This window comes from Lagopus leucura, unplaced genomic scaffold (assembly GCF_019238085.1).
Source record: "Lagopus leucura isolate 7727_CA_CO unplaced genomic scaffold, USGS_WTPT01 Super-Scaffold_73, whole genome shotgun sequence".
Lineage (NCBI taxonomy): Eukaryota > Metazoa > Chordata > Aves > Galliformes > Phasianidae > Lagopus > Lagopus leucura.
The window spans coordinates 100,558,697-100,797,879 of record NW_024962252.1 but is presented as its reverse complement, the minus strand read 5'-3'; the positions used below and the strand labels follow the sequence as shown (position 1 = coordinate 100,797,879).

Here is a 239,183-nt window from a genome sequence, read left to right as displayed (position 1 = left end):
GCTCCCGCAACAAGTCGGCGCGCACTCCATGCTGCCGGCGCGGCGCCGCCTCTCCGCCGCGGGACGCCGGGCGCGGGGCCGCGCGGGCGCTGCCGGCGCCAGTGGCGGGCGCGGGGCCGCCGGCGGCTTTTAGCGGCCGCGCCACGTGCGGGGCGGGCGGGGAGGGGCGCGCCGGTACGGGCCGCGCGGCTCGAGAGCGCCACCTGCTGACCTGCGGCCGAGCGGCTCCGGGATCAAAGCTCGGGCTGAGCCCGTCTGCTTAGAGATGCTGCGCGTAAAGCCGTCTCGCGGGTGCTTTGGGAACGACGCTCGACAACCCGTCCGTGCCGCTTAGAGAGAAAGGTGACGTGATGCAGCTCGGAGCTGGGTGAAACGCCACAACGAGGTGAGCTATTGGCTGACAGCCGCCTCCCATCTTGCCACACCTGCGCATGAAACAGCTTCTTCCCGAGGGGAGACCCCGAGTCTGTCACTCAACGGAGCACGGAGCTTCGCCATCACCGTATCCCACAGTGCTAAGCACGAACCTTGTGTTTTCACCCTCCCACCACTCCCTGAAATCTTCAGGAAGCAAAGCTTTAGATAAAAGCATTGACCAGCCACAGCGAAAATACACCAACAGGCCAAGAAGATGAGCTGTCGTATTTTATGCCAAATACATTCCATTTTAGTGCGACTAAATAAGAACAGCTTGGGAGGAAAGGCAGTGATAAATAAAGGCGTTTCTTACTCTTGTAATTCAGCAGGGTATTAGCTGAAAGGCCTCGTGATGGTAGATTTCTTATTCACAGGAATGGAGACTTTTAATCCAAAAACTCCAACAGAGACTCAGCTCCATGTTAACATGAGGTGTGGCCGCTGGAAATACTTCAGTAGTTCCGAACACAGACCTGAAGCATGTGAAGTGAAACTCATTCGGAGTGCTTCAGTGTGAGAAGGGTCTCATTTCACACTCATGTTGCAGGATCAAGATGAGAGTGAGAAATGCCAAGCAATTATTTCCAGCTCCTGGCAGGTTCCAAACTGTCTGTACAACAGCCCACTCGGGCTGGCATTGATCAGCAGCAGCAGTGATGACCACAGGTGCCCCAAAACACACTTATATTTCAACTTGAAGCTGCTTTTTTGCAAGGTTGTCTTGTTCTCCTGAACCATTTTCACCCTCAGGATGAAACAGTTGGGCACAGGGGCTGCAGTGCTGGGAGGTCCCTGAGGGCCAGCACAGTCCTTTCACCACTGCCTGCAGGTTATCCAGCACTTCAGGGCTCTGATTTCTCCAAAACATTATTCTAACCACTGATAAACACACAGGGATTTGACCAACACTTCTGGGCACCTCCAGTGAGACTCCATCCACCCATGGAGCACCCCAGTCCCGTGAGCCATCCAACCATGCCTCCCTGACCCGATAAGATTGCAGACATGCAAATGCACCCTCACCTCTAACTCCTCCTATCCATTCCCTGTTGGCAAAGATGCTCGATTTGGGCAGTGGGCCGCATTTCTTCCTAGCAGTCCTCAACATCCAGAGAGGATCCCAGGGTCAGAAAAGCCAAGAGCAGCTTCACAAGCACTCAGTGACCAGCAGCTCCATCCACTCCTCCTCCCTGGCAGGACGGAGGGGAAAATCCCTGGAGCCCTCATGTCCTAAGAGCCACGTAGCTGCACTAAACATGCAGCTTTCTCATCCCCAGAATATTTTTGAGAAAGATGAAGGTTCGTGGATTCACAACTAGGAAAATGTAAAAGAAATCTAGAAAAATAGTATTTTCAAATTAACTGACAGAGGGAAAAGAAAGTTTCTGCTTTAAATCCTTTAATTAGTTGTCTGTTTGTGGTTCTGCTTAAATTTAAGTATTACTAACATACATTTTTTTCCACCCCTTTCAAATTAAAACAACAACAAACCCACCTTCAGTGTTTGGGCTCCTATGAAGTGAAGCATTCAGAGCCTTTCTTGCAGAAAGTATTAATTCCTAATGATATAGTCTTTGTTGCTATGGCAGTTTAAAAACTTATAGCATCATTTTTCAAGTATATATGACTCTGACCAAACCCTCAGTCTCTAGCTGTCTGGCAATTCTTTGCAGTGATCTGGTGCAATATGCTAGCCATACAGGTGGAGAAGGCAGCATGAAGAGTTCTTTGAACGCATTCAACGAACAGACTGATCCTCATTTCATCCAGTGAAAGCAATACTGAAAAGCTGACACCAAAAAAAAACCAAAAATCTTGGAGAAGAAAGAAGCTAATAATAGGTGTGTGAAGCTATCCCAGTGATCACAAGGGCAGGTGGAGCTGCAAGCTGAAGCTGGAGCTAGATCTGCTAACTCCATCCTTTCTCCACCTTCTGTTCTGATTCTGTGGACGTACCAAAGGATGCACCAACTTCCAACAGCACTGCCATCTCAGCAAACAGCCACCAACTCCACATTTACCATCATCTCATACAGTAAGGCTGTGAAGTTTTTTACTGGCGTGGGGCTGCTGAGATGCTCCTGTGTGTATGAATGCATGCAGTGCCACACGTGGCAGGAAATAAGAGGGTGTGCCATGATGGTCAATGAATGAATGGTGATCCCACAGATCACCTTCCTCTGCAGCTTCCATCTCCATGCACAATCTAATCTACCCACAGCTATTATTCAATCGATTTCAGAGAGATTTCCCGAAGCTGATTTAGGCTAACTGGATGGCATTAGAGTGATGTTGGCTGGTTGGTTCATTGCTTTTTTGTTTTGCACATAGCAGAGCAGAAATTCATTGGGAGAGACAATCACAGTGTATGGTTTGCAGAGGCACAGGCATGACAGCCCAGGTAACAACTTTGAACAAAACAGAGGTAAGAGAAGAGAGAGGGGACGATTTGGGAAAGATTCTGAGAAGGAAAAAACAAAAAACAAAAAAAACCATTTAGCTTAACTATAGCACAAACCATCGCTTCACAACTGCCAGCAAAGTATTGCCAACCTCAGCCAATTGCCAGCAATTAGGGATGACATAGACTGCAATATTTGGAATACAAAGGGAGCAGAAAGGAAAGAGAGACAAACTGCTGTACATTTTGTCACAGCTGACGTATGGCCGTTGCCAAGGGCAAGGGCTTCAGAAGATAAACTGCCAGGCTGCAGGATAAACCATTGTTCCAACAAAGAAATATTAGAGGCCAAAGAAAAGCAGGTTCTTCAGGGGATGAGTATTTTCTGTTTGTAGCATTAAATAAATAATGCACACAAAGCACGATGACTGCATGGGGAATTCGTGCAAGCGCAGCGCCGTGTGAAATAAAAAAGGATCTGATACAGTGCCTTGATTTCCTAGGCTGACACAACAAGCATTCATCCAGGGTTTAAACAAAGGATCTTAACCTTCCCATATCTGAAGATAGGGACAAATGGTTTCAATCTTATGAAGTTTGAAGAGCTGGGGATAAGATGCCACCGGTGTCCGGAACTGATCATGGGAAGAAAGCAGTGATTTCCAATGGTTCCCACCCTGCTCCAGTCCTTAGCTATCAGCTTGATTTCTGATCTCTTACTAGGAGCAGGCTGCCATGTGCACAGAGAAACAAGACACAAAGCAGCAGAAGAGGGAAACAGTTAATACGAAATAATTAAGAAAAAAATAAATCGTGTAACTTACTTTCAAGTGAAATCCCCTTCCAGTTCCAGTAATACAAGCAGTAAGAACTTCCTTCCAGTGCCAAAAATGCAATGATGTTAAAGAGTCTTGCAAGTTAGCTGTACATCTGAGTACCCCAGCTGACTTAATTCTGATAGATGTGTTTTACAATAAGAGCAAAACTTCCTCCTTTTTTGAACTGCAATGCCTTTTTTTTTTTCTTTTTTTAATGGTGGGAGGTATCTTATAAGCACTAAAACCAAAACATTCTGAAAAAGGCAGGACAGAGAGGCTAGCTGCAAACAAGCAGGGGAAGGTTTGCCAGCCGCCCAATTGCTTTTGGAAGTAAAACAAATTCTAGAAGTAAAGCATGTGCAAATTTACACAAACTGAGAAAGTCCCTGATGTTGGTGGGGCAGCAGAGCAGTGATTTGGACCAAACTGAAAGGGAAAACTCCCAGAGTTTTTCTCCCAACAGGATCTTGTTGTTTCCCTCTGAAGTAGTCACTTCTAACTACGTGAATATGACTGAATAGAAAGTTATTTACTCTATAACTTTCTGAGCCACGGGCAAGAATGAAAGACAAGGTCGGCAGGTTTTGTCATTTCTGCACAGAAAGGAAAAAGAAAAACTGCAAAGCAGACACTGTCAAAGACACCATTGGTTTAAAGCCAGCTCCTCATCTTCAAAGGGTGACAGAAATGTGCTGACCCCACAAGGAAATTGAGACTCTGCTCATCTCTGTGCTGTAACCTTCTTGTTCCTTGTTCTCCAAGGCCATAAATCACTCCTTAGCACTGTAACACAGCCTTCAGTACAAATGTCACAGCCAGGCCAGGCTGAGCACGGCCTGTCTTGGTCTTAGACGAGGACACGATGAAGACAGAGCAAAGCCATCTGATGCTCGTGCAGGACTGATATGAAGATTTAGCAGCCCATGGAGTAAGCAAGTAAACAAGTGCATCTTCTTACCTATGCATATGGGCATTGCAGCTGTTCATTTCACCAGGAATTTGAGGATGGCATTCGGGCCCAAACTGTATTCTGTAGTTTACATCTCAAGAATCCAATTAAAATGTACACAAACTAACTAGAACTAGTAGATAACGATAGTAACAATAGCACATAGCATTTAAAGCATTTCCTACCTTCAACACACTTTATAGTCATTAGCTAATTAGTGGAGAACATGAATTCAAAAATCAACCCAGGAGAACAGCATATGTTGAGAATTAACATTTCAATTGCCCTCCTCTGACCGCTCCATTTACAAAGCACTTCTTTATTTGTACTGACGTGTAACAAAGCATCCCATACAACTCACTGCAAAGTAGTAATAGAGTTCCAGTCCACCCTATGCACTCTGAGAAATGACATCTGCACATGGGCCAAAGGCAGAAGCCTTCCATTAGCAGGAACTCAGGCTTTCAGAAGCAGCAAAACAAAGACGCATTTTGGCAACTCCTTCCCCTGGGCTGCCAACTTCAATCTTGCAGTTTCAATTACTTCCTTTCAACATCTGTTGTTTTCGTGGCTAATGGATTGGCCTTTTTGAGAAGGGAAACGTTTGTTCTGGGCTTTTTTGTTTGCTTTGGTTGGTTCCTTTTTTTTTGTTGTTGGAGTTACCAAAGGCGTTCAGATATGAAAACCAAAACAAAGTGACCTTTGAGCACCCTTGTGCAAGAGCAGCCATACACAGCCTACAACAAGGCGAAACCTCCCCCAGCTGACCACTAAGTGCATTTCTGTTTTATTCACAGGTAATTCTCAAGAATTGCACTTGAGCTTCTAAGTGCAGAGGGACAAAAGCATTTACCCAGCCTGATGCAGTGACTTCTTTTAAATGCCTTCTCAAGTCTTAACTCTTTATCTTGCTGTAAAAGCTTCAGAGCAACTGGCATCCCCTCTAACTTGTCTTTTCCTGTGTGCCAGTTACACGTTTCCAATCAATGAAATCAATAGCACGCTCCTGGTGCTTTCCTTTTTACGTCAATAAATGGAGATCCAACACCTCCAGCACACAGGTGGGTACAAGGACAGGGAGCCCACTCACAAAAACCAGCAGAACTCACCCAAACCCTGCTGAACAAAGCTCTCACTAACAATTCAATTAGCAGCTTTTTTTCCCCCGCTGAAGTTACTCGCATGCTCCCAAGTTTCTAACTGGAAAGGCCACTACGGATTTTAATCTTGCTTATTATACCATTTGCTTCTGACTAATAGGGCTGCAAATATCCCTTCCTGTACTAATTATTCTTTTTTATCATTACTCTTCAAAATGACCTATTTTGTTAATTTTGCATGTGAGACCCACATAGCAAAGTTTCAAGCTCATTACGTTTTACTCTCAGACATAAATTAAATCTGCGCGATGCTGAATACAGGATCCAATCAGAAAGCATTTCTGTGCACACCGTGGAAAGCAGAACTGTGTTTATTCAGTGCTAATAAAGTTTTCTGGGCCCTGAACAGAAGTTCTCGTTGGTAAGGCAGGACAGCTTTAAATCCTTTCTAGTGCCCGTAAGAAATAGCTTACAACAGCAGCAGTGAGGAAAAGAAGTTGAAATAAAAAATGAAGTCATCACTTATAATTCACGGTGGAAGGACTAACAGTAGTGTGTTTTTTTTTAAAGAAATTACTAAGAAGTGCTAAACGTTGAGAAAGAACACCGAGAGTTGAAATGTTTGGCTCCTCCAGTGAGATTTAATGGCAGAATTTTCCAGGCAGCCACATGATGGAAGGAATTGCTCTGATGTGGAGCTCACCTGGGCCCACTCACGCATGCAATGACCATTGCTGCTGCCACTGCCCTGTGACCTGTAAAGAAGGTTATGACAGAAAGCCACCCAGTTTCCAAGGTACAGGAGAATAAAGAGCACATAAATTCGTCCGATCTCATTAAGTGTGGGAGAGATGCTGGAGAATAAATGAGCAGTGGAGAGCGTTCTCAGCCCACAGGATGATTTTTAGTTAAAATTCAAGCACTGGCCCAGAGCACGAGGAAATTTCCATTGCTGTTCATACTGTCCATCATCTGGACAAATAAAGGCTCCCACAGGCTGTCATCTTCTCATTGCCTTTCAGTAGTGCTGCTCTTAAAGCAGTAAAAACCCGAGGGCTGCAGGAAATGCAAAGCATTTCTCTTCATTGAACAGTTCTAAAGGAAAGAGGTAGCATACGGAGAAATATTTCATATGAAATCACACCTTCATTCCTCTCCCATTTCACTTCTCCATTTATCAATTCTATCCTCCTGCCCTCCCACCCACACACCCCTGGAATCATTAATGCTTGTGAAAGAGCATAAAGTTTTCATAATAAAGAACATTTTTGTCCATTATCTTGAGAATAATATAGTTCATCAATACATTCCCTTGGAAAAATATATATATATATATATATATTTAGGTTTGCTGTGAATAGATGCTCTTTCCCAGGACAGTACATTGCACCGAACTACTCAGTTTTCTTTTGGATTTATAAAGGTACAGAACAGTTCTGTGTGGGGATGGTGATTTTGCGTGTGGAAAATGCTCACCAACACGTGGTGCCTGGTGTGCTACTGAACAGGAGCTGACACAATTCCCTGTTGAGCCCTTCTCTAGCAATGCCCTCTCTCAGCAGCCTCTGCAAGCAGAGGGAAGTGAGGAAACTTCAGTTTGCATGCTGCAAAGATACAGAGCTGTTCTGCCCCAAATCCCGCTGGGGAGGAAAGCAGCATTCCCATGCACTGGGACAGCAGGCCACAGGAGATCCTTCGCGATGATACATTCCCTTTCTTATCACTCTGAGAAATGAGAGCAGCAATTGCACAGCAGCCTCGCCTGTGTGTGAGAGGTACTGCATGAGGAGTGCGGAAGAGAGGAGTGACCTCAGTCAGCACGGTGAGTTTTGAGGTGCGCTTTTTTAATGAAGCTGAGTTTAAAAAAATAATTTAAATAAAAATAAAAATAAAAATAACACCTCAGTCATTCCTTGGCATTGTTAGAACGTGACTCCGAGTAACCTAAAACCTCAGAGGGGGCAGGAGGTGCAAAAGGAAGAGGCGGCAGTGCCGCAGTTCGGCCAGCAGGTGGCGCCCGCGCCCAGGCAGAGCGTGGCCGGAACGGGCCCGGAGCAGAGCTCGGTGCAGCGCCTGGTACAGCGCCCCGCAGCGCCCGGCAGCGGCTCCTAAGCTGGTAGAATAAGCACCACAAAAGACAGCATTGTACCTTACAGCCATCGTATCCTCTCCGTCGTGCACTAAAATGAGATCCTCTGTCTCAGTCATCTCTTTTTCTAAAGGAAGGCAGTAATAACAGAACGCCCCTCAAATCACTGCGGACAGAAGCTGGGTTTCTGTAGGATCAGACAATTCGTTCTGTAAGCCCACAGCATCCACACAGGGATCTCTGCCAATGACCACTGGCAGAAACACTGCTGGCTTGTTCAGGCTTGTGGGGCTGAGTAAGTCCATTAGGTTTGCAAGGAAGAACAAGCTGAAATAAAACTGCACACATCAGTGTGCCTTGCCTTAATTAAACTGTATGACCGTCACACAGCTGACACCTCCGATGCAAACACAAAGGAGCCACATGTGTTCCCCAGTTAACTGTGCTTTATTTTCTGACAGAACTTTCCAGGCAGAGTTTGACGGGGTGAGTCTCCGTTCGGTGGATATCAGAAGCTGCCCCACGTGGGACCAGGGCTCCTCAGCTTCTGGATGTGTTCCAGAAAGCACTTGGAAAGTCAAGATTGCCAAAATAATAATTGGAAAAGATGTGTATCTTTTCACGAGCCTGCAATTTTTAGTTTTGCCACCCACCCTGAGTGTGCTGTCAAGGAGTCTGCTGCCTCGAGTGCTCTGTGTGCTCACAGGACAGACAGGAGAGCATGTTCTAAGTAACCCTCAGCCCCACAGTGCCCTGCCCTCTGCCCAGTGGTTGTAGCTACTACTGCCAACAAGCTCCATACCCCATTCTCCAGCCTGTCTGAGGCCACACAGGGCTCTGGTCAGTTTCCAATGGTGGCCATTAAGCCAAGGCAGTGTTGGTATGTGTTTGAGAGAGGATGGATATGCATACACATACATCTGTCGACACAGCAGAGACAGAAGAGCAAAGGCAGAATGCAGCGGATCCACCCAGCAAGACTGCAGCCATTGCTCCTCTCATCTCACCCCTTCTCTAAAGGCCTCACAGCACTCTGAGCAAGCTTTCTCCTGCTAAGTGGACTCTGATGGGTTCTGCACTGAAGCAAGGAAGTTCAGAGCACAAGCAGCCTGCAAGATCAGCCCTCTGGGATGAGCACTCTGTGCTCAGTGTCAGACACACCAGGGAGCCCAAATTGACAAGCTAGTCCAGTGTTTGCTGGGCATAGGGCTTCCATAACGTGGTTTTAAATTGCTGTGTTATTTTTACACTAGGCAGTAAAGCATAATCATAAACACTGATTACACAGGTGTTTTGGTTTTTTTTCTCCAAAAAAAAAACGGGAAAAAAAAATCTATCAGTCCTGTGCTGCATTTTTAACATTGAAGAGCCAGAGCTGAGGTAATGAATGTTTGCTGTGGGTGTTTCAGGACCGCTCTGTCCGCTCAGGGTTTGTGAATGTATGATCTTTGCTTTCCTCTGACAGCTAATTAATGGATTCTCAGAGAGAATCTGCTTTCTAAAGGTGAGGAAAATGATTTATGCAAAGAAACAACAGCGAACATGGCTGTAAAGGAAAAACAAATTTTGCTTGGAATATGACAGAGAAAACATTTCAGCAAGCAAAGTGCTGTTGGCTCTGGTTGTTTCTGAGTAGAAAAAAATATCTGTAATTTTTCCTTTGTTCTACTACTTGTGATAGACAGACTTTAGATTTGAAGTTATTTTCTCCATGCCTGCTTTTATCAATATGATATCTTTCCAATCATATCGTTCATTCTGGCTGCATAACATTATGCCATTTGCAACCCATTATGGCATGTTTTTCCAATGATTGGCAATAGAGTGCAATATAAAGCTGTTTGTAAGGCAGCTTCTTGTGTATATAGCTTAGCAGAAGTAAAAGATATTGAAAAGAGATGCTTCCAGAGCCATCATCTTTTTTCTTGGCTCATGAAACTGTTTTGGAACTTGAATATTAAAGTGTAAAATTTAAGCCAAATTAAAGTGCTGAAATGTTTACTGAGAGTCATATTTTAGGACCAAGTAACTTCAAAAGTATTAAGAAAACAAAAAAACAGGATTTGAGGACAGAACAGGAAAACCCAAACAGCATGGCTTAGCTACAAAACACTGCGTTCACTGAAAGTGGGAAAGCACTAAATAGCCCACTTATAAGGGCACTTCATATTGACAAACCCCACCAAGCACAAGAGGCTGAGAGCCGTGTTCAAGCCCCTTTGAACATCAGGTGAAAAATGTGAAACCAATGCACACAGACTTTTCCTTATAAGAAGCAAGTCTTTGGCAGTCAACAGTCGTGGAACTTTGCTAATTTCAGTACAGAGCTTGAAAGTCATCTGCAAGTGATCTGGATTTAGCAATGCTCCCAGGAAGCCAGTGTGCTGATGTGCCTATTTTACGGAGAACTTGCTTTGAACAGGTATTTGTTACAGGCTTTGCCATCATTCTTTGCCCTCCCTCCTTTCTGGGAGGGGAGACAATCCCCACGAGGTGCTCTGTGGTGGTGTTGGGCAATTCTGTTGCTTTCCACATCTTCCACTGTTTTTGCATTGCTGAAAAAAAAAAAAAAAAAAAAAAAAAAGCAGCACGAAGTGGAAAAAGTGCATGTTTTCATAGAGAGCACAGAGGCAGTTCCTGTCAGTCTATAGAGCACACTGTGCACGATGGCCCAACTATTTTTCTTTTCTGCAAAAAAGATTCCCTTGAGCAATTCCAGCTCCAAACCAGTTGGCAACCAGCAGCAGCCGAGTGCTCCAGATCATGCTGCATCACAATACAGTTACAACTACTTAAAACCCAATTAATTCTCTTTCATACTTTCCCATCAAGCTGTAAAGTTCCAGTTGGCAAGGCTTTTTACTTTGATTTTGAATTCCTGCTTGGAAGATTAACTGAAAATGGATTTGGCTTGAATAGCCGCACCGAACATATTCTGTTTTATTTTGTTGCCATCTCAAATAACAATGCTTAGCACTGTTCGTCTTCAAAGCATTATACAAACACTGAGTCACATCCCCTCACAACACTGTCGTGACATCACCTCCTGTAAAGTCGTTCTCCTTGCAAGAGGTGGAGGCTGAGCAGGAGACCGGCAACTCGTGCAAGGTGACAGGAAGAGCCCCTGGCAGAGGAGGACGTAGAAGTTTCTTGACTTCTAGGCTGACCAAAGCCATCTCCTGCTCTGACAAAGCTGAGATCTGGCAACATTTGGCAAAGACCCTCGGCTCCTTGCTCAGTGATACAGGTTCACAGCAAGGTCTGCGCTACGAGGTCTCTGCCCTGCCCAGCAAATGAGAAGTGTGCAGGGTTTGAACAGGGTATGGTTTGTACAAGGCTAACACACACTGGGCTGTCCCTAACCTGTGTGCCCGCGGGACCTGTGTGCCTGAATTAGGAGCCTCAGGTCGCTCTGTACTCAATAGAGAAAGCTGAGTCCTTTCAAGGGAATTCCAAGATGTTAATTTAGGCTCCAGTGACTACAGAGAGAGCCTATGCTCCTAAATTAGACGTCTAAATCAGTAGTCTGTGTGAAGCAGATTTTGTGTGAATATAGCCCTACAAATACATACTCTCTGCAGTGCCAACTCCCATGAAGCGAACTAATCTCAAACATGTAGGGAGTATAGTTCTCACAGCTTCTTTTCTTGAAGAAAACTGACAGAGCAAATATACATCTTATGTTCCTTTGTTCTCCCCCTTATTTGGTTTCTTCCTAAACACATGAAGAGATATTTCAGACTAAAAGAATTGGATTACTCTCTATAAAGCTGTAATGTTACTCACAGAACCCTTTTGCTAAACATTCCAGGGCACAAGCAAGGGAACTTGCATCTCCTAAGGAGCATGACAGCTATGTGGAAAGCAAATCTAGCAGGTTTTGTTGCATTTATATCTCTCCCTGTGGTCATGTACCCTTGTTTCTAGACCTGAAGGTGCTGTGAAGAAATCACATCACCGAGAGGCTGAATGAGCCAGAAATGAAGACGCTGCTGGCTTAGGGTCGTAGCCAGGCCCATTGCTTCTGCTGCATAGCTTTCAACAAGTTATTGCACCTCCATTTTCTTCCAGGAGCTAACCTTGGTCTCAGGAGATGCTCAGGAGCTTTCTATAACAAATCCTAGTGCCATTTTTTGAGTTATGGGAGAGTTGTCAGTAGAATTCTCAGCAGTATTGCCTAAACTGCAGAGTGAGGTCTGCTGGTAGGCAGCATAAGCAGGCTTGTATGATACCCTTATGCTCTTCCTTCTTCTGACAAAGTTTCAAGCCATTAAGCGTAAGAAGCAACAGCTCTGTCAAAGTCTTAAAGATGCTTCCGGATCATTTTAAAGCAGGGAAATGTTTGCAAGAACTCTAGCTCACAGAAAATGGTTCAGGGATATTGCAGAAGGAAAGAAATAAAGGAAAGGGGAAAAAGAAAACAAAAAAAGACCATTTTTATATATATTTTATGGCATGGTTCTGTGATTAAACTCTACAATTGTACCAGTCCAATTTAGCCCTCCACCTCTGCAGAGACAATAATATGAGGTGTGCAGGTTCTCACTGTTCACAAGAAAACTTTGGCCCTCCAAAATAAGCTCATTTCTTTCTGCCTCAACTACAGGAAATTCCAGCAGGGAGAAAGGTCCTGAAACTATGAAAGCTGGAGCCAGTGAATCTGGCCACAGCAGGACTAATGAAACTGGACAAATGAAATGTCCGAAACTTCACCCATAGGTGACATCACCCTTGTTGCTCTTCTCAGCGTAGGTAATGTATTCTGATCTCTCTAATTAAAAGGAAAAACAAAAATGCCAATAGGCAGCTTTTCAAGCAGCAAATCTTATTGCCACAGCTGACATTGTTAGGAGCACAGATTCAGCCTATGTCTTCAGCAGCACTTTCTTGCACTCTTATTCTCGCACAGAGAGCCATTTATGTCCTTTCTATCAGCGAGGCAGAAGGAGCACAAAAAGAAGTAAGAGCACATAAGAAAATACAGGAATAAAAAGAGGACGTCTTTAAAAGAATTTTGGTGAAACTTTCTCTCCCAGTTGTGGCTTTTGCTTTATTCTGGATATCCTTCACTTCTTCGGAGTTTGTGCTAACAAATTCACACCCAGGGAATAAAGTTGAAGTGTAAATAAAGTAAACCCATCATCCAGACTGTATCAAGTGCATAAGGATTCCATAGCCGTGCATTTGTCCTCCATCTCCAGACCTTCTAGTAGCAGAATGGTAAAGTACAGCAGGATAAACTGCATGATGAAAGGAGCAGAAACAAAATTTTGTATGTTCCTTTTGCAGTGCTATGTACAGTGAATAAAAGAGGTGCAGAAGGACAAGTTCTAAATTGATATTTCTCATTCGATGATGTCTGGAGGTCCCTTCCAACCCCTACAATTCTGTGCTTCTGTGATCACGTAATAATTCTAATGAAGTTAACAAGTACCAACACTGAAAGCTGGATCAGGTTCAGATTCCCACTAGCAATTCTGCATACAGATCTGTTAACCACTACTGAATTTCAGATAGTTCCTCTTATGGGTACGGAATTACATCCTTGTGTTTTGTATAGCCTTCACAGAAGCTTCACTGTTTTTCAGGTATAATGAAGTGATGAGCTGTGGAATAAAAAGGAAGAAAATGAGCAGGGTAAGTAGCTAGACACCAAAAGACTATATGTATTTATTACTTCAAAGTGAAAACGCAGCGCAGACAGGAAGGGGAAAAGGCTCAGCAAAAGCACTTTCAGCAGAGCAATTTAAAATTATTCACATATTCCTTGGAAAGAATCCACAGCACTTTCATCTGGTAACGGTAGCACTGTGTTAGGAAACAGCACTTAGAAATGTTGGATTAAATAGCTATCTTGTAAAAATCAGGTGGAGGCCATTAATCCCATTCATCTGTAACCAGCCTGAAAACCCTCCTAAGAAAGCAGAGATATGCAGCAAAGGGCACTGGTGATAAGAAACAAAAGCACAGCTGTCATGATTTTTCTTTTCCAAGGGTAAACTTGGTTGGCCTGATGGTAACACCTGGTTAACAGCTCCAACTCACCAGGGCTCCACTGCCATGCAGTGCAAGCTTACAGACAGCGCTTACATAAAGAAATGGTCAGGACTGGAAGAGCCCTTTCTTAGATCCACACTTAACGCTTGCAAGTTCCTTGTTTTCATCATGCTCCTTCACACCTTGGGAGTTTCTAAAAGCAATGTAAAGGCAGTAATTTACACACGGGGATGCCGTATGCATTTTATATACAGGCAACTTGCAGCACCAAAGTCAACATCCTCACCTGACGTAAAACATAAGGCCGTGGTAATGAGGAGCACAAACGCGTGGGGCCAGATCTGCTCAGCAACACTTCATTGAAATAAGTGGAATTTTACATTTTTAAACAGCTGCCAGTAGTGATACTGCTGGGGAAAGGAAAAAAGGCAATGTAAGCATGAGCATACCTGGGTGCATTTTTCACTAGGAACGTGTCAGGAGGCGTTGGTGCCAGCTCACTCTCAAACTTCCCAGAGGTCTAAAAAGGATACAAGGAAAGCAGAAGGACGTGTAGGTAAGGCTTAGTTTTGAATCAGCTGGTCTGGCCCAGAGAGTGCAGATTGCAAACAAAGCAGTATGGGTCAAACAGGAGCACAAATAGACCCCAGCCAGACTGGGCAGAGAGGAAGCTCTGTAACAGCATGGATTCCCTCTTCAGGAACAGCTGTTCCTGAACTCCAAATAGCTCCTGAATAGCACTTTCATGAAAATTCCACTGCTAAAATAATAAACAAGCAAGCAAAATAACGGCCAGAAATACACAAATAAAGAATAAAAATATACCTGCGTGCACATATATACATGTGTGCATGTATAAAAATATACACAGAGAAGAAGTGTTCTCAGTGTTCTCAGTTAAGCCCAAAACACCACACAAAGAGAATCTGGTGTTCTTGCAGAGCCTATGGACAGAAAAAGCCTAGCAACTGTGGTCATTAAAGATATAGAGAAGATTTCTTTAAAAAGCAAGAGGGGAAAACCCAAGAGTCATCAGAGCTCCTTTCATTAGACGGGCCAACTTAATTAATTAATTTGTTCAATTTGCTTCTCTTCTATGCATCAGTGTAAATGCAGACTCAAGAGCAGGAGGCTAGAGGTGATGGGAATGAAGCTCATTAGGAAGCAATAAAGAAGGAAGAGACACCAGAAAATGAATGCCAGTTCATTGGGAGAATTCTTAAAAATGCCATTTGTCTTCATGACACAGAGGGAGAAGAGCTCGGCGAGCCTGTGCATATGGTTAGCTTGCAGAGACCTTTGGCTCCTGCTGGCCTTTGACCTCAGCGTTTCAATCAAGGCAGCATGAGGCTGTGAACAGGGCCACCTCTAAGCATTCAATAGCTACAGCTCTTAAAGATCAGGAGCCAAACCCAGAGTAAATAAATGAATATTTTTTAAAGGCACCAACTATGGGATTTCATATGTGACTCATACAAATGCTGAAAGTCTGGCACAATACTGATACAAATCTGAAAATCCAAGGTCATTTGCACCATAGCCTTTGGCACACCTTGCCTCCTATTTGCTGACATTTCACACCCTCTGGTCCCCTTTGACCCACAGTCCTTTTTCCGCCCATCTGAGCTCAGCCCACTGCATATTTATTTCCAAATGAACAGGCACAAACCAACCTGAGCTCCTCACAGAACAATAGTACTGACAACCCTTTTTACCACAGCTCTAAGTACAGACAGCCTGCTGATTACAAATCTGTGGAACACATCAGAGATTTTGCAACCAGCATTTATCCTTCTTGCCATCTTTCATAGCAAGGAGCTGGAGCTGCACTGCTAGGTAGGAAAAAAGAACTCAAATGTAGGAGCAAAACCCTAAGAACGGCGAGCTGCAGCATTCCCCAGGGAACCAAGCTCTGAAAAGGAGAGAACTCCCCCACATTTCTATACAAACTTTGGGGTAATTGCTCTGGAAACAGGACGCTTTCTCCAGCCAAAATCATAGAATCATAGAATGGCCTGGGTTGAAAAGGACCACGATGCTCATCCAGTTTCAACTCCCTGCTATGTGCAGGTCGCCAACCAGCAGACCAGGCTGCCCAGAGCCACCATCCAGCCTGGCCTTAAATGCCTCCAGGGATGGGGTATCTTCATACCAAGTGATGGCACACATGCGTGAGTCTGGAGGAAGGCTGGCACCCCCTGGTGAGGAGAGGCTGTGGCTGGGGAGCAGAGAGGGGTGCAGAGCTGTATCCCGGGCTCAGCCTGAAGGAAGCACCCAGAACACACGACTGACCATCGTTGTACCCACATCTAGCCCAGAGAGGCCAGGAGCCATGCAGATGTGAGGAGTCATCCTCTTGTAACTGCAGTTATCAAATTATGCAGTCAGTGTAAGCTGCTTTCCCAGCTGGCTTACCATCCCTTTGTCCCTGACTGCTCCAAACCTTCCTGAAGAAGGTGTTTTCCCTTCTCAGGCTCTCTAAGAGCAGCAGTGGTCATTTTCTGTGCATTTCTTTCGTGCTTCACCTGGCCAGGGGTTGCCAGTCACCTCTTTTTCCTCCACTGGGGCACAGAGCCAGCAGTCCTTCCAGGGAAACTCTACAAGCTGAGACAGACATATCCCATAAATAAGTCAGACTCAATTATTTTATATCAAAACAGTATCTTAGTGTTTAATGAGTGCAACTGCCAATACAAAGAGTCACGCATTATGAATCACTATTTTCTCCTTCCCAGCACTTTCTAATTTCCTGCTAAGGAGACAAGCTGAATGGGGTCATTAATCTGAATTAGAAATACTGTGACCTGCTCGGCACTTTATCCGCTAACATTTTCTGGCATAGCAATAGAGGATGGGATTTTGTATTTCAGACAACAGTAGGATGTGAGAAATGTAGGCTCTCATTTTAAATAACCTCAGGAAGAAGGGTATTTTTACTAGCAAACTCTTAAGTTTAAATGCAGCATAGGATTCTTTGCCTTGGAGCTTCACAGAAAAGAGCAGACAGCAGATAACATTCTCCTGAAACAAGCTAGCTTGGGGACTTCTCTCCTCACCCTTCCAGTTAAATATTGGAGTACTTTTGAAATTACGTGGAGGAATGAGATCACAAAACAACTATAAGGAGAAATGTAAAAATATGAGAAGAGTGTAAGTAACAGCAATGCTCAGAAAACAAAGGAAGAGCATTGTCCCTGATTTCATTTTCCATTTACAATGCAATTTTCCTCACCTGAGACCCCAAATGCTCTGACAACAGATAGGCCACGGTGCATCCATGCTCCTCAGGCAGAGCTGTGCTCTCAGCTCTCCAGGTGTGCTCAAAGACACAAACATGACAGAGCCCTAGGGGTCTGATATCTGAAAACATCTGGGCATTCAAGCTGGGCTTTCTTTTTTTAATCCTACTTTTATTAGACTAAAATGGAAAGTGCAAGCTCTAGTGATGGAGCACAGCCCCATTGTGCAAGGCACAGAATGAACACGGCCCAACAAAAACAACACACCAGAACTGAGACCGAAGCGCTGCCCGGACCTGTTGCCAGCCGCTCTACAAAGGAATGCACTTCCCTCCAAATAACTTTCCGCAGATGGATAATCCCAGCAAAGTCAGTGGGAGTTTTCCACAGGCCTTAAGCCGCTCCTGGAAACGAGAATTTCCAGCCTGCAGCCCAAGGCCCTGCGTTTCCAGAGCTGCTGGCAGCCGCCAGCTGGGGCTCTGCATCGCGAGCAGCAGCGCACAGAGAGGGAAGCGCTGGCAGAGGATGCTGCAGCGAAGGCAGCACGTGCATCTAGCACGACAGGGAGCAGCCAATTCTCACTACAAATTGTTTGGTAATTATTCTCCATTCCCTTGTATACATTTGAGAAGCCAATAAGGTCAGAAGCCAGTAGTAAAGCTTTTTTTCTCTTCTTCAGTAAAGTCATAATTTTCCCCTGCCTACGGCAGTTTTACTATGCCAAGTTCCCTTCAGCATTTAGTTTGACTTAGTTCTAAGTCATCTTTCTTCTGACCCAAACCTCTGCCTCCCAGCGTGTCAAATTTATCATCAGGTTTTGATACCATGCTAGAAAGTTGTATTTTATAGCGCAAACAGTTTTCAGTTTTGCCAGTCTCACTGCTAAACGTGTATTAAGGCAGACTACAAATTGGAGCCAAGTAAATGAACTCAGGCTGAAGAGATCGGCTTACAGCTGCTCAGATTGCTGTGCTTCAGTTCCTGGCTGTGCGCCCGCCCTCAGGCAGGTGACAAGCACCTGTGCTTCAGCATCTTCTCAGCCAGTGCCACAGCAGAGGAGGAGGAGAAATGTTAATGATGCAACTATTTAATTAAGAGGCATTCTGTGCTGGAAAACATTAAAGAGGGCAAAGAGACAGAAACTCCTCTCTTGATTTGTTTGTTTTTTTTTTTTTTTTTTTAATTATAATTAAACATCCAGAGCCAAAAGAGAGCAAAGTAGCCTTTAAAAGTCTGCTTCTACTTAGAAGTAACCTATCTGCTGTATAATCAGATCTGACTTCCTTTGATTCAACAGAAAGAATTGCAAATGGCAGTGCTTACGACCTGTGGCTTGACAACTGTTTTAATATCAGGAAACGACTTGCTATGCGCTGTGCCAGCACCGCATCGCGCTCTTCTATTTTTTCCTATTTTCAGTCACTGGCTGTAAAAAAAAATAATAATAAATTACGTTTTGGCAAACAGTAAAGAGAGCAGGAACTGCTGGTCAGCAGTCCTGCTGTTTCAGCAGCCTGGCTCTGCCAGGAGCTTTCAGGAAAGCCACCTCCTCTGCTCAAGCTTTACAGGTTACTGCTGTCACAAAGCCTCGCTCACGGCTGTGCATCCCAGGCCAGGCACACCAGTGGCTCTGCCTTGGCTTTGAGGATTGTCCAAGCAGTCATCTCATTGACTTTCTTTACTGCGTGCTGCTAACCTTTGAAAAATTTCATTGTTCCTCAAAGAAAACCTCGTGATTTTCCACTGACACGTTTCCACTGCTGGGCAGCACCCCTGTCCTCACAGCAGGTCACAAGGCGTTGAGGACAACAAACTCCATCCTCAAATGAATTCCGTGTCCAGTTTGAACGGTGACACCCATCAGTACATCCGAAACTCTCTGACATTTCCAAATCCCCAATAAAGTAAAGCTGTAACACATTCTAACACTTTTAATTTTTTTTTTCTTACACTGCCATCCTGTTTTTCCAAAGGAAATACAGCAGCTCTTTTCATGGGCTTTTTGAGAATTTTGGAGGCTGACACACTGCCATGCAGTAATTCCTAGAAAAAGGAAAGTAGAACAACTGAACATTTGAACTCCCACAAATAACCTCCACAATGATTTTCCACATGACCCAGAAGAATTATTTTTAGAACTAGAAAAGTAGTTTTATCCTCTATTTCCACCTAATCCCTGCAGTGTTGGATAGGACATTCACGAAGGATGAGCGTTATTATTTCTCCGTGATGCGTATTTGTTTGGAAAAGCTGTAATTCTTAGAAATACCAGCCATGATGAAGACATGCTGTACTGAGCACTGAGTAAGCCACGGGATGAGACAGCTTCTGCCTCCTGAGAATTTGCAACCAAAACAGACAAATTAGAGAAAACAAGACGATGGAAATGCACTTTGCAGATAGGGGTTCTTCAGCTTCCAGTTTCATCCCCCATTTGGTGTGAGGACAGGCCACCAACTCTGCTGAGCCTTAGGCTCTACTCCAAGCCCAGTGACGTGTCTATCAAACCTGCAGTGACTGTAATGCCACGGCGAGATACAGAAGGTAGTGCCCTGCACAAGGCAGTCAGACTTCCCACACAGATTTACTTATTTGCTAATCTTTTGTTTCTACAGCTGGAGGACAATCAGCAGCCAACGCCAGATGCTGAGTAAGCAGCTGTTCCCGTATGACACGTCACGGAGCTTTCATTTGCACGCTGCAGCAAATGAAGCCATACATTTTATTTACTGTAAAAGCCCTTTACTACATGTCATATGCCAGAATAACACAAATTCTGGTGCAAGCAACTAAAGTGTATAACAGCAAATGTTCGTGGAGGAGCTAAGGAAATGTGCACAGTGTGATCTACCAAGTCCCAAGAAAATGCTGCTCTCCACAGATGGGTGATTTTCTTATCAATTAGTCTTTCAGTGGGATAGAATAGGCTCTGTGCATTGAAAAGCTCTGTTTATGTATTACAGAAGTGTAATGCATGTAACAGTGAGATCAAATACAAATGCTCTGCTGAGTAAAAGCTCCACCAAATATTTCAGCAACTATTTTAATAGCTATTTTAGTAGCTAACAGCAAACATAATCCAAATCTATAAGCGCTCATCTATTTCCAATACCATTTCTAGAACTGGTAACAAGCACTTTGTGGTCTCACCCAAAGTAGTGCAGAGTGCCTCAGGAACCTATTGAATGTGGCATCTCATCTCTCCTCGTGACACCTGTCACACAACACTGCTTGTTTTAAGTCATTTTCACACACAGGGTGGTGAGGCACTGGAACAGGTTGCCAAGGAGGCTGTGGATGCCCCCTGCAGGCATTCAAGGCCAGGCTAGATGTGGCCCTGGGCAGCCTGGTCTGCTGGTTGGTTACCCTGCACTCAGCAGATGAGGATTGGAACCGGATGAGCATTGTGGTCCTTTTCAACCCAGGCCATTCTATGATTTGCATTAATGTTCATATTACAGAAGGTTAACTCCCTGTTCTCCTCATTCTGTGGGTAGAAGAAGCTACGTGATAGACTGTAGGAGTGTTGGGTCAGCATGGAACCACATCTCCTCAACGATGTGCAGGGCAGCTCAGGGTGCAAGCTACACAAACATTCACTTACTGTGAAAACACACGGGAATATCATCAGAACACATCTGACAGACAAAACAAAAACATCTCATCAGCCCTTCTTCATTTCCACGAGCCCTGCTCTGCCTCTGATGAAAATCAGGTTACTTCTCACACAATGTGCTGTTGCTGTCAGGTTGTCCCAGCAGGGAGCAGGCTGTGCTGAAAGCCAGCACTCGGCAGGGACCAAACAGATCTGCAGGTGCATCCCTGTGCTGTTCCCAGGTGCTGCCCAGCTCATGGGAGGTGCATGCTTGGATTTTTCCCAACCTTCCAGTACGCATGGTTAGAAAGAAAGCACAAAGCTCAGGGAGCAACAGGGCTCAAGGGCAGTGGGACAGCAGCAGCAAGCGTGAATGCACCCTTTTGCTGCTCTTCAAAAACAACCTGACCTGCATTTATTTTAAGAACAAAAGTCACTATCATCAAAAACTCCAATTCTGAAGAGCCCAGGAGAAATTTACCAGCAGCTAAAGCAGTCCCATCCACAGCTCCACGTCTATATGCAGCATCATCAGACATTCTGGGTTTGATTTGCTTAGAAGGCTCTCATCTTTATCTGATTTCTTTCCTTCCCTCCTGTACTGGGCAGCATGTTCTCATTTAGGCAAATAGCATTTCTGGTTCTTTAATTATAATGCAGCATAATCAGAAACAATTGAGCAGGCATCACCAAGGCACAAGATAGAACAGCTTGTAGCACAAGCCACTGTATTAAGGCTGTAGACGATTTTCATTTATTTCCTTGTTAAGGAACATAAATGAGGCCCTAAATTATTTGGAGATGCTTAAAGAATATAGGTACGAGCACTTGGTGAGTTAATCACATCCAGACAGCAGACTATTGGTAATTTCTTTAATTACAGTACAACTAATCAAACACGGGAAACTCAAAAGAGTTGGCTGGTTCCTATGGATTAGGCTGCAGGGGTCCCATCTCATTTCAGCGACTTAACTCACAATTTGAAGCAACGTATTTTCAGCTCCAACTGCAGAACACAAACTAAGCTGCAGAGCAGATGGTGAGGTTACCATACCATTTTCTGTGCTTCTATTTAATACGGCTACAGCTGAGGTTTGGTGAAAGGAGAGTATCAGTGATATGGTTATCTTTCTATGCCTTTAGTACAGTCAGTTGAGCCCTGCTACAAAAAAAACAAGCTCATAAACTTGTAGAAGCCAACTAGTTTCAGCCTTTCTCCAAAAGAGCAAATACAATGATCAAACAAATGCAATTGTATAAACTGCTTCTTTCAACTGTTCTAAGGCATTTCTGTTTCAAGACTGAAACTTCCTTTCTTTATATCATTACTTAGTTATGCTTATTTAGGTTTTGTCAAGTATTGAGTTAATTACTGTCATTAGCTTACGGTTTTCATGAATTGCAATCTAATTCGTTTTCTAATTATTTTAGCATGACTTTTTCATATTTCTAAAAGTCTTCCTGTAAAATAATTATAAGCTTATGCTTGGCTAATTCCAACGCATAAAAAGAATGAGAGCAGTTAATCAGGAGTGGAAATCAGCTCCTGCTAGAGAAGACCTAAAGAATCTTAAACGCATTCACAGTGACACGTGGAATAATAATTGCTTTAACATGGCACTGTAATGGAGGAGCTAACAGAGTATATTACAATGCATGAAAATAATACCCTGTCTTTAATCCAACATATGGTTTTGATGAAAGATGAACTTAAATTACAGAGCAACCATGAAAAAAAAAAAAAAAAGTCAAGCAAGTGAACGCAGGGACAGACAATTTACTGCCTTAATATCAATACAGAAGGAGAAATATCTTCCTGGCAAAGCCAATTCACACAAGGATGAAAAGTCAAACTTCAGGGAAATTCCCTTCATTAAACAAAGCAGTTGGAAAGAATGTAAGTGCTGTCCTTTGCTCTCCTGTCTTGAAATAGAAAGGAATTGCCCAAATACTTTCAGATATAGCTAGGTTTTCATGGTTAGACTGTCATTTGCATTTCTGCATCTTGATTCTCCAGAGAACTTAGTAACCTCCCGCTGAATCTCAGTTATAGTCCAACTAATTCTCACCTTGGATTTTCTAGGAGCCTGCTGACCTCGGGTGCACACAGTTAATTCTTCTTAGCCAATTTGTCTTATCCTTCTTTTCAGCTGATTCAATTACTTCTTGATTAGTGATACAAGACAAGGAAGAAATTAAAACTAGCAAAACATTAATGAGCAGCAGCAGGAAATTCACTTAAAGGCTTTCCTGGGAGAAGCCTTCCGAAGACCCCAATGACACAAGGAGTGAAGGGGATGTCAGTGCTGTTCCCCCAGGTAGTCCTGACATAGTGGGACTGGTTGTGCTCTGAAATGCTCACCTCATCTGATTTTGTTCAGGCAGACAACACCAAGTTCAGTGTTGCAGTGGTGCAACAGAGGAAGGTCCCATCCAGAGGGACCTGGAAATGCTTGAAAAGTGAGCCCACGTGAACCTACAAGGTTCAACAAGGCCAAGTGCAAGCTGTTGCACTTGGGTCAGAGCAATCCCAGATGTGTGTACAGACTGAGAGAAGATCTCCTGGAGAGCAGCCCTGTGGACAAGGACGTGGGGGTTCTGGTAGACCAAAAGCTTGACACGATCCAGCAGCATCATGGAACCAAGCATGTTCCACTTCTGTGCAGACAGAGCTGCCTATCAAGTCTGCTAGTGATCCTGATGATACTGCATCCATTATCTAGGGGTCAGAGAAGCAATCAGAGCGTTTAAGAAATAATTACTGCACACTGATTTCTGCAAAGGAACGAGACATTCATTATAAGGTAATTATGGGAGGGACTTTTTCCATAACTTTCGTAGAAGAAACAGCAATAATAAGTTGTAAAGGAGAGGTCCCAGTTCATCCCTTCATGTTACCTGACCCTCTAGCTACAATTCCCAAGAAAACATCTTCAGATGAAAACCAAGTTAGAATAAATTAGTTGTGCCTCTGTTCAGTACAAGACAGTACATTTCCTCTTACAAAAAACAGTTTTAAAACCCTCCTGGAGCAAATGAGTTGAGGAAGAAGCCAGGTCTGTGATGGAAGATACAGACCTCTTCCAACAGCTATGAACACCTGTTCCTTTTTGGAGAGTTGTGTAATTTTCCTGAATGCAAATTCCCCAATTAAAAAAAAAAAAATGCATCATCTCATGCAGGTAGATGAAAATCAAAACAGCAGTGCCTGAGAAAAGCACTGATCTTCAGTGCACACCAGCAATAGATAGCTGAAGTCTGATCTGACAGGTAACTCAGAAATTTGCTTATTACTGAAGTTGTTGGTTTAGGATTAACCAATTTAAGCTGCAGCACTGCATATGAGTCCAAATGTTTTGCTGCACATGCATTCACCAGGAGCTTTGCTGGCTACTGAAAGGTTTAATCAAATACACAGAGGGTTTTGAACAGATACTTAGGCAGAGCATTCCTTCTACTAACTGTGCACTTAGTTGTGGTGAGCTAAATGCAGTTTTGCTGCAAAAAGTGGAGCTATAGACAATACAGAAAGGCATTCTTTTCCACCATTTACAATTGCACATGCACAAAAGCAGTTTACCTGAGGGGGTAGCATTCATCTAGCTGTCCCTTCACAGCATATAATGTTGTTATCTTCACCACAACTAAATGATGCTGCACAATGTGATTCCAGATAAAGAGCAATATGGAAAGCTTTTGAACCCTACAAAACTAATCACGCTGTAAAGATGAAAATGTTTCCTCTATCACAGGCATAATATAATAAAGAATACTTGCAGCCAGAGCAGTGGATGGTGAAAAGGACTTTGCAGTTTGCCACATGGTACTGCAGCCTGAAGTACTTCAGCAGTCAGAGCAGGAAGGTGCCTCCTGGTGCCATGCTCAGAGCCATGCACGTACTCCTCTAGTTAGTAGCTGAAGAGCCAAGTACATCATTGCTTGGGGGGACTTGAACACCAGAGCAAGTTTCAAATGAAAATCTTTACACATTGCCTCAGAATGCATTTTTCTCTAGCAGCAATTTGAGACACCCCACGTCCTTCAGTACTGTGCAGTTCTGCTCTCCTAGTGTTCGCTAACATTACCATAAGCTTGGCTTAAAAAAGAGACCCCTTTAATCAAAGCTTACTTAACAGATGGGCTTTTGGAATGAGGGGATCACCAAAGGACCCAACTTAGTGTGACAGTGGTGAACAGAAATTACTTTGGCTTAATGGGAAGTATGAATTCTGATCCACGAGGAAACAACCACCTTGTGCCAAGTAGGTAAGCAGAGCTTACACAGACATTTAATTCATATGAAATTCTCAGATCCAATCTTTGAATTCGAAAATTATCATAGAAATGGAGAGGCAGAGGTAAATATGACCGCTTCATGCAATGTCAAGAGTTATTTTATTGGTTAAGCCTTCGAAGCACCATTTTGAGCAACACCTTTTGGTTGGGCTCCTCTGCCATTTAAACGTGTTGCATATTGGTTGAAGAAGTCTGGTCAGCATTGAGCTGTCACTGCCATGTCCTCACGACGTGTTGCAGCCAAGCATCCCAGGGTCTTCCATGGCAAAGTACCTGCCATTAGCATCTCCTGCCAACACAAGCGAGGTCCTGTTCAGGCCACATGGTGCCGTGCACATGCAGGATCAGAATTCATGTAGACCCTGTAGGCCTCACGAGCTCTTTAAGGAACAGCATTTCCTAGCAAAGCACATTCGTAACTCTCCCAGAAACAAGGGTTCCAGTATGACTCCAGTCAAAACCTGCTCCAAAGGAAGGTATGCTTATTTATATTCTGGAGACAGATTTGAGCCCTCAGTATCTTGTTTTCCATATTAACTTCAACAAAGTATGCATTTTCCAAGGCTTGCTAATGAGCCTAGCATACTTAGGAAAAAATTTGAAATATACAAACAAACTCACTGTCAGATGGGTTTTTCCAAGGCCTGGACTGAAGCTCAGGGAAATAGGAAATAAATGTTATGTCCCTCCAAATCTCTTACAAACTCTGATGAAGAAAAAAGAAAAAACAACCTTGATTCTCAGGCCAAATCTCCCAGCTGCTTTTGCAATTCGTGACAGATCTGGCTGAAGAATCGGTTCATTTTTCTAAATCCTATTCCTTCTCACAAAAATGTTGTTAAATAACATTCAAATCCTGCTTATTTTGAGCTTAAAAAACAAACTTTGTTATAAGACAGTGCCTTTTCCTGCAACGCACTTTTGCTCATACGTGAAAACACCACTGTGATGTTTCTTTTGGAAGTAGCACGACTCTGCCAGAAGCAATGCTGTTACTCAGAGATCAGGACATTTGAGAAGAAAATTAGCAAATAAAAATAGAATGATAAGGAGACTAAAATCCTGATGATCAGTAAAACTATCACAGCATGCAAGACAGTAAAGCTCTAGAAACTATATGCGTCGTAATACAACTGATGGGTGAACAACCAATGCAAGCTCCAAACGCCAAAACATGTAAGTGTCAGTTTTTGAAGGACATACTTCACCACATATCACATATTTCATCAGTGCTAATCAGCACTGAATTCCCAAGGACTCTTCTACCTTCTTGCAGGTGTAACTTTTTCAGCAGTTCACCACCTAGCAAATGTTTCCGTTTCCTTTACAAATTCACAAATAACAAGGATTTTATACCTCAGCCGCTGTAAGCAAAATCAGAAACCATTTCTGCACACAGTTCTCCGTGAAATTGTGTAACTTTGGGTTCGAATACACGTGTAAGCTGTAATCCAACTCCTCTGAGCATGTTCTCCTCACTGTTCGATTTTTCCTGTCAAAACACACAAAAATAACCATATAGGAACCGAATGTGTTTCTCAGAAATGCATATGCTAGGTTTGCCACAAAGCCTTTTTCCACTCCCAAGATCCATGACTCAAAATAGCCGTAGCTCTGAAGTACTGCCAAAAGACTGGCAAGTCACAAAGCAGCTTTCATATGTGCTCTGTTTCTCACCTCCCAAGTGAGGGTGAAGGGGTCTGGAGAGGTCCTGCTCAGATCAAACCTTTTTTCTGCCACGGGTAGCAGAAGCCTGTCTGTATGCAGCTTCTTCTCATAATAAGGTCATCTGTAAGTATGCTGCCTGTGCTGAAAAGTAGTAAATATTATCACTTTTGACATTTTATAAACTTCAGCTGAAGGAATCGGCCTCAAGGAACAGGGCATCTCTAATGCCACTGCTTACAATGAGACAGCCACTCCCAGCTGCCAAATCAGTACAGTTTTGATTGGTGAAAATTTAGGAAACAAGTTAGAATGCATTCCATTAAATCACACCAGCATTTGCAGACTGTTCATGAAATGAGAAGCCTACTAAGGCCAAATTACGTCACCTGAAATGGGACTTATCACCAGACAAGTAGATTTAGATGAAAACTTGCTTCATCAGACTAAGTTCTCTGGCTCGTCCTTGTTGCATGCTTCCTGAGCATGTCCTCACTTTCTCACATGCAGCACAACCACAGCCACCTTCCTGTTCTCTTCCATGAGCATGAGACAAGAGGCCATCTCGATAAGCCAGGCATTCGGAGACCGAAGGGAGGATGGAGACAGCATAGACTCCATCACACAGCAAACCTTCCTAGGTGTCCCAGAGTGCCACACCACGGCACGATCTGAGCCAGGTGCCATCCAACACATGCAGGAACACGTCATCCTGAGGGAGGGAAACAGCAGCAACCTGGAGCTCAGCAGCTCACGTCGCCTCTCCTCAGAAGCCAGTTCTGCGGTATTTCAGGGAACAGGGCTCCAAGCCAAGCCCCAGCAGATCTATGGGACGATGAGGACTTTGAGAATTCCAGAGGTTGCCGCTCCAAAAATACACTGTTTGACCAGCCTGCTGTCAGAGCGATTCCTACTAAAGCAAACATTTAACATGTGCAAATACTAAAAGATGAATTTCCTGTTTGAACAGTCAGCACAACAGAATATTGCCAAAAGAATCATTGCAACATCTGTCAATGTAACCAACCAGCTACCAGCCAGAAAACAGGACGGCCATGGTCTGTCATCAAGAGCCAAAAGGAATGTCCCAGAAAAGACTTCCTGTATCCAAACTAGTCCACAGAGATAAATAAATGGCAGGACAGGGTGCAAGCAAGATGGTCACTGGCATCTCCTGCCCTTCCCTTTGTAGCCAAGTAAGCCAACAACCAGCTGAACACAGTACCTTTGGTGTGGGGCTGGAGGAACACAGGAAAGGAGCTGTGCTCTGAGCAGCGATGAGCCTCATTCTAGCACCATGGCTCTGCCCTCCCCAGGTTTAACCCAAGTGCTTATGATCACAGTGCCACATGTCCACAACAGACATGCAAAGACATTGCAGTGATGGCAATGACAGGTGATTAATATCAAGAAGACACCTGGCTTCCATTTCTTTTATACAAATACTTCCCATGCCTTTGCTCATTTTCTAAGCATCCACATCGCTTGAACAGTCACACTAGGTGCAAGTTAATGGCGCATTAATGGGGCAGATCACGAGTTTTTCAGCTGTGACAAAGTTTAAAAAAAAAACAACAAAAAACCACACACTTTGAATCCAACTGACAATAAAAATCATTACAAATTCATAGCAAGTTGAAATACTTTGTTTCGTTTGTAACAGTTTTTAATGAAAGAGGCTACAAGACCAACCAAACGAGTACAGAGGGACACTGGAGGCAGTGGCAGAAGCTACTTGCCCTTATGGAGGGACTGAGCAGTGGGGCAGAGCAGCACAGCAAAACGTGCAGGAAGCAGGAAGAAAGAGCAAGCCAGCTGTAAATGGAAAAGATGACAGCAGAACTGGTGTCCTGCAGTCCTCAGGGCTTGAATCACTGGCTGGAAGCACACATCTCCGCCCATGTCACCTGTCAGCATCTGCCACAGCCCAGATGTAGGCGTGGGGACCTGTATTAGGGCCAAAGCCACCAACTACTAACCCAGGGCATCACGTGGGTCCTTACACATGGTCAGAAAGCAGGCACAGGAGAAGGATTTCTGTTTCCCCAGGCTACTGTCCTTTCAGTTCCTCCATTCTTCTGCGTACCTCAGGTAGCACATTTAACAATCTTTGAGGGCCTTTATTAAATACAAACAGGAAAAAACATTGTACGACAAAATGAAAACCTGGTCACAAGCTTTCTGACTTCCCTATTACACAATTTTAATGGGAAGATAATGCAATAAACAGAGCCACTTAACAATACTCCGAACAAAGTAATTCTGGCAAAATTTTACATCCATTAGAGGTAAAAATAAGATAAATAGCAAAGACCACAAAGACGCCCTTCAGAGAAATGTGACAGCATTGGACTGGGGAAATTCCCTTTTCGAACTTGCTGCCGGTGGAAATCTGGTGTAGGATTTTCTGAGGTGATTCCTCCTATGGCAGTGCATGGAATGTGCCAGAGCAGACTGTAACATCTCAATTTGAATATGCCAGAGCAAGGCTGGCACTAGCAAGACAACTGATTGCCAAGTGTTCTTCCTCTCAATACCTGCAGATCCCCTGTCGCTGCAGCCACAGCTGGCTTGCCTCCCATTTGTGCATGTAAACGGGGTCATGGTTTCCCAAACCCCTCTTCCTGTTTCTATTTTAAGCTAAAAGGAGCCACTGAGAACTTCTGGCATGAGGCACATCCATAAATCTCTCTCTCAGCTCAGAGCATCAAAACCACCTGCATAAACAGTTGGCTTTGCACTTGGTGGCAGGTTTGCTGCCCGCTATTTTTAAGGTTGTAAGATCAGAGAAAATAAAAAAGGAAATAAAAACAAATAAATAAGCCACTTCCACTCCTCAGCATTAGGAGAGGAATCTACATAGCATGGACTGACACCTGCATTAGTCTGACACGTGCATTAGTCTACCTAATGTTTCTAGTGCGTTACGGTGCCTCCAGCCTACTTGCACACATTGCAACTATAGTTCTCGTTGTTTCCTTTGGGAAACCACCCCCAGACATAATCCACCTCATTACAAGCAGCTCCTCTCAATAGCCAAGCTCAGTACTTTTTTTTCTTGCCAGTCTTAGTGATGTTTTTCCCCTTTCCTAAGTTACTCCTTCATTATTTGATAGGTGACGCTCTGCCTTTCACTAATAATTAGCAAAAACAGTAACATTCTGTAAACCCCAACAATGAATGAATGGAAGAACATTATAAACCACCTCACAACGAGCAGCTTAGCATTCCTGTACATTAGCAAAACCTATCTTGGCAGGATGGAATCAATTCTCAGACACAAAGTTAGGAAGAAGCCCTGCATACACCTCTCAGCACAGCGTGGTCCGAAGCAGTTAAATCCAGCTGGCTGAAAGATCCATACAGCTGTGGCTTCCCTCAGCTCTTAAATAAAATATTAGGGTGTGTTCCTATTGTTTGTTAGCTGTCATCAGCCCATCTCTCAGCTGACGGAGGTTAAAGGCTATGTAGATTCCTGGGACAGCTGTTTGGTAATTGTCACAGCCAGTTACTTGGTAACCCACGAATGGCAATCTCAGGAGGTAGTTTCTTGGTTGCTAAGCGATAAATTCAGGTAAAATAACCTGTTCCTGGATTTTATTGCAACTATGGGCTCCAACTCTACTGTTCAAAACTATTTTATTTTTTTTCCTTCCTGGGGATGGGATTTAAAGTTATTGCTGAATAACTTTTCAGGGTTCTCAGGCAGCATTTGGTGTGGGTTAAATGAAGTGACACTACATCCCATTCCTATTGAAATGGACAAACCCGCAGCAGCCCTCCCACTGCACGCTGCAGCACGTGCAGTTAATTTGCTGGATGTAACAGAGTGATTTACACAACATCAGGCTGAGGAAAGCAGAAAAGAAGGCAGGCCCTCCTACAAAAAAAGATGTTCTGTTCATATTTCCTTTTTCCTTTCTTTTTTTTTTTTTTTTTTTTTTTTTTTTTTGAGAAAATGCAACCTACAGGTTTGAGCTGAACCAGATGCTTTTCTGACTAATGCTTGCTAAGCAAGCCACCAAAGATCTCTGTGTCCTTGGCAGTGTTATAGGGGTCAAGCTTCCCCACGTCCGTGGTCCTTCAGCTATTTTCCCACGTGTGTCACGAGCAGGAGCTCTCAAACACCATCGCAGCTTCAGTGCCAGATCTTCCCATAATTTCTTTGCCTGTGAACTGCAGACCCTAGCAAGGACTATTTTTTCTCCATCATAAGCTTATTTATGAAGGCCTTTGAGGATGAAAGCCTGCTCTTGCCCAACAGACACCTAATTTTCAGATGTGTCACAAGGGGAGATGCAGCTGTGCGCAGTATGGCATGGCACTGCTGACGGGTGCCAGGGGACGGGGTCGGCTCAGCAAGGTTGTCTGCAGCTCTCCTGAGGCCGGATGCAGCACACGTGTGTGATCCCAGGGGTAGCAGTGAGGGCTGATGGCTTCCCATGGCCATGGGTAAGAGGGCAGCTGCCCTGCCGCCCTGCCTGGGGAGGGTTAATGTCCCTGACCGTGTCACTCCATCTTACACAACCACGGAGCGCAGTCTGTACGCCTGTCTGTTCCTTTCATGTGTATTTTCAACAAAGACATTACTTATTAGCTGCTACGTGACAAATCCCCCTGACCTCTTGTCAGTGTTATTTATTAATTCTCATGTCCATCTTTGAGGACCAGTGTTCGCCTTCCTCAGAGTGATGCAAAAGGAAGCTGCACCAAGTTAACCTTGCCATTGCAAAGCAGGACAGCAAAGGGCTGTGGTTGGGCCTTGGTGCACAAGAAAGCTCCAGCATGGGCCAGCTGCCATTTACATGTGCCTATGGGCAAGTGTGAGTGAGTGCCAAAGGCAGCAGGCGGCCAAGGGAGCAGCTGCAACCCTTTTCCAACCAGGTCTGAGCAGTGCTTCATGCCATGAGTTCTCAGTGAGAACTTTTAGGTTAACACAGAAACAAGAAAATGGATTTGGGAAGCCATGGCCCTTTCACTTGTACAAATGGCAGACAAGCCAGCTGTGGCTGCAATGACAGCGGCTCTGCAGGTATGGAGATGGAGAACACTTGGCAATCTAAGGTGTTCTCTTGTCTGTAACCTAGATGCATACATGAGGTATTTCTGTGTTGTGCACATACAGCGTCTGCCAGGCCTTCAACCAAAGTGCCCCAGAGCTGTGAGCTGAGCACAGCGTGGTAAACGGGCAGCATAGGCTACAGGAAGAATACTTTAATGTAGATAGACCAGTTATCTTGTGAATCTCCAAAACTTCAGGCTGAGTGCCTCCATGGAAACCTATAAAATGGAAGCATGCCCCTATAGAAGGTGAGTCCTAAAAGCTTTGTCATATTCAGGGTTAGACTAGTCTTTCTTTAGTAACTGTGTGTTATGAACGGTCAACTACTGGTGTTCTGCTGATAAAGTAACGCCTCTCTTTTATTAATAAAGGTTAAAGGAGTGAACTTAAACCTGAGACTTGGTTTGAATGCCTGCTATACGGACATGTAGCAAACCTTTTGTTGCAGCCACTGCCACAAAGATATGTTTTTCAATGGGACAAAGACCCATTTTTCACTGATGGTACTCCTCTGGTGAAGAAAGAAGCTCATTTGCTGAAGGCAACACCCTGCCCTTTTCCTCAGCAAGAATAGGAAGTAGTCCGCCTCCAAAATTCATGTTTCCCACAGTCTTACCTTTTATTTCATTTCATTTTAAGTTACATTTCACTAAAACAGTTGCAACATACCTTAGGACAAAAAAAAAAAAAAAAAAAAAACATGCTCCAAGAGAGGGATGGCCCCATCCAAGCCTAATTCGAAAGCTATATTTTGTTTAAGATTTTGTTTAGCATGTAGATAGAAAATATCAGCTGCTTTGGATATGCAATTAGCAGAAATTGGGCATGGTGACTTGGAAAAAAGGAAAAGCAAGCAACAGTGATCAGAGTTGGCAGGGGACAGGCATTTTAAGCATGGGGGATTTTGCATTAGCAGTATAAAAAAAAAAAATTACACTGTGTTGCTCAGATCGTGTTTAAAAGTGTTAAACAATGCAATCAGGTGAAATACAACAATACCCATGTAGAAACTACCCTTCCTAACCCACTTCACTTTTTCCAAAGCAGGAGGAACGATGGTTTGTAATGCCAAGCCAAGCCCACACCTATAGAGTCAATGAAAGCATCCCTGTTGAGTCCAGTGTGTTTAGGATCAGGCTGTCAGTAATTCAGACTCTTCTACCAGGGAATTGTCAGTTACTGAAGTAGAACGCCTGACAATCTGCCTCATAATCAGGCTTCCTTGTCCCCCAAAAACACTTCCCTGAGGAAATAAGGCGCCACCTCCATGAGACATTTTCAGGCAGCTCTGCATGCTGAGAAAAAGTAACTCAGTGCAGCATTCAGACTGAAAAGAGCGAAAAGGTTTCAGCATGCTGCAAAGAGCTCCCTGAATTAAACACACCACTGTATGTCCGTTGTGCAGAAGGGAATCAAAGGCATCTTTTTCTACGGCATGCTATCATCTTACACCTAGGATTCATTTCTTTCCTTGAAATGCCATCGTTTCCTTACTGTCCTTTATCTTTCTGCTTCTTTATCTAATGTTTCAGAGGATAATTAAACTTCTGCTAATTAAGCAGCGGCATCCTCCAAGTGGCCAGGCCCTGCTTCTGTTTGCTTATTCTCCCGCTGCTCAGCCACTAAGCCTGCCTAAAGCAGTGGTGATTAAACAAGCAATGACTTTGGGGGACACAGGCACTCCTCGGGTGGAACAGAGAAGGTGAAGATTTTTAAGTCACAGAAGCCTTAAAACAGCCCCCTCCTCGCTTGTCATTTTTGTGCCTTGACAAGATCTCCGGCAAAAAAAAAATTTTGCATTTTCAGTCTCACAAAAACCATGGGTTCTCCAGCAATGAGGCAACGGAAAAAATCAATACTTGCCATGTACCATGTAACCAATAGAATAAGGGCAATGATTTATGTATGGATGGATGCAGACTGAATCAGCTGGGGCCTCAAACAGAGGGAGAGAGAGAGAAGGAGAGAGAGAAAGAGGTGTGGGGGTGAGCTGGACTGCAGTGATTATTCCTTACACTATGGCCAGATTTTTTTTTTCTGCAGCAATAATCCCCCTCTCTAGCACTGCAGGGCATGGAGGAAAGACTAGCGATGTGTGGAATATGTGATGGACCAGCTTTGCTCTTTTTGCCTCAGAATAATGATGCTATGTTGAATGTTAAGGTACAGTAAAAAAGGAAGAAAGATAAGATAGATGGTCTGCAGTCCTTCAGTCTTCCAGCTACCTCCACCCTCATAAAGACCACTCCAGTGGGTCAACAAGCAATAGTTTAAAGAGAGCCAAATTATCAACAGGACAAAAACCTACCATCACTGCTTCATGACAAGAAAAAGCAGGAAGGGCTCACTGAAGAGAACTACTGTATATCCCAGGAGTTTCTGCTGAGAATAGAGTTTTGTAAATTGGATTACCAGGGATACAGCGCTATAAGGTATTTAATGGCTATGGTAACTTTGAGGATATCTAATGCTGCTGTTGATTTATAAACAAAACTCTCGAGATAAAAATTTGCTTATCTGTTTGTATAATGTGGGATACCAATAAACACATACCCAAACTCTATTCTATGCTTTGTTGCTGTATTGTTAATGAATATCTCATAGGTGGCTATGAAGTGCTCAGAAATGTCCTACTGTCTTATAAACAATTCTTGTTCTGCAGTGGTAGCAAATTGTTAAAATAAACTGTTTTCTGCAATGCCTTGGGTGCTCAGACTGTATTCACATTTTTGAGAATCAGATGTTCATTCTTTCTACAGTACTTTCAGCATTGTAGTTTGCCGTGAAGTATTCTTGCTGTAATTAATATTTCTGCAGCAATTACCACTAATGACCAAATCAGTTCTCTTCCCATAACATATACATGGCATTTAAGCCTCGATATTGGCAGGCTTGCTCTTAAGAGGCATAACGTTTTTAGATAACGCTACAGAACAATAGGAGGCCACTAGTTAAACACACCAGCACAGCAATGTCACATTAATTAGAGCTTTAAGAACTGTGATGCGTTTGAAAGCCCTGCATTTTATACACGCCCGTGAATTGATAGCACAGAAATAATCTCATTTCTGACTTTCCACAACATATTTATGACAATATGCTGGCAAGATTAATCATTAGCTTCCAGCCTACCTTTTTATGTTTTATGATTAAAATATCAATGAACGTATGAACAAATTTAATTTAAGTAAAAACAGATTTTAGGTTTTAAAAGAATTGCATTGCATGTGACCAGACTTTGATCTTGAATGAAAAACATTTCTGAGTGTTTGGCTCTGATATTTCCTAGCTAGCTCTTTTATACAAGTTACACTGTGCTTAACATACACGTGTACGCTCATACCAAAACAACAGCGATGGGATAAAATAATGACCTGTAAAGGGAATCTGTATTTAATTTCCAATTGATTTTACAATGACGGACAGTAGCATCTTTCAGAGCATGAAAGTATGAAACACATTACAAAGCAGAGTAAGTCCATTGAACTCGTTAGCGAGTCAGCCAGAAAATTCTTTTTGTGGCAAACACTCAGAAACAACTTAAGGTTCTTTGATCCCCGAGTCCTCTATCTTTATTAATCCCCCAATTGCAATGCAAATATTTGACAAATGCAAACACTTTTCAAGCCTGGGAGGGATGTCAGGGTAAAATGGAGAAAGGTGTAGCCTATGCACCAGTTAAAGCATGACAGAAAACGATCCAGAAGTGAAGGTGAAGACCTTAACAACTTCTAATGTACAAATAATATGATGTGCACAGTTTAAAGGGATTTCTCAAACTCCTCAAAGTGCTGAGAACAGAGCAGACTATCAAAACACTTACCTTTGCCTTCTCTTTCTTTCAATAAAAAGCAGCAGCAGAAGCTCCTCGTGCAATGCTGGACTCCCTTGAATTTTGTTCCAAGCTTCTGCCAAGGACCTAAAGCATCTGGAAATGGAGAGGGTTAACGTGAAAACCTGGGCACTAACCCAAGGGAGAAAGTGGAACAGTCAGTGGAACAGGTGACAGCCCCCAGCACCACGAGCAGGTGAGTCCTCCGAGCAAACAATGCCTCGCAGCCAGTGACATGGAAACTGTTGTTGGAAATTAATGAAAGCACCTTGCCCTGATCCCAGACCTGCACTGGTTCCATAAGCTGAAGTACAAACTTGTGTACTGAAAGACATCTGGCCAAAATCATTTGAAGTGTTCATGCAGTCATAAAAGCTTATGGCAACGCAATTCATTTTAAAGCAACAGACAAGTTTCCATGTCGTAAGAAAAGGGCAGGGTGCATGGAGACACAGTGCACTCAATGGCAACAAACCTTAAAAACTGAACACTGTTGTTATAACTAAGAAATGGTTATCGGATATTGCAAATATGGATATTGCAAATATCAGACTTGCAATATGGGAAATGATTTTGATGTTGCATGGGAAGTCTTTTTCATGCAGAAATAAGCTTGTTTCTTTCCAGCATATTGTGTACTCCTTGCAAATCAACATTTGAAAACACTCATAAGTTGAAGAACTCTCATGGTGAAAATTCACAGCTGAATTACTGGAAGCTGATACAAAAGTACTGGAGAAAAAAAATCTTATCAGCACTTTAAGAAAAGGAAAAGATTTTAATATCACACTTAGGGCAACTCATTTCCTTACTGCTTCCAGCTTTTAGCACGAGGAGTCTGCAGTGAGGGCAGAGTCCTGCACACATGCACACTACCAGTGAGGTTATCAGGAACACCAGTTCAGTATTTCAGTTGACATCCTCCCAGTTTCAAGCATTTGTATTTGGGGAACAAGACCAAAAATAGGAACCCCGTGTGGAATTTGGTGCAACATTCTTAAAATGTGTGCTGTAACAGATGTGTTATTTTGAATTCCATTTCAATATCAGAAAACATAACACTGTGTATTAATGTCTTAGACCTGGTAACATTTCTCAGTTCTCTTAAAAGCCATACAATAATTCAAAATGGTTTAGGTACGTGCAGCTAGAAACACTCACTTAACACTTTTTTTATTAAAAATTAAGTGAAATTAATTATCCTATTGTAATTTGTCCAGCGAGTAACAAAACGTCAGAGATTTTATGTAACTGAAATGCTTTATTGTGCACTAGAACAGGAATATTGTAGATCAACAAGAAGATTCTGTGTTCACAATGATTTGTCTTTCCGTGGTCAGAGAGCCGCTGAGTTTTCAGCAGCTTCTGAAGTCCTCCCAGAAATGTGCAGCACTTCCAGCTCCATGTGGCTGGGGGAACAAACAGCACGGAGCCTAAAACACAACACAGTAGACCACAAATTTAACAGAATTTAACAGAAATTTGATGTGAAGTGTTGTAAGGTGTCAGCTTTAATTAAAAGGAAAAGGAGGGGAGGAAAAAATGAAAACAAAAGCATTGCAGGACCCAATTTGAAGGTGCCAGACACACAAAAGCAACACGCGCTCTGCAAATAGCCTGATGTTCTCTAGGCAAAGCCTCGGTGTTGTGGAAAAAAAAAGAAAAGCTAAATGACCCTTGTTGTTCACCACACAAGAAAACCGAAATGCTTGTGTGTCCGTACTCCTCCTGACCAGGGGGTAGCCAGTGGTTATCATTTGCAATTAAAATAATTGCATCTGTTCTTTGCCATCACCTCCCATGCTTCCAGCGCACACCACAACCTGGACTCTTTTATCTCATGCAAACCATCCTAGCTGTGTCAACAGCCCTTGAATTTTTAAAGAGGCATGCTCTGCCTCCCTCTTCTATTCCTCCTGAAATTTTCTGAGCCCAGATCTCAAGATAGAGCAACTTCCATGGATTAAACAGTTCTATAGGAGTCACCTAATAAAACACTATTAATTGTAATAGATTTTTGTTTCTTCTTCCAGTGCTATTTCCATGGCAACATTTTCACATCCTATTGTTGGGAGTGTTCTTCATTCCCCGTGTGGGTTAACCACAGGGCAGCAAGGGCAGGCTGTTGGTCAGCCTTTATTTTCTCTGGTCCTTCAGCAAAGGTTAGTTGGGGTCATCGGAAGCCAAAGGGTAATTACTTTTCTTCAACAGGGGTAAAGTCACACAGATTGCTACTGAGACAACTGTGTGGACGACCTTCAGCTTTTTATGTTCAATCTTCTTTTCTCTTAGCGGAGCCATTGTTAATAGGGATAGCAGAGAGGGGAAAACCCAGTGAGCAGCACCTCCTGCAATGCACTTTGCAGTTATGCTACTGACTGCTAGCACAATTTTTAACTCCAAATCTGCTTGGTGAGTCTAAACCCCACCAGATTGCACAGTGATTAAACACAGCTATCAGTGATCAAAAAAGGACCTATTCTGTGATGTAATTTCCAGTCTTCCAACATTCCAAGAACTTTTCAGCAGAGGCAGCACCCTCGTTTTCTCTGCTTTACTAGCGTCAGTCTTTTCACCAGCATCACTTGCTTCACTGCAGAGAATGAATTGGGATCACAGGTTTAAATATGGGAGACTTGAGGGCACTGTGTGTCCAGCTGGGCTCCCTCCCTAAGCCTCCCACAGAACATGAAACAGCCCAGGAGTGACGTGGACAGAGCAGGGAAAGGCTGACGTGAGCCATGGAGCAATCGAGGAAAGTCATCTGGGTATCTGAGGAGTCTGTGTGGATTCAGGTGAGCAAAAGCAAGTTATCAGCATTGCCTTTCCTTCTTTTGATCCAGGCGACGAGGCCCTGGCACTGCTGCCCAGAGAGCTGTGGTGTCCACCAGTGGTGCCCCATCCCTGGAGGTGCCCAAGGCCAGGTTGGATGAGCCCTGGGCAGCCTGAGCTGGTGGGGGGCATGGCAGGGGGTTTGAACTGGATAGATTTTAAAGTCCCTTCCAACCTAAGCCATTCTGATTCCACAAAACATCTATTTTTAAAATAACTTACAATAGTAAAAGTCCATATCACAAAACAGGAAAAAAAGAAGGGGGGGTGTCTTCTTTCTGAGACCTAGCCTTGGCCTTATATCTTTTGGCCACCCTTTTCAAGCTCAGTGCTGACAAAATAAAATAAATAACCAATGCAAGAATCAGGTCCTGATCATTAAAATACCCATTATAAATTGGGAAAGAGCAACTCAGCTTCTTGATTGATGCATTACTTTGTAAACTCAGCAGAAGTTATAAATAATCGCAATGTTGATAAATGATGAATGTAAGATTTAGTAATCAATCAATTCAAATGGGGCTAAATGGAAGAATAATGCATCATTTATATTTAGTTATATTGTACAGTATGTAAATTATTGAGTACTTGCTACGCCGCTTTCACATCAAAGAGGTGGTAGACAAATAGACCATCACAAAACAGAATTATCAGCCCATGGCCTTGCAGCACTATTTAACCATCTGTGCTACACACAGAGGACCTCAGAACTTTCTGCTCTCCAGCTCTAACAAGGATAGATCCTTCTTTGTTCAGAAGTTACACTTTCTCAGGCACAGTTGGCTTTGGAGGGCAAATATTAATTCCTAAATAGAAATCAGGTGAAGAAAGGTTATAGACAAACTGTATGTAAACTGTGCATAAACGCACTGTAGGGACTGTTTCCCGAGAAAGAACTTCAAACACAGGAATATAAGAGTTAAAATTTCAAATACAACTTACATACATCTGTGCCTAACATGCATGCATATAAGAGATCGAATGATATTATGAAAAAATTGTTTGGTAAAAGCACTCAAGGTTGCTTCCATCATGGAATGACTCCATATAGCAACCACACAGCTACAATTTGTTCTGAGCTCTATTTGCAACCAAAATAATTAAGATGCTGAATTTGTAGCAAAGGGACTTTCCATTTCCCTTCCGATGGTGATGGCTAGGAAGTGTGTCAGTCCAGGACAAGTAGAAGGGCAGGGGGGAAATTGGGCATTTCCAACTATTAACGATCTACACGTTTGGAATTTTCCAGTTTTTCACTCTTGCTCATGACAACTGTTCAGGGTGTCAGCAGGCATCAGCATGCAGGAGCTGGTACAGAAAAAGGCAAGCAAGGGAGTCACAGGCACTTCTCCAGTACTAATGGAAATCCCTCTGTCCCATCTGTCCTGAAAAATTTGGGGTTTCAGGAGAACATGGAAAAATCCAGGGCAGTTCCATGCAAATTCACACAGCTGCCCCAGATTAACCTGCTTCCTTAGGGCTCATTGACAGCAGCAAAGGCCACAAAGTGCTGACGCTGACAGGCCAGAGAGCTCAGGAACATTTATTCACTCTACTTTCATCGTTAATTTAGGAGAAAATTTATCCAATTTTATTCAGACAGCATTGACATTGCCAAATGCAGGCTTTCATAATAGGTATTGAATCTTTAGAAACCACAGTGATATGATATACCTACAAGACAGAAAAGGCAAAAATCACTATTAAAATATACATTCTGTCTACCCTGTCCTTAAGTAAATCTGCAGGATGGTACCACAATCACAGATTATTTTTAAGGGGTTATTTGGGTACATTTTGCATCTACAAGCAATGGCCAATAACAGCGGGGACTCGAAGATTGACTGCGTAGGCATTTGTTTGCTTTGGCAACTTCTCTTGATTTTTTATGGTTGTCTTAATGAGAGGCATCTCTGAAAACTACCCAGCTTTCCAAAACATTCACCCCTCTCTAAAGTACAGCCTGCATTTATCACTCTATGCTTGTGTTCATGCAGCTCCAAAATTGCATAGTGCTATGTGAAACTAACAGCTGGAAAACCCAAAATGTTGAAGCTGTTTCCTGACATTTTTACTCACTTCACATGCTTTTTCCCCAACGCCTGTTCCCAGCATCAGAGTGCAAATACATATTTCCCAGGGACATCTTAAGCGTATTACTCTTCAAATCTTCATGCAGCAGAAAGTCCTCATGCTAAAAAGGATTTGAGAAAGTATGAAAAATATTTTCCACAGCGCTGACACAAAAATCTTTTTTTTTTTTCTGTAATGTAGAGAGGAAAGAAAGATATCCCACCAAGATACTAATGTCTGTGTGTGCACAGAATCCCTCTCCTATGCCATAAGAGCAGGTTGCTGATGACAGGTGCTGCCATTAGCTGCATCTACAGCAGACTGGGGATGACCGGTAAAAGCTTCCTATAATTATGTGAGCTGTGAGTGTGATTATCAGTTCACTTTTTGATCTTCTTTGCCCAGAGAGGTGGTGGATGCCCCATCATTGGAGACCCTCAAGCTCACGCTGGAGGAGCTCTGAGCAATGATGGAGCTGTAGGTGTCCCTGTTCAGTGCATGGGGGTTGAACCAGACGGCCTTTCAGGGTCCCTTCCAACTGAAATGATTCTGTGATTCTATGATTCCCGCTTCTCGTCCACATCTATTTTAAACTTTCTTTCCCATTGGTTCTCTTGTGCTTTTCGATTCCTTCAGTCTGAATCCCTTTTGTCAGCTCACTATAAAAGTTGTGTCTGTACTGAAGGGGAAGGAGTAAGCTCAGACGTTAGTCTTGGTTTATCTAAATCCGCCTGCTAGTTGGATTTGATGATCTTGAAGGTCTTTTCCAACCTTAGTGATTCTGTGATTGTAAGCCATGTTCCTGGTTGTTAGTCCAGTGTCAGTGCATCTCCAGCCCATTGCCTAGCATGTTAGAAAGAGCCAGCTGCACAGTGCCGTCCAGCAGGCTGACTGAGCCTCTCCCCAGTGCTTTGGGCTGCCACAAGGAGCAATGCCTGCAGGACAGCCTCGGGATGCAGAGCTTCTCCCTGTGGTGAGAGGTGAGGCTGGTCTTCATCAGCCAGGTCGATGTCAGGCTTGCAGCGTGCAGGCAGACCAGAGGCGCTGGAAGAGATCTTTCTGGTGATTCAAAACCGTGCCTCTTATTGTCTAAGGATTTTCATTTCATATCTTTCCTATAATCATTCTGTTTTAGAAAACAATACTCACACTTTCTACAGGCAGCGCCTCAGGGCTAACTGTGTGGCACGAAATCTCTTTCAATGGCATTACACTCACTTTGATTTTAGCACTTCTGTCACAAATTCTAAAATCAATTGACATCATTAGGAATAGTGGCTTCTTTGAATAGTATCTAAGAGGCTTTCTGTCAAGTAAAAAGCAAAGCTTACACTGTTTCCCCACTCCCAGACCCAAAATGCCAACTGGCTGTGTACTCAGGAGAGCCTGCAGAGACTCACTATACTTTCTCACCAGAATGAGCTGACTGTCTGATCAGGTTAGGCTGGATGGGATGGGGCCCCACCAGGCAACCCTGCCCAAGGCAGTGGTTTGGAACTAGATGATCTCTAAGGTCCCTTCCCAAACCATTTTGTGATTCTGTGATCATCTTCCATACCACGCTCTCAGTGACAATACAGTGGCAATACAGAAAATTAAATATTTTTAACATAAAAATAAGCTGTTGCATGAGTCGTACAATAAGTATATTCCACACTGTAGAGCTGATGTGTTGAACAGGAGCTTTCAAAAAGCACAGTTTACACTGCTCAAAGCAAAAGGCAGATACGAACTGTACTGCACTATTTGGGAATTGCTGTGAATCCCACCAAAAAGAGCACATGAAGGAAAACCACATACCCTGCTATGGCCTGCTCACCTATGGAAATGCTTTCTTAACACGGTGAGCCTCAGCATCTTGATTTTCTGTCAGCATTTAAATCCTGGCTAACTAAAAGATTCACTACTCCTTACGATTCCTGGCTTTCATAGTTTCTAGTCAGTCTTTGCAGCAGCCTATTACTTAATTTAATTGGGATGTTCCACTTGGTGTGCTAAATGAAAAGACTCACCATTCCACCTTTCAGATTGTTCACCTCGTGGTAAACTAACTTTGTTCTCAGGACATCTTAACTTTGCAACTGGAAGCCAGTGAAATGAACAAAGGTGAAAGGAAACAAAACCTGGTTGAACATTAACCCCAATTTTCTTTTCCAAAAGTCTTAGTTGGGAAGATCTGTTTGTAACACTGTACTTAGAGATACCACTGAAGGTCTCCATACCAGATGGGCACACAACAGCCATGGGCACAGCCTGCCGTGGTTCTCACTCCCATGGCAGTCTCCACCCTGCACTGCACAGCTATGGAGTAATGCAAGCAGAACACACCAAGAGGTAAGAGACAGACAAAGACTATGTCTACATGTAGAGGAAGTTCCATCCAGAGGCAAATTAAATTAGGAAGTGTAAGACTATGAGGGTGGGTTCTCAGCGCTGGAGGAGATGAATGAATGCGTTGTTTGTAACTTTCTGAAAGTCATGGAGCCCACAGCTGTTCAACACGGCAGCAGTTGTTCAGCATGAGCTAACATCTAGCAGATGATCTCTGGAGCAGTGATGTGAGCGATGCTGCCAAATTGGTATCTTGTTCTGATCAAAACTGAAGAGCTTACATGGGAGCCTTGAACGCTGATTGCTTTGGAAATCTTTTTGAGCTCAGCCTGAAGACCTGAGATTGATACACTGCTTTTCTGGAAAAGGAAGCACTAATAGCTTGTACAGAGTGACTTTCTTTGCCCACAACAACTTGAGCAAAAAGCCCTAAATATTATTTACCTTCACCTTCATCCAGTGCAGCAAGAATGCTGCACTTAATTTTACGTTTCCAGTCTTAAGATCTGCAGACAAAATTTACACCACTTTGCAGACTTTATTGCATTGTAAAATAAATCAGTAAAACTTCTGGAAATTATGAGCCGAAGGCACTGAAACATTGAGCTAAGTGTTGAGGAGAGGGGTTAATCACTGGATATTCTGTACCGTTTTTTTTTCCCATGTGTTTTCTAACATAGTGCTGTTTTCCCACTCCACTGTCTCATCTGCCTAATGACTGCAGAATCGCTAAGCTAGGAACCTGCATCTCTTTTATTTTGTCCAGTGTTGCCAATCACAACAGTACTATCTGTTGTCCACAAACAAAATATCTGAGTTTTGCTGATGGTATTGTATTTGAGGTCGGAAACTGTGGGAACTTAAATTCACTTTTACAAGTGGAAGAAAAGAGTTGTTCTCACATTTCTTTCTTCTAGGCTTTGGGAATTTATTCCATCTGTTGTGTTGCATTTTGGCTGAAGAACAGTCCAAGTTCTATCACTCATAGTTACGGGATTGTGCGCTCTTACGACTCCTGCAACTAATTGCAGGTTACAACAGTAAGAAGCCTTTCCTGGCCACTTCCCAGTGCTTGCAGCCTTTCCTAGGGGCTGCAGCAATAAAATGGAGCTGCCCTGGCCCGACAGCCTGCTGTCCTGGCAGCAGGACACAGCACATGTCTACAAGAATGGATAACAACATGGCAAATGCATGGTGCGGTCTTGGGTCTTTTGTGGTTCAATGACTTCCTGTGCCAAAATCTCTTCCTGTGAGGCTGCATGCTATCAATATATACAGTTCTTATGATCCATGTCTGAACCCAGCAGTTAGGGACCTCTCCCATGAACGCTTCACCTGCATAGCAGACATTACGTTCAGGACCCTGTTGGTGACTCAGCACTGTCTCACGCCGATGAACCAAATAACAGCAATGGATTCAAAGCCAGTTCTAATGCACCAAAGAAAGAGAAAGGCAGACATTTGGATGAGGAGTGGTAGCACTACGCTCAGGCTAATTTCGTTTGCCTACCCAACATCACAGCAACACACTGTCAAGTATCCAGTGCAAAAACCATGCGATTAACCTGGACAGCTAGGCAAAGTGAAAATGGGTATTTATGCAGCACTGGAGGACCTGTGCTGCATACTGAGCTGCCGCTATCTCTGTCAACACTCTCCTTTCTCAAGCCTTTTTCGTCTCTGTGTTAATTATGCCTTTCTAAAGCTTGAGAGTATTTTTCTTGTCTTCCTCCTCCAATCTCCCTCTCTTGTCCCAGGATGCCTTCCATCCTGCTGCCAGCACATCCCACTTGCCGTCCATCTCTCAGCCATTTCTGCAGCATCGCCACGCGGCTGGGCTGAGTCAGGCAACCTGGGCTTAAGGACAAAGCCGAGTGGAAAATTCATCTTTCCAAACTGCAAATTTTCTTCATAATCAGAAAGTCAGCAGTCCATACCAACGATCCAAAAGGCATTACGTAAATATTATATTACATTTTCTTCTTCCTGCTAGTGTCATCAGAATTTTTGCTAAAATTGGTAAGTTTAGGCAAGACTTCATGACTAGTATATTCCTAACAAAGTATATGAAGCATCTCCCTGAATTTGAGTAATTTAAGGCAGTTCACAATACCAAGATTCACAGCACTAAATCAATCTCATCTCCATGTGCAATATTTTATGCCTGCAGGTATCTGTATTTCTGAATACAAAATGCATTTCTGTATGCAAAAAAAAAAAAAAAATCAGGTTTATCTGAACAGCTTGCTGCCCTTTGCCTATCCAAAATGTCCTTTTCAGATGCAATGATGCATTCAGAAGCTTGACTGAGTAGCATTAAAATTTTGTGAAAATCTATTTAGCATGCATTCGTAATGGAGCGGATTTCTCCTCAGATCCACTACCAATTATTTGTCAAATAGTTATCCCAAGGAAAACAAACTAACATTAATCCAAAATCAAGACTTTTTTTGCAACCAGAATGAATTTCACATAAACTTTTTGCCTGTCACTACTTAATCACCATTTATTCACAGCAACTATGCATTACCATCTTATGGTTGCTGTCCTTGCCCACAAAGATGGGGGATTCAGAACATTAGTTCATTTGTAGATCCTAAAAAGTTATTTCTCCCCCAGAATATGTAATGTGTAGAAAAACTCTACAGAGCTGTTCCTCTTTCAGTGTCAACCAGGCTCCCAACAGTATCCAGGAACAATTTTGGAAATAATCATTTTTCTAAGTGAAGATGCGTAAAGTTTAATAACAAAAGCTTCTTCTGCTCCATCCGTCTTGCTGTCAGCTAGACTGTGGCAGGAGGCAAGGGGTTAATGTCAAAATACATCTCCTGATACCCCGATTGCCTTTCTTCACCCATTGTTTCCCAACTTCTTTTGAACGGTCACAAATTTTCTGCCTGAGTAAACCGTCAACAGAAAACGGAGCTGGACCAAATGAATAAGATAAAAATGAACCTTGCTGGTAATACAGCAAGGAGACCTGGTTACAGAGTCACTCATTTCTAGTGCCAACCTTTATTGCGAAAATTGTAATTAAAAAATGATTTTTTTCCCTGTTGCAGCAAAAATTGTTTAAGGATATCAACATTTTGCATAATGCCATAAATCTGGTAAATTTAGCTGTGGATAACTCGATACTCAGAATGGAAAAGGAATTAATCCAACTCTTTGGAAAGCTTTAAGAAAAAAAAACTTTCCAAAATAGAGCATCACCATGTTTTCCTCACACTGCTCCCATCAGCTTTCTTTCAGCCTGACTCTTGATTCCAGAAGTAGCCTTTCTTACCGATACACAAGGGCTTCTCATTCTTCCCTTCCGTTCTGATCACACTTTGTATTCTCGTATTAGTGCAGGTAGCAAAAAAATACATTCTTACAAAAACAAGAGTGGTGCATTTCAGTTATGGTTTTCTATTGATTCAGTTACACTTGAATTGATCTCAAATTGTTTCAAGCAACTGTTCTGCACCCAAAACACCGCACGAACCACAGAAACCAGATCAATAGATTTCAAGTGAAATAATTGTTTTCCTTTGTAAGACCCCATTACTTCTTGAATGAAGAACTGTTTGATTGACCTCCAGGAAAGCAGCAGATGTGAATAAGCCAAGCACCTCAGGCCTTATCATTTAAAGGCAGGCCTTGAAAATTACAGGAAAGTACACAGACATGTGCTTGGGTAGCTGTGGGAAGTACACAGCTGGAGAAGCCACAGAGCTGCATTCTACATGAACAAAATGAGAGCAGTAGCATATGTGTGGCAGAAATACACTTTTAGTCCATCTCAAACAATGTTTTACTAGATAAGAAAAATGCTCAAGGATTCGTGAGCGACTGGTTTTATTTTCACAGCGTCGGTGTTAGTGAGCTTATTGTCTGGCATTCGTAAATGTCACGTAGCTGTGCCACCGGGCTCATGTCTGTCCCAGTGTGTGCCACAACTGTAGTGCTCTGTGAACACAGCCCTTTCCAGGCTGCCACATTCAGGCACACAAGGTAGAGGCAGCAGCCAAGGAAATCAGGGTGATCTCATCGGATCTACCGGTGGGACGCAGATTTACACCAGGTTAGCAGTTCACTGGGGTGCCTAAGTGCTGCCAAACAGAGTAAGGCAGGCTCTTCTAGAGGCTGAGAGCAGGTTGATGGGGCTGCATTGACCCTCGCAGATGAAATGCTAATAGGATCTCCAGGTCACATCTGCAGCACCGCACTGGAGCCATCCAGCTGCAGCCTTGCCTCCACGGGCTCAGAACCTTCCCTCACCTACCTCCAACTGCACCTTTTGCAGGGAAAGGAGAGCCCAGAGAGCATCCCCTGTCTGCAGCTGTTGGCAAAAGCAGGACTGCAGGAAGCCGTGCAGGAGTGAGACCAAGCAGTGCTGGAGGCACTGGTGCCTGGATTTGGGCTGCGGTGTGAGATGGAGCAGCTGGCCAGATGGTTAGGGCACCTTGAGAGCATCATTACTGGAAGGTGATGCTGCAGTACCAAACACGACAGGCTGGACCTGTCAACCTCAGCCCTGAATACCACACTGTTCTCATTATAGAGGTTGAAGTGGCACATGGCAGCAGCAAAATTACTGCTTAGGTAATGCAAATATGGGTGTTCCCCCAGCGGGCGGCAATATAGTACTACAGAAAACACGTGAGCAGCTAATTAAATAGCTATTTTCATCAGCAATTCTACTTGTAGGTAATTCCTACCCTCAGCTGATGCTTCCCCCACAAAAAAGTAGGAAAGCAAAATACAGTGGTGATATTTTGTGGTCCTCAGACAAATGCTGCTCTCCCTAGTAACAGTCCTCCTGGTATTGGAAATCTTTATTTCTTCTAAGTATATTGCAAATAAATTAAACGATCGCATTCTACCATAGTATGTTTTTGTAAGGAAGTCTTGGTTAGCTCTTAGCACGTATTAGACCTGATCTGCGCTCCGCTCTTTTATGAGCACAATTAACTGCAAACACCTTGTCATAAACATTTTAAAAGGTCAACAGATCGCAACAATTTTGCTAAAGAGATAAATGGTCAAATAAAACATTGAATTGTTAATTCCCAGGTGACAAAAAGCTGCACGAGTCAGATCAATAAGAAGACACAGTGAATTCTGGGATAAAGGGCGGGTCAACCTTGAAGCGTTAATAACTCGCTCCTGTTATTTTGCTCTGGCACATCATGTGTTCCAGCAGGTAACCGAGCTGCTAAAAGCAAAGTAGTGCCCGCAGATTCACAGCAGTAAAACTGGGCATCAGAGATGATTGAAATGGGGAGGAAAAAAAAAAAAATCAAAATTAAAATCAAAATTAAGAAAGGATTTAGCTCTGTTAACACCAGGAAAAACAATGGGTTTATAGAAGACAGGTAAGAGCATAATCTTCCTACTATTTCTAATCTAACGTGTTAGTCAACTGCTGGATAGGGCATATGCTTTCTCTTTCTCTCTTTCCAGATTTTCTCCTTTCAACCTTGATCTAAATGCTGGGCTTTTATTAAACAGTGTCTGTTGAAAACATACTGCTTTACTTAAGAGAATTTTAAGAAATCGTTGTATTAGAAAAAAAAATGTGTGCTGACGTGCTGTTCCGGTGGTCTGTACTGTCAGAGGTCTTGTGATGGAATTAGAGCAATGTAGATCAGCCTAAAATCTGCCCCACAGAATACATGAGTGTTTGTGGAGGGTCAGACACAGAAATTAGCATCCTTGCCAGATATGTGCTCATCTGAGAGGAGGCAGATTCTTTTTGGTGTTTGTATAGCAGATGATGCTGCCACCCTTCTGCTCAGCATTCCTGTCTGCTGGAAACAGCATTTTATAAGTTAGTTCTCCTTTGACTGGGGAACTCATGCCTTCCCGTCACTTACTGGCCATTCAAATCAAAATGTAAGTTGGAAATTGAGAGTGTACCATTGACACTTGAAATTTGAAAATTTGGATAAGAGTCATGGTCAGATCAAAATACTGGGTATGAAGGAGGGACTTAAAGAGTCCTGCAGGATACACTCTCAATTTTTCTATAACCCACTCCACTCAATATGATATTACTTGGATTGCAGTAAAAGTCCTACAAAACAGATTTTGCCGTTAAAACTCCCCCCATGCCATTTTGTGACTACCTTTAGATGAGATGACTGATTTTTTTTTTTTTTTTTCAAATTCTTAAAATTTCCTTTCCATCTTATTCATAAAATTCCAACATAGAGCAGATAAATGCCAAATATGTCACTTGGAACTGTTTATTGAAGACTGTGGCCAGAGGCTGGCTCTTACTCACTAGTGAGGTAGAATGGACTCCTACTTTCAGTTTATTTTTGGTAACAAAGTGAGGCGAATCTGAGGCCATTGGAAAGAGACCACCCGAAGAACTCTTCCCTAAAGCAACTCTATTTTTCAGACCTTTACAGGGAAGAATACAAAATTTAGAGCCTGCATGCCAAGAAAATGAGCTTACCGTTATTTAATTAAGGATATCTTGGAATAAAAGACAGATCTTTCAAAGAGGGCTATGAGACTTACAGAACTAAAAATAAAAAAAACAAACAAACATGTAAAGTCTATCAGGAATCAGTAACTTCTCATACATAAAGAGAAATATCTACCACCATTACGGGAAGGTCTGAGGAACTCAAAATAAAGCAAAGCATTAGTTAGTGGTATAAAATGTACACAGCAACATCTATATTGATCCCACTGGACACTTGAAGCCAAATGAACATTTGAAAGGTCAGTAATTTTACTTGTGCCAAATTGGATGTTTGTCATTTGTATCAGACTGAAAGGCAAATATCTGAGTAAATTCATAAGTAAATTTGATTACCCCATAGCTCTAACAGCAATCTTATGTCATATGACATGAAAAATGTAGAGAAAGCACATAATCCCATATAGCATGCTGATGTAAGGGATGCAAGTAGCATAGAAATACATCACATGGCAAATACCCATTTTGTGAGCCTTATAAATGCCATGAAAACATGTTTTCCTCCAACAGCAAATCTTAAGGTTCTGTTGGCTACTCGTTAAATGATTTTACAGATGGAGATAAACTCTCTTTTTTAGTGCACTTCAGAAATAGCTGTTGGGTCTTATGCAGACTGTAATTTAAATGGATTTATTTTTAACTGGTTTTAATGTTTAAACAAAAATTAACTCAATCCGTTTCCTAGTCAACTTTTGAAGTGTGATTTTAGCTTTAAGAAGGGAAAGGCATATAACTGTATTTTTGCAAAAAGGAAAAAAAAAAAGAGATTTCCACTTAGTGTCATCTGAAGATATCAGTTGATACATACAGCATGAGGCCTCAAGGCTCCATCAATCAATGGCAATCATGCCACTAAAATTAATGGCTATGGGACATGACTCAGGTGAGATTTTCTTTTCTTGGAGTATTTAAAATTTAGAGAGTAGCCTGAGAGATTTCTACAACACAGACATAATGATAAATAATAATCACTAACTGGTTCTGTCCAATATGGCAAAGGAAGCAACGGTAAAATAATTCCAACAGCTGTTAGGGCGGTATCTGAAATCAGTTGACATCCTCAGAATACACATGAATGGCACAAAGGGACGTGAACTGACATCCTACCCTTCTGCAACTCCTCGGGGTTTATAGCATTTCTGCAAAACTTCTCATGGCTCCCAGCCCCATTCCCCCACAGCTCAGGTACCTGGAAGCTGCCCCGATCTACTTTTATTTCTCCTACACCACTCCTCTTTCAGAAGGTGGAAAAAAGATTGATGCAAAGCTATACACTTGGCAACTATTGGAACCTGTGTGACAAACGGTGTTTCCTTCAGGCAAACACAACACACACAGTGACTACTGCATGGACCTTCCTTTGTCCGTGACACCTAGGAAAGGAAAGCATTCAGTACTGGCAGCCTAGGGGCTAAGCAGGACATGAGAGCCCCCGGTAATGCTTCCCTCCGCTGCAAAATTACAGCTGCGCTTCACTGCCTTCTGCACCCCAGGGTACAGAAAAAACATAAAGTCCAACATTACCTCTGCTCTATTGTTGCTGTGATTGTAAAGACACCCCTGTTATGGTCCACAGATTTCTGGCTAGCATGAAGATTGTACTCTGACAGGCCTACAAAGACAGAGAGAAAGATCTTTTTAGGCTTCCTCCAGTGCAACTAAGTACAGGTCACTGTCAAAGAAAGTCCATTAAGGTGAGATTCTGCAGGGCTATGTCTGAACCCCTACTTACAATTCAGCTATCATTAATATTTTGATTTCATCACTGTTAATTTTGTTTATTGGACCACATGACCTCAAAAGCATATAAACAAGGTGCTTCGACACCCTATAACCATCTAGCATCTCACTTTGCTGCTGCCATTTGCTTTATTTAGCTGTGCACACCTGATTTCCCTGGAGCCTGCATTTCCTCAAGAAGCATGCACACGAGCCTTGTCTTTGTAGGCTGACTCACCCCACGACACCCAGACTGATCTGCCAGGCCTATCCTTTGAGCCAGGAAGTTCGTAACATATCAACAGTGGCACAGAAAGTTTTCTCACATAACACAAGACAAAACAAGCCGTTTTTAATCACTAATTTTGAAGACACAGTATTATATACATCACTTGAAATCCGGCATGAAATAATCTGTTTTGCACAATGTTCTTTTAACCAATACACACCACTGTGTGATGTAAGTAGTTACATCACTACTAAAGTCTCCTTGGTCTGCCCAGAGAGGAAAGCTAACAGCGTGTGTTACGTGCCTTCTGGTAATCTTGGTGGAGCACAAATATTAGCTTATTAAAGCAAATGCCACCTACTCAATACCCACAAAGAACTCGATAGGCTCAACTGACTGCTGTAGTGGTTTGAATGCCTCAAAATTCTAACACCACTTTTTACAAACTGAATAATGCGATAGCCCCACAGTATTGTAACTTAACCAGAAAAGCTCTACATTGCACAAATGCAGCCTGAAGTGCAACTAATTCTCGTGCAGTTTGCCTAATTATATCAAACAAACGTGATTTGACCCCGTAACCGTGGTCACGTTAAGACGAGAGTGCGAACCGCTGTGACAGCGCACGGCCTGTGCCTCCCAGCTCCTCCTGTTCCATTAGCAAGCCCCCGACCTCCCGCGGGACCCCAGCAGCAGCTTTGAGCAGCACAAAGCAGCAGGAGCAGCATGGAGCAGGTGCTGCTGCCCTGGTGCATGGGGAGGGAGAGCCGTGGCTCTGCTCCCCAACTCTGAATTGCCACGACTTGGAGGGGCCTTGCTCCTCTCACAATGCAGCTTTAGAAGCGGATCCTGTGCTTATCAGGGGTTTTACTGTTACACAGTCAGACAACTAGTGAGGCTGGAAGAGAAACAGCCTAAAGCGCTTCTGTGATTAGATGCAAAATCCAGCGTGTAGCACGTCTAATGGAGGCACAGCAAAATGAAATACATAAATGTAAATAAGCTGCCATCCAGTCATGCTGCAATCACAGCACTGCCGTGCTCAGACAGCAATGTGGCACAATGGGAAAACACGCTGCAACATATCATGTGTGAAAAATACTGCTTAGCAGTGACATCATAACAGCCATTCTAATGGAAAGCATCGCCTGTGACTGGCCATTTGTGGTGACACGTTGTTGACCATTTGTATGGTGTTCTCTCCCACCCTTCTCCTTACTGCTCTCCACGTGTCCTGTCCCCACAGCCCTCAGAAGGAGCTCCCTAACACTCAGCGCTCACCACACAAAGGCATTCAAGGCATTCAGCTTTGCTTTGTTTCTTGTATCGCCACAGTTCTGTGCCAGGCAGGTCATTGTAAGTGTCTTAAGGAACCTCTAAAAAGCTGTGTTTTCCATACAGTCATAACAGTCCCTAGTACTTACTAGGCAAGCCATGACATTCCCACGTGCTCTCATTCAAATCAAATGGAACCATTGCCATCCAAAGCCAACAGCACCTACAGGTGCAATTACCTGTGCACATGCCTTTAAAGTTGCATTTTTATGTAACCTCTCGGTGCAGACTACCTGCTTTGGTCCCCAGAATGCATTTTAATGCCTTCCAGCACGAAACAAGACAAAGTGAGCAAGGCGTGATGAATCTTTCTGATCTGCCAGCCAGCACACCTGCCAAGGTTTTAAGCACAACTACATGAATATATAAAACTGCAATGAGGCCAGAATCAAATGCTCATTAAAATCACACTACTGACCTTTTAAAATGACAATATAGGATAGCTGTAGCTAAAAGAAACAGTAAGGGGACAATAAAATCATGTTTAGCTTTCTCATCTGTGCTACAGTAAGCTATGCATCTCTTCTGCTAGATAAAAACGAGATGAAAGAATGTGATGTTAGTCATTAGACATATATATAGTAATAATATAATATTGCAAAAGGAAATCCAGTCACGTTGTTTAAGACATGGAAGAGTTAGTGCCTTCTAAAATTCAGACCTTGCACAACAATCCATGCAGGATTACACACCACTTTATATGGCACGATCTGAGCACTGCCAGCCCAGGTGGCCAGCTGGGCATACACTGCCAGGTCCTGCAAGCAGCTCGTCTCCTTTGGCTCCTCAGGCAGCGGGAGGAAAGGTGAGAAAGCCACTGCATGTCCCCATCAGGAAAGGCTGTGCCATGCAGGGCTGTGCCACCACTACAGAGTTATCACAGCCGGCACTGCTCTGTGTCTGCTCCCAAAGACACGGGCCGTTATACAGCCAGCTCAGGCACTGATAACACTAAATAATTTTCCACTCCTTTCTGCTAACTACACACAGCCACCTGAGTTCTTAGGGATTTGACTCTGAAATGGTGATTTCTGCAGATAAGAGGTGTAAAAATGCCTGCCCACACCACGCGTATGTGGCAACCACATTTAGAGAAACAGCTTCTTACAGCTTCAGCACCGGCAAGCCAAGCCATTTCTTCTGTTATATTCCTATTTCCATGTGTGTCAGGGTGCCTGTAATAACCCACAGACCCCTCTGTCTTGATGAATTGTTAGCAACATGTTAAAGAAACATTCATTTGGGTCTCCAAAGTCCTGGCAAACTTGGACCGAATTCAGAGCAGGTGCCAATTTAGGGCTGAACATAAACTAATGAGACATAAAAATGTCCCTTTGGTCATTCTTTTATGATGCAGCAGGGGGCCATTTCTTCCCAGACAGCTCTTCTTATTAAACGTCCATCAGTGAGAAATTTGGAATATCCTCTGAGAGTGTTTCTTTGGGGAAACAGCTGAAACCTCCAAGCTGTGCATCCCTTGTTATCCCACAGTTCATCTAACTTAGTTGTTCGGCCCCATCTTTTCAGCTTTGGGCTTCAAATTCTTTCCCACTCCCTGAGGCATGTTATATACTTGTTTTTAAAATCTTGGAGAACACAAAATAATTTGTTCTCCTGCCCAGCGTCTACAGAATTATTTGGGAACAGCAGGATTTCTTTAAGGCTCCTGATTGAGTTTCTCATTTAAGTGCAGAAAAGCAACTTCTATTCTGCACCCCTCTCAGCAGATTGTAGTAAAAGAGGAGAGGGAAAAAAACAAACAGCAAAGCTCTGACAGATGGTACCCAGCGTTTGACTCATGCTGGGCTCAGCAGGACCTATAGTTTAGAAGGTTAGGACTGTCAAAAAGACTCTGCTTATCAAGTGAGTAACAAAGTGTGGACTGCCAGGCTGTTTCCTATAGAAAACTTGCATTTTACATGTAATTCTCAGCTATCTTTCTGATGCTTCCGAAACTTCTGAGGAGCAGATGCATGCTTTTCTATTTAAGAAGCAGTGGGAAGCTGTCCTGCTGGGAGCAGCCGGCAGCACGGCCGGCCAGGGGCTGCAGGGACCTCCAAGAAACCAGGCAGCAAGGGCAGGACTCTTCTTCATTCTCCTCTCACAGTTCATTCTCTCTTAAATTCTTGCCCCAGTCTGAGGACTGCTTTAGCAAAGCGATGTGGCAAAATGCAAGCAAAAGCAGAAGGGTCAGAGCACAAGGCAGCGCTTACCAGGCTTTTCTTTTTATGTCATTTCCAAGCTCACGCCAGTCAGCGTTTATCGCAGCACAGAAGTGTCTGATGTGACTACAAACATTAGTGAGCGGACCCGAAGGCAATCTGAAGTCTGGAGAAGTGCAAATAAGAGGTTAACAGCTTGTACCCCTGTTCACTGGTAAGTCTGGACTTTTAATTTTGGGGCCAGGGTGGTCGCTGCTACATGTAGTGTTACTGCAGATAGGTGACAGGCACTGCTATTAATCACCACTGTAGCACTGTAATTATTCTTTGTCTTCTGCAAAATGATGCCAGTTAATTTGTTAAACAAAAACATTGTTTTAGTCATAAAGCAAACCGGTACCAACAGTTAGCAGCTGCTCTTCAACAGATAGAATTAATGAGAAAGCAATTGCACAGCAAAATGCAACCTTTTTATTGCCAGCACTCAAGCTTCTGTCATTGCCTCGTTTGCTTTTTATTTGGGACTGTGAAAAATGAAACGAGTGCAGTGAGTTTACAGAACATAATTAATTCAATGTGGATTCATTGCTATGCCCGGATTCAGAGCTGCTTTATGAAAGACTCGTTTGGCACTAAGTGGGCAAGGAGGAGGAACTGATGGTGGCAGTGCCAGGCACACCGAGCAGCGTGGCAGCACACAGCTTGGCAACTCTGTTCAAGCTGCTGCCAGAAAATACAAGTGTGTGGTCAACAATTCTCTCATTGTAATTACTTATTAATTAATATCACTTTGATTATGTTTAAGCTAAAACCAATGCGATGCTCCTGGAGAATATAGCTCACGGTGCTTTGTAGAGGCAGCCTGTGTTTGAGAATGCTTTACCTGGTTTCTATATTCAACACTTGCTCTGAGAACAGCAGTGAGCAATGAGGATATTTCTTTCATTCTTTTTTCAATCTTCAGACTAAGGCAAAAATTCTGACCTGAAATGTGGTTCATTTATTTGAGGGCTAAATTATTTCACCTTCCCTCTCTCAAAAAAGGGACAGGGTCAGCAGCTGAGCATACAACCTGTTGCTTTTCACCTCACCTTATCTCAGATTCCATTCCCCAATTCAAACCCCCAACAAGTTATGTAGAGATGGTAAGAAAAAACATTATCTGTCCAAAGCCTCAATTCTCTTTAGCTCTCACATAATTAGGCCATGACCCCAAGTGAAGGACATCCTTGTGCAATACTTTTCTGAAACATGCACAGAAAAATGAGCCATTTTCTCACCATCACTACAGGGCACAGAAGGTGCATCCTAGCAGAAGCTGTGTTCCCATCCCCTCACTCAGCACAAACCCAAGGACCCGAGCTGGGGGAACAGGCCATCTCCCCTCTGTATCAGCAGGACTCTCGGGTTGTTGTGCTGCTCTGCTAAGCACAAGCTGCCCTGAGTCAGGAGCTGTTCTCTTGCCCTTTCCCCATCCAAGGCAGGTCCCACAGAGGGACTTAGCAAAGCATGAGGGGTCATGGCAGAGAGATGCCTGCCTAAGGAGAGGAACTCCCCTCACTGGGCCTGCCAGGACCTTTTTTTTATTATTATTATTTTTTAAGAGGAATGTGGAACAAATTGTTGCACTGACCACGATCCTTTGGTTACTCACCAGATTTGCCTTAGCTTAGTCCCGTGGACGTACACATGAGCTAGTGATGACTGATTCTCATTGGCATGAGGTGTTCACCAAAAAGACTGAGGAACCCAAACCCAAGTGGGTGTTGGTAGCCAAGAAGTGATGTGGAACAGAGGGAGGACAAGCAGAGATCCTTTGCTCCTAAGGATCTGTTGCCAATCTTTGGGAACCTCTGGGTTGTGAGCAGCAGAACTTTCTCCTCCCTGACCCCACATCTGCCCTGGGCAGAGCTGAGCACCCAAGCAGCCATGTGCTGCCAACAGGGGCAGCAGGCATGCTGGCCTGGGTCACTTCAGCAGCTTTGACCAAACTATCTACAATGACATGAAATAAATCCCATGAAGGAAGGTGTTGACTGCTCCCCTTGTTCTCCAGATACCCAAAAATAGATCAACAAAGAAATTATTAACCACGACCCAGAGGGCAAGAGCCTGCCCACCAGGCTGAGAGCTACTTTCACTAACACCAGGGCCTCCTCTTCCTCGTACACAAGCTCCCATCCCACCCCGCACACAGCAGGGCTGCTGCTGCAGAGCGGCTGTCTGAATCCTGAGCCCACCAGAGCAGCTGCAGACAGTCCCAAAAAGGACAGAGGTGGATTTACTTGCTGCTCAATCTCTGCAAGCCTTTTATTGCCAGCATCACGGGACGTCATTTAAACATTATTTTTATTTATACCTTAATCGAAGTAAATATGCAAACAGCTTCTATAAATTTTATGAAACAGACAGAAGAGGGAGCTCTCTCTTCATCCCACTAGATTATGAATGGATTTTGCTGAACATATTAAAACCTAACCACATTTTTATTCTATGTCACGTTACTTCTTGTCCTTCTTTTGTCCTGGGACCGTCTCCTCTTAGCAAACAACTTTGTAACACGAAACACTGCTGTGTACCACAGAACATTTTTTTGGATGAATGCAGTAAGCACATTTTGAAGGCACTTTTAATTTTGGTATAGGAAAAAATGAGGATATAATTCCTATTTACAAAATTCTTCTTCCCTACTTACTGATACATATACAATCATACAGCGTGTTCTGCACATATGTCTGCATCAAAAGTGCACTTCTTTCATATCCAAATTAGAGTACTTAAGTGATTCTTTTAACTAACCACCACCATTAATACGCTCACGGATCTTTTGTATTTATCCTGAGGTCTATCACACCAACCTGAGATTTCTGGCAGACCCGTGTGCAATTTGAAGGTAAATCCCTGAAATATCGAATTCAGAAGGAACGCACACAAGTGAATAAGCCACAGCTAAAATAAATCCAGGACAAAAGAAAGTCACACCAGCCTTACTGCCTGCGTGTTCTCACTGTGCTTATTTGAAATCTTATTGTAATAGGAACTTCCTTCAAAATTTTGAAAAAAAAGCAAAAATGGACAGCAGAAATGCTTGTATCAGCATCCAGATATAATGCTAAAAATCAAACTGTGAGTTACATCTGTCTCATAAAGGCTATATAATAAGATTTACTTAATCCATTTGAAAGAAAAAAAATGTTTTTGTCCCCCAATTTGTTGCGACATCTGAAAGTTCATGAGGTTATGACCCCTCCCTAAGAAAGCATCTTCTACCACCTGCAAATACCCCAGGAAAGCAGACTGAAACAATAAAACACGTGCTAGTTAACCGTTACCCAGGCAACGGTTATGCTTCAGCAATGGGAGGTTTCAGCCCCACGGTGGCTTTGTCTAAAGAAGACATGGCCCAGCTGTTACCGAATAACCATTGTTGTAGATCATCGGGAAATAACAGTCAACACGAGCTGAGCCCTGTGGAAGTTTCTATTCTCTTCAGGATCAGAGGTACGGCTGAGTAGAAGGACAGAAAAGCAGGCGGTTTACTACATAACACAAAATGCGATAGCAGTAAAGATGGTACACCGACCCTTGGATAATAACTCATCCTGGAGTGCGTACAAATCGATTGCCTTCCCACTTCCAGGACGATGACTTTTCTCATGCAATAACCTCAATGCCCTCAATGGCAAATACTGAAATTATTAATTAACCAGAGTATCAGAAAGTTCCAGAGCCTGAGGACGAAGTCATCCTTTGTGCTTACAAGTGAATCAGCATGCAAAGCCCTTTTTTTATTCCTTGCATCAAAAGGACACTTGCTCATGCAGCAACAGATTGGTCTCCTGTGCAATAGGGATGAACAATAGTCAATGTTATTGTCTTGAAACACGGTATCGCTGCTTTCAGACAAAACTTCCATTTCCCTTTGAGAAGGAGTTTGGCTGACTATACTGGTTAGTTTGTAGAAGAGACTGAATAATTTAAGAGGGTTGTTTTGCAGGTTTTGTCAGTTGGGTTCTGCCTTTTGTTTGCTTTAAACAGGACTGTCAAACCCTAGACCCTGGTCAGTCAGTGCAGAGCTTTCACTAACAGCAACATGCCAAGAGTTCATTCTGATATTTATGAGAAGTATCCTGTATTTCATATCAGCCCACTCGCTTCACAAAGCTGACTTCTAGCTGTACTAGAAGCTGCAGTAAGATGGTGCTGTGCTGTACAGTGCTCCTCCATGCACTGTGCAAAGCCACCCAGCAGCTGCCAGGAGAGGCCACAGCCGTACAGAAGCTGATGTATAACCACACAAAGGTTGCACTGGATACCAAGATATTTCATAATCTCCATTTTATTTATTCTAAGCAAAATACAAGCTGATTTCTCCAATACTAAAGGTGAGGCAAGCGGAAAATGCGGCTCTGTGTGTTGCAATCACAGAATCTTTAGAGTTAGAAGGGATCTTTAAAGGTCATCTAGTCCAACCCTCCTGCAATGCACAGGGACACCACAGCTAGATCAGGCTGCCCAAGGCCTAGTCCAACCTCACCTTGAAAGTCTCCATGGATGGGCATCAACCAAATCACTGAGCAACCTGTTCCTCACCTCACCACCCTCACTGCAAAATATTTTTTCCTTATATCTAACTGAAATCTATCCTCTTTGAGCTTGAAGCCATTTCCCCTTGTTCTATCACAACCGATCGTGCTAAAGAGTCTGTCTCGTTCTTTCCTGTAGCTCCCCTTCAGATATGACGGGCTGCCATCAGTTCTTCCTGGAGCCTTCTCTTCTGCAGACTGAACAGCCCAAGCTCTCTCAGCCTGCTCTCATAGGTGAGGTGTTCCATCTCTGGGCTCATTTTTGTGGCCCTCCTCTGCACACTCTCCAACAGGTCCACATCTCTCCTGTACTGAGCACTCTACATCTGGACACAGTGCTCCAAGTGAGGTCTCACAGCACAGACCTCAGAGGGGCAGGACCCCCTCCCTCGCCCTGCTGGCCATGCTGCTTTTGATGCAGCCAAGGATACTGTTAGCTTTCAGGGTTGCAAGAGCAGATTGCTGGCTCGTGCCAAACTTCCCATCCACCAGTACACCCAGGTCTTTTTCTGCAAGGCTCCTCTTAATCCTTTCATCCCCTAGTTTGTATTGACTGTGGATGTGGCTTCCATCCAGGTGCACGACCTCACATTTGGATTTGTTGAACATCATGAGGGTCACCTGGGCCCACTGCTCAGCCTGTCATCCCTCTGGATGGCATCCCATCCCTCTGATGTGTCAACTGTACTCCACAACTTGGTGTCATCAGCAAACTTGCTGAGGGTGCACTTGACCGCACTGTCATGTTGAAGATGATACTCTAATGAGCAACAGTTCCAGCACTGACCCCTGGGGGACGCCACTCATCACTTATCTCCATCCAGATACTGAGCCACTGATTACCATTCTCTGGACTTGATCCTGCAGCCAGTTCTTTGTCCATTAAACAGTCCTCCATCCCTATCTTTCCAATGTGGAGAGAAGGATGTTCGGTACCATGTCAAAGGCCCTACTGAAGTCTAGATAGCTCATATCAGAGGCTCTTCTCTGGTCCATCAATGCAGTTACACCATCATAAAAAGCCACCAGGTTGGTCAAGCAGGATTTGCCCTTGGTGAAGCCATGCGGGTTTTCCTGTATCACCTCCCTGCCTTCCATGTGCCTTAACATAGCTTCCAGGAGGAACCTGTTTCAAGGCAAAAAAATTAAGTACTCAGCCTTCTCCTTGTCTTTTGTAACCAGCCTTCCTGTGTCACTCACTGGGGAGGTACGCCCTCCTGGACCTTCCTTTTCTGGTTGAGGTACCTGTAGAAGCCTTTCTTGTTCTTCTTGGCATCCCTTGCCAAGCTTAGCTCAAGCTGGGCCTTGGCTTTCCTGACCTCATTCTTTCACAGCCTTGCAGCTTTGTTACGCTCTTCCTGTGGAACCTGTCTCTGTTTCTACTGCCTGTGCATTTTCTTCTTTCTGTCCAGTTTGACCAACAGGTCCCAGTTCAGCCACACCGGTCTCTTGCCTTCCTTTCCTGACTTGTTACACCTGGAAGCTCTGTTTTGTTCTTTTGCTTATGAGGACAGTTTCCTAAGGTGTTGTGCAGACCAACTCCCTGAAGAGCTGGGGAAAATTCAGTGGTGATGTTGTTTATGAAAAAATAAGTAGTGTTCATGTCCACTCTGATATGGCCTGCTAGTATTACAACACAGGACAAGAGTGAGTTTTTCTCCAGAAAGGACCTCTGCAACCTCACTGATAATCTGCTTAGCAGGAACACAAGCTGTTCCTTATTTGTCTATCCTATAAAAGCTGTGACACACCTCACACCTTACAGAGACTTTTTTGCGTGGATTTTTTAAGAATCTGGGACAAACCATACCTCCACTTCCGAAAGACAAAAGGAAATCAATAGTGGTCTTTGCTCTCCCTATAAAGTCTATTAAAGATTTTTCACTGCAGAAGAGATTGAAGATCTGCACTTCATCCTTTAAATTCTTTGGATTTCTCAGTATCAGCAAAAATAAATCTTTCTGTAAAATGAAAGCTCTTCACCAGAACTGAGGAAATCATTCAACGTACAATAATATGAGGCTTTCATATAATATACCATTATATGAGGCGTTTGCCTCCTCTGCTGCTCATGAAAAGAGTCTTTAAGTAGCTTACATTTTTTCATCCTTCTAATTTTTCAGCCTACCTTTTCTCCTTACTCTTCCTAAGTTAGTCTGTTCTAAAGCATCCCACTGTATAAATCTAAGGACCAAACCTTTAGCTTGAGCTGTAATTCTTTAAATTATCCACACATGCACACGCACATGTTGCAACACATTCCCTCCCCTATGAAACTGCTCAGGCTTAACTCTCAGAACCAACTACTCAAGGAGCTCCAAATTCTGTCATTGCTGCAATTTCTGCCAGGGGTGACTGATGTGCGCTTCATAGGTTCCCTGGCAGCTGGTCAGTGATCTCAACTGGCAGATCTCCTACACAGCCACCCACACACATCAAAAAGGCAGAACCCCTCTTTGGGGATGACAGCAGAGAGCCCTGCACGCAGGGACTGGTTGGTGGGCTCTGGATGGTCTGGTTCTCTGTTACAGGCTGGTTTGTAAGACATGGCCACACACAAGCAAAGCTAAGTATGTTGCTGTCACTCAGCCAAACCTGCTTTGCCTTCGAATCCAATCTCTTGCCTTTTTTTTTTTCAATTATTTTTTGTGCTTAATGCTTGGAATTAGCAGGAATGTTATAAACTAGAAAGTCCACAATTAATTTCCTCTCATTTGCTTGTGCATCTTAGCATTTTTTTAAACATCCAGACAGCACAAGTCTACTCATAATCTGTGCCTCAGAGAACACACAGCTCAAATCTAAAAATGCACAAGACGTAACAAGTGGGAGAGCCATAAAACAGGTAAGAATTACATTGACTGAAGGAGAAATAAGGTCAGTACCAAAAAACCTCCAGGACACTGCAGCAGTCAGGGGGGCTGGAGACAACATTTTCTCTCCTTTCTTTCACAACACCAAACAATTGGAACAAAAAAATTGGACAAAAAAAAAAAAAAAAGGAAAGAGAAAAAAAAAAAACTTACAGAGAAGTAACCACTGCCATCTCATTATAACCAAAATGTATTATTTTGGCAAGGAAAGCAGAAACTTAAATTTGCGCTAGAAGAGACCAAAAAGGGTATCAGAGTGAGGGGCAAGGAGAAGTATTTGTTCACAGACACGTAGAGGAAAGGTGGTATTCTCAGCTTCAGCCAGATCATATCCAAGGAGATTGTGAGACATCCACAGAGTAGCCTTTGGAAGGTAGAGATCCACAGAAACTGGGAATGCAAAGTATGTTGGAACCAAACAATACTTTAGTTATTATCAACATAGTCATCTAGTCCTCTTGAAAACTTCCAAGGAGTTCCATCAGGTCTTTCAACAACAGAACATTCTGCAACAACTTATTCAAAATTCAGTTTAAACTCTGACAAGGACTGGTAAAAAGAAAATCTTTCTCTTCTTCTTCCTGGATGTAAGTCGCAGACTGGGAAATCTCTGCAGGCAAATGTGATGTCTTTATAGCAATCTCACAATTACCTGTAGAGATTCTACAATCTGGCATCTGCATACGCAGTAATTATAAAGTACTCAGTTCTTCATCTTCCACACCTCTGCTGAGTTGAGCTGAATTGGATCCAAATCGCCCAAACAGCATGTAGCTGACTGTACACTTTTCTCTTAATAATTTTAATGAGTCAAAAGTTGAAAACAAAAGCATGAAAACTATATATATGAACTTGCTGGGCATTGAAAAGTACTGTTAACAACCGTACACTAATGGACAAATTTATTACAAGCCACGTTTGAGCTGTGAGGGCTTACTGCCCTGTTAGGGAGCTGCACCTACCGTTCAGTGAAGCTATATCACAAGCAGGATTCCATTGGTTCACACTGCATTGGATGAGTTCAGCTTTTCTAAAATGATGATGTTTTAAAGAGGTTTGGTTGATGTATGGTCTAAACATCAAACTTTGTTACAGTTGCAGTAAGAAGATTCTTTGAAAGAAACGTTTCTTTTTCAGACAAGAGAATATCAATTCAGGCGGTCATGAAAGGCAAAAGAACTTTTTTTTTTTCCCACTGTTGAAAAGCTCCTCAAATCTTATGCCATCCCTATACAAGTCTTACTTTCACCACTGGCAGAAAGGTGCTGGTGCTGTGAACTCCATGTGCAGCAACAGCAAAGGTGTGCAATTTTAGCAGTACGGGACAAGTCGTGCAAACACAGCCTGTGAGAAGCTGACTGCATGCATACCCTGTCTGTGCTTCAGAGTTAATGCATCACCAAACAAAACGTGCCCAGTTCACCTCCCAGAGACTGTAAGCAGAATTTGTGCCTACATTTGTGAAGCACGTCACAACACAACCCTCTGTGACATTCATACCACCTGAACAAAACTTACAGAAAATCTGGGAAGGAGGACAGCTTGGCATAAATTGACATCATTGGAGATAGAGCTGTGCATGCAAAAAGCCAGAGGCTCAAGCACAGAAATACTGACTGCACAACAGCCCTGATAGGTTGCTCCAAAAGTAATGCCTCCTATCTATTTCCGTAGAACCTACAATGCAAGTTACTACTGTTGCTGTAGCCACTGCTGAAATGTACTACCTGTCCCTCTCTGTGCTCACATCCACCGTTTGGTCTCCACTGCTCAGCAAACATTGATGAATGTCACTGGTGCAATTTTTTCTGCACAAAGGAATTCAATCACACACCTTTGTTTCATACGCTCTTTCATGTCAGACACCATTGTGTCAGGCTGCTCTTCTGCTGCCATCCGTCACACAGCAACAAAATGGAATGGGATGTTGGTGGGAAGGTTCTGTCTCTACTGCCGTATCACCAACATCTGCCTCTGATGTCATGGGCCAACATCATAAAGTGGAAGGCATTACTTTCAGAGCAGGCTTCATACAAGACTTTCCAGTTCCCCACACTTCCCAGAAAACCACTACTGCTCCAATAATTACCACCTTTATTCTAGATCTGAATCAGAGGTGTGAGTCTTATCTATTCTTCTCAATCAAGTGCTAATTGACAAATGGTGAGGGCATGCATGTGCACCTACCATGATTACAGCTGATAACTGTGCATGCAGCCACAACAGGCGTGTCAGCAAAAATAAAAAATGAAAAAACAATTAAAAAAAAAGTGGTGATATGCCACCGTAATTCAAACAATGGCAAAGCTCCATTCATTTCAATATCGTGACTGTTTCAACACAAGCCTGAAATATTAGTACTGGGATTAGGGGCAGAATTGAAGTTGGAACCAACACATTTTCCCCCATCAGACCTTTATAAATTATCCTTACTTTCATTAAAGCCAACTTGTTCTTTTCTACTATGTCCTGACAGACTGTTTCAATAAGCTATAAAATGTGCTGTGCAATAAAAACATCAGGTACCTTGTACAGTTTAAAAAAAAATTATCTGACTATTCCACGCATCCATCTTCAATTATTCAGTCAGCACAAGCCCTGCAGAGATATCAGTATGGTGCCATACATTTCTCAAAATGCCGCTGATGAATAATAAAGCCTGCCTATCCATTTAGATTCATAAAGAAATGCATCAAAGAGAAGTTATGCTGGCAAATCCAACCCTGAGAAAGAAATCAAATTTTCATTCCAAGAACTGATACAAACCGATGCTAAAATCACTCAAGGCTCACCTAAAATTTTACTCCCTTGATTGTTTGTAGATGAATTTTTGCTGCTGCTCTGAAAAAGAGGATCTTTTGATTCACCTCTTATATTTCGAGATGCTGACATCATTTTAAACATTTTTTCACATACTGCCAGGATTAAGTATGCTTTCACGCCTCTGTTTTTAGAATGATGCCACTGTTTCAACTAAAATACCACACATGAAAGAGGAAAGTAAATTTTTCTGCAAGTTTCAAGATCTTTTCACAAAACTGTAGCAGTTCTGCCAATGCCAAAAATGTACAGATTTTCTGGATAAAACCTGTGCCTGGTGATGTCAACACAAGGTCTTGCACTATACTCTGTGGGATCACGACTCCTCCAGAAGCTTTTCATCCTTATTCTAATCATCTGCTTACATCTATCTGTTTATTAGCAAATCTTTTGAAACATGACATAACTATTTGCCACTCATCAGAGCTAGTTTGAACCCATCACACTGGAATAGTGGAATATTAAATACCACGTACTTCAATTTCTTTTTTTTTTAATCTAAATCTAAATGAAAGATCTTGAACACATGCCACAGTGTGAACTGCTAACACAACTCCCTCCTGCAGCTGCACCAAGTCAACACAATGGTGACTGCCACCCACTGCTACAGAACATTTTTCCTTCAGGGCTGCCCAGGTTGCAGAAACCAAACGCTATCTATTATTTCCTGATTCCTTTTCAAAGTGTCTGATTCCTGACTTTTAGCACCACGTAGAACTGGAGCATCACCTACTAATTATCCAGTCCTAAACATAGCAAAACCTTTGTTATGTCTGAACATTCCATTAGATATTTCCACTCCAAATTACAGTATGAAAAATATTGAGGCTTGATTGTTTGATCTTTCATCTGGAAGTTCTAAACCCTTTTAATCAGTCTTGCATTCATTTCATAATCTTATTATATCCACGTTAACAACAACAACAACAAAAAACAATGTCAAAAGAACATGAAATTTGAGGAGCTGAGCAAAGAAAAATTAGCAAGTGCCAGAAACTAGGTTGTCTGTACGTGAATACTCTCTACTTTTTGCATCTGCATTTGCAGTGCAAATGGATTACATGCTCTAGAGCAAGATTAACATTCTTTTACCATAAGGTTTTCATGCACCATTATGAAGTTAAAGGTATTCCCAATCTCTCAGAAGCTTGGAACACCTTTCCACTCATACAGCAGTTGGAAGGCAAAAAAGAGATCATGCATGTTTGCCTTGGAAAGACGTTCAACCCCTTCAGGTACCTCCTGTATGGAATGCTCATCTGTATCTATTTACACCACACAATAATGCTTGCCTAAATTCCTACTAGAAATGGTCTCCCCCTGTTCCTTTCAGGCCTTTTTTTCTATTGGAGTTCTACAAGCATATGTTTGGATGCCAGGACAGCTTAAGCCCAAATGACTGTTATTGAGCAGCCCTCCCCTGTCCACCACCACCAGATCATGACCTCAGTGCCTTCTCCAGATGGCATTCGCATGTATGCTGAATGACAGCAATAAGAGAGTGCATGCTTGACCAAGCAAAAGAGGAAACAAGACTTAACTCCACATAGTTTTAACTTCATCGCCACCAATGGAGAACAGCTTAAGTAATGTAGAAAAAACACACAGAAACCAAATTCACATAGTTTTGTGTTTGGTAGCCAAGCATAGAAAAATCAGCAGAGGTGATATGCCTCCTGGCTCCTGAGCCTACTCCCTCAGCCACGAGTCTTCCTCCACTCCCACAAATACACAAACAGATGAGAAAGCCTGCTCATGTCTGTATTTGTCTGGAGCTTTGTTCGGGACTTTATGTATCACCTGATGCCTTCTTTTGTCCAGCAAATACTGTTGAACTGGCTGAGCAAATATAATCAGACCACCTGCCAAGCCTGCCTCTGGTTCCAGTAGAAGGCTGTTCTTGCTGAGAATTTTGTGAGTTGCTCCCCTGCCAGCATGCTCCAAGGCTGCCCTATGCACGGGACTTCTCCCAGACAAAAGCAGCCGCTTTGCATCAGTGGTGGTACAGACTGTATTCTGGGGGCCTCCCGGGTTTAGCACACAAGCTAAGGAAAGCAGCTTGGCCCTGCAAGAACATCTGATCCAAACACAAACCCTGCTGCTACCGTATTTTTCTGCTGCAGCAAATGATGATGAAACATGGTGAATTACCTTGCTTATCATCTCCTGTAGGTGATCAGCTACAGGAAACAAGTTTATATTTTATTTCATCCTTTAAAAAACTTTCTTACGGCTTTTCTTTTGACATCTACTTTTACAACATCACCAAATGTCTCCACTATATCCAACTTGTTCTTCTACTCTCATCCGTTCTGTGGCAGTTCCTGCATTTTATTTCTAAACATTTGTGATTCCACTCACTAACGGTGTTCTTCAGACTTGCTGGCAAAACTCCATAATGACCAAAAACAAAAGCTGGATTTGGTTAGTTCTCTGCACAGTAATTATAGCAATCGGTGCTAACCTGGCTTGGAAGCACTGATTGTTAGAATTACATGAGCATAGACAGAGGTAAGTGCAAGGAGCTGAAGAAACATGCACATCACTGTTAGAGGTTTGACAGAAATGGGCTTTTGAGACAGTTCCCTTTAATGTATATTTTACTGTACTCCCTATTGTACAAGAGAAGCCAACAAGCAGTGGCTGAACCAGAAAGAACAAGTTTGAGTTACGCTTTATCAGTTTACACGCAGATCGGGGCATGCCAAATATCACCAAATAAACTAGATCTCACTTCAACAAGTGGAGTTGCTTAACAGCACCTCTCAGAAAAGATGCACAGAGACCCTAAATGCTTTAACGACAGATTTTCACAGTACCAGGTGCCGTCTGTGGAATTTTGCCATTTTTTTCCTGTGAAAGACGCTCAGAGAAGAAACCTAGCTGACAAGAATCCACTTGCAGGCCTAACCTGGATGGCTGCGAATTGGCTTAATCTCAGCTGGCAACTGTGAGCAGTTAATAATTCTCACAGTGGTATCTGGGATTATGCTAAACACAGCAATTTCTTTGCTCTAATGGATTAATAGGCCTGCAAGGCACCTAAATTGCAGAACCAAGACATACTGCTGCAGTGCACAAAATCCCAGCACGCCATGCAAACAAGATTAACCTCGTGGCTCATTCAAACCGTGCTGAACTCCAGACCCTGCCACGATGTCTCCTATCCTTCCCAGCTTTATTGCTGCAGCACCCAGCAGAGGAAGAATGATCACAGGTGTGAACTGGGTTAACACATTCAGCTGACATCACATCTCATTTCAGCATGCCAAAAATTCTACTTGTAAAAATACCTTGTGAAAATATTGGTCAAGCACCAAACTCTAAGGCAGATGATAGCTTTTCTGTGTTTCATCCTTCACATCTGAGTTTCTTAAGACAAAGTTCTGTGTGCAAACTGTTCAGTTCCTCTCTGTCTTGTTTGTTGATCAATGTTCCATCACAACCACTGTTCCCTCAATTTTCCATTACCAAAACAACTGCAATCATTTTTTTCCTGGGTTTCTGACCTTGGTTATGTGCCAACTCAAGCCAGTCAGGATTCTTGTAACATTTTTAAAATTCAAGTTTGTGTGCTGAAGAGGAAGAAATGATAATCTATCACATTAAGAAGCTATCAAATCTGTGTCTGTATTTTTGCTAAACAACGATCAATACAATATTTAGAAAATGAAGAGTATGTTACTTTTATCAGGCTTTTCTTTGTCTTTAAATAATGTTAAGCTAGAGATAGAAGCAAATTTTAAAAGTGTCTTCTGACTCCAGTTCAATCATATTAATTTAAGAAACCATCACAGTTTCATGATAATGCCATCACTGATTCTGGGTAGATATCAAAGATCATTAGTTAGCTAGGTATGAAGTAATCAAACACAAGTACTATTATGCTGAAGCATATATCCGCCATTGTGGAAAGCAAAGGCCCTCCTTGCTACCAAATGCCATTCACATGTTTTTCTTAAGCTGTCAAACAAATATGCAACCTCCTTAAACACAATATCATTCCCTGTATTGCAATGCTTGCAGTTTGAGCACTTAGAGTTCAAAGATGCAGAAATCAGTGCAAGACTCCCATTAAGGCCAGATGGCTTTAGATCAGCCTCTGGACCTATAGATACCCAGTAGAAAGGAGTATTATGCATAGCACATAAAATAGTTACATTAATTTTGCCACATCTTAATGGATGAAAACACTAGATGGCTGATTTTAGAGATGTTTTCCTAGGTTTTATTTACATGCTAAATTCTAGGGATCACCTGCAGTCTGCCAAAAACTGTTCATGTCACACGATGTATCAAAGGATCCTGATAAAGGATGACTCACTCTGATGTACAGACATTGGAGCTGAGCACCAAAAGGTACGAGAAGGGGATTTTTTTTTGCCCTGCAAAATTTTAGAATAGTTCTGAGATGAAAGTGATGAAGTGACCCTATTTCTATCTCAGTAATTGCTAACAGAAACATCTCTGCTGTAGACGGGTAGAGTTTGTTCATTATGTTCATGTGCTGTTAGTTATCAATCTCATTAGTCACCAAATATCACTGACATGGTTTGTTTTTCCCTGGCAAATTTTCTTTAAATTCCCCTGTTCACTGCAAGCTCTTTCCTTCCACACCCAAAGTCCAAGTTAATGAAAATATCCAGATCACTGTGGGACACAGATTGCAGAGCATTTTAACAGACAGATATAATAGACTGCATGGCATTTGTGTCACAGAAGCAATAATTAAATTACCAACAGTAAGGCACGTAGTAGATTAATTTTATTACATTTTTAGGTCTGTACCAGAAATACAAAACCTACTTTCAGAATCCTTGACTGCACTCTTTCAAATACAGTGGATAGAAGCAAAAATATTGATGCCGGAGGGATTCTAATGACCAAATTCTGCTTATGCTGCACGTTACTTGCTCTCAATAAGATCAGCAAATAGACAGGCATACCTGGCTCCTGAACATTCAGTGGAAATGCCCAGGCTGGCTATCAAGAATCAGGTCTGAAACCAGATTCTTCCTTTCAAATGTGGTGTTGTTTCCAGATCCAGAAAATGTGTGAGAAATAGGACAGTAGCACCAGGTTTGTAGTTCCTGCTGCCAAAATGTTGCACACAAAAAGCTGATACATGCTGGCATTAGTTATAATTTCTCAAGAATTTCACAATTCAAACACTTACTGAATTTGCAGGCTCGCCCTGCTGAGAGCCTACATCATCTCACGCCTTTTGGTGAGGCAGAACACTTGCTGACTTGCTGTCTTAAGCTGTCCAACCAAAAAACAACAGTTCTGAATACATTAAAACTTGCAGAAGTAAAAGGCTTGCTATCAGTGCTATTTAACGTGATTGTTGGTAATATTTATTCTTAGTAATTCTTAGATAAACCATGACTGTGCTCGAAGAAAAATGGAATTTCCTAAAAAACTGAGTGGTGCGATGAAGCAGTTTTCTTCTCTTCTTGTACACTGGCCTTGTTGAGCCTCAGCATTTGAAGATGAAAATTAAGAAAAACGACATTAAACAAGGACACTACAACTGAAAAATTTAGGGTGTAACCAAAGTCACTGCAGAGTTTTTGATGTCGCAGATACTGCATCAGGAACTGATTGGATAATAATCAGTCACCATCAGTTCCTAATGCATTGCCTTCAGCATCTAAACAAGCATCAGTGAGTTTCTGCACTTTAATAGCTGTAATATTGCAATGATTATGCATTTGCTAAATGCCCACTCACCAAAAGCCTGACAGCTCTCCCACAGAAGTATAGCATTACCTTCAGATGGAAATATAAAGCCATCAGTGCTGTTCATTGGCACTTGTTCCCTTCCAGATTATGGCAGTGCATTAGAACTGAACTGTGAGGAAAAAGAAAAAAAGAAAAAAAAAAGAAGGAAAAGAAGACAAAGTTCTTCCCTGATTATTATCTCAACCGTGGGTTTCTGATTTCTGATTTCTCTTCAAAAAAGATTTGCAAGACATACCTAAAACCCAGACAGTGATAATGGCAGTATTCACTTTCATGGTGCCTTCTTTCAAAGATCTGCAAAATTACTTACAGTACGCGTTGTATTGCTGTAATACATGCACATAAAGACATGCATACAAATTTATACATACATACACACATTTGAGAATGGAAAACTATAGAGAGAGGAATCTTTCCTTCACTGATGAAACAGAGGCCTCACTGAACTGGAGCACTGCAAAGGACAGCTTGTTATGTTAATGTCCAACAACTCATTCAGGTAGTGAATGAGGCATATCCAATTTTAATAGTGTACGACATCTGAGTAAGTAAAAGAGCACTTACAAAACACACAAATACGACAGATCTTTCAGGCTCTGTGGGATTTTACATCTCCAAAAGTGATTTGAGCCTTGATTTAGATCTTAGCTGAAGGACACAGACTTCATCAACACAACTAATATCAGTTGTGCAATTTCTTAGCTATGTACTGGCTCAGAGGACAGCAACCAGACCCCCAAGTACATCTGTGGATATGTTGGAGGTCTTGTATCTCTATTCTGAGCATATCTTAACCAATGTGAATTTGTGATCATCAATCTACAGCATAAATCTGGATGAACTCAAGCAGGAAGACGTACAGCCGGACATCACAACCATCGGTGAACTTCTATACTCTGATTTATCAGAAAAATAACCCATCAAATCTTACCTGCACTCTGACAGAGAACACATCGCCTTCACATTTCTCTGAGTGGGAAATGGATAGCTAAGAGCTTAATTACGATACATCGGCGTCATCTGACATTGTTTTATTCTTTGGTGTTATTCAGACCTAAAGCTAAAAAACTATAAATACAATCTCCTGGCTGTTTCCTCATGAGTTCTACCCATTTCTTCCACACAGAGATTAGCTTAGCCACAAACTTTGGATGAGAACACGGGTCTGGAACTCATCACCATCCCACAAATTGCCGGCTTTCTTAACCGAAGGTTTGTTTTATCATATTACATGGGTAGGAAACAAAATCCATATTCAGATCCTCAATCCAGAATCTATGCATTCGGAGAACGGAAGTGCTGGCACAGGTCCACTGGTTAAACCCTCAGAATTAACCAGCCCACTGAGAAAGCAATTTGCATAGCACAGAAGCATTCTGAGGGCGCCACTGTACATGCAGAGACATGGAGTGTTCTCTAAAAAGCAGGAAACATGGCTTGTGGCAAGAGTAATTTTAGAAGTAAGACAAGAAGCCTGAGTAAGCAGATGTTGTCTGCGAGGTCAGAAAGGTAAGTGCCAGTTTCACAACCCTACTGTTTATGCAGTGACACTGAACTTGTTCCAGTCCCTCTGGGGCTCAACAGCACCTGTGTTGGTTTGCATCCAAGATCAGACTGAACTGTGACCTACAACCTCCTCCCTTCATGCAGATCCCAAGCTCCTGCATGTGGGCATCTATGCAGTCTCCACTTGCCACTGAGATTGTGGTGGAACAGTCTGAAGGAAAACAGAGAGTTTCTCAGCCCTTTACCTCCCTTTCTGAGAAATCGAGACTTAGAAACACTGGCCTTCCACATTTCTTTTTCATTTCCCTCTTCGTTAGCTTTTTTAAAACAACTATATTCAAGGGGAAGTATATAAAACATTTTTATTTACTAGTTTATTTATTTTGAGTTTTTCAGGTGCCAGAAGTTTGAGAGGAGAGGAGAGGAGAGGAGAGGAGAGGAGAGGAGAGGAGAGGAGAGGAGAGGAGAGGAGAGGATTTTAACTTGTTTTTGTTTTGTTGTTGTTGTTCTATAGAAGCCATTTTACTTTTCTTTGTTCTGGTTTTAATTTTTTTTTTTTTTTTAATGAGCATTAATTTTAAGTTATGATAAATGTGAATATACTTTGTGAACATAACAATTTTGTGGCTGCGTAACCACAAAGGAGGAAAGAGAAAGAGATCTCTTACAATAAAACCTGCAAACCATACTAGTACTTTTAGGTTTGATTTTAATGTACTAGATGTCAAGGTGATACTATCCCTTGAGAGTAGTGATTAGAGAAGTGCTCTGAAATCCAGTGCATTCTGTCCTGCTAGATATTGCAAGTTGCCTTTGCAGTGCAATATGCACTTATTTATACTATAGACCTCACAGTACTGGGGAGAGGGACTGGAAGATTGTGCCTTTGCTTTGGACCCAATTACAACCACCAAGGATTTAGTGTGGCGTTATAGGTATCATCAGATCCTGCTCAGCCTAAATAGAAATGCTGTGAGAGCAAATGGGTGGGAAGACAGAAGGGAGTTGATGTCATTGAGCTCACAGTTGTAATCTAATTCTAGATTGTTTTAGGCCTCCCATCTCATCCTCTTCTTTTCTTCCTGTTTCTAGGAAAGAAAATAGCCTCCACCCTGCTAATGATCCCTCAGGGGAGGCACCGTCAAGAGGCAACACTTGTTGTAGCAGAGAAAAGCCACGGCTGCTGCTGTCCCAGCACGCAACATCAGCCCTGAGAGTTATCTGCAGCCCACAGACAGCAACTAACCTCAGCAGGTGAGGAACGAAGCCTCTCCCCATGGGAACTCAGCTGATTCAGGGAGGGAGGAGAGCAGCTCATCTGAAAACAAACCACTGAGCTTCCCAGAGCCCCAGTAATGTCCATGCACTCCTCAGAGGGGATATGCAGAAAGATGGGAATACGGCCAGACAGATAGACACACAGTTGGGAACATCCAGTGAATGTGGCATTTTACATAGAAAACACAAGGCAGAGGGGTTTAGGAATCTCTCGTTCCATTTCCTCACCATCAGGCAGCAATGGGTTGCCCTCAATTTGTTTTTGCTTTGCCTCACTCCTCCCTGCTGAATGTTTAGGACTGGCTTCTCTCTGAAACTCCCTTTCTGAAGCCACTGGGAAGCCACTGTAAGAAGGCAAAAAGGATACATTTGTTCTTTTTCCATGATTGTTTCATTCTCTCAGTTCACACCTATGTCCCGGTTCAACTCCTGTCTAATTCGCCTGCAGTGACAGCCAGAAGAAATGGCATCCATTGTATTTCTCTTAATTTACCTTTTTTCTTGCTGCCAAGAGAGCATCCAGTCATTCTTGCCCTGGGAAACCTTTGCCATCTCAAAGGGGTAGCAGCATTTCCATTACTCTCTCCTACTCCCCATTTCAGCCTTTCCCAGAGAACAGAGCACAAATGCAATGTTCCACCAGGTCTTCTACCAAAGAAGAACCACATTTATTTATGACAAAAGCATGGGTGAGAATCAAAGCAGTAAGAAGGAGGAAGCATTTGATAAGTTGTGAAATACTAACATGCTCAGCCTCCTACTCTGTTCTTGCTGCTTTTGAAAGGCACTAAAAGCCATATTTGTATTTCCAAGGAATTTCTATGCACAAAAAAACTTCATCTGAGTCAGGCCTTCACGCCAATAAAAATGATTGTAATGGTGTCAGAACAAAGATCCATCTAATCCACCAGGTGCTAACTAAAAGAGGATGCCAGAGCCAGGTAAGCACAGTGATACTTTTCCAAATGCTCTTCCAGCTCCAACAATCTGTGGCTCACTAACTCTCTGAGACATATGTTATCACATATTTAGTATCCCTAAAAAACTGTTTTTCCCGGGCTTGTCTTGCATCCCCTTGAACCTAGTTATGCTCCAGTATCCATAATCACTGAGGCAAAGAGCCAGGTTAACTACACTCTGTTCAAAGAATGACTTCTTTTCTACCTTCAATCAGTAGAGCTTCCTTTAAACTTTGCTTTGAACAAAAACCTAACAGCTGAGTATGAATGAAAAACAGTCTGATCCTGAAAATCTGTTTGAATTTTATATTATTCCAGAATTCCTGTTGGAAATGGGAGAAAGAACAAACAAACAAAAAAAAAACAAAAACATGCAGGAAAAAAAAAGGTACAAAAAAACGAAAATGAAACAAAACTGAGCAATGAGGAAAGAGAAGAAAGTGACCACCTGCAGCGAAACAGGTCGTTGTATCAAAGCAGAGAATCTGCAATTCCTACTTTAAGGACCCACAGAATTCTCCCAGACAAGTTTACACATCTTTTGAATATCTGCCCAAGTATCTCAGCAAGTGGAAAGATGTTTAAAATTACCGTTCCCTCTCTCTCTTGACGGCATACTTGGAGATGGTTAGATGCCGTATTTATTCCATCAGGCTCATGAAATAAGTTACACCCAAGAAATGTGCTCCAGAGATGCCCGTTTCAGACAGTAGAGTATGACTAACAAGCACGGAGGTCTGTGGTCTTCCCAGTTTTGGTCAATCCACCTCCCACTTGGACCATATCTCAGCACAGACAGGGAAGCCGCACAAAGCTGTCCACCCTTTTGGATGACTCTACATTCCTGATGGAGCAAGAGCTTGGGGCACACGCTGCAGTTAGCCACCCACACACACAGGCTTATGCACTTTTTTGATGATTCATAAACCCAGATCTAACAGCAGAATTGAGCCTTTTGTTCATTATTTTGGAATGAAGCATCAGCTAACATTTTTTACAGATGACTGTCAAGGCAAAATCCTGGACTGAAGATTTCTGCTTATCTAAACTGAATTTCAGCTACACCCTTTAAGGCAAAGCCATGTCTATTAAAAGAAAAAAGAAAATCCCCAAACCATAATCCTGGAACTCTGTGTAGTCCATTGTCTAGATTTTGCATGGATCCTCTTCACAACAAATATTATTACTGTGCTACATAATCCCTACCCAAGGTGGACTAGTTAAGGATGGATGTGTATAGTCTTATAGCAAATTCTTCTGCTTTTGGGTGTTCTTGCTGAGTCTTTAATATCAAAGCTTTGAAGTTTAATTACTGTCTTAACAGTTGCAACTATTATACTTGAGATAAATGCAAGATGAGTAACAGCATGTAAAGGGGGAGTTAACTTTAATCAAAAAGGAAATATGTGAGTAAATTTTTATTCATCAATAGATTTAACAAAATTAACTTCAGCATTATACATGTCGAGTCCAATTTTCAAACCACTGGAGATCTTCCCTCTCACTCCTTCAGCAAATTCTATTCAATCGCTAATTAGGAATGGAAGAGCTGCAAATCAAAACCGGGAAGGTGAGCAGGGAGTGAGAAGATGCACAACTGCCAGTTGACTTTACTACGAGGATAATGTGGAAAACGTGCAGCACAGCCACTCAGATGACTGCCCACAACTTTTGGAAGAATTACATCAGAAGAGAAGATGACCACACAAGATTACATTGGCACACAGCTGAAATAGTCTAATGCACAGAGCTAGAATGAGAGGGACTACGGACAGGCGAAAAACTGCTCTGACACAAAGATACATTACCACATTCCCTTATTTACAGAAGAGGAAGGATTAACGAACTATGTTTCAGCAATAGAGAACAGAGCTTTACGAGGGAAGCATTTCCAGGCTTTTTTATATGATCAATCATTTTCTATGACCTCCCCACTGTACTGTTGCTCGTGTTTGTAAAAAAGAACACCAAAAAGACATTGAAAAAGTAGAACCAGTTAGCAATCTTCTATCTTTACTGCCGTTTGCTTGATGACATAGGCAAAGTTTTAGGCAGTCATGTGCATGCAAAAACAGATGGGAGTCTTGGCAACCTGACCTAGCGAGTGGCAACCAACCCATGGTGCGGAGCTGGAAGTGGATGGGCTGTAAGGTCCCTTCCAACCCAAGCCATTCTTAGTTGATGGTTTTGTGCACAGCTGGCAAGGTAAAGTGTAAACAGATCATGGCATACACTGTATATATTCAACAATGATTACAAAGCTATACATTAGATGCCAGTTCTGCAAGTGAGTTAACTTTCTCAGGCACCCACCTATATTCATAAAGCAGTATTTGTCCACTGAGTCCAAAACACCAAACAAGACTACAGGATTAAGTTTCCCTACAATATTTAGTAAAATAAATTAAATTAGTTTTGATAAACATTGAATGTTGTTTTTTTTTCCTGGGCACAGCAGGTGCTGCAAGGAGAGAGAGAGAGAGACATGACAGTATTTTGTACTTTAAGTAGCAGGATTGGGAACGTTATCCATGTAAAAAAGAAAGACTTACTAGGTCAAAAGCATTGGCCTCTGAGAGTTTTTTTCAGATAGAAACAATATCCCATTTTGATAAACTTTTCTTCCTCCTTCCATAAGCTTCTTTTTTACTCTTCTGCTATTTTTCAACATATTCTGACAGCTATATTATTTCTGTATGTATCAATTTATACCATGCATGAACACCTATGTATATAATTACACACATAAAAATGGTGTTGAAAGAATTTAAGAATCCAGCCTCCAAATGTCAGGAAACGACTGGATTCAACTTATACATTATTACACTTAAAAAACAATAACAGCAACAACCAAAAAAACCTCTTCATGGTTCTTACACATATGAGCAGAAAAGATGTGAGGAATAGATAGGATACCTTGATCCAAAATGTCCATGTAATAGAAGGCATGCTGGTCAAAAGCAGATTTCAAGATCTTCTTATTTCTTTTGCTAGAGATTCTTCAAATATCAGATATAATATAACTGCAGTGTTGTTTCTTTCTAAATGCACTATTAAAAGTGATAGGGAACTTCTAAGCTTCTGTAAGACAGAACATTAGCTGAAGGTTGTAAAAAAAAAATCACTGCAAAGTTCAGTTATTACTCAATTTACACTGAATTTCCAAAACTAAGAATCCCCTTCTTCATCTGAATATTTTTGGTTTCTCACCAAAGGAGAGACCTTCCTGTCTCTTTCTGACAGAAGCTAGAAACCTTTTGTCATCTAGAATTTTCTGTAGTAGGTTCACAGAAGTCATATTCTCATCCAGTGGAACTAGACTTCTGTATTTCCAATCTTCCTTCAAATGAGGACATTATAGAAAGGCTCCCAAGCTTGCCAGCTGTGACACGTAAGTTATTACCTCTATGAGTCAGTAATTTTAGGTTCCATGAAAGTACAAGGTCATCTAATGATGCGGTTGATTATATCTCATCTTGGAATTTTGAGGATCTCCTCAGATAACTCAACAGGAGCACAGTTTCAGGCCATTCTGCCCAGAGAACTCTAGGCTTACAGGCTCTGCTAAGAAACCATCAGCACTGCAACTTCTCCAAGCCCTGTGAATGCATTGTGCTGACTGAGATTGTAACCACCAAGAACTCCGCCTGTTTGTTGCCAAAGTCCTTTACGTAGATTCACCATTGCAACTTGTAAATTGCATGCAGAAACAGCTAAAGCTCTTGAAACTCAAAAGCATTTCTAGCTTGACCAGTGTGGCCAGGAGGGTTGTAATTTCTGTGAATCTCGTATCTGGGGTTCTTGGAATTTACCAGTTCTGTTGGCAAAACAGTCACATCTTGTAATTACCATGTGAACAGAAATGAGTTTCAAGGAACTTACAAGCTCCCCAGGACAGCTGGAGGAACTTGCAAACTTAGTTAGACAGATACCTAGTGTTCATGGAAATTTGCCAAGCCTTTTCGGAAAACAAATCATAGTTCATGATGGTTACAGTTTTTTCACTGTTGGAACTACAGTGAGGTCCCCTGCAGAGGTTATACTCCCTGCTGAATGCCAGAATAAGACTGTGTCTTTGCTGGAAATCTAAGTTACATTCTTGGCTGTGTTCCTAAAGAAGAACAGAAACTTCGCTAGAGATCTCTGCAGGTTCTACCGTATGCCTGAAGAATACTGTAAATGTTGATCTAATGCAAACTGACCTCAACAGGTAAATTGCTGAAGATGCAATCTGTGTCAATTATCTGACATCCAACAGGCACCAGAGGAGCAAGCAAGGGTTGAACCCTCATAGTTCTGGAAGGCTTGATGAAAGGTGAGGATGTTCCTAAGCACAAATTATCGCACTGTTTATATTGCTGCTGCTTGAAATGTAGCTTACATACTAACATCAGCTGTCAGGTGTTTGGGCCTAACCTAAGCACAAAGCTCTGGTAAGTTTTAAAGACTCAAGCTGTTCTGTTAAGAAAAAAAACATGTATATCAGTATTAGAGCCTATGAATTAACAGATATTCTCAGCCATACCACAGAGTCTAATTGGACTTAGCTGTCCCTGGAAGCTTCCATCCCACCCCTACCCGAATTCAAAGTTATGTAGCTATACTACACCCATGTTACAAGGGACTCCCTCTAGTTGCTAATGTCGGAGGTAACCTTTGTTATTTCTAGTTCACATCACGTAAGATGGAGTGTCTCCACTGAACTGCCTGTTCCTCCAGCTTTTTTCCAAACTTGCTTTACACAGCTTAGCACAGAGAAGCATCTACAAACCCACACAAATATAGCATATAGCATGTGACAGCACTAAAGAGCTGCATGTGCTCTGCATGTGTGTATATGCACATGTTTTTCAGCATGCATATATGTATGTTCAAAGGCCTATCCGTAATTCCAGGACTTCTGCACCCAGAGGAATTTTTGATTTTTGCCTTCTAAGAAACACTGGATTAAGAGGAAAACAAGAGATTGTAATAAACATGAATAGGAAGGAGATGTACCCAATGTGCATGGATAAACAAAAACCTGATTCATCAACACCTTTCAGACAATGCTTGCTACATTGGCTTCCCAGGGCAAAAATCTTCTCTCTCATGGTAATCTTTGAAGACTCTTCACTGGCAGTAAACATTGATTAAAACTATTTGCAATCAATATTCTCTTTACTTCTTCTTTTATCTGCACCAATATTACTACATACAGAGAAACTTTTGCACAAGAGCCTTCTGCACCCTTCTCCTCAGTCCCACTCTAACATGCACACTCACACCTTCATCCCAAAAAACACACTGCCAAATTTTCTTGCGGTGTATTCTGTGTGAATCTGGAACAGTGTGTCACTCACAGAACCTGAACTTCATTGGATCTCAGATTCCTAATCTTGACAACTGGCATTTCTTCTCCTGAATTCATCCTACGCAACTCTTTGCTTAACTACATTGAAACAGAAACCACATTTAATGGAGAAGATGAACACACAGCAGTGGCTTCAGAAAATACACCAGGACAGAAAAGTTTAACCTTCACTACATGGTCCATCTCTTCCTAATGTCACATGGAAAGATATCTTTGTAGTGATGATAGAACTGGCACACTTTCCCAAATATCTGTCTCACAGAGGCTGTTGCTTTCTTCAACAAAGTATGAAACGAAGCCTCACAAATGGCATAACATATGTAGCAGCTTGCTACATCACTTACATAACACCGATCCTTTTCTCTTCCATTGAAATTTAAAGACATGGATTGACTTAAGTGGGAACAGTGATAGTTACTGGCCCATTTTAAACAAGAGGAGAGTTAGTTTAATTGCATATGTTATGTTAGAACACGTTGGCATTCCCCATAAAGGCACTGCCTTCATTTTTAAGGTAAGTCTATTCAGAAGATCCGTAATTTTGGCTGATTTCATCTGTGCAAGTTCCTCTCCTTGTGAAGCACAGAAGTCTGTGCAAATAGAAGTGAAGAGGATCAATGTAGCACTTGAAAAATAATTGTTTCAACTGTGGAAAATAATCTAAGACAAAGCCATGAATTTTAACAGTTCCATACAACACAAAGCTTGAGTATCATCATTCCCCAGTTTCAGAGATGATCTCTCTTCCCAAAATGAGCTGAAGCAAATATCCAAATCTAAACTTCTTTAATACATTGACAATTTTTGGAACAAGCTCTGGATATACAGCCTGTGGAGCTCTTCTGTACATTGCATGATATGAGAATTGTGAAAGACCTTTTCCATGGAGAACACGATGCCTGCAGTCTGTTGTCTAATATTTCATCTTTGCATTTCTGGGCTGACATTTAAACTGTAACTATATAGTTCCTTCAAAAATATTTGCACATTTTTGTTCTCCTTCCAGTAAACACTCAGCTTTTCAACCACTATGAGCACTGATTCAAACACACCTCATGCTGCCATTTTACCACTAGAGGGCAGCTCAATATTTATTGATCGTTTTCATTAGCTCAAAGAATTAATTGAATTGCATTCCTAACCAGTGGGTCCACCACACGTAACTTCAGCTCGAGAATCTTGTAAGAACCTTCATTGTTTTAAGGAAAAACACAGTGGTTGCCATTTGAATCGCCAGCTTATCATGTAGTGCTCTTTAAGAGGTATGTAGTATCCCTACTCACCAATTTCTGGAGGAAGTTGACTTTTTAATGGAGAGCACCCTTAAAAAGACTCTTTATTTTGTCAGGGTCCCATTTGTTTCAGCGCTGCATTTCTTATCTCATAGGCTTATGGTATTTCTCTGCTGCTTGTAAGTCCATATGCTTTAAACAGCAACAATAGCTTTTAAAGGTCAGCATTCTTTTAATATGCACATTTACTTAAAACCACAAATCTACGTTAAGCAATTTTCGACAGACAAGAACTGGCTGATTCAAGTTTCCTCATTTTTTCCTTTTTCCCTGCTATCAAGTCCTCTGTCATCTGTATAAATCTCCACCGGTGTCAGACCGCACCCTCAAACCAACATTTAGGACATTTCAGATTTCCTGTTGGTGTGTTCTCCCCTTTAAGCTCATCCATCCTGAGCCAAGTGACTGCTGTCAGTCAGATCACAGGAGCTCTCCCACTGACCTCATACTCAGCTGCATTCCTTGCTCAGGGTCGGCAGGCTCCACCACAGCTCTACACACAGTTTAAGGCGATGTCTGATTTAAATGGGGCTCTAACCACAGATCTGCACAGACAGAAACCATAAGCACCCTTCAAATAAGCCCCACAGAGGTTTTGCCATCCCATCCTTTTCAAGCGACTCATCAGACAATGTTACCACATCTCTTGGTGCCCTTAACTGCAAAGTTCCCTCAGTTTTGGTCCTTTGTTCTTCTGAAAGCAGCCATGAGTTGTGTGGATTACTGGGGTCTCAAAACCAGCTACTAATTGTGCTATCACACTCAAGCAAAGCATAGATTGAATTTCCAGCCTCATTCAGGGCCCCAGCCCCTCTTACCCCTTCCACAACACATTCCTGCATAGCATTAGTGTAAAGAAAAGAAATTTTCTTATAGGAGTACCACATTAAAACACTATGAGAATACCTTACTAATAATACTGTATTGTAAAAGTTCCTTTTCCTACTACAAGTCCTACAAGTCAAGCCCTACAACTGAATACTTGAACTGGATATCTTCCAATGATTAACAGAAAAACAGACCAACGTGGAGGTTTATTTTAAAAGACATCATAGGGGTCACTTGCAGATTAGGCCACATTAAGTTTCCTCACAGTTTGTGAAAGTCTTCAGATTTGTAGTGGCATTCCACAGCTCTCCAGGCAAAAAAACATACTGTATAGAGCTTGCAGATGCAAGAGTTGAACACTTTGTGTTAGAAAATACCAACCTACAATAACAAATCTTTTTGCTATTCACAAGAGAATCATTGAGTATTGCAAAACTTGATAATTACTGATTCATGACAGATTTAGGAAAAACATCAGCTTAAGTAATCAGGTCAGGGCACTGCTGTTGACCACAGTGTTGGCAAAAGAAACAGTTTCTTTCTTCATATCTTTCATCAAAGTTTAACATTTCACAGTATTTCGCTTTCAGCACTTCATTGGTGCAGACCAGTAAACAACAGATAGTTTAAGAACTACAAGTTAACTTGTGAGCAAACATCTCTATTTAGCATTGTTGCATAATTAATTTATACTGTTGAGATACTTTTAAATTCGAGTTAGTAAAGTTATTGAGAATCCCTAATGGTCGTAAAATCATTTACCACTGCTGTTAATAAACACACAACATTATTAATACCCCACACACTGCTGCAAAAGTTATGTTGTGTCACATATTGCCAACTGATAACAAAGATTTCATTCAGGTCACAAGGTGACAAAAAAAAAAACAACAACCAACCAACCAATGAACAAACAAATAAAAACCTACTTTTTCAATATGTTTGATTAGATTTTCAAGTCCTCCTGGAAAATGAAAGAGGAAAAGTCAAGAGCTTTTAGCTAACTGACATTACTGCAAATTAACCCACTCTACTTTCTTCTACATCTGCATGATAATCCTTGCCTGACACTAGCGAATCAGACTGAAAAAGCAAGGGTAGTAAAAAGAGGCCTTCAGACTCCAAAAGAACTGTTTTGGTAGCTCCTTTTTACCTTTGTAAGATGCACATGAAAAATATCTCCTAAAACTGAGAAACTGTTCATCTATCACAAGCAATTATTCGTTCAGATAGAAAAAAAAAGGTGTTATCCTCACCATTTTGCCAACCCATGCTTGGTGTGCCTTATACACACAGGAAGAAGGTTTCAGCAACTAAAACTTAATTCACAGAGGCCAACTTCTAGACATGCCAAACCAGCTGTACTTCAGGACTATATCACAGCTATACTTTCTGCATAATAGAACACTTTCACTAAGTAATAACAGCCAGGTTTGAAAAGCAAACTGAAGTTAATTGGATGAAGCATGTCAAGAGCCTGGAGTAATCTCATCCAAAGTAACACCTTGTGGCACAGCCATCAGCTGTAACTGTCAACACAGCAGAGTTCTTTACACACATCCTCTAAAATGAACGTTACGTCACTGCTCACTTTGAACCATTATTAGCCAAAGGAATGCTACGAAATCTCTCAGCCCTCTACCTTCACAGAAAAATTGTTTATCCTTCTATAAATTTTCCTCTTAATTAAAGCTGAAGAAAGAAAAATCTTTAGTGGAAAACAGGGAATCAAGAAGGACGGACTGCAGCTGTAGGAGGAAGAGCTGTTATGTAACAGCCGTATCCAGCCTTGGAGTTACAGACCTGCACAGACACGTGCTCCACATTTAACACTCTTACCCATCCCTTCCAAGCACCATGACAGTATATTCTCCAATTCACTCGATTTTTTTTTCTTGTTACAAAACTTTTAATTTTTACATAGCTCTGCTCAAAAACTTTAAACACTGCCTTCTCAAAATCACCATCAAAACAGAATTAACTGTCATCTTTGCAGACTTTCAAACTAAACAAATGATACTAAGGTCAAGGAACTGCCTACTTTAGAAGATATAGCTCTGTAGATGGATCAGGACACAGTGGCAGAGCAGCCTCATGTACTTGGACACTGACTTTGAAACCCCCTCAGTTTTCACTGATTTTGTGATGCAAGTATTGCACTATATTCACACACACAAACATCCATTACATTCCAATTCCACAAAGGAGGAGACCCAAGTCTTATTTAGTGTTAGGTTTAGTAATTACTGCTTTTTCCAAAACAAGTCTGAAGTTTCAATGACTCCAATGAGTGACACCATGATGCAGTAGGCACTTCTTTTCTCTCTCTTGCTTTAGGCTAATCTTCTCTTCAATCAGCATGATGAAGGAAACTGAAGAAACCAGGGGAAAAACAGGCAGAGAACTTCCCCAATAAACCGCAGTCCCACAATCTTAAGCCTGAAGTCACCTCTGTTGGCTTCACGCCTCCTTTAAAGCAGCAAGAAATTTACCATGTAACAGCAATTATCAGACCTGTCACCAAAAGCCATTACACAGTTACTCATACAACTCTAACGGGCTCAATAAACCCATTGCAGTCTGACCACATGAGTTTCAACGCATCTCCAACACAAGGGAAATAAAGAATCTGACCCTTGTTCCTAAAACAGCAAGTGCCAAAGAAGCTATTTTACAATCAAGCAATCTACTTTAACAGACTTAATTCCCTCATCATTAGGATGACGTGTTTCCTAGCATCTACAGCTTACTTAATAACACCAGTCAGGAACTCCAGGAACATTCAGAGACTTGTGTATTAAATGCCTTCCTGAAAGATTTATAAATTCCAGGTACTTAATAACAGGGACAGATAATTAATAACTCAGCCACAATTTGCTGAAAAAATGTTGTACCAAAAACTCTCCTTAGATTTGAGCAAAGCAGAGGCAAACTTGATCGATTATGCTTTACTTGTTCCAGTGTTTTGTTCTGTTTTTTGAAGAGGCTGAATTTATTTGGCAAAAGTCTGTTCTCTCTTAAAGGCACACGCTTGAAAAATGATTGATGAACGTGAGCATAAATGACTGGGGTCAGACATTCTGACACATTCTGATCATTGCTTCTAGAAGTGAAAATTTCTGCAGCCACAGCTCACTGTTTAAAGTGCTGTCAAACACCACAGAGAGAGGTATATTTGTTTCAAGAGTAAGGAAGCCAGAAAGCAAAACTTCTCTACATAAAACGGGATGAAAGGTAATAAAATAAGGAGTCTGGAAGTAAGCGCTAGCAAGACATTGAGTAGGACCCAGGTAAATGCATTCCTTCCCCTGTCCCTCTGCAGAGATGCAAGTCAATTTTTCCAAATGCTTCCTTTTGTTACTGTTTTGGATGAAAAGACATGATGGCAGATTGGTGCTCCAACTGTAACTTGCTCCACACAATGTCACCAGAACCTCTCTTCAAGCATTACCTATACTTTATCTTACACACAATCATGTTCAGCAAACTACTTTAACCAACTTTAAGGAGCCTTCTGCAGGACATGGAAACGCAGTCACAAAACACTCCCTAGCTAGCAAAGGAAAAGCAGGACTACCACTTCTGAGAACAGCTAATCCACATGTGGGAACCTTTCTGAGTGTGCTCCATACAGTCAGTGGACAGCCCTGGGAGCGGATAGGCTGCCTCAGAGGCAGGGGGCAATACCTCAGGCGTTGTTCTGCAGCCTCCAAGGAGGGGCACTTTAATATTTTAATCTCCAGAACTGTATTTACGACCTGCAGCTGCGGTGCCAAAGAGGCCCACAGCCCCGTACACACTGAGCCCATTGTTGGCAAAACAGAGCTTTCTTAAGTGATATAAGTGAGTTAACTGAACTAAACTAGGCTGCTCTGGATGGGGACAGAGAGGAGTATTTGTTTTTCTTTGTATCGATCACTATATTTGGGCCTTTATCACTTTTTGGTGTTAGCAGTCTTCCAAATTTTAATAGCCCCTAAAGCACAGTAAATCGTGAATAAGCAGGAACTAATTTCTTGGAGCTTTGGGCTTCCAGGGAAAGAGAACTTGAACCGATTAATAAAAAGAATCCCCAAGTTGCATATAACTTAAAATGAGTATATATTGCAAGTTACGTGTTAGTTTACTACCCAAGGGAATGCTTTGTGTTGTTCTGAAGCCACTTGAAAGGGCTATCTCAGTGACATAGAGCAGCAATATCCCCTCCATCTCCCTCCAAGAACTGACTTCTTACCCGAAGTGGTTCAACTTCTGTTGAGCATATTTTAGAAGGTTGGGATACAGACTCTTCTGTGCCAGCTTTCAGCAGTATCAGCTTGATGCCTCTTCCAGAATTATGATGCCTTTCAACCACATATGTCTGCAAAGAAGGGTGAGAAGATAACCCTTTATAACCTCACTGAAAGAAAAATCCCCACTGTCATTTCTCTTCTGCTTTCCATAGAAACATAGAATGGCTGGGGTTAAAAGGGACCTCAAGGATCATCAAGTTGGAACCCCCCTGCTGCAGGCAGGGTTGCCAATCACTGGATCAAGCACTAGACCAGGCTGCCAAGGGCCCCATCCAACCGGACCTTGAACACCTCCAGGGATGGGGCATCCACAACCTCTCTGGGCAGCCTGTGCCACCACCTCACCATCCTCTCAGTGAAAAACTTCCCCCTGACATCTAATCCAAATCTTCCCTCCTTTAGCTAAAAACCATTCCCCCTTGTCCTATCACTATTTACCCATGTAAGAAGTTTTTTCCCTCCTGATTATAATCTCCCTTTAACTATTGGAAGGCTGCAATGAGGTCTCCCCTGGAGCCTTCTCTTCTCCAAGTTGAACATGCCTAGCTCCTTCAGCCTGTCTTCTTAGGAGAGGTGCTCCAGCCTTCAGAGCATCACAGACTAACACTGAGTCAATTTAACATTCTAGGGAATTAAAGTGCTCTGACATACATCCCATAGCATAATAATGCAGATATTAACCAGAAAAACTGGGTCTCTGTAGAATAATAAACAGCTTAACTAGGCAGGTTGTTTGCCAAGTTCACCCCCACACAATTCTAGTAAGAAATGTTGCTGCTTTTCTGGTATTAGTAAGTTTTTCCCAAAAGAGAGGAAAAGAAAAAAAACTCAGAAAGTTCAGAAGAAGCTTATGAAACCAAATTGCTGCTTAAAAGCTCTGCTGATCTTGATGCTTATGGATTCCAAAAAAAGCAGAACTGTCACTAGCAAGGATTCTGCTTTACAAATCTGTTCTTCTAAGGCCCTGCTCCACTGCAGCATTTCTGAGATGGCTCGTTGTTGTGCTGACAGATGACAACACTGTGACTCCATTCTTGGCACTTGAGGTTTTGCAGAAAGTACTAGGTTAAGGTTTTCAAACTGGATTCATTATACAGATGTCTGCATGAAGGTGTTTAGCACTGTCTGAAAATCATGAATGCTCGATGTCCTTTCAACTGCGGACAAAAAGCTTGGAAGTACTCAAAACACCTTCTGAAAATCTGTGATAAATGCTATACAGGAATACTGCCACATAAAATATAAGGCATACTAACAGCTTAAATCAAAGAATCATAGAACCATTAAGGTTGGAAAACACTTCTAAGATTACCTAGTCCCACTGTCAGCCCATCACCACTGTGCCACTGAACCATGCTCAATATATACACCCAGACTCCTGAAGCTGACCTGCCAGTTAGAAAGATATGCCAGTCATACATAAATATTTGGTTCCAACTAACTCCCTTTTCTTTTTCTCAACAACAGAAAGCAGCACAGGACAAAAAAGAGCCACCTGCCTGAGGAAGGGCAAAGCGGATTTCCCACACAGGGGGAAACAGATTTTACTCATTTTTCTCTCTGAAATGCAAATGTTGCAGCAGAGGATGTTCTGCCTGATTCTGCTGTCACTCTAGGCAATGGCAAGGAGCCACAGCAGGCCCTTCATGGCTGCATGAGGTCTACCTCTCAAGCAAGTATCCAGATTCCACTGACTTTGAAAGGCATCTGGGTATCGAAAGCAATTAAATGTCTTTGAAAATCCTTGATAAATAAGTGAATGCACTCTCCCCAGTTCCCTGCACAAGCATCAAATATTTTCTCCATTTTATAGACCAAGAGTGTACCAAGGAATATATTAAATGACACACACAAAGCTTGTTAGGAAGACAAAGCTAGATATGAAACTGGCTCCAACATATTCTGGATGATATTGGATCTGAATTCTGGCTTTTCTATTTTGCCTCTTAGCCAGAGCAAGGAACGGAGCTGACATAGTTTAATCAAAAGGAAACCATACATTCCAGCTAATATTTTGAATATCAAGAAAGCTGTTTTTTCCTCAGATGGATTATAGTTCTGTGGAAAGCTTCTAGACAGCCCTTACATTACCCGGACTGGCTGAAACCTCGTACACTGCCAGATTAAAGCTGCTGTGTGCTGCAGTTCTGATTCTCCAGAAAAAGGGAGCTTTGGTATTACAAAAGCCACACAACTACAGTGATACGTGTTTCCCAGTGCTGCTTCTCCTAACTGGCATGAACGAAGAAGAAAAGAACAAGAGAAGGAAAATCTCTGGAAGGCACAGCAATGGAAAAGAACTGCTATGCAAAAGAACATGATTGAATGAGTTAGAAATACCCATACAAGCAACAGGTGGGAAGAGTGTCCAAATTCCAGATAAAATTGCCTAGCAAAATAAATCTTCTCAGCAATTGTGGTGCCAATTAAGGCCTGGATTTATGACACTTGAAACTCCTACAACATGAAATAGCCATTGAGTAGCACAGGCATGAGAAATGCTGATTCTGTACAACACTGGAGATGGTAAACCAGACATGGAAAGTAAAAGGAAATCATCCTTCTCCCCACGATTACGCCCCTCATTTCACTTGGTATTCTCAGCTATACCAAAAAAACTGCTCACACTACTGAAGCCCTTCAGTCTCCTGATTTGGTGTGGCTGTACAGCCTGAGCAATGAAAGAGATGGACAGCTTTCTGCAGAGGCTCCTTTCTCATCCACTTGCCCTCATTCTTACATTTTCTTTTCATGTCAGAGAACTGTCATGAGAATACAATACCACACGCAGCATCCACACTTCCACTGGACTTTACAGAAGCACACAAAGTATGTGAGCACATCTCTGTAAACCGCAGAAGCAAAATGGATGAACTGCATGCAAACCGCATGCTTGGCTTTCAGTAAAAGTAAAAAGAATTAAAAAATGGCAACAACGTTGTACTTCAATATCCTCAGAGAGCACTGCTAGAAATCTATATGTGACACTGTGAGTTGCTCTAAGCTAGCCAAAGGCCTCAGCACAACAGAAATCATGCAAGATTTCCCATACACAAGAAAATACAGGTTTACCTCTGTCAGCTTTCTGTTAAAACCTGAAAGCAGTTTGCTAACAAATTAAGTTTGCACTAAAGAAACACCCGACATCAGACGCAATACGCTCACATTACCTCCCTCGAAGATCAACTTGTAAAATCTTACATCAAATAAAAGTTCAACATTTGTCATATTTAATCAGCAGTAAAGTCAGGCGCATAATTCTTCACAATTTATCCTTCACTAGCACTATGTCATTTACGAGTTGAAACGTGGAAAAAAAAACCTGACATTTGCAGGAAGTGTGGCAGAAAGGCAGTCTGCCATGTTATCAAAATAATTTATGTTCTAAAATTCCTGCAAGTCCGACATGAAAATAGCATCTCCACCATTCCAGCTCTTAGTTCAGACAACTCCAGTGTTACTTGATATGACATAGTGAAGAAAAGAAATCATCTTAAATTGACACCGATGGTTCCCTGAGCTGACAGATTTAAGTTGCTTAAACTCGCTGTGTGCTTGATTTTCTGTACATTTGGAACAGGAAAAGGGGTCAGATCTGGGAGTAGAAGAGATTAAAGTGCAATTTTGTTTTCCTTATTTTCAGGCTAGCCTCTAATATCAATCTCAGCCTGCTCTAAATCATGTCCAGCTGTCTAGTGCCCCCAGGGACAGTTCCAGCAGCCAGAATTAGCTGGAGTGCAGTGACATTTTGACCACACACAGTCTTCCTTCAGCCTACCTATCCTTGGGTTTTTGAGGACAAAAAGGAGTGGCGACAAGCCCCGCCAGGAAGACAAAAAAAAAAAAAAAGCAAGCAAACATGCGGCTATAAAGACAGCACGTTAAAGAATGCATTAAAACCGTGGTTTTAAAAGGAAGCAAAGGCTGAGATGTGACAGAGTTCACTAAAGCCGAGGGGAATACAGCGCATCATTCGCAGAAGGAGCCAGAATCCAGTAATTAGGGGCCAACCTCAGAGGGCTGCTTCCATCAGTAGCACTGTCAGTGAGTGTCGCTCTAGGTTTCCCACTTATTGCTATTTGGGCTCCTATACCGCAGATGTTGGGACGCACAGCGCCGTTCGCCGCCTTCCTCAGGCCGTTTTTTCCCTGCTGTTTTCTTCATTATTGGCACAGGCTGAGCGGGGAGGTGCTGGAGTCACCATCCCTGGAGGTGCTCGAGAAAAAGGGTGGATGTGGCACTGAGGGACACGGCTTAGCGGGACGGAGCGGTGGCTGGGCTAGATGATTTCAGTGGTCTTTTTCAACCTTAACGATCCCGTGATTCTGCTCACTCCCGCGGCGGGGAGCCGCACGGCGCTGTGTGAGGGGAAGGGCTGGTGGGCCCCTTCCAGCTCAGCACGTTCTGCTGCGGTCCCACAGTTCGCCACTCGCCCCGATTTCTCCTCAGCGCGGGGCTGGGCGGGCAGCACCAGAAGGACGGCAGCCGACGCCCCTCACCGTGCCCTCGTCGGCTCTGCCTGCCGGGACACCGTGCACGGACACCGGGCGGGAGCACGTCCGGCGAGACGAAGCCGGTGCCGCCGAGCCGGCTTCGGCTCCCGGGGCGGGGTGGGCGGGGTCATCCGGTTCCCTCGGAACGCGGCTCCGCGCCGTGTCCCTCCCGCACGCAACATGGCGGCGGGGCCCCGCACCTGCCCTGCCTCCGGGCGCCTCGGCCGGCGGCGTGCGGGCGGGAATGCGGGAGCGCAGAGCGGCGAAGGGCCGTGCCCCGTGCCGCCCCGCCCCGCCCCGCCCGCCCCGCCCAGCAGCCGGGCTCCGGCCGCCCAGAGGGGTCGGTAGGGGGCGTCCGGAGGCTCCGGTAGGAGCCGGGACCGTTTCTATTTAGCTGAAGGCCCGGGGGGGGGGAGCGGGTGCCGGCACCGCAGCGGAGCCAGCAGACGGACGGGGCCGAGCCGCCGCGGTAGCGCGCCGCCGGGAGCAGCCGCCCCGGCCCCGCCGCAGGTAGGAGCGGGATGGCGGGTGGATGTGCGCCCCGCCGCCCCTTGGCGGCCCGGCTCGGCAGGTGCCCGGCGCGGCTCTGGCCGTCGGTGCCGCTCCGAGGTCCTCTCTGACCGTCAGCGGTTCCCTCGAGAAATCGCTTCAGCAGCCGAGACGCGGGGCTGGCGAGCTGCGTTCTCCTCGCCCGACGTGCCGCTAAGTGCCGCGTTGTTTTAAAGGCGGTTTGTTGTTAATTGTTATTGCTGTGACTGTTTTTCAGCTGGATCGGGCGCAGCGGGCTGGCCGCGCTGCCAGGGCTTTTCCCCTCGGCTGCCGCTCAGTAAGGGGCTGCGTGCTGGCCGCGGTGCCCAGGTAGGACGCGCGCCGCGCTGGGCGCTGTGTTTTCTAGCGCTAAAAATACCGCCGGTTTATTTGTTTTTCTTTCTTTCCAGGTTCATGATGTTGACAGCTATGTTCTTGGCTGCTCTCATTCTCATTACAGTACATTCACAGGAAACTGAGGAAACCATAACGTACACGGTAAGGTTTAATAGAGCGGGAGATGATTGCTGCTTTGCAGGGATTCTTTTCTAAATGACCCTTAAGAAAAACCAAATTTCTTGCCAACGCGTAGCATGCAATGCAGAGTTCTTCGAGTTTGAATGCTAGCCTAAAATAAGCTGTTCCTATGCTGAAAGGGTAGTTGAAAAGCTGAAGTTTGCAAGACCGAGCAAAACGGGCTCTGGCTCCCTGTTTTGAAAAGCTTATCTGTGTGCTGTGCCTGATGAACTGAGCGAAGCTATGAGGCTTAGTTTTTGTATCTGCCTTCTTCAAGTAAAGGTCCCTGGGACCCTCGTTTGAAGTACATGGAACTTGATGGATAATTAGGTCAAACATTTTTCTGTGTTTTCCTTTGGATGTTTCAAGCTGCTTATAACAACATGCAAGTACTTAAAAAAAATTCACTGCTCTTAATGAAGCATTTAGCTCCTGGGGTGATTGCATGAATGTTAGTTGCCGACCTGCTTTAGACCAGTGGTTCTGTCCACCTTGATCAGTTTCTACAGGAAAACTGAAAGCAGATTCTCCTTACAACCAGGTGACAGCAGTTTAAAGTCCTTTTTGGAAATTCTTGGTTCTAAACTGCTGTGCTCACTCCTTGGCTTGTATAACACATGTCATAGAAGGAGTGGCAATTACATCGGCTTGGGCTGGTGAAAAACCCACATTTTTACATCTGATTACAGCTGTAATCCCTGCAACTTGCTTCATATGGGTGGACCTCAGAATATGTATACAGACATCAGCGCAATGCCACACAAGCAGAAAATTCTGCACACATGCAGAAAAGTTACAGAACCACAGCCAAAGGCTGAGATTGTGTTTTCTGCAAGTAATCCCACTGAAGTCAGTGGGATGGCTTAGGCAAGTAAAGATTGCAGAGCTGGACCTTGCCATAGAAGATGGGGCTCCAGGAAGCCTTCAGTGAACGTCAGGAAGTCAGTCATGAAATACTTGTAACCCTGGGCTGTAGAAGCAATAGGTGGTCAGGAGGATTTTGTTTAGAGGCTTCTGGGGTGTTTTTAAGTCCCTCTGTCTAAGTGGAAACAGATGAATTAATTACATTTTGAAAATTCACACTAATATAGGGATCCTACTCCCTTTTTCTTCAGCATTTGTTACACATTAAAATAAAAATAGCATTTTTGTGATAAGCCTAAATGGATCTTTTTGAACCAATAGATTTCTAGCATGCCTGTGTGACTTGGATCCTGGTATTATGTTTTCAGAGAGGTGCTTCAGTGATTGTTAGGCTTTTAATCATATAAAATTATTTAACAATGAGAACTTGCTGTTGGAATTTTTACCCTTTGGATGCTACTGTTTCTCATATGTACATTGTGTTCATTTAGGACCAAATCCACTGCTATCGTAAAACTCCTTTCAGCTGCAGTAATAGTTGGACTCGGCTCCTTACTATTAAATAGACTGCCCTCCTGTTGTGCATCAGCAGGAACCAGGTGATTCAGTAGATGCACGAATTAGCTGTTTTCCTTTGGGTTTGGGTTTTCACAGCTACAGTAACTTTGGTGTTGTCAATTCAGCATGTAGTCATTCCTTTGGAGACAGAGCACTGAAATACACGATTTGCTGTCCACTTACCCCTTCCTAACATTGGAGGCTTTTTCTTCCAACTCGCTGCTGCATCTAGCAGATGGCTGGCGTCACCTGTGAATGAAGAATGAAGAGTATTTTCAGTCCTGTTGCTGAGTCAGTGTCTGTAACAAGTTTCTCAAAATAACTTGAGCATAGTGCATGGAACCAGTGGATCTCAGCACCAGAAGGTCAAATTTGTCACCTATGCAGTTCTCTGTGGCAGAAGAGTTGCAGTAACATTTAGCTTGCTGGATTCTGGCTAGTTACATTAATTGACTCGATTCTTTTTTTTCTATAAGGCCATTAAAATAATATGCTAAGCAGTGCAGAATGCATATGCACCTGCATAATGCAGCAGTTGATTCATTGATGTTTTAAATGTCTGCTGTAGCTGGCAGCATTGTGATGCTTAACTAACTAATTTCTGGAAATGTAACTGGTGATTAAAATTACTGCATTCTAGACACTTTAATGCTTTTGGGCAGAGGGATAACAAAGATATTTTCTTAAACTGCAGGGCAGAATATTTAAAATTCTTCCTGAAGTTACCAGCCTGAGTTGATACGAATAGTTGCTGAGTTCAGTCTTGTTTGAATTCTGTCAAGTTTTATTTACATAAGTAGTCCTGCTGCTATAAACTCTAACCGGTTATTGTACGTCTCACAATATAAATTGTTCTTCCTAGACTGCAGTTCCTGGAGTCACATGGTTCAAGTGCATGTGAATGAATTTCCAGCTGTCATGGGATCTTTCCCCATTGCTAGTGTGCTAATGGGAGAAAAGATGATATACAGGGGTATTGAGGTCCATTAGTCCCTCTGGCAAACTCATGCCTGGAATAAAAGATGTTCACCTCTTGGAAGGTGAACAAGATCAAAGAAGAAGAAAAACTTTTTCTTTCATTAGAAGACTTTTCCATCCTGGTCAGCTGGGTCAGTTGTATCCATTGAACAAATATCTGTTCTGATACTCAGGCAACGGCAGATGCTTTAAAACAGAAAATAGCAACAAGACAAGAAAAAAGTGATGCTTTTCCCATTCTTATTAAAGCCTTGCCTACTCTGCGGACAACATCTTGGGACCTTCCTGAGACAAAACCTCTATCTGTACATATTTGTCTTGTTCCTGCCTAGCAATACTGTACTAATAGCCATTTCTCTAGCTTTCCAAGATATAGAAACATTGCATTTCTCCCATTGTAAAGCTTGGAGTTCATTGAAATATCCCTATTTTTCCAAAATAAAGAATCCTGTATAGCGCAATATTTTTCTTACCAATGTTTTCTTTCCTCTTTTATCTGTAGCAATGCACAGATGGCTATGAATGGGATCCTGTTAGGCAACGGTGCAAAGGTACAGTAAATCACTTCCAATGAAAAACTTGCTGCTGGAATTACTTCAGTATTGTCACATTCCTGTTTCAGACAAGGAGTGTGCTTGCATGCCTCATTGTGTTGTTTGTATTAATGGCTGTTGCAGAGGATTCGACTGTTAAAAGCATGATTTGTGTTGTTGCTAACCACAGATATTGATGAATGTGAAATAGTCCCAGATGCATGTAAAGGTGGGATGAAATGTGTTAACCACTATGGAGGATACCTCTGTCTACCTAGAACAGCCCAAATTATTGTAAATGAGCGAGAAGAAGCAGCAGCTGAATCCACTAGTGGTCGAAACAACGTCATTCGCCGGACTCCAGCTGATCCTAACCGTGCCCCTCCAAACCCAACTCATCAAATTCAGTGTGCAGCTGGGTATGAGCAAAGTGAGCACAATGTGTGCCAAGGTAAGCAAGCTGCCGTGTGTTTTACTTTCAGTATAACTGCAGTGTACGTGATAACAAATCTAAGCCTGGGAAATAACAGCTTAGGTCTTTGAATTTGTTAGGAATTTGTACGCCATTAGATTGGACACGTACACACCTCCTTAAGGAGGTGACAGGTAACACAGCAGGATGTCCTGCAGACATCTTCTGAAGACATGCAAAACTATGCTGCTGGGTTTGTTTTCAGTAAGGTGATGCTGAATGGAACAAAAAAAGAGTGTGAGCCTTTGCTTAGATCAGATTGTAATGCTGAACAATGCAGTGTTTTATGTCACTCATATATGTCTGACACACATTCCTCAAGCACTAGGAACCAAACATCTGAACATCTTGTGCTCTTCTGGTCTCTGTGGAAGTAGTCCTCCACAGACCCAGCCAACTTGTTTCCAGTCATGGTCTAGCCACTCTCTGAAACTATGGCAATGAAGAGTTTTCATCTGGGTGTACATACACTGAACAGCGTGCCAAAATTCTCAGAGTATTAGCAATGTTAATTGTATGCATTCAGGAACCAGACTCACAAGCACTACTGTAAACTAAGACTGTTTCATTTATTATTTTATATAAATAGTTTACTCTTATACTTGCTGAAGTAACAGATGTTTTGTCCACTGTTTCGTTTTCTTTCATAAAAATATATTCTACTCCTTGCTCATAAACTTGGCTTTTAAGCATGTCAGTGGGATACCCATGCAAACAGAGGGCAAGTTGTGACCCCGTGGTTCATCCTTTCCATTTCTGTGGTCCTTAACAGTATAATCATATAAAATAGTACATGACTGACTATAATCAGAGTATGCTGTATTTTACAGTGGTAGTTCCTTTCTCTTTGGTATTCATATATATATATGGAATGTTATTTATCACCAGTGAGTAAATTCCCCATGCTTCTGAAGCATAGTAATCGTCATGGAGTCTGGATAAGTTGTTTTGATGAGCAAAGCCTTGGAGTTGCATTTCTACTTTGTCTGATGCTGGGCATTTCTGTCCATCTAATGCAAGAATATCAAGTGAAGAGCCTGTCAGGGGAGGGTCAGCACTGTACTATCCTTTAATCCCAAGTGGGATAATCCCAAAGGATTTGGGGCTGTTGAGGAAAAATTAATGCCAAGGATGGCAAGTTATTTTTCCCCCAGCTCAATTTAGAACAGCACTAGCAGAACCAAGGAGAGAGTACTGAACTCCTGTGTTTGATCCAGCATGAGTCACTGCAGGTGATCCTGCTGTGCTATAAAAACTCCCCTTCACTGGTCAGTTACAATGAAGAGTTTGCAGTTGGGCACTTAGCACTGCTCTTTTATAATATTTGCAGATAATGCTGGAAAAATTGCAAGCACAAACATCACTCTTGCTGTAATGGCTTTAGGTGTACAAGTAAGTGATAGTATAGTAAAGCCTAATGGCAAATGGTACCAATGCCTTTGTATATTCTGAATAAAGGTTGTGTGACAGGGTTAACTTAGACACTGATAAGCTGGTAGGGTTTTGTTTTGAGAAATGATACATTAATATCTTTTCTCCATGTTTTAGTTTCCTGGAAGTTAAAACCAAATATTTATATTCAATTTACAAATCTGTGGTTAATTTATAATAACAACTAACTGTTTTTGTTAGAGTACCAGAACTTCTAACTAACAGACATACAAACTATGGTGAAATCTTGAGCTTTACTGATTCAGAGTTTTGCTACTAATCTCCCTGTGCCAAAATTTCATTCTAAATGCAGAAAGTATGGAAATGTTACTGCCTAAAAGCTGAAATATATTGTACTGAATGAATTCCAGCTGGAGAAAATGTAGTGGATAGTGTGCTTGAAAGAAAGGATAAAAGACTTTAGGAGCACTTAAAGCATGCATTCAACTTCATGATCTTCACTACTGAAAATGTCTTATAAAAAATAATCTTGATCAGCAATGGTCCCACTGTGGATTTATTTAATTATGGTTAAAAGACTTTGCTATGATAACTGCTTGAGGCTCCTAGGGAGTGTAACTTATACATATAGTCACACTTAAGCTTGTTTTATTGTTTAGTAAATCAAATATGAAGCCCAGCTCCTTCTAATTGTTTGCAGATGTATGACATTCTTCCTTCCAGTCCAGCAGCACTAAGTATTTTATAACCAATGTGAAAGTGTGGAGACCTCTGTTTAAAACAATAACGTGCTCTAAGGAGCTATATTGCTGACATCGTGCTAGAGTAGTAGGGGCCTCCTGTTACCATACATTGTCCATTCCCTTTTTTAAACATTGAATTGTGAGAGTACGATAGGCCAAGCCCATGTTGGATTTTGTGCTTGGAATACAGAAATGACATTATTCATGTTTGACTAAGTAGCTTCAGTAACGTGCTGAACTTCATTCTTAGGCAAAGAAAGATACTGTATGTCCAGATCCCATTTCTGTTGATAGGATAAAGATTCCTGGAGGTGTGGGATTCTCTGCACTTGGCTGTGTGTCTGAGCTGCAAGAGTTTTAATACCTTCTTAACCTCTGACCTGAAGAAAGCAAGTGAAAGTTGAAGTTTTCATCAGTGTTGAGTACTTCTCGTATCTGATGCATGCTGGTATTTATTACAGGCTACGTAGCATACTAATAGCACAGATGGCAGATTGGCAGTAAAGTACATTGTGTCAAAGAAGACAAGGCCATAGAAATAACTATGATGTATGTACGTTGTATGTGAAGATCACTTTTATAACTTCTCTTGATCCAAACCAAGTTCTTGTCTAACTCTGGTTGTCAGAAGTGGAGGTAGCAAAACTCTGGGGATCTCTTAGCATGCTGTGTCTGAACAGTAGGTGCTAGGAATCTCCAAAACTGATGAGAAAGTCAGGGGAGTTTATTTTGGATAAAGATTTTCTGTGCGTACCTAGAAAATGTACAAAGTAATTGTGATCCAACAGTTGAATTGTGATAAAACTATTAAATGCAGAATTCAAGATAATGTTGACCCCACCCTACTTCCTAATAGCACATGAAGTGCTGCTGAATTGGTCACCAGCTTGATTCCCATATGGCACCAACCAGCATTTTCAGGAAACCACTCTGATATTCTCACCTGCCAATACAAGAGTATTGCTCACTATGGGAGAAGCCAAAAGCAGAATAAGAAATATATTTAAATAAATTACTGAGTTCACTAATACACAGGTACTTCTTTGCCTCTTTCTAATCAAGTACTTGAACTCTGTTGCCTGCCTGCAGAACTGAATTGTTGTTAGACTCTGTGATTTGAGTCTACTCTTATTGAAATCAAAAGAAAATCACCCAATTAATTCAATTTTGTCAAATCTAGCCTGCAAGAAGCTATGAGCTGTTCCTTGAATGTCATAACACTTACATGAGAGGGTAGAGGGGAGAACAGGAGGGGGGGGAGCAAAGATGCCAAGTAACTTGTGAATTTGAGAATGGAAGGCTTTTGGCTGTTTGTTTTCCCTTCCTGTCATGCTGGCAATACAAGCTATAAAGCAATCAAATTTTTATTTATTTATTTATTTATTTTGCTCTCCAGACCACCCTCATTAGTTTAGCTTCCTATATTTCTGCAGCCCTATATTCAGTCTCCTTATAAACCTTTGCACTGCTGTGACTGAGGAGTACATGGAAAAGGAGCTGTAATATGATGGTTAATGCTTTTTATATGAAAAAAAAAATGGTGCATTTATTCCAGATAATTCTGCCCAGACTTGGTTATTTGCTTTTTATTTCTCCCATCTTTTGACTTTTTTTTTTCTGTTCTGTATTTTTTCCCCTGCAAAATCATTTTAGGGGTCCCTTCATAAGTAGGGTTCAGGAAGAGGGTTAGTTCAGTTTTCTGATACTTTCCAAAGTAACTTATACCCAGTCTAGGCTTTTATCTTGAGAAGTTATGTAAGTCCAAATCTACATAATTCTAACTTTTGCATCTCTAGATTCCCTCTCTTAGGGGGAGAGCAGCAGGGGGAAACAGCTCATGATGTTTTGTTTTCCATACTGAAATTACTTTCCGTAAGACCTATATGTGCAAGTAGTATGCAAAAGAGCACAAACTACAAATGGGACAAATACATGTGCATTGAGCCCAGCTCTTTTCAGAACCAGCCCTGGCTGGAGAGGCTTGCTGTGCCTCCATTCGGGTGCTCTTTCTTGACATTTTGGCTTGGGTGTATAGTGCACTTCTGCAACACACATCCTAATGAGCTTCCCCTTACTGTGCTTCAAGCTGTCCTGCAGAGCAGTCTTGGAACATGCAATCCCAATCCTGTTCAAATGAAACTAAATCTGAAATGCACTGCAGGAGTGTTGATAATACTTCACAGCCACTAACGAGCATTCAGGCTCCAGGAGCAAAGTAAATCAAAAGCCCAGAGGCCTTCAGAAAGGAATGTACTGGGATTCAGGAATGCCTACACCAGCTTCTCATTTGTCCCTGTTGCCCATGACTGTTATGTAAGCTAGACATAACTAGAATGCACAACAAGAACATAGCTCTAACAGTGTTTTAGGCTGGCCCCAGAAATGTTCTGGGGAGCCTTTTGTAAAACAATTCCTGCAGTCAGAACTCATTGCAGCATCCCAAATGTTCTCCTTGCACTTAAGGAGTTCTTTTAAATTACTTTTGAGATGACTTTTAAAAGAGCTTGTGTTCATTTCCAGAATTGTTATTCTAAACAGATAATGAGTTTAACGAGGATGGGGTGAGGAAAAGAGCTGTGGTAGGAAAAAATAAAGTCTAGTTATTTATTTTGGGAAGACAATCCAAAGTAAGAGTACTCTAAGAACTGCCATAAGTTCATCAAAGTGCTTATGCAAGCAAAGTTCAGCCGTACACGTTTGCTGCAGTTCTTCAGCAAGTGGAGAACACTCTGCCAGCAGTAGGCACCCTAAGAGACCAACCTGGTTATACATGCTAATGCTGATTCCTTGGAACAGCCATAGGAATTTTACAGATCTAAGAGAATCCACAGAAGAATACAAACTGACACTTTCACAGCTCTTCGTACTGAGTGTTTATAGAAGCCAATTAATTTCTTGTACATTTGGGTACATCACACAGAGATTGTCTTTCATCAACCCATCCCAAACCAACTGTTCAAGCTGCTAAGCTGTGAAAATGCTGCAGAGTCCTTTCTGGAGCTTCTCCTCAACAGTCACGAGGGGCCAGAGGGGAGGTCACAAGAAACATCGTGTTTTGAGGGCCCGAGGGCCTGCTTTTGGGCATTTTCAAGATTTGGCCACTCTAAATCATCTTCCCATCTGTGCTATTTGCACAGCTGTGAGTGTCATGTCAAGACCTTGGATAGATATTCTCTGTTCTGTCTGACCATTTTACTGTGAACATCCATCACAAGCATAAATACTAGCAGCTGCTTCACTTCCTTTAGTTGCTTACTGCTTTTCCATTATTCTGACCCCTGCAGGAAAATGCTGAGTCTGTTGCCATTAAGATTCATACCATATGCTAATCATGCCAAATGTCCTAGATTCAGGCAGGCTTCCGAAAGTTGTATTTACCTTAGCTTCTTGAATTGGGATTATGCAAGCAATCACTAAACTTCAAGTTCAAGTTAAGTAAATTCGCTAGCAATTCTCATTATTTCTTGCTCAAGAGATATGGGACTGTAGAGTGGTCATGCTGACTGTCATACTTTCATGCTTTTGGGTTTAATTTGTTGATTGTAAAGCCTGTTGGCTTAGCAGCTCCGAGGAGGCTAGTGCTTCGCCAGACAAAGCATACCAAATGTATTCAGAAGGCATAGAGGAAGTCCAAGCCTTCAGCCATCTGTCCTCCTTCAGACTGTCAGGCTGCAAGCTGGAGATCTTTTCGTAACGCAGTCGGGAATAACATTAGATAGCAAAGGGGAAGAACGTGTCTGATTCCACTTGGCCATCTCAGTATGTCAGGCACCTTGTTAGAAGGCACGGAGTATTTAGGTATCTTTGCAAGGAATTTGCTGCATCTGTTGTAAAAACTGGGTCGAAAGCATCCTAAAAGTCAGTAAAGTTTGCAAGGAAAGATAACTGTCATCTTTTGCATTTGACAGCATTAGGTAGCATGAAAATGATGAATGAGAGTGTGGGCTAGGTTTAGGTCCTCATTTCCAAACTTGCTGTTAAGGATTTGTGGCCTGCAGAGTTGCAGTGGTACAGAGTTTCCACAGCAGTGACAGCTGTGTGAGGCCATCCCAGAGCTGCTTTTGGTACCTCTCCTGGATAAAGTTACAGGGATGACCATTGTCACTGTGCATGGGTTCTTCCTGCCTTACTTTCATGAAAGAGATATCGCATTATTCTGTTTCTGTTTGCAGTTATCTCTCTACAGTTCATCCCAAACTACTGCATTATAGTTCTTTAGCTTGCTGTTTGCTTAAGGGAATTTTCTGTCCTTCAACATTTTCTCCTATTTTTACACCAGATTCCTGCTTTGTATTACTTAGGCAGGAGCGTTTCTATATTGTAGTATGTTGTATTTTCACATTGGAAGTTTGACTTACATTCAGTCACTCTTTCTAACCATAGAACATCCCTAAAAGATGACAGTGTTACCGATGAATACTTTTTAAAGGTCCAAGACATTTCTAGACGTTTCTTGCACATCTCCAACGTGCAAGATTGCACAATTTAGCAAGCTGGAAAACTAATTCAAGAGCAGAAGATCAGAACTGCTATTTTTGTTATTTTATTCTCTTTTCAAGTGATTTTCTTCATTTCTCTTTGATAATGGCAACTGAGGATGATACCTGCTACTTGCACTTGGCTTTCTACATGTGCCAAAATATTCCTAAAGGAGGAACAAAGCTACCCACAGATAAAGAAGCAGTCTGTATGATTGCTCACTACACCATGTAGTGATGTCTGTGTTTCTTTGCATATCCTTTGCTAAGGATAAAATAAAAAATAGTCTGCTGTAGTGTAGCCAAGCGAACCAAACTCAGTCATTGTTTGAATTGTGCACTGCTCAGGCCTGCTCTTCTGAGGTTTTTCTCTATCATCCAGGACAATGAGATGTGATGCATCAGTGAGATACTTTTGATCTTTTTGAAACCACAATAAGAAAGAGGAATTTTGGATTTCACCTTACGAGGTTGCATCAGAACATACTGATAGATGTGATATAATAGACTATTCCTGTACAGAACTGTCGTGGCAAATCTCTCTGTCCTGTGTGTTAACTGGATAGGAACTTCTACTTTTTGTTGGTGGATTTTATATGAGGTGAGCTTGGCCATCTCCTTTCAATACACTTCAAGAATATTTACCCTCATTTTCCCCTCCGTGAGGCTTTTGGAGCTGTTTTTTTCTGGATCATTATCATACTTGAAGCATCCTGTTGGCTGGAAGGATCTTATCAAAGGGAAGTTTGCCACATACCTGCCAAAGTTCAGGTGCTTCTGTCCACAGGACCCAAAGATTTGAACTTGGCCACTAAGATCTCTTCTCCCTGTAGATGACAAGAATATATGGAATAAGTAATCAACCTGAATGATGTTGGTGAATAAAAAGCTTGACATATCACAGATAGTCATTTGTTTTCATCTTTAATTTGCTAAGCTTTTTCTTAGTAGCCAAAAAGCAGTAGTTTTAGATAAAAAGCTGTTTGCCATTTTGCACTATAAAGGAAGAAACAGAAGACATGCTAAGTACACCAGAATCCTGTTTGTACCTTCTTTCATTTACATTTTAACTTAACTAAAAATACAAGAGGGATTTGAAATCAGAGTTACGAAATAGTTTAACATACATGCAATTATCATAAAATACCTTTTATGCTCATTCACATCTTTGTGTTTTATTTGCTGAACTGAAAACCACGTTAATCATGTCAAATCATGTTTGAAGTTGTACGTATAGCGGAGAAATGACTAATTTCTGTTCTGTATAATTACATGGAGAAGCCCGTAGCTTTGAAGCTGAAAAAGGTACTAAGAAAACATTTGTTAGACACACTTTTAGAAATTACATTGCTCAGAAAGGGTTCCTGAAGCACAGGCATGAATTAAACCTTTTCTGGCATAATATATCCTAATTTTTTAATTAAGTGTTTTTAGAACTAGATATTCAATAAACCTTTACCTGTTTGTGAATATCTTAATGAGTAACTTCACCTGAGTGAAAAATGCTACGGCCACAGCTATTTTGCTTACTTAAGTCATTCTCCAGTACAAAGGATTTGTTGCATTGTTAGGTTTTTTGGTTATGAATTTTTTGTGGCTTGTTTGTTTCTGCTTTAATTTGGGATGCTCTGAATCAGTCTTTATTAACTCCTAATAAAAAAATCTGCCCTTTCAGGGGATGTATCTAAGCATTGTTGAAGCCCATCTAAAACAGTTCTAAAAAGGAGAAAACAGCTTTCTCTTCCAAGCTGGATTTAATCTGGAATAAATTTCTACTCTAATGCGTGACCCGCTGCGGTATGATATAAGCAGATGTGACATTGCACTTGAGGGTGTTCAGTCCATGTCTGAACAGATGTTCAGTGTAGTTTTTTGAGTACAAGCAGAACTTGTTCCAGGATTTTCATATGCATATGCATGCATGGACTTTTTGTTAACAGGTAACTGGTCATAACGTGTGCATTCAAACTTATGCTTCAAGTAGATAGCAAAAGAAACAGAGAGCGCAGTGATTTCAGAGTTCCAAGAATGAAAGGCTTAATGGATATTCGTTGTCCAGCACACCAGCAAAATCTTCAACCTGAGTTTTCAAAGTAACTGATGTCTGTCCACCCATGAATTTTATAACAGAGAGATGGCTTTTTTATAAAAGAGTACTGGCCAATAGAAAAGCAAAGCTTTGGTAAGTTGAGTAGCAATACTGCTGTATGAAACCTATACAAAGGTTTTATATACAAAGGAAATGTAGAAGTTTGCTGTTCAAATTCACAAGATTTGAAGGCGTTAGCTGAAAAAGACATCTGTGGGATAAAAAAATAGCATGCCGTTTGGACAGTCAATTACTGAGCATTTCTTAGCATTAACTTAAACAGAAATCATTATCAATACTGTAACCGTTGCTGGTTCTAATAACTAGAATTGGGAAGTGCAACGACTTTGGACAGATAACAATTTTCTGTATGGTTTTAGAGATGTTGCCTCTAAACTGACATTTAGTAACAGACATGTGCAGAAGAAAATGAATGAAACATAAAATGAGCAGGAGGGTAGGTGTGATTACAGATAACTTGACCTAGGTTATAAAACTGTCCTGATCAGAATGGTGGGAAATGTCTTTCTCACTGAGATTTATTGGAGAAGTTTGTAAGTCTGGGATGCATTAGAAAAGAGCTAGCATTAAACGGGATTTGTAGAAAGCAAAGACAGTTCATATTTGGAGAAATTTCATCTCAGTTGATAAGTTTAGCAGCATTTTAAGAAATAGATAGTCTTTGTTAAGTACCTAACAGCTGTTCTACATCAGTTTCAAGACCATTTTGTTTTGCTCCCGTATTCATAGACCTTGTACTTTTCTGTCCTCCTGTATTTAAAGCACTTTCTCAGCAGATAAATGTGTTCTCAAGGTTCTTTCTTATCAGGAAACATATCTGCACAGCTCTTACATGATAGATGTGAACCAAATAAAACCATGTATTGGTTGTCACACTTGGAATTAGTTAAACAGTATTTCAATAGACAGCACTGCAGTTAGTGCATTGTCAAGTAAAAATAAACAAAGCTTTGGAATACCCAATGATCTGCCCCCATAGTCTGTGGAAGATACCTTACTACTTGATTCCTTACAGAAGAGTAGGGAAACAAATCAGGAAGGCGCACAGAATCCAAATGCAATTCCCAAGCAAAAAGGAAAAAAAGACTGTTCTCATCCAAAGTCATCCTGCTTGCATGTACTGTGTCTAGATCTTAATCTTAACTGGCTTAATTCATAGGGTCAGGACAGAATTTCTTTCCAGCTCACTCCTTGTAGATTCCTCGAGTAGAAAAGTCAAGGATAGTTGCAAGACCCCAGGTAAAGATATTGCCAACATTGTAGGCCTGGTGCAGAGAGCATTGGACAGGCGGGTAAAAATGGCATGTCTAAGTCAGCCTTCCATAGTGATGGGTGCTGTGCTGCCTCCTGGGTTTGTGGAAGCAGGAGAGCTCAAACACTGCAGCAGTTGAATACAGGAGAAAATCACCTGTTTTTCCATCATAAGCACTGTTGACTATTATTTAAACAAGCTAAAAAATATGATTGTAAATTCTAATGTAATGCTGTGCGTGAATGATTTTAAGGGGTCTGCTTTTTATTTTTTAGTTCCAAGATGTAAACTATTCCTCTATTAGAAACTGTTGCTCTGTATGCCTATACAAGGAAAAAAATCTTGATTTCTAGTATGTATCATCATGAAAAGGTTGCTTCATTCTGTCTTTAAATCAAAATGTTCTTTCCACTGTGATTAAACTCAAATTTCTGTATTCACCGTTAAGAGAATCTCTTCCTTACTATGTATGCAGATTTATAAGGCTCCAGGCACCTTTGAAATAAATTGAAAGCACAGTCATGTAATAAAGCCAAAACCAGAAACTAGCCAAGGAGATCCACCCAGCAACACCCTCGAACACCCTCAGCTTCTTCCCCTAAGCGCAGCTTTAGAGCACTGGTCTTGATCTTGTCTCCGCTTTCTCCACCCTTGTGAAAGCTTCCTGGGGGATTCTCCAGCCAGCAGAGAAGCCAGAGCTTTACGAGTGGCTGCTTATGATGCAGAAACAGTTCGTTTGCTTGATTTTCTTACCTAGCAAAAGGCTCATAAGGAGCATGGCTGTTTGTAATATTGCTCAGCCCATTTCAAGGAGTATACTGAGAAACAGGAGCAGCTCATAGCTGGGGAGAACAAGTCAGGGAACAAGGAGATATTCTAACGGCTGCAAAAAGAGATGAGAAGCATAGCAAAACCATACAGAAACAAAGGGATTGTGAGAGCAGACTTGCAACTGCTCTGTTCCCCACTTTGCGAGATGACAATTCCGCATTTCATTTATGAAACTGAAAGGCGGTATAGAAGGTCAATCCCAGAAAAGGAAACAGTTTCTGAGCTCCTTGTTCTACCATACAAGTGAAGCCAGGACTTTAAGAACTGGATTTAACAAAGCTCTGGACATCCTATACAGTGAAACTAGTCATGAGTTCAGAAAAAAGTCTTTTGAAAGGACTAGCAAACCTAATTAAATGCTCAAGAGAATCTTAAAATATTAATATCAGGATGAGGTTAATTGCTGGCATCTAGAGTGGCAGTATCTGTATTCTTCTCTTGGACAACTCATGCTGACCGCTTTGAGAACTGATCTTCCAGCATCAAATTTTCCATCTTTGTGGTGGCTCCTGCCTGTTGTTTAACCTATTCACCAAAGCTTTGATTAATCTTCCTGGTGGACATAAGAGCTTCAGTATCCATTCCCTACTCTATGACCTCCAGTTCTATTTCGAAAAGATACTAGGAATTGGTGGCAGAACATATTCATTGTAGGAATCACTCTTATTGCAAGGAGAAGCTTACAATGTTGAAATGCAGTGACATCATTTTGTATTGCTGTGTCTGTCAGAGCTCCTTTTCTGGACAACTTCAGCTTGTAGAAGGGCCCTGTCCTGCTGCAAACAGTGCATGCATTCACACATGTTGCCGAGCGCATACTTTACTCAACACTGTTGCTGTGTTTAGTGTTGTATTTGGGACAAAAGCATTCTTTGCATTTGATTCTTTGTGTTAGTATCTGTCAAGTCCAACCTAGCCAAAAACTGGCCTCAGCAACTTCTGGCTCGTAAGAGGCTGTGGGAGCCCCGGGGGCTCCATACAGATGCCTCATCTGTGACCAAACGGGCTGAGGAGCCATTTCACAGTGCCTTGTCCTCAGGGTGGAGTCTCACTCCTCCAACAGCTATGATTGGTAGGCTGAAAGCTCGGTATTAAAGAGACCAACGGGACCAATTGGGATTTTCGCAGATTGAATGGCCACTCAGGGGGTTCAGCCAGAAAGAATGATCTGAAGCATCTAAAAATATGGGAAAAAAAATGGCATAAAGTTGACACACAAATGCTTTTTGTATTTGGCTGTAGCGTCCCAAGCTGTGGGATCTGCCTGGATCAGCAGAGGCTCTTGCATGCACCAACTAAAGCATGCTTCAGCTTTATGGCATAAAGTTACAGAACTGCCTCTGTCACAGAAATTCAGATTCAAGGCGGTGTTACTGTCCCATTGGGAGGCAAGTGGGATGGGTTGGATATACAACAGCCCTTAACAACTGGAATGATAATATGTAGGTTTTTCCATGCCTATCATTTGTCCTTAATTTGAAAAATTAAATGCTGATGTCCCATTGTTAACTATTCTTAGCAAAGATTTCACAATTCAGCTCACTGATGACCAAATGGTTTCTTTAGTTTCTTCGCTCTTTGTTTGCAGCTGCCCTGAATTTCAGGTTGATGTCTTAGTGGAATGTAGGTTAAATCAGCTGGGAACAGACTTCCAAACAGGGTCAGCTCTGTGGTCCGACCAGGTTCATCAGACCCTCAGGTTATCCACTCAGCTCCTGAAGACCTCTGTGGATGGAGGATGCACAATCATTCTGGGCAACTCGTCCCTCTCTGCCCTAATGGTGAGGAGGTTTTTCCTGACTGGTCAGGCCCCCTCGTTTAAACTCACCTTAGACCAACAGAGACCAATAGCAGAGACATGCTAAAGTTGCAGAGGCATCCTCCTTTATTCCATTTTTCATTTTACTATTGGTCCATCAGCTTTAGTTATCAGACTCTTCAGAAGTGCTGTTTATTTGGCTATAATTGTGTAGCACACAGAGGGTGCCAGTCACCCGTGAAAGTTTTCTTCTGGAAGGCACAGTATGTATAGATGCAGCAGAAAAGCTTACCTGAGCAAACCTTCAATCTTAGTACTTTTTAATATTTGACTTGCATTCCTTCTTCTTTTCTCTGTATTCTCTTCCGTAAAGTTAAAAAAATACACCTTTCTTTTGGAGTTTGCATATCCCAAGACTACTTTACTTACTGTGCTTTTCAGAACTGAGGTTTTTATGAAACTGAGCTAGATCTGTGAAAAAGACTGTTTGTTTTCCTACAAAAGGTGAAGGCGAGGAAATGCTTTCCATAAAGGAAAGTAACACAATTCTGGGGCAGCCCTGAGCTGCACAAACATTTTCATGGAAAGCAGGCTAGCCAGCCAGAAGCTGAATGTCATTCCCAGCCTCCCATGGCCCAACTGTTGCCACAGGCTAACCTCTGCAGCTTAGCTTTTCCAGTTTGTCTGTTTAAAAAAAAATAAAAACTCAACATCTCCTCACAAGCCAGGAAAAAATGTAGTTTCACTGATCAGCATCTATGCTGTTCATTGTGCAAAACTCTGAATAAATGCAGAGATTTATTCATAACGAGTACCTGCACCAAACAGGTCATGAAGTACATAAAGTACGTCGAGACTGATTTTCATAAACAGAATTACTGCTTTTACTTCGAGGTGTCGTATTAAGACATTTAAATGTGTGCCAGCATTTAAAGCACATGCTTGGATCCCAGTAATTTCACTGACATCTTTGCACATGCCTAAATTTACACAATTACTTAATGCTATCCTGGATAGGAATGCTGTCCTGAAATAGTCCTTCACCTTGTTGCTAGGAACTTTTATTTTAAAAAGCCCTCGCTAAAAAACTTGCCAGAGCAAGTCTGCAATACCAAGCACAGACCAATCCTATTCACAAGTGGGTAGGAAATGCTTGCAAGTATCAGAGGGAGTAGCCTTGATCTGCAGGAACAGTGCTATTTACTTGGCTTGCAATTACCTTTCTGGGACAGAGTTCTTAGATAATTCAGAATATCCCAGCTTGTCTCAAATCTAGCAGTGTGGTCCCTTTTAGATCATCCACGTAATTTTTCTTTCCTGAATTCTTTACTCTCTTTTCTTTTCATAAGCTGACAACGGGTGCCAAAAGCTGACTGAGAACAGCAATTCACACAGTGATCCCAGATAAATTGCTATACAATTAGCAACATTACAGTGTGAGTTTCAAGATGTTAATGAAATAAAGCTGCTCCTTTAGGAAACTAGATACTTTACAACTTATGATTTATGGTGACTAAATACGAACATAGTTACTGTGCCAGATGTAAAAGCACTGTCACTTGCTAACTGGATACTTCATGCCACTTCTGAAGGAAGTGTGATGCCTGGCTTGACTAAAATAATCATCTCCTAAGTGTCCTCTCTGTAAAATATTATCACTTTTTGAATTTGAGTTGCAAAACTGTTGTGATATGAAAATCTGCCACATTTTCTTCAGTATGAGGAGCAGAGCAGTGTAATAGACATTATTATCCCTGAATTGGTGGTGACTTGTGACAAAATGATTTGTAGCTCTGTTTCACAGAACCACAGAAGTTTTCCATGAACTTCTCAGATCCTCTTTTTTTTTTTTTTTTTTTTTTGACTAGGGGGTTTGCTCTCCACTACTAGATGTGTGCAAACAGTATGTATGAATCCAAATGGGGTAGGTAACAAGAGCTATTGCACAAATAACAGCAAGAAATCAAGCCCAAGAGTAGCTGGATAAGCAGAATTAGCCTATTTACTGAACATTTTGTAGTTAAGACATTGCTGTTCCTTACTTTGAAATGAATTCTGTTCTTGGTCCATATCAGCCATTACTTATCTGTTATGCTTTGCTTCCTTCTTATTTTCCTTCCATTGAAAATGAGATTTAACTCATTAAAAATCATTTGGACTTGATCCTAAAGCGTTGAACAGTTTCCAGTCCTTCTGAAAACAATAGAATACAAGAGCTTTCATGGCTTAGTTTTCGTTTCTCTGAGGTGTTTTTGAAACTTTGAAATCAGAAGTTCAGAAGAGTTCAGAAGATGCTATCTTTTCAACACAGTGTTTCTTTTCTTTAACATTGCTCATTTCATCTGTTTGAAATCTTCAAATATAGTAATTGTCTGCTTGAACCTCAGTTTAGATAAGACCTAGCTACAATGAATATTGGAAATCAGTCTTGTCTTTGGTCTTCCTCCAGTGTTTTGCACATTCATTGGTACAATAGCATCTGATTAATTAAAAGCAGCCCCTAAATCAATAGAATTGTTTGGATGCTATATGCAAACTGAGTCCCTTAAAACAAAATGGTGTTGTCTACTAGACTAGTTCTTACTTTCCTTTAGAATCATCCACACTCTCCTGTCAGACTGCGATCTGTCTCAAAGTTGGCTTAGTTTGCCATCAGCAATACAGCAAAGTCCTTATCTGCAGCTAGGGCTTCTTAACTAACCACACAGAGAAATAAAGTTATAGCGTTAGACATTTTAAGCTTACACAATAAATTTGGCTGTGATTAGCCTCGGAATAGGGATCAGGTACTGTGGAGAGTTCCTTTCGGTTATTCAGGTTAATAATAGTACATGATCAGTAAGAATGCAAAAGAAAGTTTTATTAAATATTGTTCTCTCTGAACTGTAAGCGATTTTCTATGTTATCATATTTGTGAGAAATTAATGCGCTTGTAAATGTTTGCTTTTCTTTTCCTTCCCCATAAATGGATCATCTCTTTAATATCTAAGCAGCTATCTCCTTGCTTTACCTTTCAAATTCTATTCTTTGCTCTTGGCATGAATTACTTGGATATAAAAAGCATCCTGTAGATTCATCTTCTGTTAGTTCATCTTTTGCCTCTTCATTTACTGAAAGATAACACTGTCATGAGGAAAGATCTACAAGAAGTCATTTTTTGCCATCCTGCACGTGAATGAGCATGGTGTAGACCTTTCCCCTGGAGTGCACAGCTGCACAGCCAAGTGGACAATCAGTCACTGGAATTAAATCCATCTGGAAGGTATTTGAAGCAGCAAGACATCTATGAAAAACTGGACTGTGATTGACAGCTTTTTCCAATAGCTTTGATGGAATTTTAAATTGAGAAATCTCTTCTACTCTGCAAGAAGCTATAAGCAAAATACATTTTGACCAACCAGTATTGGGATGAATTCAACCCTTATGTTCCCCCATAGGCTTGTGCTCATTAGTTAACCTCTGCAAGAGGCTTGGAAAGGCTAGATTAGATGTTAACCAGACGTTTATGACTGTCTGTGTAGAGTTAGAGACAAGCAGGCGCTGAAACAGTAGTGCTGAGTGATGTGTTGATAATACTCTGGGCATCCCTCAGCAACGTGGAGATGCAGGCAGGCGATAGATTGCTGGCAATTAGCTCATACACTCAATTTGCAAAACGTCAGGATCTGGGATCACATGCCTTTTGGGGAAGGAATGAACTGAAAATCAAGACAAATACTTTCTGAAATGATTGAGAGGAAGGAGGTCCTAACAGCTGTCTTGTCAAGGAGGGTGGCTAGAGCTTCTCACTCATCTTTCTTCCTGGAGCTAAGAGGAAAAGAAACATACCACAAAGTTGTTTTTGTTTGTTTGCATTAAAGTCTAGTGATTTGATCAGGGCCTGTTTCTTCCTTTATTCCTGCCAGTCTCTGGAGCCAGAAAGCCTGGTTTGAATGGGCACCTGCATGGACACTTGTCCCACAGCAGACCTCGTCCCACGTGCATCCTAGGCTTGATGCTGCTGTAGCTTTTCAGCACCCACCATCATATCCAGAGCCAGAAAGACTTGCCTCGTGTTGAACATCTGCTACTACTAATGTCCTTCCTGAGGACTGAAACAGTTAATTCCTTGCTATCCTCAGCTATACTGACTATTCAACGTCAACATCTGGGGAGCGCCCACACTTGGTCACAACCACAAGTAGTTTCAAAAACAACAATTTTCTTTAACCCTCTTGTAAACTATTCCTTTCTGGAATTTCACCAAGGTGCACAGAGTAGAATGAGTTGTCAGGGGAGCAGCTTGTCCCAAATGTCTTGCAAAGACTGGTTTTCTCACCAAACTGTTTTGACAGCGTGTCTCTCAGTCAGCATTTACCTGCGTTCTGTACTTTTTAAGATCATCTCAGGACTTGCACAGTGCTCTATCTATTTTTGATTGTTTTTATTGGCAACTAATGTATACTACCATGCGCCCACGTGAACGAAATTACAGAGCCCAGACAACTTTTGTACAGAGTTCCTTTGGCCGCAGCTTCTCTGTGGGTTTCATTTGGCAGAAGTGATATCAAGCAGAAGTCTTTCCTTAAGCTTCTGATGTAAACTAAAATACACCTTATAAATAGAAAATACAGGCACTGAGAGCAGTGCCTTTGGGCAAACAGCCACCTTTGGGCTATGGGAAAAATTCAGTTAGATATGATTCATAAATATAATGAATAGGGTGCCATAAACTTGCTTTGCCCTTCACAAACAAAGACGCATTCTCTGCCTCGAAAAATTAGAAGGGCAGAACCCAAAGGAATACAGAAAGAAAAACACAAGGAAAGTAAAAGTGGGGGATTTAAGGGAGAGGGGGGAAAAAAGAAAAAACATGGGCAAATGAGCCTGGGTTGCTTGAGTGGGAAATACAGTTTGGAAGACCAGCAAAGAATGCGTGAAGTGAAACAAAGAGCTTTGTTAGGCAACAAATCCCTACGTGCCTCCCTTCTGATGAGCTCCAGGTTTAATTTTGCAAAACTCAAAGTGTAATACATTTCACAAAGTAGTTAGTTTGTTCTTTAAACTCTAATTTAGTTGAAGGCTCCTATTGATTACAGCTGGAGCGGGATCAAGCTTTTGCTGACTCTGTTCTCCTGGCAGACTCTAGTTTGTAAATACCTTTCATCTCATCCAGCAGTGATAATGATGTGCTTAGATGCTTAGATGATGTGGCAGCAATTATTTAGCTGCTGCATTAGGCTTTCTTCTTTACACTAGCCAAGTCCTTAGAATCAGACCATAGAAAGGAGTATTGGCGTTTTCATTAAATCTTATGATTTCATTGGAAGGACTTGTAGCTGCTCTACTGTTAAGTAACCATTTCTTTCTTCACTCCCACTGACAAATTTGGAAGCAGAGGGCCCTCTTCCACTTGTATTTAGCAAGTTTAAGCATGTCACAAATACCCTTGTTATCTGATAGCACACCCCAAAGCAAAATGCCTCCAGACTTCCATTGTCCTGCGTTTCTGAGCATCCAGTCTACTGCCAGCCAGCAAAAAAAAAAAGGTGGGGGGAGAAGGGTTGGGGGGGCTGTGTATGTCCTGGTTACTCTCTGAATGGATTTACACACTTGCTTAATACCATGTAAATACTGGAAAATAAAGCATGGATCTTGTCAAACTTAAGAACTTAGCAAATATAGAGCATTTGAAACAGCACTAATAGCAAATAGAGCTAAAGTATCTACTGCCAAGTCAGTGAGAGATCCCACGTCCTGCCTGGCAATCACTCTAAATACATCCTTTCTCCCCCTTCATCTGACCTTTCCAGGCCAGCAATGTTATGTGTTAGTTTAATATTTTAAAACTGGAACTTTACTGGTATTTGGCCTACTTTTTTCTATTTATTTTCTAAACAAATGCTAGCCACTCCTTTTCCAACTAACCTTTTAAGCTTCGCCAGAAATCTGTGAAGATCACAAGGTATAAAAAAGAAATCACATGCTCAGACAAACAAAAGCAGGTTGCTGCATTTCACCATCTCGACAGCCCTGCGAGCAGACTTCAGGAGTATTCTGCTTATGCTGAAATAACTGCCAAAATCTCATTTTCAGTGAGAGTGCCAGGATTATGGCAGCACAGCATCTATTCTCAGGCAAACTCATGAAACTTCCCAGCTAAAGACCAGAAGGAAAATTAAAAAAAAAAGGGGGGGAAAGGGGGGAGAGGAGAGGGGAGAGAAATCTGTCCTGATTACTACTTCTGTTTGATTGTATAAAGGCAGCTGGGCAGTCAGATCCTAGCCTGAGAGCAGAGTTGATCGCAATTTCAGTGCAAAGTAATTTGGAAGAAAAAAATAGCTCTCTTTTAAAAACAGAAGTTTCCTTGGGAAATGTTAGTTTTTATTTATTACTGGCTCATTGAAAGAACAAAGTATTTTTCAGCATCTTTTTCCTTTTTTTTGTTCCCGAGCACAGAAAAAAAATGTGGCTAAACCCCAGAAAAATCTTAGCTCGGGTCCAAAAATAATAATAATTCTCAGTTTTAAGATTTTTTTGTCAGGTTTTTGAAAGAACAACAAATACTTCCCAAGCACCACTCCAACTTACAATCTTCAGTAGGCTGCACACCCTCAGCCCTTCCTTCGGTCACCCTTCTTGTCCATCCCTGCTCTGCCCACACCTCCCCGATGTCTCCCTCGAGCTGCCGCCTTGCTCACACCGTGTCCCAGCAGGACGCTGTGCTGTGCAGGGTGCCATTGCACCGCCTCGGCAATTCGTATTTCGTCATTCTTCTGACAGCTCAAATTATAGTTGCAATAGGAAAAACGGCAGCAAAGCAGGCAGACAGACGTTGGCAGGTACTCACCAGCTCCCTGGTCGAAAATAGAGCGGCGCAGCACCTTGATCATCAAACCAGATCGCGCTGCCGGTCTTGAATTGTAATACAGTGTTTAATAAATGCTACATCTGTAAGTGAAAAGCAGCTGTGTCAGTGGGCCTCTCATGCATGTGTCTCCCTCTTTTCCCCATTCTTTTTTTTAGACTCCAGTTAGTCACCTGTATCACGACATCTCTTTTTAACTCTTGTTAAAAAAATGTTCATTTTTCTTCATAAATATTCATACTGCCTTTTTTTTTTTTTTTTTTTTTTTTTTTCCTTTTACCTTCAAATGATACATCTCTGTTTCCTTGGTGTCCCTCCCTCTCTTTTGAACCTGCCTGGCTTCATCTCATACCACTTCCTTTTCAACTTCCTTTTAAGCCTCCTTCACTTTAACAATTAGGTGGAAGGTTGGATTTTCCAATAGAATTTGAATGGAGAGCCAGCTAATGCGAATGTGAAGTTCGTAAGGAAAGAAGAGAGGGAAAAATGCACAACATTCCTGCTGTTTGTTAGATCAATACCTTGCCACAGGGCTCATTTGTAGCACTGTCAAATTAATATTGTCACAGCAATCTTAACTTCTGCACATCTATTTCTCTTCACTTGAACTGTGCAACCTGAACATTGTGTTTTTCTATCCCAGCTCTTCCAATCCCCTCCCTTCCCTAGAGTATATTTTGGACTGAATCAACTGATGTGTCTTTTTTAAGTACTATTTCCATTCTTTGCCTTTATTATTTTATCACTCAAAAGCTGTAGAGGGCATGGAAGTGAATTTCTTTCAACATTCTAATTTCGTGAGAAGGTAATACACAGGCCAGTGCTCTCTGACTGTAATTTAAAAATAAATAAGTTTTGCTCTCCAAAACAGAGCATCTGTGAGTACATACAGCAACACTAAAAGAAACACATGTAGGAAAAATTCATAACTAAATAATGCTTTCAAAGGCATTTCTGAAAGTTGGAACAGCATCAGGAATCTGCTTATTTACGTAGGGAGCTGTGGAGATTGCAGCATGTTGGTACTGCCAACAGATAGGATGATTAGTGCTAAAAACAATATCATCATTTAGATAAGCTTTCTCCTTCTGATAATTGCTTTTGAACTTGACTTGAACTTAAATGTTTTCAGCTCGGGAACTACAGTTATAATTCCTGAAACAGCTCATTCAGCCTGCAAAGGCATCAGGAGAGTCAGATTTTATTGATAAAATGTATCAAGTATTTTAAGTCCCTTGTCTTACATATTAAGTCCCTTATACCTCAAGGTCTCTTTTTATCCCAAGTGAGCAAAGGAACAGCTGTCCCCTCAATTGCATTCACAACCAACAAAAAAGAGGCTGTTGTATTTTGGAATAGGGTTGGACATCGCAGTGTCAGTCCATCAGTTTACTTGCTGTGTTAATGAGTTGTTCTGATGATAACCAGTGCTCTGCTGTCAGAAAGACAAGGAGGCAATGGTGGGGCCATGCAGAGCGATCAGGTTTTCACCAGACTGCATCCCTCATTGTGGTACCTTTGCCAGCAGCTCCCATATGGAGGTGCCTCCCTCAGAGTACGGAGACACCTGATGCCTCACAAGATTATGTCTGGTTAGGTCTGAAACAGTTTAAGACACGCCAGCATAAAAGGAAAGCAAAATTTTTTGCAGGAACTGCTATTCTGAGGCCATGCAAAAAAAATTAAAAAAGGGTTTGAAATGTATTCTTAAGCACAGTGTTTAGGTAGAAGCTCAGTGTTTTCCTTTGCAGGGACTCAGCAGATACCAGTATAAGTGCTGTGAAAAGGCTTGCAAAGATTTAATAAGCGATTCTTCCACTTCCTAATTAAAAACCACAATGAGCTTTCAGGCATTTATTTCCCTAATATTACAGGTTGTAGCAGTAATATTTTGTTCAGTCAAGCCTCACTAAAGGAAAATGCTTATGAGGTTTCCAAGGAGAGAAATAAACAAAATGGAAATGAATAGGGAACTTGGAACTTTTAAGTGTATGTAATTAAGAAAAAAAATACATCCTTCAGATAATTCTGGAAACTATTAGGAGATATTCATAATTCATAACCAGTTGTTTGGTTTTCTTTCAAGCAAGGGGGCAGCTTTACATCAAACACTGACTAGCTTTTCCATTAACTTGAATAAACAAAACAGTATGCTTCAAGTTAAGTGAACATCTTTTTTTTCTTCTTTTTTTTTCCTTTTTTTTTTTTTAAGAACTAGATGAATTAAAGAATAAGAACAAGACATTTTACTTTTCAAATAGGAAATTAGTTTGCATGCTATTTCTTCATGTTAAAAATACTTTGGAACACTCACAAAAACAATGTTAAGCTGAATTTATGGAAATGTTCCATATCAGTTTTGAAGATGATATGCCAGATGTCGGGGAGAACTCTTTCATCTGCAATAATGGAATAGTTTAATCCACCCTTGTTGTTTTTGAGTATAGTCCAAATGTATTGGTCATCATGGGTGGGTGATCCTCACTTAGGCAGGCATGAACCAAAACGCACAAGTCAGACCTCTAGCACAAAATCACAAGAAAGCAACAGCAGGAAATACTCTACTGAGAGTAGGAATAAGCTTTTGCAATGTAAGTCAGAAAGTTTACCATTATGACAGCTCGCATTTTGAAACACTCTGAGATTCGCAGATGCATTGCACTGAATTATTGGATTCAGCTTGAAAGCAAGCACACCCCCATGTGTGGCCCCAGAAAAATACAAGTTTTAAATGGACATAGATCAAAAACGTGAAATATTTGCCTTTTTGATGAACAGAGAGACTAATAGTTAACTATTTGCTCTTCTGTTGTGGGAAAAAAAGTATTCTTCCCTTTGAGCAGCTTTAAACATAGACATATGGTACACCTGTGTCGTTATTTTCAGAAATATATGTTGAAGTGCCATGGATAGAAGATTCTGTTGATTCTTGGCAATAGTTTTTGTGGCCTTGTATTAGACAAATGTTAGCCATACTACTTTTAATTGTAATAATCATTTTAATTACTGCCATTTGAACGGTGCTGTATGTATAGCTTCACTTAATAACCTGTGGTTGTGGCTTGATATCAAAGTATGTCCCTTTGGCAGAGCACAGTCCTACAGGTTTGGATGAGCCATGGCTTGTACTGGTAGGGGCCTGGAAAAAGATATACAGCACAGTGTAGAAGTTACTGTTTAAGTTATAGTACAGCATTAGGTTTTTAACTTCCCTTGTCATCTCCAGCATGGACAGCTACTGTGCAGAAAGCAAGGGAACAGAATATATGTTTGGGTACTAATTCAGACTGGAATTAGGGTGAATTTCTTCTCCAAAAGAGTGATGAGGCAGTGGCACAGCTGCTCAGGGAAGTGGTGGAGTCGCTGTCCCTGGAGGTGTTAAAGAACTGTGCAGCTGTGGCACTCAGGGACGTGGTCAGTGGGCACAGTGGGTATGGGTTGGAGGTTGGACTGGATAATCTTAGACGTCTTTTCCGACCTTAATGAGTCTATGATTCTGTGATCTTTTTACCTCTGAAGAACTGTCTCAAACTTAATAATTATAACTATTTTTTATGTTACAGATAGCAAAAACATTTTGCATGCAGCATCTCACTGTCAACTGTAGTCAAATGTAATTTCTGAATCAAAAGCAATTTACCTTTTGCAGTGTAGTTTGCAGACTGCATGGCATAGCCTTCTAGAGAAGGAAGCTACAGATTGAGGCAAAGTGGAGAAGAAAGGAAGTAATGCATCAGTTCAAAGCTTCATTCATTTTTTTTCTTTTCAGCTGCCTGCCACTCCCCAAGCAAACATGTGGGGGATGTTCTAGTGCTGAAAGCTATGGCTCATCCTTTATTTAGCTATTCTATGTGAGAAGTTGATTCAGTTTGGACATACCAGAGACAATACATAATTGTGACAAAATACTGCAGTCCAGACTTGATTATTACAGCTTGATCCTTTGTTAACTCTGTTGAGTAAATAGAGGAAGGATGCTTCTCCTGTACCTTCATATTCATGAAATCACTATGGTTGGGTAACTTGCCCAAACTTACAGTACCTGCTGACACTTTTTCAGTCACAAGATAGAAATTATACAAGGAACTATGAAGTTGCACCCCATTAGGTTGGTTTTTTTCCACCCTTTCTGCATTAATACTTCATATTACTTCTATTCTGTAATGCCATGATGTCCAGTAGTACTAGAAGACAAATCTACAAGTTCACTTTGCTGTACTCACAAATACGCGAGAGAACGTTTCAGCTTACCAGAAGAAGTTACACCATTTTCATGAAAATCATTTTAATTTAAACATTCTACCTCACTTATTTGCTTAAATGTAGGTCTTGGCTCCTGCTTTTATTTTTCTTGTGCAAACAAGCATTTGTGCAGGTTACCTTTGCTCAACTGTGAAGGCTCGTTACCAGGGCGATCAGTCCAATATACTTAACATGAGAGAGCCAAAGGAAAATTTAAAAGGAAGGAGAAAAAAAAAACAGCAATAAAAGGGGAGTTTATGGGCTGCTACAGTGTTATGGAGAATTATAGACGCTACCTCATGACACCACTGGATAGTGATTGCACTGTTGCAGTACAAGTCTCTGGTATTAGTAGGTTCTGCCACTCCAGAAGTGAGAAATTCCTCCAAATATTTAGTCTCTTGGTACCTACCAACCTGATGGTATGAAACAGATTTTCTGCTGGTATTTACCACCACAGAACACAGCTTCCCAACACCAACGAGTTAAAAGTTGTCTGGGCATTCAGCCCAGATGAATAACATCCCAAATGTTGAAGGAAGTAGCAAGGGAAATAGAAAAGCCTTTGACAGAAATTGTTGATAGCTTGCTAGGGCTGGGGAGGGAACCAGGGAATTTGGAGGTTGCTAATGTTGTTCCTATGTGTAAGAAAGGATCAGGGAGGATCCAGGAAACGACATAGCAGTGAGCTTGGCTTCAGTTGCAAGAACAATATAAGGAACATAAATAAGGGACCGAATACTTAATTTGGTACAATAAAGCAAGCCATGCTAATGGAAGAGGTTTAGTGGTCTAATTTCTTCAAATATTTTACCCTTACCTGGTCATTTCTGAGAAATACTAATACAAAATATCTAACAGAGAATGAAGGAAAGGTAATGAAAGGGATAAAAAATGAAAGGTATTATAGAAACCTGAAGTTAAGTAAGCTGTCCAAGATACCTTAGAGGCTGTGCAGATCGTTGTATGTCTAATATCAGACTCACTGGTGCCATTGCTTCTGTGGGAGGCAATGTTTTCGGTTCAGCTGTATCTATTAGAAAAATAGACTGAGTCATTTTCTGGTCTCACTCATACTGAGAATTCAGAAAATTTAAACTGATTAACCAAAATATTTATCATTTACATTCAAAACATTGAGAACAGCTTCACTGAAGTCAGTGACAAGTACAACACTGACATGGTTGGAGTTATTCTGGGTTTAGGTTTGTATAAACCATTCAGGAGCTGCTCCACTGGTGCTGCTCAGCAGGGACAGAAGAAAGAATTTGAATCCTGTAAGGTCACTAGCTCCCCTTCTTGATCTGCTGTAATACTCTGCTTGCAGGGTTGCTACAGAACAGAATAGAGAAAGGGACCCAGGGGCATTTTCTGGCTGTTATGAACACATGAATATGCAAACGGAGGAGGAAAACAGAGTAGTAAACTGCAGTATGTTGAGAACCAGAGAGCAGCAAGAAGCCAAGCACTGCAGTCCCAAGAGTAAGGCACACATGAGTTAGCTAAGAACACAGCTAGGTACGAGCTAGAGGAGAAAAGATTTAAGTGGCTTAAATAAGACAAAGGATAGTTTGGGTTGGACCTTTTCTACAAAAGCGCTGGTGAAATGCATCTTGTGAATTTATGTACTTCTCATAAAGATATGAAGAAAATTACAGAGATTAAGCTGTTGCATAAGTGAGCAAGCGGCATGAGTCAGGGGGTTTGGGAAAAATGAGTCACAGCATGAAGGGAACTGAGCCAGGTTTGTAGCTCAGAATGGGACTAGGAAAGAATTTTATGGATACAGATAAGAGCCTGAGAGAATGGATTGCAGGGAAAAAGTAGAAAAACTAACTAGTTCTAAAACAGGGAACCATATACGAGATTGATTTAGAGAAAGCTATAGCTAAAAAGCAGGTCAAGCTAAATTTCTGTACACAACTAGTGGTTGAAATATAGAGCAGGCTGCCAAAGTCAGCAGTGGAAGGACATAATTGTGTAAATCACTGCAAGAGGGAGTGTGGGTACATTTTTGGAAAATGAGGGAATCTCTGGGTATAGCTATTAGTGAGGCTTGTGGAATTAAAACTATGAAATGCAAGTTGGTTTATATTTTGAAGGAAGAAGAGCAAGCTCTGTTGCCCTCCATGGTTCTCACATTATTTCTTTGGAAACTTCAAACATCAGCCTTTGCAAATCAGTGTTATCTTAGTCAGTAGATGGCTGTCAGTATGAAAGTCTTCTAAAATGAACCTTCCAGAAGAGTCCAGAAAATGATTGGAAAAGGCAGCATTTGTATTAGGATGAGTCATGGGGATCTGATGGCCATAATTTTCTGATGGCCTGTTTACGAGGGTGGACAGTGATAGGACAAGGGGGAATGGTCTTAAACTGAGACAGGGGAGGTTTAGGTTGGATATGAGGAGGAAGTTTTTCACCCAGAGGGTGGTGAGGCACTGGAACAGGTTGCCCAAGGAGGCTGTGGATGCCCCATCCCTGCAGGCATTCGAGGCCAGGCTGGATGTGGCTCTGGGCAGCCTGGGCTGCTGGTTGGTGACCTGCACACAGCAGGGGGTTGGAACTGGATGAGCACTGTGCTCCTTTGCAACCGAGGCCGTTCTGTGATTCTGTGATTCTATTATTTTCTATAGTATAGATGAGTGTTTCTATAAACGCTTCCAGAAGAGCCATGTGCCTTGTATATAACTGAATGGAGAGACCGCTGTCCTTAAATGAAACATTCTTCTCTCCTTTCCCTATTAACTCTGACTGTTTAAATTTATGTAAGGTTTTTATACAGCAGTAATCACTGCAATTTCTGTCACAGCATTCCCCAAGGATAAAGTACTGTACCTCTTAGCACATTTTGGGAATGGTAACATTGGACTGAGAACATGCCTGAGAGCAGAATGCGAGATTCAGACAATTAAAGACTCATAATTCTTATCTATAACATGCCTAAATTATGGTTGTCAGAGAACCCAATTTTGCGTTTCCTACTCTCCGAGTACTGGATGGTCAAACTGTAACATTCTATCAAGTGAGTACTCTGGATACTGTAAGCAACATAGGGAAATTCAAGCACTCAATCCCAACGTTTATTTAATAAACATTTTATGTTTACAGATAGATAACTATTGAATGTGAAAATGCATCCCATAACAACAGCTTGCTGTCGATTCGGCTACAAGAAGGCTATGTAAATACTACAACGATCAAGACACTGAAGATAACCCAGCTCAGTTTTCAAATTCACAGGATCTGTGAAAGGATTGTTAGAGAGGCTCCGTTTATTTCAGAGGAAATTGTGCAACTACTAGGCTGTGACTGCCCAAAGAGTAATTGTCAGGGAATAGAATGGCATCAGCCACAACAGAATGTGTTACTGGCTCAATGAGATAAGGCTAGGTAGCCTGGCTAATCAGAGATATGAAGAATTTCTTTGAAATATTTTGACTCTCAAGAGAATTAATTAAACCTCTATCACAAATGTGTATTTATGTAAAAGATCATATTAGTACCCAAAGCCACACAGCAGCATCTGACTCACAGTGGCTTCCCATAAAGGCTTTAATACTCAAGGAGCAACAAGAGATAGACATGAGCAGAGAAGCTGTAACGATGGTGCTTGCTCTGGCATGGTTTGGAGAGCTCAGCTTCTTAGCCATGCTCCTTGCTGTCATGGGCTCAGCTGCTAAAGCTTTTCAATCTTTTTTTGTCCTTTACGCAAGCATTAAGTAATCACAGCATTGATGTCAGAGTAATTATCTATTATTTGAGCAGCATCTTAGCCTCAGTGAGTGATCCTCAGTGAGGATACAGTGAGTTTAAGAATTCATCTATATTTCATCCGTTGCATGTATCCATGATCAATTACAAATCAGATTATTTAACAATTTAACACAAACCTACTGCTCTTGTTTATCTGTAGTGAACAGAGCAACCTTGTAGTTGATTAGTTGAGACTAGAAAATATAAAGAAAGAGTGATGCTAAGAAAAGCTCATTCTCATTATGGGTTACCAATGTAACTTAAATTGCTTACCTGGGTGAGCAAATGTGTAATGTGTAGAAATTAAATTTAAACAGACTTGCTAAGGAATGAGTTTTCACGTACAGCTTACAGGATTCTTGTGTGAGATTGGCATTTTCTGCTGTGGCATCAGTTGCTGAAACACAGAAACAAACTTTGTCATGATGACACTAAATTTGGAAAAGAAGATGCAGAGGAAAGATGCTCAAGAATGAGCTTGTAAAAGCCCATTATTTTCTTTCTAGATCTGTTTCTTATACTGCACTCATCACTGTGGTATCTTGAGTGCTTTCCAGTAGTGCATTAAGCAACATGACAAACATCTGTCACATGTTTGTTCTCTCACCCTCTCCCCAGAGAGACAAGTGTGTGCAGTGGAGTGTCTTGTTTTAATTTTTTTAATTATTATAAATACACATGCACGTACACATGTTATTAAACATTCACGCTAGAGGAAAGGTCAAACAAATTTATCTTTCTCTTAGGATTAAAGCTGGTGAGCTCTCTGATGTTCTTATAGGAGTTTCTGTCACAGCCTTGCCCCAGCTTGCTATGTCTTCACAGTTATCAAGTCAGTCCGGTCATGGTCTGCAATAGGTGGAAACCAAAAGAATGGCTTCCTAGTAACCTCATTTACTTCTCTTATTTAAGGCCAGGGATTTTGTCAAGAAACATCAAATGGAATGAGATGGTAGGATTTAAGGAAAAACACATGCTTTGTGTAATCACAGTCTCATCCCAGTATTTATTGCATTTGATACAGATTAACGTAGGAATTGATGCAGTTTCCAGATTGCTGTCAGAATCTGAGGGCACAGTGCAATTTACGACAAACAAGCTAGGAATCTAACAGATTGGAAAAGTCTGATTTAAACTGGAAAAACAAGTTCTTAGAATAGTGAAGACTTAGGAGTTACCAATTTTTGTACGGTAGGGACATAACTGACAGAATGATCTGAAAGCTTTGTGGCCATAGTCACATCCCCACACAGCTATAGACAGTCCATCCATACAAGAGCTGTGAACAAAGAAGTAAGTGGCAGTGTCAGGTCAGTACTGACAAGGCCAGTGGAACGTGATGGTGTTTCACATGAGGGGGAAATGCATGTGCTTGTATACACTGTTCAACAATGCTAGCACACTTGAGAAAAATGGTCCACCTCATCCCAAGCAGACCTCCAGCTTGGATGTTGCTTCCTTTCTACAACTTCCACTCCCCTATTTGCTTGAACAACTTTCAGTGCAATTAGAAAAAACGAATGTTTCTCTGGTGGAGGATGATTCAGGTCACACTGATGTGTGCCAGGAAGCTCAGCATTTCTGTGGGCCTCACTGAGTGTAGATGCAGAGATCTGTGCAGCAACATCACACTGCCAAATCCACCAGTGCTTCCTTCTTTACTCCACAAGGGCTGGGCTGCCACCAATACAGTTCACATCTGGCACCACTTCCAACACTGAAATCTTCACACACTTGCTCACCCTTTTCTATCAATCACAATAGTAGACATAGCGGTAATTATTGCAATACCAAAGATTTCAGAACTGAATGTTCCAGCACTGGAACCTTCCTAGCATAGTTGCCTGTTGTTCCCTCCCACAGTATTTTCCTTGAAGCACTTACGAAAAATGGTCCTTAGGCTACCAATTAATTTCCCTTAATATTACCGAGTCCTTCACACAGATGTGAGCAGGACTGTTCTAATCATGGCGGCCTCCTGTCCTCAAAGAACCTCTTTCCCTAGCTCTCCTAGCGACCATCTCAAAGAAGAAAAAAAAAAGCCATCCAGAAAAATCATCAAGATAGTGAAAAGTACCATGATAGTGCATAGTGACAACAGTAATAAAATCCACCAACATGATGCCACGTACTAATGGGCATTTTCACAGCGCGTAGAAGCCAAACAAGACACACATGCCCACTCAGTGTGAGCTGCAGCCCAGTCCAGGGCACTGACTGAAGTAAGAAGCTTAGGAGAGCTCTGAGGGGTTCCTTGAAATAAGCCTCAAGAAAAGGTCCCTCTTATAAACACAGATCTTTGTGGCCATAGTGTCAAAACCTCCAACAGTTTCCAACTGGGGAGGAGGTTAGCAGGCAAACAGAACTTTTCAATAATTGTTTTTCTTTCAAACTGAACTTACCATTGGGACAGAAATCAAAGACCCCGAGTGCATAAGTCAATCTAGTTTGTTTTGTTTTAGCTGAGTAGCTTATTATTCCACAGAAAAATAAACTCAGTGGAAATCGAACCAGGGATGCAAGTGACTGCACAAGGACTCCATGCATTTTAACTAATCCACCTTAAAAGCTCGCTCACGTTAAGTTCACTCATATATGAGCTTCCTATGGATCCAGCCAATTCTCTCTGTTCCACAACAGTGTGCATACTTCAAAAGGGTTTAATCTGTATGAGTGTTATAGCCATTTCATTTTCAACTTCTGTAGAAGCTGGGGGTGCATGCAAAGCGTAGCAAATTCCCTGCAAAGACTTGCACTGCATCCACTGTGCTTTGGCTCAAGTGGTTAATGATGTGTCAGGTTGGTATGAGGCAGCCAGATCTTGTCCCTGCAAATCTTTACACCTGAGAATGTGCTTTTCAGCTGCCACTAGAGAACAAAGCAGTCAGCAAGGCCTGCACCAGCACAGCAGTACTGTGCCGAAATGCAAAGAGCTAATGCAAAAGGACTTCATTTTTCCTGTCAGATTGAAAAATACAAATGTATATGTAAAATATTCGGACATTAGGGGAAAGGGCAAACACTGAGAGTTAATTCAAACTGTTGATGGTTTATTTTTTATTGAATCTTGTGGTCAAAATTGTTTTCATTTGCGATGTGAAAGAATCCATCATTTTTTCCAAAGCACCACCCAGAATCTGCCACTGGTGATGTTCTAACGTCCCAAGTGCCTATACAAATAGAGAGGTCAGCTGAGATTTGTAAACTAGAGATCATAAGTTTTAAGGAATTTGTTTATTCAGCCTCGAGTCTCCAAATTGTGTACAATGCCAAAATTAAAAGTCTTTTCACTGTACTGTGTCAGGTTACAATAAAAAGCTCTCCAATGCTTTGGGTGTTCAGAGGAGAAAATAAAATTGCAGTTCCATTTTAAGCAAGCTGTTTGTCAGCACATGCACTTTAATTGCATGTAAGTACCTCCAGCAGTTATAACAAATAGGCAAAGTCAGAATGTTTTTATACTTGTATAAGCCTGTGCTTAGTGTGAATGAGAAGCTGCCTGAATTACACAGAAAAGTATTGGTCGAGTCTTTGCATTTTTAGCTCTACTGCTGAAATACAGGCGTACTCCGTTTCCAAGCACTCGAACAGATTGACTGAATTAAGGGAATTTTCATGGGAATGACAAGAGGCAGATCTCTTCCTGATGAGAAGGCCACCACATACCAAGTTCCGAGTCCCTCTCAAATATGTGGAGCATGGGAACCATGCAAAAAAAAGATCACCAGAGTCCTTTATAACATTAGCAAAATATTTCTACATCTAACCCTTGAGAAAGAGCTGAGCTACTTTTGTTGAAGTTTTCTGGAGTAGTTCAGCATGGAAAACAAAAAAGCCAAATGGGTAAAGTAGCATAGAGCTGCAAGGCACATTCAGAAAGTTTTATAATGATAAGTCCAAATAATAATGCTACTTGACCAAAAAAAAAAAAAAAAGATTGTTTTAAGTAATTTATCTGGAAATATTTTCAAACGTGGTTAAAAACTATGAGAAATGTGATCAGAGTTTAAATCCTGCAAATGGAATAAGCTTTGAGATTCCATCTTTGGAGTATCTGAACTTTGCTGGCCTCATTTGTAGATAGCTTGAAAATGAGTAAAACTTTTCAGCAGGTTAAATGCTTTAAGTAAGCTTTGTCACTAACATCATATTTGCTGTTTTTCTAAAGATATAGATGAATGTGCTACAGGAACTCATAACTGTAGAGCTGACCAAGTGTGTGTCAATCTCAGAGGGTCCTTCAGCTGCCAGTGTCCTCCAGGTTATCAGAAACGAGGGGAGCAGTGTGTTGGTAAGTCTTCCTCTGGCCTAAATTACTTTCTTTCATTACTTGAAGTTGCAACCCCTTATAATAAAACGTGGGTAAAAAAGCTGTGTATTTTTGAAATGCAATGGAATAATCACTTTATCAAAATAATTAATCACTAAAACATGTAACTAGAAACTATTTTGAGTGTAATCAACACTTGGAATTGAACTTCACAAGATTAAGTTTCTTAATAGTTACTGTTGTGTTTATTATTTGTACTGGGGCATTGCCTAATGTCCCAGATACAGTCATAAGTCTATGATAGCAGCAAGCTAAAGCATGTCTTTCCACTGACCTCAGTGAGATTTGAATCCAGATCTGCAGGACAAAGCACTACCTTCACACGGACCTAATCCCTGCTCTGCAGAGCCCCCATGCACAGTCTGTTTTATGAGTATAAATGTAAGAGATGGAAACTCTGAATGCAAGTATACGATATTTGCAACTTATAAACCACTGTGCTTTATTCCTTGGGCCAAAATAAACCATCGGCACCTCTGGGACCTATACAAGTAGAGCATTAAATTAAATCCAAGTGCAGCATAAACACTGCATCTTTCCTATTCCGTCCTCATTTGGGGACGTTATGCAAAAGTGCCATTACTCTGTTCCTGCAGTCCTCCGTCAGCCTGTAGCACCTCTTTAATCATGGTTTCAGTGGATGAAGTGCTGTTATAGGCGCTCCAGTCCTAAGCCTGAGGTCTGTCGAGTGATGTTAAAAACAACTCTGAAGTAGGAGAATCAACTGTGTACATCATGAGGTGGCATTCAGGATCTTGTAAGTCACAGGACTGGTTTTATGCAGCCTAAGAGAAAACGGTTCTTTGGGCTACAGCAAAGCAGGAGCAGATCATGTTTTCCTCTTTTTCTTCATGTTAAGGATCTTGAACTTGAAAAAGTTTATGGAAAGAGTTCTGGCTCTTCGAAAAAGGCTTGACAAGGCTGTAGGTAGCCACTGCCTACCAAGGGCTGCAGGAGGGACACTGGAGAAGTTTCAGTACGCATCCAGTCTAACTTAAATCTCTGGCCATGGCTTTTCTCAGGTGTTCTGAGCTGAGGGCTATAGAAATCAACCCCCAGAATCTTTTCTAAAGGTATGCATCAGGCTCTTAACTGACAAATTGGTGTAAATACAGATGTGTCTGATATTTCTCAGTTCTCTGTGCAAAAGGAGGATGAATAGTTTGGGAGCATAGGCACAAGAATAGTTTTGACAGCCTGCTGATATACATATAAAGTTTTAAATAGATGGGTTTTATCTATGTTTTTTTTAGTAGTATAGAACTGCTGTGCAGTAACACTTCTGATATCATGGCCCAGGGCACTACTTGAAAGCCTTACAGGACATAAATTACAGAACTCAAAGCAGTATGATACACCCATATATCTTTGCATGAATCCGTTTATGCATCTAAATCTACACTTAAAGCTGTCTGGAAAGTGAGATTTCCCTTCTCTTATTTAGGTCAAAAGCAAGAACAACACCTGTGTTACATATTACACAGTGACCTAAATTATAAGTACGTTGCTGCACTTAGTACTGTCAGCAATTCAGAATAAAGCCTGTCTTTGGGCACTTTATTTTATTTTATTTTTATTTTTAACAATTTAGCCAGAAAATGTTCTTGATAGAGATTCTCCATATGGGAGGAAATGTTTCTTTCAAATTTGAACAAAAATTTTCCAGACTTCTTTGGCCTCAAGTTAGAGGAAGAAAAGGACTGACTTCTAACCATTCATCATTTCTTTTATACATTACATTATTTTATTTTAAGAATTTGGTTGTTCACTTATTGCAGAATTAGTCTTTCCTGATACACAGGACTGCAGATAGAGTGAACTGTACTCCAGCATGACTTCAAACAGAAGATTTGGCAGCACTGGGTAGATTATGCTTAGCACTTAGGTCGACGTGGAGCTGATGAGCACAGGAGCCTAACTCTGCAAGGAAAACTCCCACTGAATTGGAATGTGATCCTGGAAGCATTTCCATGCAGAAACACAGTGTCTAAAATGCAAAGCATCGCTTATACACCTACATTGTTCAGTCTTTCAACAGCAAATTGTAGAGCTTAGTCCTGTAAATTCAGGGATGTGAGATCTGCTGTACCTCCCCATTTATTCCATTTCTACTTCAGAATTTCCCTGCAACAAAAGAGCTGTGGCAGCAACCCCTACTGCACGGATAGTCAGAGATTTTCCAATGTAAGCCTTTTCATTCAAACTCATCCAAAACTAAGATTAGCTCCTGACAGAGGATGCAGAATGGACAAAGAAGGGGTTAACTTCTAATGATTATTTTTTCACTCCACATTAAAACAAACACTTGTCTCATAATAAAAATTAAAAACAAAAAAAAAACCAAAAAAAAAACCAACTTGGCCTCTTTTGAAACACAACTATGGTGGAAACAGCTGGAGGTAGGAAACTCAAGATCTGGCATGGTTATGGGAAGTGTCTTTCTTTGTTCCAGTGAAAACTGGTCTTATTTGTCTGAGCGCTGAGCCTTTGAAATCTCCCATTGTGTACGTGTAGAGAACAGGCGTGGGTTTCTCTACCAGGCCCAAGCAGGCCATAGCTGAAGACAACTTCTGCACGATCAGCATTGCAACGTAGCTGAAAAATCAGTTTGCAGCCAAACAGGCAGGATCTCCTCCAGAGTGTAAAGAAACCTTCTAAAATGCAGAGAGGTAAAAGAACGGGCTGCTGCGCGGTTGGTGTGGTTTGCAGGTGAAAAGCCTGCTCCAATGCACGTTAGGAATGCTGGAGCTTCGAAAGGCAGTCTGCTCCACCTCACAACCAGGGCTAATCTGCAGGGAGAGCCTAGGGAAAGAGAACGCTGCCTGAGATAGCAGCAGCTCCAGCCTTGCTCAGCCCCGGAGCGCAGCCAGAAGGTGCAGTGCTGCTGTATGCAGAGGTGTGCAGGAGGGGAAAGGGAGTGAGAGCAGCCCCTCAGGAACCCAGCCAGTTTGTGGGGGATCCCTGTGGAAGCACAGCCATCTGTTTCCTTTTCAGGGCTACTAATCATCTGTCCTCACAGGGAAAATTTGGACTGTTTTCCTAACAGGGCTGAAAAGATTTAGTATATGTTAAGTGTGCTGCATGAGAATTTTTGGGTAAAAAAACAGAGCCATGAGTTTCAGTCACCATGTTGGACAGCATTGTGCGTGATTAGGGGACATTTTAGGTTTTGAAAAGCTGAATGAAACATTCTGGGTTCTGCCTATACAAAATAACAAATATGACCAGTACTGTGGAACTGAGTAAGAAGTAAAATTGGCATATGTATGGATAGTAGTGGCTGGAAGACGATCAGTGAAGCAGACTTAAAAAGTTAATGAAGAGTAAAGCAGCATGCCCATTGAGATCTGTGGAACCTATATCTAGCCCACATAAGCTTTTTTCTGCTTTTAATCAAGTTCATTTAACTTTACAGTTGGGTAACACAGCAGCTGTGAATGTCCGTGATTCCATTCAAACTAATTTCTCTTTTTGCTAACTCAGATGTAGACGAATGCACCCTGCCTCCCTATTGCCACCATCGATGCGTAAACACTCCTGGATCCTATTACTGCCAGTGCAATGCTGGCTTCCAGCTGGCATCCAACAACCACACCTGTGTAGGTAAGAACTTCTTTACACGCACTTACACGTAAGCTCAGCTGGTAGAGACAAACACCCACACATGACTTGCCGTGATGGCAATTTAATTGTCTTTATCCCAGCTTACTAAAGGAAAAAAAAATACCAACCAGCACATCACAGTAGTTGCTGTAGTGAGAGGCTGTCCTGACTGTAGGAAATCATAAGATCTGCTGTAAAAGAATCAGAGATCGTAATAATAAAAAGGAAAATACGGCTGCTGAAGTACAAGGTACTGAATAAGTTTATATTAGGTATACATACTTGAGAGAAGGATGCTATTTCTTAAGCAAAACTGTTAATTTTCCAGGATTTAAAGACACATTTCTCAGTAATAGTACTGAAAGACAAGAGTGTCGTTGAAAATATCCATAAAGAATAAAACCTGTGTTGCCATGGTGGTAATTTTTGTTCTTTGTTTTTATTTCATGTTTTGGAACAAGGCTAGGTAGGAAGTCAGGAGATTGCTTTTCTCTGATTTGGGCTAAGGAACATAAATGGTCATACTGAACCTGAGCAAAGTTTTGCTTAACCCAATATTCCTTCTCCAAAGTTCCAAATAAGGCTTTAGGGAAGAGAATAGGAAATAAGATAAGTAAGTAGCCTTCCATGTTCCTAGTACTGAATAAGCAGTAAGTGTGGTTTGTGTTCCCTTTTTTCTTAATAATTTTTTTTTTCATGCAACATGATCTTGGATCTCAAATTCTGGTCCCTTGGCTGTTGACTTTAACACAACTGAGTTCTCAGCTAGGAGGAGGAAGAATGAGAATGGCTGTGAAAATCAAGAGATTGGTGATGGAGAAGGCTGGAAGTTCTCCCTGGCTCAATATACACATGCACAGGCACGCTGCACGGCACTGCAGTGACAGAGGCTTTCATTGCTTTGCACCAAATAATAGGATAAATATTGCATGTGGACTTAACATAATCATGTGACAAGTTGTTACTCATCTGACCCTTTCTGTGGCTCAAATTCAAGCTGTTTTCTTTCAATTACAAATCCGTATGACAGCTCCAGGTTTGCTAGGTGCTTCACCAAGAAGTCCCTCTGGACTCTTGCTGGCCTCCCAGCCTAATAAGTCATATTCCCACCAGGAAAGGTAAAGTGAATCTTAACAAGGAAATCTGTAAAAGAATGGCTGCTGCATCAAGGCAGACTCTCACATCTGCAACAGTCATCTGGCAGAAGTGATACTTTGCAGCTGTACTGATCACATTTGTCTTACAACTTTTTGCATATATTGAAAGTGGGTCAATATTTCTTGGAAGGGAAACAAACGGAATTGTGGCTTTGGCTTGCTTATTTATTCCTTCTGGTAGCGTTGTCATGATGTACGTTCTTCACACTGCTGCCAGAAACCAAATGAAAGGAGGAAAAAAAGCTTGGTAGTCAGTTCTCCCCTGTTGATTCATTGTCAGGTCCAGCAGGATCATATAGCTAATTAATACGCTCCTCGTTGGTTTAGTTCTCATGAATGCCTTGTCTTTGGCTGGGTTGGTTTTTTTGCAGTTTTATTGGTTGTTTCTGGAGGTGACTGTTGCTGACACATATAAGCACTTGCAAAAGCTAGGAATTCAAAAATTGTTTACAGTGCAGCTCTCTACTAATGATTACAGCTGATGAACACAAATATGAATGGAAAATATGCGGGAAAGAAACACAAGGGAAAATAAGGAAGCAACAAAGAAGCAACAATTAGTCATCAGCCTATAAAAATGAGCTCTACAAATTGTAAACGTGATTACACTTCTATAAACCTTGCATTTAAATTGCTTCTCTTCCCATATTGCAGTGTTCTCACATGTATCCTTCGGATGGCACATCATGGAAAATCTAGCCTAGAAACATACCTTCCCCCTGTATGGTCTAGGCCTTAGAGCTCTGCAAAATTGTACTGGCCTAAAAGGCTCATGCTGTAATTGTAATGGTATTTCAAAGAACAAATTTAAGGAGTAATAAATAGCTCCAATCTTAACCACCACATGCTGAGAGGTCTTATCAGTATGTGTTCCTTATATCAATTATTTATAGACTTGGCATTTTATACCTGAAAAAAAAAAGACACTGGAATGTGGAGTTTAATAGCCACACTAAACATTATTGGAATAATTCAGTACACATTCGGATAACTCTCATTCCTGGAAAAATACTCTTTTTTTCTACACGGAATGTAAAGCATAGATTTGACACTGTTCCAAAGACTGCAGGTCTATAGTGATGTAGTCAGCTGAGCTCCGGCTAAGCAGCGGACCCAGACTAAGGACTAATCCACTTCATCAGCCTAATTACTGGGTACAAAAGATAAAGATCTGCAATTTTTCCTTTCAGACATAAATGAATGTGATGCCAATAACCCGTGTGCACAACAGTGTTACAATATCCTGGGTTCTTTCATCTGTCAGTGTAACCCAGGATTTGAGTTAAGTAGTGACAGAATCAACTGTGAAGGTAAGCGACGTTTTTCTTTTCTTGGAAGAGCAGTCACTTTGGATTGATTTTCCCAGAAGTCTCCCTGTGAACTAAGGGGTAGAATTCAAGTGGAAACAAACTGTGGGTGTGCTTCATTGCCAAAAACCTGGAGTTGACTTTTTTCCTTTGATGTTGCAAATGTTGTTGCTGATACGCACCTTCGTAGCTGCAGCTTAATTCAGGTATGTGTAGGTATGGCTGGCTGTCTTGAACAGTAAGGGCAACACAGGACAGACATCACTACTGTTCGGATCACAGCTGGGGAGAATAAGGCTTCACAAGCACTTGAACTGTGTGTGGTCTAATGCTGATGGCCATTAAATGAATTGGAAAGGAATGAAAACCAAAAAACAATTGAAATTCTGAGTGCTGTTAGGTTCCTCAGAAAAGAAAAAACCTTCAATTTTTGATTGCAGGGAAACAACAATTGGGCTTTTGAGGCGCTTTCAAGCCTGTGTATACAAACAGCATGTCTCCTGATGATTATACAATCAACACTTTATTTCCTCTGCCAGAGCCTCCACAGGGGTCCTCTAATTTCCTTTTGGACACAGGATGATCTCACTCTTAAAGCCCATATCCCTTCTACCAGTCTGTGAGCCAAAGAGGTCTTTTTGGTTTACCACTGCCCTCCTAAACAAGCCAGCAGAGCTATTACAGATGCTTCCTCTCCAAGCTTCTTAAGCTAATTTACTTGCAAGTGAACAGAACAGGGAGCAGCAAGAATGCAGCCTTCGGGATAATCCCTGACAAAAGTCGAGAGCTGGGTTCAAATCTGAGGTACTGGGAGGGTGTTACAGTGTTTTCCAAGCCATTCCCTGGTTTTCCTTGGTTTAATTTCATTTCTAGGCAATGACATACGGTGTTTAAATCAGTTTCATAGTACAACTCTCTGGCAAGGGGCTGATGGTTACACAAGGATTAAAAGAAGAAAAGAAAGGGTATATCTCAAATATTATTTGAAGACAAGAAAGAGGCCTTGCCCTCTTTCCCAAAAGACTCCTCCATTAGGATAGCTCACAAACACAAAGGCAACATTTTCTGCTATGCTAGCTTATCTCGTATTTGCTTTTTGTGGAAGCAGTCATTTTTTTAGAATAGAAGAACTGTAGATTCTCACTCCAGTTTTCCCAAACTACTTCTGAAGTCTTACTTTAGCTTCCTCAAATAAATGTATTTCTCAGTTTTGAGAGTGTGCAACAACACGAGTAAAACTAGACCTTCAGTTTCCAGCTTTAAGGTGTAAAGTCATTTCAGAGTCCTTGAGAGCTTATTCTTTAAAACAGCTTCACTGTTTCTTCCCTTAGAAACAGCAACTAGCTGTATCCTGTAGAAAGGTAGATGTCAAAAATATAACCCAAAGTTCCGCTCTCTGCAGATACTGATGAATGCAGAACTTCAAGTTATATATGTCAATATCAGTGTGTGAATGAACCAGGAAAATTCTCCTGCGTCTGCCCTGAAGGTTACCAGGTAGTGGGAGGTAGAACATGTCAAGGTAAGTGTCTCTATCTTAACACTCTCAATTCTGCATTGTTAGTAACATCACTTCACACGAGACTAAGAATGCTTGCTGTCTAATTGTTTATGTTTTATGACATTATAATCATGCTTACAAATGACTTGTTGATGCATTTGATGACCAGTTGTATATTTGATATTCTTTTTATGTGAATCCTTCAGCTCAAACTCTAAATTCCTCAAATGCTTAGGAAAAAAAATTGAATTTTTTGCAGCTCTGAGGTGAAACTCGTCTTGGATGTCCAGGTTGTGAATCTAAGTTCCGGAGATAGATATCTGAAAAAAAAATCAGGCCATTTATTACAGACACTAGGCATTGCTTTGAACCATGTTTCTTTTTATAGAGGTTCCTAAGTGCAGCCAGAACAGAAATGAAAGATATGTTCTGATAACAGACAGAAGAAAAAAAAGCAAGAACTTTGAGCAGCTGGTTTTGTGTTTAGAAAACAAATGTTCTGGTCAGTCGTTCAGTTCTGGTTGGGTGCCACCACATTACTAGGATTATAGTTCTGAAGCTTGTTTTTCTCACTATATTACATTTGTTATCTGCAATTTCTTCCAAAATACTGAAGAACAATTTTATCTTTGTAGTCCTGAACCTCATTTAACAAACTTTATTTTTAGAAATAGGTGTGCTAATTGTCAGAAGGGAATGAGGGAAAGAACTCAAATTTATGAAAATGCTGTAAGGCCGTGGTTTTTTTTTTTTTCTTATTGTTCTTATTGTTTTGTTCTAGAGTTCAAACTAATTTCATAGAAACATAGAATGGCTGGGGTTGAAAGGGACCTCAAGGATCATCAAGTTGGAACCCCCCTGCTGCAGGCAGGGTTGCCAATCACTGGATCAAGCACTAGACCAGGCTGCCCAGGGCCCCATCCAACCAGACCTTGAACACCTCCAGGGATGGGGCATCCACAACCTCTCTGGGCAGCCTGTGCCACCACCTCACCATCCTCTCAGTGAAAAACTTCCCCCTGACATCTAATCCAAATCTTCCCTCCTTTAGCTAAAAACCATTCCCCCTTGTCCTGTCACTACTTACCCATGTAAAAAGTTTCTTTCCTTCCTGTTTATAATCTCCCTTTAACTATTGGAAGGCTGCAGTGAGGTCTCCCTGGAGTCTTTCTTCTCCAAGCTGAACAAGCCCTCCTCCTTCAGCCTGTCTTCTTAGGAGAGGTTCTCCAGCCTTCAGATCATCCTCATGGCCCTCCTCTGGGTCCTCTCCAAAAGCTCAATGTCTTTCCTGTGCTGGGAGTCCCACACTTGGACACAGTACTGCAGATGGGCCTTACAAGGGCAGAGTAGAGAGGAGCAATCACCTGCCTCACCCTCCTGGCCACCCCTCTTCTAATGCAGCCCAGGATATCACTCATCTTCTGAGCTGCAAGAGCACTCTGATGGCCCATGCTACGTTTTTCATTTACCCGGGCCCATAAGTCCTTCTCAGCAAGGCTACTCTCAAGTTCTCCCAGTCCGCATATATATCTGGGATTACTCCAACCCAAGCACAAAACCTTGTACATTGCTTTGTTGAACCTCATTATGTTCACACAGGCCCACCTTTTGAGTTTATCAAGGTCTCTCTGGACGGCATCTCTTCCTTCAGCTGTATCAGCTGCACTGCTCAGCTTGGTGTCACTTGCTCAGGGTGCACTTGCTCCCATCATCTATGTCAAATAGATAATCTGATAAAGATGTTAAAGAGTACTGGTCCGAAGACAGACCCCTCGAGGACGCTGCTCATCACCGGCCTCTACCTGGACATAGAACCATTTGCCCCAACGCTCTGGTTGCAGTCTTCCAACTAATTCCTTACCCATTAAATAGTCCGCCCTTCAAATCTGTATCTCAATTTTAGAGATAAGGATGTGGTGGGAGACCATGTCAAAGGCCTTTCTGGGTCCTGGTAGATGACATCAGTTGCCCTTCCTTTGTCCGCCGATGCCATCATTCCAAGATAGAAGACCAGCAGATAGGTCAGGCACGACCTTCTCTTGATGAAGCCGTGCTGGCTGCCTCAGAACGCCTTCTTTTCCTTCATGTACCTTAACATGTCTTCCAGGAGGATCTGCTCCATGATCTTCCCAGGTACAGAGGTGAGGCTTACCAGCCTCTTTCCTCCCTTTCTTGTAAATAGGAGTGATGTTTCCCTTTTTCAAGTTCCTGGGGACATTACTTGACAGCCATGACTTTTAAAATATGATGGAGAGCAGTTCTGCAACCACATCAGCCAGCTCCCTTTGGACTCTGGGATGCATGTTGTCCAGCCCCATAGACTTGTACACATTCAGTCTCATGAGGCACTCTCAGACTTACTCTGCCCTTACAGCAGAGGTGAGTTTGTTCCCCCAGTTCCAACCAAGAGTTTCAGGGATGGGAGAAATATGAGAATCCTGGCTGTCAATAAAGAGTGAAGCAAAGGACTCAGTGAGTACCTCAATCTTCTCCATGTCTCTTGTAGCTACTTCTCCTTTCTCATTTATCAGAGGAGGCACACTCTCCTTGGCCTGTCTCTTCTGACCCCTCTTAACTTGCCTATCTCTTCTAGAAAGCTCATAGCCCTCCATGTCAATATTCCAGCTATGCAAATCATCCCACCATGTTTCTGTGATAGCAATAAGATCATAGTTTTCCAAGTGCACATGCTCCTGCTCATTTCCCACACTGCCTGCACTGGTTTAGGGGCACTTCAGCTGGGTTTTCAGACTCACTGCCTTCCTAAAGGAGCCTTCCCACAAACCTCCAAGGCAAATGAGAGTTTTTCCCCCTCAGCTTCCTAAAGTGACAGCATTCCCTTGTTCTCTGTCACTCAGCAGTACACCTCCTCCCCGAGCAGCTCTAGCTTAAAGCCCCGCTGATGAACCCAGCCATCTTGCTCCCTAGTATATCCTTTCCCTCTTGGTCAGTTCTGTACTATCCCACATCAACGTTCCAGGTTTGGCAAAGGTGCATCCTAGATCATAGAATCCATAGCCTTTGGTGTGACACCACTCACACAGTCATCATTCAACTGGTCTGTTCTCCTTCTGCCTAGATCCCAGTTTCCAGCTGGGAGGACTGAGGAGAACACTGCCTGCACTCCTGATCCCTTCAACATCTTCCAAGGGACATAAGGTCTTTTTTGATGTATTTTAATTTCCCAGTCACAGCTTTGTGTGACCTAGCTTGAAGTCTCGGAGAGGACAGTGGTCCTCCAGCTTTATCATAGTCAGTATCCCCTTCCTGATGTCCCGAATGCAAGCCCCCAGAAGGCCTCCAGAGAGGTTATCTGGGCAGCAGACGGATGCCTCAGTGCCTCTCAGCACAAAATCTCCAATTGCTAAGACCTTTTGCCTTTTTTAGCATCACTGGTCCTCAGCTGGGCCTTCTTAATGTGATCACCTCTTTCTGGTTCTCAGCTGCTATCCATGCCTTCTTCTTTCTCCCACACCACAGCCTGAAATCTATTAGCTAGTGGGACTTCAGGAGCAAGGGGAGAGAAGAGTCCCTGAGCAGAGACAAATGTCTAGTCACTGTCACCTGCACAAGTTCACCCCCTGTCAGATGGGAAGCCAGCTTATCTTACTCCCCTAGCTGGACCCCAGGACAGGGCTGTCTGTCTGTCCATGCCTCTGCACCATAGCAGGCATCCATCTCTCTCTCAGACTGGAATTTCTTTTCATTTCTAAGAAGAGCAGCTGATACGGAGCATCTTGAGGCAGTTGGACCATCTTTAATTTAAAAAAGCATCTGTGTCTTCAAAGAGATTATATTTGAATAACCCCTTTTGGAGGCTGGGTTAATTTCAGGAGAGCATTTGAGTGACAGTGGTTGGGTTCTGGCACTGACAAGTTGACAGAACATTAATAGAACACAAGTCTGATTGTCTCCATAACCATTCAAGGTTATTTTCCCTGGGGGGGGAGGGGGGGAAGGAAGCACTGCTTCACACAAAAATAAACAAGACTTCATAATTTCTTTCAGAGCTATTTTTGTTGAAATGTAACCATTTAATGGGCATTTTTGCTAGACCATGAAAACCAGGCAATTAGAAACGAGGTCCCGCAAAAAGCATGAAATCACAAAGCCTCTATCTTCTCCCTATAAGATGTCTTATGCTATAAAATGATTCTTTGCTAACTTGGAATTCAGTATTTCTGCAGTTGCATTATAGTGTGACTCCTGTGTTTCTTTAGTCAACAAAAAATGTTTAGGATTAACATGCATTTAACAAATATGTTCCATGTCTGCATAGGGAAATGCTTTATAGCCAGGCACCAGAAAAGCAGGTAAAGAAAACAGAAATCTTGAGTTCCAGCAGAAGAGCAGGTGGCTTGTTTGGTGGTTGTTGCTTTGTGTGTTTGTTTTTGTATCAAACTCACTTCTTCTGCTTTGACCGTTCCTTCTCCTTCCTCCTAGACATAAATGAGTGTGAGACTACTAATGAATGCAGAGAGGATGAGATTTGCTGGAATTACCATGGAGGATTTCGTTGTTACCCGATAAATCCTTGTCAGGAGCCCTATGTCCTCACGTCTGAGAAGTAAGAGAAAGACAGACACATTTTTAGGGTTATCCACACCAGGCAGCATGACCGAATTTGGCAGAACACAAGTACTGCTTGTTTGCTGTTATCAAAGTCACCCGCTTTTGTTTTTCAGCCGCTGTGTCTGCCCCGTATCAAACACCATCTGCAGAGAGCTGCCCTACTCCGTTGTGTACAAATACATGAGCATCCGTTCAGACAGAACAGTGCCTTCTGACATCTTCCAGATTCAGGCAACCACTATTTATCCTAATACTATTAACACATTCCGGATCAAGTCAGGAAACGAAAATGGAGAATTTTACCTGAGAGTGAGTATTGGTAGAGCGGGGTCTGGAAACCTCTAGTGCTGCCAAGGAGTTGCAGTGTTCCTGTAAGAGCAGTATCACAGCACACGCAGCTCATCAGCTTTTTAATAGCACCTTATTAAGTGTGCTTGCTTTACAAATTTCAAGCCTTTCCCTGCTCTGCCCAACAGCTCTACAAACTGAGAATCAAACAGTTCAAGTGACTGCAGCACAAGTAACCACCATGGATATTTAGCAAGTGATACTCACCCAAAATTCAAAATGCCTCTATGATTTTGCAGTCTGTACTGACATCCCACCTGTGCATATTTAGAAGAGAACCACAAAAAACACAGAAGGCATTGAATGAGTATTCTTTTTCTCCACAGAAGAAATTAAGTCAGGAAATGGCTCAGGATGGGGCACTGATTCCAAGAGAGAGAAATTCAAACGTGCAGCAAAGTCTGTATTGGGAGATACTTTTTTCTCACAGTGCTGCAACTATTTCAGAAAACCACAGTTTAAATGACTTAGGACAGCAGTATTTCCTGTTGGTATAATGCATTCAAGTAGATTACGGATGAATGAAACTAACTTCTACTTCAGGATTTTTTGAAAGGAATCTAATTTTTTTGGATATTTCATATATTTATAAATTCCTGGAAAATCCTTTTTCCATTATGTGGCTTTATACTCAGTAAAAAAAAAGCATCAGCACTGAAAACAAGCCAGAACGTTATTAATTAGAACGTTTTCATTTATTTTTCTTAAAATATGAGGATTAGAGTGTACTAATAATACAGCAGAAGAACACTGTGTTGCCTGTTTACATCAAGATAGAACAAGCATCTCCTCACTTGTGCCTAACTTAATCTGGTATACCTATAACTCAGTGCTCTTCCCTGGATTTATTACACATCAAAAACCCATACCTACCCCCAAAGTATTAACAGTTGTTTTAAGAAAAAAAAATGGACAGCTCTTAAGTTCGAGTTCATTCTAGGTAAGGAGAGACTCCAGTCTAGCCTGCAGATTGACTTTGAAACTGAATTCCAATCTTCTGTTGCCACCCAACAAGAAATCACGGGGTTTAAATAAGGAAGCTTGTGTTTATTCCTGACAGAGTGCTGTGGTAAATAGAGCTCTCTCTTAGAAATCATTCCTGTTGTTTCAGTGAAGCTTGCAGTTGGTCTCTGACGCAGCACATGGATTCATTTGTCTAACCTACTTGGTTCACATGGGGAGCAAAATACAATAGGTGAAGGGGGAGATGAGTTTCCCCCCTTTACCATCTGTAAATTAGGAAGCCTTTCACCATACTGATGGCTTGCCACCTTTCAGCTGAGCCATCAAAGTCTCATTCCCTAGCAGCAAGACCCCAGCCTGGAAAGAACTTTGGGGTGGAGCAGGAGGCATTGAGGCACGCTAGCTGCAAAAACTTTCAGTGTTTTTGGGGTACACAGCTTCTGCTGTAGTTTTATGAACCATAGTGCAGTTTCCCTCCACTGAATAAGCTGCATCACTGTTAAACACATTAGGTTTCTCTACTTGTTCTTCACATATCTTAAAAGCTGATAGATGGAGATAAAACGACAACCATCCTGGGATAGATTACCACTTTCCAGGTCCTGCAGGGGACTCAGCATAACCAGGAACAGATTTTGTAGCGCGGTTTATTCCTCCATGCCCCAGTCAGGTAAAGCCTTCCCTCCAGCGAGGCCAGGTGTGAGATTAGTCACAGCCATTTAGAAGTGCTTAAATAATACTTGCATTGTGCATCTCCGTGCTGAGAGGGAGCATTTTTATGGTGCAGTAAGGCAAGCAGTCCCTGGGCACAGCTAGAGAATCGCTTAAGACTGAATTGAACTTTCTTTTTTCCCTTCTTTCAGCAAACAAGCGCCGTAAGTGCAATGCTGGTGCTGGTGAAATCGCTGTCGGGGCCAAGAGAACACATTGTGGATCTGGAGATGCTAACAGTCAACAGTTTGAATTACCGTACAAGCTCAGTGTTAAGATTAACAATAATAGTGGGACCTTATGCATTCTAGTGGTTTTCAATAACCCTCCACTGGCACTTAAAGCAGCCAAAGAATATTATCTTAAAGAAAGCACTTACTATTTTATTTATAGATTTTACTCTTTTTTTTTTTTTTTTTATATATTTGTGTAGTAAGTTGATATCCTTAACCCACACATTACACCTGTAATTCAGAATTAGTAGATGTGTTCCATAGTATAACATGGGCATTGTCACTTTCTGTATAAAGATTTCAATCTTTTTAATACCTTACTTGGCCTAGATGCATAGTACTTTTGTATGAGAACTGTATTGTTCATGCTATCCTGTAAAACTTCACACACCCTTCATAGCCCAATAGGTCACACAGTTCAGAGGTGATCTTGAATTGTTCTTGTTTCAAATTCTAATGCAGCTACACTGACAGTCTCAAAGGCAAAGAATTGTATTATGGATGACACACAAAGTAATGGTTCTCTGATAAGCTAAATATATTTCTTTGTAACTAACTTTATAACAAAAGATACCAGTTAATAAGAATCTATTCCTGTAGACATTTATGTGCTATCACTTGTTGTTTTTTTTTCTGATCTGGGTTGGGGGGTAAAGTTGCATTGTGAGAAGTGTTTTGCATCGGGTTTTTACGTGCAGATTGTGTTCACCATACCACGGAATAACACCCTGCTCTCTCCGAGAGAAACAGGCCGTCGTAAGAGCATTTCTCCTCCAATGAAAAACTCCAAGTGGAAAATCGCCGCACTGGGCACTCGCTTTCTCCCGAGAACACTGTTGGTAGTTACTGGCTAGAGAGATAACAGCATTTTCAGACAGAAGCTAATGTGCTATTTTTCCAGAAATATTACGTTGTGTACTACAAACCGAGCATATTTGCTTGTTAAGTTATATCATATATTTTCAAGCACTGTCCTGTTCTTGCGCTTACAACTCAGATGTGTCATGTACAGTGTGCATAAAATTTATTTCTAATTCAAGAACTAATAGCATCTTTTGTAATATGTAAAATCTTATTTCCTGTTTAAAATGTAGTAGTTAATCCTTTGATGTACAAAATTTTTAATAAAGTTCTCTTACCATAGTGTGTTCAGTCTGTTTTGAGAAAGTCCTAGCCCACACTAGAGGGCTGAGCGCTCACTGCTATTGGTTCTGTAGGAAACGAATGGCACAGAAGATATCAGGTCACAGAGTGACCTGGCAAACTAACACCATTCCTCTGTGGAAGGACAGTCATTACCTACTGAGTCCTACTGATGTTTTAAAAAGCCACACCAACATGTTAGTTGCTGGCCTAAAGGAAGGAGCTTCCTTTCTACTCAACACCTTCCATTGAAACTTTGTGGACACTGTATTTGTTGGATACAAAATCCCCCTGCGGTGCAGACCCACGTATTCAGATTTTTTGAGTGGTTCTGTTACCCTGGGTGATGGCCTTTCAGGAAAAATGCCCAGAGAGAAGCAGTGAGCATGGCTGGAGGATATGGCGTGCAGAGATCCTGGGACACACAGCAGCAAAACTGCCTCCAGGACACAGCTCGGGATTGGCCACAACTGCTCTGCTTTGAGGCAGCACAGCCCCCACACTCAGACAAATTGCAGAGCAGGACCCCGTTACCCAATGATCGTTCCTTCAGGCATTCATTTGTGGCTTTAAGTAAATACTTCATCTGCCAATGGGGTCAGAGCACACGTTTGTGGCACAGGCCAGAAAAATAAACAGTGCTGGCACGGGCCAAGCTGCCATTGCCTGGGGCCCAGGGCTGTGGGATGAGCACACAAGTAGTGTTCATAAACCTCTGCAAACCAGGCTCACCAATATAAACCCAGTCACTTCAGAGAGGGATTTAATCTCTTTTCCACGGTGAAAACACTTGATGTGCAAAGTCTGGCTCATAGGAAGCTCCTTCCTCCCACCAGAGGGATTCCTCCCCATTCATTATCACTGCTATGAACTCGCTTGGTCTGAGAGTTCATCCCACGCCAGTAGTAAATGGTCAGGTCTCCTTTAACTGCCTAAGTAGTGTAATTCAGCACTGCCCATTCTAATAAGCAATTGGGTTTCTTGTTTCTAGGTTTAAAAAGGTCACTTTCCTCACATTCAGGAGGCTGCAGAGCGCCTGCCTGGCCCCTGCTGTGCATTCAAGAGCCACAAACCATCTCTGGCATACCCCACGCTGCCAAGCTCTGCCCCAAAGACCTGCTCTGCCTTCAACCTCTGCCAATGCAAACAGGATGCGTATTGACACCAGCTTTATCACCAGCACTTACTTGCAATCATCGGGAAAGCAGAGAAACATTTGTGGCAGCCCCACAACCGACCCGTCCTGTCCCAGCCATAGCCCTGGCCAGGACTGCAGCTGCCATACCAGACTCCTGCCTGCAGCTCCACCAGCCAGCCCCAAACACGCTCCGTTCATCCAGCTGCAAATCCATTTACACGCCACTGCTGTGCCGGGTGCTTGAGCAATTCGTTTGCCCTTTGAATTTCTGCTTATCTGACAACGCAACAGCACAAAACGGACTGGTTTATATATGTGCATATATAAATACGACCTGTACACTTAGCCAGATGATCCCAAAATCCAGGGGGTTTACCTGGATTTCCTGATAAACCCACAAAGCCTGTACATGCTGCAGGAACCATATTTTCTTAGCTTCATATTTTGTGCATCAAATGACATAAGCAGCAAAGGCAGTTGCAGCTCATACATGCACCCAAGCCATACTCGACCTGCCCGCTCCTCCACGGCTCATCGTGCTCATGCACTGGATATAACCCACTTTTATCTCTGCACAAACTGTCCAGCCAAGCACCCTGGCCCCCATCTGTTTGCAATATGCAGGTCGATATAAGACTGCTTTCAGCCCAACCATGCCAAGCCTGAGGTTACCATGCAGCTCAGGAGCACATCGCTTCAGTATAGGCTGAATCAGCTCACCACTCCCGTGCACAACGTGAATCACAGCCCTCCCATGGCAGCAGGGAGCTGAAACAGCAGCAGCCCCTCCGAAGCAAAAATGGGGCAGGCTAGCAGGATCAATCCAGGGGCTGGAAGAGGGTGACTAGGGTTGTTTCAGATAGGTGTGAAGTATGCAATTGAGCCTACACTGGTCCAGAAGGCCTGTAAGCAAGAGGAGAAGATGGTTTGGTGCCTGAGGTCTGGTGAGCTTTCATACACTGTCAGAAAACCTGAGTGGTGTTAGTGGGGAAACTCACAGATTCATCCCATGCTCAGGATGTGGAGCTGCAGCAAAGTTGCTACAGGGGTATAAGTAACTGCTTGGGTTGAAAGGGCATCAAAGTTCCAAGGAATGAGCTGAAAGGAGAGCATTTGCTCAGCTTTCTCAATGGTGTACCAGCATGGTTATCAGCAACGCGCTTCAGGGAGGCTTCTCATATAAATCCGTCACTCAGAGAACCACCTAAATCAGCATCACATGCAAAGTTTAACATCGCTTCAGAAATAGAGAGAAAAAGATTTAAAGAAGTAGGATTGAGTAAACAGAAACTTAAGGAAACAGAAAACCAAGTTCATCCACTTCCCTGAGACCACCTGAACGCAGAGCAGTGGGATTATTTTGTTTGGAAGGCTTACAAATGCAAGTTTATTGTTGTATCCCGTTTCCATGACTGCAAAGAGTTGCTTATGTTTTGAATGATCATCCATGTTTCTATCTTTATAACTCTCCTATTAAAAAAAAAAAAAGCCAGCTGCTGCCCCAGTCAGCTGTTCGGCATATGGAGCCCACCAGGGACAAAGCCCACTGTTAACACGGAGAATTATTTTTAACGCCCTCACATTTCTAAACCTCACCATCATCTCAGCAAAATGGCACGCTTCCACACTCCCCAGCTGGGGAAACACCTGCAGAACACAAAACTGAGCTCCGCCGCATCTGGTACAAAATCCAATTTTATTTCATCTGGCCAGCAGGAAAAGTTACCAGCCCTGGTGAACAGAAACGGGGCAAAAAGTTAACTGCGTCCTGCATCTGGGGAGAGGCAGCTGTCTAGTTAAGTTGTTTATACTGCAAACATTTCTGTATATATTAGGAGGAAAGAGAGCTGTTTAATAAAATGGAGATGGCTTATAGTTGCCAAAGCAAATTTGAAGGACAGAGTGCAAAAGCTCTTGTTATTTTTCTGCATGGGAAAAAAACACAGTTCTATATTATGTTGATTTAGGCTACACGCATTTAACTTCTTTTTTTAAAGAGGGAAATAAGTTCTCTCGAAGTTAATTCCTCCTAAATCATCCCACTCGTGGTCTATATCTGCTGAGTAGGAAAAGCTGCGAGCATTTACAGCAACCACTGCTGCACCGCTAACACCGAGAGGCAGCAGAGGTGTCCCTGGTGTCTCAGAACACGTAAATAATGAGACTGGGACTGTGTGGATAGGATGTGTAGCAATGCATCTTACAGACTGGACGTAGATGAGCTGCAGGTTTTGTTTGTAGACTTGGTTACAAACCGTTCCCACTCATTTGAGCTGGAAATCGCTCGCTTCCCAATCCTGAGCCCCCATAGTCCCAGAAAGGACACCATGCTCTGTACTTCTGCTTCCTCTCAGCAACACGCACAGATGATCAATATTTTTATTTTAACCTATTACTGTATCACCACAGATATTCAAAAACAAAGCGTTCCCACTGGCTTCAGCTCAGAGCTTTGAAGTGAAAGGTGCAGCTCTCAAGCAAGACCCCACCAGCAGTGCCATCCTTGGAGAAGCACACTGAGCCCAGCAGCCCCAGCACCAGAGCAACACAAAGAACCTCAGCTGTTCCTGCCCTGTAAACGCTCACACTGGTGCAATTTATTGCTGTTTTAATGAAGCACTCATTGTACACCCCCTGCCCCAGCCTCTAGAGGTACAACCTGAAACCTCTGCAAATCCGGTGCAGAAAAAAACCTCTGTTGCTATCCCCAGACATACACCTAAGTAAGTGCACAGAAACAAGTAGACAACATTTCCAAATTTAACAGGCTGCCGGCCACCCCAACCCAGCAAACCCAACCCAACTGTTGGGTTGACAACAGTAATATAGGTATCCTCTTTAAATCTTAAGACACAGCCATGGAAGTCTGTGCACGGGCACCTCAAGGTCTGAACCCTGCCAGTGTGACTTGGCAAACATCTGAATCTGCAACCTCCTTCCCTTGGAGGTCACTTTTTTTTTGCACTTCCAATGTTCCTGCAGTATCCACGTGCAACACATAGGAATGTTTCCTATGCAGAACATACATAACGAACATCCAAGTGAGGAGTCAGAGAGCGAAATCCTCCTCGCAGGTGGCATGGGAACTAGGAAAACAAACAGATTTTGGGAGCCCAGAGCAAGGGCTGCAGAGGGGAAGCCAGTATACCAAAGCAGAAGGGTAAAATGCATTGCTATAATCAAGTCATCATCCAAGAAGCTGAGGTTGCATAAGAATTAGGAAAAAATAATAGGCCAAAAGAGCAACTCACCAACACGTGGATGGGCAAAGCCAGCCTCTTCTAGGCTAACAAAAGGCAAGAAGCCCCCAGAAGGCAGATGTGGCCAAGACATGACTCACATTATGAGGGGAACAACCAAAACAAGATAACACCAGAGCAGAAAAATGAAGTCATGTGGCATGCATGGAGGAGAAGCCACTCCAACTGCAACAAGAGAGCAGTGGGGGACTCAAGCTGATCACACTCTCCTGGGGGGGGGCACTGATATAGAATCATAGAATGGTTTGGATTGGAAGGGACCTTTAAGATCATCTAGAGATCATCTAGTTCCAAAGCCCCATCCAGCCTGGCCTTGAATGCTTCCATGAAGGGGACATTCACAACCTTACCAGGCAGCCTGTTCAGTGTTTCACCACCATCACAGGAAAGAATTTCTTTCTAATATCTGGTCTAAATCTACCCTCTGACAGTTTACAGCCATTTCACCATGTCCTGTTGCTTCCTGCCCTTATAAAAAGTCACTCCCCAGCTTTCCTGTAGGCTCTTCAGGTACTGGAAGGCTGCTATGAGGTCTCCTTGGAGCCTTCTCCTCTCCATGCTGAAGAGCCCCAGCTCTCTCAGCCTGTCCTTGTAGGGGACAACAGTTCAGCAGAAAACGCCAGCTTCCAAAAACAGCTCCAGCACTAGAAATGACTGGAGAGGCCACATCCATCACTTGCATCAGAATCGGGTTTGGGGAGCAGCAGTCACACCCATCTCAGCCAAAGTCACAAAAGCATTAAGCCAACTCAGACTGTATTTTGCAGGGATTGTCACCTCCTCCTCCCTAAAAGTCACAGTTTTAAAGCAGTGATGTAAAAGAAGATGCTCCTCTGACTCAGGAGAGCAGAAATAGGCATTTTGTGAGACGAAAACTGTGAGCAGAATCCTGTATTTCTACCCAGATGAAAGGCAGTAGGAGCCAGACTGTTGCAAATAATGGCATTTCTAGGAAAGCCACCTCTAGACACTCATCAGACATGAACTAACCCTGAAAGTGATTTGAAGTTCTAGGCCGAAGTTTGCAATCGCTTCTTTCTTTCCCTGCAACAAACTTGGCTCCAGACAACGTGGAAGTGGTGAAATTTAAATCTGCTCCAAATCTAAATGCAGAAACACAGCATACCAAGATTTCAATTCAACATGATTGAAATTAGAAACGTTTTTAAAAGGCCTACCTTCTGTAATGGTACTAATAGGGGATAAAAGAAATGTGTTGCATTGAAAGGCTAGGATATCAGTATCTGCAGAGAGATCTAGAATAATTAGAGAGCTGGTCGATCACCAACCACACAAAGCTAACAAGAGTTAGTGGCAGATTCTGCACCTGGCTATAAATACAGACTGGGGGTGAGATGCTGGAGAGCAGCCCTGCTGAAAGGGATCTGGGGGTCTTGGCTGACAGTAAGTTGAACATGAGCCAGCAGTGTGGCCAGGCAGCCACAAAGGTCAACCACATCCTGGGGCGCATCAAGGCCAGCACTGCTAGCTGGTCAAGGAAAGGGATCGTTACACTCTGCACTGCACTGGTGCAGCCTCATCTCACCTCACCTCACAACTGTGTGCACTTTTGGGTGCCAAAGCACAAAAAGGGTCAGGTTGGATATCAGGAAAAGCTTTTTCTCCAGGAGGTGGAACAGGGTCCCCAGGGCAGTGGCCGTGCCACCGAGCTGCCAGAGTTCAAGAAGCATCTGGACATGGTCTGATTTTTGGGTGGTCCTGTGTGGAGACAGGAGTTGTACTCAATGATCCTAATGGGTCTTCCAACACAGGATATTCTATGATCTGCTTATTTTTCAGACATTTCAAGTTAGCACTATTCCACAGTCTTTGGGAAACAAAAAAAAAAGCACATTCACTCCTAGCACCCATCTCCTCCATACTGCATTACTGCCTTTCCCTGCAGGAAAGATTTCCAAAGTCTTCTGTTTCACAGGAGCTCTAAAAGCTGGCAGAGATGGATGGGCAGTGGAAAACATGAAGCACCGTGCCTAGTGCTCGCTGTGAGGCCAGCAAGCTTGCACTGCAAATCAAACCCTGAAGACTGAAATGGTAACATGAGATTTCATCAGGGTCAGAAAATTTGTGCCTCTGCACTGGTATGCTGGGGAGGGAAAGACCCAAATTATATGGTGAACTTTTCCAACACAGCGTTAAGATTTCACGGACCAGTAGTCCATGTAGTAGCAGTTGTTTCTAATCTATTACACAAAGGCTACAGTTTCTACTATTTTCTGCAAATGCAGAGCAGATCAAGTTGATGGATGCTAATGTCTTATTGCAAACCCGCATCATTTTCCCCACTAGTGCTGGGAATGGTTTGCAGGAGCAGAACACTTTGATAGCCTGCTCCATCTGAAAGCAGACCTGTTGTGGTTCGGCTTCTCATTTGTATTAGGAAGCTGCCCCTCTCCAACAGCCCTTTCTTCCCTTCTGCACAGTACAGGCGTTGCTGGCTCTTAAAATTTACATCATAGCAGCTTGAAACTTGCCAAATTCCATCTCAAATATTTTTCAGGCACGTTTTCTTGCTTGGTTTAGGATTTTCCCCCTTGTTTCTGGAGCTAGCCGAAATGAAAATGAGGCTGCAGTAATGCTGCAGAGCTTCCATTTGTGCTTTGCATGCAAACAGAAACATTAGAAACAGAAGAACCACATTCACATCATGGCAAAGATAACATTAAAGCCTTCCTGAAAGATAAGATGTACATACTATCTACATACGATACATTCATACAGTGCAGACACACAAAGTGAGGATTCTGCAGGCATCAACATCTCACTCAAATCCACACCCTCCAAGGTACCGAGCTAACTAACACATGTTGTTATTTGGCCTGTTCTCCTCCTAGCATAAAATGGAGTACGTTTACATCTTCAAACAACTGGAGACATTTCAGGGGGAATGGAGCACCCCACCATACATCTGTGACTTGCCTACCAACAGGGTTGCAGGTGGCAAACCAATACATCCTGCACTGCAGCCTGCTCTCACCTAAACTCACATCTCTCCACTGTTGTCACACACCTGCAGGGATGATCTCCATCTTGGGGCTGTTCTGTGGAACAAAGCATTTCTTTGCCTTTAGGTCACCAAAATTTGCATACTTTGGGGCACTCAGGATTAAGAGATTCTACCCTGTTTTCTCTCAACCACCATCACCTTAGCCCAAAACCCAGTGCTTCAGGGTAAAAATACACAGTCCAGATATCTAGGAAAATGATGCTTTCAGGCAGTGCGGGATATTTGGTGATGGAGTGAAGGGATTGGAGGTGGAGGTGGATGTCTTTCTTGTGCCACAGGCTCAATAGTCACCCTGGATCAGCCGTGCAGCTTGGGGCATTTTGACAGCTGCTTCCTGAGGTTGCCTGGAGTCCCAGAAAGGATGTAAAATATTTGTAGTAATTCGCTGAACAAACCCAAGAGGCTTCCTCGAAGCAGAGCCCTCCGCTCTGTTGACTCGCACTTTTTAAAGGTAATATAAATTCCACTTACATGGGTTTGTTTTGATGTTGAAAATTGGTCTCCATAGACATGGTTGAAACCATGCCCTGGAGCGCCGAGGCCGGAGCCAACAACCACACAGCCCTTCCTTCATCAGCACAGTGCCCAGGAGGTTTGAGAGGTGTAAATGCCACCACAGGGGGACCAAGGAGAGGCCAGGGGACCAAGGGGGGACAGGGCACTGTGCCCCCACCACATCCTTTGTCACTCCCCCATCACAGCCACATCCCACTGCTCACACATTTCCTCTACCGAGCATAAACAAGCAGGCAAAAAGCCCCAGAGAGCCTTCAGGAAGCCTAAAAACATTTTTTTTTTTTAATTTTAAAAAGCTCACCCTGTGTTGCCCCAGAGCAGCTGCCTTGAAGGCTAACACAGTGAGGATTGCAACTGCCAAGCAGAAACAGCAATAAAAAAATGTAAGGGTGAGGCAAACAGGGGAATGCATGGAGAAAAGACAAGTAGAGATTTTTATATGGAAATTTATATCGAGGGTAGCATTCCTGCCTAACACAAGCTTTTTAATACCTCTGGATGCAAGCCTGAAGCCTAAATACAGTGAGGTCTGATGCTGCAGTACTACTTAATGCAGTGATGCTGAGAATTTTGCAAGTGCTACAGGTTGTCTCAGCATCAAAAGCCACCCAGAACACCAGCATCACAGATCCCAAGAGGCCAAAATACTGAGTCCACTGTCAGGATGCACAGGCCAGCTTGACACCAAGCACAGCACAGGATCATTGCAAAAGTGCCACTGGCAGATGGTGCTGGGCACATGTCACCCAGGTCAGCAGTGACAGGAGCTCACAGAACATCGTGCAGAACAGCTCATCTTGTGGATGCTGCAGCTGCCAAAGCTGGTTGCTGCTTCATTTCGGAGTTACACCAGTTCCTCCCATGTAAGATTAAGCTGCTTTGAGGCTATTTCTGCTTTTACACATGGGATGTGCAGTGGCATGTGCTTCTACTCTTCCTCTTCACCTCTCCCTTACAAGGGCACCTGTTTCTATTTACAGGCTCACATCCTTTCACAGCACTTCAAAGTATAAAAGAGGCCACTCAGCAAAACAACACCTCACCTGAGTGCAGAACAGAGCCATAGTGCCATGCAGCTCAGCTTTACAGGGACACCACTCTGACAGCAAAGCATGTAATACCCGATTGCTCAGATGCATCCATCACACTGCAAACATGCTTCCTCCCTTTTAGGGCTACTCTGGGTTCATTAAATCCCATTAATTTATTACACGTGCCAATAACATCTCCTAGAAATAAATAAATGAGCTGTTAGGATTAAAAGCTTAAATATCAAGACCATTCTGGCCAGCTCCATGTTAAAAAGGCAGATAGCAAATGGAAAAAAGCTCAATAAACTAGAAAGACTCCAAATTCCTCATTCGTTTACTTACTTGACTGTATATTAGTAATTTCAGTCTAACACAGGCCTGCTTAGGTGCCAGATCTCATTTGCAGCTCTGCTCCATCAAAGGCAAGAGCAGCATCCAAACTTAACTGTACACAAGCATCAGCCAGCTATATATGTTATAGTCAGTTTTGCCAAAAAAAATTAGATCAAATGTAATGATAAATACCTACTGGTTGTCACATGGCAGAGAAATCAGCTGCTGATGTGACAGGCCACGTCAAATTGTAAGTACAACTAAAACCACACACCTGCCCGGCTAAAAAGGCAAATGTATTTGAAGGAGACCTCAATTTCTGCATTAAAGTTAATCTCAGACATCTCTGAATGCACCAGAAAGATGGACAGACATGTGTGTGTTTGTGTGCACAGGGACTGCCATGATTGCAAGGTAGCTTACAACACACCTCAAAATCCTGTAGCTGCAGCTCTGAAGGCAGGAACTGAAGCACCACAGCACAACACTGGAAGCTCCAAGCAGGGCTATGGAAGTTGAACATCATCTGTTTGCTGCAAACCAGAAATAACAAATACCAGAGATCGAAATTAGGAAGATGGAAGCAATTACACGCAGATCTTGCCCACACAACCAGTTTGTACCAAGCTAGATCTGCAGTGTGGGCTTTGGGGAGGCATCCTTCCTCTCTGTCTTCCCTACATCTGAAGTCCTTCTTTCACTGATGGCTGCACCTGCTCTTGCTCATTAAAAACTTCATATACTCTTCTACACACTTCAGGTCCCCAAATGCATTTGCCTATTCCTAGTTTTAAAAGAAACCCTTACAGCTATTAACATCTATCACTATTAATGTTTTTACTAACAATTCTGGCATCTTTTGAGCTAGTTACAGCTTGCATAAGTAACCACATAAACTAAATACCACATACCTAACTCCTTTAGGAAACTTGCTTTCAACAACACAGCAACATGCAAGTGTAACTATAGGAAGTATTGATGGGATTTATAATTGGATTTTTGCAGTATTTTTTCTCCTCAAACACACACACACACACAAAAATCAGTTGTAAATGTTTTACTGCCTTTCTTCATCCTTCCTCTTATAGCAGTATGTTCTACATTCTGATCAGGAGACCTAGATTAAACTAGCTCTTACCACATGCCCAAAAAACTAAGTTGATTTATTTTTTCTCCCAAGCAAAATACAATAAAAACTAACATAAACATGTAGGGGGTCCCAGGAGTCATTTTTGAAGACATAAGTTTAATTCAAATCTATCAGTCTTTCGTATTTGTTCACGGTTAAACAAGAAAGCTCTATGTTTTGGCTTGAACCAGTCCTGCCAAAACTCAATGACATGTCACAATGAGAGAATGAAGCTTACATGCTGGAAATGGATCAAGGACATGGCATAGGATGACAAACTGCTGGATCATTAGCTCTTAATTTAAGCTTAGACCTTCTTTTTAAGGCAAGTAGATGAGAACAGTAAACAAAACCCATATCAATCACCACATACATGCAGTTTCCAACTCCTATTTATAGTTTTTCTTTGAAATTAAAGAGAAAAATGCAAACCATCATGCCAAAGTGGAAAGAGAGGGAATGGGTAAGGCTGCTGCTTTATTTCAAGTGTGCTGTCCATCATGCTCATAGCATTGATGTAAGCTCCAAGTTTGTCAGCGTCCAAAGTTTCAGTCTTGCCAGTTAAAAAAAGACTTGTCTTGCATTTTACAAAGAGCAAGTATAAAAATGATTCAATGGTTAAGATGCCTTAAAAATAAAAGCCATCAAGTTCAAGTACTCCTGCCTGGTATGAAAGCTTCAGTAATTATTAAATTGCTATTTCGAAATGCCACATCCACAACTAAATATTCATAACTAGCTTTTCAACTACATAGATTAGAAAAGTTCCAACTTTATCCCTTCGGTTGCTTTCATTGCAACATCTGGCACACAGATCAATCGCAGTTCACGTTCAACCCCTACTCCACTGCCAACCTGAACCACACCATCAGTCCTCATTGCTGCCCTCCTCCATTCCCTCAGCTTGTCTAATTGCCACCCACCTCCTTCACTCATCCATCTGGAGGCAAGCTAAGTCTTCCCTGCTTTTAGAAGCATCACGAATACAGTTTTGAGAACAGGTAACTACAATCATCCATACTGACAGAGGATTCTGTGCTTCTGCTAGATTCTAGCTGTTTGCTTTTGTTTCCTGGTGTTGATGTTTGTTTATTTGAAGAATGCACTGAGTGCTTAGAATTCACTTAAATGCCTGACAGGGCTTAAAATTACACCTCTAGGTCCTCCTTTAAGCTAGCAGCTCTTGAGCACTCCCAGGGCACAGACGCAAAAGAGACTAATTCCATCTCTTGTAACTATTGTAAGCTTTATCATTTGTGTAGATTTTCCCCCTCTCTCTTTAAGTAAAGATCTTTTAACTTTTCTTTCCTGTGCCACTCGTCCTTCCCCACCACTTAAAAGTTACCCATGAGTTTTTTGCTTCACAGTACTCAGTAGGCAAGCTGTGGATTCATCTCAGGGATTAGAGACCTATGAAGTAACATATAATGAAAAGCAAACTGTTGGTTTCCCTCATTCCACAAACGTTCGGTGCACCCCCAAGTTTCCAAGAAAGCTGTGGTGCGGACATGTGGGCAGAAGCCATGCTCTGAGGGCCTGGTCTGTACACCACCAGCTCCTCTGGTCAGCTAACCAGTGCCATCACATGGCAGAAAATTAAATAGACGAAGATGCGCAAAACTCATTTGTCTTCCTCTATCCAGGGAGCTTTCTGCAAGTTATCACAGGGTATTCTCAGTTTCTTCATCGTGGGTAAGTAACGTCTTCAGGAAAGAGAAACCTTCTCCTCACAAAAGGGTGTTTTCATAACCCCTCTGATCTCTGCATGGCATTCTCTCCACCAGAATTTGCAACAGCAAGGGAAAGGGACTTGCAAAACAGGAACGATGGCACAGTCTGAGACCTATAGGGCCAGGCCACACTGAGTTGGTGCTTGCAGGGGTTGGGTCTCCAACTCAGATCAGATCTAGACAATTAGTCTCCCATTTTCACAGTTAGTGAGATTTGCCCAGATTTTCACAAGTTATTACACACATTCATTCCTCCCTACTCTGTGACATACCTCCTTTTCCCAACTCAAGTGCCCTTTTCTGTGACAAAACAACAAACCTGGAGCCCATCTACTTGGTGCTGTGCTCAGCCCAACCCTAACCTCCTTCCACAGCTCTAAGCACGCTTACCACACCCAAGACATTACCAATAGCCAACAGAAATCTTTGCAGATGCTAAATCAAGGATTGCCTACAAGTATATTTAGTAAGTAAATACACATGCAGCAATTATATTTCACCCACCACCTCAAAACCAAGCAGTCGTCACTGGCGCTATGTCTCTCAAAGCATCAGATTAAGTGAATTAAGGGAATCTCAGCTGCCAAGGGGCCAAAACCCACAGCTAGCAGAACCTGTTACAACCCCACTGAAATTCAGCAGCTTGTGCAAGGATGTTTATTCATTTATGGAAAGAATTGCAAACAGCAAGTCTACTTCCAAACAGCAGAGAGGCTGTTTTCTACAAGTACATGTAACCATTTCTGTCAGCACAAGCCTGGCACCCCGTCATCCCACAGAACCACAGCTGTGATCTCACATTCACACGTTTTTGAGAGATTCAGCATGCTGCTGCACAGCTCCTGCATCTCAGTATACCAGCTTTCACTAGACATCCTCAGACTGAAAGATCACTCTCATAATATGCCTCTGCTGAGCTCGTTCTGTCACCAGAAGGCGACAACAGACACAGATGCTCAGGTTAGCTTATTTCTTTTCCATGAAGCCTATTTCAAAGCCCTTTGTTGAAAAAGCCCCTTGTCACATGCATCACTAGGATGTTCAGGCTGAAAACAGGCTGCAGAAAAGGTATGAAAAACTACACATATCTGTTACACTGGTTATATGATAGACCTTATGAAAACAGAGATTATATATGTGCCTATCTACGTGCATGGCTCAACTCTTGATCAAACTTGTTCTGCAACTGTGGATTTTCTCTTAAGGTAAGCACTACTTCTGGTTTGGTTTTGTTGTTCTGTTGGTTTTTCCTTTTTTTTCCCCCACAAGTTGCTTTCATACAGCTAGGCTTCTGCAAAGGATCTCACTTTCAAGAAGGAAAAAAAAAGTTTATATAATTTCATGCAATAATTACTTAAGAAGCTCAGTCTAATCTTATGCTGTAGCGTGTAAATGTAAGCCTGGGGAAAGTAGTACAATAAGAAGGCATCCAGTGAAAGCATGTGTGCAAAATAGAAACTGGAGCACCTAGCATGAAGGACTTACATTTTATCATCTGCGGTGGTGAAATCTTACTCATACAAATCTTTATGAGCATTAAAGGCCTCATGTGTTTTCTTACTATAGAAAATGCTTCTCCCTGGAGACCCGCCTGGTGGTTTGATGTACAATTACATGAATTAAGTAATGAATTGATTATAATTAATGCTAAGCATCTGGTGGCAGCTGCTGGTGCTCAATACTAGAAAACCAAGCTGTTAGGTCTTACTTGATCTTTACAATGCTACTGTTGTTGATGGAGGTATAAAGGAGGAGTAGCAGCACTTTATTCTGCTTTTCTCTTCCTCAACTCTGCAGATGCTGCTGAGACCTTGGAGCAGCCTGAAGCACTGTGATAGCCAACATTCCAGCTGCAAATTCATGCTGGCAGATGAAGAAAAATGGCATTTACATTGAAGATGCCTTTTTCCTTTTTAATAATGAATATCCTTACACAGGCAATTCCTGTACACAGTCAGGGAAAAAAGATTCTCTTCAACTGTAACTCCTTGTAGCACTCACACTGACTCCTGATAGTGCTGAGCATCCAAAACTTGTGCTGAAATGTCTGAGACAGTGCATGCTCAGTGCTGCCAAATCGATGGGTGAAGAAGAGGAGAAACCATCAGAGTGGGGAGTTTCCTGATGGGCTGAGGTTTGTGCTGCAGGAGCAACTGTGTGATCTCTGAGCAGAGGAAACGCATACATCCTGAAGTTGCTAATAGCTTCTTTAGGATGTAATGTCAGATTACTATCAGTGCATTTATAATTACAGGACAGAGTAAATAGTACAGGCATTATGAAAGACTTTGAAATAATTAAAGAAAGAACTTCTAAAGGAGCAATGTAGTTACATTTCTACACATTACGGAGGCAAATTTTTCAAATGAAGCAAAGCAATGCTCACTCTTAAATACCATTAAAAAAAAAAAAAAAAAAAAAAAAAAAAACAGAGTGGCAAAGAGTGGATTTTGAATGTTCTGCTCTGTGGAGATGTGCATGGTATGATGGCATGATGGGAACAACAGCTCAAGGAAGAATTTCAATGTGTTTTCTCACTCTAACCTCACTCTTATGGGGGCTTATTTAAGGACAGCTGGCCAACGTAATGGCAAGGTTACTAAGAGAGAAACACCGGGTAATCTGGGTGAGATATATAAGTGTGTGTGAATGAATCCATTTTGGGGGGAGGGGATTTTAGTCTTAGACAAAAGGAGTGTATGTCTACTTCCAAGGCTGATGTGTACAATTTCAATTAGCATTTTGAGTTGTTGTCAGGACTCTGGATGGTCACATTTACAATACAATAGCAAAGAGAAATCTATCTCCACATGTGCTGTCAGTGGAGCTGAGACTAGCTTTTATTTATGACTGCTGAACATCTGTGGGTAGGGCATTGGCAGCAGCGGTTCTTTGGCTCTAGAGCTTGTTATTTCCTCTTGATGAGGAGGAGTCCATGTGTGCTAGCCTTCAGAGCATGGTGTATGGACCAGCCATTTGCCATGCTATGCTGTTTTAGGAAGATAATAATGGGTTACATAGTCAGAAAAGACTGGTTTTCCCAGGTGAGACCTGAATGACAGAATGCAGATGTTAATTTTATAAAGTGATCTTGTTAGTGTAGTTTCCTATGTGCAGTGCTCTTCAATATGAGAAGAGGAATCATGTGAAACAGGACTGAAAAAATACCTTGTAGGTATTTTTTGACTTCTAGGATGTTGGTGGGTGGTTCAGGAGCTACAGTTTTGAAGGTAGGGTGCAAGATACAGGCTTACTTCTGGTTTACTGGCATCTGCAGTGTGTAACCATAGATCTGGAAGAAAGCCACATCTCCTGTCCTGATCCCAAACTAGTTGAGGAAATGTGAATGGAGAAGCTAGAAGTGATCTGTGTTCTTGGGGGGCATATATGTTACTATAAGTCAAATTAAATTTATTATTTTCTTCTTGAAGCATGAAGCTTGCATCACTGCTCCTTAGTTTAAAAACTCTGTTGCATTCTCACTTTGTTCTTTCTTACAGATACAAGTTTCAACTCCGTTATGTGACTGATGACTGAAGTTAGGAGAACAAAAGATTGTGTTGCTTCTATCCTTTATGTTGTTATAACACAACAGAGCTTTGAACGCTGACTTGTTATGAGAATAGCAGCTTTAATGAGTAATAATGACAAAAATCATTCAAAGAAGTCGACAGAAGAGCGAATGTGAACGCAGGAAAGCCTGGCGAACGCTCTTGCTCTGCCACCTGATGTGCTTTGATACTAAAACAGAGCCGCACCGGTGTGCTCAGGATCTGGATGAAGCCACAGACACTCCCGCCTCCTCGCATGGCCCTTCCCGGCCGCCGTACCCGCCCTGACTCCGCCAGGAGGCGCGGCGCTGCGCTCACACAGCGGAATCGAAACGAAACCGCCGGGTGGAGAGCCAATCCGCTTCGAGCTTACTGCGCGGCGGCCCGCCCCCAGCCCCTCCAGCAGCCAATAGGATACCGACTGTCGCCGAGGTGCCCGCCCAGCCTCGGCGCGATGGCCGCCGCCACGAGTTGTCGGCGCGCCGCACTTGGCGGTCTGTCCGTCGGAGCAGTCGGCGGTCGGGCCGTGACGCGATGGCGGCGCTTCCTGCTGCCTGGCAGCGGAACGCGGCTGGTGTCCGCCCGCAGCGCGGCGTCGGAACGCGGGCCCAGCTGTGCCGTGACGGTGGACGTCGGGGGCAGGTGAGGGGTAGCGCGGCGGCCGCTGCACGGGGCCGGGTCTGTGGGCTGGAAGAGCTGTGAGGCAAAGGCGCGTTGGAGCGAGGCGTTGGGCTTTTGTGTGCGTCATGAGGCCTCAGGTATCAGCACGAATATCGTTCCGAATGAATGCCGCAGGTGAACGCGCCGTGGATTTGCGGTTGTTGTTAGTACGGGGTTCTTTCTTTCCAACAGGAAGATGGAACTGTCTTCAGGGAAACTTGCCAGGTTTGCTGATGGAGCTGCTGTCGTTCAGGTAAAAACGGCCCCAGGGAAACTTCACATCTTAGCGGGACATCGGGGTCGTGCAGAGGAGCAAAGGGCCTGAAGGAGCAATATATGCCCTATGGGGAGGGTGGGGGCAGGCCCTTCTTTCTGAACGGCTGCTGCTGCAACCGTGGAATTATGTGAGTTTTTTCTATAGAGAATGTTTTGAACTATAATTTTAAGTTTGGGGCTTTAAATGCTATCTGGTGGATAATCTCAGTGTGTGTATGGGAACTACTGAGTCACAGCCTGAACCTCTGATTGATGACCTGAGGTGAGCCATGAGTCAGCCAGAGAAGCACAGGTGAAGGCAATTCACCTGTGCTGCTGGAAGGGGTGGAGCCGGGCTTCACCCCTCCTAGACCTATTTAAGAGCTGGCTACCAGTGGGGAAGGATTTTGTCTGGAGTTCCCTCCTTCTGGTGTTTTGTGGTGAGCCCAGCATAAGGGTAAGCCTTCCATTTATTCTCTTTTGTTATCATAGTCCACTTCGCCTAACTCTCTTGTTTATTTTGTGATTGTAACATCTTGATATCCATTGATTATACAGTATGTTTTTCCTTGATCCAGCTTGGTGACACAGCAGTGATGGTCACAGCAGTCAGTAAAACCAAACCTTCTCCGTCTCAGTTCATGCCATTAGTGGTAAGTTTTAATGCCAGAAGTTGTCTTCTAGTGATCATTAGCAGCCTTTAGCTGCACGAGTCATTGAACAAAAAGCTGAAGATACCGAGGGGAGCAAAGAAGGCAAAAAGCAGAGTACAAAGTTGGGTTTCAGAATAAAACAATACAATCAAATTATTAATCTATTGATTAATGATGAGCCATAGATGCTGTCTACCTACCAAAAGCCTTGTGGATTTGGATGTGTGCTGCAACAACAGACTTCAAACATGATAGTTTAGATGTGTGGGGAAGCTGTTTGGATTGTGACTCTTGAAGGGCTATTAGGGGTTAAGGATTCATGTTCTAACTTATGGCTGATTAACAGTACGTTTTTCAGGGGGTCTATCCTGGGGCATTGCCTGTTTGATGCTTGTATCCGTGAGCTGGAATTAACACTCATCACTCAGGGTGCAGTTGATTCAGCACTGACTTTGCTCTGAGCATCCCTTCTAGCTTGAGTGATTCTGTAGCTCTGAAATTAGTGGTCCGATGTCTTTAAGAATCCTGCTTTTGTTTTTTGAAAGGTTGACTATCGTCAGAAAGCTGCAGCAGCAGGAAGGATTCCAACAAACTATCTAAGAAGAGAACTTGGTACTACTGATAAAGAAATTCTCACAAGCAGAGTAATAGGTAGGATGCATTCATTTTATTGGCAGTACTTAAAAATATTTCATCACATCATGTGTGTTTGAAAAGAGGCAGTAATTTATAGCTGTGTCTTGCAAAGTTGATTGTTTCTGCAGTAATATCAGGGAAAAGAAAAAAGCAAAATTGCTCATGGTAAAATTTAGCAGGGCTAATTTTAAAAAATTATGTCAGCTGGGGCTTTTTTTTTTGCACTTATTTTTTTATGCATCTGGATCTTGAACTTCCATGTTGGCACCTCTGAGATTATAGAACCTAAGTTCTCATCCTAATGAGAGGTCACCTCTCCAGTTGCACATCTATTTGGAAAGACTGAAAAAACAAACAAGGTAAACTCAAAAGAACTGAGACACCAACATTCAGTCTGTGCCTCTTGATTCTGCTGGAAAAGTCATTTCTACCATGGATAAAAATGATTTTGTGGGTAAAATTGAAGTTCAACATTTACATAAAGCTGATATCAAATGCATCAGCATTTTAAGACTGCACTTTTGAGTTGAGAAGAACTGTAAGGCCTGGGTTCTAAAAGTTTGCAGGTAAAATTAAGAGCTTCTAGGCATCTTGGAAGTAACCAACATGCTTTTGCTGTTTCACCTTGAGGTCTGTATCTTTTTCGTGTCCCTTCATTAGAAACATTTCTGGTAATAAGATTATAACCATTACAAACCATGAAGACTCCTTAAAAGTGTTTTTATCCTGTGTTTCATGGTGATGGATGCACTCATTTTCTCTGAGTACTGATGGAATTTTAGCATTGATTATACTGCATATGTCATACTGCATTTCTTCCTGGGTTTTTTCCTCTTCTTGTTTGCTTGAGTTGTTCATTTAAATGATCTTGTCAGCTTCTTGTGGAGTTTATGAGAAGATGAGCTGGCACTGGCTACTGAAAACTGAACATTTGGATGTTTCTTCTTGCAGATAGGTCAATCAGACCCCTCTTTCCAGTAGGCTACTTTTATGATACACAGGTAAGTCACAGTCCTTCGCCTTTAGAATGGAAGAAAATCACATGTGATGTAGAAACTACTTTAGGAAAAGCAATTATGTTAGCATGAAGGTTGGGCTTACGCTTTGAAAAACAGGCTGATTCTGTAATTCTGCTTTTTAGTTTCTCATTTTTGTGTCTTTAAATTACATGCTGGTTCTCAAATTTTGTTATAGAGGTGCGGAGACAAATTCAAAAACACTGAGTACAGCAAGGGAAACAAAAAATAATGTTACCTGACATTGCTTTAGCATTAGTGTTCTGGTTCTTCAGCATTAACCTCCTGGCTTAAGCACCTGAGCTGGCTTTCCTTTGTAGCTAATGCTGTGTAAGTTTGTGAAATGCTTTGTTGTTTTGTCTTTAGCTTTGTGATGATAGCTAATACAGATGTGTAGGTCAAAATTATTTATTGTCTTTTATCTTATGCCAGATCCTTTGTAATCTTTTAGCAGTAGATGGTGTCAATGATCCTGATGTTCTAGCAATTAATGGAGGTAAGAGTGCTGTCAGCAACATGTTGCTCATGATTTTAATGTAATCTCTTTGTGCTAATAGGAATTTTTATCTTTTTATTCTAGCTTCTGCAGCTCTTGCTTTATCTGATATCCCATGGAATGGTCCTGTTGGTAAGTACGTATTTTGAAATCATGGGTGGCCTGAGCATAATGGAAGAATTAGGCAACAGTTGGCTTCTTCTAACAAAACTCTGAATGTGGAGGTTGCTGTCTTTTGTTTAATGTGGTGAAATTCACTTCGTGGTGAATAAAGTTGTAGTACTTCAAATCGTTGGGTTTTTTCCTAGACAAGATTTATTTTGATTTATTTTGAAATATTATTGTTTTTAAACGTACGGTTCTCAAAGTAAAATGATGCCTTAAAAAAAATGTTTTTATTTTAATAATAATTTTGTGGAGTTTTTTTCTAGGTGCAGTCAGGGTAGGACTGGTTGATGGAGAAACTGTAATCAACCCAACTCGAAAACAAATGTCTTCTAGCGCTTTGAATTTAGTTGTTGCTGCAGCCCCACAAAACCAAGTGGGTAAGTAGATAATAATTAATATCTCTTGAATGTTCAGTTTGAAAATGAAGTAAATGCCTCGTTACAGATAGAATTTTCAGAGGTCAGAAAAATATCTTTAGACAATATTGATAAGAAACTTTAAGGTAAAACAATTTTCACTGTATTTACACCATTGATGGGTAATGTGTATTTCCTTGGTTAAATTAAGTGAATTTCTGTGGGTTGTTTGTTTGTTTATTTTTAATAATTTTTAATTTTCCATTGATAGTTATGTTGGAAGCAACTGCTGAGAATATATTGCAACAAGATTTCTGTCATGCTATCAAAGTAGGGGTGAAGCAAACCCAGCACATAATTCAAGGAATTCAACAGCTGGTGAAAGAACGTGGTGTTGTCAAGAGAACTGTTCAGAAATTATTTGTTGCTCCTGAAGAGATTGTGGAATGTGCCAAGAAGTAAGTTGGGAACAAACAGTTTTGGTCTGATGTCTATTAGCTGGCTCAAAAATATATACTTAAAGATTATTTAATCATCTGTGACCAAAAAGCATGGAGTGTTGTTCCACAAAATCATCTTTTAAGCTTTCAGGATTTCTTGCAGCATTTTCGAGTGAAACTTAGGGACCCCATCTTTCAGCTCTGCTTTCATGCTTAGTGAGCAGGGCAAAACAAGAAAGTGACATGAAAAGTCAGTGCAAGCTGTATGCCATTCTTGTGAAGTGGTGACACAAAAAAAACAACCCATGTTGTGTGGCTTTTGTCAGCTTTATTGTGGAGGAGACAGGAACAAGAGCATGTAAGATGGACAGCTGGGGCTAGTGATATTTGGAAATGGAAGTTTGATGCTTTCATGCTTCTCATAAAAATGTTCCATCTCCAAAAATTAAAAAACAATCATGAAAACACGTGGTTGTACTTTAAACCATAAATTCTTTCTTTTCTTCCTGCAGACTTGCTTTTAACAAGATCTATGCGGTGTTCACAGATTTTAGCCATGATAAAGTAAGTACAATTCCAACGTGTTTTATTTTTAATATAATAAAGCTAGTAAGATTGAGTTTTTGTTCTCCTTTTGAGTGTATAGAATAGTAATAATAAATTGTCTTGTAAGTTTTTATCTACCAGAACTAATTTATAGCAGCACTTGTCAATCTCTCTGAAATTACATAAAGGTTCTGTTACTTTTACTTTGAACTTCAAAACAAACCCAACAACAGCCCAGATTTCCCTTGTTCTGCTGTGTAGAGTTGACTAACTGCAAATCCTGTGTTCTAGATTTCTAGAGATGAAGCAATTAACAAAATAAGACTTGAAACAGAGGAGCAGCTGAAAGGTATTATTTTCTGCTTTCCTGGTATTTAGAAAAGCTTAAATGACACTGCTTAAATGTAGTATAGTATAGGGTTTGTTAGGTTTTTTGGTGTTTTTTTTTTTTTTGTAGGGTTATCTTAGTTGTCTGTAATTGATTTTCTAGTTTCAGTTGCAATTGCTTTTTCTTTCTTTTTTATTTACTTATTTATTTTTATGCCTAGAAAAATTTCCAGAAGCTGAGCCATATGAAATCATGGAATCTTTCAATGCAGTCTCAAAGGATATCTTTAGAAATCTTATTCTGAGTGAATACAGAAGGTAAGTATGTCAAACTCCATGCTGAATAGTTACTTCTGAATTTCATTTTTTTTTAATTTAAGACTATGTTTCACTGTTCTCATAATTTCTGCTTCTCACTTCAGGTGTGATGGGAGAGATTTGACTTCCCTCAGAGATATTAAATGTGAAGTGAACATGTTTAAAATGCTTCATGGATCAGCCTTGTTTCAGAGAGGTCAAACGCAGGTAATATTTTTATGTTAAAAAGATGTTGAAACAGAAGGTTTCTGTGTGAAATACAGTGTTCATATTTAGGAGAGCATTTGGGTGACTAACTTTTCTAGCATCTGCTTAATTGGGGTTTTTATATTTAGGGCAATGTTAACTTGTGTTTATAATAAGATCTTCTAAATGAAACTTCATGTATCTTTTTAATATAACTGGATCAAAAGGGAAATAGTACCAAAAATTACATTAGTGTGATATGAGCTGTTTGGTTTTTTTTAATTCCTTTCCAAAAGTGTGAGATGAGTAGGTTTGAAGATTATACTCAGGGTCTACACAAAGGGTCATAAGGAAGATCTGGAGAACTACAGACCTGTCAGTCTGACCTCGGTGCCTGGAAGGGTTATGGAATAGATTGTCTTGAATGAGCTAACACAATATTTGTGGGATGACTGGGAGATCAGGCCCAGCCAACGTGGGTTTGTGAGTAGCAGGTCCTGCTTGGCCAACCTGATCTCCTATGATTGAGTGACCTCTGCTTGGTGGTTGAGGAAAAGGCTGTTGTTGGAGTCTGCCTAGACTTCAGCAAAGCTTTTGATGCGGTCTGCTGCAGTATTCTGGAGAAGCTGGCAGCCTGTGGCTTGGACAGGTGCACTCTTAACTGAGTAAAGAACTGGCTGGATGGCCAAGCCCATAGATAGGTGGAGAATGGAGTTACATCCAACTGGTGTCTAATAACAAGTGATGTTCCCCGTGGGTCGATGCTGGGGCCTCTCCTGTTGCATATCTTTATTGATGACCTGGATGAAGAGATTTGAGTGCGCCTTCAGTAAGCTGGCAGGTGACACCAAACTGGGAAGAAGTGTCCATCTGCCTGGGGGTAGGAAGGCCTACAGAGTGATCTGGACAGGCTGAATCACTGGGCTGAGGCCAGTGGGATGGAATTTAGTAGGACCAAGTGCTGGGTGCTGCACTCTGGCCATAACAGCCCCAGGCAACGCTACAAGCTTGGAGCAGAGTGGCTTGAAGACTGTGGAAGAAATGGACCCCTGGGGGTGTTGGCTGATACTGAGCTAACCATGAGCCAGCAGAGTGCCAAAGTGGCCAAGAGCATTCAGTTTAGATATTAGGAAAGATTTCTCCTCTGAAAAAGCAGTGAGGCATTGACACGGGTTGCCTAGGGAGGTGGTTGAGTTCTTGTCCCTGAGCATATTCAAGAAATGTGTAGATGTGGTATCAAGATTTTGCATGGTTATCTTGTTGGCAGGTGGACAGTTGGACTGAATGATCTCAGAGGTCTTTTCCAACCTTGGTGATTCTATGATCAGGTCTGGTTATTTATTTACAGAATCACACCAAGGTTGGGAAAGACCTACAAGATCATCCAGTCCAACCTATTATGTATTAAACATCTGTTTTTCTTGAAAGATTCAGTTGTGCCTCACTGTTGGGTATGTGGGTAGCTACAAAGACTAAAGACTTGCTGATTTCCTGATTGTTGGGTCCTGCGTATCCTCCTAAAAATAATGCGTGCTGGAAGTCTGTGCGTTGCTATTTGGCCCACCATTGTCTGCACAGTTTTGACCTTTGATTCTTAAGTGAGCTACTTCAGTTTTACAGAACATACTGTTGGCTTCTGACAAGCTAGGAAATATTAAAATGGTATTTTTAGATGTGATCACTTGTAAGATCGTACAATCTTTGCAAGACGTGAATGTTTGAGATGTGGGAAGAAGTGGTAGGTGATGCCATCCTATCTGGTGCTGTAATCGTTCTTTTTTTATATTTTTTTTCCTAGTAGTATGAAAAAAACTGTTTACCTTGTTTTCTTATTCCAGGTTCTCTGCACTGTTACATTTGATTCCATAGAATCCAGTGTAAAATCAGATCTTATCTCAACAGCTGTGAGGTACGTGTATCTTTGAGTGTGTTTTTGTCAGCAGTGAGAATGTAAACACCTTCTTAAAAGTACCTGTCTGATAAGAATATATTAATTCCACAGACACACATTTGAAGTTCAAGGGTACTGCAAGTTGTGTCCAGCCTGGTTTTGAGAGAAAGAAAATAGCAAATGAATTTTGCATTTGTAAAACTGCATCAATATGTCAGGTCTCCTGGAAAAAAAAAATATATATATGTATATATCAAAGCTGATTCTCTTTGTTCCATCATACTTGGAACTTGGTATGTCTTCCAGTCATTTCATTGCTTTCTCATAGGTTTTGGAGGGTTTCTTTGATGTCTGATACATGCAGCCCATGAAGCACTGCTGTGTTTGTCAATCTTAGTTCAAGTGTTTCCCATGCAAAAAGCAGCAGGTTCTTTTTTTCCCTGCTGAATAAGCCTTTTAAAATATTTTATCACAAAAATAGAAATGTTCAGAGGGTAAAAGAGTGTTTGTGGTCTTTTTTTAGTGGAGTAAGGAAAATTGAACTTGCGGTGTAGCAAACAAGCCCTTGTGCCATTAACTTTCTATTGCTGAGAGCTAACTTGTTGGGAAGAGGAAAATCCTTCCTTTTAAAGCTGCAGTTCAGTGATCTCATCCCATCAGTGTGGGAGCTTTCACGTAGTAGTGTCAGGTTTGTTTTCCTTCTGTTTATTTATTCATTTGCTTTTTTATTTTTGACCTGGAGGTGCTTGCCCATGTTTGTTAACTTTACTGTTCCTGGGATTCAGTTTATGCTAAGTATTCTTTAACTAGTGGCCAGTAGACTTTCATAAACAAGAGAGAGAGACTGCCTGTATGGTGGAGCTCAGTGAAACGTCTTGACCTAAAACAGCTGAGTTTTGTAGATTAGCACTTTTATTTGTTGTCAAGTATCAGTTCTTGGGATAATGCAATAAAATGTTTGACCGTAGGCATCTTTCAAGTGAATTGAGTAATCTTGCAGACTTTGACTTTCTCCTACTGAGTGCTTGTATTTGTTAGCCCTTACTGAAGTGTGTGTAGTAAAACACTGGTTCTTGAAGTTTGTCTATCACCTGATGGATCAAAATGAGCATAAAACTAGGACTTACTAGTCCTAAGCTTACTAACTACTTCCTTACTTACATCCTGTAGTATTCTTCTGATGTGTTCTTGTTGTGTTTTGTTGTGTCTTTTTTATTTAATAGTGGAATAAAAGATAAGAACTTCATGCTTCACTATGAGGTGAGTGTTATATTGTCACAGCTGTGCATGATCTGTGTAAGAGCTTCTGGTCTTGCTTTTAAAGGTGAAATTGGTCCCTTCCAAGGATGTTAATTATTTCTAGATCTGAATTAGAACTTATAAGTAACAATTTATACGTGAATTTATCCTGCAGTTTATGAACAAAAGTACTGTTAAATAGGTAAATAGTTGCCATTTTATGCAGTCTTTCTAGTAGTTTAACACTTGTCAGCTCCTTAAGGACGAGTTATTACTGCAGACAGGATGAAGCTGCTCAATTATTTCTAGTTAACTATAAATACATTCCAGCTGCCGTTCTGCAGCAATGCTAAATAGTGTTTCTACAAGCTTTGAAACTTACCCGTGGTATTTTGTATGGGTAAGAGGCATGTGTTGCATTTGCTGGAAGACAAGATTAGATTAGAAACAAGATTTCTAACGTGTTGTTTGACAAGCTTCCTTAGAGTAAGCTTGTTGCCTTATTCCTTTGCTATCTTACAACTGTTTTATTTTCTCCTATGGAATAAAGCAGGTGTAAAATAAACTCTATGTCAGATAATCTCAACTTGCAGACTAAGTGACTGATATTGTTTGGTTGCTAGATTTTTGTTTCATTTGTATCTGCTTTGTTTTCACCTTGAGATGTGCCAAAACCTCCAAGTGTGTGTTTTGAAGTGGAAAAAATAGTAGTTTTCTGTATGTATATTTTGGAATTTCTTTCTCGTCTGCAGTTTCCTCCTTATGCAACTAATGAGATTGGCAAAGTTACTGGTGTGAATAGAAGAGAACTTGGACATGGTAAGATAAGGCTACAGAAGTTGTCTCGTGCTCTAAGCTATAATATTTCTGTCTGGTTGGTTTTATTTACAGCTCAATTTTTAATTTTTTTTTAACCAGGTGCACTGGCAGAGAGAGCACTGAAACCAGTTATTCCCCAGGATTTCCCTTTCACAATACGAGTTACTTCAGAAGTCTTAGAGTCAAACGGTACTGTGATTTTCTTTGAGCAATGAGAGATGGATGGAGGTTGGCTCTTAAAGAAGCATCAAGACGTGGACATTTTTGTAGGCCACAAATCTAATTAAGTTCTAAAATCTGGTATCTCTATTATCTGAAGTGCTTTAAAGTGGGAAGAATACATATGGTCGTGAGTAATAAACCCACAGCACAGTATCACTATGAAATGTAAGTTTAAATACGATTTTTAATAAAAAGGCTTGTGCCTTTTTCCTCTATTCAGTGTAGAACTGCAGCTGGCTTACAGATAACTTCTGTCTGTTTGTTCTCATTTCCCCATTTGGGAGAAAGCTATTGATTTCACCTTTCTGCAGGTTCCCTTCTGTGGCCAGGAGTTCTTTGAGGCCCACCAGCAATTTCTTAGTGTTGTGAGATCTGGTGCCTGGAAGGAAGAATTAGTGGAGAAAGGGAATAAGTCCCATCTGCAGCTGACTAAGCCCCTAGCTTACTTATCTAGAATATTTAGTATCAGTTATGCTTGTTGGTTTCTTTTTGGTACCAATATCATGAAATATTCAAAGTCTTACCCATTTCTTTATGAAGCACTTCTTCTGTAGAAACCTTCTGGCTAAGTGTTGTTAGTTACTATGGTATGAGTGTTGCTGTAATGTATCTTCTGGCTAGCAGAGTCAATTTCCAGACAGTCACTGAAGAACGTAAATGGCAGGTTTTATTTCAGGTGCTTTTAACCAATGTTTAATGCTGTTTTTCCCCTGTATTCTAACTCCTTAGGGTCCTCATCAATGGCTTCTGCATGTGGTGGAAGTCTGGCATTGATGGATGCAGGTACAAAATGTGGTACTTACGAAGATAAACTGCATATTGCAGGACATTAAAGGATTTTGAAATGATCCAAGCTTATAAAACTGTATTTTTAATTACCACTCTTAGGAGTTCCTGTATCAAGTGCAGTGGCAGGTGTGGCAGTAGGTCTTGTTACCAAATACGATCCGGAGGGAGGAGATCTTGAGGATTATCGTTTGCTGACAGACATCCTGGTGAGTGTTGCTGGCACAGTTGTTTCTGTTGATGCTTCTAGCTTTCTTCTGTAATGTTTTATCCTCGTAATTCTAGGTGCTGCTATGTTATTTCTTTTAAGCTCCTAGTGAAAACAGAAAACTTCTGAATTTTGGAAGAAAGCGATTCGTAATTGTTGGGTTTCTTTTGTGTACTGAGAAGCACAATGTATTAGGAGGAAAATGAGCTGTTGGCAAGGTTGTTGGGGAGAAAGAATGCACGTTATCATCCTTCTTCCATTGGCAGTCATTGGTAGAACCAAGTCAACTGTAGATTAGTTCAGAGAATGAGTCCACAAAGGTTCTTAATTTATAAGGAGAGAAAGAAACCGTATGCATTGGGAACAGTGAAATAAGATTCATGAACAGGGGGGGAACAAAAAATCTGAGAAGTGATAGCACTGCAAGTGGCTTCAGGTCTACTTTGTGGCTTCTTGACACCTAGAGTGTGCTTTTGGTATAATGAATTTTGGCACTGGGATGTATTTAGGCCAATCTGGTTTTTTTTCTGCTTATACTGACAGGGAATTGAAGACTATTATGGTGATATGGACTTCAAGATGGCAGGTACTAGTAAAGGAGTAACTGCCTTGCAGGTATGCTAACAGAAAATACTGCTATAATTAATCTTCAAGAAGATTCTCTCTAAAAAAGAAAAGCTTTCCCTGCGTGTTGATGTCTCTTAACTGTTCTCACATTAGGTTGATCTAAAACTACCAGGAATACCAATAAAAATTATCATGGAAGCTATTCAACAAGCTACAGGTTTGTGCATACATTTGCATCCATTTTATTATAAAATGTATTAAATTATAAGCTGCACTTTATTTTTATTTCGGATTGGGGAAAGAGGAAGATTTCACCCCTCTCCCCCAGTATTTTATGGTTACATGTTTTTGTTAGAGGAGAGTTCAGCCTCTGCAGAGCTTGACCCTTCCCAGTGCACTGTTTCATATCATTGTACATAGTATCAATGAAAATATGTGCTACTTCTAGAGGTTACTTTCCTACTAACAGAAGGAAGGAAAAAATGCAATTGGTGTCACTACTGTAGGAGCAGTGTTTGCATTTTGGGAAAAAAAAAAATGCATTGAAACTTGTAGCAGCAAACTGGGGGGAAAAAAAATCACTTACAGAAGCACAGCATCGAGGTGGTGGTGTGTGTTATGAAGTATTTGATTCCAGTATTTTGGAGTTGCCTGATGCAAACAAATTCAATTCTACTGAGCCACATCAGTTAAAAAATAAATAAATAAAAATTGTCATGTACTCAAACCATATGTTGGTGAGATGAGGGGGGGTTTACCCAAGTTGTGTTAAGGTACTGTGATACTTTAAATTAGGCAGAAGGTAGATTTTATGAACGGATGCTTGTCTGCTTTTAACTTGCTCTTCAGTTTGTTGGGTTTGTTACAATCTCATGCAAAACTACTGCTTCCTTTTCCCCAACCCCTGCAGCTGCCAAGAGGGAGATTTTACAAATTATGAATGAAACGCTGGCAAAACCCAGACCTAACAGGAAAGAAAGTGGACCAGTTGTAGGTAATATTAGTTGTACGTTGATATGGATTGATGCCTCTCCTAGTTTTTAAGCTGTTACAGAAAACAGCTTTTATTAACAAATGTCTCACTTTTCTGTCTCTGCTCCACTGGGGATACTTTGTGCTTTGTGCTTTGAGGTGAATTTTTGCTTTTTATTGCCCTGAGCACCATTTTACTTGACACCAGAAAGCAGAATTGAGCTGAAATTGTGTGAAACTCATGAAATCAAAATAGATATAAATGTCACTACTGGAACAGCTTGTGGTAATTTATGCTCTAGGTGCTTACATTCTATATTTTCATTTATTTTAATTCTTAAATGTAATTTAATCACTGATCAGCATATAGTACAAATAAAAATTAAACGTTAATGAATTAGACTTGACTTTTGTGTTGGTGTTCAGGATTATATTTAGCATTTCAGAGTATCTTTACATGCTCTTTCAGAAACTATCCATGTTCCATTATCAAAAAGGCTAAGATTCCTTGGTCCTGGGGCCTATAATTTGAAGAAGCTGCAAGCTAAGACTGGTAAGACATCCTTGTTTAATGTGGTAATTTATCCTAATGTGTTCTTAGTGTCTTTTCACCATACGAAAGTTATTAGTGTAGAGTTCTAATTAACGGATGTTGGTAGCACAAATAGTGTTATCACAGCTACTGTTAAGCATTAATGCTCTCCTTTGTCCTTTCAGAACTTAAAAGTGGGGAAGCTTAAGCTTCCCACTTTATTTAGGATAAGTGACTTTTCTGCTCCAATAAGAGCACCTTAGGAAATACACAAGAAGCACTGTTGAGCAAAAAGTGTACTTTGTGATGCAGACTATGTCATGGTTTATGTTTTCAGACTTGTGCATTCAGCTGTTCCAGTGCTTGGTACAAATCAAGCATTTCCTCTATCTTTGCTAGGCATGCCTGTGTTTTGAGATGTTAAGACTCGCTTCAGTGAGCTCAAATGTGTAGATTCTCTTTAGAGCTGTTTGCAGTTCATCTTGCAGTAGGAATTTGCAGAAGTATGATGCACACATGGCAGTGTTTCTCAGGGCTTACATGAGAGGTGGTTAAAGATCTTTCCAAGGACCATTTTCTAGATAATGTGGAATGAGCAGTGAAGTCAGGCAAGGCTGATGTGTTACCAACATGTTTCAGGATAGATAAAATACATGCAGCTACTTTGTCTATGGACTAAAGCTTTGTGATTAAGAAGGGGTATTGAGGCCTTCCTACAGCGTCCATGCGTTGTTTTGCTAACATGCTGTGAAGAGTTTGTGTATATTGTTAGCATGCTGGGTTACTCGCAGTGCAAGGATTACAGGAGTGGTCTGAACCAGGGCTCCAACTGATAGCAAGTGGTGTGAGAGTTTTCTGAGCTTGTTGCATTTCTTGGAAGAAATGAATCATTGCATTCATGGGTGCTTAAAGACAACTTCAGAAAGTGCTACTGTGAGTGTGAGAAGAACAGAGCTGTTGTGCTTCACGCACGAAAAGCCACAACTTTTGTCCATATGATTGACATCAGTGAAACTAGATTTAGTTCACTTAGTAACAAGATAACTGTAACCAACATTCAGCCACAACAGAGGTATCTCTGCTGTGATACTTCAAGACACATTGGTCTTTTTCTGAGTACTTTCCTTCTTTTATGTAGTAAATGTAGTTCTAGAAAGCTACTTGTAGAAATCTTTAAAATGCCTGGTATTTTAAACGTGGATTTAGAAGATGTTCTGATTCAGCTGCTGTGGACTTGAAATGCTTAATCTAGCTGGCTTCTTTAGTGCTTGTTAAGGAGACAAGCTGAAAAAAAATTGAGGAAAAAATAAATTTCCCTTTGGGTGGAAAAACCAGTCTAGAGGTGTGAAGAATTACTGTGCAATTTACTGTGCTCTGGCTCTGAAGCACTTTAATTTCTATCAGCCATTAGTGAAAGCTTTAGTTTTATTAAGATGGATATTAAATTAGTTTTTCTTACACTTACAGGGTTTAGTTCAGTGTTGCTTTTTTTCCTCTTACAAAAGATTATAATAAAGACTTATGCAAATGTGAATGATTCCATGTGGGGCACAAGTTTGTCCAAGTATTTGACAAGCATGCCAGTAACGTGGTTGCTGTAGCAGAGCTGTCTGTTGCAAAGAATATTTGAAATGATTATAACAGATCTCTGTCAAAATGTGCAAGATGATTTTGCTCTGCCAGCCTTTACTAGGTGTGAATTTTCTGCTTGATGGAATGTTAGAGATGTTCACTGACATCTCTTCATTAATGAATTCTGTTTCTAAGGTGTAACTTTAAGTCAGCTGGATGAAGAGACGTATTCTATGTTTGCTCCCACACCTAGTGCTATGCATGAGGCAAGAGAATTTATTGGTGAACTCTGCAAGGATGATGTAAGGACAAACTTTTGTTGTTGTTGTTTTTCAGATTGTATTTTGTGAGCATGTGTCTTACTGTTTTTTTTTCTTTTTTTCCCCTGTAGCAAGAAGTTAATTTGGAATTTGGTGCAATTTATACAGCCACAATAACTGAAATAAGGTACAAAGAATGCTGTGAACTTGAATTTAGTTTATGTCCTTAGGCATATTTCTGATACATGAGGTAAAATTGATTTTCTAAAGGATACCAAACTCATGTTGGTGACTTTGGCACTTGCACTGTTCCTGATATTTTGCTCTGTTGAAAACGTTCTCAATAAGGCTGTTTATTTTTGCTACTTAGTTTTTAGAATGTCTCTTTGAATTATAAACTGTAAGGTCTTTTGCCTCTGTATGTAAGGGGTGGTTGGAGCCTGCTTTTTACTTTTCTGTGAGGACAAACAAATCTAGCATGAAAATTACATGTGCTTTATGGATGTTCTACTTATTGCAGAGCAATGTATTTTAATAACTTCCATCCACTTTCAATTAAGGAGAAATGCAAAGGCATGTTATGGTTGGTATAAAATTGGGTTTTGGTTCTGTGTGTGTTTTGTGATTTTCTTTTTTTATGATAAGTAAGATCTTGTTTATGAGAAGTTTACCAGGTCTTGTGTTGGAATCAGTTTACAAAATAAGTTGCAAAGAAATTTCTCTCCCAATGTTTTGAGGTAACAGTGCTGTTCTCTGTTTCAGAGATTCTGGAGTGATGGTAAAATTGTACCCAAACATGACACCAGTGTTACTCCATAATTCACAGCTTGATCAAAGGAAGGTAATAAATGCTTAAACAAGTGGAAGACAAGCAGTTAAGAGTTTCTAGTTCACATCATTTCTCACTAAACCTTGTGTGTATTACCTAGTCTGCACACCTGGTGGAGTTTTGGAGTCTTAGTCTAGCAACAACTTCCTGTTTAACCTTTGTCCTGCATTAGAGCTGCAAGCAATCTAACTTTCGAGTGCTGTGATCCTGCTCTTGATGCCATTAAGCACACCACCATCTTTAGGTCGAATACCCTTTCCTCTGTAACACAGCAGTTGCTCCTTAGCTTGTATTGAGCCACTTAGGTCCGTGTGAAGTTGCCTGATGAAGAAGAATGTATTGTTCTTGTTTTGCTCTTTTTTTTTCCTCCTGAAAACTATGTTGGTGTAGAACTGGTAGCAGAAATTCATGTTAGTGACAGGGGAGAGCATAGAAGAAAGGATTTGGTCAGCACTGGAAAAATACCTGCATGTATTGCTGACAGAAGAGCAGGGGGTGGCTTAAGAAACTAAAAGTGTGGTGTTACAAATGCAGATGGAGGAGGATGTAGTAATTGTTTAAATGTAACTGTCAGCTACATTTTTGATAGTGTACTCTATGTCTAATCTATATAAACGATCTGTTAATTAGGTTCCTGCAGTCTCTGGCTTGGTAGCAAGCAATAAATAGATCTACTGGTATTCTTTTGTTTCTTGCTCTCATGCATTCTGTACATTAGCCAACAGTCCTTTGCAAGGTACACTGCTAAGAAGCTGTCCTTCTGCCTTGTTTGTGAGGAAAATGCACCTGTGATTTCTCCCTTGTTCTTCTGTCAGCTGGTTGCCTCTTCCAAGAGACAGTAGTTGTTTCAGGCACCTCGCAGTGGTTTGCAGTTCACTGTCAATGTGCTTCAAAACAACATCAGCTTTGTAGAGAGCATATAATTATTCTTAATTCTCAACTGGTGAGACAGGGCAGGTCTGAATTCCTCCTTTGCTGTTGCTGAAATGATTTGTATCAATGAGAGAATATTTCTTTTCCAGCTACTGTTACTTGGCATTTATCTTTCATTTTTCATAATACAGGACTGTACACTGTTTCTTTGGTGTATTTTTATAGAAAAAGAATCTACTGTAGTTAAAGGATTTATGCTGTGCTGAATCCCTAAAGGAGGGTTTTTTTTTTTATATTTTGTTTTAAAAAATTGTAAGATTAAAGTGTTTTGTTTTCTTTTCTGAAAAATACTGTGTTCTAGATCAAACATCCTAGTGCCCTGGGATTAGAAGTTGGACAAGAAATCCAGGTAATTTTATGGATTTAAAATTGACGATAGACTGCCTGCCATTCATGTATTAGTATTTGTGTGAATTTCTCTGTTTTATGTTCATGAAGGAAATGCTGTCAGATTATTTTGCTGTGTTGCTTAAATGCCTGATGATTTAAAAAAAAAAAAAATCTGAATTTTTGCTGCTATCCTAAGCAGCATATGAATGTGACTGAGCAGTAGAGACTTGAAGAGCATCTGTTGTCATTTTCTTCACATTAAAAAAAATAAATGAAGGAAAATGCCAGCTCTAGCTCTCTAAGTTGGTCGCTCTCGCGTTGTTAACTTTGTGATGTCTGAAGCATAGTGGTGATCTTAAAGTGGCAAGTTTTCTTAACAGGTTAAATACTTTGGGCGTGATCCAACTGATGGTAGAATGAGGCTTTCTCGCAAAGTTCTGCAGTCACCAGCCACCACCGTGCTTAAAACCCTTACAGACAAAAACAGTATTGTCCTGGGAGGCACTGCTCCAGAGTCGTCGTCTTCATCGCAGTGACAAGTAAGGCTACCAGCAATATGAGAGACAGCTCTGTGCTGTACCTTCCTTATAAGTACTGTATAGAGTTCTATCAGCCTTTCTGTACAGTTAATCTTCAGCAATGTGGGATTACTGCTTGCCAGCTACGTTACAACTGTTCATAAGGGGCTTGATGTTGTACAGTGGGTTCAAATGTCTCAACAGTTTCCAGCTTCCTAGGCAGCGTACTTTCTCCAAAACCATTTTATCTCTTAAACATCTCTTTAAGTATTCAATCTTCTCTAGCCTGCCACCAAAAGTGCTTCTGAATTTGGTGCCCTGGTATTAGGTTACAGAGTATTTTCTGTTTCTTCCATTATCTACCAGGGCTTCTTCCTGAAAATCTGATCCATCTTCACCTGAGTCTGCAGATGTCTTCACAGGAATCTGTGTATGGATGGGAGTGAACCATATTTTTAAAACAGATGCTGTTCATGTTAAAGATGATGTGGAACTTCAAAGTCTTGAAACTGATTAAAACTCTCTTCAAAAGAAAAACAGAAACAAGCAACACTCTTACATTGTGTACCATGGTGAGAATCTAGGAATGTGGAATTGTACAGATTGAAGAGCAGATTGTTTTGGTTTTTTTCCAACAGTCACTTCAGTTCTCAAGGCTTTTTTCTCACTGTCATCTCAAGATAGAAATGTAAAGATGAGAAGGGCTGAAAAAGTGCTTCTGGGAGAAGGAATTGTCCTGTACATTGGTCAGTGTCAGCAGCTGAGGCATACTTGGCCAGACCAACTTCTGCTGGCTTTTCAGAGTACAAGATTGAAATGTTGGGCAAAATGTGTAAACTTAAAAATGATCTCCGTTATCATGACTGATGTTGTTTCAGATAAATTGATGACTGCCATAGGATTCAGAATTGCTAAAATTATGTTATTGTCTGGCTTCCTGATCCTTTGAATTTCGAAATATTTCCAAGGGTCTCCCTAGAACTACTTGTTCTTCTACGGTGAGATACAGAACTTAAAAATCCAACAGAGATCCCCTCTGATGTACTCAAATTTGTAGATATTCTTCATAGGAAAATCAGGTTTCTGACAGCAAGTGGGCTCTGGAGCTTTTGAAGGAAAAAAACAAACAAAAAAACAACACTGTGGAGAAGAGAAATGTGAATTTATTGTAAAATTGTTTTGCTTTTTTTACTCTAACCTAAAATATTAAAGAAAACGACTCACCAACTTCTTTTGCAGCTGTCATTCTTTCATTGAGTTGTCACGCTCGTCTGTAAGGGCTGTATGCTTATATTTCTTAGTAAGAATTCTAATACCTTTACTTACCATAAGCTAGTTAATTTGATTGGTATTCTAGTTGTTAGATAATGTTCTTGATAGTGTTAATGAAATAGTGTGCTTTTTCAAGGTGTAACTTCTGTTTACTATAGCAAACTTTCTGTAGAGTTCCTTTTTGTAGTGGGACAGCTACTAAAATACCACACAAAATACTTAGGAGCTTTTTAGTTAGTACTTTGCCAATAAGATGCTTGCATTTGAGTCTGAAAATGAAAAACCTGAAACTCTTGCCTGCAGTATTGATGGCTTATGTTTGTCCATGTGGTGGTCTCACTAACTGAACTGTGGGGGTGCTGGGGAATTTGTTTGTTCAGCGGAGGGGGGCAAGATGTGTAAGTTTCCATGGGTGAAACCTCTACAGTCAACCTGACTTTCTGCACTCATTACAAGTTCCAGGCTCAAAGGGAAGGGGTGAAAGGAAATTTTGCTTGGAAAGTGTCAGGGAAGAGCACAGACCAGCTGCTCTTCTTCGAGGAGTGGAGCTCAGTTGGAGCCAGGAACAGAGTAAGTGTGTGTAAATGAGAAACGTCCTGGAGAGATAGCAGGTTGGCTGCATTTGGAGCTGCCCATAGCAGCAGGTTGGGCTGTGGCTGGATGTGCTTGGCTCTTCCCTTCAGGTTATTGGCTGTGATCACAGAGCAGGTGTCTATTTCTTCATGTTTGAAATAGTGATATATATGCTTTTTTTTTTTTGTCAGTGCTGATGTAGATAATCAGCTGTTTTAATGATCCATCATCCCAAATGGGGCCACTGAGAAGAATTGCTATGGAAAGTGAAAGTGGGCAAAAACTATACAGTGGAAGTACAGTACTTGGCTGTACTGTGTAACTGGTGAAAACTTTTAAACTTCAAAGATGGATTTGATTTTTAGTGGTTTAGGTAAGATTATGTTATGGTTGCTAACACTCTATCCAACCCCCAGTTTAGAAGGAGAGGCCATCCTTCACTTTACACGTTGGCTGAAGGGTGAGTGCATGTAGAGGTCTTGCAGAGGGAGGAAGGGAGTGGCAGGGATCCTGAGGCAGCAGCATGCTGTAATCTTTGAGTTTTGAGCTTATTTTAGCGTGTTTCTTTCTATTGGGCTCTCACTTGAGCAGAAATAATCCTGATCTGTAAAACTTTAAGGGCATCAGGCCATATCATATAGAAATATCCACCACATAGAAGCTGGGAAGCCAGCTGCCTTGTGTGTTCTTCCTAACATGGCTAGTCAAACTACAGCAGTCCTTTATGCAGAGTTACCAACCTGCTCATCCATACTTAGAAGATGTGCACAGAAAGGATGTTCAGCATAAGCACACAGAGGCGTATCTCTGTTGCAAAAGCTGGTAACGATTTTGTTTTCAGTGGGAGTGCAACAAAACGCACATCGCAGTGTCGGCTGGCAGTGCTGCTGTGACAGGGTGGGTGGAGAAGGAGATGCTGCAGACCGATCCTGGTGTTTTTTGTGAGCGAAACGTCAGTCTTTGCTTTCAGGACTCGGTGATGGACCTCCTGCGGGTACCGGCCCTGGGGCCGGGCTTTAGGGACGTGCTGTGTGTAACTTACGGTGGGCGCTAGGTGTGCTACAAAGACGTAAAAGCTCGGTTCGACGGGCTCACAACCGCCCGGCTCGGGGCCCGAGAGGCGCGAGGATTCGGGCGGGCCCCGCCACAGCCCCGCCCCCCCCGCTGCCGCCGTCCCGGCTGCGGCGCCGAGGTAACTGCCGGCCGCCGTAGCCCCTGCGAGGGGAGCCCGTGGCCGGGCTGGGAGGAAGAGAAAGGCGGCGAGAGTCGGGTTACAAGATGGCGGCGGCACCGCGGTAGCTGCCGAGGCGGCGGAGCGGCGCCAGGGAGGCCCGAGCCGGGGCGCGGCGTCGCCCTCTCGCCGGCGGGGAGCCATGAAAAGCGGCGCGTTAAAGGCCCCGCGCTGCCCCTGAGCGGCCGCCGCCCCGCTTCCAAGCCCGCTCTCGGCTCCATCGCCCCCCGGAGGCGGAGCGGGCCCGGGGCCGGAGCGCGGGCCCGAGGCCGGGGCCGCACCATGTCGGACACCCGCCGGCGGGTGAAGGTCTACACCCTGAACGAGGATCGGCAATGGGACGACAGGGGCACCGGGCACGTCTCCTCCACCTACGTGGAGCGCCTCAAGGGGATGTCGCTGCTGGTGCGCGCCGAGTCGGACGGTGAGAGCGTGGCCGGGGCTGCGCGGAGGCCTGGGCCTCCTCCGGGCCGCCTCCTCCGGGCTCCCCTTTTCCCTTCCCTTTCCTTGTCGGCGGTCCGGAGGCCGCCGGGCCTCTCCCCGCGTGCCTTGCGCTGCTCTGCCCGCCCGCTGCTCCTTCCTGCCCCCGGCCGAGGGCAGATGGAGCTGCTGCACGTGACGACATCTTGTTCGGCTCCAGCAAAGGCTGCTTTTCGGTTCTGGAGCGCCCTTTGCTTTCCCTACTCGGTGCTCTAGGAGGGCTTTTTCCGCCCTGGGAATTCACTGATGCTATCCCGAAGGGCTCAGGTCGTGTTGTGTGTTGGTGCCTTACGTTCTGGAGTCGCTGTACGGCTGTGTGCCTGGCAGAGGGCACGCTCCGGCCGCTCAGCAGCCAACAGGTGCCAGCGTGCTGAATAAAGCACCTCAGAGCCTACGGATTGCGCTGGAGCTGTTGCCAGGATACATACACTGCTCACATACACAGTGTGGAGCGTTGGGTTTATCTGGATGATTCACTTGTGAAGGGCAGTTGAAGGAAATAAAAGCAAATGGCCCCACGTGGCTTGTGTGGGCAAACATGTTTTCATTCTGTGCAGCGTGTTCCCCGCTGTGAGTTTGTATGTGTTTGATACAGGGCCCTTAAAGCGGTGAATTGTCACACTGGGTCCCTGGGGAAAATGTGTGGAGAATTTAGAGTTAAATCTTGTTTTATCTGGCTTACTTAGAATTATGTCAAAAGAATATTGTTCTGTAGGACTTCCTGGAAGATGTGGGTTAGGCTCAAAATGTAAGATCCATGGAAATGTTTGCTTTGTTAAACTCAATGTTTTCATAACTTTTTCAGGTTCACTACTGCTAGAATCGAAGATAAATCCAAACACTGCATATCAAAAACAGCAGGTAAGTATCATTACCAGGCTTCATCTTCTCTGATCACTGATGCTCAGACTGACTGTCCTGCAGGAAGAGAGACGTGTGATGTGCAGTTGGTGGTGGTGCTTTTTCGTAGAGCTGAAGCACTTAAGTTAGGAGCCTATAGGTGCTGTTTGGCTTTGTGTTCTAGAAACGTGAATATTGTTCTCCTAAAAAGCCTTTTGGAATGAAGGCTTTGAAGAGGATCTGTGCGTAATATTTGGCCCTTGTTACAGGAAAATTAGTTAGAAACGCATGCAGCCTGTTAGTGGGAGATAGGGGTTGCACATGTGAAATAACTGACATATGAGGAAGGCAACAGTTCAGCTGCCTTGTGATTTCTGCTGTGTTTATTTCCACCATTCTTTCTTTGACAGTAATACGAAGGAGTTTGTGGGCTTTGTTATTGTTGCTGTTGACCTCGTGCTTTAAGCTTTGAAACCCCCTGCTCTCCTCAGTGAGATGCCTGCAGTTGGGGGACTTAGCTGCACAGTTGCCTTTCCTGGGGGTAAGGCTTCTGCAACACAAAGGAGCAGAACAGTTGGGAGCTGCGTTATTAGATCATCTTTGTTTAACACACTGAAACAGTCTACCACATCTCTTGCTTTTACTGCGTTTTTTCCTTTTTCTGTGTTCCATCTTGATGTCTCTGCCTCCCTTGTTCTCATGGTTTTGTACTGTGTTGGTTTTCTTTTTTTTCTGTCTATTTCTTTGTTCTGCAGTGGATTCTGTTTCTTTTGTTCAGTGTTTTATACTGCTCTTCATCATTATGCTGTCCAGAAGCATTTCAGCTCTAGAAAACAATTTGATTTTCTTCCTAAATCATTAAGGGCCTGTTGAAGTGTTTCGCTTTGGATTTTTTCAAAAGGCAGATGACAGGTTACGTTCTGAGGATTTGAGGAGAGGGGCCTTCAGGCAGACTTAGGCTCATTTCTCAGAAAGCTTCTTTCTGTGGTTTCCATTTTTCTCTGGTGAGATGTTGGTGTATTCAGTCAGGTGATGCTTGCTGGCTTTTCTTGGGTGGGTGGCAGGAGATTTTGGTGGGAGTTGTGCAGGGTTCTGCGAGTCAAAGGCCTTGAGCTGCTTCCTGTTTGGTGCAGGAAGCTAACGCCTGACAAAAACACCAGTGCAGGCTGCCTTGCTGCAAAGCTGGAAGTGCTTCCTTTTGCTGCCTGTCCTCTGAAATTCTCAGACAGCTGCTTGTTTGAAAACTTTCTTTACTTAACTGAGAGAAGTCTCATTTGACTTAATTAGGTGGTTGGCTTTTTGTTGTTGTCTATCTAGGCTGTAGTTCTAAAAACCTTATCTTAGGCTGAAGTTTGTTTGGGTTGGCTCTTACTGTCAGTTCTAATGCTTCTTTGCCCTTGTGGCTGAGTGTTTACTTTGCCTCTCACTCTTTTGGGGAAGTCTTCATTTTTTTGTTTTTATTTTTAAGTACTTACGATGGGAGTTTTCCAGAGACAGGTTGAAGATTTGTCTCATTTCTGAACTCATGCTGCATTTATTTGACTAGCGTTTTGTCTTCAATTTTTATGTGCCTATTGCAAAGAGCCAAACTTTTGGCTGTCCTGTGCTTCAGTCTCAGCTCAGATTGTAGTTCTCACAAGTCCATTTCTCAGCAGATGTTCTTAAAACGGTGGGAAGAATCAGGCAAAATATTTTGGCTGACCAGATAAGAACATGGATTGTCTTTCTTTAGCACCCTGGCTGAGGTCTGCTGTGCAGGCAGCCTGAGGACTTGTGCCTGTCTGTCCAGGCCAGGCACTTCAGGTGGTGTCACAGTTCAGCTGCAGATTTCATTGAGGTGCCTTTCACCTTGGGTCTGGGGGAAGCCACAAGATGGTGCACCTTGACAGAGAGGAAGCCTGCCCTGCCTACGCATTGTGAATGACTTGAATCCACTTACAGAGTAGCTGTTGCTTCAGCTGTGATTTGCATAACATCATTCTGTGGGTGGGGAAAAAAAAAACCCTGATATTTAATCACTGCATGAGTATACGATTCCCAATTTGTGCTAAGTAGTACTAGAACTGTTGGTTAATTGTAAACAAAACTGCCTTCTTGAATCCCGCTTGTGGTGCCTGGCTTTGTGCAGGGTTCTGTTCTGTCACAGCCTTAGCAAGCAATAGTCATGACCTCTCCTCACGAGAAACATGACATAGGAGGAGGCTGCTCAGCACACAGCCTGAAAGAGCCTCTGATTCCATGTCTGCAAACAGCAAGGGGCACCCTAAGAGCTTTAGGTCACCTTGCTGTTGGGGCTTGGGCTCTGAGAGCAAAACGCCTGTGCTGAGCACGGGTGGTTGCCAAAGGGCAGGGTCAGATGTGCTCCGGAGGCTCTGGCAGGAGCAGTTTCAGAAGTTGTTGCCGCACCCATCTGTTGTTCCACCCTCTGCTTGAGGTTACTGTTCCCTAGCAGGGCTGGCAGAAGGGTGGATGAGTGCTGCAGTGAGATCAGATGGCTGTGCTGCTTTGTTCCTGCCGAGCGGCTCTGAGGGCGGTCGTTTGCAGCTGTGTGGCTTTAAGCCTTGAAGCTGCTACAGAAATTCTCACTGTGCGCAGCACTTTCTGATGGTAGAGCTCCCCGAAAGGAGCATTACCTGTTTTCAGATGTGAGATGAGGAATGCTCTTGAAGCACAGTTGCTGTCATTCGAGTGACATCAGAGCAATTTGCTTCAGGCAAAGTCAGCAGAGTTGCTTGAGGCTGGGATTCAGTATGCTTGCAGTGGTGCAACGCTGTGCTTGTTTCAAGTGGGCCAGGGTTGGTTTTCTTCATGGTGTCTGCTGTGATGCTGTGTTGTGTCTCTGGGAGAAAAATAGCATTGATAACATGCCAACATTTGAGTTGTTGGTGAGTAGTGCTGCACAGGGCCAGCTGAGGGCATTTCGGCTTCTTGTACTGTCCTGCCAGCGAGGGGCTGGGATGGCACAAGGAGCCGAGAGGGACACAACCAGCACTGCTGATGGATAGTCCACACCGTGTGGCATTACATAGAAAGCTATAAAGATGGGGGATTGGCTGGGGGGCTTTGCAGCCAGTGAGCATGGCTGGGCATCGGGCTGTGGGTGGTGAGCAAATCGTGTTGTTTATCAGTTCTTCTGTAAACATAATTATCATTACTGCTATTTCTTTCTTTTCTCTTAGTAAATAGGTTTTATCTCAACGTCTGAGTTCTGTTTTTTAGGGTTTTTTTCCTCTCAATTCTCTCCCCCATTCCACTGGGAGTGGAGGGAGGGAGCGAACGGCCACATGGTGCTGAGCTGCTGCTGGGTTAAACCACAACGGACTGAAGGCAGCTGAGCAGTTAGCATGAGCATCCATGCAGCTGCTTGGCACATCAGCTGTAGGAGCTGATCCCACCAAACATCTCTTTCCGCTGGCTGAGCTACCTCCCTCTTTCCCCCACTGCAAGCATTGGAGGAGAGCGAGGGGCTGGCCTGGAGACACTGAGAGGGAGCAGCAGGCATTTTGTGATCTTGCCCTGACAGTGAGGAGGGAGTGAGCTGCTCTTTTAGAGCTCAGGTTGTTGATCTGAATTACTCTTTTTCTTGCTTTGTGTTGTGTTGTATTGTTTGAGTGAATTCAGGAAGATTGCTGCTGCTGATCTGAGCGTGCCAGAGCGGTGTTGGTATGAAGGAGCTGGGCCTGGGATGTGTCAGTCAGTCTGTGATGCTGGGTGCTCTTAGGTCATGCAGGAAGCGTAGGGATGACAGGTAAATTCAGTGTGGGACAGTTATTTTCTGATGAAACTGAAGACGACAACAGGCAGCATCTTGCCTGTGAGCTGAGTGGGAGTGTTTAAAGAGAGCAGGAAGGATCCTGTTTGCTCCTTGTGGTTCTTCTCTGTGCTTATTTGTTGGAAGCACTTAAGACAGTTTATGTCTTAAAGTCCTTTGGAAATATTTTTGGAGAAACTTACAGAACTTGTGCAGGCATTGCAGAGTGCAGCAGGCACCATTCAGTAACTCAGAATTCTCACCAAACGTTTAAGCACAGTCTGTGGGTGCATGCAGCCGTTGGAGTCGCTGATGAGTGTCTGGTACTTGTGTGATCCTGGGCTGTGAGCAGGACTTCACCCTGTGTTCATTAAGCTTCCTCTGGGATTCAGCTTACGTGCAGCAGCATTGATTTATGAGCATTAGGGCATCCAGGGTTTCACAGAACGCTTTCAGGTGTACTTCTCCCATTTTGATTTTTGCAATTCCCAAGAAATTGTACTTAAGAATTCTCTTTAATTGAATTGGTCTGTAAAAGACAAGTGTTTTTAAAGGAGGATGTTACAGGAAAAACAAGTTGATGCTATTAATTTGCAGCATCAGTTAAATCATTCTGTTTTACACTATTGACTGATTTTATGTTGTAAAATGTCTTCAGGTGGTAACAGGCATCCCACAGTACACGTGTACTTGAATGAAAGTGATTCCAAGCTCTTTTCAGGGAGCCTATATCAAATTTATTGATCAAAATCATTGCTAATGCATTTGGTACAAAAACCTACATATTGTTTTCACTTCCTGCAAATAAGCTCCTTTGGCAAGGCCGAGTGACCCCTTGGGAGACCTCTTTCTGCTGTGTTCTTCTTTGGGTTCTGTGCAGCTCTGTTGGAATCGAGTCGGGAGCCGACTGGATTTTCAGTTTCTGCAGTTTCCAGCTGTTCCTGTTCCTTGAAGGCCAGTTCCCTGCTCTCTCCAATGTCACGCTCACTGTAAGCATGGACTGAGCTGTCCGGGAGCCACAGACGAGACTCAACAGCTGTGAGCGGAGTGGTGCCAGCCTAGGAAGCTGTGCTGTTTGCACACGTGGGTCAACCCCAAAGCGGGGAAAACGTAGCAGGAAAGTGCAGGTGTCCTATGAGGGCACTGTGGTAACAAAGAGCTCTTGTGAGCACTGCAGTGAGCTCAGTGCTTTGCTAGGGAAGACCTTTCTCTTTAAGGAAAAGTAGACAGATACGGGGAGAAATACTGAGCTTGTACAATTGCTGTTGTTTAGCGTGGCTTGTGGTTTTCCTGTGGAATACAGAAGCTGATTTAGTAGTAGGCCTTCATCATCAAGGTTGCCATAAGAGAAGCAATAGTGTGCCTGAGAAGCAAAGATGGAAGCGCAGCAGCGCATTTGGCTGTTGCGAGGACGCTGCAGAAGCCCCCTGGAGAGCTGCTGGCTGTGGAGCTGCAGCAGTTGTTTGGCATGTGGTGTGGGAGGAGAGGCCCCCTGTGAGCCGTGCAGCTGCAGGTCAGCTCTCTGCTCCCTGAGCTGCCCCCCAGTTGCTGCCGGCTCTGCTTGCAGATCTGAGCTAACCCAGCTTGGGTCAGGGAGGATGAAGGAACGCTGACTGTGACACGGGGGGGTGGGAGCAGTGGGGATCACCTGGGAAGGCAGTCATCCTTTCTGAGACCTTTCTGAGACCTTTGGGAGAAGGCTTCTTCCCTTCGACGTGGGATGGGCCAGGGTTGAGAGCCCTTTGGGATAGGGATGTGAGGGAGAGGGCACTGGGACCTCTGCTCCTTGTTGCCCGTTGCTTTCCTCTAATACACTGGGTGTCTGTAAGCCCCCCACTTGTTTGCTTGGGTCTGATTGCTGAACTTGAAAACGTCACTCAGGTATTTTGTTTGTGACAAAAGTACAAGGTGAAGGGTCAAGACTTACGGGCCTCCCTAAGTTGTGTGCTTAATATTGTCCTCAGCAAAAGTAGGAAGTGAATTGCCTTATTGACATGAAGCGAGGGTTTACTGGGGCTTAAAACAAGTTGTGGTAGCAGTTCAGGAAGTCAACAGACGTAACAGCATTGAACTGTTCTGCTGGAGCTCTCAAAGCCAGCAGAGAGCAGATGGCGTGAAGCACTTTAATGTGCAGAGGGGTTTATTGTGTGATGCAGAGCTGCATGTTTGGGTGTCGGAGCACAGGCTTCATTCCTGACCTGGCAGCTCTGCTGCAGACCCGGTAACTTGCATGTTTTGAGCCTGATGCACTGAAATTCTCAGCCACTCTGAATTAAGTCACGTTAATGCAGCTTTGCTCTGCAAGTTTGCTCAGTATGTGTTTGAATGGCCTTGTTTTGGAAATATTCTACCCTAAATGAGGAAGTCGGGCTTGTTTCAAAACAAAAGACTGTACTGGTAGTGTCATATAGTGAGATAAGTCAGAAGATGTTTTAGGTGCCTGCTAAGAGGAGTGCATGACTTAGAGCAGCACGTCACCTAACAAAACCTCACCAAAAAAGATCTCCTGTAGTCTATGCCAAAATTCAAATGCGAAATCTATTGTTCAAACGTACAAATTCAATTAGCAGAGGTGGAAATTAATTATTCAGTTATTATTCAATTAATTACAGAGGAAAAGAAAACTGGCTCAGTTGGAAATATCTGTTGCCAAGGTGTTCGTGGGCTTGATAGTAACTTACTGCTTGGGTTACATAAAACTTGCATGTCTTGTGGTTTAGAAAAGCCTATTGCATGTGTTTAGGTTTGTGATACTCAAGGCTTTATTTCTCACGTCGTTACAGCTGTGTTAAACTCCTGAGAAGGAAATGATGATCTTTTACTTTCATCCACAGCTTGAGAAGAATTTCAGGTTTTTCATATTTACGTTACAGATTTACTTTACTTTTTGTGTGCATTCATGTGCACAATCAGAACTACTGTATGTTGCAGAGAAATGCCATTATGAATGCATTCAATATGGAAAGATGAATATACAAGAGAACATTCATTTAAAAAAAAAAAAGTGATGTCCTTTAGAGCAGAACAGAGAAGTTAAGATTTCAGTGACTAAAGCTTTGACAAAGGTAACATAAATTATTACTTATTCCTTAGATGTGATTCAGCAGAATACAGTTAAATCCCTGGTGAAGATCTGAACTGTCTTGGCAACGAATGTATTTGTTGTTGGTTTTTCTTGTCTTACACAGGACACCTTGATTGTTTGGTCAGAAGCAGAGAACTATGACTTAGCACTGAGTTTTCAAGAAAAAGCTGGCTGTGATGAAATCTGGGAAAAAATCTGCCAGGTACATGAAAATTTCCTATTGTTTCTTGCAGATGTTTTGGTGTCTTCTGTCTTCTCATGTGTTTGTGTTGTACTTTTAAAACCTATTTGTAAAACAAGCATGTCTTTGTCATTGCTTTCTGTGGCTTTTCTGTGTCAAATCTTAAGGTGCCACTCCTTAGAACAAAATTTGTGTTTTTGGCCTTCCTGCTCTTAAAATCAGTGAGAGAAACCCAGGTTTTGACTTTCTTTTAGGTTAAAAACTAGAAAACCTCGAGTGCTGGATTTGAACCGTCCAGTGGGGAGCTGCTGGTTGTAATCAGCTGCAGTACGTGTGGGCCCAGCTCCCCCTCAGTGAGAGGCACTGCTGTCTGAGCTCAGGATGTCAGCCATGTTTCCATCAAGGCCTGAGTCTTACTCACCATGTCTTGGGGGTATTTCAGCCTGCCCTGTGTTAGTAGGGAACAGAGTTCAGGTCTCACACTTTCAATTGTGCTAATAACAGATGAGGGGAGTTACTACACCTACGTGTACTTCACAGAAGAGGCCCAGACTTTTGTGTCAGAGTTGATCCTAATTGTCTCAGGTTCTGGAAAACATAAAGCTGTAACTAAAGAAACTGAGAACCAAAATAGCTGATTAAGATGCTTTCTCATACTCCAAAGCATACTGAGTTTGAATCTTCTCAGTCAGTTGTGAAATACTGAAAGGAACTGATGCTAGTGGCTGCAGATATGTCTCATACATAGTCCAGGTTTTCAGTTAGTCCTGTGTGGGCTGATCTGATAATCAGTGTGAAAGGAAGGTCTTCCTGTGGTCAGATGGTGCCAGCCATTAGCCTTAGTTCTTTCATTGGATTTCAGAGCTCTTAGCACTTGGAGACTCCCCTCTGGGAGGTGATTCTTTGTGGGAGAGGTCTGATAGGAGTGTATGAATCTTAGGATGAGTACAGGAAAGAAAAAGTGCAGGGTGTATGAGTAGGCTGGGGGAAAGAGGGAAGCATGCTCAACAGAGCAAGAGTATGGAGTGGGGGTCAGCTGCATCCCTCTTTCCCTATGCACTTTGGGCATCCATTATACCTGTATGCCTTTGTTCTTGGTCTTTTTGTTACGGTTCACATCACGTTAGCATAGCTGTGGGCTCCTGCCATGACTTTATACCCTAGTCTTCCCTTCTGTTTGAGATACTGAAAGAAGGCTTTGTTATGCCCTTCTCTACTTTCTCTGTTTTATCTTCAGGGTGCTTCAGATTTCTTTGTTGCACAGATGTGGTTAGGTGTTGGTGGGTTTGTTTGTTTGATTTTTGACAAATGCCTACTGGAGGTAATGGCAGCATCTTCTGTAGAATTCACAGGCAGCAGAGCTGACTATTTTTGCTCATGGCCAGAAACATCCCAGGCAGCTGAAGGCATGCAAGGATTTATGTACGTTCTCTGCTTGATTACTCTTACGTACGCATTGGGATGTGACAGTTAACTGTGTGCACTGCTTTTAGGTTCAGGGTAAGGATCCTTCAGTGGAAGTCACACAGGACCTTATCGAGTCTGAGGAGGAGCACATAGAAGAAATGCCCGAAACCAGTCCTTTGATCGACCTTCCTTCTTGTGAACTCAACAAACTTGAAGAGATTGCTGACCTTGTTACCTCTGTTCTCTCCTCACCCATCCGTAGAGAAAAGCTAGCTCTGGCCCTGGAGAACGAAGGCTATATTAAAAAACTATTGCAGCTTTTCCAAGTCTGCGAGAATTTAGAGAACACAGAAGGCTTGCATCATTTGTATGAAATCATTAGAGGAATTTTGTTCCTCAATAAAGCAACTCTGTTTGAGGTGATGTTTTCTGATGAGTGTATTATGGATGTTGTTGGATGCCTTGAGTATGACCCTTCTTTGGCTCAGCCAAAACGGCACAGGGAGTTCTTGACCAAAACAGCAAAATTTAAGGAGGTTATTCCTATCACAGACTCTGAACTCAGGCAAAAAATCCATCAGACTTACAGGGTACAGTACATTCAGGACATCATCTTGCCGACACCATCGGTTTTTGAAGAGAATTTTCTTTCTACCCTTACTTCCTTTATTTTCTTCAACAAAGTTGAGATTGTCAGTATGTTGCAGGTAAGTGATTTTTAATATGCTATGGATTCCTGGTGTGTAGATGCATCTAGTTGCAATTTGCAATTGATCTAGTTGCAAAAACTGATTATGGCTCTTCACTGTGTGAAGTAGTTGCATGTTTTCCCCTGATTTCTGATACCTTAATTTTATTCTTGATTTTTAAAAACATTAGACTTCAAATTTACAGGCTTTTGGTATGTTGTAAATAATTCATTGTACTGATGTCTGATGCTCATGTTGTGATATGAAGGAGTTGATTCAGTGGTTTTCTCTTCCTGCTGATATCCCACAGTAATAACACATAAAATATTGCAATTCCAAGGTCCTGAAAAATATTCTGAAGACTTCACAGTCAGAAATAGACTTAAAAGCAGCTGATGGTCGCAGACAAAGTGGACTGTGGAAAGAGCCTTAGATGTGAAGTGCTCTGCATGCATGTGGTGATGATTTGGGTGTTTTCAGTTCATGCTTTGTTGTGCAGACTGAGGGCTACCGGAGTGGTTTGGTTCTGTTTGTGGTGCATTTGCTTTGGAATATGGCACATCTAGGTGGAGCAGAACTTCACAGACGTGTCAGTTTTCATTTGAAGGAAAGAATATTAAAATTGTGGAAGGAAGCAGGCAGTGGAGGAATAACATTGCCATGAGGGGTGTTTCTAAGGACTGCAGTAGAGGAGCGGAGAGAGAAAACCCAAAAACCTAGAACTACTCAAACACAACGGAACAGCAAAAGGCAGCTACGTGGATGAGCTTTGGGGCTGCTTTTCAGTTGGGTTGAACAGCAGAAAGAAGCAAAGTAGGTCTCTCTTGCAAAAAGAATGCTTTGGTTCAGGAAATCTTTCCCATTTTATTATTTTGCATTAGTCACTTTTTTTAATGTAAAAATACACTCAGTGTCATTTTCCCAGGGCCGCAGTCCTACTTCCATTTAGAGAGAGACTGAAAAAAGAAAAGGTTTTCATATTCCATTGAAGTTTTACTGCACTGAACATTTAATTGTACCTTAGCAGAAAACTCCCACTTCCTGCCTCGTCTCTCTGGTACTTCAGTGAAGCTCTGGACTGTGGCAGTTCTGTGCTCTCTGTCACTGCCCTCTGGGCTGTGGTTGGGATGAATGGATGGCACACAGTTTATCTGGTGTTAGCACTGTAATTGAGGCATGCACGTTGATCTACAAGTGGCATTGCTACCTACATCAGTTAGTCTGCCTCGAGGGTGTTGCAGAAAGCACAGGCAGAAGTTTCTGGCTGTCGTAGCTCTGGGGAGCTGCGCGGTGCTGCTAAGAGGAGGTTCAGGACTTTTCCCACTTTCCTGGTGTAAATCAGCTTCTTTGTGTGGCATAAGAATCCTGGAGCTCCTCTGGGTTTGGTGTAGAAATTAGAAATCTTGCTGCCTTAGGCACACCAGTGGGGAACGCGGCCGATAGGAGTAACAGGTTGTGCAGCAGCAGGGCTCTGATGGGTGGGAAGCAGAGCGAGAATAGAAAGTGAGCCTGGAGCTGTGCTGCGCTTCAGGACGTGAGGACTGCAGCTGCAGCAGCTTTACACAATCTGCTTGTTGTGATACGATTTTTTTAACAGGCTTAATTTAGCTGTTAAGGCCAGCAGTGCTTAAAATAAACCAGTAAGTCTGTGCGGGTCATCTTCCATCTGATGCTGATTCAGGTATCACTCGTAGTAAAGCGTAACGTTAGCGTTGGCTTGAAGATCTGTATTGTGTTTGGAGAGTAACAGGCAGTTTGTTTTGAAAGAACACCAGCACTGTTCCATGTAAAGGACTGTGGGGAAGAAAAGTTTTCCAGATGGGCGAAAACTGAACTTGGTACAAGTAGGGGAGCTTGGCTTGCTGAGAAGAGCTTTGCTGCAGGGCTGTGCAGTTGTAGCCCAACAGGAAGGACCCATGCAGCACAGAGAGGGAGCCTGGAGTATAAAGTGGCCTATACAGAAGTGAAACTTGTGACACTGTGCTGCCTGCTGGCAGCAGGACATCACACAGTGAGCCTGTGGTGCTGTGAGGTGTGGAGCAGAGTGCTGGAGGAGAGCAGGGAGAGGGGAGGTCTGCTGAGTCCTGCTGCTGGGAGCCAGGTCTGATCACTTCACCCGTCCTCAGCTTCATGTGCGGCGCTGCTGCACAGCGTGAGGACTGAAAGAGTGCACTGGAAGTGATGTTTGTGAACTTGCATTCTTGCTTTTCCCTTTTTAATGATAAAATGTATGTATTTATTGAGCAGATCTACAACTGCGTGTTTCTTTTTCCTTTCTAAGAAGTGAGCAAGTAGTTAAGTTTGACTCTGTAGTGTCAGCCTGTAAAGGCCAGTTGGCTGTGTAAGCTGTCCTGTGTAAGTTGTTGTCCTTTTGTGTTATGCAGGAAGATGAAAAATTTCTGTCCGAAGTTTTTGCACAACTAACAGATGAAGCTACAGATGATGACAAACGATGTGAATTGGTAAGTCTTTGTGCTGGGGACTTGTTGGAGTGCTTTAATCTTCAGGCACAAAGCAGGAACACTGGAGCTGTTCTAGTTCTGCCTCCAGTCAGGTGTTTCTGTAACCCTAGAGGAACCATTTCTAATGTAGCATCGTCTTTGATTTTGTACTCACTAGAAGAATATTGCGTGTGAGGTAAGAATCTGATTTATTTGTTCTCAGTAACTGAGAAAGTGCCGGTGCTAAGCTAAGTCTTAAGCTTGAAAATGCACCTCCTTCACTGGTCAGTGACAAGCTGCATGTGGTGCTGTCTGGATCCAGGATGGGACTCAGAGATCCCTGTGTGTCCCTTCCATCTTGGCATGTGAATGATCCTGAGTGCCCTTCAGCATGCTGTCTCCCTTAGGCTTACCATACAGTTACTGCTTTTTCTCACTGTATTTTGCTCAGTCTCTTTGTTTCAGCCCTGGGGCTGAGGGTTAACGATGGTCTCTTAGTATGTATATTACAAACATAGAATCACAGAACGGCCTGGCTTGCAGAGGAGCACAGTGCTCATCCAGTTCCAACCCCCTGCTGTGTGCAGGTCACCAACCAGCAGCCCAGGCTGCCCAGAGCCACATCCAGCCTGGCCTTGAATGCCTGCAGGGATGGGGCATCCACAGCCTCCTAGGGCAGCCTGTTTCTCTCTGACTCTTTATCAGCTTAAATTGCCTTACTAAAATCTAGAGTGGCTGTTTTCAGCAAGGGAGAACGTGTTTGTTCTTTTAACAGAAGGCAAACTGCAGAAGTAGAAATCCTTCCCATGCTAAATGTGATAAAATAGCTGCAAGATGACTGTCCTTCTTTGAGGTAAATTCAGCCTCTTAACAGATCTTGTTGTTAACTGCTTTGGCTTTCCTTTCATCCTTAATGTTGCCTCACTGATGTTGAACATTGGAGGAGAGGAGCAGAGCAGTCCCTTTCGCAGGCAGGCATAGCCCAGCCAGTACACAAACTGATACAAATCACAACCATTTCATACTTTGAGTTTCCTGAATCAAATGCTCGTTTTTCCCCTGTGTTACAGGTTAACTTTTTCAAGGAGTTCTGTGCATTTTCTCAGACATTACAACCTCAGAACAGAGATGCGTTTTTCAAAACTTTGGCAAAGTTGGGAATCCTTCCAGCTCTTGAAATTGTGATGGTAAGTGAAAATTCAGAACTGTTTGTATTAAAAGGGGGGAAAATGTGTGACCTTTCAGCAGATCTGCCCGATGCCTTTCTGTAAGTTTCACTGGATGGCTTTGTTCTTCTGAAAGTAGCAGTGGCCCCACTTGCTTGCAGTGACTGTTGTGGCTTGGTGTGATGGCGCAGTGCTCTTGACAACAAGTGTCAAATTCAGAAAGGATTCTTTCATGGTTCAGCTCAGTGTTGTTGTTGTTGTAGTTGGAATAGGACCAAAGAAGTATTTTTAGATAATCTTGACCTCTTATCTGTTCCTATCCTATCCTAATCCTGCCTTTTCAGTGGTATAAAGCAGATTAATCCATCTTAATCAGCAATGTGAAAACATGCTCTTTCACTCCTTTGGTTGAAGCATCTGTTGCTGCTTGATGTTACAAGTTGTGTGTCATTGCTGTTGCTGGAAGCTGTTGTACTGTTTGTTTTAATATTGGGGAAACAACCTGTGATGTCAACGTTCTTTGATAACTGTGTACAAATGTAAAAGCAATATGAATGTTAAGTGATGGGACGAATTCTGATCTTGTGCTTCTTGTCCATGTGTAGACTGCTTCAAGTGTTTCCCATCCTGTTAATCTTCTAAGCTTAGAAACTGCACCTTTTCTTGTTGTCTGAGTGAGGTACAAATGAATTTATACTAAAACATGCAGTTGGTTCTTTTCTACAGAACTCTGCATACTAGCCTTCAGTGCCATAGGTAATAACACCATAAAACATTTATTGCCTAAATTAGAGGTGTCAAATCAACAGACATCCCTGTGATCTTCTAAAGGATGGAGATGATGGGGAAAAAAATCCCTTCTTTCTCCTGTCACTGTTCTGCTGCTGTGTAAATCTTAATGATAACATGTTCTCAAAGCTTGTAACTCCCTGCTAAATTGATCTCATTTTCCCAGGGAATGGACGATTTGCAAGTTAGATCTGCTGCTACAGATATATTTTCTTATCTGGTAGAATTTAGTCCATCCATGGTCCGAGAATTTGTAATGCAAGAGGCCCAGCAGAGTGATGATGTAAGTAAACATGTTGTAAAGTCTGTTGAGTTCATTAAATGTATTCGTTTGGGAACAGAACAAAAAAACCCACAGACCGAAAGCCTCCCTGGCACTTGAGATGCATTTAGTGCAGAAATGTAGGTGGCAGAAACACAGGGAAAAACAGATGTCAGATGCAAACATTTCTGAGTATGGTGGATTCCTGCATGTTCACAGCAGTAAGTTCATAACTCTTTCTAGCAGTGATTTTTAGTTGAGGTGGGTTTTGCATGACAAAAACTCCAGCGTTTAAGTGCAGCTCTGTGCATTTTCACAGTTTGCTTCATTATCGGAGGGGAAAAAGGAGCACCCTGATGTGTGAGCTGTGGAAGTCATTGGGCTCCTGAAACCGTGCCTCATTGTTAGCTTTTGTTTTTTCAGGACATCCTCCTCATCAATGTGGTCATTGAGCAGATGATCTGTGACACTGATCCTGAGCTCGGCGGGGCTGTTCAGCTGATGGGGCTCCTGCGCACTTTGATAGACCCAGAGAACATGCTGGCCACAGCTAATGTAAGGGAATGCAGAGGGGTGAAGACACTTCACCAGCTCAGCAGAAATAAGAAACTGGTTTTCGTCTTGTTGTTCTCATCAGAGGATTAAAAAAAGAATATTTGTTACAGCGTCAATTTTAACAAGCTGTAAGAGAAACTGAAGCTTCCTTTGGTAACATGTGGATATGGCGCTGCCCAAGGGTTTGGTAACACAGACTGCTGAAGGCTGCAGTGAAATAGCACTAGTTTGATCATAGCTTCTGGTAGCTCAGCTATGGATACATGGATGAGAGAGTCCAGTTATACCGAGTTGCTGTTTTAATACCAGTGGCACAATGCAGCTGCAGCTAGCAGCATGCCAGGGTATTTCATAGAATGGCCTGGGTTGCAAAGAACCACAGTGTTCATCCAGTTCCAACCCCTGCTGTGTGCAGGTCACCAACCAGCAGCCCAGGCTGCCCAGAGCCACATCCAGCCTGGCCTTGAATGCCTGCAGGGATGGGGCATCCACAGCCTCCTTGGGCAGCCTGTTCCAGTGCCTCACCACCCTCTGAGTGAAAAACCTCCTCCTAAATGCAAAGCATATTTAATGTGTGTCGTCCTTAAGAAGGCACGCTGTGTTGGCGGGCATGCGCTGTATAGGATGTAAGGAAATAGACACGGTGGTGCTTGTTGTGATGTGTTGCAGGTGATTATAGGTAAAATTAATGCCCTCAGGAGTGGTTTAAGCAAGCTCTGTGAAGCAGTGAGCGCACAGTCAGTCTTTTCAGTGTGTTTGCATCCACCGTGTTTTTTTCTGTCGGTATTTAAGTTGATTTGGTGTCTCAGATCACTTATAGAAATACACCTTGAGAGAGATTAACATTGCAGGTGCAAACAAGAAGATGCAGGCAGACCAGAGGGGGTTGGGTGCAGTTTTCTGCAGGGTATCTCCATTGCTGCTACTTTTTAGTTAAGAGTACACGTGCAGTTGCCAATGTTTAATGAAGTTTTGTTTGTTTTAGAAAACAGAAAAAAGTGAATTCCTCAACTTCTTCTACAACCATTGTATGCACGTTCTTACCGCTCCACTTCTGGCGAACACATCAGAGGATAAATGTGAAAAAGGTAATGTTACTTCTGGTTTTAAAATCTTGGTTTTTTGAGCTTTAGGAAATACCAGCAATAAGCCTGTGATGCAAGGTGAGAATGTGTGTCCTGGAAACTGTTGGGCCTCTGTGAGCACAGAGCATTCACAGCCCGCGTTGCAGCGCTGCGTGGCGACGTGCGGGTCTGTGCTCTCAGACACCTGCTCAGTGTGCCAGTGTTAGCCAGGCAGTAAAAGAGGATGTTTGCCATGAAGCTGCACCTGTAGCTCACGGGAGGCTTTTGGAAGAGCAGGTGCAGAGATGCTGTGATGGTGTGGGAAGTTCCTGTCAGCTCAGGCGATTGACTGAAGCCTGGATTAGGCAACAGTGGAGAAACGCTGAAGGAAAGCTCTGTGGAGCTCCTTCTTCTTTTCTCTGACTTGGTGGTGGTGAACGAATTGGCACTTAATTACGTAATTAGCACTCACATCAGTTAAATGCTTTACACAGACACTTAATGTCATGGCAGCCTCTGAGTCAGGCTTTTTTTAAAGCACTTTTTCTTGCAAATGTGTTTGATTTGGTGGTACCCATTTTCTCGTGGTTGAGTGGAAAAAAACCAAATGTGTGTTAACTGGGAACAGAAATAGAATATCAGGAGCATTCCTTTGGAGATATTTGAAGAAAACAGAATTAGCTGTGTAGGAATAATATTCCTCAGTGTTAGATTTCATACTTCCACCTACTTGCATTTGAAATTTTGTAACATAAATGCACTGAGATGTCAGCTGGCATGCATTCTGCCCGTGATTGCTTCCCTGCAGCTCAGAGTTTTGGTTAAATTAAAAGCTCAAACAGCTGCTAGAACTACTTATCCCTATCTTTTGTGTGTTTGCAGTGCTTTGAAGACTTTTTCTTACATTTGCTTTGTTTTCTATTTATCAGATGCGGTAGTTGGGTCCACTAAGAGTAATACAATTTGTCCTGGTAAGTTTTAACTGACCTTGAGTTTTGAACCTTGTTCTGTATCATGCACATCTTCATTTAAAGAAGAAAGTTCATCTTGTTGCTTCAGTACTTACTGTTAAAGGAGCTGTGGGTGCTGGGTTTCATTTGAGCTAGCAAGAAGCTGGAAGAACATTTTATCTCTTTCTGAGGAGCTGTGTTTTTAATTCTCCCCTTTCCAGTCTCTCTTGCTTCTGAAAGATCCTCCTCCTCAGTGTCTGTTCATGTCTACGTTTTCCTTGCAGATAATTACCAGACAGCACAGCTGCTCGCCTTAATCCTGGAGCTGCTCACTTTCTGTGTGGAGCACCACACGTATCACATCAAGAACTACATTATGAACAAGGATTTGCTAAGAAGGGTGCTGGTTTTGATGAACTCAAAACACACTTTTCTGGCCTTGTGTGAGTATGGAGCTGCCACAGTTTCCTTCCTCAGGATGTTTTTTGTACTGCGTGGGATAGGTTGGAAATAAAAGGATAAGCCTAAGTACAGAACTGGGGTAAATCTCTGTTTTTACAGGCTTGCTGTTTAGCGAGTCTGAAAAATAGAAGTGGCAGATATCTGTTAGTGGAGTTAACTGGAGTGGTGGAGGGAGAATGACTGCAGCTGGTGATGTGGTAGCAGGGATCTGTTGTGATCTTGTGTGTTAAGTGAAAGTCCTGTCTTTTCTAAGTAACTTCCTAAATCTGGTGCTGCACCTGGGGAGCAAACGGACTGGATGATACGTGGTTCTGGAAGGTGCACACAGAAGCATGGGAATGAACTAATTTAATTCTGCATTCACTGAGATTTGTTATTGCACTACTTCAAAAAGAACCTGATGGCATTCAGATAGAGGAAAGTCAGAGAATGGAGGAGGAAAGCAAGTTAACCGTCTGCAGATGTTTGTTTTGAATTTGTCTTTTCAGTTCTTGCCAAGAGGGGCGGATTGGAGGCTGGATGTGGGGTTACTCTTTCATTTCTTTCCTCATATAGGTGCTCTTCGCTTCATGAGGAGGATAATTGGCCTGAAAGATGAATTTTACAACCGTTACATCACCAAGGGGAATCTCTTTGAGCCGGTTATAAATGCTCTGCTGGATAATGGAACCAGATACAATCTGCTCAACTCTGCTGTGATCGAACTGTTTGAATTCATCAGAGTGGTACGTGGTTAAGCAGCTTCTGCAGCTCTTGTGTGTGTGTATATATATGCACACCAGTCACCCCAGGCAGAACAAAATGCACATACTTCACAGGAATTAAATATTTAATAGTAATTAAAGTCACAAATTAAAATCCCAGAGAGAGATTAAAAATAGAAAGGAGCCAGTACGCTGCTGCGTGCTTGTTTTACTCGATCATTCTGTGCAGATAAATGTAGAAGCCTTATTTATACCCGTGTCTGTGTAGAAGATGGCATCCTGGAGACAGAATTCTTGTCAGTGGCTGAGTTGTTTGAGAGCAGACTTGGAAGTGAGGAAAACGAGACCGATTTGAGTGTAAATTGGAAAGATCATTGTCCTTTCTGAGATGGTGTCAGCTCTGAAACAATGGCTCTTCCACAGCAGCACACGGACAGGACAGGCAGTACGAGCAGGAGCAGCCTCTTGTTGTACTGTGGGGTAGGAGACAAGGGTTTAGAGCAGGTGCTGAGCTGTGTGCTGCGAGCACGGCGGCGTGGGAGTCTTCTCAGAAGTCTTTGTGGCCTGTGAGAATGAAGGCACTTTTTAGATGTAGGGTGTTGTAGTTGCTGTCATTCCCAGAAAAAGGGGAAGTGTGTTGTATTTTCAGATTTTGCCCTTTTTTCAGTCTTTTGCCCTTTGGTCTGAGTGTTAAGGCTTACCCAACACAATTAGGCTTATGGTTGGGCGGCTGAACAAAAGGTGCCATGTTCCACATGTGCAGATGCAGCTATTTAGAACTATAAAGAGAAGTAAAACTTAGGGGGAGAGCAGGGCCTAATGAAACTTTTTTTTCCTCAGTTAAGCCTAGTCTGGGGTAGTGAGTATCATGGTTTAATCAAAATATAACAAATAGGGTTGGTAAAATACAGAGCGTTGTCTATTAACCTGAGAAATACTGTGAAAAACAGCAATTGATTTTTATGCTTTTTACATGAATCGTGGTCACAGAATGGCTTGGGTTGGAAGGAACCTTAAAGTGTCTCTTCTCCCCCTCTCCCCCCACCCACAGTTACCCACCCTCCTGCCTCCCACCAGCGCAGGCTGCCCAGGGTCCATCCAACCTGGCCTTGGGCCTCCCCAGCTCTCCAGGCAGCAGTGGCAGTGCCTCACTGCTCTTGGAGTGAAGAATTCCTTTGTAACTCCTAACGTAAATCTCCACTCCTTTAGTTTAAAGCCATTCCCTCTTGTCCTACCGCTACATGCAATTGCAAAAAGTCCCTCTCCAGCTTTCCTGTAGGCCCCTTTTAGGTACCGGAAGGCTGTTCTGAGGTCTCCCCAGCACCCTCAGCCTTTTTTCATAGGAGAGGTGCTCCATTCTCTGAGCATCTTTGTGGCCTTCCTCTGGACCCTCTCCAGCAGCTCCACATCCCTCCTGTGCTGCAGATGAAGTTTACAAGGGCAGAGCAGAGGTGGACACTCCACCCTCCCCCGACCCTGCTGGCCACATAATTTGTAATTCACTTAGGACAACTCATCAGTTACTTCTAAAATTAATTGTAAAGCTTTCTGAACTTCTGCAGACTTAAATATTGCTTTGTTCTTATGCAGGAAGATATTAAGTCGCTTATTGCACATATAGTTGAAAACTTTTATAATGCACTTGAATCTATCGAATACGTTCAGACATTCAAGGGGTTGAAGACAAAATATGAGCAAGAGAAAGACCGGCAAAACCAGAAACTGAACAGGTAATAACTGTAGTTTGCAATGCTACTGTTAGTGTCATGTAGTATCAGCTTACTGCTGTTGTTTTTAATTCTTTCATAAATGTCAGAAAAAGCAGGAAGCTGTGGCTGAGGTGTGAGCTTCTTTGTATTTTTATATGCATTAAGAGTAAACCTACGTCTGGCTTTCATCATTGGTCTGTTGTTGTACAGTTCAGTTTGTCAGCATGCTAAATGTTAGCCAGAAGGTTTCATTCCAAGTTGGGCCTCAGTCTGCCTTCTTGCCACTTGTGGTGTTGGTCAAAACTGTTGGTGGCAGAACAGTTTACCTTAAGGCATCAGGAGCCATTTCTTGTCCTGTGGGATCCTGACACTTGAACCACACGTTGTGTGTCTCTTACAGTGTTCCATCTATATTGCGTAGCAATAGATTTCGCAGAGATGCAAGAGCCTTAGAGGAGGATGAAGAAATGTGGTTCAATGAAGATGAAGAGGAGGAAGGTGAAGCTGTTGTACCTCCAGTTGAGAAGTCTAAACCAGAGGATGATTTTCCAGACAGCTACGAAAAGTTTATGGAAACTAAAAAAGGTATTTCATCTCATTGCCACCATATTTACTCTGTGCAAGACACGCAGAGTGTTGTGTGCTCACACCTGGGGTTTGAGTCACAAGCAGGAGGAAAGGTGTTCCACAGTGAGGGATGAACTGCCGGTGTGTCTTTGCGAGGCAGGTGAGGATTAAAACAAGCACGATTGCTCCACACGTGCACCTGCTTTAACTGGCATCCAAAACCAAATGTCTCTGTGTGTGTGCTGGGTGAGCACCCCTGTGCCAAAGCGGTGCCGTTCTCACTTGTAGTGCTGGCACACTTTGTTTGTGTGAGGTCAGCGAGCAAGCTGCTCATTTAAACCAGAATTTTAGAAAGAGGCTGCTTCTGCCCCATGATGCAGTGATGTGGACTGTGCTGCGTGGGGTACGGCTGATACTTACGCGTGAAAATTCTGTCCCTCAGCTAAGGAAAGTGAAGATAAAGAGAATCTTCCCAAAAGGACTTCAGCTGGGGGATTCAAGTTCACTTTTTCCCACTCAGCCAGCGCAGCCAATGGTGCAAACGGTGCAAACAGCAAATCTGTGGCAGCTCAGACATCACCAGCAAGCTCCAATGGCTCCTCTTCCAAGAACGCCACCCTGACCACAGCAGTGACAGCCACAAAGGTGGGAGATGTGTGTGAAAGCAGCTGCCCTCACGCAGGGCAGCGGAGCTGCAGGTCGGCACTGGTCTCTGGGTGGTGCCTTACTGCAGTGTGCATTTGTCTGCTGCCTGCTGCTTTGGGGAAGGTTGGAAGTAGTGAGTGGGGATGGGAACCTGCTGCTCATGCACTGGGCTGTCATCTCATCTTTTGCCTAACTCCGCTGCTCCCAGCCCTCAGCTTTTCCAAGTCCATTCCTGCTTTGTGTGGGTGACTTACTTTTTCCCCCTGTATTACGTCAGTGGGCTGCACTGTCAAGAGCCCCAGTGCTTTTAAGCAGATGAAATTCGGAAGTTAGCTGATGCACCTGGTATGTCTTGTCTGTGCTTAGTTTTCATTGTCAGCCTGAAAGCTCAGGAGAGGTTGGAGATGAGTGTGCTAAAATGTTTATTGCACACTGCTGAGCCTTACCAGGAAGATGTGCGTGTACACGTTAGGTTTTGCAGCAACGGTTTGAGCTTACAGAGACCTGAAATAATTCCGAGGCCGGATGCAGAGGAGCAGGGATGCTTCAGTATTTTCTTTTGCCCTTGAGATTGAAAGACACTCTGAAGACAAATGGGTCTGTGAATGGAAAAGGCATCACCAAGGAGATAGGCAATCCCCAGCTTGCAAATAGCACTCAGCGTTTGTAACTCCTTAGAGGAGAATTACTGAACTTCACAGAAAGTTGTAAAGCACGGGTAGATCTGAGCGCCATCCTAAGAAAAGCCTGGTGTTCTGCAGGCTCGTGTGTCCTGGATGAGCTTTGGGGGAGGCATGCTTAAAAATGTCACTCCGCTGGGTGCTTTTTCAGTGTGAGATTTGTTCTTTTTCTTTGGCTTGGCAGGGAAGTCTAGTTGGCCTGGTGGATTATCCTGACGATGAAGACGACGACGAAGAGGAAGAGACGTCTCCAAGGAAAAGATCTCGTCTGGGTTCATAAAGGAAACCAAACCTTTGGAATAAAAACTTTTTATTACGGGGTTTCAAATGCTGCAACTGTTTTAAGAGCTAAAAAGAATCTGATTGAGAAAGCTTTCTCCCACGAGTACATGAGATAACGCAAGGAGTAGCAAAAGAAACTCGGTCTGTGAGCTAGAAAGGGTTAGTTCTGTAAACACAAGGCTTCCAAGGAACTGAATGTCTTTCTAGTAAGTAAGGAGTCTGCCATTCAGGCTGTCAAGAAAAAAAAAAAAGAAAAAAAAAGAAAAAAGAAGTGGGTTGGTATTCACAGAACCTGGATGATGGCTTCTCAGCAAGGAAAGTCTCAGGTGTTGGGAGGGCGTGGGGGGGAAGGGAACGATTTCTAAAAAAAAAAACTATTGCAGGGTTTCCCCAGTGTTTAACAGAACTAGGAAAAACAAATCAAGCTTAAATTTTGAACCCGGTAATCTTAATTTTGTAATGGTGCTGTCACATTGTGTTCTTTTAGCAATGCCTCTTTAAGAAAAAAACTGAAAAAATTAAAAAAAAAAATCATAAGGGAAAACTAACTGTATTTGCATAAGAACAATCTAGATTTCTGGGACCATTTATTACAGATGAAACTTCTCGCGGTCGGAGGGAGGGACACTGCATTTTTAGTGCATGCTGAGTTGGTTTGGTTTTGGTTTTTTTAAACGATTGAAATTCAGTTTCAATTTCTATTTTCCAAGAGGATAAAACGGAAGCTGGATGCAGAATAGATGGTTCTGCTTGGTTGGTTGTTGTTTTTCTTTTTGTTCCCCCCAGCCCCCCATTAGATATCCAGTAATAACTAAGCCAAGGACTGACTGCTTCCCAAACATCTGCAGGGACTGCTGTGCTCACAGCACGCGCACAGCTGTGGGCTTCACGCTGTGGAGGACGCGGAATCGGAATCATTTTGTGCTTGGTTGAAACGAGCTGCAGCTTCTCAGAGCAGATCTCCCTGTTTGCAACTTGAAATTGCGTAGCTGAGGTGGTATTAAGAAACACTAACGGGTTTTTTTTAGGGTTTAGTGGCGTTTAACAGCAAAGTCTGTGTGGACCAAGGTGGAATTCTAGGAGCAGAAGTTCTTTGGGGCGGAATCAGCAGGCAGCACCTCGATCTGGGTGCGAGACGAAAGCTGCTTTTTAAAGATAGAAGACAAAAGTACATTCCACGTAGGTAAATGAAGCGCAGCCAAGCTAGGTGAGCTGAGAGAGGCCAGGTCCAGGGTTTTATTTCAAGAACAGGAAGCGAACTGTAAATATTTTAATGTTAGTTTGCCCATATGTGTTCTGAGATCACGAAGAAGGGAGAGGAAACTTCCCAGCACGTGATGTCAGAAATGTTTAAAAAAAAGAATGAGCTACGAACCCAGCTGCAGTCCACCACGTAGATCACTCTTGTAATGTGTTATGGGTCCATTTCTCCTGGAATAGTCTGAACTGAAGCAGTTTCTCTGTTTTGGAGATTTTGTAGTTAATTTTAATTTTAGCTATCGTTTGGAAAAAGATGGGCTGTCTGTGTAGATATGAAGTATAGTTTTTCCATAAAACAGAAGTTTATTTTGTATTAAAAATACCACTGTACTTGTTTTACACCATTTGTATACACGTGGTGATATTAATGCTGAACTGTACAATTCAGGAATTAAAATGTGACCCTGTAATTCCATAATTACTGCTTTTGTTTGGTTTGTTGTACACGGTAAGTTCACTCAGGATTTTAAGTGCGGTCATCTTCCAACACTCGTTAAGAATAGCTGTTGTGCTGTTGTGTTAGTGACTGCTGCATGGGGACACGAGCTCTTCCCACCTCTGAGCCAGGTGCAGCTGGATGGCACTCGTGTGGACCTGGGGATGGCGGTGCTGAGCCCTCAGCTCTGGACGTGGAGGATCTGAATTTCCCTCACTGCTCCAAGCAGAGCTGCCTGCAGTACTGCTGCTGCGTGTTTGCTCTCCTGCTGACCGCCGTCTCTTTTTCTTCTCGAGTCTTTTCTCCATCAGTAAAGATGATAAACCACCTCCAGTGCTACTCAAGCAGCAGTTGCACCGTGTGCCTTTACTAACCTAAGGCTGAAAAACTGTTACCTGGCCCGTGGACCCAGGCTGTCCTGATGCTCTTTGAACAGCTACCCAAGGCAGCTCCTCAGGCTCTGACTGAAGCGTTTCAGTGCTCGCTCAGTGCTCCTCACCACGTCAGCTCTCTCCTCAAGTGCTGTCAGGAGCTTAAAAAATGCTTCAGACCAACACGAGTCTTTCTCCAACAGCAAAAACATCACCAACTTTTACAGCTACTAAAAAACTGTACAAAGGGCATTAAGCTGTGCTGCTCGCATTCCTCTCCAGGTTCCTATAGAAAGCAGCAGGCAGCACACGGAGCAGCTCACGGCTGGGGCTGTCACCCCGCATCTCGGCCCCCAGGGGTCGCCCACAGCTGCTTCCCCTGCACGGATCCTGCCGGGGCCCTTCCACTACCACTCCTTTTGGAAAAGTAAAGAACATCTGCCAACATGTATCAGTTATAAATGCTATTTTAATAAAAAGCTACACGAACTTGAAGTGGCTGGGCCGTTTCTTTTAACGTAAGTTAGAGTTACAGTCAACAGTGTGCTAAGGACACCCTCTTCCCCTGCTTCATTTTAAGTCTGCCAAAGGCAAACCAGTAAATGATTTGTTTAAAGACTTGACTTTGGAACCAAATTGCTCTGGTGATGTTCCTGGTTCTTACTTTCGCTTTGTTCTTTAAATTATTCATAACAAACTTGGATCTAAGGTATGGGTGAGCTGCCTGGAAGGTGTGTACAGCAGCGTCACCTCCAGCTCTCCTCACTTCATGCTGCATGAGCTGCTCCTTCAAGTACAAGATGGTCACATTAGCACTTCCATGTGAATTCAGACTCATTACAGCCTGAAATAGTAGTTTATTTCTGATATTCTAATGAACCAAGTTCTATAATCTTTAGAAAAAGTTAAGGTTAATCAAATCTGTTCGTTCACATTTTTTAGCTATTATTTTAACAGATGAATATTTGTTGCACATTTGAGTGGGTGAGGCTGTGAAACTGCCTCAGTGCTGAGCACATTCCAGTGAAAATCCGTGAGCTTCCAGCATTCTGGAAAATCCGTTTCCAATGCATTTCAGCACAACTTCAAATATTTTATACAAAGTACAGAATGAGTTGTCCGAAAGCTCTATAAAAACAAGTGTGAGATACTTGAAAACAAACCCGTTCCATTATTGGTCATAATTTATTCTAAAGACGCCTATGTTCTTGAGGTCTGCAATGAGCTTCTCACAATTACCGCTTATTAATAACTTCTTCTTTTAGTTTTTCTGCGAGCACTTTCCTCTTCTGCAGTAGTTTTTGCTTCTCTTCTGAAACTTCCTACAAACAAAATGGGGGGAAAAAAAAACACTGCAATAAATAAACTGCACGACTTCCTAATGCGTACTGCAGCTTCTAATGCTAACTGCTACTCAGGCAGGTGAGCCACGGCAGGCAGTGCTGGCAGAGACCTTTTTTCCTAACAAGGAGCAGCCAAAGAGCATCACTTTCAAACCTGATGCTGCATGCCCACCCCTTCAAACTCGCCTGCAACCCAAAATGATGCAAAAAGTTTCTTCATTTCTTGGGAAGTGGGTCAAGCAGTGTCTTCACTTTACTGGTGCTGCTCAGGAGTTCACCCATCCACGCCAAGGGCACATCCTGAGCACATTAAAATGCTCAGCAATTACAAAGCACTCGTGAGACAACAAAGTTTCTTATCTTAAGTGGGTTCTCTTTGCTAAGGAGCAGCGATCTGCTTTTTGATAGCGTTCTTTTCTAAGGTTTTCTACTATCCCCCTTATCCACATTGAGAGTTTAATCATTTCTTTTCACATAAATGTTTATCAGACCTGTTATTTGTAACAAACACATCATATTACCATAATAATGGTTAGCAGAAGGCTCTTTTCTCCTGAAGTCTGACCTACACTGACTGCTTTATCCTGCCATAGGATGCCAGTCTTTATGGCTGTGCCTGCTTTCCTTGGTGCAGCTGACTGTTTTTCCCAGATGTGATTTTCTATCACAAGGATTTCTGTGATCGCAGCACCTCCTGCATGCTAAGGAGCGTATCGGTTAATTCACTGACTGACAGTCAGTCCTTGAGTTCATCTCCCTGCCCTGCCCAGAATACTGGGTGTTTTATACATGCCATTTGCCTAACAGATTGAAAAGCAGCAGAAGCCTTTTTTTTCTTTTTTTTTTTTTTTCCTACTGTGCCTTAAGGAAACAGGATTTGATACAAGAGTGGTTCTGTTGTTTTCACTGACTTTCCTTGCACTGAGCACTTGCTGTTACCATCACAGGTTTCATCTCCTTGCACTACACATGCAAGGACAAAGCCCTCTGTAAGAGAGATCTGCTGACTGTCCAAGTTGTAAAGTCAGACTGTGACAAATGCTTCAGTCATTATTGCAGATGGAACCAAGATGGTGAGAGGATGACCAGCTGAAACAGCAGCAACACGCCGCATGCCAACCACTGCTGCTGCGTTGCAGTGTCTACCAACTAGAATAATGGGATGAGGATCTCTTGTTACTACAGTCACAATTCAATCTTCTTTCTGAGGTGCAGAACTATCCCACAGAGCTCTCCCTGCCCTTGATACATGGCTGAACAGAGAACACGTTTGTAGCTACCGACCAACATGGGTAGGAGACTGTTCACGACTGTATGTGGGACAAAGACACCATGAAGAATGGAATATCTCTTGTATCTCTACAAATTTACCATTCCCTTTCTTATAATTCTAATTCTTCCACAAGTATCTTCTTGTATTGGAGGCAACCAAATAGATGATAGCAGCATCTATTCCTCAGAGTGCCTTGTCTTTCTATATTGGTTTATCTCATCACTTCTACTCCAGTGGCTGATTTGTTAACCAGGGATTTATTTATTTGAAAAAGGAGCAAAACCCCCTGAGATCAAGAAAACTAAGCAAGCTTTTCTATGTAAAATTGGACTTTGCAAAATATTTTTTCCCTGTCTTAGATGGAAAAAAAAAAACAAAAACAGGGATTTAAGGAAGCCCCCCCCCGAAAAAAAGGTTGGTCAAAGGATTAAAAGAAAGCCAAAGAAAGCCAGCACTCTAACAGTTCATAAACTTAATCAAGAGGATTTGTCAATACAGAGGTGAAATGCTAACTTCTATGCTAAATGCTAAAATGCTAACTAATCATTAACACTTTTAGCCTGTACTCTTCTGCAAAACCAGTGACCTGACAATAGTTCCACTACTCCCACCACTTGCTCCTTTAATACTGCCACCACACTCAGCCACGCCTTCACTGAAACTGCCTGCCTGTTATAAAGCCATCAGGATGATTTTAAGTATTCAAACCCTTTACCTCTTTAGGAGATGGTTCCTCCTCCTTCTGGTCCCTGTTTGTGGGTGGTATTATATTATTTCTTGACTCTTTCTTTGCAGCTACCAGCATATCTCGTTTTTTCTTAAGATACTCCTCCCGTTGTCTCAGCTGCTGCTCGTCAAGTTCTGGTGCATTCTGGATGTTTTTGAAGTACATTTGGAAATAATACACATAACAAAATTAAGTTATGTATTCATGAAATAAAAGCCTTTATATCAACTTTGCCTCTCAACTTAGTTGCTTGTTTTCAGAAGCCAAGCGAGAACTTCAAGCCACAGCTGTCTTACTAAGAACTTATCACAAGGTTAAAGGCTGAATGCTAAGTTCTAGAATTCTACTCTTAAGAACGGAGTGCTGATCTGAACTCCATGCAAATCAAAGTGCTAAATACCACAAACAGCATGCTGGTTAAAAGAAATGCATCACGATAATAAAAACCATGATTATAAACGTAACACTATTTTCTGTCATTCTAGTTTCTGTTTCGGGGGCAGAAGGCATTGCTGGTTGTTTTAAACTTACGTGTCCTTCTGGCACAGCTTTCTGTGCTGCACTTTCTGCACGTTTTGCAGGCGCTCTCTTCTTCGTGTCCTCCTTCCCTCTGGTGGGCTGAGGTGAGCGCTCTGGGCCTTTCTGTGCCGGGCGGACTGGCTTTAAGTCTGCCCTTACAGATTGCTGAGATTCCTCTAAACAGCAACGTCACATAAAAAAAACAAAACAGTAACACATCAAATAAAAAATAAACGGAGGGTTTCCTCTAACATCCAGATCTCTCCTCTGAAGAAGTGGAAGATTTAATAAGAAGGGGAGAAATGTGATTTTATACTTTTCATAAAACTTACCATCAAAATCCACTGGTAAGTACTGTATTTACACGACTAAGTAATGCTTTACATTAAAGCACCGCTGCTGCTATGATGAATTACTGTGTAATGCTTGTGTATGGGAACTGCTGAGTCCCAGCCTGACCCACTGATGGAGTACCTGGGGAAAGGACGGTCAGCCCTGAGAGCACAGGTGAAGGCAATTCAGCTGTGTGACCAGAAGGGGTGGAGCCTGGCTGCACCTCTTTTAGACCCCACTGAAGGGCTGACCCCTGCTGGGGTAGGATTTCTCTCTAGAGGTCTCTTCCTGGTGAAGCTTTCCCCTGTGGACCTGGAGCCTTCAGATATGGGTAAGCAATTTTTTTTCCCTTCTCTTATAGCACCTTTCTATCATGCCAATTCTCCCATCCTATTGTTCTGCCCTATTGCTACAGCTTGGAATGAAATTTCATATGCAATATTCCAGTGGATTGTTTCCATTAAGATTATGCCCTCATTCTCTGTGTTAATTAGGAGTTAGTAATCAGCAGCCCAAACAGCATGCATTAGCTAACTCCAAATACAAGGGTGCTGCTTCAGCTTTCAGCTTTGAAGAACAGAATCAGACAATAGTATTTAAGTGAACTTCTAGGGAAGAGGGAAGGAAGCAGAAACTCAAGGTACAAAGCGTTATGCAGGCCCCAGAACTGGAAGGTCACCTATTCAGACCCACAACTCAAGATCTCATTTTCAGAACTGATCTCCTCTCTAGGAGAGGATGCACCAGAAGTTGGCTTTGTGCCTGACATCAGCAGAGCTCGGAGGCCCAGGTGGGCTGGCTGGGGGCTGCCAGGGGAGCTCTGGGCAGGGAAGTTCAAACAAGGTTCAGGTGACCCCAGTGCCTTCCTTCCTCAATCAGCTCCCTCACCTTGCCCAAAGCAGCTACTCTGCATGCCACCCTGCTTAGTTCTGGCTGCTTTTTCTTGGACAAGTGCTGCCTGTGTTGACAAACAAACCCTCAGCTGATTCCAGCTGTGCTTTTCATGTCTGCAGATACAAAGGATAATTTTGCCTTGCAATCCCACAGAACTCCACTGTGTGTTGCTGAGGCTAGAGTCAAAGTTTTCCGGTCACCAAGCTGCAGAGCAGCCTATGTCTCTAGAACTTCACCAAGACTTCTCCCAAAGCGACCTACAACTATTTCTGAGTAAGGTAAGCTGCTGCCCCTGCTACATTTTTATTAAAAATGGAGAGTCTTAGAACTGTTTAAATAAACCTGAAAATACTGGTATCAATGCAAAAACACCAAGTACAATAAGAATTTTAGTGCATGCAGTCTTTTTGAGTGTATCTGTGATCCCTGAGTTAAGATGCACAACTGAATGTAGCGAATTATAATTCTGCAGTGATGCACTGTGGGTTTTTCTCAGTAATGTTTAGAAACAAGTGGCATTAATATTAAAGTATGAGCAGTTTCCTTGGCCCCTAGCGAAGCACAGTAAGAGATGGCATAGCCTAGCTTCACTGACACTGAGTGCAGAGCAAGCTGTTGTTCCCTCAGTCGTTTGTGGGTTTTTTGTTGCAGGAGGCTGCTGTTGTTTTAAGTTAAAGCATGGAATAGTTCAGTTCAATGCTGCTGCTTTCTTCAGTACAGAAAATGACAACTGAAAAAAGCAATGGGAAAAGCAAAGGGGAGAAAATGCTCAAAGCACAGAAAACAAAGTAAGAAATGTAGAATAAAGATGAAGAATTTGTGTTTCAGTGAAATATGTCCATCTTTTTTGATAAACTGCTTAGAGGTACCACGAGAGCTAAAAGTGCTAGGAAAAAATCTTCACACCAGAGCTGCCTTCTTTAAAAAGCAGAGGAAAAAAAGACCTAAAGAACACACAGTGCATGCCGAACACCAGAACCAACACTATGAACAAGGGAAACCACTTACCAGGAAGTGGTCCTTTGAAATGTGCTGTGTGTGTGCATTTACACTGTTGCTGTCCATATTACAAACACTCGAGCTGTAGATGTTTGTGTCCTAGCAGTACCTGTAGGATGTGATCATAGGACCCTCAGTTTCACTTAACCCACGAACCTGAAAAGACACTAAGGAGACAAGGGAAGGAGGGTCGATGGCAGACATACAAGGAGACAACGTCTCAAAGCACTGTAATTGCACTGGCATATAACCTGTTTTTTCCTCTGAGAATTTGTCTGTATGTACACTCATACTGTGGGTGACTAAGCTAAGCAACACTTTTTGATGTGGGCAAATACTTCAGTCTTCTCAAAAGGCAACCCAGGGCCGCTCTAGCAGGTGCTGCATCCTTATCTGTGCTGGGTGCAAACACAACTGGTAGGTATCCAGGAAGAGGGTGTTCTTGAGGAATGGTAGGAAGGTGCTGTGTGTGACTGTTACTATGAAACTCTCCTTTCTATCTCCTAGCGGTGCAAGAAGTTGGGTGGTCAGTGCACAGGATGAATGGTTTTGCAATTTCATTTGTGAACCACTAACAGGGTTCACCAAACTGAAACTAAGAAAACTAAAGCAACTGCCATTAGCTTCAAATTCATTATATAGTAGAAAACTTTTAGAGGTCCACCAAATGAAGTTTGGGATCTTGAAGTGAAACTGCAAAAGATGATGAAAAGGCACATGGCTGAAAGAGAAGAAATACGTGCCTGACAAAAGGTGGGGGTGCTGTATTTCCCTGACTGAGGACTGTTTTGTGCAAGGGGTCACATTGCCAAGTTGATGCTCCCTTGGTATGGGATACTTCCTCTTCTCAGGTAGGAAAGGCAAGCTACTCTGTTCTGTGCTAAGGTGACTCTTCAAGTGAGAATACAGCCAGGATCTGAGAACAGGTGTGGTGGGCAGCGAGGGTCTGGGACCAAACCACACAGAGAAGAAAGACAGAGGCACAGAGTGCTGTGCTCCTTCCCAGCGCTGCATGTGGTACTATGCAGAAGAGACTCAAGCTGCAGTTATGACCCCATTATCCAAGATGGAGCTTTAGATGGGAGCCCGTGCTCTGGAGTGAGCACGTATTAAGAGACTGAAAAGTAGTCTCTGTATGAGAGTAGTCTGGAAGAAGATTCACAGTATGCACACTCCTTGATTTTTATTTTAGCCCTCACCACCAACTGAAACCACTTTTCTAAGGTTATACTGGAGGATAAGCTGAGACAAGCTTTCTTAGTAGCCTCTTGGAACAGGTATGTGTTGCATGATGCCAGCTCTACAAAGCAAGAAGATTCTCAAAGAGCTGTCTGTCAATTTCTCTGGTGTTTAAGGAGCATAGAAATGCTCAGCTTCAGCTGAACAGGCACAAGAACAGCAAACAAGTTCTGATCCCAGGCTCCAAGATCACCCATCTCTCAAATACAGATTAAGTTCTGCAGATGAGTAATCTAACGGTGCTGTTGAAAGGTGGCATAACTATGCAAAAATAAGAGGAATCAAATCAGGCTAAGAGAAGAATACAAGTACACCTGCAGGCCCCCTGCATTCTTCCAAGAGTGGAAAGCAGAGAATCAGAGTTTAAACAACTGTAACAAAACTTTCCAAGAAGGCAGAAAAGATGAGGGAAAAAGATATTTTATAAGGTGACACTCTTTTCTTTTATATTTCCTAACATGAAGGACACTAAGTCAGTTTTAAAGAACAGAGGGTCCTACAACCACTTCATGTATTAATGGCCACAAAACAGGAAGTGCCCAAGGATGCCCCACAGGTACTAAAAAGGCTAAAAGTATCCAGCTCAAGTGTTTGTGATATGAGAGCTTAGTGTGAATGCATACAAAGATGAATAATGGACCCATGGAAAAATAACTAAGGACAGTGCAGACTTGCTAAAGTTGGAACTGTATTATTGAAAGTGATCTCAGAATATCAAACTACAAATTTTTCACAAACTCTCTTTAAGAATAAATTCCACTGAGATACAATGCTTGTTCTTGAGGATCACGTGTGTGTGTTGCACATCTAGTATTGAGCTTTCTCATAAAATTACCTAATGATAACTTTGGAGTATCTTCAGAACCATCAGCTCCCTCAGTAGACTCCTTAACTTTTACAGTTTCTCTTGAATCTCCTGGAGAACTGGTCACAGCTGGTGATTTGCATTTAGCACGTGCCTTGAATTAAAACAGCAAACAAAACCAAGCGTTACAGTTCCCACCACTGTATCCCAGGCATTAAACTTCCAATACACAGGAAACTCTTGAAAACTCCTAATTAAAATGGTGTTGTTTACACTACCTATATTGCATTGTCAAAGTGAACAAAGCAAACTGCTTATTTTGTTTTACTGGTAGGAATGTTTGTACTGGCTTATAGTTATGAGCTTCTCTGTTTATTTTAGTTCAAAACTTACTCTCTAACCAACAGTCAAATTGAAAACATTAGATAAATTGACATTTTTGTTTCCCAGCTACAAATGGGTGACTTAGGGGTTTTTTATACTGTGCTTTGCTTGTGACTTTCCAACAGACCTCCACCTACCATAAAAACATGTCGTATAGTAAGAGGACTTAGGAGCATGCACTGAAGTTAGAAATAAACAAATAATCACCTGAATGGAAGTAACAGGTTGGATGATTTCTGATGCTGCTTTACCTCTATGCTTATCTGAGAAATCTTGACAATGCAATCCACCCCTGAAAAAGCTGGAAATTGCCCAGAAAATGTCTCTACTCTTCATCAGCCCTCTGATTCGTGCTTTTCTGTTGAGTTAAACTGAGTGAATTTCTATTAATTCTGTAGCCAGACTTCCTGCCAATGCCTTCCAAATAAGTTCTGCATTATTAAACTCTTATGGTCTGGTCCTGTGACTGAAAGGAAGCGGCAGAAGGCATCCCAATGGGATCAGTCATGCTAAGGTAAGCTGAAATAGTATTTTCCACGTGCTCTTTGCTACAGTTTTCTATGGATAAGAAGGTTTAAGAATTCCATCTTAGAGCAAATAGAGCTGAAGTACCAAGTTTTATCTTTATGAAATATGCAGAAGAGTCTTTCAATAAGTAAGTAGTTTGGCTGACAGAATTACATGTCTTCAAAAAGAACCACTAAATGGAATTAGATATCGTAAGCTCTCAAGTGCAGTTCATGAGGTACAGCTCCATGCATGCATTTCTATTCCAAGAAGAAACAGTTCAGTGGCTAGGCTGAAAAATGAGACACTGCTGTAATCTGGCACGTTTATCAAGAATACTGATATTCTTGGCTGGCCTGTAAGGATTTGGATAAGCCTGTACCTTAGAATATCATTTGTTAAAATGAGACAGAGAGCTTCTAGGTTTCGTAGAACAGGTGACTCATTTCCTGGAATGCATCACTGTAACATAGGAAACAATGTTTTTTTACCCTTTTTCTGCAGTGTCAGAGGACAGCAGAGGTTACTTTGGTAGAATTTCAGTAATGTGACTATCATCTGCATGTATCATGGTCTGACCTAAGGAACAAGCTTGGAAATAAAGTGGAGACCTCTGCAGTAGTTATTATTTGGCCTCCAGGTAGTTTCCTCTGTCAATCAGGCTGAAGAAACACACAATGCTTTCTCTTTTCAAATTTACTAGGCTCAATTTCCTATGATGGAAAAGAACAGAGAAGCCATTTTGCTCCCTTTTTAAACGGCCTACAATTTGAGCTTTTCTGTATACTTGAAATATATTTTCCTGTTGAAGAGGAGATTTACTGACGCATTTTCACTGTAGAAACTACAGTCATTGTAGCTGCTGCTGCCTCCTCAGAGAAGCCTTCCTCAGACTTCAATCTGCTTCTCAGTTGCTTCATGACTGGCAGTTCAGCCAGTCCCCACTTACATTCAGTTACCTGAGCGATGGTTTCGCTTGGAAGGGATTTCTAGTTCCTGGTGATTAGGTTCTGGCAGCGCTGGGCTGACTTAATGAGTAACTACAGTGTCTACGAAGCAATCCTTAACATTCCTGAGAGATTAAGAATGCTGCAGTCACTAAGAAGCTTATGCTTTGAAGTTTCTTTGATCTTGACAGAATTGGTAATTCAGATGTTCTCTAAATCTGAAAGGCTGACACCCGTTGCCAGAATCTTACAATTCAGGTACTAAAGGAATATGCTTATGAGCTGCACCAGATGACTGGTGAATACTGGTATTATACGTGGCATTAATGTCAACGATACCATCAAGAAAAATGTAGACAACAGAACAGCCCCTTCAAAATGAAGACCTTATTGACAGAGCTTTTATTTGCTTAGGGTGGCATGTGCTGCCTTGGAGTGATACAGTTGATGCCTGGGACGAGAATATTCAAAGCGTTTCTCAATCCTCAGCATAAACCATCTAGAAAGATAAGATACTCACTTCTTCCATCCGTCTCCTTTCTTGCTCTATTTCATATTCTTCCTTAGATTTCCTGTAACACAAGATGTAAGTCGAGACTTCTTTGCTACCAATGACTTCTACGTAAATTCAGCATTGCTTAAATAGCTGGGGACTATCAAATCAATTGTTGGATATGTGAGCAAGTGTCCAAAATACATAGGCAGTGTCTCCTATTTATTTCCACAGAAATGACAGCAGATACAACGGAGCACAACAGCACAATTTGGTAAATTCTCAGCTACAAAACGTTATTTTTCAATGCAATCACCACTAAGCAAGCATTTTCAGCAGCAATGAAAAAGAGCTTGTGTTCAGTGCTCCTAGAAGACTTCATGACTGTCCAGAACACGGCTTGCCTTCCACACTGCTGTCACCACTGCTGATCATCAAGCAACTCACTGTGCTAATATCTAGTGCCTGCTCTCCATACACATTCAGCCAGCATCTACAAGTTTCAGTGGAAGCAATTTTTTTTTCTGCATAAAGGAATCCAAGGATGCACCTTGGCTTCATATGTGCTTCTGTATCAAACGCCATCTTGCCAGAGTGCCCCTCTGCTGCCATCTGTCACTCAGCAACAAAATATAACTGGATATTGCTGGGAAGGTTCAACCTCTACTGCTGTACTACCACCATCTGCCTGTGATGTTGTAGGCCAGCATCATAACACAGCAGGCATTTCTTCCAGAGCAGCCTACGTATTTCATGACTTAAATGAAAATGCATTCTTGAAAGAGAAAATCATGATAGACATGCAGAACTCAGTCCTCTATCTCTCCCTGAACTAAAATAATTGTATATGAATTTCCAGGGCTTATCTATCTATCCACTGATTGAGTTGCTAAAGGTAGAAACACAGAGGGTAAATATAATAATATAACCCAAATGGATTAATATGTTATTATTTGTTTATGATTCTTTCTATATGGGTGAACTGGGAGTGGAGGAGAATCTATGGAAGTTGTATCAGTCACATGCATCTTAGATGACAGCAGGACACGCTGAACACAACTAAGGAGGAGGCTGTGGAAATGAGTAAGGACTACTGCAGAAGCACAATTTGCCTTTCCAAGGCTTTGAAGGACATAGAACAAAGTATGGTATCCTCGTTAAGGAGTAGCAAAGCTGCTTTAAGCAGAGTTGATCGTATATCTTCACTCCTGGGTTAAGAGTGCTCACAGAACAGCTTACAGCTTCCTTTGTCCAAAGTCACTGGACACAGCTCTGTCTTGAGATTCAGAGGACAATGGAACCAGTGGGGCTTTTAAGGCTGCACATCATTTCATGAATCACCAAGATGGTTCCACCATGGCAGAGTGGTAATTCTCATGTCTTTAGATAGCCTTGATCACATCCACTGTCTAGCACAATTCATTTTTCTCGTGCCATCTGAAAGCAGTTTCCCAGAAAAGGCTAGAAGGTCTATATCCTTCATTATAAAGGCTATATAGGTCCTATATCCTTTTATTTTAAAGGAAGGTGGAAAGTAGGACTGATTTCTTATTTTACCTTAGAACCTCCCTGAGTATTTTCATTTCTTCTTCTTCAATTTCACTGAATACATCGGAACCCTCTGTCAAACAGTCAGGCAACACACCTACCAAAAAATAAAAGTATGCAAAAAGCATGCTTTACTCTAAAGAAAGTTATTTCGAACTCCACTGGCATCAGTGTTCAGACAAAGATGAGAAATAAATCTTGTTGAGATAAAGGAGAGAAAGAAAAAAATATACCTAATCCTTCCTTGCTGTAAATTGTTTACAAAATGATTCTAGATCCTTGTTGCAAGTAGCAAAAAGGCAAAAGTCTCTGACATAAAAAAGGCTTTGCTATCTGAGGGAAGAACATACAGCACAGTCTGCACTGATCATTATATGCTATTTCCTGCAGACTACAAACCAACCATGGTTAATTAAACCATTTTCTAATCTAGGTGTTGCATTAAACTTAAGTATTCTCTGGAAAAAAAACACGCACCCAGTGAGACAAAACAAAGGAGTAACACAGAAGACATGGATGAAAAGAGGGAGAAGATAAAAAAACTTCTAGGAACATCAGCAGAGCAGTAGAGTTGGGTGTAAAGTTCTTCTTTTACAGCACTTATCTATTACAATGATGAAGGCCAAACTTCTGCTCTGTCCATAGATTTTTTCATGTGCAAATGCAGTGTGAACTGTAGGGCAGGCATGACAGACTGCACTGAGCTCTGCAACAGAGCACTATCACTACTGATGAAATGATGCAATTAACACTCAGCAAAATTCTCTAGCAAAAAACAGATCAAGTTTCACCCAAAATCTTATAGAGTTCGCCATCTGTTACTTGAAAAAGGAAAATAAACTTCTGTGTCTGAGAATATAATCCAAGAACTAAAATCCTGGTCTCAGTAAAACCAGCTCAGTGTTTTCCCTTAACTTCAACTCCAGCACTCTGTTTTCATTTATAACTGGATTACACAGTCTTAAAAAAAGTAAATGTGAGGGTTTTTTGTTTTCTTTTCTACTTCTTACCATTTCTTTCTTTCATGACTCTTATGGCTTGCAATTGCATTTCCATATTTTTCTGTACCATCATTTTTTTAAATAGTCTAAAATCTTCTGCTGCCAGCACTGTCTGCAAAATGGCCTGTGGGAGGAAGGCATATGCAAATTAATTAAAATACAGAAATCAAAACCTTTTCAGTTTGCTTGAAATTATATTAAAATTTACATTCTGTGGAACTTGTTGTTAATAACTCTATTTCATCCTTTTATCTGTCTGCTTTTTCTAGCTATATAAGTTGAGCTGGTAGGCAAGAAAAGAATTTGATGGTTTATTGCCCTTGGATCATGATGGCTACATATTATCATAAAGCCCGGAAGGTTTCCCAGTGTAAGTTTACAACCACAATTTGTTGGATTTCTTGAACAAATCTGTAAGCTTGAGAAAGGAATGTGCGCCCTGACAAACCTTGCTGGAGGAGACATTTCAACAAGGCACTTCACTGGCAGGAGGAGCTCCCACTTCTCTGCCCCGCATACCTGAGACAATTCCTAAAGATAGCTTCCAGCAGGTGAAGCAGTACAGAATCAAGCCTTGTCTCCCCAGGGCAATCTCTGTCTTACAGATTTTACTGTTTTATTACAAAATTGGGGGAAAACACCTTTTGCTTTTGTGTCTGTTTTTCTTAATCTTCAAGTTTTTCTGCTACTACAAATGGACTGAATGCCACCATAAAGCTGACAAATCTGCACATAAAGGTAGGTGGCAGACATGCCTTTAAGCTTAGAGGTTTGGTTTAGAAAGTATAAAGCATGGAAGAGAAATCTCAAAAGAGTGACAGCACACAAGTGCCTGCTGCTGTTTCAAAGATGCACGTTTTGCTGCTCAAAGTTCACAATATAAACAGGCATATTAGGTTTTATAGAACGTTGAAGTTTTAAAAAGAAAGCTTTTCCAACATGCATGTTTGCATGTTCAAATGTGCATCTGTGGAAAGACAAAGCTAAAACATTAAATCTATGCATTCCTTAGCAAAGGAAAATATACCTGCGAAGTGTGAGTCTTTGCAAGAGGAGATGAAAAAGCTTCCTGAAATTTCTCTTCAGTAATGCCAACTTCTGTAAGATAGCCTTCTAATAATTTTTCGACCTGTAAGAAATATAAGCCTTACTTTCTAGGAGATTTTCCCCTAAGAATCGTGGTGTTTTTTGCCCATAGCTCTATCTTTTTTCTTGCTGCTGTTGTGTTTTTTTAAAACTCCCAGAGAAATCACTGCAATAACATCACTGCTTTCTCTGATACTCCTGGCCTATTTGCTTTTATAAGCCGTCCTAAATCAGTGCCGATTTTTTTTGCTGAAACTGGTCACTGCTTAACTGAACCTCTCCAGCCTCCAGGGACCTCACCTCTCTACCTTCTCTCCAGACTCCCAGCTGATATTCCTCACCATTTGTACTTATTAAGTAAAAGGATTTTTTGGCCAGTCTGTGCATCCAAGGATCCATCTTCAGGATCACAGCAGAAATCACTGCTGGCCTATACTCACTCCACTCATGGTTCTTGACATCAAGAACTACCAAGCCTTGTTATAAGGAAACGTTTTAGAAAACTGTGTGCATTGATTGTAAGTATTTTCAGCACGCTCCAAAAACATTCTGTATTTTATTCTGATACTTGAAATAATTCAGTAGGTTTACCAATCTCATAAGGAAACAAGTTTTCTAACATTGTGCTGTTTGTCCTTAACTTTCCACAACATGTGAAGGCTCTCCAGCTCATAACACATTCTAGCTAGCCACTGCACTCACATTAAGGACAAATAGGTAAGGCTGTGTAAGAAAAAATAACATTTCTGTATATCTGTGCTTATGCCTCAAAACGCACAGATGAGCATGACTCAAAGAATACCTAAATAACACTCATGGCACGCAGCATTAGTAAATTCCGAATAACAAATACAGCACAACTAGAAGTTCATCCACATACTACTTCAACAGTGCACATTATTTCTTAGAATTCCACCCCAGCAGTGAATAACACTCACCAGTGCTTGGTATTCCTGATAAATTTCTGTGTAGGACAACTTGCTTTCCTCTTCATCATCAAAAACTGGAAAACACACATCTCTGAGTCAGTGTTTCACGTACCTGTACTTCCAATACCAGTGCCACAAATTAACTTTCCATTTAGAGTAAGACCGACCTTTACAAGTTAATACTTTTCATCATGTGACAAGACATGATCAGTAATAAAAACCTATTTTTTCCACACATTCAGGCTACCCACGTACTTGTGGCAATTTATCGTAACACTGCTAATTTAATACTAGAAAAATGCACTTTCACCACAGAAGAGATTCCTAAGCAAGACGAGGATTCGGCAGATAGATGCATTAAGAAGTAAGATTTAATGTAAGAACTACCATGTGAACTTGCATGAGGTTGTTCTAATACGGAAGATGACACTGAATCAGGTTATTTGTCTCTGCATACATTTAAATGAAGGCTGTGCTAATGACTTGAACTTTTATTTTAAATGCTGTTCACTAACAAGAAGCCAGTGCGATGCAGGAAAGAGAGATCGTGCTTGCAAAACAATTGAGAGAGAGTCCCAAAGAGAAGATCTGGTGCTGGTCATTTACTGTTACTTGCTAACATTTTATTTACCACGGTCCAGACAAAACGGGAGTCCATGCAGCAGGTGCCATTATTATCCATGCAGACTCACATTAACAACTCTTGACTGAAAATACCAAGCTAATGATTTCTGTAGCACAGAATAGAAGCAGCAGAAAGCAAGAGAAATGGAAGACTGGGGCTTTTACACTCACACTTACAATTTGCATTTTTATCATGTCAGCAACGAACAGAAGTCATGCAAAACCCAGCAATTAAAGCAGAGGCTTATTAGTAAGACATCGTCAGTTCCCCTCAAGATTAGCCACTCCACCTTGGACAAGTCACTGCCCATTTGCATGCTTTGAAGTCATCTGAAGAATAGGAATTCTGCTCACAAACTGGTGAGTGGGTGCGATTTTTTTTTCATGTGCCATCCGCAATGGTGATGGTATTTGTGTGACAGAACTAGTGCAACCCTCCCAGTAATTCAGAGTGACTCTTGGAAAGATCATTTTCCAGCTGCAACAACACTGAGGCAACGTCAGTTAGAACCCAGACAGGTCGTTCCTAACAGCTAGCATTAATTCATTACAACCTACAGCAAATACAAACATCTAATCAAGCAGTTCTGGCCCTCTAAATAACACAAGGAAGCTTGCTTTTCAATAGATAGAATTTGGAAAGCCAGCAATTGCTTTTGTTTCATTTCTCCACCTAGGAAAATGTTTTTTTCCATATCATTTCATTACAAAAAAAAAAGGTTTTACAAGTATACAGCAATACATACAAATGGTAGAAAATGCTTGTTTCACAAAAATAGTACTATAAATCCTACTCTTAAAACAAAACAGCTTCTATGTTAACCACCACATTACAAACCCAAGATGGTGAAGATTCTTCACTGCCTCTATTGTCTTCTGCATCTCCTTCCCTCTGGGGATCTCTGTGATACCCTATGCAGACCCTAACCTTTGTCTTTATGTCTCCCTGCCCTTCTACCCCCTCCTGTTCCTTACCCCTCTGAATACCCCAGGAGGGCTGGCAAAAGGACCAAAGGGACTCCAGGTCCTCCTCCTTGCACAGTTCCAGGACAACATGGAAAGCAGAATGGAAAGCTTCCACAAACTGCTGCTTTCAGAGTCTGAACAAAAATGATGAAGTGAAATGTCAGATAAACCAAGTGAGGTCAACATCCTCCTGTGTTAAACTGCATTAAGGAATACTGTGTCTGAATGGGGATCCTGGATTTTCTCAAGTTATGTCTTCTAAATCATGTTATGATCTTTTTCCTCTAGGTTTTGGCTCTGAGTCTTTGGTCACCGAACAGGAAAGACCTGAAGAACCCAATACACCAGGACAAGATGGGAGACCCAGATGTCCTTGGGAGACAAACTCAGCATTTTCCTGCTAACATTGAAAACCACTGCTAGCAAATTCCTCAAACAGGGTGACAGCTATGTGAAGTTTGAGTCCTCCCTGCTGGGACTGAGCTGACTCATCTGCAGTCACAGACCCAGTAAGTACAGGATCTCCTCTGTTCCTACCCCCAGTCCCACCCCCAACCGGGAGTCAGTCACCTGCTGCTGCTTTTTGTACCCTGTCTTTACCCTCCAGTCTTCAACATCATTGTCAAGCTCATCTATTTACAAAGCAATATTTCAACTTATACCTTAGAATATCTGAGTAAAACAGAAAAGCCCCCACCCTTTAAGGCATGCCCACAGGCTGAGCTTGAGTTCTGAAGCCACAGAAACGGAAATTAATGAAGCCATGAGAAATTAGTCAAGTCCCCAGAAAGAGGGAAAGAGAAAACAAGCAATTAGCAACAGATACAACAACAGTAGGATCACTCCTACTAAATGCAATGTTAAATAAACATGCAAAATTTAGTAATATGCAACTAAATATGCAAAATAATTGCACACCCATTACTAAAGCTTGAACTCTAGTTTTGACTAATCAGAAATTGACACTTAATTGAAATGATGCCTTTTTTTTTTTTTCTTCAGTCCGAAGGCTTTGGACATTTTGAGAACAAAAAGAATTCTGCCCCAACAAAACACTTCAGTAACAGTGGTAGAATTAGCACATTTATTGAAAGGAAACGCAAACAAGCGCTGAACTGCAATTAAAAGTTTGCATTTCTTCAACTGTGCTTCTTAGCAACCCTAACACTGCAGCAACACTTCCTCAGCCTTTTCTTTTTTCTCAATAGCTGCTGGGAGTTGTCCAAAGAAACCCTGGAAGACCACTTGCTCCCATTTCTCTACTTTGCTCCTCTAATTTCTTACACAGCAACAAACTGGCAGGGGGCCATTATATAAGCCCGCTTCATGGAAATGTACAGAGGTTCCATAAATCTTCTTACTGCCAGTAAATTCCACTCAACCTTCTAAGGAGAGATCACTGCTACAGAGAGGGATAATGCACACCCTGATTCCTAAAACAAGAGAGGCAGCTCCCACCTATCCCACCCACTTCACGGCAATCAAAACGCCTCAATGTCAAGAAGTCTGAGCAGACACTGAGGCAAAAGCTCTAGCCACACTTTTTCTGTTGCTTCCATGTGGCAGACTGGTAACTTTACCCAACCTTCTCATTTACCAGTGTATCAGGGAAAGGTGTGAGCGCCCACAGTGATCTTCAGAGGTCACGAAGGGTGGAAACAATTTCCAGATTCATAGCAGCCCTCGACACGAGCTGCTGCACAGCACAAGGTGACAGCGCCGGGAAGCCTTTGTGTCATAATATCAGTGTTTCAGTGTTAAAATGCATCGATGATGGCTTAAAGGATTCTCCTCAATCAAAGCATTCCTTTTATTGCACGCTGAGTAACTCAGGATAGGTGACTGTAACTGGGTTTTTATTTTATAACATACCTTCACCATCACTGGGGGTTTTCCACACTCATCTGACACCTGCTTGAGCAGGTATTTCACCCAGCCCTCCCCATCCCACCCAGGATGCTGAGGCTTTGGGGTGACAAAGAACGGCCCGTTAACCCAAACCTCCAACAGCTTTCCCAACCTCTTAATATGTGTTAGTTTTCCTTCATATCGTTCTCCTGGTTAAAAACGCCCCGTTCTTAGACACAGCTGACTGGAGCGAGCCGCTGCTTAAGCACGGCAGCTCCTCGGGTGCGACCCGGAAGGACCACATTTTATTCCTCGTACCACAGAGCGATGCCTTCAACCCCTCAGCGCTGGGGTCCCGTGCCGGCCTACCTCACAAACCCGCACCGAAGCGGGGTCGCCCGTCCAGCCCGCCCGCCAACCCGGCTCCTCCGCCAGGAAGGGCCTCAGCGCCCCGCCGCTCACCCTCGCATTTCTGCTCCATGAACTCCAACACGGGGACGGACCAGGCGGGCCCGCGGAGGAACCCGGCGATGCTGTCTACCACCCACTCCACGTCGGCCTCCTCCTCCTCCGCCGCCATGGCCGGGCCTCCCAGAGCGGCGCCGGGTTTGGGGATGGGGGTCGGGCGGTGGTGCGCGCACGCCTCACCACGGCAACTGGCGTCACGGCACCACCGCGCGCTCCCGCGGAGGGGACCGGGGCTGGGCGCGTGGGGAGGGTGGAGGGCAGAGGGCTGCCCTAACGACCTACAGCCGTAATCAGATCATGGCTTTAGGGGAGGGGCGGTCAGCAGCCGCAAATGCGGCGGCATTAAAAGATAGAGTGGAAACGAGGCCTGCAGTGAGGTCGCCGCAAAGCGGCGCCGCGATCGCTGAAGAGGCTGCGCGTGCAGCGGGGCTGAGGGGAGGGACGGCAGGGCGGGAAGGCGGGCGCGCTCCCCAGCCGCCTCAGCCCCCCGCCGCCTCAGCCCCCAGCTCTGAGCCCGCTTTTTTTTCTTTAAGCGACATTAATTTAATTTCAGCCACTGTCCTCCCCCGCGGCGCGGCTGAAAGGCTGGAGTGCCCTCCTTAGGGTTTAAATGTATTCCCCTCCCGATGCTTTGCTGCTTCTGCGTAACTGATAAGTTGGGATGTTTTCTTACACGCGAGAGGTTTGTTTTTAAAACCCAAACGCCTACTTTAAGTGTATTTATCTGTCGCTTTTGGTTTTTGCTCAAATAGTGTCACCATCCTGGTTGCCTCAGGCGCTATTCTTGTTCTTAATTAAGAATATCTCTTGTAGACATTGATGAGATTTTACCCGCACGTAGATACAGTGCTGCGTGCCAATTAATTTATTATCGTCTCAAAGAGAGAACAATTCTATGCTGTCCTCTCTACCTGGTGTGGTGCACAAAGCTCCTTTATGGTAGCCCACCAGTGCTTCCATCTCTGCAGTCGGTTCTGTGGTCTGATGCCATGTGTAACATAAAGGTACAGCTTGCCTCCTGTAGGACAGCCACTTCAGATTTGATGGTTGGCATGGTTCGATTGCTAATTCAGACTTCCATGGTTGTACAGTATGTTCACTTCTTGCACACGCAGCCTGCTGTATAGGAGTAGCATCGTTTTAAGTTTGCTCAGTAGCTGCCAGCAGTCACCCGTGTTAGACCAACTTATGTTAGCTCTATTTACACCAGTAGAGAGCATTGTCATTTTTCTACAGTCTTTTGTGCTTTTTTCTAAAGCCCTTTCCGCATCTTGCAGTGCTGAGCAACTAATGTCTCTAGAAAATAAGTTGCTTTATGAGGAGTGTGTTGCACCTTCACTGCAATGATTTCTTCCCTTAGCATCCCCACCAAGGCCGTGATGAAGGTGGCCCTTCCAGTGTCAGGTAATGGACAATGTGACACCACATCCCCAGCTCAGCTCTTGAAAGCCTTTCTCAGCACCCACATGGTGCTGACAAGTCCTTGCTTGATGCTTGATGACAACTTTTGCAAGGCAGAGGCAGTGAACACCCAACATGAAACAAAACTGGCAAAATCGAATAGTGTAGGGCTCAGACCATAATAGCCTGGAATTTTATGTATTTCTCTTCCTTCAAATGATGTAGATAAGAACCCATAACATAAATGTACACTTGGAAACTCAACATTATCTAACATTCAGATGTGACTTTGCAAAAAGTGCAGTATATATTTCAAGACACTTAGTGAATTGCCCATCATATCAGAGAGCTCACAAAGTCTATCTCATTTATCAGAATTAACTCAAAATCTTGCGAGTCTCATAATTTCTCAGAAAGCTACTGATACTGACATGAATTGTAATAGAGATGTCAGAAGGCACAAACAAATACACTGTGTGCCTCCCAGAGCTGTGCACATACCAGTGCACGTGGGTGAATTTTATGACGTGCCAAAAACATGTGTTTTCTTGCTTCTGTTAACAGTATGCTTGCCTCTACTTGTATCAGCTGAAATGTTTCTAATACACAGTTCTGAAGGGGGAAAAAATTGCTTATACTTTCAGCACAGGTCGTCTTATTTTTCACTTTTAATTTGTTGCATAACATTTAAAGCATTTCTGGAAATTGCTGAGTAATGAGTATGAGGGAATTCTGACTGCTGTAACAAAACCATTCTTGCACTTCACGTGAAACTGCCAAATGTGATGTTCTGCTTTCAGATCTCAGGGGAGCACTCTATTTTGGGGTTTTTTGTTGTTGATAGCATGAAAGGTAGAGGAGGAAATGCTGTCCTGTCTGCTTCACAAAACAACAGTTACTGCTTAATTATCTGTCCCCTCTGTACGCATTGCTTTGGAAGACATTTTGACATACTCTTGGGTCATTGCGTTATATATACACTGGTGAACAAATGTGACAAGCCTTTCCAGTCTCTGCATTCCACTGAATTCTTTATGTCACCCAGTTCTTTTCACCTTCAATAGGTTCTACTCATATGCACAATGCAGTGAATCACAGAGTGCCCAAAACATCTTTTCTTCAGTCTCTTTAGTGGAAGAATTCTTGCACGTTTTTATTTATTTTTCTCATGCATATTGGTGAAGAATATGCAAATTCTATTACTTTATTAATGGCTCCTTGAAGTTATTTCTTACCCTGTAAGCTTATCAACAATTGTTTTGTGTCTTTAGAACAGAAATAGTAAATAGTTAGTCAGAATATAGTCCAAATCTGAACGTAGTCTGATCCATGGAAATGTGACTAGATGGCATCTCGTGGGTATAATTGAAGCCTGCATTCAGTGGCTCAGCTAACTCCTCTCTTGCACTAAAAAATAAAAATTAAAAAAAGTGCAGTAGCACTACTTGTACCTAATAAATATTTTCCTCTGGAAAAAAAAAAATGGCCTTGAATAAAGCCTGTAAGTCCACGAGAAAATCAGTTCGGTTAGTAGTTCTGATTGAATCTTGACATATCTGTTGCTGTCTGTCTCTTTGCGTTACATTTAATACATTTAAAATACAGAAAATACTATGATGTTCTCCTGTGTTACTTTTTAAATTTCTACATGGAATCTCAAGCTCAAACTGCGACTTCTTGCGGCTTCTATATTTGTGCGGTTCAAAATATTTAAGCTGTTGTTTTTACTCCAGAGAAGATGGAGCAGAGCTTGTGGTGACAGTGAGGCAGCTCTGAAGCATTAGTTTGTAATGCTGTATGACTGTTAGCTTGCTCATTCAGATTCCATGCTTGCATGTTCTTTACCTTCTATGTGACTTCTCCAGAGAGAAGCAGCCTGAAGTCAGTAGCCAGAGGATTTAAGAGTAGCGCATTTCTATTGTCTGAGAACTCAATCAAGACCTGCTTCTTGACCAACCAGCTGCAAAATACTTACAGTGCATAGAGAAGAGGCATGGCAGTCTGTCTTATGACAGCAAGACTGTGTTTCCAAAAGAGTCCATTCTTGTATAAAATAATGAAAAGGCACTGTATACTCGTGTATTTTGGTTCACTGGGCAAACATTATAGTCAGAGCTAAAGTTCCTTTAGCTTTTTTGTCATAGACTCATAGAATCCCCAAGGTTGGAAGAGACCTTTGAGGTCATCCAGTCCAACTGTCCACCTGTCACCAGTAGTTCTCATTAGACCATGTCCCTCAGTACAACGTCTAAACATTCCTTGAACACCTGCAGGGTCGACGACTCCGCCACCTCCCTGAGCAGCCCATTCCAGCACCTGACCGCTCTTTCAGGGAAGCAGTATTTCCCAACATCCAACTTGATTCTCCCCTGGCACAACTTGAGGCTACATATATAGGTCTCATGTTCCTGGCACGTATTTTTTCACTCTCAGGTTGTTGTGTGGTTTTGTTTGTTTATTTGTTTTCTACCCAGGAACATAGGCAAAAAATAGTAAAAATGTTTGGTTTTCTATTCTTTATTCTTTCATATTTTGCATCAGGAAGAAAGAGTATGTTCTAGCAGATGTGGGGGGTTTTGTGTGCATCATTTAACATGCACATAGGAAAGTGCTTTGTCCCTACATAAAGTGTTTAATTAAGCTGTTTGCCAATATCAATATGTTTGTACAATAGATGCCTTTAGCACCTAATTTAACACATGAACATTCTCATCTTCTCTCCAGTAATATTCTTCAGTCTGATAGGTAGCGTTAAATTTGACTTTTGAATAGAAGGTGAAAAGATAAAACTCTAATTGGAGCTTTTTTATTTGCAATTACTTATTGATGGGGTTTCTGACAAGCATTATATACTTCAGTGACTTCACTGTACTTCAGTCAAACACAAAAATAGAAGTGAAACTGGTTCTAAGGAAAGCAAACAGTAAAAAAAATTACATATTAAGGGAAGATGACCTAGGGCAAGGTGAATTCTGTGTTTTTTGATTTGAGTCTATGTGCTTTGTATTCTAATTGTTTCTGGCACCAAGTTCTGCAGCCCTGAGGAAGTTAATGAAATAAATGAATCAATACATTAAAAAAGAAGAATCCCTGCTCCTTTCATTTTGAAGTAGACACTGACCAAGGCGAGTAAGGTAGCATGGGAAGTCCAAACCATGGAGCATGAAGCGGCATCAATAAAGGTAAGAGATGCTTAGAAACCCTGTGCAAAATGCTGAAATTCAGTGACCACCACAGACATGAGCATGTTGGTTATTCTTCCACTTGTCCCATGTGCGTGGCAAAAATGGAAATCCTCTGAAATAACTAACAAATTACGTTGTTATGGATACTGCAGTCATCACTATCTGAACACAAGAAATCTGTTGGTGGGAGGCTACGCAGCTAAAGATCAACTCAGAGAATGATAGAACAAAACAAGCCGTTTCACTCATGACCTCTCCCTTCTCCATTTCTTCTTCCTTCCCAGAAAATCCATACTGTAAGACAAAAGGGCAAAATACCTGGCTTGGGAAATTGTGCAAGTGACAAAACCTGGCACACGCATACATGAACGAACTTCTGACATGGATCAGTGCTGGAAAAGGAAGAACTAAGAAATAGAACTCTTTAAAAAGGTCGCTATATTGCTATAGACTCATGTTTTAAAATTGCTCAGAAGAATTCGAGGACCTTCAAGGCGACAGAGTAAGGTTCGGTCCTCGCTTCAGCTGATACTTGTTTATACAAGGTAAGCCAAGTCAGGGAAGCCAATTGGAAGGACCCAACCAAACACAGTCAACAGTCCCACAGTTAAGTTATGTGAAAGATCTGAGACATGGCTGTTCAAACCCCCTGCACTAAATTAGGAAAGCTGTTTTTCTGCAGCTCTGGACTATGTTGTTACCAATAAGATAGGATCTTTCACCTATCTTAATAAAAATCCCCATCCCAAACCAGAATCCACTTTGCTGAAGGTACGGGGTTCAAATGAATTATCTTCTATCTGTTTCAATGAAAGGTTAAGAAATGATTCTTTAAACTGTTAAAGACTTCTTCTGATGGAAGCAGGCAGTGATGAGAGTGCAGGGAGAAAGGTGTGGAAGCTGGCACATGTGCAATTACAACCAGGAGCCAAGAATGGAACCGAAGAGTGAATCATTGACCCTGCAGTTGTGACACAGGGCTGTTTTATAAATCAGACAAAATTTCCAACTGTTCCTTCATTGCTTTATACTGTTGCCATATTCCAGTCTAAATATTTCACTATGTGTGTAATCGTGGCCAAGTCTAAATCTAAATTCCAGAAAAACACTGTGTTGAAGCTTATTGTGGTAATAGTTCTGAGTGTTTTGAAGTGTTTAACTCTTCTCATGAGTGATTCTTTTGTGCACAGGTTATTCTTGGTCTAATTTTTCAGCCAACAACTCATTTCAGTCAGACATTCACAAAGCCAGGAAATGTTTCAGCACGACTCGCCATTTTTAATTACAGAGAAAGGCACGACCCTCAGTTAGTCCACAGGTAGAAGAGGAGGTCAGAATTGTCTGTCAGCAGGTTGTTGCTGATTGCATGAAGGTTTCTACCTCAGCAACAAAGCTGCATGGCCTGAGCCACACCTCTGTGTCACACGAGCAGAGGCATCTTCTGCACCCACTTTAATGTGGTCGGTACAGGTTCGTAACATGCAGCAGTGTATCTAGGGGTACTGAAGGAACTCCTGACATTTACTATTTCTCTCCATGCTTTGAGCTGCTGTAAAATAGTGTAGAACTTCTCTGTAAGATAATACTGTGTTTCAGTCTCACCAGCAATTTTGCATGATCAGTATAATTAGATTAAGGTTGATTACTGTGTAATGGGTCAAGGGCTCTGAAGATCGCTCTGACCGGAGTTCTGTCATTTTCCTTGTGAGCTGAAAATAAATCCTAAGCATGAATGCTATCTGTGACTTCAACATTTTAAATTTCAAGTAGGGTGCTTTTCTTCTCATAGGACGTGTTCCTGTCAGCAAGCACTTGTCTGTCTGGGAAAGAGAACCTGTTTTTCTCTGCCATAGAATGGGTAGTCAGAATTCCAGCAGAAAGAGGCATTCAGTAAGAACTGCCTCTTAGAATCCAGGACCTGAAAAGTCACAGGTCCGTCCCAAATCCAGTGGAAGCAAGATGATACTGTTCCAGCAAATTCAAACTATTTTGCTGCTTTTAATGAAAAATTAAAATGAAAATCCTGAGATTATGTAAAAACAGTGATACAAATTATTCATGGCATCATTTCTCCACTGTGATTGATGATTTGACTCAGTTTTGGAAGGAATTTTTTTTGCTGAAGATCAGCATAGAGTTCAACAGTCTCTGGATATAGCACAGTGTGTATACATAATATATATTTATACACACAAAGATACATAAAACAGCAATTTATCACGTTCTGATGATTAAGAAATTTTGACTGCCTAGTTTAGCGTACTGCAATGATGTAGATAACCTTATAACCTTCACCTTATAACCTTAAAGTCTGAACGTAACACTTTAGAACACTTTAATATCTTGTCCACACTACAGTTTTTGCCTGAAGTATCAAACTAAACTGTTGTGCTTGAGTTCTGTAGGACTGTGCCTTGTCAGGTCAGGTCTCTACCCCCTGTTTATTATATTCCAGAATTCTTTCAATAGTGAAGATGTACTGTGGGGGTTTTTTTTCCACTCTGGTGTGGAAAAGTACGCACTTCTTTATTGCTCTTCTCTGATATGTATGATGCACATGAGCATGTCTTGTGTGTTGTCTAAGTTCCTTCTGTGTAAGGGATTGATGTAGTTTGAAGTTAATTTCCAGCCTGGTTTAGGTAGCCAGCAGTTTGTCCCAGCTGAGCGCCAAATAGCCTCCACTTCCTAAAAAGTTCCCAAACAGTGGCAATTCCATTGGGGTGGCTTTGAACCGTGTGTCAGTTGGTTTACAGGACCCGCCTAAAGCTACTCTCAGCTACAATTCTTGAACTTAATGTATGGTACTCTCAGCATCTACTGATTTTATTCTATTGTACTGAATATGTAACAAATACAACTTTCATTTTGGTCAGAGTCTGAGCTGTGAATCTTACTGACACCACAGTAATATTTAAACTCCCTCAAAGCTGAGGGATATGACCCTATTTTTTGCTTTTTTCCTAGCTATGAATCTTGTTCTCATTATTGCCTTAAGAGAAGATATATTGATCCAAGTTGATTGAACTCTCAGTCTCTCCTAAGTTCAGTTATAAAGAATGTGTTAATACATTGCCAGCTGTCAAGGCATTTTTCTTGCAGAATAATAGCAGCAAAAGCTCAGAGAACACGATCACCACAAGTCTTTAACAATAATAATTATAAAAATAATTTTTAAAAATGGAAAAAATGTAGCCCTAGGAGTCGTGGATTTTTGGGTAATATCGTGTCTGCTTTTGAGACTGAGAAACATTCTATACAAGTCCCAGCTCTGTAACATCTTCAGCCAACTGTCACACAAGCTAAGCAGAATGACTTCCTTTACATCAAGTGTCGTTTCCTCTTCAGTTCCTTGCACTTAGGAAAGGTGCACTTTAATTTCTTTTCAGAGCCTCCCTAAGGAAAAGGCTACTCAATATTAGGAGCACTGAAGTGTTACCTAAGAATATAAGGAGAGTGAAACTTCACAGTAAATCTGAATGCTGCCCAGCCTTGAAGTTTCCTTGTCTGCATAGTGCGAAGAATCTTAGAGGCAGTGGTTAAGGACCATTGGTTCATTTGTCTTGAGCCATTTAGCCTTACTGCAGGGCTTGGCTCTCAAGAAGGCATTTAGCACCACACAGACAGAAGTGCTGGTCCTGGGGGCTGTGGGAAGAACTGAAGCACAGTTTGCATTTCTGATTTTTATTATTCGCATGTTGTCCCCAAGATCTGTGGCCAATCACATCATACTGTTGATCCAAAAAACCAAACAAAGACAATGAGTTAGAGATCTTTACAGTAACGCTCTCTGCTTTATACTTCTGAAACAGAAAAATTGAGAGATACTTCAGAAATACTTCAGTGGAGATACAGATGGAAGTGTTTTGTACAGTCTGCCCTTTTTACTCTATTTTCAGATGTGTAGAACTTGTGATTTACTAATCTATTTTGCACAGTCCTTCCAATATCTGACTTGTAACAAGTTCTGTAAGATAAAACCGGTGTTCCTCATTCAGCTTATTGTAGTATTAATGTTAGGCCTCTGAATTTGCAAGCTGGGAAGCTGCATTGCTATTCTGCACTGGCAAAGTTTACTCATGAGACCAGATCATCTAATACAAATAAGGGCAATTGAGAAAAAAATTACTTGATTCTGGCATTCTTGGAAAAAAAATGTCACCACAAACAGCACGGTGAATAATAACAATGTGCTGTCATGTTGCTGTTTCACTGTTGCTCTATTTCCCTTTCATTTTCTGCTAAGGTGTCACCTAATGAGGCTTATAACAGAAGAACAGGGGAGATATGAGGCTGCCATACATGGCTAGGAGCTGCTGAGAAATGCTTCAATGAATGTACTGACATTAAAGCAGAGCTGGAAGATGTAGTGGAGCCTTTCACAACTTGCAAAGCAGACGAAATGATAGCAGCCTAAGCAGAGTCACTCGTGTTCCGAGTTGGAGGATAGACTGCGTGCTGAATTCCAGTGCATCCATGGTTTTCATTAAGCTTTGTGTAAATTTTCATAGCTGGGTTTTGTGAAGGTCCCATAAGTTGTCTATTAAGTAGTTTAGATTTGTAGGCTGTATATTCAGGATATGGGATTTTTAATCGTGCTTCAGTAGTGACACATCAAAAAACAGTTTGGAAACTGTGCTCCATTGGAATGTTCTCTGTCAAATGGTTCTGTCTGTAGCTGTAGGTTACAGTATTCTATCATGGGTTGTTTCATAGTAGGACTGAAAGCTGAGACCTATACTGTGATTATATAGGGCTTTTTTGACCCAATGCTTGTCTTATTCACGCTTCTTTAGGCTTATAAAACTTTGGTAGTATGACAAGTGTATAAATCTACTGTACATAATCACTGCTTTTACAAAGGAGTGGGCAAGCAGGGTATTTAGATTTTGTAGAAAATAAAGACAAGAAAGTAAGTTGAATGCATAAATCTGTGGTTTTGTGCAAGTGTAACAGCACAAATCGAGCAGTGTGAAGTTCTAGATGTGTAAGCTTTTTGCTGTAGCCTTCTCTTGTTTCTACTCACAGTTGCACTTTCTTAAGAGCACAAGACTGAAAGTCGCCCTCCTTTTGAGCTGAGGAGATCAGAGGTCTGCTGCTAATTTTTGTTTTCCATTGCATGTAGGAAGAAAAGCTCACTGGACAGTCTTTGGGACTGTTATTCCCAATAGGAAGAGGCTTTGACTGTATTAAGACCACGTTTATAACTCATTCCTTCCATTCCCCCATACCCAGGGGTGCTCAAGTTGTTTTCTTAGCTGGGTCCTAATACTGGAGTACTCTCACATGCAAGGTTACTCCGAGCTCAGTATCCGTTCTTAAGATGTTAACAATGATTTGGCTGTAGTAGCTGGCACTCTGCAAGGTTTTACGGTCTGCTGCTGTTTTGCATATTACCATTATGGGTTGGCAAGCAGGGCTTTGAGACTCATGGGGTGAAGCTAATCCCTGCTTTTGCACTCTAGCAGAAATCTTGGCAGGACTTTAGGCTATGAAGAGAGATGGATGGAGGAGAAGGGTTGGGGGGAGGCTGGAAACAGCACTTGAGACTCTGCTGGGAGTCTTAATACTGGCAATTTGTGTTCAGTGCGATAAAGTGGAAAAAGTGCTTGTTTAGGAAGGCTGACAGGGGAACAGAAAGGTAAAGTTTGCTGCTACAGATCAGAACTCCTTCCTGACGCTTTGGCTGGATAGGCTTAGCTTACTATTTTAGAGCAAACAAAGCAACATTGCTTTGTAATGCCAGAGAAGTAATAGAGCGCTTCCTGTACTTAAAATTCAATTCTACATTCCCTGCAGAAATGCACATGGTTTTCTGTGAAGCAAATACAGTTCAACATGTTTGGTATTAATATTATCGGCTTCTTGCTGTTTGCATGTATTTTTGTGCCAGAATAATTTTATACAAGAAAAATATGTCTCGAAAGCTTTCATACAGATGAAAAGCAATACTTTTCACTTGGAAAAGGCCTCCAAAAGGCCTCATGGGGTGTTCTGTGCTGTATCCCAATCTGTAACATGACAGTGGTTCAGACTGAACTTCCCAAACTGTTCAGCTCCTTGCCATACACCCAGTAAGCTCTTTTGGTGGGAGAGTTTTCATTTGTAAATCCAGGATGCCAAAGGAGATCTTTGATGGGAAAGAGAAGTATTTTGAGTGGCAGAATGTGAAGGTGAATCTATGTGAAATGATGGGACGCTGACTGAGTCACTAAGCAATAGGTGCTATTTACTCCTGAAGGTAATAGTGATATACTTATTTATCTATTTATTTATTTACTTTTGACAGGCCTTTGATTCATTCACCACTGAATACATCACAAGTGAGTAGGTTTGGCACTTGGAAGTTGGGACAGGGAGCTCAAAAAGATAAGGTAATATGTTGTGACAAGATGGGTGATGTTTTGGTAGGTTAGGAGCACGTTACTCCAGATATGCAGAGTAAAACTGACTCTAACCAGAATCCTTTGCAGTCACCACTTTTGCATGCCTGATTAGGGAGAGGAAAAAAAGTATAAAGCCTTTACTCATATCTAACCCATATGTCATTAAGATGTGTGTTGTGTAACAAGTCAAAAAAGATAAATGCCAACAAGCCAAGGTCTCAACTTAGGTCAGGATGTTTGGGTGTCAGGCTCTTGGTATCTGAATCTAAGGAGCCCCACAAGCACAAAAGATAGCAGGGCTGTAATCACGACGGTAGATCTCATAAGGAAACCAGATGGTTTTATGAAAAGGCAAGACGTGTGGGAAGGCACCTGGAAGACTGAGGAGTAATATATCCCTGTGAGGCATCAGCACGAAAGTTAGCACCGCCTCGCTGTGCCGTCAAACAACTACTTTCTAAAAGAAACACATGCAACATATCTCACCCGTTACTGCAAACTAAGATTTGCATCATGAAAATGCAGACCATTGCAGTAAGCAGTAACTAAACTTAGTTCAAACAATTGGTTCCATTCCCTTATGAAGGCACACCCTGTAATTGCTGCTTCTCTTGATTTCAAAATCAGCTGCATCTCACTAAGGTTTATATAGATGATGTTTTCAGAATTTCTTGTGTGCTTTTACCAAAAGCATGCATCTCTTGTATGTTTTCCAGTGTCAAAAAACTGATTGCAGCATGCTTTTTTCTAATTACAATCTTGCCTATTTCTGGCCTCCTTCTTACCTGACCATATCTCTGATATTTCTTTTTTTCTTCTCACTCTAATCCTTTGGAGAAAAGCGTTTTTCTCTTTGTCTTTATTGCAAACCATTGTCATTATTTTTGATTATAATTGGCCAAATTCTTTCTGACTAACTGGCATTTGAGGATGCTTATGAATTCTGAAGCTGTTTTAAATGCATTTTTTTCTCTCTCATCTTAGGTCTTACATTTCACGGCATGGCAAACGTTGCAAGTGGGGGAAAAATGATTCTTCTAAATGTTCCTTGTGTTCCTCTATACATAGTTATTTGGAAGGTAATTATAGCTTGAGTACGTATTAGGGAGATGTGTTTCAATTAGTCTGCTCAGATAGGAGTAGAAATTTAGCTGGAGCAGTGTAGGCTATGCAACATAGCAGGGGCTCTCAGCAGATGAATCCACAGTCACTGTGGCTGTGCTGCTAATGCTATAACCGGTCTGTTGGTTTCCAGCTGGACGGAATTCTTGAGCTGCAGGCACACTTAGGGTTTGCAGGCAGCTGTATGTATGCCTGGGGTGAGGTGAGCCTCAGCACCAGCAGGCCATAGTGCAAGGCATACGGAAACTGTAAAGGCATTTTCTCAGAATTTTGAAATTGCAGAGGTTTCAGTTTGAGCATCTTGGCTGCACTAATGGTCCTACAAGTATCATCTTCAATACAACATTGTCCCACATGCACATCAACAATGCACATCTAGGTATAGGCAAAATTACAGACAGGTTTGGGGGCAAAAAGGTTTGCTTGCATGCAGGTAGCTTAGCAGAAATATTGTGAATGTGTGCCAGTTACTGGACCTGCGTTTCCAGTTTACCTTAGGAATGAGCTACTCTTCTGCACGTAAAAGAATCTCCTCCAGAGGGCACCATTGGTTCAAACACGATATACAAGGCGCAGTTTCATCTATTTTTTTCTCCATTGTAGTCTATTGACACGAAAGCTTAAAAGCCTCCTAAATGATTTTCAAATCCAGTTAAAACGCTATAGAAGGTAAAGGATCTTCGGTTCTATAATTTTAGTATAAAGTAAAACTGGATATTTAATGTCTACAGCCAGCATGTTAACTTTCACTTAAAATAGGACCATATTAAATGAAAAAGGTTTGTTTATTCAGGAACTTACTTGGTTTACCTGTTTCATTGCCCTTCTTATTTATTCTGCAGCTACTATTTGTGTGCATGTGTCAAATTTGCACGAATAAAATCAACTGTCACTGTACATCGCATCATGGATTTCCTGCTGTTGTGGACCACGATACGTAAGTTGAGCAGATTCATTCTAAGAGTGACAAATGTGATAATTCTCAGGAGATCCCATCTCCAATTCACAGAGAGCTTCCTGTCTGCTATCTTCCCAGTCTCCCAAGCCCACAATAATTAAATGAACTGCAGTTTATCTCTAAACCCGTACACTACTAAATTTCTCTTATGCCTTCTGGAGGAACAGCTGGATTTCTCTATTACTGTATTGTTATTAAGCACTGGGCTAATTATTAGCTCTTCAAAGAGAAGGCATATAAATGTGATGATATGAGAAAGCAAGCCAAGGAAAAAATGGCAGTAAGAAAAGGTCACATTTAACCCCCATTTTTACTTTTGTATGATTGTCTTGCTGCAAGAGGATTTAGTGGATAGAACTGAACTACATCCTGGGCCCTGGAGTGAGAAATTCCTTCGAAGAACCAAGGCTTGTATTCCTCACAAAAAGGATTAGCAGTCTCTGAATGCCTGACTAATTTCTTAAACACGCTTCACTCCACTATAAAGAGAACTACAGCAATTCTAATACTCCACTGCTATTTGCTTCCGCTTAACTGTATCAGGGAAGACAGAGGCAGCAAAAGAAAGAACTAGATGGAGCAAAAGATCTGAAACCAGAGCAGAGCAGGGGTGAAGTCAAGTCAGCTCGAATCATTTGCAAAAGTGTACATCCACTGAGTGTAAAAGGATCAGCTCTGAAATGTGTATCAAAAAAAAAAAGCCTCACAAGCTGGAGGCACGTCAGTCATTTTTAATGGAAGCTATGGATAAATTGGATAAAGTATCAAGGGTTTGGCTGCTAATAATTCCTGTGTCAGAGGTTACTTGTATGCTATTTGCACTATTAGTGCTTGTGCCCTCTGCCACAGCTTCTGCTGTTCTGCCAGCTGCCGCCTGCTCCGCGCTGCTCACGCACCACCTGGGGATGGAGGCTTCAGCTCCAGCAGAGATCTCATCAGAGTCAGAAGACCTCTTGATATTTGGAGATAATGATTATTATTAGTGCCAACACCCCTTCTGGGGGGACCGTCGCACTAAACTATAGCACAGAATTGGCCATCCCCATTTGTTAATTAATTTTGTTTGTAAAATACTCTTCTGAGGGAGAGGGAATAAATGTTACCATTAAGGACTTAAATAGGCTTTCAGATGAAATACCATAACCAGCTGCAGGTCAGCAACAAACCATTCTTTGTTAAGGTGTTTTCCTTTTACAGAGATACAGACTTCAAAAGCTGAATAATCTCATCCTTTTAAGGTAGACTGTTAAGGTGGACTACATCTGTGATCAAAAACACCCTACAGCTGAGAACAGCAGAAAAGAACAAGCAATAGTTCTTTCCAACCGGCCATCCTTTTTAGTATAAAATGTTCTGAAAAGAACTGTGAGAAGGGCTACAAATCCTCCTGCTCGTGGTTCATATCTTACACCTTTTTACCTGCTATTAACATTGTAATCTTCAGCAAAAATAAACCCTGTCTGGCCCACACAACAGCGCGTACATTGAAAGTATAACCTTACCCAGGTTATTAAAAAATCAATCAATCAAACAAACAAAAAACCTTGATATTTGCTAATACTATAAGCATTGCAAAATCAGTAGTGGGTGAAATTGCCTTACAATAACACCCCCTACAGCCCCCCTGCTCCCAAAAAGCTGTCAGCTTAACACAAGCCTCAAATCCTGAAATTACAAGGAGAAATTACTTTTTGGCCTAACTGTCCTCTGACCTTTAAGCCACCAGCACACCATGCTATGGCCTTAACTCAGATAACCTCAGGCATTTTGTTATTGTTTAAATATCCTTAAGAACCCTGGTATTACATAGCCAACTTACAAAATATAAGGAGAGTTCTGTAGGTATATCAGGCACCGCAAGAAGAATCTTCCGAGGGAAGATGGAAAAATATTTAGACCTTGGAAAGGAATATGCAGGAATCAACTGTTGACACAGTGGTTCAGAAAAGTGTGAACAAAATAAGCAAATACGTCACCATAGGTTAGCAGAAGAAAACCAGCTCCCATGGAAACTACCTGGATACAATTTCTAAAACTAAATGGGTAAAAAATGTCAGCAGATATGTGACAGGGGAATAGCTATGAAGTTCGGTTGTTTTTCACATATGGCAGTGGTCGTGCTGTTGTTAACTGCTTCTGCTTAACATCATTTTTCTGTTCAGTATAACGGTGTAACGGCAGATACTGCACTGATTGCGCACATAATAGGACCCTTGGATTTCCCTCTCAGGACTAGTCATAGTTTATAGAAAATAACTATATACCACTAGTAGGCATAATACAAGACAAGATATGAATGTGCCATTAATTGTGTGCGACCAAAAAACAGCCCCAGCACTGACTGTGATCCACTAAACCTACTCTGAATCGACGATCTTGATTTTTGAGGTGCCTTTACAAACCTTTGTGGCATAACATTTTCCAGACTTGGACAGAAATAGGTAAGAATTCCAATTTTGTATTCATCTTCAATTAAATAGAGTTCACAATTAAACTGGTGACACAGTGAACTGAACCATCTGGATGCAAGGCAAACAAAGGGTCCTTGCAGCTAACAGTGGCCTCTGAAAAAGGTGTGAATGAGCAGGCTGCTCCCAGTGCAAGAATGAGCAGGCTGTTCCCACCCTTGCAAGAAGCTTTATCAGGAATGCTACCTAGTAATTATATTACCTTTTTTATTATTATTTTCCAGCAGTATTTTTCTTGACATTTTATTTGCCTTTTTAAAGTAGTGATGTAAAAGAAAAGAGTAACTTGTGTTTTCTTGATCCACAAGCACCCTGACAGATTTTTCCAAAGTCAAAATAGATCTTTCTTAAAAGCTTTTAATTGTTTCATAAGTAGTTCATACAGAGAAAAGCTGTTATCAGAGGTAAATAATTTTACATATACCCATGGGTAAAATCAGATATGAAAATGGATAGACAATCCTGAGGAAAGAGCTGAAAGAAGAGATTTGGACAGAGTATTATTCTACTAACAATTACATTCTTAGCATTATGTATTTTCTATTCTTATGTGCATAACTCAGCCTGAAAGCAAATGAATCAAGCACAAAGTACTCCATCCAATTCATTATTTACTGACCTTGGGAAGATCCTGCACACCAGTTTCAGCTGATGAGGAATGCCTCTCTAATGAGACATGCTAACACGAAAGGTGACCCAGGGCTCTGCATGAGATGGAGCTAATAACTTCTGCTGAGCTGATAAATATGGGTTTCACGCCAGCATTGCCCAAGCTAGTGGGGTCAAGTGACACTGTGGCTGCAAAAATATGGATGAAAGAAAGGAGGCACCAGCAAGAGTCCAAGGCAAAGGGTGGGGAGGCAATTACCAGAAACGTGGTGCTGGATGAAGCAAAGTAAACGATGTCATAATAAAATGAAACTGAGGTAAATGGATTTTGAAGAGGTAAATAAGTCTTTCACAGGGGATACAAAACCCCTTCTGTTTTGTTAAGCTGAATGGTGAGAGTGCTCTGTATGGAAGGAAAGCACTAGAGAAGCAAATCAGCCCGATGTTTCTGTGCAT

At 42.1% G+C, this 239,183-nt stretch overlaps 4 protein-coding genes and 1 long non-coding RNA gene across 6 annotated transcripts; 4 read left to right on the top strand and 1 right to left on the bottom strand.

The window, feature by feature from the left end:
• Positions 1-91,392: 91,392 nt before the first annotated feature.
• On the top strand, positions 91,393-142,368 carry EFEMP1 (EGF containing fibulin extracellular matrix protein 1). Its single transcript, XM_042879566.1, has 11 exons — positions 91,393-91,502; positions 91,583-91,670; positions 94,591-94,639; positions 94,812-95,072; positions 126,669-126,791; positions 130,314-130,433; positions 132,781-132,900; positions 134,300-134,419; positions 138,842-138,965; positions 139,084-139,279; positions 141,145-142,368. Exons 2-11 carry the CDS (start codon positions 91,587-91,589, stop codon positions 141,301-141,303), a joined length of 1,356 nt encoding a protein of 451 aa, XP_042735500.1. The 5' UTR covers positions 91,393-91,502; positions 91,583-91,586; the 3' UTR covers positions 141,304-142,368.
• Positions 142,369-158,307: 15,939 nt separating this feature from the next.
• On the top strand, positions 158,308-177,000 carry PNPT1 (polyribonucleotide nucleotidyltransferase 1). The gene is made up of 29 exons (XM_042875334.1): positions 158,308-158,723; positions 158,880-158,994; positions 159,575-159,649; positions 160,195-160,300; positions 161,237-161,286; positions 161,734-161,797; positions 161,882-161,929; positions 162,229-162,342; positions 162,593-162,779; positions 163,274-163,325; positions 163,599-163,656; positions 163,856-163,952; positions 164,057-164,159; positions 165,977-166,047; positions 167,253-167,289; positions 168,021-168,087; positions 168,187-168,276; positions 169,039-169,092; positions 169,198-169,304; positions 169,847-169,918; positions 170,024-170,087; positions 170,781-170,864; positions 171,312-171,395; positions 173,142-173,248; positions 173,338-173,393; positions 173,969-174,047; positions 175,270-175,317; positions 175,679-175,837; positions 176,183-177,000. The coding sequence occupies exons 1-28, from the start codon at positions 158,308-158,310 to the stop codon at positions 175,832-175,834; spliced, it is 2,661 nt and encodes an 886-aa protein (XP_042731268.1). The 3' UTR covers positions 175,835-175,837; positions 176,183-177,000.
• Positions 177,001-179,142: 2,142 nt separating this feature from the next.
• On the top strand, positions 179,143-204,163 carry PPP4R3B (protein phosphatase 4 regulatory subunit 3B). Of its 2 annotated transcripts, none has more exons than XM_042876668.1 (16): positions 179,143-179,316; positions 180,178-180,233; positions 187,152-187,250; positions 188,723-189,343; positions 191,710-191,787; positions 192,837-192,953; positions 193,888-194,004; positions 194,407-194,538; positions 195,524-195,626; positions 196,532-196,573; positions 196,837-196,995; positions 197,570-197,739; positions 199,309-199,448; positions 199,828-200,012; positions 200,515-200,639; positions 201,504-204,163. In XM_042876668.1, exons 1-16 carry the CDS (start codon positions 179,175-179,177, stop codon positions 201,597-201,599), a joined length of 2,382 nt encoding a protein of 793 aa, XP_042732602.1. In that variant the 5' UTR covers positions 179,143-179,174; the 3' UTR covers positions 201,600-204,163. The 2 variants fall into 2 exon arrangements, with proteins under 2 accessions (XP_042732602.1, XP_042732593.1); XM_042876659.1 differs by having other exon boundaries at positions 200,437-200,639.
• Positions 204,164-204,834: 671 nt separating this feature from the next.
• On the bottom strand, positions 204,835-222,815 carry CFAP36 (cilia and flagella associated protein 36). Its single transcript, XM_042876678.1, has 10 exons — positions 222,596-222,815; positions 218,705-218,769; positions 217,708-217,809; positions 216,690-216,804; positions 215,689-215,776; positions 214,159-214,210; positions 211,831-211,954; positions 207,543-207,706; positions 207,000-207,155; positions 204,835-204,990 (listed from the first exon to the last, which is right to left on the bottom strand). The coding sequence occupies exons 1-10, from the start codon at positions 222,711-222,713 to the stop codon at positions 204,904-204,906; spliced, it is 1,071 nt and encodes a 356-aa protein (XP_042732612.1). The 5' UTR covers positions 222,714-222,815; the 3' UTR covers positions 204,835-204,903.
• On the top strand, positions 208,130-209,590 carry LOC122182985. Its single transcript, XR_006180055.1, has 3 exons — positions 208,130-208,194; positions 208,911-209,035; positions 209,409-209,590. It is a non-coding gene; the product is annotated as an uncharacterized LOC122182985 (long non-coding RNA).
• Positions 222,816-239,183: the final 16,368 nt, after the last annotated feature.

Coding starts and splice junctions, on each gene's coding strand:
- EFEMP1 (XM_042879566.1), top strand. CDS start 91,587: ATGATGTTGACAGCTATGTTCTTGGCTGCTCTCATTCTCATTACAGTA. Junction 91,671..94,590: donor AGGAAACCATAACGTACACG/GTAAGGTTTAAT, acceptor TTTTATCTGTAG/CAATGCACAGATGGCTATGA. Junction 94,640..94,811: donor TGTTAGGCAACGGTGCAAAG/GTACAGTAAATC, acceptor TGCTAACCACAG/ATATTGATGAATGTGAAATA.
- PNPT1 (XM_042875334.1), top strand. CDS start 158,308: ATGAAGCCACAGACACTCCCGCCTCCTCGCATGGCCCTTCCCGGCCGC. Junction 164,160..165,976: donor TTCAGAGAGGTCAAACGCAG/GTAATATTTTTA, acceptor TTCTTATTCCAG/GTTCTCTGCACTGTTACATT. Junction 173,394..173,968: donor GCCACAATAACTGAAATAAG/GTACAAAGAATG, acceptor TCTCTGTTTCAG/AGATTCTGGAGTGATGGTAA.
- PPP4R3B (XM_042876659.1), top strand. CDS start 179,175: ATGTCGGACACCCGCCGGCGGGTGAAGGTCTACACCCTGAACGAGGAT. Junction 191,788..192,836: donor ATGACAAACGATGTGAATTG/GTAAGTCTTTGT, acceptor CCTGTGTTACAG/GTTAACTTTTTCAAGGAGTT. Junction 195,627..196,531: donor AGAGGATAAATGTGAAAAAG/GTAATGTTACTT, acceptor TCTATTTATCAG/ATGCGGTAGTTGGGTCCACT.
- CFAP36 (XM_042876678.1), bottom strand. CDS start 222,713: ATGGCGGCGGAGGAGGAGGAGGCCGACGTGGAGTGGGTGGTAGACAGC. Junction 207,707..211,830: donor TACTCCAAAGTTATCATTAG/GTAATTTTATGA, acceptor GTTGCTGTTTAG/AGGAATCTCAGCAATCTGTA. Junction 204,991..206,999: donor AGGAACCATCTCCTAAAGAG/GTAAAGGGTTTG, acceptor TTTTGTTTGTAG/GAAGTTTCAGAAGAGAAGCA.